The following is a 214,566-nucleotide window of genomic DNA, read 5'->3' as shown; positions in this document are numbered from 1 at the left end:
CGGACGCTTAACCGACTGCGCCACCCAGGCGCCCCAAAAAAAAATTTTTAAGCTGAGATCAAAAGTTGGATGCTTAACCAACTGAGCCACCCAGGTGCTCCAAGTCGATCATCCATTTCAGCTAACTTTTGTATATGGTAAGAGGTAAGGGTCCAACCTCATTCTTTTGCATGTGGCTATCCAGTTATCCCAGCACCATTTGTTGAAATTCTTTCCCCTTTGGCTGTTTTGGGAACTTTCTCAAAAACCAATTGACTACAAATGTGAGGGTTTATTTCTACCTTCTCAGTTCTATTCCATTTGATTTGCGCATCTATCATTACGCTAGTACCACAGTGTTTTTTATTATTGTAGCTTTGTAGTAGGTTTCAAAATTGGGATGTGTGTGTCCTTCAACAATGTTCTTCTCTTTAAAGATTATTTTGCCTAGACCTAGTCAACATTTTGTAACAACAACAAATGAGTATATTCATCCACTGCCTTTAATTAGATTTAGTATAGTTCTTACAAACCTTTATAATGGAATTCTAAGGAGTCTGTTTTAGATGGGGTACTTGGAAAAACAAACAAAAAACACGTTTTAATTTGGTAAGGTACCATGATGCTAAATACCTTTGGAATCTGACTTTTCAGAGGAATCTAAAGTTTGATTTTCTTTCACAAATACAATTTGTTGTATAACATCAGAAGACATGATCTGTAGGACTTGAGCAGCAGTGCAGAATTTTAGATCATTAGCCATGTGATCCTTGAAATTAAGACAAAGCTATGAGTTTCAGGAACCCTCACCATGTTAGCAAATCAGCACAAGAAGTAGGGTAAATAATAATATTTACAAATCAAGTCTAGACCTAGATTAGAGTCTATATTTTGGGTCAGAGTTATATCAGTAATTATTTATATAACATATTCATCTGATGATTTGAAACTGTTTTAATAATACTTTTTTTGAAATGAATATTGATACCATAAAATCCTTTGTATTTTTTTTTAAATTTAAGTAATCTCTACATACAACATGGGGCTCGACCCCAAGATCAAGCATCACATGCCCTTCCAACTGAGCCAGCGAGACGCCCCAGTCCTTTACTAAAACAAAAATTTTTAATGTTTATTTATTTGTTTTTGAGAGACACAGTGCAAGCAGGGGAAGGGCAGAGAGAGAGGGAGACACAGAATCTGAAGCAGGCTCCGGGCTCTGAGCTGTCAGCACAGAGCCCGACACGGGCTCAACTCAAGAACTACAAGATCATGAAGTCAGATGATTAACTAACTGAACCACCCTGGTGCCCCTGATTTTTTTAAATCTGCTTTTAAAAATTAAAGACTTTGGTGAATTGTTTATTTACAAAGAGTATCAGGAAATCACTGCAAGTCCCAAGGAACATTTAGGGGTTTCTTGATTCCCCAACCAGTCCCACAATATTGGTCATGGATCTGCTTTTAAAAGTTTGCACCCAAGGGGACCTGGGTGGTTTAGTCAGTTAAGAGTCTGACTCTTGATCTCAGCTCAGGCCATGATCTCATGGTTTGTGAGATTGAGCTTTCAGTTAGCTCTGTGCCAACATCGCAGGAACCTGCTTGGGATTCTCTCTCCCCCTCTCTCTGCCCCTCCCCTGGTTGCATGCTGTCTCTCTCTCTCTCAAAATAAATAAGCTTTTAAAATACATAAATAAATAAAAATAACAATTTTGTACCCAGAGACCCACTATCCTTCACAATCAACATTTATAATCAAGCAACAACTGCCATCTCTTAGTTAATTAATGTGTGAGCCCTTCATAACGGTTTTTAGATATGATTTTCTTTTCTTTTTTTTTTTTATGTTTATTTATGTTTGAGAGGGAGAGCACGAGCAGAGGAGGGACAGAAAGAGAGAGAGAGACAGAATCCCAAGCAGGCTCCACACTGTCAGCACAGAGCCCAACATGGGGCTCGAACTCACAAACTGCCAGATTACTACCTGCACCCAAATCAAGAGTCAGATGCTTAACCCACTGAGCCACCCAGGTGCCCCTCTTGTTTTTTAAGTAGGCTCCACACCCAGTGTGGGGTTTGAATTCACAACCCCGAGATCCAGAGTTGTATGCTCCACTGACTGAGCCAGGCAGGCACCTCTAGATATGCTCTTCTGTTTGAATATCAAAGCACCCCCCCAAAAAAAAAACCTCTAGTACTGATGTTTCATCTTTTCTACAGCATCTCTGTCAGTCTAATTAATTATCATGTAAGGAGTGCAATTACTCATTGTGTAGGTCCACTTCTGCTGTTTTGTATTTACACCATTTTAACAATTAACATTCAGGGTGAGTTCTGGCTCAATCTGGGACATGATTCAATTCTGGTGCCTTGTCAAAATGTAAAGGTCCCAGGTAAGTGCCCCAAATATAACTTTGATGTGCAAACACACTTAGATCATAATGGAGATACAAAAAATCCTCATTTTATGAAATAGATACATTTTGGAAGGCCTCACATATTATAAATATCACATAGTTAAGCCATTTACCATATGGATTAGTCGTTCTACCAGAGAAACATAAGTACTAGGACACATATTTATTAAGAGATTTATTACAAGGAATTGCTTTAAACAATCCTGGAGGCTTGCTAGGCAGATTTGAAATCTGTAGGGCAGGCCAACATGCTGGAAACTCCTGGGAGGATTAATACTGCAGTCCTCAGGAAGAATTTCTCTTCCTCAGGTGAATCTCAGTTTTACCCCTAAGGGTTTCAACTGATTGGATAAGATCTGTTCAGATTATATGGGATAATATCTTTTACTTAAAGTCAACTGATTGTAGATGTTAATTACATCTATAAATACCTTCACAGCAATACCTAGATAGGTATTTGAATCACTGGGTACTATAGCTTCACCAAGATGACACATAAAACTACCTTTCACACCCTAGGACCCACAAAGCCTGCAGATATTTCTGTTTACTAACTAAACTGCTACCCCCCGTGGCAGTAATGCAAGTTCATAATTCAGTTAGCTTGCCAGATTTGAAAATGTGCAATTCTTGATTATATCTTTACAATTTTGAGGATTCTCAATATTTCACACTCTACATAAAATATAATATTAATAAAGTAGGCTCTGCGCCTAGTGCAGACTCCATTGTGGTGCTTCAACTCACCACACTGAGAGCAAGACCTATATCTGATATCAAGAGTTGGAGGCTTAACTAACTGAGCCACCCAGGCACCCCACACTACAAAATTTTATGATTAAAACGCATAGTACAAGTAATTATTTTGTCTTACAATGTTGAAAGGTGAAAAGCTATGCCTTTATCTAATGTAATCAGGTGGAAGCTCTTACAGTTTTAGGTCACGTAAGGAGACTATCTCAGGTGTCTATGTCCCTTTCAATCTCTCTTCAACCATCCTCTTTCAATATCCTAGTCCAGTTCCCATCCCCCTTCCTCGAGGCTTTATACTCTTCCATATAGGAGGAGACATTTCCTTTCTTCCACTTTTTGAATCTTGCATACTTCAGTATCTTAGGCTTGACCAGATTTTGGCGACTACAGAGGGAGAGGGAGAGTCTAGTCCAGGGGCAATGGGTGCTCTTCAAATCAGGTTCAGTTTTCCCCAAATAAGCATAATGACTTGATTTCCTCACCAGTTCCCTAAGAAGTATGTACACCACTCCCAAATTAGCATTGATTTTACTCAGTGACAACACATTCTCTCTCAAGTGTGATCCCCCCACCCCCAGCATTATTTTGTTAAGGAGCTTTAAACTCCTTTCTGAATCCAGCTTACAAGCATCATGACATTAGCTGGCACTATGTTAGCAAGGATAAACTACGCCAACGCCATATCTCTTTCATAAAAAAATTGGGGGGTGGGGGGTAGGAGTGCATGAATAGGTCTCAGCTCCTGCTACAATAGACCTTTGGTAAATATTTGTTGAAGTAAATATAATGACTTCCTTCTATGTGATAGGGACTCGAGGATGGTCTTTAAATGGTGATTAAATGTCCATCCTATGGCAATAAAAGATTTAATTCCTCCAAATAAACTTACATATTTCAAAATAGAAATGTCATACTTCCTCATGGAAATAATCTTGGATGAAAGAAACGCGCAATCGCCACTCAAACTTAGGTCATTATGGTTCATAATACGACATCATGATGGCACCTATTTCAGCGCTCTGTGCATCAATCCATACAGACAGAATACTGCTGTCTGGAATGGTACCAATTTTGTCATTTTCATTTTTTTTTAACATTTTTAAATTTATTTTTGAGATACAGAGCACAAGTGGGGGAGGGGCAGCAGAGAGGGAGACACAGAACCCCAGGCAGGCTCCAGGCTCTGAACTGTCAGCACTGAGCCTGACCTGGGGCTTGAACCCATGAACCACGTGATCATGATCTGAGCGGAAGTCATATGCTTAACAATTTAATCATTAAAAAAATTTTTTTTTAATGTTTATTTATTTTTGAGACAGAGAGAGACAGAGCATGAACGGGGGAGGGTCACAGAGAGAAGGAGACACAGAATCTGAAACAGGCTCCAGGCTCTGAGCTGTCAGCACAGAGCCCGACGCGGGGCTCGAACCCACGAACCGTGAGATCATGACCTGAGCCGAAGTCGGACGCTTAACCGACTGAGCCACCCAGGCACCCCAACAATTTAATCATTTTAAAAAAGGGAGTGAAGAGGGACAACCGAGTGACTCAGTCTGTAGAGCACGGGACTCTTGATTTCAGGGTTGTAAGTTCAAATCCCATTTGGTGTAGAGATCAGTTTAAAAAAGCAAACTGCTTAAAAATTAAATTAAATTAAAAAGGAGTGAAGAGAGCATCAGCCTTCCAAAGTGAAAACTTGATTCTTCTAAATGCGGCCATGGGCCCCACCCTATATGCAGAACGGCTCAGTGCACGCCCAGGTTTAGGTGAGGGCAGCGAACCACATTTCCCAGCGGCCCTGCAGGTCTCTCGCGCCTGCGCACTGGCAGCGTAGGCAGGTCGGCAGTACTCCCGCGCTAGCCAGCCACTGGGTCTCGTCTCGACCGGCCTCTAGCCCCGGCATGGAGAGGGTTTCGTTGGCGACGGGCAGCGCGGGAGTCGCCAGGGCCGAGGGAGCTGCGGCCATGCCGCCCCCGCCAGCCGTGTCCCCGCCTGCCCTCACCCCGGCACCCGCAGCGGGGGAGGAGGGCCCGCCGCCTTTGCCCGAGGCGGGGGCTCCCGGCTGCTCGGGCGCCCGGCCCCCAGAGTTGGAGCCGGAGCGCAGCCTGGGCCGCATGAGGGGCCGCTTCGAGGACGAGGACGACGAGTTGGAAGAGGATGAGGAGCTGGAGGAAGAAGAAGAGGAGGAGGAGGAAGAGATGAGCCACTTCTCGCTGAGGCTGGAGGGAGGCCGGCCGGACTCTGAGGACGAGGAGGAGGTATTTATAGCCCCTGCCTGACCACGCCGGGGCAGAGGGGCCTCCGGGACGAAGCCCGCCCTCCCCATCGAGGGCCGGGCCGCGCGTCCCCGGCTCGCCGTTGTAGCCCTTGGCACTCGCGTCGACCTCCACCCTTCCCTGCTCTACCTGCCCAGGCATGTGGCGCGGACTGGGCTTGTTTCCCCGCCCGACCCCCTGTCGACTCTTTGTGAGGTTCCTGCCGCTCACTTAGGCTCTCGGGGTCCGACTCGATCTTTCTGTAAATCATTATTAAATTATGCCAGGCGGGTGGGCGCGTAGGGTGCAGTGCTTCTCTTTCCAGGAACTTGCAAGTCGGACGAGAAACAGTCCATTTCTTCTACAGGGTGTTGAGAGGATGGCACACTCTTCCCTATCCAGTCAATCTCTAATTGAAAAGGATGGTTGTTTTTGTTTTGTTTTTTGTTTTGTTTGTTTAATGTGGTAGGGCATACTTCATCAAGTGGGTAATACACCTAGCCAGTCAGAATTGACGTATTAAACGTAAACACCTGTATCTGGAAAGTTTGACCGTTTTGTAAGTATTTCATAAAGTAAGATGCTCCTCATCTGGCAGTATGCAGTATATCCAGGAGAATAAAGTCCTTTTGAAACACTGGTTTATATTGTGTTATTGTAACTTTCAGAAGTATTTTGAAGGGTTGGAGGTACTGTAATATTGTGGTGTTGCAAAGTAAGTTACATTGTTCATAATGATATGTGGGGATTATGGCTTAAGAATTTGAGAAGGCAAGGGCTTGTATTTTAAAACTACTTCCATTGCATTTGCAGCGCCTGATTAATCTCTCAGAACTGACCCCGTACATCTTGTGTTCCATTTGCAAAGGTTACTTAATAGATGCAACTACCATTACAGAATGTCTTCATACATGTAAGCATATAGTTCACATTCTGAAATGATACATTCAATTTTTGAAATGTCTCCAAAGCATCCTAATTTAAACATTTTATTTTTCAACAGTTTGTAAAAGCTGCATTGTAAGACATTTTTACTATAGCAACAGATGTCCAAAATGCAACATAGTAGTACATCAGACACAACCTCTGTATAACATAAGGTAAGAAAAATATATAAGTAAAATTTATATTTTAAATATACTTTGTTTAATGAAAACTTCTAGTTGTGTAGTTGGGAATGAATTCTTGACCTGTTTCAAAAAGGCAACTACATATTCTCTGAAGAAATATATCTAACACACTTACTGTGTGCCAGGCACTGTGATACCTTCTGGGACCAAAAATAAATAAATAAATAAATAAATAAATAAGCACAGGCCTCTCTTTTTGAGGGTTTTAATTCCATCAGTCAAGTTCCTGTGGCTAGTTTAGGTTTGTCTTTTGGGGATAGTTAGAATTCTGCTTTTTAAAAATGATGCCTGAAACAACTGGCCTCTTTAGAAAAACCGGTGTGTCCTAGGTCATTGTGGCTTTTTCAGATTTTCAGTTCATACTGTGTTTCCTAAGTGAAGAAAAATATTAAAAGTGGATTGGTTTTCATTTGTTCAGCAAATACTATTACGTTTTTACTATCTTTCTAGAAGAATGGTTTGCAGATGAAGCACAGAAGTTCAAAATCCAGTTTCCGCACTCAAGCTCATATTCTTATCAGGAGAATAAGAGAGTCCACATGGAACAATTTAACAAACCATTCAATAGTCTGTGATTACTTATGATTACATATAATTAATGACTTGAGGTTCTCTCGGTTGAGAACTGGTGCTACCTATAAAAGTAACTCACCTCTGAAAAAGGAGATATCCACTCCCAAGAGAAAGCAGTTATTTACAAAGAGCATCAGTTATTCTCACTCTGTACCAAAATGCATTTTGCTGAATTCTGAGGTATTCTCCATCCTTTCCTTTTATTAGGTTGGACCGACAGTTACAAGACATAGTGTACAAATTAGTGATCAATCTAGAGGAAAGTAAGTTTATTTTATTACATGGTTGTGAACCCCAGAATCTCTGCTGACTCTACTAGTTACATTTTAAGTGTAATTTAGTCTGTGTTTTATCATTTTTTAGGAGAAAAAAAGCAAATGCATGATTTCTATAAAGAAAGAGGTCTAGAAGTACCTAAACCTGGTAAGTTTGGGTGTATACCATAATGTATTTATAGATTAAAGACCACTAACTTAACGAAATTTATTCCCCTTGAAATTATTTTTGGTGATAGCTTGTTTTCTTATGATCAAAGAGCGAGAAAGATGATGAAAGTAATGATGTGTAATTCAATTTAATTAATTATAAAAATTAAGGAGTACAGGCTCTGGAGCTAGATGGTCTGAGATTGATCCTAGCCCTGCCACTTTCTGTGTGACTCTGACAAATTACTTCAATGTCTCAGACTCCTCATCTATAAAGTAGGGATAATCATAGTACTTCCTAATATTGTTGTGAGGATGCATTGAGTAATACAAAGCACTTAAAACAGTGCCTGGAACATAGTAACTGTTCAGTTTTTGTGATGATGGTGATGTGATAGCATAGAAATTAGATAAATTTGTGTTTAAGTCCTGGTTCTTCCACGTACTATATATTGCCTAATCTCACTTGAACAGTAATCTCCGTTTTTTTTACAGTTTTAAGTAAAAAAAAAAAAAAAAAAAGGCAGTATACCTATGTCATGGGATCATGATTAGGGTTAAATGAGAATCTGCACGTGCAGTGCTCAGCATGACCCCTGAGCCCTTGCACACAATAGTGCTTGTTAAGGATTATCTACAACCGTTGTGTTATGAGCCCTCTCTGTGGCCCTGATAAACCAGCCCTGTATACCTGCCTTCCATTGTGGAGTGGTCCCCACGTGCAATTTCACTGGCTTTGACAGATTATTTAATGTTATTAAAGGGAGATTGAGTGCATTATCATCTTTTAAATAGTCAACATAGTTATATCTGTGTAATATTTTTCAAAGATCTCAATTCATGAAACTTTTATTCTAACCCAACTTTTTTGTTTGGCTTTTAAATAGCTGTTCCACAGCCAGTCCCTTCGAGCAAAGGAAGATCTAAGAAAGTCTTAGAATCAGTGTTTCGTATCCCACCTGAACTTGATATGTCTTTACTACTAGAGTTCATTGGGTGAGTACCCTTAATCTCTCTACCTCTTAACCTTAAAATAAAGAATTTGTTAAGTCCAACAGTTATGAAATCATCCTTAACGTAGGTAAAATCAAATTTTTGTGATATCCTTTTAAAAATTAATCATGAAATATTTAAGACTTAGAAAAAGGTCTAAAGAATAGCACTACACCACTTCTGTCACCATCATCAGGCTTAAGAAATACCGCACGCTCGTATGGCACAAACCCTTCGGCCACCCCTTCCTGCTCATCCCTCTGTTCTTAGAGGTTAATAACCAGGCTCCTAAAAGTAATGATTGCGATTCCCATGGTTTCTTAAAATATGTTTATCACACGTATTTATCCTTAAGCAATGATGTAGAATTGCTTTTGCCCATTTAAAAACTTTAAATGGTATCACTGTGTTTTCCAACTTGTTTTATTCACTCAGCATTGTGTGATTCATCCATGAGGAAATGTGTAATTCTAGTTGATTCATTTTCACCATTGCCTGGTATTCCCTTAAAATAAATATACCGTAATTTATCTTTTCTTGTACAGTTGAACTTATAGCTTGTTTCCAGTTTTGTTTTTTTTTTGCTGTTATAAATAATGTTGCTTTAAACATTTTTGTACGTATCTCTTTGTGTATATGTGAGATCGTTCTCTAAGAGTATAGATTTGCTGAGTTTTAGGATATATTTGTTTTCAACTTTACTTGGTTTTGCCAAATTGTTTTCTGAAGTGGTTGGATATCTTTCCAATTGATATAAATTGCTTCTTTCAAACTTTATATGTAGCATATGGTATATTCTATTATATAGCAACATTGTTAAATACAGTATCATCATAGAGTTGGCATGTATCAAACTGCAGTTTTCAAAATTCTTACATAGTTTGCAGAATAAACTAACATGCTTTTTTTAGAAAATCTAGATTTTCCATTTTGTGTCGCTGATGACTATTTTACTTTTCAGTAACTTTCTCCTTATAATTCTAGATTGCCTGTATCATCTATTTAGTATCTAGCTTGTGCTATGTTGTGTTTACCTCTTTATGTGGTCAGTCACCCTATGTTCTTGGCTGATATTAAGGACACCTAAGGGGCGAGAACACAAAGCCCATGTAGTAGTGGTTGATAACAAAATAATCCCTTTGGAGGAATGAACAGAAACTATGTAATACCAAACTTTAAACAAGCAATTTCTGATAATAAAGAATGTGTTCCAATCTAAAAAGGACCTGGTTAAATATAATGGTATATAGCACATGAGTATGTGCTAATGTAACAGCATATATGCTTAAATGGAACAATCAACAAAATAAGAGAAAACATCGCATGTGCCCATGTATGGTTTTTTTTTAAAGAGCATGGTGGGAAATATGTGTATATACATTTCTTTTTTACATGCACAGATCATTCCTGAAAGGACATATAAAAGAAATGTTAATGTGTTAATGGCAGTTGCCTCTAGAAAAGGGCAACTGAAGTCTGTGAGTCTACAGTAGGGAAAAAGTCTTTTCGTTGTGTTTGAATTTTTACTATGTAACCTGATTTTTTGTAAGTCTGTTTAATTAAAATTTGAAAACTGAAAGGAGTTTATATTTCTAAAAAATATTTTGGGGAAATGTAAGGTTTTCTACTGGTACACAGTAAGAACTGATGATCAATTTTTTATACATTTTTTGAAAAGTGGCAGGGATGTAAAGATGGCAAATAAGTGATGGGTATGCCACCATTACGTCTGTCTTTGCCCGCAGCAGAAATCAATAATAAATCATGGCAGGCTTTCCTGATGAGTGAGGATTGACCACAGTACTCAGGGCAGTCATTAACACTTACCAAATTTGTTTCATTAGCAAATTTTCCCTGCTGTAGAATAAAGAGCCCTCATGCTCTTTCCCTGCCATGGGGAGTCCCAGGGAGGCAGAGGCTCTGTTGCACTCAAGCTTCGCTCCACCGGTAACCCACCACCATGGCTGAGGAAGGCATTGCTGCTGGAGGTGCAACGGATGTTAATACTGCTTTACGAGAGGTGCTGAAGACTGCCCTCTCCCGCGATGGGCTGGCGTGTGGAATTCGCCAAGCGCCAAGCCCATCTTTGTGTGCTTGCATCCAAGTGTGATGAACCTATATACGTCAAGTTGATGGATGCCCCTTGTGCTGAATACCAAGTCAACCTAATTAAGGCTGATGACAACAAGAAACTAGGGGAATGGGTGGGCCTATGTAAAACTGACAGAGAGGGAAAACCCCATCAAGTGGTTGGTTGCAACTGTTTGGTGGTTAAGGACTGTGGCAAAGAGTCTCAGGCCAAGGATGTCATTGAGAAATACTTCAAACGCAAGAAATGAACAAATAAAAGACTTGGTTCTTGTTCTAAAAGAAGAAGAAGAAGAAGAAGAAGAAGAAGAAGAAGAAGAAAAGAAAAAGAGCCCTTGCTTGGAATAAGGGAGGATCTAGGTTTAAATCCTAGCTTTTCTGTTATCTAGTTTTGTAAACATTAACAAATTGCTTTTTGTTTATTCACAAGATGTTAAGGTCCAGCTACATACCAGCACAGCACTCTGCTAGTGGTTGAGAATATGGGTTTGAAGAAGTCAGCCATGGCCTTTGCCCTCACAGAACTTCTAGTCTCAGAGCTTCAGCTTCTCTATCTGTGAAAAGAAAGAATTGAGCCTTTTGTGTTGATGATTATGATGAGTAGTCTGACTCATAATATAGCCCTTTATCTATTTTCAACTGGTTGAGGGGAAAAAAGCTTTCAGAGTGGCAAGGAGTCTTTTTGAAAGAAAGCTTCCAGAAGCAGAGAGTCCTTTTGAAGTCACCAGTCCCCAGAGTTCACTACATGGAAAAGCTTTTATGTTCTCACAGAAGTCAGGCTACTGAGGGTAACGCATAGGCAGCTCTCTCATGGCAGGACAAGCGCAGATGAGTTTTAACCTGATGCAAGTACAAAAGCAAATTTGGTCCATCTGTTGACCCCACTTGAGTTGGAGGAGCAAAAAAAACCGAGGTAGGTTCATCTCGTGGGCAGTGACTTTTCAACCACTGGAATATGAAGCTAGGTGCCCCCCTAAATTAGGTATGCGTGTCTTGTGATATTTAGATAGTCTTGTACTTCTTGTTTTTGTTCTTCAGTTTGTGTGTAAAGTAGAAGATTATAAAAAGAAATAACCTCAGGCAGGCAGTATAGTGTATATAGAAACCATAGACTTTGAAAAGTCTCAGTAACTAACGGTATATAACCTTTGGGATGTAGCTGAATTCTCATCAGTTTCTGTTTTTCTAAACTGGGGATCATAATAGCATCTAACAGGAGTGTTTTAAGTATCAATTTATGGTATTCCTACCATGTCTAAACTATTAGCAATGTATGAATATTGAAATAATGCAGGGTCATTCAAAAATAAAGGTTAAAGTACTCTGTGGTCCTGTAATATGTACATCTGCCTAGTGAATAAAATGGACTCACATGAGATCAGTATGATACAGCCAAAATTTAATGCAATCTTCAGCTCAGTAACACTTAGTCGACCAGGGAGTTGCTATCCAACTGTACGCTGTATTAATCCAACTAGTGTATTATGTTGAGCTCTGGGCACTACATTTTAAGAGAGAGGTTGGTAAAATGAGGTGTAACCAGAATAGCAAAAAGTTGGAAAACCATGTCATATGTGGTAAGGGAAGGAACAAAAATAGTCTGAAAAAGAACAATCCTAAGCCCCTTAAATTAATTTCAGATCTTTAGAGGGCTATCATATAAAAAGAAAAGTTGGATCTAGTTCACAAGAGTACCAAAAGACAAAATTAGGACTAGTAGGTGTAAGTTACAGGGAGAAACATGTTTGATTCAGTGCGAGCAAGCCATTTCTAACCAAGTTGCCCACAAATGGAATGAACTAACTTGTCAGTTGAGAAGTTCTCTCTTTAGGTGCTTAAGCAGAAGCCAGATGACTGTACATCATGGATTCTATAGAAATAATTCTTGTAACAAGTAGGATATTTTATTTTACAACGCTAAGTTTATATTATATATTTTAGGTTTATATTACATTCATATGTATATATATATATATATAACATTTATATTAACATACTGTGTGCTTATAATGTAGCTTTTATGTTATCTTTTAATATATTTCTTTATTATATTTGTATTATAAGAATATTTTGTAGATGATGCAGTTGTGGTCTGGCCTACTCTTCACAACACTATAGGAAAGAATGTGGGTTCTGATGCTAGGTACACATGAGTTGGAAGCTTTATCACTTAGTAGCTCTGTGACCTTAAGTTACTAAACCTCTCTGAGGCTAATTTTCCTTATCTGTAGAAGGGAGATACTAATACCTGATATGCAGGGCTATTATGAGGACTAAATGAAAAGCATGCATCTTCTATGAAGACCTAATACAATGGCTGTGCATAGTAGATGATCAACAAAAGTTAGAGCCTATTGTCTCCTCATGACATAAATGTAATGGACTTAAGAAGTCCCTTTGCACTTCTAGGTGAAGAGCAAACAGCAAATCATGACCATTATGCTATAAGCAAACTAGCAGGAAATCTAGTAGCCTTCTTGTAAGAAATCTATCTTGTAAAGGTTACTGTAAAGAGAAAACACATTAATTATGATAGGAAAAAAAGAAGTCTTACTTTAAATTGGAAAATGTTAAAAAAAAATAAATTGGAAAATGTTAGAATGTAACATGCGGGGGAAACCTAAATATTAAGGATATACTCTTCACTCCTGGAAGTATACAAAGTAGTGTAAAATAGCGGAGAAAACTGCCTTTACCTTCCAGTAGGTGGCAGACGTGACAACCACATTTCTTTATTTCATAAAAGGGTAGGTGGTGGCGTTTTAAGATTAAATTGATGTTCCTCGAGAATTTATATCCATGTTATTTTTCTGTGTTTTATGATTTAACGTATAGTTTAAAATGTTGATTAATTTTGCTTTCATTTTTCAGTGCTAATGAAGGCACGGGACATTTTAAGGTATTTTATTTTCATTTACTTCACAGGAAGACCCTGTAGTACACAATTTGGGAGTCAGATTAGCAATCATGGAGATTGCTTTCAATTCCAGTAGTGTTTTGTGAATAAAAGTGGTAGAAATATGAAGTACGTTCAGTAATGCTGTCATAATAAGTTTATGAGAAAAGAGTTAATACGTAGGGATTTGTTACTAATACAGGACGGTGGTCTAAGGAAATAGAAGTGAGATATTTCTAAAACTCTAAAACCAAATACTAGGATAATTTGGTGATTTAAAAAAATGTTTCAAAGCATTTTTTGCATGGTTGGCATTCGGTTAAATATGAGCTTAAATTTTTATTTGCACATAACATTTTGGGCTCAAGGTAACCTGCCCTAACTTGTAACTTCATTTACTGAATTTTTAGAAATAAGAATGAACTCCTTTGTAACATACGTAAGTTCAGAGTTGTCTTAAAGGCTCTATTATCACAGGTCCCATTGTACACAGTGTTGCTCCTATAGGATGAGTCATTCAGAAAAAGCTAACTTTTTTTTTTTTTTGAAAAGGTAACTTTTAAAAAAGGGTTAAATCAGGCCTTATACTTACTTGGGATTGTAAATATATAAGGAAATAGCTTTGATCTGTTTGGATTTTTAGTGACTTTGTCAAAGTCTGTACTAACACTTGGGTGGATTATATCTGGTTCGGTATACTGTTTTGTGAATACAGTTGCTGAGAGACATGAACTACAGCATAGGAATAGGTGGATACTTCTGTGGATGAAGTATATTATAGATGTTTCCTAGAGATCAGAGTGATGGAGGGGATGCAGTGTTAAGTTTGGTAACTTTGAATTTATTCTAAGTTGTAAAAAATCAAATTTATGGCAATTAACTTTAGGAAGTTCTTTCATAGTAGTGTGGTAGGTGGGAAAGTGGCATATAAGTTTCTGTATGGGTCAAGTATAGTGTCCTATGCTCCTAGAGTTTGCTAAAGATATTTGTCCAATCATCTGTAGTAGCCAGACACCCAAGAGAGTGTAAAAACTTCGTGAAGAAAGAGCTAGAAATTAATTAGCCTGTTGCTTCCACAAAAGCATATGGACCTAGAATATTTAAGTAGTTCCAATCCTAACACATTAGAAAAATATGACAATACCACCTGTAAAGTATTCTTGCCAAAACAAACAAATGTTATGCTGATCACACTCCTAGATTTAATTACTAATTTACAAGAAATCCAGGGATGTTAAATGACACTGTAAGAATATAATAAGCCAAATCTAGACAATGGAAACAATTCTGTTTGTTCAGAATAAAAGGGAGAGGTGAAGAGGGAACATATAGATAGGATGATTAATTAAAAGAGACTCAAGGGATGTAACTAACTACAATGTATGGAGTTTATTTGGATTTGATTTGAAAAATGAACTGTAAAAAATTTATGAAAAAATAGCCCCAAATTGGAAACACCCGAAATATCCATCAATTGATGAATGAATAAACACAGTATGATATATCCATACAACAGAGTATTATTTGGCAATAAAAAGGAATCGAGTACTGATACATGCTACAACATGGATGAAGTTTTAAAATATGTTAAATGAAAGAAGCCAGGCACATATGCATGATTCCATTTGTGTGAAATGTCTAGAGCAGAGAAATTCATAGTAACAAAGTATTATAGATTGGTGGTCGCCGTAGTCTCAGGGCAAAGGGAGAAACTGGGAGTGATTTCTAATTGGTGTGGGGTTTCTTTTTGGATGATGAAGATGTTCTGAAATTAGATAGTGGTGAGGAGTTGCACAATTCTACCAATAAACTAAAAACCATGGAATTGTATACTTTAAAATGGTGAATTTAATGATATATGAATTATATATCAATAAAGCTGTAAAACTTAAAAAGTAAGCCAAGATCTGATGGAAACTTTGAATAGAATTATTGTTCATAATATATTTAGGGTATGTATTTTGAGAGTATAAAAAATGTATCGATAAAAATACATGCATAAATTGGAATTTTAGTTTGAGTCCGTATTTGGCTTAAATTTTTTTCATGAAATCTGTGTTTTATTTTTATTTTCTCTTTAATGGTAGCCATAAAAAGAGTAAAATCATTTCCTGCTGGGTGAGAAAATTGAGACAATGGGTGAAATTTGAACATATACTAGATATTTTTTGATATCAAGGGATTTTACAGTATGATAATGGTATTATGTGTTTTTAAAGAGCTCTTACCTTTTAGGGATACATACTGAAGTATTTACAAATGAAATAATACATCTGGGGTTTGCTTCAAAACTAATGGGGGCAGAAAGTAGTTGCAGTAGGAAATGAGTGGGGTATATTTAAAACAAAATTGGCCTTGAGTTGGTAAAGCTAAGTGATGGTATATAGGAGTTTGATGATACTATTCTCTTATAGTTTTGAGGCATTAAATTTTCAGTTTTAATTGATAATACAGATGTTAATTTATAGGTTTTATGCCTATGAGAAGTGATGATGAATCTGTTGGTTCATATCTTTGAGTTTAAATAAATATGTCTGAGCAGGTTGTTAAACTCTTTACCATGTAGACCTGTAGCATGAAAGTCATAAAGCCTATTTGCTATATTCAATTTCAAAGTGTTTCACAAGGCAGTAATACAGTCCAGATAATTTTTCCCAGGAGTCATTTTTTTTTAACTTTTAATTATGAAAAATTTTAAACATAGTGAAAAGTAGAACCTCCCTGTCACCCAGCTTTACCAGTTAACTAATGGCCAATTTAATCTGTACCTCTGTCCACTTCCCTATTATACTGAAACAAATCCCCAGCATTTTGCCACTTCATCTGTAAATATTTTAGTATTTAAAACAAATTTTTTTTTATTACTTATTTTTGAGAGAGAGAGAGACCGAGCCCGAGCAGGGAAAGGGGCAGAGAGAGAGAGAGGGAGACACAAAATCCAAAGCAGCCTCCAGGCTCTGAGCTGTCAGCACAGAGCCCAATGCGGGGCCTGAACCCATGAGCTGTGAGATCATGACCTGAATCGAAGTTGGACACTTAACATATTTCAGTATTCTTGAAAGAAGAGTCTCTTTTTTTTTTTTAACGTTTATTTATTTTTGAGACAGAGACAGAGCATGAATGGGGGAGGGGCAGAGAGAGAGGGAGACACAGAATCCAAAGCAGGCTCCAGGCTCTGAGCCATCAGCCCAGAGCCCGATGCGGGGCTCGAACTCACGGACCATGAGATTATGACCTGAGCTGAAGTCGGATGTTTAACTGACTGAGCCACCCAGGCGCCCCAAGAGTCTCTTTTTTTTAATGACCATGTATCATACCAAAAAAAAAAAAAAAAAAAGTTACAAAAACGTCATTGTCATGAAAGATAAAAATAAAGTGGCAGAGCTATTCTTTATTAAAGATTACAGAAACATAACAAAATGCAATGTGTGATCCTTCACTGATATAAGAACAATTTACAATGGGTATTAGACAATTTATAAAAGAATTTGGACTATTTAGATAATTGTGTTGTATTAATGTTAAATTCCTGAGTATTATATATGTTTCATGATAATTATATTGTAGTTATACAGGAGAGTCCCTTTATTCTGAGAAAATAATTGCTAATATGTTTAGGAGTAAAATATCTCAGTGTATGCACATAAATCATGCAGTCCAATAAAAAATTAACATGCACATATACATACATGCATATAGATTAGAAGAGATAAAGCAAATACCGCAATATATCAACAGTTTGTAAATTAGGTGAAAGTTATCTGGGTCTTCATGGTACTATCTTAAAACTTTGTATGTTAGTCATTTTACAAAAGGTTGGGGGTAGTGAATGAGATAAATTAACAATATTTTTAAGCTTATTTATTTTGAGACAGAGAAAAAACAGCGGAGGGGCAGAGAAAGAAGAAGAGAGAGAATCCCAAGCAGTCTCCACTCTGTCAGCACAGAGCCTGATGCAGTGCTTGATTTCACGATCTGTGAGATCCTGACTTGAACCGAAATCATGTCAGATGCTTAACTGACTGAGCTCCCCAGGTGCCTCCAAATAACAGTTTCTTACTGTGAAGTACCTATTCATTGTTCAAATTTTTCATTGCATCAATTACAGTGGGTGTTTCTCTCTCTCACTGTCTTTTTTTTTAAGTTGGTATATTTTTTTTTTTTTTTAATTTTTTTTTTTTTTTTTTAACATTTATTTTATTTTTGAGACAGAGAGAGACAGAGCATGAACGGGGGAGGGTCAGAGAGAGGGAGACACAGAATCTGAAACAGGCTCCAGGCTCCGGGCTGTCAGCACAGAGCCCGACGCGGGGCTTGAACTCACGGACCGCGAGATCATGACCTGAGCCGAAGTCGGCCGCTTAACCGACTGAGCCACCCAGGCGCCCCTAAGTTGGTATATTTTAAGAGAGAGTGTGTGTGAGTGGGGAAGAGGCAGAGAGAGATGGAGAGAGAATCCCAAGCAGGCTCTGCACTGTCAGCACAGAGCCCATTGTGGGGCTAGAACCCCACATGTGGGATCATGACCTGAGCTGAAACCAAGAGCTGGTCGCTTAACCAACTGAGCCACCTAGGCACCCCACTTTTTTTTTTTTTTTTTTAAACACTTTAAGTCAGGATCCAGATGAAGTTCACACATTGTGATTGGATATGAATGTCTTCAAATCTTTGGTTTTCCATTTCTTTTTTTCTTGCAGTTGTTGATGACAAGGAGTCATTTGTCCTGTAGTTTTCTATAGATTGGGTTTTGATGTTGTATCACTGTGGTATAATTTGGCATGTTCTTCTGTCTTCTATCTTTCCCATAAACTGATAGTTAAGTTCAGAGTGTTGATCATACAGGTTTGATTTGAAGGGATCAAGAATACGTCATAGGTGGTGTTTCTGTCTATCTAGAGGCACATAATATCTGGTTGTCTGGATCTCTTTATGTTAGCAACCATTGGTGCTCAGTGTCTAAGCCCATTAGCTTAATAGGGTTTGGAAAATGATGCTGTCATTCCTCTTTTTTTAAGATTTTAATTTAAAATAATCTCTGCATCCAATGTGGGACTCAAACTCACAACCTCAAGATCCAGAGTCGCATGCTCCACTGACTAAGCCAGTGAGCCCCCCCCCCGCCCCCACTTCTTTTACTAGTTAAAATACCTTTATAAAGAGAAACTTTCTTTCCTCTATTTGGTTAGCCAGTGGAATCGTTTTTATAGGAAAGGCAAGATAAATGCTTGATTCTTTCCCTTTACTTACCAAGCTCAGAGTAATGAGTTGGTTCATGAGCATACTCCAGTCTTGACCAAATCAAATAGGTTTTCTTGTTTTTGTTTTTACTTTAGTGTGAACTCCTAAATTTAAACATATTTGTGATTTAAACCTATTTTATTTATTACCTTTATTGGTGTTCAAATTGTCCTATCATAGGTATCATAGTCTGTAATACTTTCTTGCTATCTGATATGACAAGATGTTCTATGTTCAACTTGTACATCTCTTGTCCCCCAGACATGGAATTAGTCCTTTCTCCAAGGTGTCCTAGTTCCTTTTGGTGTTTTTTTTTTCCTTAATGTTTGTTTATTTTTGAGAGAAGGAGAGGGAGACTGAATATCCAAAGCAGGCTCTGTGCTGACAGCAGAGAGCCCAATGTGGGGCTCAAACCCACAAATTGCAAGATCATGACCTGAGCTGAAGTCAGACGCTTAACCAACTGAGCCACCCAGGTGTCACCCCTTTTGGTGGTTTTTAAAAATCAATCTGGCTACTGGGGGTTCACCTACCTATTGGGTACATAACAGTTTCTAGGCCTTTTCAGTTGACAGAAATAGGAATTTTTTCAAGGTAAAGTGTAATTATGAGTTGGTATCATCTCTTTAAAAGATCTGTTTAGTGGTATGCATTATCTAAAGCAAGAAAATAACTTTCCTAAATCTCCCTACAGATCTAAACTAGCTTATTCAACTTTCTTATAAAATTGGCCTTTTGTGTTATAGATGGTAGGGAAGATTGCTGTCTGTGCTTAATTTCAAAGAGGTATAAATCTGGATTTTTTTTTTCCTATTTACAGATGGTAGGAGACTATGAGGTGTAGCAGAAAAGATAAGAGTTGACTATGTAGGTGAGAACTGTTCTAGAGCTTTAAGCAAAACAACAAAAACAAAAAACCCAAATTTTCTTCTAAAAAACTGAATGTGAATTATATGGAGGAAAAATCCAGTTAACTTGTGAACCTGGGGCATGAGGACTAAGTCAGCCACATGAGAACCCTGGCTTTGAAAGCCAAGACACATTTTTTTTCTCTTTCAGGTGTTGGCAGATCTCATAATTCTGTTCTAGGTGATCTAAAAAGTACAGTATTGGGGCATCTGGGTGGGTGGCTCAGGCAGTTAAGCCGTCTGACTTCAGCTTGGTCATGATCTCACAGTTGGTGAGTTCAAGCCCCACATCAGGCTCTCTACTATTATCACAGAGCCTGCTTTCAATTCTCTGTCTCTCTCTCTCTTTCTCTCTCTCTGTCCCTCTGATGCTCGCTCACTCTCTCAAAAATAAACATTTTTTAAAAAGGTAAAAAGTAATAGTATTTCTAACTTTAGCTAAGTTGGATTAATTTTAACAAACGCCTGGGGTGAGGTGTTCACTAAGAATTTAGAAATGAGAGAAATTGGACTGTCCTCTGCTGGTATACCTGAGGTAAGCCCAGGGAATTAACCTTCAGAAATGTTCTCTAGTTCAGCTGAGCGTCTGACTTTTGATTTCCGCTCAGGTCATGATCCCAGGGTTGTGGGATCAATCCCTGTGTCCAGCTCCATGCTGAGTTGTGGAGCATGCTGAAGATTCTCTCTCCCTCTGTCCATCTACCCCACTCATTTGCTCTTTCTCTAAAAAACAAAAAACAAAACACTGGTTGCCAGACAGGCATAGCTAGATAATTCAGAATAGCAGCTTCTCAAGGTCCTTGATAGGATTCTTATGCTAACCAGTGCCACCTACAGTGAGATATTTTCTTGGGGACTCCACCTGGGGCATGGCTGTACCTCCTTAGACTGCTTTAGCTTTGTGAGATGATTCCTGTACTTACAATAAAAGAGCGTGAAACTTTGCCATTTTTGTCTAGATTGTATCAGTATCCCATAACCATGGGATGAGGGTCTCTTATATAGACTTTCTTATGTAAGAGTCAAGTTCTTTTACATAAAGAGTGAAATGATCACAACACACCAGTAGTAAATATGTGCCAGGAATTGTTAATAGTTATTTACATACATTAATTCACCTTCCTCTTGATAAAATCTGTGAGATGTAGTAGGTGCTATTATTATCTCTTTCACAAATGGGGACAGAAAGGTTCATCATCTTGCCCAAAGACTTAGGGCTAGACAATGGCAGAACCAGGGTTTAAACCCAGGAGGTCTGTTTCTGGAGTATCTGTGCTTAACACCTATGCTGTCTGCTGCACTGTGGTAATAAGGGGTAGCGTTACTATAAGGGAATATCTTAAGGAACCAAACTACAGATAAGAAAGCTTGAGTGCTGTCATTTGAGACAAACGTGCGCCTAATCTATTGTTCATGTATTCCTAAAAGGTACCCTTTTAGTTCTGATGACCTCAGCTTTTCCTTTGTGTTAGAGAGTAACATCCTTAAAACTGCCTTGGAGATGGAGTGCCTGCCTAAGTGTTAGCTTTTCCTTTAAGACCCTGTGGCGTCTCCCCTATCATCTTAGACCATCGGATCAGATTCCAGCCACATATGTCTAGATGTCAGTCTTTTTATTTTCCTCTTAAAAAAGAAAACCGTTTATTTTGGAAAATTTCACACTTACACAGAAATAGACAGAATGGTAAAATGAATGCCCATGTACACGCTCAGCTTCAGTAATTATAAACTCACGGCCAATCTCGTTTCATCTATGTCTTCACCACTTCTCACAATTTTAAAGCAAATCTGAGACATTTTTATCAGTAAATAATCAGATTTGTTTCTAAGAGATAAGGACTTTTTACAAACAGAATAGGGATACTACAGTTTTGAAAACTAATAGTAGTTCCTTAATCAAATATCCACATGCTACTTAAATTTCCAAAATTATCTCATGAAAATTATTGTATAGGTTTGTTTAAATCAGGACCCAAATGCGATCCATACATTGTAATTGGTTGACATATCTCTTATTTATATTCTTCACATCTTTTTCAGTCTAGACGTTCCTTCTCCATCTTGTTCTTTTTTTCCCTTGCAGTTTTTTTTGTTGAGGATGCTAGATTGTTTTAGACATAATTTAGTCTTAGATATTTCTCTCTGTCAATACATTTTACTCTTAAGTTTTATTTTTGATGAGGTATTAAACCAGTAAGCTTTTCTATTAAAAAAAATTATTGACATACTTTTCAGAGGGGAAGCTAAGCAAAAATTCCTTTTTTCTTCTTTGGTAGGTAAATGAGCTCAAATTTCATAGTAATTTTTTTCATAAATCTGTTGAACATCTTTATTATAAAATTTGCTTTATGATTTATACATTATATGTATTTATTCTGAAAATATTTATTTATGTTTATTTTTGTAGCCCTTGGAAAAGAAGTTTGTCCGAGTTTCTGGAGAAGCAACTATTGGGCATGTAGAAAAATTCCTCAGAAGAAAAATGGGTCTTGATCCAGCTTGTCAGGTAGAGTATATGTATGTAAAAGGACAGATGAAGCTGTGAGATTACCTTTAGTATACTGAAGAAATGCTAAAAAGGATTGCATGCTGTGGCTTTTATGATATGTAGATAATGTAAATGCTAATTAAATATTGGGACACAGTGATTCCAGCCCCACTTGAATCACATTTGACCAACTGTCTGCTTCTCACTGGCATTGGTGACTGACTACCTGTCAGTGTCAGAGAAGAGCTGAGGATACGAGCCTCGGTTCCCCAAGGCTGTCTCTTTGATAGTGCAGAAGGTTGTTTATCACCCATCCTCTTCTCTTCAGAGGACATCCTTGCGTTTGTGACAAGCTAGGTCCAAGACACCTAGAAAAGTGAGATAGCTGTCTAATAGAGACCCTATTTGTTTTTTGAGCATTAGGAAAGATCTCCCATTCTAGCCATGTAATATGTTCTTGTTATAAGGTAGAAACTCGAACCTCATGTATTGTTGAACATAAAGTCTAAATAGAATGTGGGTCACTGACAACGCACATCTATATAGTTTTGCTCTTTCATTACTTAAATTTTAAAGAGGATTTTGTTCTCCATCATGTGTAAAATATGAAGAAATAATTTTTATTTAAAACACTATTTGCGGGGCGCCTGGGTGGCGCAGTCGGTTAAGCGTCCGACTTCAGCCAGGTCACGATCTCGCGGTCCGTGAGTTCGAGCCCCGCGTCGGGCTCTGGGCTGATGGCTCGGAGCCTGGAGCCTGTTTCCGGTTCTGTGTCTCCCTCTCTCTCTGCCCCTCCCCCGTTCATGCTATGTCTCTCTCTGTCCCAAAAATAAATAAAAAACGTTGAAAAAAAAAAAAAATTAAAAAAAAAAAAAATAAAACACTATTTGCTATTAAGTTAACAGGTATTTCTCATGGCAACTGAAAACTGGAAATAACTTACCTGGCCACCTTGTAGCCACAGCTTACCTGAGGTTATTGCTAGTCTTCCGGTAACTAACTAGATGGGGCGCCTGGGTGGCTCATTCGGTTAAGTGTCCAACTTCGGCTCAGGTCGTGATCTCGCAGTTCGTGAGTTCGAGCCTAGAGTTGGGCTGTGTGCTGGCAGCTCCGAGCCTGGAGCCTATTTCAGATTCTGTGTCTCCCTCTTTCTCTGCCCCTCCCCCGCTCACATTCTGTCTCTGTCTCTCTCTTTGTCTCAAAAATAAATATTAAAAAAAAAAAAAAAAGGTAACTTATTAGAGACCCCTGGACAAAGAATTGTAAGTGATCCCATAACAGTCTATTATTTCTAAAAGCAGAATTCAGAAGAGTGGCACCTGATTATATAAAGTAAGAAATGCCACCCAAGAGGGCTTTCTGTAGGGTATAGATTACTTCCTTTGTGGCTAGATACTGATCAGAACAGAATTACCATTTATAAGTTTCACATGTGGTGTTTTAAGAAATGTGGTTGCGGGGCGCCTGGGTGGCGCAGTCGGTTGAGCGTCCGACTTCAGCCAGGTCACGATCTCGTGGTCCGTGAGTTCGAGCCCCGCGTCAGGCTCTGGGCTGATGGCTCGGAGCCTGGAGCCTGTTTCCGATTCTGTGTCTCCCTCTCTCTCTGCCCCTCCCCTGTTCATGCTCTGTCTCTCTCTGTCCCAAAAATAAATAAAAAACGTTGAAAAAAAAATTTTTTTTTAATAAAAAAAAAAAGAAATGTGGTTGCCAAATTGGTTTGGCTGTGTAAAAATGTAGGTTTTTTCTTTCATAGAATTCAAGGCTTTCAGCATTTTGAAATAAAATGTTATATATATACGTATATATACATATATACACACACACACATATATAATATATATATGTGTGTGTGTGTATATATGTGTTTATTTTTGAGAGAGAGAGAGAGACTGCAAGTGGGGGAGGGTCAGAGAGAGGGGGACAGAGGATCCAAAGCAGGCTTTGTGTTGACAGCAGTGAGCCTGATGTGGAGCTCGAACTCATGAACTGCAAGATCATGATCTGAGCTGAAGTCAGATGCTCAACCAACTGAGCCACCCCGGCACCCCTGAAACAAAATTATATAAAATTTGTCTTCAACATTTAACTTTCTGTCAGTTCTTGGCTTTCTCGGTAAATATTTCTTTCCTATTCAGGGACTATATAGGTGGCAACACTTATAAATTACTATTTCACCAAAATGTTGAAATGATGGAACAGAGAACTATCAAATATGCAGATTGTGACTAAAATTGTTTAGACCTTCTAAATCCAAGAGAGAGTAAACAAGAGTTACTTCTAATACGAACAGAACATTGAGCTAGTTAACCATTAATCAAAACAAAATGCTTGGTGAACCCAGTCACTTGAGCCTGCTGTGCTGATCTTCTTTAAACCAGTTATTCCCAAGTAGGAAATGTGTGCTCTGTTTATAGGTATGTGGCCTTCACTTAGGGTTATTTCTAGCAGGAATGAATGATTACTACAGGACTGTTAAGTAATAAACTACCTTAAAAGTTATTTGTGGCATACCAAAATAAAAAAGGAAGACAATTCTGATTAAAAAAATACAGATCATGTATTCTTACAAGAGATTTAAGTTACTTCAAAATCAGAAATCAGTAATTGTCTGGATAGATTCCATCACATAGAAATCCGAGTGCCTCTGGGGGCGCCTGGGTGGCGCAGTCGGTTAAGCGTCCGACTTCAGCCAGGTCACGATCTCGCGGTCCGTGAGTTCGAGCCCCGCGTCAGGCTCTGGGCTGATGGCTCGGAGCCTGGAGCCTGTTTCCGATTCTGTGTCTCCCTCTCTCTCTGCCCCTCCCCCGTTCATGCTCTGTCTCTCTCTGTCCCAAAAATAAATAAAAAACGTTGAAAAAAAAATTAAAAAAAAAAAAGAAATCCGAGTGCCTCTGGATTACTGTGGTTGAGTCAATGGTATATTGAACTCATGTCTTATTTTATTTTGTCTTATAGCTACTCTTGTGTTCCTGCATACATTGTTTGATCGTCAGATCTTATTTTTGTTTTATGAAACGAGACTTAGAAAATAAACATCACATTGATCACTAAAAATTCTTTATGTAGAATAAGTGATGTTAGATTTTATTGTTAATCCTACCATAATTAATTCCATCTTAAAAGATAGGTTATTATTTATTTAGGATATGAACTTAACCTTACTATTAAATTGTTTCCAAATCAATTTTTAAACAGACTCTAATGCATCATATGGTATGTCCCTACCATTTATTTATTACCTATTGATGCTAAATTGAGCATCTATGTACTTGGCCTTAAGAGTACAAAGATGAGAGAGAAAATTTATGCCACCAAGGGACTTGCTTGTAGGGAAGATATACAAGAAAACTGAATGATAATAGGATATGGTGAGTGTGACAAGAGTGCAAGAGTGAATGATTTAACTCTGGAGGAGTCAAAGAATGGACTTGAAGAATGTATAGGAATTTGCCAGACGAAGAAAAAAGACTTTCTGTCAAAGAAGAGCATGTGTGAACAAGTATGCTACTAGCTCATTCAGTGAAAAATCCTATCTTGGAACCTGTAGTGTGATCTTGCTTGTAAAAAAAAAAAAAAGGGGGGGGTGGTTTGGGGCCCCTCGGTGGCTCAGTCGGTTAAGCGTCCAACTTCAGCTCAGGTCATGATCTTAGGGTTCATGAATTCAAGCCCCACGTTGGTCTCTGTGCTGACAGCTCAGAGCCTGGAGCCTGCTTTCGATTCTGTGTCTCTGTCTCTCTCCACCCCTCCCCTGCTTGCACACTCTCTCTCTCTCTCTGTCTCAAAAATAAACGTTGAAAATTTTTTTTATACGGGTTTAAAAAAAAAAAAGATACAGGTTTTTCCTGCCTTCTTAGACTACCCTCACAGTCTGATTTCTGCTCTGAGGTTAGAAATATTACAGTTAACCTTTCTGCCTGAGACTTAGCTACTCCAGAGGTAGAAAGATTATACAGGAAAAGAGTTAATAAGCAAACCTGAGGCTGCTCTCTTTAGAAGGGACTGCTTCTACAGTTGGCCCTTGCCTACCTAGCATTTTGGCTTGCAGAAAGTTCCCAGTAAGGGTGTTTCACCATGCCTACACCATACAATGGATCTGTGATGAATACCTGCTTTCCTTCTGGGAGTCTGGAGCTTAGTACTTGTTACAGGCAGAGAATGCCAACATGAACAGCCCTCAGTAAAAACCCTGTACTCTGAACTTCAAATGGGCTTCCCTGGGCAGAAACATTGCACAAGTGGGCTGCATTTCCAGTGCTAGGAAAAGGAGTACTCTGGGTGTATCTTCTCCTGAACCGAGAGGGGGACCATAGGAAGCCTGTGTGTGGATTTGTCCAGACTCCACCTACATCTTTTTCCCTTGCTGATCTGGCCACATATCCTTGCTGTGTTGCTGAGTCCATGAGTCCATCTACAAACTACCAAATATGTGGGTCATGTTTGTGGGAACCCAGCGATGTGACTCTGAATGAAGTAATTTATGAAATATTTACAGTCAGGTAACTTTTAAAAATCAGTATTGTAAAATCAGAAGCAATTTAAATGTTTATCAGGGAAATGGGTTTATAGATTATGACATATTCAGGGGCACCTGGATGGCTGAGTTGATTGTCCAACTCTTGATTCCAGTACAGGTCATGATCCCAGGGTCATGGGATCGAGGTCCGCCTTGGGCTCCATGCTGAGCATGGAGCCTGTTTAAGATTCTCTCTTTCCCCTACTTGTGCTCTTTCTAAAATAAAAAATAAATATAAAAAGTTATGACATATTTATACAGTGGAACACAATGTAGCTATTAGAGGTAACCTTGTACTTCAGAGATGTCTATGCTATATTAAGGTTTTTTGGGGTTTTAAAAAATTTTTTTTAATATTTATTTATTTTTGACAGGGAGAGAGACAAAGCATGAGCGGGGGAGGGGCAGAGAGAGAAGAAGACACAGAATAGGAAGCAGGCTCCAGGCTCTGAGCTGTCAGCACAGAGCCTGACACAGGGCTCGAACTCACGAACTGTGAGATCATGACCTGAGTCGAAGACGGACGCTCAACTGACTGAGCCACCCAGGCATCCCTAAGGCTTTTTGGTTTTTAAATAAGTTGTAGAACAGTTTACGTGGCTTGATCCCATTTTTTATTTTTTGTTAATTTTTTTAATGTTTGTTTTTGAGAGAGACAGAACGCAAGCAAGGGAGGGGCATGGGGAGAGGGAGACAGAATCCAAAGTAGGTTCTAGGCTCCAAGCTGTCTGCACAGAGCCTGATACAGGGCTCGAACCCATGAGCTGTGAGATCATGACCTGAGCCAAAGTTGGACACTTAACCGACTGAGCTACGCAGGCTCTCTCATGATCCCATGTTTAAAAAACAAAACAAAAATCCCACATGGGCACATAGCATCTAGGGCCATCCACATCAAACTGTTAGTAACTGCCAACTTCTGGGGGTTAAGATTAAGTTGAAAAGAAAAATACAGTAACCAGACCATAAATGTATACCATGGGGAGAAGCCCATGAAGAGTGATGGTCTCTGGATTGCTGAATACTTAATCAAAACATGATGATAGTTTCCAAATTCTTTAGTTTTTCATGGATCTGAGGTCTGTGCACAAAATATTCTATCATAGCTTTCAAATCATCTTGCAAACAAGGCTTGCTCTGCCAATGTTGAAACTAGTAGGTGTGAGACACAAAAGCTGGTACTAATTGGGGGCACCTTGCTGGCTCAGTCAGTGGAGCATGTGACCCTTGATCTTGGGGTTGTGGGTTCGAGCCCCACATTGGGTGTAGAGATTACTTTTTAAAAATCTTTTTTTTTTTTAAAAGTTGGTACTAATTGGAGTTTATGCCTTAAGATCTAGCATGTGCGTTGACAAACTGGCCCATAGGCTAGATCTAGCCTGCCATCTGTTTTTATAAATAAAATTTCATTGGAATGCAGCCATACTAAGGCTGTTTTCATGCTATTGTGGCAGATTTGAGAAGCTATGACAGAGATCCTAGGGCCTACAAAGCCTAATATATTTAGTGTCTACCCCTTTATAGAACAAGTTTGCTAACCCCTGATGTGCACTTAGGCTTTGGAGAAAGATAGACCTGGGGACAGACCTGGGTTTAGATCTGGACTTTACTAGTTACTAGCTTTGCGACTTTAGGAAAGTTAAATGTCTTTACCTCTTAGTATTTTTATCTGTAAATTGGGCATTATAATACCTAGCTCACAAGAATGTGAAGATTATATACATAGTATAACATATGGTATACATAGTGGCTTCTCAGTGAAATTCAACTGCTTTTATGATTCTTCCCCACCTATGCTGAAGCTTTCAAGGAGATTAATAACGTTGGCATTGGACAGGAATTTTAGAGTAAACAATTTGAAAGTAGGAAGATCTGGTTAGAAGGGGATTTCAGCTTTAAGCCCAGGGGTAGCCGCTGAAAGGATGCTAGGAACACTGAGAGGTATTATGAAGAAAGAAGCCGCAGGACTTTTTAACTGATTGCGTATGAGAAGAAAGGGAAAGGAGAACTAAGAGTCAGAGGTGATATTCTATTCTGGGTTAGAGGACAAGAAGAACTGTCACACCATAAACTAAACAGTGATGTTAGGAGATGTAGTCAATGAAGGGATCTATATGAATAAGACATCAAGAACCTGACCCCATTTTAAGGCAATGGGAAAGGAGTACTCCTTGAAAGACAAAGAAAGATTAAAGATTTGCATTTCTGTCTTAGCAAGTAAGTATACTGGAATCTTACTCCCTTGTAGTATGTCACTGAATGTCATTCTTTCTAGAGCATTCACCATAAAAGATTTATCTTAGAACTTTGACTTCCCAAAGAACTAAAAAATCTTAAGATGTTCCATTCATAAAACAGCTCCCTTAGTGTGCACTTGATGTCACTGTTAGACTCTTCATTGTTGGAAAGTGAGATAGTCCTTATAAGAGAATTATTCAAGTAACTAAAAGCCTTTTTAAGTATCATATACCCTTTTAACAATTTTAGCGTGGAACTTAAAAAAATGTACCTTTCCGTGCTGCCTTATGCTGAATATATTAAATATGATTTTATTTATTCTCAGAGATTCAAGGGAACATTTTGAGTGCCTGCTGTACTATACTATTATCCTGCTATGTCTTCTAATACCCCTTCCATTTTACTTTATTTTTATAGCAAGTTTTTAAAATATGTCTTGAGAGTGTTTAATCTGTCTAAAATAAAATAGCAAAGTTTGGAAATAACTATGTAGGTTTTTCTTAATTTTTTTCCTATGGTTTTTTGAAGCAGGAAAGCAATCTGATACTCTTATTTGCCCACAGGTAGATATCATCTGTGGCGATCACTTGTTGGAGCAGTATCAGACCCTAAGGGAGATCCGACGTGCGATTGGTGATGCAGCAATGCAGGTGGGTCCTAGACTTTATCGGACTTCTGCCTGACAGGCACGTTGTTTAATGAAAGAAATGTTATCAACGGTTTTAATAAAGGTTCCATAATTTTCTTTTTTTTTTTTTTTTTTTAAGTTTATGTATTTTGAGAGAGAGAGTGCAAGAGGGGAAGGGGCAGAGAGAGAGAGCGAGAGACAGACCTGAGCCAAAATCAAGAGTCGGACGCTTGACCGACTGAGCCACTCAGATACCCCTCGGTTTGTTTGATTATAGCCATCCTATTGGGTATGCAGTGGCATCTCGTAGTGGTTTTGATTTTATTTCCCTGATGACTAATCATGTTGAGGATCTTTTCGTGTGTTTACTGGCCATTTGTATATCGTTGGAGAAATTTCTATTTAGATCCTTTGCCCATTTTTAAAAATTGGGGATTTTTATTATTGAGTTATAAGAGTTTTTCATATCTTCTGTATACTCGTCCACTATCAGATATCTGATTTGTAAAAATTTTCTCCCATTCAGTGGGTTGTCTTTTCATTTTCTTTGTGATGACCTTTGAAACACAAAGTGTTTATAATGAAGTGCATTTTATCTGGTTTTCCTTTTGCTCCTTCTGGTTTTGTTCTTTTTTTTTTTTTTTTTGGTTTTTTTTTGTTTTTTGGGTTTTTTTTTTTTTTGAGTTTATTTATGTATTTATGTATTTATTTATTTATTTTGAGAGAGAGCGCGCGCACGCACAAGTATATGTGAACAAGGGAGGAGCGGAGAGAGAGAATCCCAAGCATGCTCTGCCCTGTCAGCACAGAGCCCGACACAGGGCTTGAACTCAGGAACCACGAGATCATGACCTGAGCTCAGATCAAGAGTCGGTCGTTTAACCAACTGAGCCACCCAGGCACCCCTTGTTCCTTCTGTATTTGGTGTCATATCTGAGAAACCATTTCCTAATCCAGAATCATAAATATTTATACCTATGTTTACCATAGATTAATTTTGTTTATTCTGGAATGTCATGTAAGTGGAATCAAGTACTCTTTTGTGTCTGGCATCTTTCATCCCTCATATTGAAATTTATCCATGTGGTTACATGTAGCAATAGTTTGTTTCTTTTCATTGCTGCATAGTATTTCATTGTATAACATGCCATATTTTATCCATTTTCCTATTCATGGACACTTGGGTTATTTCCCCTTTTTGGCTAATGCAAATAAAGTAGCAGGGCACCTGGTAGCTCAGTCGGTTGAGCGTCCAACTTGAGCTCAGGTTATGATCTCGCAGTTTGTGAGTTCGAGCTCCACATCTGGCTCACTGCTGTCAATGCAGAGCCTGCTTTGGATGTTGTGTCCCCCTGTCTCTTCCTTTCCCCTGCTTGTACTCTCTCAAAAATAAATAAAACATTTTAATAAAAAAATACAAATAAAGTAGCTATGAACACAAGTATACATTTTCTTCCTCCTCATCTTTTTAAATCAGTTTTGCTTTCACTTACTTTGGACACCTAACTAGCAGTGGAATTGTTGGATCATAGGGAAGGTGTATGTTTTCTTCGATAGGAAACAAAGAATTGATATATTTTGATATGATTTTTGTGGCTGTACTTTACCACCAACCTGTAAAGAAATATGGCCGAAATTTCTGCAGCCTAATGACTGGTCTATTATGGAGAATTTTATTTATTTTTTGCATGGTTTTCTTTTTACCAATTTGCTACCGATTTCCTTGCACCCACCACTCAGATTTAATGAGGGTTGGTAACACTTTATTCTTTCAGATAGGAAGATGTAAAATTCACATCACTTTAAAAAGAAATTTGAAACAAAGGAAAGTGTTAATACTCAATAAAACTGAGTACTGGTTACAAAGGTGTTATATTAATCTTTGTACTCTGAAAAAAAATTTTTTTAATGTTTATTTATTTGAGAGAGAGAGAGAGACAGAGAACACAAGCAGGGGAGGGGTAGAGAGAGAGGGGGTCAGAAGATCCAAAGCAGGCTCCATGCTAACAGGAGTGAGCACAATGTGGGGCTCATACTCATAAACTGAGATCATGATCAGAGCTGAAGTGGATGCTCAGCCAACTGAGCCACCCAGCCACCTCTATACTTTGAAAAATTTTTAAACCTTTAGGAAAGTCATAGAAATAGCACAGTGAACATTCATCTATGCTTTACCTGGATTCACCAGTTTTTTGTTTTATTTTTTTAAGTTTATTTTTATTTTATTTTTTATTTAAAAAAACTTTTTTTTTTTAACGTTTATTTATTTTTGAGACAGAGAGACAGAGCATGAACAGGGGAGGGGCAGAGAGAGAGGGAGACACAGAATCTGAAACAGGCTCCAGGCTCTGAGCTGTCAGCACAGAGCCTGATGCGGGGCTCAAACCACGGACCGTGAGATCGTGACCTGAGCCGAAGTTGGACGCTTAACCAACCAAGCCACCCAGGCGCCCCGATTCTTATTTTATTTTTTTAACGTTTATTATTTATTTGTGAGAGACAGAGAGAGTGTGAGCAGGGGCAGGGCAGAGAGAGAGGGAGACACAGAATCTGAAGCAGGCTCTGGGCTCTGAGCTGTCAGCACAGAGCCTAACATGGGGCTCAAATTCAGGAACTGTGAGATCATGACCTGAGCCGGGGTTGGATGCTTAACCACATGAGCCACAGGTGCCCCTTAAGTTTATTTATTTTGAGAGCAAGTGAGCAGGGGAGGGGCAGAGAGAGAGAGAGAATTCCACACAGGCTCTGCACTGTCAGCGCAGAGCCCAAAAAGGGGCTCAATCTCCCGAACCCTGAGATCATGACCTGAGCTAAAATCAAGAGTCGGACACTTAACTGACTGAGCCACCCAGGCACCCCTGGATTCATCAGTTTTAGCAGTTAGGATTCCATTGGAGAAATAGAACCCAAATGAATATTACAGAATTATACCTTAAACAACTGCAGGGGCCGGTGAAGAAGTGTATTGAAAGATAGTGCCTATGGACCAGTAGTCATTGTGAATCAACAGGGCAGCAATTGGAAGAAAAGACCGTCATGAGTGGGGAATAGTGAGAATAAATTGGAACCTGTAAGGAGAAACTGGAATGTGTGTCTCATCAGTTCCATCTTCAGTGACATGGGTGATCTGTAGACAAAGCTGGTGGTCTTTGGCCCAGAACTCAGAGAAGCTGAAGGTGGAGCTCTTGTGGGAGCAAGAGGAATTAGTGGCAGGCCTGGCTGCCTTCCTGTCCCTACAATGTGAGCCAGCATACCAGCAACAATGTGTATAAGCTGAGCGAGCATCGGGTGCTCTATGAGGACCTGAGCATAATGGCTTCTGCCTCCTTCCACTTGGCACATCTTATCTTACACAAATCTCTATTGGCTAACCTAACAGGGAAGGGATTTGGGGAAACATAGTTCCAGTTTGGCCAAGTTGACCTAGCAAAATGCAAAAGCCTCACAATCTAAGTGTTGGTGTGGGTGTGGAGCAACTAGAATGTATGTGCGTGGTTAGTGGGGGTGTGAACTGGTTCGGCCACTTGGGTGTTCTTTTGGTGGTACCTACTAAAGCCGTGGATGTACACCCTATTCCCCAGCAATTCCATTCCCGAGTATAGACTCAATAGAAATGAGTATCATGTCTACCACAAGACATGTACAAGGTAGTTGATAATAGTTTGGTCATGATAGCCACAAACTGGAAGCAACCCATATGCCCAACAAAAAATGAGTAAAAAATTGTGACATATACATACAATTAAATACAACTACCATATACATCAACATGGATGAATCTCACAGACATGATAGTGAGCGAACTAAGTAGGGCCCAAAAGAATATACAGCTGATCAATGCAGATTTGCTTACTCATTAATATTTTATTGTAACCTCCAAATTAATACTAATTGCCATTTCATGGTCATTCACAGTTTTTCATAACTTTTTAAATGGCATTTGGATTTCTTTTTTTTTTTTTTTTTTTGAGAGAGAGAGAGAGAGAAAGCATGCTTGAGCAGAGGGCAGGCAGAGAGAGAGAGAGAAGGATAAAGAGAATCCCAAGCAGGCCCCACACTCAGCGCAGAGCCTGATGTAGGGCTCGATCCCACAACCATGGGATCACGACTCTAAGCTGAAATCAAGAGTCAGACACTCAACTGACTGAGCCACCCAGGTGCCCTGGTATTTGGATTTTTTAAAGAAATCACAAATTTTGTAATTTTGCTAATGAAACTTATATGTAATTGAGTATTAGAAAGATGCTCCAAGGTTAACTGTTCTTTACTGCAATATTATAGGTTGTAATTATCTTTTAGTTTTATAGGTATACTTTAGTTGTGATAACAGTTTGTCAGAGTAACAAAAGTAATTAGCATACCATGATTGGGGACCATTACTTTTTTTTAATGGCTGTCATTATTAACTTGAATTTTATATGTGATTTACAAAGAAGAAAGAGGACTTTGTCATCTTTCTGTTTCTTTGAAAAACGTAGCTGGCTTTTCCTTGAGCAAGAAAAAGGACATGAAGTTGCATGGAATGTAATTATTTTTGCAACATAGCCAGCTTAGTGATAGAATGAAATGGTGTTAGGACTTAGTCTTGAAGTTATTTGGGTTGAAAAGTGAAAAGAAAAAGGGAAATCCATTGATAAGGCTGCCAGACTAATTAAGGAAAAACACATATATGATGTGAAATTGCTTAGAGCTCAGAAAAAGACAATACCGCTAATAATTAATATTTCTTGAGCTAAGTAATCTCTATACCCAACATGGGGCTCAAACCCACAACCCTGGGATCAAGAGTCACACTCCACTGACTGAGCCAACCACGTGCCCCAGAACATGTGTTATCTTGTGTAAGCCTCACAACAACCTTAAAAGATAACAATTAATGGGGTGCTTGGGTGGCTCAGTTAGTTAGATGTCCAACTCTTGATTTTAGCTTAGGTCACGATCTCACAGTTCCATGGGATCAAGCCTGGCATAGGCTTCTGTGCTGATAGCAGAGCCTGCTTGGGACTCTCTCCTCTCTGTGCCCCTCCCCTGCTCATGCTTACTCTTCATCTCTCTCTCTCTGTCTCTCTCTTTCTCTCCCTCTCTCAAAATAAATAAGTAAACTTTAAAAAAGATAACAATTACTATCTCCTTTTATCTTTTTTTAAAATGTTATTTTGAGATACTTTAAGACCTAGAGAAAAGTTACAAAATAGTATGAAAGTTCCTATGTAGATCTCACCCAGCATCCTTTAGTGTTAACGTCTTCCATGACCACAGTACAATCATCAAAACTAAGATATTGACATTGTTACAATACTGTTAACAAAACTGCAGACATTGGATTTTGCTACTTTTCCCATGGTTGTCCTTTCTCTGTCCTACGATCCACATTGTATTTAGTCATCATGTCTCCTTGTCTTCTCCCAGTTCTCAGTTCCTCCTTGTTTTCATGACTTTGATACTTTTGAAGAGTATTGGTCAGTTATTTTATAAACTGTCCTTCATTTGGGTTTGTCAGATGTTTTCTCATGACTAGATTGAGGTTATGCGTTTTTGGCACATCACATACAAGTGATATGCCATTCTCAGAGTATCATCAGGAGATATTTAATACTGGTAGGTTTTTCTCTTTGGAATTGATAATATGGGGGGAGATACTTTGAAACTATGCATTTATCCTGTTTCTCTTCAAATTTGGCCCTCTATTCTAACATCCATTGGTGGATCTTATAATTTAGAAAATTGATGTACAGAGGTTGCATACCTTGTCCAGGATCGCTTGGCTAGTTAGTCATAGAATCAACAGTCAACTGTTGAAAATTTCAACTTAAAGCTCAGGCTCTTAACAGAAGGGTAACCAAATACTTTTTCAGGTGATTGTTCAATTTATTGTTAACACATTTTTAGAAATATAGTACCTTGCCAACTGTCTACATTTTAGTAACAGTTTAAAAGAATCTTCCTAAAATATAGAAAAAAAATTATTTCTTCGATAACTAAAGCATACTTAGAGGTATAAACAAAGCCATTTCCTAAAAATTTTATAATGTTAAACTTCAAAAATCTTAGAAAATGATTATCTTTAAAAAAATTAAGCTTACTTGATTAGAAATGTAAGAAACTAGGAGTAAAATCCCAGTGGAGTAGGTAGAAAATATTACTTCAAAAAATATTTACTGGAGCACCTGGCTGCCTCAGTTGGTTAAGTGGCCTACTCTTGATCTTAGCTCAGGTCATGATCTCACAGGTCATGGGATCAAGCCCTGGTTAAGGCTCTGCACTGACAGCGTGGAGCCTGCTTGGGATTCTCTCTCCTTCCCTCTCTGCCCCTCCCCTACTTGTGGGTACTGTCTCTTAAAGAAATATTTTTTAAAACATACAGTAAAGCCTTAGTTTGCGAGCATAGTTCATTTCGGAAACATCCTTGTAATCCAAAGCACTTGTATAAAAAAAGCGAATTTCCCCATAAGAAATAACGGAAACTCAGATGATTCATTCCACAACCCCAAAATATTCATACAGAATGATTACAATACTGTAATATAATATAAAATAATAAGGAAAACATAAAATATAAAGAAAAATTAATTAACCTGTACTTACCTTTGAAAACCTTTGTGGCTGGTGTGAGGGAGATGAGAGAGGAGGGTTATTATGTAGGAAGACTTTCACTATCACTAATGGAACCACTGCTATCTTTTGGCTCAATGGAATCTTTTTCTGTATGGGGGCCGTTGTATATACTCACACAGATGTTGCCTATAGTATAGTATTAATGAACTCTTGTCATATACTGTATTTAATGTAACTGGCAATAAGGCAGCAGACGAAAAGGTCTATATCTGCAGTCAGCCTGACCTAGAATGAAGCAAAGCATTCCTAAGCTTACTCTTGTATGGACAAGCAAAGGACTGTCCATAGGTGCTTTGAAGTGACAAAAAATACACTAGTGCCAGTTGTGTGGGTACCTTCCAGTGTTCTGAAAAATCACTGATTTCTGCCAAATACCATGGCCTAAGATCCGAGCATGGGAGATGATCACCCACAATCCCCCAGAGAGAGAGAGAGAGAGAGTAGAACCATTGGCTCAGTTGTAATCTTGTGATGTTCAGCATCATGTACTACTCATATTGCAAGATACCGCTCGTTTATCAAGTTAAAATTTATTAGAAATGTTTGCTCATCTTGCAGAACACTCACAAAACAAGTTACTCACAATCCAAGGTTTTATTATATTTACAGAGCACTATTCTAGACACGTAGGGAGATTCAGAGACGAGCAAGTCCCTGAACTTAACCTATAATACAATTAAAGTCCTCATTGACAACAATGTAAGATTCATGGACTCTCAGGACCTCTCAGCTAAATGAATAATATACCTTCTGTGGGAAAGGGGAGGAGAATGGTAGGAGCTGAGATCTGGGCAGTCAGAATAAAACCATGTGCAGGACTTTATAGGCCATAGTATGAACTTTGGATTTTAATTGGGAAATTAATATGGGAAATTATTTTTGGAGAGATTTAAGCCAAGGACAGAAGTGACCTACTCTGACTTAAATTTTAGAAGACTCATTCTGTTTGGATAGTTCAAGAAGACCATGAATAGAGACATCTCTAACTACAAAATACAAATAATATTTATATCTATGTATATAGAATATAAATATAATAGACATTGAGACTTGAATTATAGTTATTTCATTTCGTAAAATGTGATTTTATACATACATTGAAGTTGTTTTGAGGTTTTAAAACCATTTGTAAGCTATTTTCAGTTTGACATCTCAGCATGTCATATTTTGCAAATGATGCTTTCATTTCTGACACATGAATAACTACATGCAAAAAATTAACATGTAAAATGTAATTTGTATTCTTGTAAGAACATTGATAGAATCTGTTTGTGTTATAATATAAATTCATTTACTTAGATTAGGCTAATTAGAATAGATCTGATGGTCCATGGGCCAAACATAGTATGAAATTGTGTTTTACATGGCTCACTGTTGTAAATATTTTTGAGTTTAAATTCCTGTAGCTACACATCTGCTCTCTGGTTTACCAGTGGTCTCCACTTTCCCTATGGACTCACATGCTTAACTCACATATTCATCTATGTTACTTTCCTGGCCCTTGTAGGTAGGCCTTTGAATTTGTGAACCCTTTCCTAGAATTCTGGAGAGCTTTCACTAGAGTTGCCAGGAACAGAATCCAGATTGCAGTGAATTGTGTAATAAATGAGAGATGAGGAAGTAGAGCCGTGGAAGAGCTTAACAAAGAGAGAAATAGCTAGAATGTGATTGGAAATGCAAGGCGTGCATGTCACCATTCCCCCTCTGTGTTGCTCAGGGTCAGCCCATTGCTCATGGCATACTCCCCAACAAGTTACTTTTTAGCTAATTTTCCAGTTCATAGTAGGTTAGAAATAGCACTTTAGGGGCTCCTGGGTGGCTCAATTGGTTAAGTGTCCTGACTTCTAGCTCAGGTCACTATCGGCAGGTCATGATCTCTCTGCTGTCAGCGCAGAGCCCGCCTGGGATCCTCTGTCTTCCTCTCTGCCCCCTTCCCTGCTTGTGCGCTTGCTCTCGCGCTCGCTCTCTCTCTCTCTCTCTCTCTCTCTCTCTCTCTCTCTCTCTCTCTCTCTCTCTCTCTGTCTCAAAAATAAATTAACATTAAAGAAAGAAAGAAATAGCACCTTTAAAAGGTGGATTGCTGGGGCGCCTGGGTGGCGCAGTCGGTTAAGCGTCCGACTTCAGCCAGGTCACGATCTTGCGGTCTGTGAGTTCGAGCCCCGCGTCGGGCTCTGGGCTGATGGCTCGGAGCCTGTTTCTGATTCTGTGTCTCCCTCTCTCTCTGACCCTCCCCCGCTCATGCTCTGTCTCTCTCTGTCCCAAAAATAAATAAAAAACGTTGAAAAAAAAATTAAAAAAAAAAATAAATAAATAAAATAAAATAAAATAAAAGGTGGATTGCTTGCTGGATGCAGACTTGGTGAGAACACAAAGGATTAAGACCTGGTTATCAAAAGAGGAGACAGAAACCCAAAAGAGCAGATGAAAAGATTCAGAAACACAGTACCTGGAGTCATTTAGTGTAGGGTTAAGTTCCCCAGAGACCGAAGACATCACTGTGTTACAGAACAGTGTATTCAGTGTTCATAATGATGACTCTAGACATCAAAGAAAGGTTGAACTGTGTTGTGAACAGTCTTTTAGGCACAGTTAAAATGTATAATGTATTAAATGGGTAAGAGTTCCACAGTTTTCTTAACAGTGAATGGTAGTGAGCTGCATTTATGTGGAAATGAATGTTTAATTTCTTAGCAGATCCATAGTGTTTTATGATAATTGAGTCTTTTTTCAGGAAAGTAGTCCACGCAGAAGGAAAGGTGTGTCTCTTTGAGTTCTTTTCAGAGAACTGTTTAGCCACAAACATCCCTGGCTAATTGTGGAGTTTCAGAATTACCTTTGAGAGTCATTTAAAAAGGCACAGTGACAGGGAATATTTGGTGATAAGGTGAATGAATAAGTCTATTTACTTGGACCCTTTATTTTCTTTAAATCAAAGAATTTCACATTAGTGTTGGGCTATGAAAAATAAACCGTATCTGACTTGATTGTTTGCATAACCGGTTTTCAAATAACTGCAAAACACTTTTTTTCTTTTCAGGATGGTCTGCTGGTCCTCCACTATGGTCTTGTGGTTTCTCCTCTGAAAATTACTTGAAGATTCTAGCAGCGTTAGGAGGAGGGAAACGAAATAATGAGGCTTCTGCAGGATTGCATTTCACCAAAGATTTCCACACAACATGTAATAGCTACCATTTTGTGCTGCTGGAGACATAACTTATCTATTTTCAGCACGTAGATTCATAACATTTATAAGTACAACTTGGAATGATGGAATGCATCTGTTTTACTAGAAACTATATATAAAAAGCATCCATAGCTCAGGGGGAAATTTTCAGAGCATTAAAATTTTAAATTCCTTGTGATCTCAAATACTTTGACATTGATTTTGCTTCCTAATCTTTGAGGTAAATCGGTTACTATTTTCTTCTTTGTTGAGCCATATCCCTTTCCCGTTGGCGGTTAGGATTCTGCTCTCTGGAATGGCATCCGTTGGGCAGTCATGCTTTTGGAAAAGAAGGATGCTTTTGAACTGAAGATTCAAAGCCAGGCTTTGTTAAACTACAGAGTGTACCTCTTGGACAAAGACCAAAACTACTGGCCACTTTTGTATGCTGCCATCATGTTTGGAACACGTATCTTTCTTTTCCCAGCAATACTACCGCAGAGATGATATGTACTTCTAAAAGGGATGAATTATCATTCTTTGTGAAGAGACTGTCTCCTGCAGGGTTTATGGCCTGTACTGTAAGCCTTCAGTGTAATAAAGACTCCTTTAACAGATCTTAACAACAAGGGATGCCTCTTTGAAACATTATCTTTATTATTTGAATGTTAGTTTGATTAGCATTCACTTTGAGTATGTAGTTTGGTTGTCAGTACCTTAGAACACCACTGCTTCTCAAAGTAATAAATAAACGAGTGAATTTGCAAGTTTACAGAATACTTACTCACTTTTCCTCAGTCAGTTTAATGTTCATTGTCCCATTACTTTGTCACTGGGATAAAGAATACGGGTGTTTAAGAGTTCCCTTACGTGCAAAGATTTCAGTTTTAAATGTTATTTTGCCTAAAATTAGCATTGTGATACTTTCTAAACAATATTTTGTAAACCCTATTTCACTGCAAAATTTCCAAGTGTGCGTATAGAAACAATTACAAATGAATGAGGTTTGGCGATTGTTTTGTAAAGAATTTGTGAATTGTGTATAAATCTCTTCTAACATTTAATAAAAATTTTTAATAAAAATTTATTTTAACCTATTTTGAAGTGTTCATATTTATTGTGATTGAAACAAAAATAACCAAAATTCCTTACGAGATAAGGTATCCAAATTAGTTAAAATACCATCAAATAGTTATTTTATAAACATCTTCACTGATTTTACTAGATGCTGTTATTTGACAGTGGACAGAATAGCAACTATGGAATTCATTGCCTCTTAAATGTTTCTTACCCAGATTACATGCTATTTTTATTCTTGTCCCATGTTAACATATCTTTGTCAGGGATTCCCAAGACTACCTTCAGGTTTTGTTTTAAGTAGGCTCTATGCCCAATTTGGGGCTTGAACTCACGACCCTGAGATTAAGAGTTGCATGCTCTCCTGACTGAGCCAGCCAGGCACCCCAAGACTGCCTTCAGGTTTAGCGGCTCACTAGAAGGACTCATTATACTTATGCTTGTAGTTTATTACAGTAAAAGGATACAGATTAAAATCTGCAAAGGGAAAGATGTATATTGCCGAGTCCAGGAGAAACCAGGCATAAGCTTTTGGTTGTCTTCCCACAGAGAATACGGGACAGTGTTTAATTCTTTCAGCAATGATACGTGACCTATGAAAACTGTTGCCAGCCAGGGAAACTCACCTGAACCTTCGTGTCCAGGGGATTTAATGGGAATGAGTCGTGCAGGCAGCCAGTGCCCATGTGATTGACTCAGCCATCAAGAGTTCAGCACCCACCCGCTGCTCAAACTGATACAGCATGTCCCAGGGCCCCAAGTATACAAAAAGAGGCATTCACCAGAAGTCACATTGTTAGGCTAAACTCTCCCCCTGTGGCCCAAGGTCTTAGGCATACAAGGACAGGATATTCCAAGGGCTCAGTAACATAGGAAAATACTTATTTTAAAGCAGAATATTAAATGTAATTACTTGATAAACACTTCTGCGATAAGCAAGTCAAAAGGTTATCGCTTTTTAGATATTGTGTGGACAAGATTAAAATGAAAGGAGTGATCTCCTTCAAAGAACTCACAGCCTAACATACATCTCTCAGAATCTTAATAAAAAGCAGACACTGGTAAATACTATAAGAGTCACAAAGAGATCTATCCTTTGTATTTTTGCTTCCTCCTGGACTTGACCTCGAAGACTCCCAAAGGGGCACCCGGGTGGCTCAGTAGGTTGAGCGTCCGACTTCAGTTCAGGTCATGATCTCACGGTTTGTGGGTTTGAGCCCCACATCAGGCTCTGTGCTGACGGCTCAGAGCCTGGAGCCTGCTTTGGATTCTGTGTCTCCCTCTCTCTCTTGTCTCTTCCCCACTCGCACTCCATCTCTCTCTCTCAAAAATAAAAAAAATAAATAAAAGAATTCCAAGGAACTAGGTTATATCTGGTTATATCTATTTGGCCTATTGTTCCCACCAGGCAGTAAACCAAGTAATGAAGAACGCTGGGGGCGCCTGAGTGGCTCAGTCAGTTAAGCATCTGACTTCAGTCATGAACTCAGTTTGTGAGTTCGAGCCCCACATCGGGCCCTGTGCTGACAGCTCAGAGCCTGGAGCCTGCTTCGGATTCTGTGTCTTATTCTCTTTCTGCCCCTCCCCCACTTGTGCTCTATCTCCCTCTGTCTCTCAAAGATAAATCAATGTTAAAAAAAAAAAAAAAGTTGATTGATTGTCTTTCAAATCTCTACCCCTAAAATCAGTGTGATCTTTGGCTTCATCAACAGAAATACAATTTCAGATCAAGGGAGTTAATACTTCCAATGTCTGATTCATGTCGTACCAGTTCTGGGTAACATACCTAACTACTGAGAGATGGGAGGGTAATGGGATAGGGTATAAGACCCAGAACAAAAACGAGCAAAGGTTGAGCAGTTGCTTATGGTTAACTTGGAGAGGCAAAAACTTACGGCAGGACAATACATGGTAGCTGTCTTCAAATAACCAGAGGGTCAAGGACTCGGATGTGGGAGAAGCACAAGCAAGAACAGACAAATGCCGACTTGTCTTGGGTTATCCTGGCCGCCCCCAGCAACAGCACGCCTTCAGTGATGATGAGATAAGATCAAAGAGTTTTCAAAAAGAATTTTTACCGTAAACAAAATTAAACAAATAAGAGTATATGAAGTGCGGATTTCAGAACCCAGCTTCAGTGGCCTTATAAGAGTAAATTTGTTTGGCATAGCTGTTTGGCACACTTTGTTTTTACCTAAGCCCTCTCGGAGGTGACACTAAGCAAAGATGCCCAGAGGGATAGTTTGTGGTAGTTGTAGTTTGGCAGAATGTGTGCTTGGAGATTTCTCAGTTCCTCCCTTACATCCGTCCCAATCTTTTCTCTCTAGTATGGGCCGAAGTCATTTTCTCTGACCTTGGGCTTCACTGAGCTTCCCCTCTGCTTCTACTGCATTGCCCTTGCCTGTTGATTCAGTGACATTCTTGTCTCTGACAGTTCCTTCTCTGGTCCCCAAGCTAACACAGTTCTATACATGCACACAATGAGTCTCCTACAGTGACTTTGAATTCTTGAAAGTAATACCTCTACCGGGGTGCCTGAGTAGCTCAGTCAGTTCAGCGTCTGACTTGGGCTCAGGTCATGATCTCATGGTTTGTAAGTTCAAGCCCCAGGTCAGCCTCTGTGCCGACAGCTCTAAGTGTATCCTCTGTGATTCGATCCTAGATGAGTATTCTTGTAGGATCACCGAGTTGTAATTGGTTTATCACATGTATGTGTGACTAAACTTATAAGTGTTTTTTTTTTTCTTTAAAATTCTAAGAGTTGCAACCTCTGTAGTGTGTTTTCTCATCTTGGAAACCCTTAGTAATAGAAAAGTTTCGAGCAGATGCTGATTCTGAATGTTTGTCTCTGTTTTCTTCAGTAGATCCTGACCAAAGAGTAGGTCCTCGTTTTTATCCCTTTTCAGTATGTTGTTCTGCAAATGAGTTTGATTATTGGCATCTCTTCAAAACTGCACTGATGAAATCTAAATTTTATCACCTATTGAGCTTAATGGTCATTTCACAGATGAAATGCCATATCGATCTCCTGAAAGCATGCCAAATATTTACTTACACGGAATGGATATTATGGTTTGATCTTTACTACATTTTGATTCTGTTCTGATGATGTCTGTAGTTTTACAGAGGTTCTAATTGTGATAATATTTTCATATAAATGAGAACAGATTTTTTTTTCTTTGAATGTTTCTAAGAAAATGTTTTCCCAAGAGAAAAGCTGGGTGAATAATATTTTAAATTAGAGATTGAAGATGGCAAAAGTTTCCAGGACAGATTTTTTTAATCTAAAAAAAGACATAGAGGCAGTATTGCATAATGGTTAAGGACATGAATTTTCAAGCCAGACTGCATAGCTTTGATTCCCAGATTTGCTTCCTGCAAGGCATATGATCTTGGACATGTTATATGACTTCTCTGATCTGTAAATAGGGACAAAGGAACCTAACTCAAAGAGATGTTATGAGAATTAATTAATATGGGAAGTATTCAGAACCTTAGCTGGCATACAGTCTACTATCAAATTCAAATATGGTCCCTATGTAGTCACTTCTTAGATTACTTTGCTGCATTAGTTCCTTTCTAATGAGTGGTGGGGTCCGCTAATATTAAAAGACTGATGTTGAAACGTTTGTTATTTTTCCTGTCTTCTTTCTGATATATTTTCTCTACTCACCTCCTTCTATGGATAACCAGGCGAGGGACAGGGACACAGCCTCTAACGTCAGACCTGGATTCTGCTTTCACTCTAATTCTAGTCTTAGCTCTGCTGCTTATACTTTGCAGACTAGATTAGTCCTTAGACAATTTCAGTTGCCAGGAGTTCCTTTTACTGAGCTCAGTCTGGCTTGAGGTAAAGATAAAAGATTTGTCTAGCCCTGAAGGACATCAGGAACTCCATATGTCATTTATGAATCTTTATGCCAGGAAATCATGGGAAATGGAAGTTACACTTCTCATGTGTTCATATTTATGGCATAATAAGTAAACCTAAGTGAGTTAATTTTTTTTTTAAGTAGGCTCCATGCCCAATGTGGAGCTTGAACTCACGATCATGAGACTGGGAGTCACGTGCTCTCCTGACTGAGCCAGCCAAGAACCCCTTATTTGTTTTAGTAAGCACCTCTAGGGGCACCTGGCTTACTAGGTTAGTAGAGTGTTCAACTCTTGATCTTGGAGTCTTGGGTTTGAGCACCACGTCAGGCATAGAAATTACTTACGAAAAATGTATAATAAATACTTCTAAGGAAAAATACCTTTTTTGCCCTGCACAGTATGCAGCAACTAACTAGACCTGCTACTGATCGTATTCTAAAACTCCAGCCCTTATATTAATGATTTTGGCTACCCGCTGCTAACATTCTATAGCCCCTATTAATAAGAGCATACAATAGAGCTAGAATGAAATGTCTCAGACTTACACACAGAGACCAATTGCCTCACCAGGGGAGGGAGTGGCCATGTGGTGATGTATGGTAATTAATCGATGAGGAAGGGAGCCTGGAGACCCCTCCAAGATCAATCTTCATTTTTCTTTGTAGCCTGAACTTTCTCTGTTTTATTTTATTCGGAATCACTAACGAACTGTAGAAACAAATCTTTAAATATCTGCAGTGTGATTCACCGTATCTTATTATAATCCTGGGCTATGTGTCTGTATTTCTGTGTGTTTCAAGGGATTGTAAGCAAGAATTTATAAATTTTAGCTAGTCACCACCCCCACTGAGTAAGCTTATCAAATATCAGCATAAAACATGAGTGCAATCAAATAATCTAAGAGATCAATAGAGGAAGAGAGAAGCCATTGGATCTACATAGTAACCATTCTTCTCATCTTTTGAGGATTTGCAGCAGGGGATGGTAATTTAATGATAACAATCCTTTGTTTGGCTGGATTCAGGAGCATTTGCCCCTTTTGCAAATGGCATAGACCATATGAGATATTTGAAAATAGCAAAGTCATGATTGGCTTAAATCTAAAATGTACATGAAGTTTGAACATGCAGCAAAGCTAGTAGTGTATGTTCTATAAAGAAAAATAAAATTTCACATACGAGCTCTATTTTAAGATCCTATAAAGCCCCCCCTCAGTTATTTCCATTTTAAGTACTGGGCTTTCAGGCACACCAGCTTATTTGGTTCTAAGGGGGAAAACGTACTCTTAGGATTTAGATGCTTTTCAGGACTTTGAAGATTTCTGATGATAGAATAATAAAAATAGTATCAGTTGGAAATCAGTGATGGGTGCTCATTAGCAACCAATATTTCTAGCTATTCTTTCTTTTGTTTACATCCAGGGGTATTTCTGGCTTTTTCTCTAGGTTCTGTTTCAAAATCAATACTCTTATTAGATCTGGCTTATGTTGTCCTAACGGAATTCCTTCCAACTGAGATTGATTGACCCAGGTGGCTGTACGTAATGGTCTCAGCTGGAGCAGAAGGTATAGTAGACTTTGTAATTATATTTTTCTGATAGTTCCATAAATTCTCTATCAGTGGATTTTTTTAGATTGAGGTGAGATTTACATGATATAAAATTAATCATTTTAAAGTGAACAATTCAGTGGCATTTAGTATGTTCACAATGTTGTGCAACTACCACCTCCATTTTAGTTCTAAAACATTTCCATAAGTCCAAAATAAAACCCTGCATCCACTGAAGAGTTACCCCTTATGCCCCCTCTCTTTAGCCCTGACAACTACCAATCTACTTTCTGTTCCAATGAATTTTTTTTTAATTTTTAAAGGTTTATTTTTTAAAATGTATTTTTAAAAATTTTTTAATGTTTATTTATTTTTTAGAGAGAGAGAGAGAGAGAGAGGGAGAGTGCTAGCAGAGAGAGAGGGCGGCACAGAATCTGAAACAGGCTCTGGGCTCTGAGCTGTGAGCACAGAGCCCGAAGAGGGGCTCAGACTCACAAACTGTGAGATCATGACCTGAGGCAAAGTCGGATGCTTAATCGACTGAGCCACCCAGGCACCCCTTTAAAATGTTTTTAGAATATTTACTTAATTTTGAGAGAGACGGAGTGCAAGCAGGGGAGGGACAGAAGAGAGATGGAGACACAGAATCCAAGGTAGGCTCTAGGCTCTGAGCTGTCAGCACAGAGCCTGACGCAGGGCTTGAACTTGTGAATAGGGAGATAATGACCTGAGCTGAAGTTGAACACTTAAGTGACTAAGCACCTAGGTGCCTTAATGTTTATTTATTTTTGAGAGAGGGAGAGACAGAGCACCAACAGAGGAGGGGCAGAGAGAGAGGGAGGCAGAGAATCTGAAGTAGGCTCCAGTCTATGAGATGTCAGCACAGAACCTGATGAAGGGCTTGAACTCGTGAATTGGGAGACCATGACCTGAGCCAAAGTTGGATGCTCAACCAACTGAGCCACCCAGGCACCGCCCCCGCCCCGTCCCCGCCGCTGCCGCAATGAATTTCTTTTTTTTTTTTTAATTTTTTTTTTAACGTTTATTTATTTTTGAGACAGAGAGAGACAGAGCATGAATCGGGGAGGGGCAGAGAGAGAGGGAGACACAGAATCTGAAACAGGCTCCAGGCTCTGAGTTGTCAGCACAGAGCACGACGCGGGGCTCGAACTCATGGACTGCGAGATCATGACCTGAGCGGAAGTCGGACACCCAACCGACTGAGCCACCCAGGCGCCCCCGCAATGAATTTCTTAATACATTTCAAAAACGATTTCATATTTGCCTTTAGAGTCATCAAGGGTAGTTCTGGACTCTCTGCTTTTGTTCACAAGTAAGTTTTAGAAGTTTATCTGCAGGACTATAGGTGATTTGTGTTGTGTCTGGAGCTAAAACTTGGACTCTAGTTTCCAGACAACAGCTCAAATCTTGCCGTCTTCTTTAGCTAATGCAGTAAAATGAATTCTAAGTATCCTTGATTTATTACCTCTTGAGGAATTGTCCCTGCTGTAATATTCCTTCATTTCCAGGCCCTTTGATACTGAGCTACAGAGTTCCTTTGCAAAATTACGTTTTAAAACTCCTTTTTAAGAATTAGGTAATCGCATCTAATTCTGTTTCATTTTTAGTAGGAGGTGACTCAGTTAGATGGGCTCAGAATCCAGTTTTGAGCTCCCAAGACCTCACTGCAATGCAGGACGGTAACAGGTTCAGGAAGTCTGGAAAGTAGTTTGCCTATGGGACTTGGTGTTGCCCATGGTTTCTGGGGCAGAAAAACCTGAAGTAAAACCTGGTGAAGAAGGGGTGAAAAAGGTGATAGAAATAAGGATTCCCACTCCCTCAAGTGGAGGGGACTTGCTCTTCTGTAGAGAAGCAATATCGGAAAGACAAGCACTGCGGTCGGAAGATCAAGGCTCAAATCCCAGCTCCCTAACTCTGTGACAATAGACATGGGTTTTAACCTTGACATTCCAAGGCTCTATTTCTTCATTTGTAAAATGGGTATACAAATACTATCTAAAGAGTGGTTGTGAGGTTTAAGTGAGATAATTCTGTTTGCTGCCTAGAACAGTGTCAGACACATAGTAAGTAGGTACCTAATAAATTAAAGCTGTTATTAGTCTCAGGAGGCAGGGGATCTCATTGTCTAATGAATCTGAAAGTCATATTGGTTATCGCTAATGCGCTTTGTGGGCAGGCTTCCCCACAGTCTCACAGACTCTCTTTGTTGTCCTGTTCTAGAAGTTGGTTCCTCTTCTCCTCCCCCCTGCCTTATGATTCTGAACGCTGTTTCCTTGTTACTGTAATGGTCCTGCTTTAGTAATTTATCAACTCCAGGCTTTTAATGTCTTTATAACTGAGCTCATGGCAACCAGTGGCAACTCACTGAAAATAGATGTAAATTAGAGCTAGAGATTATATAACTGTAATCAAAAGATGCTGGTTTTCCAGAGACAGATCCATTAACCAAATACGTAGAATCTTTAGAAGTGGCAACCAATATCTATATTGAAAACCCATGTGTTGATGAGACTATTATTTTCATCCCTAATAGGCCCTGAAAGATGTTTGATTACTATAAAGCTCTCACTGTTAGTGCAGGATGAACATCTCTTTTCCCAAGCGGTTCCGTCGATGTATCCTTGCGTGGCATGCAAGTACTCTCAGCCAGATGGACTGAGAAGGACAAGATTGTTCAAGATTCAGCAAGCTCCAGCTTCACCACCACTGTCGGTGGGGGTGGCATCCACATCCCCTCATTTCAGTCTCCATCCTGGAATGTGACATGGCATTAGGGAATCTCAACTCCATGGACTTCTGGATACCAGAAGTAAACAGTCCAACGAGGAACCCCAAGCCCCTTGATATGGACAAAGGTTTGTGTATTTTTCTGGAAAAAGGGTCCATAGCTTCCTCCAAGGAGTCTGCAATCCATCAAAGGTTAGCAATCATTACAGTGGAGGAAACTTCTACTGCTGCCTATGTTCTACCTAAACATATCTGCAGAAGTATAACCTCATTTTCAAAAAAAGGAAAAGATTCTTATTGTTTTGAGCTATCTTTTATCATATGCGTTCTGTGCATATCCAGGCACAGAGTCTATTGTCTTGTATCATTTGTTTGATTTGATTCCTCCACTCCCTGCCATAAACTGTCCATTTAGCGCATTACGTGTTTCAGCCAGTGTGAAACACATGCAGACTATATAGCCCCAAGGCTTGGGCAGGGGGAAAAACAACCCTAAATGTAGATGCGAGGAACAAAGCATAAATAATTTCCAAATTATTTGGGGGTACAGTTGTCTCATTGAACCAAAACAGTGCTTCTCTCAACTGAAATAGCAAAAACCACAGAACACAAGTTATGTTGGTGGGATTCGTGTGACTTTTAATTCTTATCTTACTAATGTTTTACAGGAAGTCTGAGGAGTAAAGACAGGGATGGAGTGAGGGAAAGGAAGAAGAGAAAGCATCTTTCCAGTTCCTTGAACCATTGCAGCAGGTCCTAGGATAAGAAAGTTTAGTAAAAGCATCACGCCCTATCTGTTGTGAATGGAGATGTGTGACAGAGACCTGGCAACTCTTTAGGTCTGATGGAAGTGAATGCAGACAGAGAATTAACCCGACGTCAAACTTGGCACGTGTACGTGGAAGACTGGGCAATGCGGCTGCTACACAGTTGGGCAGATGAAAAGCTGACTCTCCAGAATGTACTTCCTAGCACGTGAGTAGGAGCATATGTACCCCTTCTCTAGTCTGGGCGTCGCTGCCTCTCCAGTAGGGAAGGGAGACCCCACCAACCATGCAGCAATGGGAAAACTGTTGGGCAGGACTCTTTTATTAAGACAAGAGAAAGATTTCTTTTTCATGTTTGCCGGTGGTGTTGATTGACCAGAGGTGACTTCTTTTACTTTTGGGCAGTAGCACTGTTTCTGGGGATAATATAATTACACTTAGCACTCTTAAAAGGCATAGGAGAGTAAAAGCAAGGCCTTGTTAGGACCTAGACTGTGGAAAAGGGGATAAGTGGGTTCTAAGGGTCAGGGTACGAAAGAGCTAATTCTAGATCACCACAAACGAACTGACACAGAGCAATGAGACCTTGGCTTTTCCCATCCACACAAATACTCACCTCTTCTAGCCTATACTACTAAATCTAAGGTCAGCTTAATCACAGCTTGGGACACTATTAGTGTGTTTCTAAAGTTAAAGTGAACAGCTACATTCAGAATAAAGTACTTTTTTTCCCCCTAATTAAATGGATTTGAATAAGCTGAAAGCCTAAAATCTAGGGACTCCTTTCATTATTGTATTTGTTGGGGTGACCCTTAAAACTTATCACTGCTTTTTTTTTTCTTTTTTCTTTTTTCCTTACAGAATTGGAAGGACATGAAATGGGTAGGGAGAAATCATTCCACGAATCACAGAAATGGTCAACATGCATCTAATTTTACCCATTGAACAGAGAGAGCTAAAGGGGGTAAGTTCTTTTGAGAAGAACCTAAATGTGTTTAAGGGGGAAGAATACTACACTAGCCTCTTTTTTTTTTTTTTTCCTGAATGGAAGGATACAAGGAATTATGAGAGGTGGGAGGAAGTGTCCGTTAAACAAACACCTATCACTTGTGAAGCAGTTTTGTCAGAATGGCGTTGGATGTGGACCATTGGTTTACCTTTGGCAGTGATCTTATGTTTTATGTACCTAGAGTGAGACTGTATAGCGGGATAATGTCTGGGTATAGCGAGCAAATACAGGTTTTAATTTCAATTCACAGCAAATGACGATGATCACAGATTTAGCACCTTGATTTGTACTTCCTCTGTACCTGAATCATCTAATGCTGTGAAGCCTGAGCTTTAGGTGAGAAAGCGGAATTCTTAGATAACTCCTCTGTGGTTGTGCTAGGACTGCAGCTTGCTCCAACCTAAGGGGTGCTTTTCTTATTAGAGAAAGTAAGGATTCAATGCTAAATAGGAGACTGAAGCCTTGAAGACATTTTATAGTGGTGACAGGTGTTTTGGTTCAGGAATAGGCTCTTTAACAAGTCAAATGCATATTATCCCCTCTTAAGCATTAACCTTATTAAAGCAACAGAATTAAATTTTTTGGCTTGAAGTGGTACTTTCTTCTATATTCGATTTCTCGGTTTTCTTAGTAGATATGACCGTCTCCTCCAGTATTTCTTCAAAACTTTCTCCTATCTGGGAGGTTTTCTTAGAGGCCACCTTAGAAGCCTCTTCCTCCTCCTCCTCCTCTTTCTTAAGAGACAGCCCAGTGGATGAGACTTTGGAGGTTGTAGAACTGAGGATTCTAGGTGGGAGCAGATAACCCGGATTGGGAGGTGGATTCAGCCCTGAAATGCTTAATCCACTGGTGCTAAAACGTGTCTCTTCGCCTTCCAGCAGTTTCCTGTAAATCCAACAGAGAAACATTCTTAGGAAGTCAACTTGCAACTTTTTTTGAAAAGAACTTAACCCTCCAGCTGCTATTCATTTTAGAAAGATTCCATAAGACTCTTCAGTTTCTTCATGAGATTGAGACCAATAAATATTGAATGCCAAGGCTCAAAGACTTGGAGTTTATCCAGCACACGCACAGGTACATGCACACATGCACACTCTCACATCTTCAGCACCAGCTGTGTTTAAGGCACTGTCAAAGGGAAACCTATCCTATTCACAAATATGTTCAAAAAGGAATTTTTGTACAATTCTCCTTGGCCTCATCACACCCACTTTTGGCATTTAAGAGTCTACAAAGCTCTAGGGAGAAGTAATGTTACTATTTAAAACCTTAAATGCAATAGGGATAAGGAGGTGAGAAGTCCACAAAGGAGGAAAGAACCGCCTAATTCAGCCTGAACTTGAGATTTGTACTTTTTTCAACGTACAAAGGGAATGGAACCAACAACACAAAAACCAGTAAATGAAACTGTTTCAGATACCAGACTTTTTCTCAGCCTCGCCTAACCAGCATCATAAGTGTGGCCCAAATACTTTGTTTCTCATAACTCTAATAATTTTTATGACCTTTTCTTTAAAATCAGAAACTCGGGGCGCCTGGGTGGCACAGTCGGTTAAGCGTCCGACTTCAGCCAGGTCACGATCTCGCGGTCCGTGAGTTCGAGCCCCGTGTCAGGCTCTGGGCTGATGGCTCGGAGCCTGGAGCCTGTTTCCGATTCTGTGTCTCCCTCTCTCTCTGCCCCTCCCCCGTTCATGCTCTGTCTCTCTCTGTCCCAAAAATAAATAAAAAACGTTGAAAAAAAATTAAAAAAAAATAAAATCAGAAACTCAAGAGCACCTGGGTGGCTCAGTCAGTTAAGCATCTGACTCTTGGTTTTGGCTCCGGTCATGATCTCACGGCTTCATGGGTTCAAGCCCCACGTGGGGCTCCATGCTGACCATGCAGAGCCTGCTTGGGATTCTTTCTCTCTCTCTCCCTCTCCCCCTCTCTCTCTCTGCTCCTCCCACACTTGCACTCTGTCTCTCTCAAAATAAATAAATAAACTTAAAAAAAAAAAAGAAACTCAAGACACTATCAAATACTCTTGGAGTTTTGTTTTGGAGTAGTATACATAGTGTAAAAGAAAAAAACAATCTCTCAGATCTGGGTTGAAGCTGAACTCTTTCATTTACCAGCACTATGACTTAGAATAAGTTACTTAGAATAAGTCTGTGGTTCAAGTTTCCTCATCTGCAAAATGGAAATAATATGACTAGATAATTTAAATATAGTATCTAATATAGTGCCTGGCACATAGTAGTCATTCCAAAAATAGTAGCTGCTGTTACTACTTTTTTTTAAAGGTTCACTCAAACGTTGTTTGAGTAGAAATCCAGGGGGATACCTCACATATTAGGATGTTCTATATCGTATAAACCCTATTTTTAAAAGTTAGAGTCTGGTGGATTTTTTCTTTTAATCTTTTTTTAATGTTTATTTTATTTTTGAGAGAGAGAGAGAGACAGAGACAGAGCACAAGCGGGGGAGGGGCAGAGAGAGAGGGAGACACAGAATCCTAAGTAGGCTCCAGACTCCGAGCTGTCAGCAAGGATCCCAACGTGGGGCTTGAACTCATAAACCACAAGATCATGACCTGAGCCGAAGTTGGACGCTTAACCGACTGAACCACCCAGGTGTCCCACAGTCTGGTGGATTTTATGTCAACCTCTGAATACTCACGTTATTTCCTTAAATCCTAGCAGAGGTAGGTAGACTACTCCAGGACTAGTAACATGGAGCTGAGATATAAACAAGTTGAAGGACAGAGGGGTCAGCTCACCTGCACAGGGCCAGTGATGTCTTTCTTTCCTCATCCCCCCTCACCCATCAGAAATCAGAGAGACTGAAACCGCTTTATCCACTTATTGGGGTAGTGTTGCCCCAGATGACTGGACCTGGTTGGGTGAGCATCCCCTCTGAAATACCTGTAAGCGGCAATCTCAATATCAAGAGCCATTTTGACATTGAGCAAGTCCTGGTATTCCCGAAGGTGGCGAGCCATCTCACTCTTGGTGTTCCTCAGATCATTCTCCAGCTGCCCGATGCTATCCTGAAAAGTGATATATCCAACATATTTGAGCCAGCTGCAATTCAGTAAGATTTACACAAAGCAAGGATTCTCAATCCTGACTCCACATTAAAAATCTAGGCCTGTCCCCCGGCCCAGATTCTGACTCATTTGTTCTGGGGTGGGGTTCCAGGAACTGCATTTTTTCATAAAGGTTGGATGATTTGGGTGCATGGTCAGGGTTGGGCACTTCTACTGCAGGGCATATGGTTCTTGATTGAACATCGGAGAGAAATTTTCTCTTTTTTAAATGTTTATTTATTTTTGAGAGAGAGAAAGAATGCTAGTGGGGGAAGGGCAAAGAGAGAGGGGGACAGAGGATCCAAAGCAGGCTCTGTGCTGACAGCGGAGAGCCTGATGCAGGGCTCAAACTCACAAGCCATGAGATCATGACCCTAGCTGAAGTCCAACACTTAACCAACTGAGCCACCCAGGCGCCCCCCTCTCTCTAACTTACTTATCATCCCTCCTTTGTTTGTTGTATTGCTGCTGAATAACTCCATCGTTGCATGTCTTTTCCAAAACCCAAAGCCTCAGGTTAGAAGCTTAGACTCAGAAAATTCCAACTGTGAAAAGCACAGAGGATGGCAAGTCTTCTCTGCCTCCATTCATTTTGATGGTTTCCTGGAAGTCTGCTACTCAGTCATCTTACTGAAAGCATTTTACACAATACATAAGGAGGAAGCAGAAAGACTCCATAGAATTGTTTTAATACAAATGACAAATTTAAATTATATATTTAAAACGAAACTAACTAGGTTCATGTAATAGCTTTGCTCCAAATTCTTTCAGGTGCAAACCCAGGCATGGAAGAACACTAGCTTTAAAGTTTTGATTCTTGAGCAGCCAGAGGATTTTTTTTTAATGATTTATTTATTCCAAAAAAATTTTTTTTAACATTTATTCACTTTTGAGAGAGACAGACAGAGCACAAGTGGGGGAGGGGATTGAGAGAGGGAGACCCAGAATCTGAAGCAATCTCCAGGCTCTGAGCTGTCAGCACAGAGCCCGACTCAGGGCTCAAACTCACGACGGGAGATCATGACCTGAGCCAAACTCAGATACTTAACCCGACTGAGCCACCCAGGCGCCCCAACAATTTATTTATTTTTATTTAAGTTTTTTCCTTTGTTTATTTTGAAGAGTGAGCAAGAGTGAGTGGGAGAGGGGCAGAGAGAGGGGGGACAGAGAGAATCCCAAGCAGGCTCCACACTGTCAATGCAGAACCTGACACAGGGCTTGAACTCACAAACCATGAGATCATGACATGAGCCAAACAAAGTTGGATGCTTAACCGACTGAGCCACCCAGGTGCCCCCAGAGGATCTTTTCAAAACACAGATTTTGTTGCTTACTTTCTTGAAACCTTCTAAGAGCTTTAGAATAAAGTCCAAACTCCTCGGCATGGTCTATACTATTCCCCTTGCTCAAAGTGTTTCAGCTACCTTGGCCTTTTTTGCTCCTTAAACTTACCAATGAACTTACTAAGTTCATTGCTGTCCCAGGCCCTGTAGGCTAGCTATTTCCTCTATTTGGAATGCTCTGTAGTGGGTCTTCCGTGGCCAACTCTGTGTCATCGAAGATTCAGTTCAAACGCCCTCTGCTCAGATAGGTCTTCCTTTGTGTCTAATGGAGGTACCCTTTCCACACTGATCTAGCACGGTATTTTACCTCAAGCCAGGCCAGTAGCTAGCCTGGGCAGGGGCTTTGTGCAAATGAGAAAAAGGCAACTCCAGTGAGAGGACAAATTACAAGAAAGCACATACTTGAAAGTGGCCACTCTGCTCTTGGCTCTTATCATTATCTGAAATTTTCTTGCTCATTTATTTTCTGTCACCTTCCTTTATCTCATGGTTTTTCAACCTGGGAACTATTGACACTTTGGGCTGGATAATTCTTTGCTGTGGGAGGTTGTCCTGTGCATTGTAGGGTGTTTGGCAGCATCCCTGACCTCCACTAGTAGCACACCCCCTCCCTCCCAGTGGGGATAACCAACAATGTCTCTAGACATTGCTAAATGTCCCCTAGAAGGCAGATCACTCAAATCAAATGTAATTTACATGGAAACAGGGGCTGTTTCTGTTTAGTTCACCCCCGGCAGCCCAGATCCTAGCACAATGCACACTGAGACGCTCAATGAATAACTGTTAAATGAATGAACGGTGCTACACAAGCACTTTTCCTATGACCTGAAAAGATGTGAGCTAATAACCCATATAATTCAGTTGCAGCTTTGTCAACGTAAAGAACACAGCAATTTAGAGTAACTTTTGTGAATGAGTGATGCAAATAAACATCAGAAGTCTCAAGAAGTAAGTGGTGAGGGGCCCTCATAAATTCCCGTGTGGGAAGGATAAAGCAGTGGTGAAGACAGTGCTGATAACATCAGGGGGTGCAGACTTCCAAATCAGGAGACTGCAGAAAGAATGAAAACTCATACCACCTACCTGTTCTATAAATATTGACAGGAATACCGCGAAAGAGAGACTCAATTAACTGAGGGGTACAGAGCAGGGAATGACAAGCAGTAGGGAAAATACATATTACACGGACAGCGATGGGAATATTCCAAAGTGTGTTAAGATATCATAAGGGCTTAAAATGGTTTTTACCAAAAATTTTACTTGATGGCTGTTACCAGAGTTTAATCTACAAACAAGTCTGCTAGTGAAGCATTGGGGGTAAGAGAGGCAACACTACCATGGTAAAGGGGAAAAGGGGAAAGGGGAGGAGGCTTTTCATCAGGCGAAGTAGCAGGAGAAATGAAATTTGAGGAAAAGTGGAGGATTTCATCAGGATATTTGGGTTGTATTTCTTGCCCTGCCACAAATACCCAACATACCTCAGTCAGTTTTCTATATTTTAGTTTCTTCAAAACTTTCATTTCTACATATGGAAAATTATAATGTTTATTCTTTCCTGAGATATACTGAGATCCTCAAGTTAGGATTCCAGCTTAAGGGACCTCACATTACTATATGAGTCTATTATCTGTTAAATTAGATAACAGGCATTAGAACAGCACTTGTCACATAGAAATTGCTCAGTAATTGCTAATGATTCTTATTACTGTTAATATCATACCATGTGACTCTATACCCTTTTTAATCAAATGGACAGATTAATCATGTGTCCTCCCTACAACCCCTTGGATCACTAAGGAAAGCAACATATAATAAAACTTTAATATTAGATAGTTGAAGGCACATTCCTTAAAGCACCAGATTAAAAAAAAAAAAACAATTTTGAACAAAGACCTTTCTAAAGTGGCTTCTACCATTTTTTTAAAGTTTTTATTTTATTTATTTTTTAAATTTCTTTTTTAACGTTTATTCATTTTTGAGAGACAGGGAGAGACAGAGCATGAGTGGGGGAGGGGAAGAAAGAAAGGGAGACACAGAATCTGAAGCAGGTGCAGGCTCTCAGCTGTCAGCACAGAGCCCAACTTGAGGCTGGAACCCACGAACCGCGAGATCATGACCTGAGCCGAAGTCAGATACTCAACCGACTAAGCCACCCGGGGAACCCCTAAAGATTTTATTTTTTAAAGTAATCTCTACCTCCAATGCAGGGCTCAAACTCACAACCCCAAGATCAAGAGCTGCACACTCTGGGGTACCTGGGTGGCTCAGTCAGTTGAGCTCAGGTGATGATCTTGCCAGTTTGCCTTTCAGCATGGACCCGCTTGGGATCTTCTGTCCCCCTCTTGCACTCTCCCAAAAATAAATAAATGAATAAATGAATGAATGAATGAATACATAAATAAATTAAAAGAGCTCCACTCTCTACCAACCAAGCCAGCCAAGCACCCCACTTGTACCATTCTTAATTAGGACATAAACATAATGCAACCTTTCTTAGCAACCATGGGTTGTGATAATGATCAATTATTTTTCTATAGTTCTATGATGTCTTTTATCTTCTAGGTCAGCTGAGGTATATCAGGTTATTTTTATCCTAAATGGCCCCAAAGACCAGTGTTTGCATTAGTGCTTGTTACTTATTGGTTTTCTTTGCTCTGAAAGTGAAACTAATGCTACTTGTCCTTGATGATGACTGACTCCATTGGTCCCTCTTCTCTATCTTGCAGCAGGCTTGAAATTCAAATGACAAAGTGCTTTAGAACCATGTAAAGTAAGAATGAGTAAGTGAGGGGCACCAGAGGGGATCAGCTTACCAATATGTGATTTGAGGTTAGATGTTTTGTCTCATCAGGGGGTTAGTAAGGTCCTTTTTCTTTTCTTTTTTCTTTTTCTAAGTTTATTTATTTATTTTGAGAGAGCGGGAAAGAGAGGGGGAGAGGGGCAGAGAGAGAGGGAAAGAGAGAGAATCCCAAGCAGGCTCCACACTGTCAGCGTGGAGCCCAACGCAGGCCTCAAACCCTCGAACCGTAAGATCATGACCCGAGCCAAAACCCCAAGAGTCAGATGCTCAACTGACTGAGCCACACAGGTGCCCCAATGTGGTCCTGTTTTTGTTTGTTTGCTTCAGAGCTGTGTTTGCTGAATAAGAGGTTGTTGGGAGTTGAGTTCTAGATAGAGGAGATTTCCTTGAATTTTTATGTTATACATTTCATACATTTATTTTATGGATCAGAGTAGACAAAAAGCACAACTTGGCTCCTTTCAGAAGGAATTGGGCTGACTGCTGACCATTGCTCTTCAATGTCTAGTCCCTTTGTTTGTGCTCTCTTCCCCCACACCAGGCTGTCTTGCATTGCCCTTCAAAAGCCCTGCCAAAGATGGCCTCCAGCTGGAAATCTGAGCAGAGCGCTGCAGTCTGCCCCCTCCCCCAACCACGCAGCTGCTGCTGGCTTAGCCTGAGGGAATGGCAGAGAGGCACTCCCAGTTCCAGCTGGGGTCTCTCCTGGAGTAATAGCTAAAACAAGTGCTGAGCATCTTCCCAAGGCCTGGAAGGATGCAGATCAGGAGTAAGAGAAAGAAATGGCCACACAAGCATCTGCACAGGAGAAAAGGAACCACAAACAGTGCTATGGGTTTCATCACTTTTAGCAGCCCTTAGCAAGGTGAGCAGTAGTGAACATAGCACAGTTTGAATGAAAGAGTCCATTAAGAATTACTGGGTGGGGAGAGGGGATTTTTATATGTGGACCACCCATATGCCTTATTCTCCTTCCTGTCTTTGCTTTCTTCCCCCACCCCCCACCCCACCATACTTTAAAATCTTGCATATTATGAGCTGGTGTATATTGTGAAATGCGGTTTAGGTCAGCACACCTCCAAATCAGTCTGAGGAACAATAGAATGCAGCGCTTTTACTGAAATTGCATATTTTCCTGGACCCCACCTGTGAACAACTGAATCCAGTTGGGAGTAGGGGTAGGCCTCAGAATCTTTTTGTTAAGCCCCCAAGTGACCTTGGTGGATCAATGGGTTTAGGAACTACTAGTTTAAATTTATTTCTGTGAGGGAGCAATCAAGGTGGCCCTGGTGACAACAATACAGGAAGGCAGAGAGGGGCAAAAACCAAACCAAACCAAACCAAAAACACATGGAAGAACTAAAAAAAAAAAAAGGACCAAATGTAGTTTCTTTTGAATTCTAATTTCAGAGATAAATCTACTGAGCCATAGACTTATCTATCAGCCACTGTTACCCCAATCTCTAAGGGGCCAGCCCCTTCTTGCTATTTCATTAGGTTATATTCCAATCTCATACTGGAGAGAAGAGGGCAGACTTGGCTCATCTCCCTGAGGAGCATTAACTAATGGTGAGCTTGATTGTTCAGCAAGGTCTTTCAAGGAAAGCTTTGGCTTTCCAAGACCATAATACAGGGCCAAGGCCACCGGTATCCTGAAAAAATATCCTTAGATGTCTTTGGCAGAACAGGGCCTCTAATGGTGATGAAGCAGCTGTGCAGGAACCAGCTTCGCCCTGGGTCAGAGATGGAAAAGGGTTCAGCTGGAGGGTGGCTACATTTGGATTTTGAAGACAACGGTCCTAGCTCTTCATAATTTCTCCTGTCACCTGATTTGGACTCTCATATGTCATTGTGTACTTACCATGTCACCTTGAATCATTCTTTACCCTTTCAAAAGTGTAATAAGCTTTCCCTCCTTGAATAGGCTGTCAGCATTCCAGGCATGGAAAATGTGACTTTAATGGGGCCTTCCTCTGCCTCTTAAGAGGGTGGCAATCTTGCAAGGGAAAATGGGTCTATCACTCATCTTTGAAGCAGAAGAAAGAGAACCGCCTCCCATTACTGCAGTGAAAGGGGAGTAGGGAGGGGTGAGAGGGCAAGAAAACAATGGCTGAATCTCATTGTGGAGAAGGAGGCTTTTCATCTTAGCACTGCCAGAATTGTTGAGAAAACAGCCAGAGGACACCCCTGTGACTTCAGGCCTTCAGGATCAGCAGGTGAGGATGTGAGCCCCTCACAGGACTTCAGCCTGAAGTCCCAAGGGGTAGGAAATAGCTTTCCATTGTCTCATCTCCTCTTCCACTCCACCAGCAGGTCCACTGAGGCTTTGATGGCTCAAGCTGATGGGGGCAGCACTGCAGAGCTGCAGATGCCGCAGTTTCTGTTGTTTTGTTAGTTTGCTTGTTTCCTGTAGACTGTATCTGGATGACCCTACTATTGTCTAACACTGAAAGCCTTTTAAAGCAAACAAAACAAGTCAGACAGTACTGTCACTACTGCTTAGAACGTAGGGCTATACCAAACAAACAGAGGGCATGGCAAAGCCCAATTTAGATGACAGTTGCAGTTGTAGATAAGTTATTCTTTTTGTAGAAATACTGGGCTAGCCCTGCAGAAGACCACCTACCTCATCTTTTGACGCTTCTAGAACACATGAAGTCTCAATTAACTAAATGTAATTAATTCAGGCCATGCAGGGGCTAGGCCATATACTGAAACATTCAAGTTACAGCTTTTGAAGCAGAACAGAAGTATTTACTTGAATTGTGCTATAATTCCAAATGAACCAAAACAAATGGTCCAAGCAAGCTTTCTTCCTTAAGTAACGGGGGTAGTTTATAATGAACAACATATACTTGCACACTGATAATAATTCTTTAGCTGTAGACTAACATAGTACTTTCAAGATTTCACTCCTTTCTTGGTTCTATTTTATTAATGTTCCCAAACCCTGTTAATTTCATCAAATATAAGCTTCAATCTTTGCTAGAATGAATTATTGAAAATTTCTGAATTATTACCATTCTACCCAATGGAGCTTTTATTGTACCTTGAAATTGAATCACACTATTTAGATTCCTTTATTTCCCTTGCCTCTGTACCCTCTGTGGTTATAAGCCCAGAATGTCCTATATAGTAGAACCGAAGATGCAGTCGCCTTTGTTTGGAGACAAAAAGGAAGAAAGATCCAGTCAATACCTTCACAGGAGCTTAGAGGACACGCAAGATGGAAAAAATAAGCGGCCTATAACAAAGATAGGACCATCCATCTCTGTGATTTACCACATGCATTTAGGTTGGAAAATTATTAAGGAGACGTGAATTTTCAAGTGAGACCTCACTGCTGCTGAGCACATTAAGCGTTTTTTGTTAAGTGCTAAGCCATCCATGACAGTGAAAATTGATGCTGTCCACGAGGTGACCTTTGATTGCAGGTAGCTAGGACTGATGTGATGGTGTTGCAGATAGGAAAAAAAAAAAAAAGCCCAAAGCACTTAATTGCCTAGAGAGTCATAACTGGGACATGAGACGAGAGAGACATCATTTCTGAGATGGAAAGAACTCTAGATCAGCACCGAGGACAGCGCCCCTGACCATTCCCATTTGCTAAGCGGTTTAAAGCTTTCTTTAGCAGAAATATCCGTAGGTCCACAAGGAAACTGTGTGTGTGCGCCTGTGTGCGGTGGGGGGAAGGGGAACAGGGGGCAGAGCAGAGCAGTTGTGACTAGCCCAATCACCCAGCTCCTTGGCTCCCAATCTCTAGACTCTTTTGAAGGCAAAAGTCAAGAAAATGGGATAGAACCCTTCCCAGTTCAGTCCAGCATTCTCTCTAGGGCAGACCATAATCCATAAATATCAATCCCGGGGCGCACAGAAAGAAAGCCTTTCAAAGTCAACCAAACAAGTCAGACAGCTGAGACAGCACTGTCAACCATGAGAGGCTGTAACCCACCTGCATTGGGTTCACTCCTACTTTTGGTGGGGGACTGTTCTTCAGATCGCCAGGGTGTTTATGTCCACTTGCGGACAGGGAGGCATGAATTAGATTTTTGGACTCTGAAAAACTTAAACTTAAGGGATTTTTCTAAAAGGTCTCTGACAGGGACGTGACGGGCAGGGACAGAGGGTGGCCAGGACTCTAGAATTAATGGTATAGACTCCAGGGCTCTTTGTTCGCCTCCAGTTGGAGCTCTTCCTCTTCCCTTCCCTCCCCTCCTCTCGGTTCCTAGAGCTCCAGTTGTGTGGGAAAGCGCAGGTAGGTGGGGGAGAGGACAGGGCGCCCCCTCCCTTTGCCGCGTTCCAGCTCTTACCTGGTAGCTAGCCACCTCTGCACTGTGCCGCTCCTCCAGCTCCAGGATCTGCCTCTCCAGGGACTCATTGGCCCCACGCAGCCCTTCAATCTCGATGGTGCGGGCCTGCAGCTGGCGCCGGTACTCGTGAATCTCCTCACGGCTTGCCCGGATGGCCTCGGTGCTGCGCGCTGCCTGCTCGTTCAGGTTGGCAAACTTGGACTTGTACCACTCCTCGGCTGACTGGAGGTTCTTGGCAGCCAGGGACTCATACTGGGCGCGGATCTCCCTCAGCGCCGAACTCAGGTCTGGTTTGGCCACAGCCACGTCCACCTCGGCCGCGGCCTGCGACGACGCCTGCAGCGTGGCCAGCAGCTCGGCCACCTCCTCGTCGTGCACCTGGCGCACGAAGGCCAGCTCGTCCAGCAGCGACTCCACCTTCTTCTCCAGGTCCAGGCGGGCCAGCGTGGCGCCGTCCACGTCGCGCTGCTGCGCCTTCAGAGCGCGCTCCGCGCCTTCGCGCCCTCGGCTCTCTTCCTCGCAGCGCGCCCGAAGCCGCTGCACCTCCTCGGCCAGCCCGTCGCGCTCCAGCAGGGCCTGCGCGCGCGCCGAGCTCGCCTCCTCCAGCTGCGCGCGCAGGTCGCGCAGCTCGCGCTGGAAGAGCTCGCCGACGCGCGACGGCTCGGCGTGGCGCTGTCGCAGCGCGGCCAGTTCGGCCTCGAGCGCGCGGTTCTGCGTCTCCAGCTGGTGCACCTTCTCGATGAACACAGCGAAGCGGTCGTTGAGGCCCTGCAGCTGCTCCTTCTCGTTGGTGCGGATAATCTTGTACTCATTGGTGCGCGCCGCCGCCTGACTCAGGTCCAGCCCGTCGGATGCCGGGGCCCGGCGGTAGGCTAGGCCCAGGCCGAGCGACGAGGCCGAGGAGCAGGCGGCCGAGGAGGCGACATTGCAGCGGGACAGCGACTGCGAGCGGAAGCTACCCGCGCCACCGGCGCTGGAGAGGCGCGAGGATAGGCGCGAGCCATCTCCAAACACCTTGCGGTAGGAGGAGGCGCACAGGTAGTGCTCCGAGCCGAAGCTCATGGTGCTGGGACCAGGGCCGGGAGAGCGGCTGCGGCTGAAGGCCCAGAGGAGAGAAGAGGTGCGCCAGACGGGGCGCGGCTGGGCGGTGTGCACCGGGTTTTAAGGCGCCGGGGCTGGGGCGGTGCGTTGTGGGCGGAGCTCCTGCTCCGGGTCTGGCGGAGAGAGGGAAGGGGGGCCTTCAGGAGCGGGGGCGGGGAAGCGCAGTGACAACTGCAGCTGCGCGCGAGGCGGACCCAGGGCGCGGAGACAAAGCGATTTGCGTAGGAGCCGCTCCCTGTCCGCAGCGCCCCTCCCCAAGAATTGTGTGGTTTGGAAGTGACTTGAGCGGAGGGGTGCCTAAACCGACTGGGGTTTCCCATCCGGACACCACCCGGCTCTGTCGTTTCCCTTGACCCTGTTCTCCTTGCCCCCTTTAACCCACCCGGAGTTAGGGTTTTCTGGGAGGTGTCCTGGACGCCAGCCCATCCCTACCCAGGAGCTCCTGAGGGTGAGGCACTGTTTTTCCAGTTAAGAGTGGGGACTTTGTCCCTTCCCTCAGGCTTTGTCCCTTCCCTCAGCCAGCTCGGGGTTCCCAAGGGGTAGAGTGGGTCTACGTCAGAGAGCATCTCATCAGCCGTTCCTCTGCAGCTCTCGCGGAAGCGCCCAGGGCAGGTGGCTGGGCGGAATGCCTGTGACGCCCCCGGAGAAGGGCGGGGAGGGGGGGGGGGCGGATAGATAAAGAACATGGGCCCGAGAAGCGGATAGAAGCGGAAAGAAGTGGAGGTCAAAGAGCTGGGATGGCTGCAATGGGCAAAACTGAAATGCCCCTGACATTTGTATAAATGAACGGGTTTTCCACCCGCAGACCACACAGCTCTGTCGCTTCCCTTGACCCTGTCCTCCTTGCCTACACCCGGAATTGGGTTTGTTTGTTTGTTTGTTTGTTTTTAGGGGGAATCCTGTATGCCCATCCCCACTCCGGATCTCTGGATGGAGATGGATTCAGCACAGTCCCCACCACTCTCCATTGAATAACACCCAACTTCTTAATTCATTTACTTTACTTATCCAGCCCTGTAGGTGCTAGAGATTTCAGGCTATGTAAATCCTCATCTGGTTTAGCCGCGACCTTTCCTGTGTGGATCTCTCCTTGCACAAAAGAGGTCTCTGCAAACATTAAACTCCAGGAGTGGGGAAGGGTGCTGGCCACATGGCTGGCCTCCTTTATCGCACAGGGTGTGGGATGGGAGGAGGGGTAGTCAAGGAATGGGATCTGGAGAGATGAAGGCTGGGAGGAGTCAGTGTAGGATCTGTAGTATGCACTCACCTTCTAGCTTATTGTATGTCTCAGGATGTGGTTATGGCTTAGGAGAGGAAGTAAGAAGAACTTTTTAGTAAACTCCAGAATTCCAGACTGCAGGCTTTTCTTGATTTGGAGTCTCAAGAATGTAGTTCTAGGATAAGTTTTGACTTTGTGGGTGGAAATATTACCTGAGACAGACCACTAAAGGAAGGGAGAAGGGGAGTCCATTGGGACTTTGAAACATATTTCTTGGCTTTATGCTTGATGTCATGGAAAATGGTCAGGCTCTGCCACAGCCTGTCTCCCTGGTTCCTCATCACAGACTGAGACCTGCACTGAATTCTGTGTTCATTGGGCTCAGAAATGCCTGATGAGGGGAAGGATGGAAGAATGCTATTTAACACAACTGAGTGATTATTCTCTGTTAACCATTGTGCCAGGACTTTTGCATAGGTTACTTCCTTTCTGGCCAGTCTTCAGGGTAGCTTTTACCCCCATTTTTGGGCTCAGCTGCAGCACTCTGCACAAGGTCACTAGCAAGCAAACATACATTCTTTCCTCACTACCTAATTCTCCTTTTTAGAGCAATGAGGCTCTTGAAGTCTCATTAATTTCCCTGCTGCCAGCATAAGGCTAAGTGGGCTTCTGAAGAGTTTTGACCAGTAACAAAATAGCAGACTGGGTTGTAATTCAAAGAATCCGAGGTGATGGATTTAAATTGTGGCTTCTGCCACTTACCAAGCCTGTAGGGATAACAACACCTACCTCCCCAAGGTTGTGAAAGATTGAGTTGATGTATGTGAAGGTGTTTTATAAGCTGTATGCGTATAAGGGGTTCTTGTCATTATTGTCCTCTTTCAAATAGGGGACATTGCTTCGCATCTACCATCAACAGGATATGAATTGGGGCTAGTAATGGGATTGCAGGAAACTGTCATTTCCTGTCACAGACCTTTAGGCTGCTCCTTGGCAAAAAGAAAATAGCCAATCTTGATTGTGGTACCGGGGGCCAGCATGAGTGTCACTGAGTAGAAATGCGACAGATAATTAGATCTTACTTCTTTCTGGGTTCTAGTTCCACTCTCATTTCAACCATGTTATTCGGGACTGAATAACTAAAAATCAGCAATGTCCTGGTTGGAGTTTTATTTTTCTTTCTCTTTCCATCCTCCAAAGGAAACAGTACTCCCAAGGTAAAACACACACAATGCAGAAGTAAGGCAAAAGGCCTTAATAATCCAACAAAGGGGTAGTGGCCTGGAAAATATAGAGTGGACTGCGTTTTGTAATTTCTGAACAGCTTATCTTAAGATTCCAAACTGAGATTCTCCCATGGGACTAGTACCTCCCCTTTCTTGGCATACCACCCTACAGGCCCAGATGTTTGGCTTTAATATTTTTAGCACAAAGCTCTGTTACCAAGAAGTGTTCTTGGCTGAGCCTCAAACCACAATTCCTTCCAGCTGGCCAGGTTTCTTGAGGGAGTGCCCTGCCCTAGGTAGAGGTTGTGTCTTCATCTTCCTATAATGTCAGACTCAGGCACTGTGGATACATTGGTTAGTCATCCCCAGGTTTTCCCTCATGCCACATCCTCTGTGGCCTCTCTGTGGCATTTGGCAGTGCTCACTACTCTCCTTGGTTTCAAAGACCCAGTTTTTGCTTTTCTGCTTTTCCCTCATAAACTCTTTTTTAGTAGAGGAAGGGAGGCTTGTGGTAGAATCTCTCCCTAAGGGATCTAGCTTTGCATCATGGCTCTTTCTAGCCATCGGACTTTGAATAAATCACTGTCATTTGCTGAACTTAGTTTCTTTATCTGTAAAATTTGTTTAATGTTTATTTTTGAGAGAGAGAGAGAGAGAGAGAGAGAGAGAGAATGCACACAAGTGGGGGAGGGGTAGAGGGAGAGGAGAGGGAGACAGGATCCAAACCAGGCTACGTGCAGACAGCAGACAGTCCAATCTAGGGCTCAAACTCACGAACCATGAGATCATGACCTGAGCCAAAGTCGGATGCTTAACCGACTGAGCCACCCAGCCACCCCTCTTTATCTGTCATATAGATAAAGACTACCTGAATATAGACTATCTGAGTAGTCTCCAAACCTGACTGCTCATTAGAAGTCCCTGGGAACTTAAATTCAGATTCTCGGGCCTTACCCCAGAGAAGAGGTTCTGAGAAGCCTTGACCTGCCTCTCATGAGACTTCTGCAAGGTTTAAATGAGATTATATACACAAAGTGGGTATACGATGACTGCCACGTGCATGCTCAATAAATCGTGGCTGTTAGAAGTATCAACTTCTTTATTCATTCAGCAAATATTTCTGAGGGCAAGGCACTAGACTAGGTGCTAGGAATAGGGCAGATGTGGACTCTACTCCATGGGACTGGAAATCCAGCAAGAGAGATAGAGATTAAACAACTAATTACACAGTTATTAGTTATAATTGTGACAAGTGCTCTGAAGGAAGAGTACAAGTTGCTGTGGGGCATAAAACAAAAGGCCTGACCTATGCTGATGGTTATCAAATTCTTATTTACAATTTCCAACTTTTTAAAAATTTTATTTTTTTAATGTTTATTTATTTTTGAGAGAGAGAGAGAGAGAGAAAGAGACAGAGTGCAAGCAGGGGAAGGGCAGAGAGAGAGGGAGACACAGAATCTGAAGCAGGCTCCAGGCTCTGAGCTGTCAACAGAGTTCGATGAGGGGCTTGAACCCATGAACCGTGAGATCATGACCTGAGTAGAAGTCAGAGGCTTAACCAACTGAGCCACCCAGGCACTTGTCCAATTTCCAAATTTAAACTCACATCTCCAACTGCCTGTTGGACATCCCCTCATGAATGCTTGCTGGTTTGCAAGTACTGTATATCTAAAAGTGGCCTCTAGCCTCTCCACCCCAGCCCACTTGTTAATGTTGACTTTTCTTTCTTTCTTTTTTGTTTATTTATTTATTTGGAGAGAGAGCAGGTGAGGGGCAGAGAGAGAGGGAGAGAAAGAATCTCAAGCAGGCTCTACACTGTCAATGTAGAGCCTGATGCAGGGCTTGAACTCACGAACCGTGAGATCACAACCTGAGCTGAAATCAAGAGTCAGACACTTAACCAACTGAGCCACCCAGGCACCCGTAATGTTGACTTTTCTGTCTTACCCCTGTTCCTTCACTTGTGTACCTCTCTCTTCCTGGTATTTCCTCCTCTGGCCCTGCTTCAACTGTTGATATCCTTAAGGCTCAAATGCCACCTCCCCTGGTATTTCGAATGTAAAGTGATCCTTCCCTCCCATAAACTCTCCTCCTCCTCCCCATAGCCTTTACAATATTCACATGACTTATAATTACCTACCATCTTCTGCTGTTAATTATTTGTGTGCTTGTCTAAACTTAACTGGAAGCCCTTCTATATTTATGAATCTCTCTCAGCATCTATCACAGTACTAAACACATGTGAGGTGAAAAAAAATGGTTGAAAATTCTTTCCTGTACAACCACTTGGGAAGAGTCTTTGGCATGACACCAAGGGTGCAACCGATAAAAGAAATAAATAAATTTGACTTCATCAAAATTAAAAAAAATTGTCTGCAAAAGACCTGTTAAGAAGTTGAAAAGACAAGAAGAAGAAGGAGGAGGAGGGGGAGGGGAAGGAGAAGGAGGAGAAGAAGAAAAGACAAACCATGGACTGGGAGAAAATGTGTGCAAATCATACATCCCACAAAGGATTTGTATCCGTAATATATACAGAACTCTAAACACAACAGTAAGAAAACAAACATTCCAGTTAGAAAATAGGCAAAAGATTTGAACAGATATTTTACCAAAGGAATATACAGATGGCAAATAAGCATATGAAAATATGTTCAACATCACTAGCCATTAGAAAAATGCAAATTAAAACCCTAATGATATATACTGTCTGCCTACTAGAGTGGCTGAAACATAATACTGACAATACCAACTGCTTGCAAGGATTTAAAGTAGCTGGATCTCTTATCTGTTACTGGTAGGATTGTAAAATGGTACACCCATTCTGGAAAACACTTTGGCAATTTCTTATAAAGCTAAACATACATTTACCATATGACCCAGCAATCTCACTCTTAAGTATTTAGCCTAGAAAAATGAAAATCTACAAAAAAAAATCTGTACATGAATGGTCATAGCAGCTTTCTTGGTAATAGACAAAAACAGAAAACAACCCAAATGTCCTTTAACGGGTGAGTAGATAAACAAACCGTCCAATATGATACTAGTCAGTATTGAAAAGAATCAACTATTGGGGCACCTAACTGGCTCAGTCAGTTAAGCATCTGACTTCAGCTCAGGTCATGATCTCATGGTTTATGGTTTGTGAGTTCGAGTCCTGCATCAGGCTCCCTGCTGTCAGCACTGAGCCTGCTTCACATCCTCTGTTCTCTCTCTCCCCATCCCCTGCTCATGCTCTCTCTCTCTCTCTCTCAAAAATGAGTAAATATTAAAAAAAAGTTTAAGAATCAATTTTAAAAATAAAAAGAATCAACTATTGATGAATAATTCTCAACAACTTGGATGAATCACAAGGGTATTATGTGGATCTAAAATGTTACATAATATGTGACTCCATTTGTGTAACATTCTCAAAGTGACAAAATTATAGTGATGGAGAACAAATTAGTGGTTGATGGGTTTGGGTTTGGGGAGGATGTGACTAAAAAATGTTAATATGAAGGGTTTTTGTGTGTGTGTGTTGATGGAACAGTTCTGTTACTCAAATCTATACATGTGAAAAAATCATAGAATGAGAGAGAAACTGAGAAACCTAGTAAAATCCAAATAGGATCTGTAGTTGAATTAATTTGTTGTGTCAATGTCATTTTCCTGGTTTTGATAATGTACTATGGTTATGTAAGATGTTATCATGGAGAGCAAGCTGGGTAAATGGTACCTGGGAACTTTCTGTACTATTTTTGCAACTTCTTGTGAGTCTTAAACTATTTCAAAGTAAGAAATAGTTCGTTGGAAAAAATATATATATAAATAGGCAAATGTTCTTTGGAGATACATGCTGAAGTATTTTGGGTTGCAGAGTCATGATTTATATAACTTACTCTCAAATGGTTTAGCAAACACACACACACACACACACACACACACACACACACACACAATGGGAGATAAAACAAATGTGGCAAAGAGTTAATAGTTGGTGAATACAGATATTTATTGTATTAGTCTTGCAACTTTTCACTAAGTTTGAAAAATTTCAAAATAAAAAGTTAGGAAAATTGGTTAATATATACATGGATAGGTAGACAAAATAAGCAAAAAAGAAAGTGTCACCCAAATCTAGGATTGAAACAATGACCTTCTATCTAATGCTTTCCCAACTTCATCTAATTTAAAATCTTATCCTCCTTCCTTTATGCCTAACAATAGGAAAATCCTGCTTGTTCTGGAGTAACAGAAAAAGGTCAGAATTCATACTCTGTTGGGAGTACTGTAAGTGCTACTCTGAATCCTTGGTGTTATCCTGATCATTTAACAAATATTTACTGAATCTTGACTGTATGCCGGCTGCTAGAATTACAACAATGAATATAGAAGTGAAAAAAAGTGTCACTATTCTCAGATTAAATTTTTTATAAATATACAATCATATACATTTTGTATACTGTTCTGCAGCTTTTTTTTTTTTTATGACATTCATTGTGGCTATTTTCCCATAGCAGCTATGTAGATCTGTTTACTTCTATTTACAGGTGCATGGATGTGCCATAATTTATTTAATCAGTTTCTTGTTGGACTTTTATATTGTTTTTAGTTTTTCCCTATTAAAAACACCCTAAGTTTTGGGGCACCTGGTGGCTCAGTCGGTTGGGTGTCCGACTTCGGCTCAGGTCATGATCTCATGGCTTGTGAGTTTGAGCCCCGCTTTGGGCTCTGTGCTGACAGCTCAGAGCCTGGAGCCTGCTTCGGATTCTCTGTCACTCTGTCACTCCGCCCCTCCCTCACTCATGCTCTGTCTCTCTCTCTCTCTCTGTCTCTCAAGAATAAATTTAAAAAAACCATTAAAAACACCCTTTTTTAACACACTTTTTAAAACTTTTTAAAAAATTTTTGGGGCGCCTGGGTGACTCAGTCGGTTAAGCGGCCGACTTCGCTCAGGTCACGATCTCGCGGTATGTGAGTTCGAGCCCCGCGTCGGGCTCTGTGCTGACTGCTCAGAGCCTGGAGCCTGTTTCAGATTCTGTGTCTCCCTCTCTCTGACCCTCCCCCGTTCATGCTCTGTCTCTCTCTGTCTCAAAAATAAATAAATGTTAAAAAAAAATTAAAAAAAATTTTTTTATTTATTTTTGAGAGAGAAACAGTGTGAGCAGGGGAGGAGCAGAGAGAGAGACACACACACAGAATCCGAAGCAGACTCCAGGCTCTGAGCTGTCAGCACAGAACCTGACGCAGGCCTCAAACTCATGAACCATGAGACCATGACCTGAGCTGAAGTCGGACACTCAACTGACGGAGCCACCCAGGCGCCCTCCCCCCCCAGTTTTGTAAAAAGAAAGAGAAATAAAATACATCACCTGAATGAAATCCAGCTTCCATCTCTGCTTTGCCTTAAGCCGTCAACCAACATTTATTGAACGCCTACTGTGTGTCCAGCTGCATGTTTGGTGCTGTTTGTGTCCGTGCAGGAGAAGACATGAGACATGGTCACTACTCCTAAGGAGCTTGCACTTAGTTGGAGAGTTATGGCTAATGTGAGGTCCTAATCTAGGGACTACCATAAGGCAATATGTATTTGACTGCAGACCATATGTGCTAAGAACTCAGAGGGAAGCCCAATCCCTCTCTGTGTCTGGTTTTAGACTAGTTATTTTTTCAGCTAAGTATCTTTAGCCTCCACAAAAAAATGCTTGCATGAGCACATAATTAAAACAGATAAGGAGGATCATGCCCCAGACTTTCTGGAGAGGGGGAGATGTTTTTAGCAAAGACACATGAAATAACCTGACATCAGGCTAAGTCATACTCCCATTTGTCTTCTGTTCATAAAAATTAAACTATTTTTATCTACATAGAAGATAAAAAATAAAGAACTATACATCCATTGGTATGGCTCAATTGGTGATGACACATCAATCTATGTGGTTATAGTTCTGCTTACAAATTTGTGTTTACATGGTTTTGCATTGCATTGTTTGACACACAGTTTTTTTTTTCTTGCACTTGTTCCATATTTTTGCTTAAGGCATTTGGAGTATCTGGGTAACCATTATTATTTAAAAATAAAATCAGGGGCCCCTGGGTGGTTCAGTCGGTTAAGCATCCAACTTTGGCTCAGGTCATGATCTCGTGGTTTGTGAGTTTGAGCCCCACATTAGGCTTTCTGCTGTCAGCATGGAACCTGCTTCATATAATCTGTCTCCCTCTCTCTCTCTGTCCTTCTCCCACTTGTGCACTCTCTCTCTTTCAAAAATAAAGAAATATTTAGAAAAATAAAAATAAAATCAAAACAAGTTTCTGGAAAACAAATCTGTGTTTTGGACTTAGCAATCTCTCTGTGCTTAAGCCTATCCAGAAGGTTCTGTGTACTTGGGTAATTCTCTCTCTCTCTCTCTCTCTCTCTCTCTCTCTCAATCTTTCCCCTTTCCAAAATTATCTGTTCATCTACCTCTTCTAAATCTGAGTGTAGGCTGGGAGTGCCTGAGTGACTCATTCAGTTGAGGGTTCAACTTTGGCTCAGGTCATGATCTCGCAGGTCATGGGTTTGAGCCCCTTGTTGGGTTGCATCGGGTTCTGCGCTGACAGCTCAGAGCCTGGAGCCTGCTTTGGATTCTGTGTCTCCCTCTCTCTCTACCCCTCCCCTGCTGAACCAGAGTGTAAGCTGAACCAGAGTTGACAGGGCTTCACAATTAAGAGAAACAGGGAGACTTGCCTGCTTAGTTATACTTCAGGACCTTGGACAGCTTCTATCCTGTCTGGTGTGCGTGCCTACTTACTAGATTTTGTAGGGTGTCAGAATGGAATCGAATTTGAGAAAACCATTTCATCCACCCCCTACCTTTTGCTGATGCCCAGAGAAAGGATCCCAGTCAGCAAATATTTCAGGATTATTAACATCCTGGTTGTGAGAGATACAAAAGTCTTAGAGGGCTCTCTTTCCTCCAGCATTACCTGTACCTACATGTCTGCTGATGCCTAAAAAAATCCTTCAGTTCAACTCAGCAAACTTAAGCGTATCAAGCTTTTCCCTCCCTGCAAAGAGATACAGCCTAAATACAGATATACTCTGGGAAGGGGAACAAAGGGACATCAGTCTGAATGAGAAAAATAATCCCTCCTAAGGGCTGGTCTCCACAGGGACTAGAGGAAGAGAGAACAGCAGAGCATTGGAGACCCAAAAGGGGCTAGGGAGGGAAGGGCAGAATGATGTGGAGAAGAAGGCCATTCGGTGAAGTCTGCACTCTGAAAGCAGATGTGGTGAGCTTCACATTGTTCACACCAGTGTGCCCTGAGCACACAAAGGAGAAGCCTCACAATTTCCTAAGATGAGAATACAGAGACCTGTTGTCTTCTCTTCCAAATATGCATAGCAAGAGTCACTAGACCATTTTCAGAAGTTGTTTATGTAATTATTTAATATAGTTTTCTTCATTGTTCCTCACAACAAACTTAGGGTTTTATTATCTCTGCTTTTCAAATGAATATACTGAGAAGTTGGGTAACTTGCCTCAAGTGACACAGGTAGAAAATGGCAGAGCTGAGTCTTGAACCCAGTTTCTTTGACTCCAAGCTGGTGGTTTTTCCATCATACTGCATCCCTAATGGAGTCTTTGTAATTTAATTTTTTTTAACGTTTATTTATTTTTGAGACAGAGAGAGACAGAGCATGAACGGGGGAGGGTCAGAGAGAGGGAGACACAGAATCTGAAACAGGCTCCAGGCTCTGAGCTGTCAGCACAGAGCCCGACGCGGGGCTCGAACTCACGGACCGTGAGATCATGACCCGAGCTGAAGTCGGCCGCTTAACTGACTGAGCCACCCAGGCGCCCCTAATGGAGTCTTTTTGTGTGTATGGTAAAATATACGTAACATGGATTTTACTATTTCTTTTTTAAATTTTTTTATTAAAAAAATTTTTTTAGCATTCATTTTTTGAGAGGCAGAGAGAGACAGTATGAGTGGGAAAAGGACAGAGAGAGAGAGAGGGAGACACAGAATCCAAAGTAGGCTTCAGGCTCTGAGCTGTCAGCATAGAGCCTGATGTGGGGCTCGAACTCATGAACAGTGAGATCATGACCTGAGCCGAAGTCAGACACTTAACCAACTGAGCCACCCAGGTGCCCCATTTAAGAAAAAAATTTTTTTATGTTTATCTGTTTTTGAGAGACAGAGCACGAGTGGGGGAGGGGCAGAGAGAGAGGGAAACAAAATCTGAAGCAGGCTCCAGGCTCTGAGCTGTCAGCACACAGCTGATGCAGGACTCAAAATCATGAGCCATGAGATCATGATCTGAGCTGAAGTTGGACACTTAACCGACTGAGCCATCCAGGCACCCTGAATTTTACTATTTCAGTGATTTTATTTATTTTTTTTTTAATTTTTTTTAACATTTATTTATTTATTTTTTATTTTTTATTTTTTTTAATTTTTTTTTATTTTTGGGACAGAGAGAGGCAGAGCATGAACGGGGGAGGGGCAGAGAGAGAGGGAGACACAGAATCGGAAACAGGCTCCAGGCTCCGAGCCATCAGCCCAGAGCCTGACGCGGGGCTCGAACTTGCGGACCGCGAGATCGTGACCTGGCTGAAGTCGGACGCTTAACCGACTGCGCCACCCAGGTGCCCCACATTTATTTATTTTTGAGACAGAGAGAGACAGAGCATGAGCAGGGGAGGGTCAGAGAGAGAGGGAGACACAGAATCTGAAACGGGCTCCAGGCTCTGAGCTGTCAGCACAGAGCCCGATGTGGGGCTCGAACTCCCGGACCATGAGATCATGACCTGAGCCAAAGTCAGACACTTAACCAACTGAGCCACCCAGGTGCCCCATTTAAGAAAAAAATTTTTTTTATGTTTATCTGTTTTTGAGAGACAGAGCACGAGTGGGACAGGGGCAGAGAGAGAGGGAAACAAAATCTGAAGCAGGCTCCAGGCTCTGAGCTGTCAGCACACAGCTGATGCAGGACTCAAAATCATGAGCCATGAGATCATGATCTGAGCTGAAGTTGGACACTTAACCGACTGAGCCATCCAGGCACCCTGAATTTTACTATTTCAGTGATTTTAAAATGTACATTTCAGTGGTGTTAAGTACATTCATAATGTTGTATTAGCATCACCACTAGATACTGGCCACTATTTCTAAAACTTTTTCGTCATTCCAAATAGAAATTTTCTAACCATTAAGTAATAACTCTCCAATTTGCCCAGACCCCAGCCCTTGGTAACTCCTATACTACATTCTTTCTCTTTGATTTTGACTATTCTAGATACCTCATGTAAGTGGAATGATACAATATTTATTTTGTGTCTGAATTATTTTATTCAGGATAGTGTCTTCAAGATTCAACCATGTTGTAGCATGCATGTATTAGAACTTCATTTCTGGGGGTGCCTGGGTGGCTCAGTTGATTGAATGTCCGACTCTTGATTTCAGTTCAGGTCATGATCTCAGTTTGTGAGTATGAGCCCTGTTTTGGTCTCTGTGTTGGCAGTGTGGAGCCTGCTTGGGATTCTCTCTCTTTCCCTCTCTTTCTGCTCTCCCCTGCTCGGTCTCTCTCTCTCTCTCTCTCTCTCTCTCTCTCTCTCTGTCTCTCAAAATAAATAAATAAAATGTTTTTTTAAAAAGAACCTCATTTCTGGGGCTGCTGGGTGGCTCAGTCAGTTAAGTATCTGACTCTTGATTTCAGCTTAGGTCATGATCTCATGGTCATGAGATCAAGCCCCAAGTCAGGTTCTATGCTGACAGGGCAGAACCTGCTTGATATCCTCTCTCCCTTCTCTCTCTGCTCCCCTGCTCATGTTCTCTCTCTCTCTCTCTCTCAAAATAAATAAATAAATAAACTTAAAAAAATTAATTTCTTTTTATGGCCTAATAGAGTCTTATGGTTGCAAAGGACAGATTCACTCAGGCCATCAGAAGTAATGAGGGGTTATTGTAAGCAACCTTGGAGAATTAAGGAAGACAGAAATCTCAGCAAAAAGGCTAGAAGTTTAGGAATAGCCATATGGCTAGACTTATTGTGGACTTAAATACAGTTTGGAATCTGATCAGCACAACTCTAGGGACCAAAATATCTCATTGCCCCCTTAGTGGCAGGAATTTGCTATTTTCTGATACTCAGCTACTTTGCCAACTCAGTGATATTCTGCTTCCACAGCTTCTGTATGGTCTGGCACTATCAACCACCTACTTCTTACTCTTTGAGAAGCAACATTCAGGCTTTTGTTGACTCCAGATTTCTACTAGTTTAGTGACATGCTGTCTTTTTTCTGTGCCCTTCCCTTCCTGTGCCTACTATCAACTGATAAACTGTTTTCAAAAATCTCTGTTTTCTGATTTGGCCTGGTTAATCTCCAATCATCTCATACCACCTCATAAGCCACTTGCCCACCTACAAATTAGCTGCCCTTGAGTCAAGCATCTTTCCCTTCTCTGATCAGTTATGGCCAGGGTGATAAGTCACAAGCTATTGAATGTTTTTTTTTTAATGTTTATTTTTGAGAGAGAGAGAGAGAAATGGAACAGAGCATGAGTTCAGGAGGGGCAGAGAGAGAGAGAGAGAGAGAGAGAGAGAGAGAGAGAGAGAGATACAGAATGCAAAGCAGGCTCCAGGCTCTGAGCTGTCAGCACAGAGCCTGACATGGGGCTCAAACTCATAAGCTATGAGATCATGACCTGAGCTGAAGTCGGATACTTAACTGACTGAGCCACCCAGGCGCCCCTTGAGTTTTTTTTTAAGTTTATTTAATCTATTTTGAGAGAAGGAGAGAGCATGTGCACATGTGTGTGCAAGCAGGGAGGGGCAGAGAGAGAGGAGAGAGAATCCCAAGCAGGCTCTGCACTGTCAATGCAGTGCAATGCTCAAACCCATGAACCATGAAATCATGATCTGAGCTCAAGTCGGACACTTACCTGACTGAGCCATCCAGGCATTCCTTGAATATGGGTTTTAATGATAAAGGCCTGCCTCTCTCAGGAGGAGTTTGGGAGCATAGCAGGCAGGTGCCCAGGGAGTCATTGACTTCATCCTTCTATGTCAGCTCTGCTATGCTCTACTATGAGGCTGTCCATTGCACATTCTATGGCTTGCATCTACTTCTGTGACTTCACAAGTCATGGAGCAGAGGTGTATATTCTGAGTTGATGTGGACTATACAGATACTTCTGCACATATTGTTAAAATTATACAAATAATTATCATATGGTGATATGTAGTTTGGAGTTGCTTGAAATATCCTCATCTTATTTCAAGCTGCCTACTTACAGTTTCTGAATGGGGTTGTTTCTTTCAAGACTGAAAATCTGTTTTCAGTTCTCTTGCCAAGTCCACAGTAACAGTAAGATAGAACACAGGTGTTAGCAAATCCATGAAGTGGGTTCCACTTCCCATAAACTGTAATAAAAAAGACTGGATTATGGGGATCAGTATATTCCTAGTTCTGGGACTATGACTGAGAATCTAGTGCTTATAAATAGCACATAAATATCTCATGTCCACTTTCTTCCCACTACATTTCCCAACCTCTCTTGTAGTTAGGGTAGGGCATGTGTCTAATTCTGGCTGAAGGGTTATGAGAAGAAGTGATACATGTTCTCTATACTTTCTCTTCCTGGAAGGTATGAGTTGAGTTGGCAGAACCCACAACAGCAGACTGGATCCCTGAATCATTGTTTGGAATGGTGCTGCTCTGGGAAGTCTCTGGACTTAAAGAGGACATTTTGTGAGTAGGAAATAAACTTCTATGGGTTACACCCTAGAGACTGGGGTTTGACTATTACTGTAGCATACCCTAGAGTCACCTTGACTAGTACAGTCACTAACAGTGTGAGCTTGGGCAAGTTAGTGTCCTCAGTTTTCATCTTCCTCTTCTGAAATACAAGAGTTGCCCCTGATAATCTCAAAGGTCACCTTCTAAGATTCTCTGATTCTTTTTTTTTAATGTTTATTTATTTTTGAGAGAGAGAGAGACAGAATGCGAACAGGGGAGGTTTAGAGAGAGACACACACACCGAATTTGAAGCAGACTTCAGGCTCTGAGCTGTCCGCACACAGCCTGACGTGGGGCTTGAACCCATGGACAGCACGATCGTGACCTAAGTTGAAGTTGGACACTTGACCGACTGAGCCACCCAGGCGCCCCTAAGATTCCCAGATTCCTAATTGACCATGTCCTGTTGCAAGGTTTTCTGTCTACTTCTTCATATTCTTACTGCCATTGATGTATATTCTTTTTCACTTGGTCATTCTAAAAGTCTTCTAACTACACCCCCTGTGTCCAGGCTTATGCAGTTTATGCCTCCCACTTCCTCAGTATGGATTATGTCACCTTCTGCCTCAAAAGCCTTCACTAGTTACCCACCATCTGCTGAACAAAGACTATGTGATGTCTGATATTTGAAGTCCTTGATGATCTGTGGTTAGTTATTTGTGCAGACTGCTCTTCCCTCAACTGTACTGTAGATTCCTTGAGGTCCAGTGCCATGCATATCTGATTCACTTTATAGCCTCTTACACAGCTAATGCCTGTTGAAGTATAAAGTTATATATCTCCAAGCTAGGAATGAGGCCCTAATAAAATGATAGAAACCATCAAATGAATTTCAATGGTGTTGTTTGCCAGGAGCATACCTATGTTCTGCATAGTGGTAACATGCAGAACATGTGTATTTTAAAATTCAGATTATGTGTGCTAAAATCCATATCCAAAGTTGATTGAAGACTATCTGAAAGGCATTGTGCAGTAAGGGAGGTAAAGGAGTTACAAGGCAAGGTCCCTGCCCTCCAGGGAATGAGAGGTGGGGGAATGTATGCTGGAAGCAGTCTGCTTAGAACAGCAAAGGAGTCCTTAAAGTGGCTTCCTAAAGATAGCATAACTGGTTCTTTGGGCTGGACCTGGAAACAGCCCTTCTTCAAAGTGCTGTGATTCAGACCCCACTGGTTTCATCCCTATAGTGCCATGAGGGACCTCTGGTAGGCCCAAGACACAGGCAGAGGAGAAAAAAGGTGGAATCAGAATAGAGAAAAGAAAGAAAGAGGAAGAGAAGGAAAGCAAAGGAGAAAATAAGATTAAAGGAAGTTCATTACCCAAGAATTTAACATCTACATCCTACTTCTTAGTTCAGATAGCATTTTCACAAGAATCCTGCGAGGTGGCTATTGATATTTTTATTCTGCTGATGAGAAAAAAGAGCGAAATGTCAAGAGACTTGCTCAGGGTCACAAATTGAGGCTTCTAACTTAAAACCTTGTACTGTGTTCTCAGTTGTCTCTCCAGCAAGAGAAAGTACCGCAACTCCTATGCCATGAAGTAAATTATGATAGTGATAGGTTAAGACCCAAAGGAGAGAAGCAGAAAATCATTATTAGAACACCACAGTAATAATTGCTACAAGCAAGATCTACTGATGAAGCTAATGTCAGTGGGCAAAACTTTAAGGAGAAACAGGATATTGCCATAGCTTCAAAGTATAGGCTCCAAAATATTTATTAATTATCTTTTTTTAAACATATGTCCAAAAATCCTTTGATCTTCCTTTCTCCACAATGTAAAGCTTAATTTCCCTCCCCTTACATGTAGGCTAGATTTAGTGGTATGTTTCTAATGAATATAGTTGGAATCAGGAAAGAGCCAAATAGGAACTAAATTAGTCTCTGTGAGCCATACAGTCTGTTTTGCAACAGTTCACCTCTGCTATTGAAGCATGAAAGCTACAGCCACAGAAAATATATAAACAAATGAGTGTGGCTGTGTACCAATAAAACTTTATTTACCTAACAGACCAATAAAACTTTGTTTATAAAAACAGGCACTGAGGGGCGCCTGGGTGGCGCAGTCAGTTGAGCGTCCGACTTCAGCCAGGTCACGATCTCGCGGTCCGTGAGTTCGAGCCCCGCGTCAGGCTCTGGGCTGATGGCTCAGAGCCTGGAGCCTGTTTCCGATTCTGTGTCTCCCTCTCTCTCTGCCCCTCCCCCGTTCATGCTCTGTCTCTCTCTGTCCCAAAAATAAATTAAAAAAAAAAACAAAAACAAAAAAAACGTTGGAGAAAAATAAATAAATAAATAAATAAATAAATAAATAAATAAATAAATAAAAACAGGCACTGAGCTGGATTTGGTCTTCCAGCCATTAGTTTGCTGACCTCTGGAATAGTATATGGAAAGGAAAAAAATCATAATTCTGCAGTAGAGAAACATTGCAGATACTACCTTAACCAAGCGATCAGGTTAACATTACTAGTATTAAGTCATATTGAAATGATGTCAACAAAACAGCAGAGTAAGAAACTCCAAAAGTTCAACCCTTCATAATAGCAACAAAAAAATGTGGCAAAAACTGTCAGAGTTGACTTTTTCAGAACACTGGACACTAATAACCTATAAGGAAGGAGATTAAGTCAATAATGAAAAAACTCTTAACAAAAACAACAAAACCCCAGGACCAGATGCTTCCACTGGTAAATTCTATCAGATGTTTAAAGAAGAATCAGCACTAATTCTTCTCAAACTTTTTCAAAAAATTCAAGAACACTTCTTAACTCATTATATGAGGCCAGTATTGTCCTGATACCAAAGCCAAACAAAGATAACAAATTAAAAGAAAACTACAGACTAATATCCTTTATGGATACAGCTGCAAAAAAATCCTCAGTAAAATACTAGCAAACTGATCCAAGCAAGTATGATGAGAGGATCACACCTCATGACCAAGTGAGATTTACCCCAGCAATGCAATGGTGGCTCAACATGTGAAAATCAATATAATATACCCTATTAATAGAATAAAGGACAAAAACTACACATGATCATTTCAATAGATGCAGAAAAATTGTTTGACAAAATCCAACACCCTTTCATGGTAAAACACCCAACAAACTAGAAATACAAAGGAACTTTCTCAACCTGATAAAAAGCATGTACAAAAAAACCCATAGTTGGGGTGCCTGGGTGGCTCAGTTGGTTAAGCATCCGACTTCGGTTCAGGTCATGATCTCATGGTTGGTGAGTTTGAGCCCCACTTTGGGCTCTCTGCTGTCAGCACGGAGCCTGCTTTGGATCATCTGTCCCCTCAACCCTCCTCAAGCCCCCCGCCATCCCGCGCTTTGTGCCTCCCCTGCTCATTCCCTCTCTCTCTCTCTCTCTCTCTCTCAGTAAATAAACAAAAACTTTAAAAAAAAATAGTTAGCATCATATGGTGAAAGGTGGAAAGCTTTCTTCCTAAGATCAGGAAAAGACAAAGATACCCACTCTTTCCACATGTACCTAACATTGTACTGGAAGTTCTAGCCAAGGAATTAGGCAAGAAACAAAAGTTAAAACTTCTTCAGATTAGAAAGAAGAAGTAAAACTATTCCTATTCACAGATGACATGATTTTATATAGAGAAAAACCTAAAGAATCCACAAAAACATATTCAAGTTAAACAAATTCAGCAAGGTTGCAGGATACAAGATCAGTGTATACCCAAATCAATTGTATTTCTAAAAACTAGCAATTAAAAAGCTGAAAATTAAAATTTAAACATTCTACTCATGGGGTGCCTGGCTGGCTCAGTCAGTAGAGAGTGTGACCCTTGATCTGAGGGTTGTGAGTTCAAGCCCCATGTTAGGCATGGAGCCTACTTAAAGATTTAAAAAATAAGCAAAACAAAAATTCCACTTATAATGTATTAAAAAGAATAAATACTTAGAAATAAATTTAACAAAAGAAATTTTAAAATCTCAGCTGCCTCTTTACGGCTGGACATGGACCAACTGATTCTAAAATTCATATGGCATTGCAAGGGACCCTGAATAGCCAAACTGATCCTAAAAAAAAGAAGAACAAAGTTGGAGGACCCACAGTTCTTGATTTCAAAACTTAACTACAAAGTTATACTAATTCAAATAGTGTTGGGCTGGCATAAGGATAGACTTATAAATCAATGGGATTTAAGTGTACAGAAATAATCCTGTACATTTTAGCTCACTTGATTTTTGACAAGGATGCCAAGAGCATTCAATGGGGGAAAGAATGGTCTTTTCAACAAATGATTTGGGGACATGTGGATAGATGCATGCAAAAGAATGAAGTTGACCCTGTATTAATCTGCTAGGGTTGCCATAGTACTATGCACCGGATGGCTTACATGACAGAAATTAATTTTCTCACACTTCTGGAGGTTAAAAGTCTAAGATCAAGGTGTTGGCAGAGTCAATTTCTTCAGGAGCCTCTCTCCTTTGGTTGTAGGTGGCAATGTTTTCATGTGGTCTTTCCTCTGTGCATGCCTGTGTCCTTGTCTCCTCTTCTTTTTTTTTTTTTTTTTAAATTTTTTTTTTTTAACGTTTATTTATTTTTGAGACAGAGAGAGACAGAGCATGAACGGGGGAGGGGCAGAGAGAGAGGGAGACACAGAATCGGAAGCAGGCTTCAGGCTCTGAGCCATCAGCCCAGAGCCCGACGCGGGGCTCGAACTCACGGACCGTGAGATCGTGACCTGAGCTGAAGTCGGACGCTTAACCGACTGAGCCACCCAGGCGCCCCTTTGTCTCCTCTTCTTACAAGGAGACCAGTCATACTGGATTAGGACCCCCAGCAAAGACCACATTTCACCTTCATTACCTCTTGAAGACCGTATCTCCAAATACAGTCACATTCTCAGGTACTGGACAGTAGGACTCCAACACATGAATTTTGGAGCACACACTTCAGCATGCGACAGTGACCTTGGGAGTCCAGCTCAGAGCATTACAGAGAATCAGAGGAGCAAGCTCTCCACAGGGAGAGGCAGGATGTTTCAGGTTGTGCGTGGAGGGTTTTCATCAGCTGCACACATGGCAGTGAGAGAGGCAGCAGCTCCTGAAACAGGTTCTCTGGTGAATGGAAATGTGTTTCGGTTCTCTGTTCTTAAAGTACTCAGAAACAATATTGGCTGCTTTGGTTTGCATAAAACTGGGCATGTTGGACAACTTAAGGGGAGAAATGGATATTGGGCTTTCTGCTAATCTAGCATATTAGGTGACCAAGCTGATTTTCTTTTGAAAAGTAGAAGACATGTGGCTGTATTTGACCCCTAGACTGGCGGTTCTGGTTGTTTCAGGTCGTGCTGGTCAGATAAATTAAAACTGGGCCTCTGAGGAACAGTTGTTTCATATCTTGTCATGACAGGCACCCCCTACTTTTCCAAAGTTCGCATCATACCACTTGCTTTTATGAAAGACCTGCATTAATACCTGTTTTCTCTAACCAAAAGGAATCCAAAGAGGATTTATGCAAAAAGTGAAAATACTGTTCTGGGTTTGTTTTGCAGTGAGCCCTTAGAGAGGCAATGTGCACACTCAGCAGCAAGAGTGGCCCCACCACACTCCTTCCCCGGCAGCTCCACTCAGCGTCTCAGCATACAGCTATGTCTGCGAGCATCTGTGCTTTACTGCAGTTTGTTTTGTGCATCTGTTGGCAAGATGTGTCTTTTTTTTTTTTTTTTTAAAGATGTGTCTTAAGGTATCAGAAAAGCCATGGGGCACCTGGGTGGCTCAGTCAATTAAGCATCCGACTTTCTTTGGAGAGCAGGACTAGGATAGTGGAAAACAGGAATCCTAAAGTGACTAGAAGGACCCCTATCCTTCAGAGAAGGCTGTCTCTGCACACACCTACACCCACACCATGTATCTTAGTATTTTGTAAAACAGGACCACACCCTATTCCTGCTCATCACAGATAATGTGACTTTCTTCATCATTTGAGACAATTTGTTTCTCAGCCTTTCCAGTATTGTTACTGCTTCTCAGTCCCCACAGGCAGACACATGCTGAGTGTTCTGTAATGGATATTTAGTGATCTATCATTTTTATTGCTCAAGTAAATTCATTTTTAAGAAATTCATTAGGATACAGGGCGCATGGGTGGTTCAGTCAGTTAAGCATCTGACTTAGGCTCAGGTCATGATCTCACGGTCTGTGAGTTCGGTCGGGCTCTGTCTCTCTCTTTCTCTCAAAAATAAATAAACATTAAAATAATAAATAAATAAATAAATAAATAAACAAACAAACATTTAAAAATTAAAAAAGAAATTAATTAGGATAAATTATTCCTGCTCTAGGAGCTTGTGATTAATGACTTGGTGCTTTTAAAATGTTTCCTAGACATGTAGGCAGTGTCAGGACCTAATTTGAAGGCTTTTTTACCCCCTCTGTGTCCTCATGTAGGGGAATGTATTCTCTCTCTCTCTCATAAAAAGTAGATTTAAAGTAATAGGTAGATTATAGCAACTCCTTCAGAGATTCTCTCAAAATTAAGACTCTTGTGATAATTAGAGAAAGAAGTCTCAGAGCTTCCATTCAACCTTGTGAAAAGAACAAAGGTTTGTTTTTTCTCCCAATTTTTTGTTACAATTCTGTATTCTTTTTAAAAATTTAAGTTTTTTGTTTTTTTTTTTTTAATTTTTTTTTTCAACGTTTTTAATTTATTTTTGGGACAGAGAGAGACAGAGCATGAACGGGGGAGGGGCAGAGAGAGAGGGAGACACAGAATCGGAAACAGGCTCCAGGCTCCGAGCCATCAGCCCAGAGCCCGACGCGGGGCTCGAACTCACGGACCGCAAGATCGTGACCTGGCTGAAGTCGGCCGCTTAACCGACTGCGCCACCCAGGCGCCCTAAAAATTTAAGTTTTATCTCATACTTTTCTTTTTTTATGTTTATTTATTTATTTTTGAGAGAGAGAGAGAGAGAGAGATTGTGACAGGGGAGGGGCAGAGGGAGAAGGAGATGGAGAATCTCAAGCAGGCTTTGCACAGCCAGCACAGAGCCCAATGCTGGGCTCAGTCTCACAAACCATGGGATCATGACCTGAGCTGATATCAATAGTCAGACACTTAACTGAACCACCCAGGCATCCCATCTCATATTTTTCATGTTGATAAACAGTCTTCAAATATTTTTAAAATTATTATTCACAATTTTTACTTTTTTTAGGAATCTCTATACCCATGGGGCTCGCATGAACCCGAGATCAAGAGTCACATGCTTTTCTGACTGAGACTGCCAGGTGCGCCATAAAAATGTTTTACTTTTAATAGCTGTATTATAGCCCACCAAATTGACATAATTTACTTAGTCATTACTCAATAGCTAGACATTTAAGTTTTTTGTTCCCCATTTTACCATTGTAAAAACATTGCAATGAGTATTTTCTTCAATTTTTTTCTTCTTTACATTTATTAAGGCAGATTCCCGGAAGCAGGATCATTATGTTAAGATACACAAACATATTTTGCAAAATTATTTTTTAAAATGGTTGTGCCAATGTATTACTTGGAAATTTCTTAGTATATTTATTTTACTATACACTCACCAACATGGAGCATTACAATTTTGAAACTTTGTTAACTAAAAAGTATATATATATATTAGTAAAAAAAGTATATATGTATATGTATATATGTGTATATATATATATATATATATATATATTCATTCTAGTTTAATATATACATATATTTCCTGACTTTTTATTTTGAAGTATTTCAAATCTTTAGGCAACTTTGAGTAATACAATGAATACTAGATGCCCTTTCCTTAGATTGAATTGTTAACATTTTGCCATAATTGCTTTCACTCTCCATACAGATAATATGTGCATACATAAAGCTTTTCCTAAACCATTTGAATTAGTTGTGGGCATCATGACACTTCACTCCTAAATACTTTAGCAAGTATCTCCTAAGAACATGCATGTTCTCATACGTAGCCACAACATAATTATCATTCTTGGAAAATTTAACATGGATACATGTTCTAATACATATATATATATATATATATATATATATATATATACACACACACACACACACATATATAAATTATATATATATATATACACACATATATAAATTATATATGTGTGTATATATATACACATATGTGTTCATGTTCAAATTTCCCAATTGTCTTTTTAGCGGTTTTTGTTTTTTGTTTTTGGATCATACACTGCATTTGATCTATCTCTTTGATCTCTCTTAATCCATAACAGTTTTCCAGTCTTTGTGTGTGTGTGTGTGTGTGCGTGTGCGGGTTTTTGTTTTTAAGTAGGGCCATGCTGGGCATAAAGCTTGAACTCACGACCCTAAGATCAAGACCTGCGCTGGGATCAAGAGTTGGATAAATAACAAACTGAGCCACCCAGGTGTCCCTTTCTTTGGTATTTTTTACATTGATACTTTGAAGCATCCAGGCCAGTTGTGTTTTGTTTGTTTGTTTTTTCAGCCCAGTTGTTTTATTTTTGTCTAACTCTTTTTTCATGTTTAGATTCAAGTTAGACACCTTGGGCAGTAACATGATGTAGCCAGTATTATGTCCTTCCTAGTGCATCACATTTGGAGACTAGTGGTTATTAGATGGTCTTGTCATATTAAAGTTTTATTTTTGTGACAGTTTTGACATACAATTATTATTTCCTAGGAAGGACAACACCTTCCAAACTACTGCCTGACAGGAATCAGGCTGTTTCTAAAGGAAGGGGAGAAGGAAGAAACACCAGTTGAGCACTTACTCTATTCCAGGTAGTCTGCCAAAGGTGTTTACAGAAGGCTTTTTTTCCCCTCTGTTTCCTCATTTAGGGGAATGTGTTCGCTCTTTCTCTTTCTCTGTCTCATAAACATAGATTTAAAATAATAGGTAGATTATAGCAACACCTTCAGAGATTCTCTCAAAATTAAGGCTCTTGTGATAATTAGAGAAATAAGTCTCAGAGCTTCCATTCAACCTTGTGAAAAGAACAAAGGTTTATTTTTCCTCCTAATTGTTTGTTATAACCCAGGTGTTATTATCTACGTTTCACACTTAAAGACTCTAAGGCTTAACGAGGCCAATTAACAACTTAAAGTTCCAGAAACTGGTGGAGCTGAAATTTAATACAGGTTAGTCTTAATTTAAATCTCATGTTTATTCCACATACCATGCTTTCTTAAATCTGTGTCCAGAATGAGATGGAGTATCCTCCTATAGACCCATCCAGCATGGGGTAGAGACTGGATGGCAAATACAAAGCTTGTGTGTCACCATTCTCCATTCCTTACGCATGACAGACATTACTAATCAAATTCACCACTTAACCCTCTAAGCCCCGATGTTCTGAATTCCTTCCCAAGTTACAATGCCAGGCAGGTGCTGATCATTGAGAAGAGTTGGCACGGGAGACGGAATTTATTCTGTGGATTTGTAATTAGGCACACATGGGCTCAAACCCATACTCTACCACTTAGTAGCCATGTGACTTTAACCAAGTTAGTTAACCTTTCTGAAGCTCAGTTTTTTTCTCTACAAATTGAAATATGTAATTGGCAGTAGAGTTGCATTAGAATTATCATGAGGCTTGGGGCGCCTGGGTGGCTCAGTCGGTTGAGTGTCCGACTTCGGCTCAGGTCACAATCTCGTGGTCCGTGAGTTCGAGCCCCACGTCGGGCTCTGGGCTGATGGCTCAGAGCCTGGAGCCTACTTCCGATTCTGTGTCTCCCTCTTTCTCTGCCCCTCCCCCGTTCATGCTCTGTCTCTCTCTGTCTCAAAAATAAATAAACGTTAAAAAAAAAACTAAAAAAAAAAAAGAATTATCATGAGGATTGAAGGCATGTTTGTACAAGTACCCAGTGCTGCACCTGGCCCATATATCTAAGCATGCTGTACCTAGGCACTCAGAAACGTATATAGCTTTTAAGGAACCGGGACCATCTCTTCAGTTCATGCTCTGAAGACTGAGGGAAACATTAAGAAAACCAGGAAATTTGATTCAAGGAATCAAAGTTTGGAGAGAACTGCACACAACATATAATTAAATACAGGCTGTGAGTTCTGTAGAGGTTTTAAAAAAGGCTGAGGGAGAGCCTGGCTGGTGGGTTGCAGGGAGGCCTCCTGGAGGAGGTGAGATTTGCGCGGGTCTGAAGGAGATTTAGAGTTTGGATGAGCCACCGGTGGGGAAGTAGAACAGCATCAGCAGAAGCGGTAAGAGAAAGGCATATGGAAAGGAGAGCAGCCCTTTTGGAACGAAGAATTGAAGCTGAGGAATATCTGGGGATAATATGTGTGTTTAGGTGAGAAGGAAAAGCCCCTTGGGGAGGGAACCTTGGGTTTCCCTGAGTTCCCAGCCCACCCTGATCTTACCCAATCAGCCCCAAGAGTACCCAAGAGGCCAGAGACGCTGCACGTTTCTTGGCTACCACCAGGGGGCAGTATGACCCAGCGGCTTGAAACCTCTTTGTGATTCATTTAGAACTTTTTCTGAGTTCCAATTTTATGCCTGGAGCTGAGCTAGGAGCTTAAAAGTACTATCTATCCACCAATCTAGAGGTCATATATTTCTGGAGCGCGTTGCATGGAGGTTGCAACATACTTTCCCTTGGTGATCTCTTCTAATGCTAACCGTAACGCTGTGGGGTTTCCATGTATTAGTCTCATCTCCAAGGAGGAACTGGTGTTCAGAGTTTTATGTGAATTATTCAAGTTCAAATACTGCGAGGGAATCTGAATTTGAACCCAGGGTTGTAATCTCCATCCCATGTTCTCCACTACAGCCCACAGCCTTTTGTTAAGAAGATAGGAGCATAAAAATATTTAATGTAAGAGTTAAGTGAGTAATTATTGAAAACCAACCGCAGAATTTAAGTTTGAGAAGGTGAAAAAGTTCTTGAGAGGGATGGTAGTGATGGTCGCACAATGGTGTGAACATGCTTAATGCCACTGAGCTGTACACTTAAAAATTATTATACTGGTAAACTTTATGTATATGTTACCACAATTTTCAGATGGCAACTACTAGGGGCACCTGGGTGGCTCAGTTAAGCGTCTGACTTTGGCTCAGGTCATGATCTCACAGTTTGTGGGTTCGAGCCCTGCATCGGGTTCTGTGCTGACAGCTTGGAGCCTGGAGCCTGCTTCGAATTCTGTGTCTCCCTCTCTCTCTGTTCCTCCCCCACTCATGCTCTGTCTCTCTCTCTCCTTCAAAAATAAATAAAAACATTTATATTTTTTCTCAAATGGCAACTGCTAACAAAAACAAACAACTAAAGAACCAAGACAGGGTGCCTGGGTGGCTCATTTGGTTAAGTGTCTGACTCTTGATTTCCTCTCAGGTCATGATTTCACAGTTCATGAGATCAAGCCATCGAGCTTGGAATTCTCTCTCTTTCTCTCTCTCTCTCTCTCTCTCTCTCCCTCCACCTGCTTGCACATGCTCTCACTCTCCCTCCCTCTCTCTCTCAAATACACATTAAAAAAAAAAAAGAACCAAGACAATGTTAAATTATGATCTAATCCAAGAGAAACCAGGGTTTTATTATAGGGACATAAAAAGAAAAAACAATAACAACTAAAAACGGCAATTACTATATAACATTCATTAATACGTATTCTATATTAGTAGCTATTTTTTAAAGCATTTATGACTTTACTAATTATTTAGTTGAATTCTGCCAGCCACCAGTTGAGGTAGGTACTATTATTATTCCCATTTAACAAGTCATTTCATCATTTGGTCTGTCCTTACACCCCACTCCCTAGCGCCAACAACTCCACTACTGTCTGTGATCTATACTTAACTGATCCTTGGTTGACCAGTACTATGAAGTGTGATGGCATGGAAGGACCATGGTCTTTGGAGCTGATAGGGGCTCTGGTGCTTTACCAGCTGAATGTTCTTAGGCAAGTTACTTAATCTCTCTGAGCCTCAATTTTTTCATTTGTGCGATAAAGATAATAACAATACCTACATCTTACGGATGTTGTGATGAGCAAATAATATAAATGTATAATGCTTAACATAGTGCTGGTACATAGTAAGCACTTGGAAATAATGGCTGTTCTTATTTTTTTTAATGTGTGTTTAAAAAAATAAATTAAATGCATGTTTATTTTTTATAAAGAAAATGGGGGAGGGGTAGAGAGAGGGAGAGAGAAAGAGAGAGAGAGAGAGAGAGAGAGAGAGAAAGAGAATCCCAAGCAGGCTCTGTGCTGTCAGCATAGGTCCCCGAAGCACGGATCCGCACAGCACAGAGCCCTGAAGCATGGAGCTGGATGCGGGCTTGGACTCACAAACCAGGAGATCATGACCTGAGCTGAAATCAAGAGTTGCATAACTGACTGAGCCACCCAGGCACCCTTGATGGCTGTTCTTATTATCTGCACATAGTAGAACACTCAGAAAGTAATAAGTTAAATGGCTGGGTTCCTCCTGAGTGGACCTGAAATAGCTCCTGGCTCTCCTGGGGGCACTGGAGGGAGGAGTCAAGAAGCAGAGGTATTCAGCTTGGTCATCTCAACTCAAGGAATGATATAGGACTGGATAAAGTTCTTTGAGTCCAGCTCCGTCATTTTACAGAAGAATCTGAAGCTCAGGAAAGGGAGTCGTTTTGTGTAAGGTCACCCCTTCATGCCAATCAAGCAGGAAGTTACCCTAAGAAGCAGTGTGGCCCAGTGAGAGCCCTTCCCCGGGAGCCAGGCTTGGGTGGTGAAGTAAGCTTCAAGTCAGCCAGCCCCTCCCAGGAACACAGGTTATCTATCTTCAAGTCCCTTCTAGCCTCAGATCTGTACAGGTAGCTGTTCACTTTTGCCCTTTAGCTGCAGAGTGGCCAAGAAGATTATGAAACTGGGCAATCGGCAGCTTATCCTAGCTTCTAGAGCAAAGAATACGAGGAGAGAGGCAAGGGGAGGGGTCCTGGGCACCATGATTTGTGAGACCTGTGCCCTAGAAGTACCTTTGGTTAATACGTATATATATATATACATATATATATATATATATACGTGTATATATATATACGTGTATATATATATACACGTATATATACTTTTTTTCTCCTTGCTTGGCTTGGAAACCACAGGAAAGCCAACCAGCAGCTTGTGAAGCAAGATCCCAGGAGCTCTGAGAAACTCGTTCTTACGAGAGATGACTCAGCACAAGCCTGACAACCACAGGGAGTGTCCCCCAGCCTGGCTGCGGCATAGGCCCATGTGCAGTTATGTGGGCCACTGTGGTTACTACCGCTCTCTGCTTAGGGGAGATTCTGTCCCCTAGAAGTATGCGGATGTCCTGGCAGCCCCCAGCTGATAAGAGAGTGGTAGTTTCAGGGTCCTTGTTGTGGTTTGATTTCTGAATAATGCACTTTCTCTTGAAGAAACTCCTCATGTCTTGCCTAGATGTACTGACCCTCCTCTCCAGGTTCTTGCCCAGCACTGCCTCCACATTGGGCTTTCTAAAACTAATGTCACCAGGACGCTCCCAGAGGGTGCCTCACTGCCTGTAAAATTGAGCTCCAAACTCCTTAGCACAATATGGTCCTGACCAAAGTTTCTGCCTCATCCCAAGCCCTTCTCCTTCCTCCTACCATGCACTCTATACTCTAGCCCAGGGTTTCTCAATGTGGTCTACGGACCACCTTCTTCAGAATCATCGAGGATGCTGGTTTTAAAATTCAGATGCCTAGGGTTGCCTGGGTGGCTCAGTCGGTTAAACGTCCGACTTCAGCTCAGGTCATGATCTCACAGTCTGTGAGCTCGAGCCCCGCGTCAGCTTCTGTGCTGACAGCTCAGAGCCTGGATCCTGCTTCAGATTCTGTGTCTCCCTCTCTCTCTGCCCCTCCCCTGCTCATGCTCTGTCTCTCTCTGTCTCAAAAATAAATAAAAACATAAAAAAATTTTAAAAATAAAATAAAAATAAAATCCAGATGCCTAAGCCCACAAAATCAGTTGTTCATGGGTCCTGAGAACCTACACTTAATTATACCAAGGCTGATTTTTGTGCAGATTGCCCTTTAAGAACTACTGCTCTGCCAAACCAGATTAAGTTTCTTGACTCTTTGGGCCCTTACTGTCCTTTCTCATGCTGTTCCTCTTCTAGAATGCCCTTCTTATACTTCCTAGCCTGGGACACTCTGCTCCTTCTTTAAGGCTCATCTCACATATCAGCTCTTCTGTGTTGCTTCTCCCACATCTAGCCTCCTTTCTTTATGTTTACATAATCCCACTGCACTTTCTACCTACCTTTGCTCTAGAATTTTCATATTGGGTCAGGGGTGGCACTGTACATGTTTGTGAGCTCCATAAAAACAACAGATGACTCATTTTTGCATCCCTAAGGCTTAGTAAAAACCCTGGCAAAAATAGGGCATGTTTGTTGAATGAACGAATGAATGAATGAATGGAAGCCAGGCCGTAGTCTAACTCAGAAGGATAGATCTAACCCATTTTGTAGCTAATAGGGCCAGGATTTATCGTGCAGGTTTCCTGCTTCACGGTTTCAGTCTGTTACTTGGTCTAAATGTTTGGTCTACCTTTGAGGAAGCTATAGATTTACATTTTGGCAAGAGGTAGTTAGATTAGTCACAATTTAGGTCTTGGAATTATTATTATTTTTTTTTTTTTTTCAACGTTTTTTATTTATTTTTGGGACAGAGAGAGACATAGCATGAATGGGGGAGGGGCAGAGAGAGAGGGAGACACAGAATCGGAAACAGGCTCCAGGCTCCGAGCCATCAGCCCAGAGCCCGACGCGGGGCTCAAACCCACGGACCGCGAGATCGTGACCTGGCTGAAGTCGGACGCTTAACCGACTGCGCCACCCAGGCGCCCCTCTTGGAATTATTTTTTAAAAATCTAATGTGATTCTGTATTAAGCCAGGGAATTGCTTCCTCTTGATCTTTTTGAAAATAGAACCCACCAGGCTTTTTTTTTTTTTTTTTCCATCTTAGATCTGTTCCTGTAAGGTAATCCATCTCATAATTCTTGACCTTTTAACTCTAGTGACATAACTGCCACCTCAGCCAGGCACACCCTGGACGTTGTCATGACTGCTCCAGCTCAGAAGTGCCAACGTACAGGTCTCTGACCAGAACTCCTTGCCTTTCAGTTTGCTCACTTCCCCACTCCTGGTTCACCTGCTCTCATGATCGTGGTTTCCCAGATCTCTGTTCTAAGCCCCAGCCCACAAGTGGCTTCCCTTCTTTCCCTTTCACAGAGTGGTGCCCCTCCTCGTGTCAGAGGGAAGACACGCTCAACACCATCTGCACCATCATCACCTCCCTTTCTGTGCTGAGCTGTCAGCACAGAGCCTGATGTGGGGCTCAAACTCACAGACCACGAGATCATGACCTGAGCTGAAGTCGGATGCTTAACTGACTGAGCCACCCAGGTGCCCCTGCTTTCAGTTTTTTTGGGGGTACATACCCAGAAGTGGAACTACTAGATTATACAGTAATTCTACTTTTAATTAAAAATTTTTTAATGCTTATTTATTTTTGAGAGAGAGAGAGAGCACGTGTGAACAAATGGGGGAGGGGAAGAGAGAGAAGGAGACACAGAATCCAAAGCAGGCTTCAGGCTCCAAGCTGTCAGCACAGAGTTTGTCATGAAGCTCCCACGAACTATGACATCATGACCTGAGGCTTAACTAAGCTACCCAGGTGCCCCTCTATTTTTAATTTTTTGAGGAACTTCCATTTTCCATAGTATTCCTTTTTACATTCCTTCTAGCAATACACAAAGATTACAATTTTTCTAGTCCTTGCCAACACTTACTTTCTGTTTTTTTGTTTTGTTCTGTTGTTTTTATTTTAATTACAGCCATCCTACTGTTGTGTTTTTATTTTAATAATGGCCATCTTACTCTTGTGTTTTTATTTTAATTACAGCTGTGAGGTGATATCTTATTGTGTTTTTTTTCAATATATGAAATTTATTGTCAAATTGTTTTCCATACAACACCCAGTGCTCATCCCAAAAGGTGCCCTCCTCAATACCCATCACCCATCCTCTCCTCCCTCCCACCCCCCATCAACCCTCAGTTTGGTCTCAGTTTTTAAGAGTCTCTTCTGCTTTGGCTCTCTCCCACTCTAACCTCTTTTTTTTTCCTTCCCCTCCCCCATGGATTTCTGTTAAGTTCCTCAGGATCCACATAAGAGTGAAAACATATGGTATCTGTCTTTCTCTGTATGGCTTATTTCACTTAGCATCACACTCTCCAGTTCCATCCATATTGCTGCAAAGGGCCATATTTCATTCTTTCTCATTGCCACGTAGTACTCCATTGTATATGTAAACCACAATTTCTTTATCCATTCATCAGTTGATGGACATTTAGGCTCTTTCCATCATTTGGCTACTGTTGAGAGTGCTGCTATAAACATTGGGGTACAAGTGCCCCTATGCATCAGTACTCCTGTATCCCTTGGGTAAATTCCTAGCAGTGCTATTGCTGGGTCATAGGGTAGGTCTATTTTTAATTTTTTGAAGAACCTCCACACTGTTTTCCAGTGCGGCTGCACCAATTTGCATTCCCACTAACAAGGGGGTGCAAGAGGGTTCCCGTTTCTCCACATCCTCTCCAGCATCTATAGTCTCCTGATTTGTTCATTTTGGCCACTCTGACTGGCGTGAGGTGATATCTGAGTGTGGTTTTGATTTGTATTTCCCTGATGAGGAGCGACGTTGAGCATCTTTTCATGTGCCTGTTGGCCATCCGGATGTCTTCTTTAGAGAAGTGTCTATTCATGTTTTCTGCCCATTTCTTCACTGGGTTATTTGTTTTTTGGGTGTGGAGTTTGGTGAGCTCTTTATAGATTTTGGATACTAGCCCTTTGTCCGATATGTCATTTGCAAATATCTTTTCCCATTCAGTTGGTTGTCTTTTAGTTTTGTTGGTTGTTTCCTTTGCTGTGCAGAAGCTTTTTATCTTCATAAGGTCCCAGTAGTTCATTTTTGCTTTTAATTCCCTTGCCTTTGGGGATGTGTCAAGTAAGAAATTGCTACGACTGAGGTCAGAGAGGTCTTTTCCTGCTTTCTCCTCTAGGGTTTTGATGGTTTCCTGTCTCACATTCAGGTCCTTTATCCATTTTGAGTTTATTTTTGTGAATGGTGTGAGAAAGTGGTCTAGTTTCAGTCTTCTGCATGTTGCTGTCCAGTCCTCCCAGCACCATTTGTTAAAGACACTGTCTTTTTTCCATTGGATATTCTTTCCTGCTTTGTCAAAGATTAGTTGCCCATACGTTTCTTATTGTGTTTTTGACTTGCGTTTCCCCAATGATTTGCTTAACATCTTTTCATGTACTTGTAAGTCATTTCTTCATCTTCTTTGGAGAGATGTCTATTCAAGTCTTTTGCCCATTTTTGAATCAGGTTGTTTGTTTTTTGTTGTCGAGTGATAGCACTTCTTTATATATTCTGGATAGTAATGCTTTATCAGGTATATGATTTGCAAATATTTTCTCCTGTTCCACGGGTTGCCTTTTTACTCTGTTAATAGTGTACCTCAATGCACAAATATTTTTTATTGTTTTTTATTTTAATTCCAGTTGTTATATTAGTTTCAGTTGTACACTATAGGGATTCAACAATTCTAGACATTACTCGGTTCTTGTCATGATAAGTGTATTCTTTAACCCCCATCACCAATTTCACCCATTCCCCCACCCAGCTTCCTTCTGGTAACCATCAATTTGTCTATGGTTAAGAGTCTGTTTCTTGTTTTGTCTCTCTCTCTCTTTTTTTCGTTGCTTGTTTGTTTTGTTTCTTAAATTCCATATATGAGAGAAATCATGTGCTATTTATCTTTCTCTGACTGGCTTATTTTACTTAGCATTATGCTGTCTAGCTCCATCCATGTCATTGCAAATGGCAAACGTTCATTCTTTGTTATGGCTGAATGATATTCTATTGTGTACATATACCATATCTTCTTTATACATTCATTAGTCAATGGACACTTGGGCTGCTTCCATAATTTGACTATTGTAAATAATGCTGCTATAAACATAGAGGTGCATGCATCCCTTTGAATGTTTTTGTATTCTTTGGGTAAATATCTAGTAGTGCAATTTCTGGATCATAGTGTAGTTTTATTTTTAACTTTTTGAGGAAACACCATATTGTTTTTTCCACACTGACTGAACAGGTTTGCATTGCCACCAGCAGCACATGAGAGATCCTTTTTTTCCCACATCCTCACCAGCACTTGTTGCTTCGTGTGTTTTTGATTTTAGCCGTTCTGACAGGTGTGAGGTGATATTCATTGTAGTTTTGATTTGCATTTCCTTGATGATGAGTGATGTTGAGCATCTTTTCATGTGTCTGTTGGCTATCTGTATGTCTTCTTTGGAGAAATGTCTGCTCATGTCTTCTGCCCATTTTTTAAAAAATGTTTATTTTTGAAAGATAGCATGAGCAGGGGAGAAGCAGAAGGAGGGGGACAGAGGATCTGAAGCAGGCTCTGTGTTGACAGCAGAGAGCCCGATGCGGGGCTCACTCACAGACTGAACCGTGGAATCATGACCTGAATGCCCCCCATTGTTTACTTTTACTATCACACTTATCAAACTTGTTTAATTTTTGGCTCACCTGTTTCCTGTCTCTCCAGGTAGACTATAATGTGTGTGTGTGTGTGTGTGTGTGTGTGTGTGTGTGTGTGTGTATTTAAATTTTTATTTTTAGAGAGAGCAGGAGAGAGAGGCAGAGGCAGAGAGAGAAAGAGAATCTTAAGCAGGCTCCATACTTAGTGCAGAGCCCCACGCAGGGCTCTATCCCATGACCCTGTGATCATGACCTGAACCAAAACCAAGAGTCAGATGCTCAACTGACGCTCAACTGGAGGCAACCCTTCTCCAGATAGACTGTAAATTCCTTAATGGCATTGGCCCTATCCCTATCTTGTCAACTGCATGCTGCTCAAATTTGGTTAAACTGTTGAATGGGGATCTCCACCACTTTAGTTGCTTTGACCTTGAGTGAACTAAAACCTTTGGGCCTCAGTTTTCTGAGGTTTCTCAGGTTTCTAAGATTATTGTGATGATTAAGTGAGATTATGTTTATAAAGTGCAGGTTGCTTACCAGTAAATGCTCAACAAAAATTAGCTGTTATTATCATCAACTTATTGAATTGATATTTCAAATTCTAACCAGTTGTATGACTTTGCACAAAACTCATAAACTCCCAGGACCTATTTTTACTTCATTAAAATGAGGTGTTTGACCTGGATTATCTATGACAGTGGTTCTCAAACTAGGCTGCATATTGCAATCATCTGGGGAGCTTTAAAAATACTGATGTCTAGGTCCCTCCCCCCAAGATTCTGATTTAATTGGTGTGAGATACAATCTGGCATGGATATTTTTTAAAAGCTCCCCTGGTGATTCTAATGTTCAGCCAGCATTGAGAACCACTGATCTAAAGTTTCTTCCAGATATAACGCACTAGAAAGTTGAGCTGCCAAGATTCCTTGGAGGCAGGAGAATGGAATGTCTCCCAGCATTCTCCTGCTATCACCCTTTGTTAGTTTAGCAGGAAGTATTATTGGACAGGCTCACTTAGCTGGAACTCCAAGAGTGTTTGTGGGTTCCTGAGTGTTTAATACTTAGGAGCTCAGCTCCCTGCATCTGGAGAGACTTTGGAGACCAAGGCTCTGAGAAGGAGAAAAAAAAAATCAGCTCTTCCTTACCACACTGCTCTAAACCAAGGCCTAGAAGTCTCTCCTGGAGTGTTGTGCTATGGAGTCCTAGTCAGGCTAAAGAAGAGGGTGGAGGAAAGGATCGTTGGCATTAAGTTAGTAGGGAAACTTGAGGCCCTGACTAGAAGGGGGTAGGGGCTGAGAGTTAACAAATACTCATTCCTTTACAGTGCTTTAACACCATATTCATAGCCATTATTTGTTTGATTCCCATAGCAACCTTGAGGAATGCAGAGCAGGTATTATTGCCTCCATTTTGTAGAGGAGTAGAACAGGTCTCTGAATGGTTAAGGGCCTCACCAAAATTACACAGTAGATTAGCAGCAGAATCAGCATGACAGTCCCTGAACCCTGACTCTCCTTCCTGGACTCTCTTACTGTGTCTAGGAAGAAAACCTGCACACTCACTGTGAGATAGAATAAAATACATGTTGTTCCCTTTTCCTGATTCCTGGTACAGAGCTCCGGAAACCCTTGTAATCCCTGGGTGATAGGACTGTCTTTTGTTCTAATGAGGTGACTCTCATAGAGTCATAAATGGCTCCTGGATGAGGGCTGATCACTGGAACGACCAAATCCATGATTAGAAGCTTAGAATTTTCAGCCCTTCCCTTCATTCTCTTACAAAGGGCAAGGAGCTAAAAATAGAATTGGTCAATCATGCCTACATGATTAAGCCTCCATAAAAATCCCCACAGTGTGGGGTTCAGAGAATCTCCAGGTTGGTGAATACAACACATCAATATACTGGGAGACAATTCCATGGAAATAAAAGCTCCTGTGTGTGGGAACCTCCCCAAACCTCTTCATCCAGCTGTTCATCTGTACCCTTTATCATGTCATTTAATAAACTAATAAACACAAGTAGGTGTTTGTTCTGGGAGTGGCTCTTTTTTTTTTTTTAAGATTTTATTTATTTTATTTTATTTTATTTCATTTTATTTGTTTTTTAAAGATTTTATTTTTGCAGGGCACTTGGGTGTCTCAGTTGGTTAAGCATCTGACTCTTGGTTTTGGCTCAGGTCATGATCTCACAGTTTGTGGGTTCGAGCCCTGTGTCAGGCTCTGAGCTGACAATGTGGAGCCTGGTTGGGATCCTCTTTCTCCCTCTCTCTACCCCTTCCCTGCTCATGCTCTCTCTCTCTCTTTCTCAAAAGAAATAAATAAACTTAGAAAAATTTTTATTTTTGGGGGTGCCTGAGTGGTTCAGTGGGTTGAGCACTGACTATTGATTTCAGCTCTGGTCATGATCCTATGGTTTGTGAGTTTGAGCCCCACATCTGGCTCTAGGCTGATAGTGAAGAACCTGCTTAGGATTCTCTCCCCTTCTCTCTGCACCTCCCCCCACCACACACACACCAAATGAATAAATAAACTTGAAAAAAAAAAGATTTTATTTTTAAGTAATCTCTACACCCAACTTAGGGCTCAAACCCACAACCCTGAGATCAAGAGTTGCAGGCTCCAGTGACTGAGGTAACCAGGCACCCCTGTGAGTGGCTCTTTTAACAAATAATTGAATCCAAGGGGGAAGAGGTCATGAGAACCTTTGATCTGTAGCTAAGTCAGACAGAAGTTATAGTAAGCTGGGCACCTATTACTTGTGACTGGCATTCAAAGTGGGGGAGCCGTCTCATGAGACTGAGCCCTTACCCTGTGGGATCTGGACACTCTCAAGGCAAAGTGTCAGAATTGAATTAAATTGTTGATACTCAGTTGTTACAGAGAATTGCTCACACATCTGGTTTCAGAAGCCTCGTGTGTATGGTAGTGGTATGAGAGTAAAGGGGACGCAGAACTGGGAGGGACTTTCTAAAACACTTGGGTAGCTCAGAGGCCTTCCTGACTCCTTGGAATTAGAGCCAAGGTTCTAAATGACCCAATTTGTGCTACAGGGAACAACTAAAATAACCCCTTCCAGTTGTGGCCCATCTACTCTGAGCATAGCAGTGTTCTCCAGGATTATTAGCAAACAACTTCAGTTTTATAAAGTTGGGGTGTTCAGGACTAGCTTTAAGGTATATTTAGTTACAGTGTCCAGGATGTTCAAGAACACTCAGAAGGGCTGTGTAGAGCAGTGTTAACCAAATGCTGGGTCTTAGACAAGAGTTGGCTCTTGGCTGCTGGTTCAAGATTAAACAACAAAGGAACAGAAAAGGGTATTGATTTTTTACTAAGCTCAGTTTACTTTAAATCCATGCCTTTTGGGGTGCCTGGGTGGCTCAGTCAGTTAAGCATACAACTCTTGATCTCAGTTCAGGTCATGATCTCATGGTTAATAAGATCAAGCCTCAAGTCAGGCTCCGTGCTGACAGCATGGAGCCTGCTTGGGATTCTCTTTCCTCCCTCTGTCTCTCTCTCTCTGCCCTTCCCCAGCTCATTTTCTCTTTCTCACTCTTTCAAAATAAGTAAATAAACTTAAAACAAAAAGAATACCTGCCTTTTTAAAAAAGAATTTACATCCAAGTTAGTTAGCATATAGTGCAACAATGATTTCAGGAGTAGATTCCTTAATGCCCCTTACCCATTTAGCCCATCCACCCTCCCACAACCCCTCCAGCAACCCTGTTTGTTCTCTATATTTAAGAGTCTCCTATGTTTTGTCCCCTTCCCTGTTTTTATATTATTTTTCTTCCCTTCCCTTATGTTCATCTGTTTTATATCTTAAATTCCTCATATGAGTGAAGTCATATGGTATTTGTCTTTGTGACTGACTAATTTCCCTTAGCATAATACCATCTGAGTTCTATCCACGTAGTTGCAAATGGCAAGATTTCATCCTATTTGATTGCCGAGTAATACTCCATTGTATAGATATACCACATCTTCTTTATCCTTTCATCTATCAATGGACAGTTGAAGAAGCCCTGCCTTTTATTCTGAGATTATGTTTTTCCTATTTCCTACTTTTTTGGTGTTAAAATTGCCTTTCATGAAATAGTAATGATAGTAGATGGCAGTTTATTTTAATGTCCTGAATGGCATAATCCAAAGATGACCACCCTATGGGAACCCCCAAAATTGCTTTTGAAATATTACTGAGTGAAGGAATCCAGGATCTGGTAACCACTTACCATTGCAGAGGGCCATGTGACCCCAATTCCTCAGAGGTGTGGGAGGCTGCAGAAAGAGCCTCACCTCGACAGTAGTGGTAAAACATCAAACAGTAGAAGACTTAAAATGCCAGGATTTGGGCTTTGCCATTCATAAATTCATACAGAAAGAAAAGTACCATTGCTACTTATTTATTTATATAGTACTTACTGGATGCCTGGCCCTGTCTCAAATGCTGTACAAATATGATCTCATTTAATCCTCATCAAGCCTATGAGGTAGACACTATTATTATCTCCAGCTCCATTATGAAGAGGAGAAAACTAAGATATGAGAGTATGAAGAAACCTGTCCAGGGTCACAGCTAGTTAGCTGCAGAGCCAGAAGTTGAAGCCAGAGTGTCTGGCTCGGGAATCCATTTTCTTAATCCCTACACCATGCTGCCTAGTTAGAAGCAATTTAAGACTTTTGTGGCTTGTAATGATCTATTTTTAGCCTCTGATTCCATAGACAGAAGCTGCCTGTGGACTAAGCTGCCTGGTCTGTATTGAGCTGCTGTCAGTGATCTCTTTTGAGGCCTTTCCACAACACCACTGGAAGAATCAGAATGGGCAAATGTCCTTTTACGGAGCACAAGACAACAGTGGCAAAGTCAATGAACTTTGGATAAGATCAGTAAGACCTTGTAGCTTGGAACCTGAGTCCATGCAAAGTCCTTCTGAGAGGTCCTCCAGAGCCTGGACTGGTAGTTTTCAAACACATTAAAAACAAATTTTTTTTAACGTTTATTCATTTTTGAGAGACAGAGACAGAGCTCGAGTGGGGGAGGGGCAGAGAGAGAGGGAGATAGAGAATCCCAAGTAAGCTCCTTGCTGTCAGCACAGAGCCTGACTAGGGGCTTGAACTCACAAACTGTGAGATCATGACCTGAGCTGAAATCAAGAGTCAGACACTTAACTGACTGAGCCACTCAGGTGCCCCAGAGGTGTTCCATTTTAAGTCCAACAACTTATCACTTATTTAGGTGGACATTTAGACTCCAAGGTTGGAACAGTTGGCAACATATCAGATCTATCTGGAAACAGATTGTACTAGTGTCTGGCTCAGGTTCCTGCTCCAAGAGATGCTTAGGACTTCACAAGGTAGAGCACAGGGATGAAAGAATGAGAGCTCTGGTGTGCTCCCCCCGCTCCCACCCCCACCCCCACCCCCCGGTTTTAAAAATAATTTAATCAAGACACAACCTTGTAGAAGGCATTAAAATAAAATCCACTCACAATCCTACCACACATTCATTTAGTTATTAATTAACTTATTTAAAAAAATATATGGAATCCCCAATCCCCACTGTACCAGCACCTACCTGGGCTAGGTAGGCATTGTATCCCTTCTCAGTGGACAAGATGGATACTGTCCATGCCCTCCTGGAGCTTACAGCCTAATGAGCAGGCAGATATTAAAGACATATTCACACAAAAACTTCTTTAATTGTGATTGTGGGAAGGGAAGGGAACTGGAGAGATGGGGAAGTAAAGGACACCATGAAAGAAAATACCAGGGTAAAGAGAGTGGTAAGACCTCTCCAAGTAACATTTGAGCTAACACCTAAAAGATGAATAAGGTTCAAAAGGTGAAAAGAGCTTTTCATGCAGAGGAAACAGTATAAGCAAGGACATGTGGACCAGGAACTGAAAAGTGGCCATATGGAAGGAGGCCAGTGGACACGGAGGAAATGGTCCTATATAAATATGTGTTCAATTCCTTTAAAATTTTTTTGGGGTCGCCTGGTGGCTCGTCGGTTAGAAATCCAACTCTTGCTTTTGGCTCAAGATCTTGTGGTTGGGGGGTTCCAGCCCTGCATGGGCCTCTGTGCTGGTGGTGTGGAGCCTGCTTGGGATTCTGTTTCCCTCTTGCTCTGCCCCTCCCCTGCTTGCTCTCTATCTCTCTCTCAAAATAAATTAAAAAATAAATTTAAATTTTTTTTTTTAATTTTCACTGTGGTAAAATATATATAACAGAATTTGCCATTTTAAACTTCTAAAACACTTAAAAATGACCCCTGGGTGGCTCAGTTGGTTAAGCGTCCTGACTCTTGATTTTGGCTCAGGTCATGATTTCAAGGTTCCTGAGATGCAGCCCCACATCAGGCTCTGTGCTGACATAGTGGAGCCTTCTTGGGATTCTCTTTCACCCTATCTCTCTTTCCCTACTCTGCTTGTGCTCACTCTCTCTCAAAAGAAATAAATAAACATTTAAACATTTTAATGGCATTAGGTACATTTATAGTGTTGTGCAACCATCAGCACTGCCTTTTCTTCTTCCTTCCTTCCTTTCGACAGGGAAAATAACTTTATTTTCATCAGGAGCGTGGGCAGATGTCTAGTCTCAGAACTTCTGGAATTGCTTTTTGGTACCAGCGGCCTTCATGACTTTGAACACACTGAATCGCACAGTCTTGCTCAAGGACCTGCACTTACCCACTGTGACTATGTCATCAATTTGGACATCTCTGAAGCAGGGGGACAGGTGCACAGACATGTTCTTGTGGGTTTCTCAAAGTGGTTGTACTTTGATATGTAGTGGAGGTAGTCTTGGAAGATGACAGTGGTCCTCTGCGTCTTCATCTTGGTCACCATGCCAAACAGAACCTGCCCTCTGATGGAGACATTACTGGTAAAGAGGCTTTTCTTAATGATCTAGGTGCCCTCACTGGTCTCCTTGGGCATCCTGAAGCCCAGACCAGTGTTTTTGTAGTATTGAGGTAGCATCTCCTTGCCAGTTTCTCTAAGCAGAACCCTTTTGTTATTTTGAAAGATGATTGGCTGCTTTTGGTAGGCACACTCTGTCTGAATGTCTGCCGTCTTCCTGACTGCCTGAAAAAGGTACCACTGTCTATTTGCAAAACTCTTTTTTTCCACGATCCAAATGGAAACTCTGTCCCCATTAAGTAATAACTCCCCTGCCAGCCCCCAGTAATCTCTAATCTACTTTCTGTATGTATGAATTTGCCTGTTCTAGATATTTCGCATAAGTGAAATCACATAGTATTTGTCCTTTTGTGTTTGGCTTATTTTACTTGGCATAATGTTTTCAAGGTTCATCCAGGTTGTAGTAGGTACCAGAACTTCATTCATTCTTATGGCTGAATAACATTCCTTTGTATGTATGTACCACATTTTGTTTATCCATTCATGTATTAATGGACTCTTGGGTTGCTTCCACTTTTTAGCTACTGTAAATTATGCTACTATGAACATCAGTATAAAGGTGTCTGTTTGAGTCCCTATTTTCAATCTTTTTGGATATATACCCAGAAGTGGAATTGTTGGATCGTAAGGTAATTCTATGTTTAGCTTTCTGAGGAACCACCAAGCTGTTTTCCATAGAGGCTGTACCATTTTACATTTCTACCAGAAATGCAAGAGTGTTCTAGTTTCTGTACATCCTTGTCAACACTTGTTATGTTGCTTTTTTTCCCTTTTAACTTTAGCTATCCTCATAGGTATGAAGTAGCACATCTATGTATTTGATTCTGACTCTTCTGTCTCCTCTGGAATCCATCTCTCCTGAAACTCTGAAGCTCTTAGGCATCTGGAATATAATGACCTGCCTTTATGTTTTACCCAAGTGTCTAATTACCTAAATAGATGTTCAGCAACTCTGGGGTAAAGTGTGGATAGGGGATCTCCAGTATTTACCACCTGGTAGATGTTCAGTAAATGAAATGATTGTCATAGAACTTGCAGATCTTGTCTTTCTCAATAATAAAAAGAAAATTATTTCTTTTTTAGAAATAGTTTTATTTATTTATTTATTTATTTATTTATTTATTTATTTATTTGAGAGAGAGAGAGAAAGAGAGAGAGAGAGAACGAGCATAAGTGGGGGAGGGGCAGAGGGAGAGAGGAACAGAGGATCCGAAGCAGGCTGGGTGCTGACAGCAGCAAGCCCCATGCGGGGCTCAAACTCATGAACTGAGAGATCATGACTTGAGCCGAAGTCCAACGCTCAACCAACTGAACCACCCAGGTGCCCCGAAATGAAATAATTTTCATAAATGCCTGAGACGATTGGTTGATTACATTCCATTCATTTAAACTGCAGAGCTGATCCGTGCAACTCCTTCACTTTATGGCCTCAATTACTCTTCGACACACTTAGGGTAAGATAATCATTTATCTGGTCTACGGTGCCCTGCAAGGTCTGATCCTGCCTCTTTCCAGGTCCTTTTTTTTTTTTTTTTTTTTTTTTTTTTTGCCACTTTCTCCTTTTCTCTCTGCCTTTTCTCTCTAGGCTTCAGATCATTTTATACATACACAGGTTCATCCCTACTTTCAGGCCTTTGTATCTACTGGTCCCTCTTTCAGGAATCCTCACTCCTCCAAGCAAGCCCCTCTCTCTTTTTAGTTGAAGTCCTACTCATCCTTCAGGTCTCAGGTGAGATGTTATTTCCTTAGGGAAAGTTCCCTTCCTGACCCTCTCCCTCTCCCAAAACCTAGCCCCTATTTTGTTTTCCCTCATTGTATCTTTTACTTTTCCTGAATATCACTTCCCTAAAATTGTGATAAAATAATTATTCATTTAAAGCTCATCTTTCCAAGCAGTCAGAAACCTCCTGCAGAAACCCACGTCTCTATTGATCAGTATTAGGCACAGAGTAGAAGCTCACTGCATGTTTTTGAATAAATGTAGGTCCTTCTAAGTCTTACATGGATGTCCCATCTCTCAAATTGGACTAGAAATAGACATTTCTAGCTAGACTAAACATTTTATGGTTGGCTTCTTCCATAATGCCTGTACTGGCACTTATCATGGTAAGTGCTGATCATCCTATGCTATTAGATAAAGAAGGATGAAAAACAGAGGAGACAAATGAGGTGGCTGATTGGATCTAAGATTGAACACTTCCTGGGACAAAGAGTTTTGGGCAGCAGGAGGTTGTTTCTAGGCCCCAGGCCAGGGTGTTAAGCAATGTTTGCATTTCTCTGAGAGTTTCTACCAAGGAGCAGAAAACTGATGAGTAACCTGTGAATGCTGCTTACGTTCTGGTTGACTCAGACTTTTATGGTATTCTGGGGAAAATAGTATTAATCAGAGGGGTGGGACAGCCATGTGGGTGCTGGGCAGGAAGTTTGGTGAGAGGCCATCCAAGGCCACAGTAGAATGGCCTCTCTTTTTAAGCACTCACTGCCCAGGCCCTTCAGCCCATGCCAAGTTAGAGATCACAAGCAAGCCACTTAAGGCTCCTTTGCTTCCTCAGGCTCCCCACTCTTCTGTTAGAAGGTTCAGTTCTTTCATACTTGGTATGGCTTGTCTTACTCCAGAAGGAGTCATAAGGCCAAATGCCCTGTCCTTTTCCTTTCTTCTGCAATTAAAAAAAATAATAATTTCTGGTTACAAAAACAATACATGAATACACTTATCTTCATAAACAGTAAAACTAAACTCCCCTTGAACTTACCCCCAATCTTGGCCCCTTACCCCATCTTTAGAGATAGAGATAGCTTTTTTTTTTTTAAGAGAGAATTTTTTTTAAGTTTATTTATTTATTTTGAGACACACACACACACACACACACACACACACACACACACACACACACAAGTGGGGGAGGAGCAGAATCCTAAGAGGGAGAGAATCCCAAGCAGGCTCTGCGCTGTCAGCACAGAACCCAACGTGGGGCTCTACCTCATGAACTGTGAGATCATGACCTGAACGGAACTCAAGAGTCTGATGCTTAACTGACAGCCACCCAGGCACCCCTAGAGATAACTTCTGATGAGTTTGGCATGTAGCCTTATAACCTGTTTTAAAAATCTTTTACAAATTTAATGTGTGATTGTCTTAGTTTGGGGTGCTATAATAGTATACCAGTCACTTAGTAGCCTATAAAATTCCTCACAGTTCTAGAGGCTGGGAAGTCCAAGAGCAAGGCACCAGCAGATTTGGTGAAGGCTTGTTTCCTGGTTCAGAGACAGCTGTCTTCTTACTTTGTCCTTACAGAGCAGAGAAGGTAGGAAGTTTTCTGGGGTCTCTTTTATAAGGGCACTCATTCCATTTATGAGGACTCTGCCCTCATGACCTAATTACCTTTCAATGGCCCCACCTTTACACACCATCACATTAGGCATTAGGTTTCATCATCTGAATTTAGAAGGGGATACAAACATTGTCTATAGCAGTGTTGATAAGAGATAATGGTATTTATGTCTATTTTAACATTTTATTTTGAAAGTAATTTTAGTTTACAGGAGAGTTGCAAAGTGTTTTAACATTTTATTTTGAAATAATTTTAGATACACAGAAGAGTTGCAAAGATCTTAACAGAAAGTTCCAGTATACCTTCACTCAGCCTCTCCTAATGTTAACAGGTTCCATAACTCTGGTTTAATGGTCAAAACTAAGAAATTAACACTGGTACAATATACTATTAAATTATAAACTTTGTTAAAACTTTACCAGTTTTTCCACTAATGTGTTTTTATGGTTCCAGGATCCAACATTGCATTTAGTTTTCTCTTTAGCTTCCTCCAGCCTGTGACAGTTCTCAGTCTTTCCTTGACTTCCATGACCCTAACACTTTTTTTTTAAAGGCTTCCATTTTTTTTAAGTTCATTTATTTATTTACTTTTAAGTAATCTCTGCACCCAACATGGGGCTCGAACTCTTGACCCTGAGATTAAGAGTTACATGCTCTCCCAACTGAGCCAGCCAGGCACCCCAACCTTAATCCTTTTGAATAGTCCAGGTCAGGTATTTTGTAGAATATCCCTTGATTTGGGTTTGTCTGATGATTTTTCATAATTAGACTGAAGTTATCCATTTTGAGGAAGATTTTTTTAAAATATCAATATAATATACATATTATATATCATGCTGCAACTTGCTGCTTACATTCAGCTATATGATTTTGAGATAAATCTATATTAACATATAGATCAAGGTCACTTCTTTTAAATCCTCTATAGAATTCCATTATGAGCATTCTAAATTTTATTTAGCCACTCCCCTAATGATGGGCATTAAGGCTGATTCCACATTTTCTTTCTTTAAATTTAATTTTTAAAAAATTTTAAAAGTTTATTTAACTTTAAATATTTTTTATTGTTTTAAAGTTTATTTAACTTTATTTATTTAACTTTAAATATTTTTTATTTTTTAAGTTTATTTAACTTTTTTCTGTTAGCACAGAGCCTGATGTAGGGCTGGATCTCATGAACAGTAAGATCATGACCTGAGCTGAAATCAAAAGTTGGACGCTCAACTGACTGAGCCACCCCAGCACCCTCACATTTTATTTTTTAACAATATCATAGTAATTATCCTTATACACACCTCCATATTACATACAGTTAGATAAGTAGAAGTGGTATTGCTGAGACATGGATTTAATAGATGTTGTTCAGTTGCCCTCTAAAGTGGAGATGCCAATTTATATTCTTTTGATATTATGAAGATTGAAAATTGTTGCCAATCTCAGTTTTAATTTCCATTTCCTTGGTTACCAGTGAGATAGTATTTTTTTGTGTGTTTGTTAGCAATTTGTATTTTCTGTGAGCTGCCTATTTATATTATTTGCCCATTTTTCTAGTAGATTTTTCTTCTTATTGATTTGTTAAGAATCCTTTGTATGTTCCAGATACAAATCCTTTGTTTTATATATTACAAATTTTTTCTTAGTCAGTTATGTCTTAAGTTTGTTTCCCAATTTTTAAAGTTATTACATGTCTCTGATTTTTAAAATTACTTGTTCTGGTTTTTTTTGGAAACACAGTTCTCGATTATAAAAGTAGTATAAACAATGTAGAAAACCTGGGAAATTTATGGAAAAGTATAAAGAAGAAACCACCCTGAGTAACATACTTATATATTTCCTTTTAGTTTGTGTGTGTTTGTGTGTGTGCACTTTTTCTTGCTGTTGGATTTTATATACATATATATATATATGTGTGTGTGTGTGTGTGTGTGTGTGTATGTATATATATACATATATATGCACACACACACACACATATATATATATATATATATATATATATATATATATATATGCATGCATTTTATTTGCTCAGTGGGATGGTCTTTAGACAGAAACCCTGACCTTTTCCCAAAAACACTTGGTTTAAAGATGGTATTAGATGAACTTCCAACTCCTATTCCTTTTTCTCACATAATCCTGAAAAATCTAGTAGGTGAGAGGTCCAAGGCCTGTCCTCAGCTGACCTGAATTGAAGTTGGCTCAAAAACCACCAGAGAGGTAAAAAAAAATGCTCCAGCAGAGCAGTTATTTAAAAGTCTTGAAGGTTTTAGTTGATGGCAAGCGCAATGAGTCAATAGTGCGGAAGCCAAGAACTTCACTGTGTGAATGGAAGGCAGTAAGTCCTATAAGGAGGAAGTTAGGGGACTGCTTTGCTCTGATGGTACTACAAACATTTGATTCCGTTTTGGGTGATATACTCTACAGGAGCCACATTCAAACCTACTAGGTTCATGAGGAGAATGAGGACAAAGACCTTCCCTCCCCCAGTAAAGGGAGATACTGGTCCAGAACAAAAGAAGACCTTGGGCAGAAATCTTCAAGTATCTGAAAAGTAGAAGTCAAAGAGAGATTAGACCTGTTTGTTCTCTGAGGCTCCCAAGGGATAGGACTTGGGCCAGAAAGTAGAGGCTTCAGAAACACTTTATGACCGGTTGTCAGCGCTGCTGAGGAATGCATTGCTCTGGAAATAGTGGGCTTTCTGTCACTTGGGGTCTTCTTTAGAATTGGTGGTGGGTCAATACAAACATTTATTGAGTGCTGTGTGCCGGGACTGTGCTAAGCACCTTCCCTCTACTATTTCATCCTGTAACACCTGTACGTACTATTGTTATCTGTTCCTGTATTATAGATGAGGGAACTAGGTAGTGAGGTCAGGTAATTTGCCCAAGGTCACACAATTTGTAAGTGGTGGAACTGGAATTCCAGCCTGTTCTGACAAACTCCAAAGCTAGTGCTTTTAATTGTCAATGGGATTCAAGGGTGCTATGGGGGTCTGGACCAGAGTGGCTTTGAGGTCCATTCGACCAGAAGATTTTGTGACTGGGAAAAAGGGTACCCCATCCCTCTAAGGAAAAGCGTTGGAGCGTTGGCCAAGGCTAGGTAGCCCCGGGCCTTGCTGAGGGGCGGGGCACAAGGCCAAGGGATGCAGACCTAAAAGACATGTAAGGATTGTCAACACGCGTTACCCCACAGCTCGGCAACAACTGATGTTCTGTTGTTTGTGGATCTAGCAAACCTGAGCGCTAGAGCCCGAGGCGCGCACGCCAGCATCGCGGCTCCTCTCTGCCAGACCAGCTAGGGAGCGTCGTGGCGACCGGGTTATGCGGCGGAGCTGGGGAAAGAACAGCGCGCCGGTCCCTGGCAGGGCGCGAGCTGGGGGCGGTGCCAGGGCGGCGGGGGCGGGGAAGGCGCGCGCCGAGGCGGCTGCGGCAGTTGCGCGCTGGGATTGCTGCCGTGCGGCGGGGCCGGTGAGTGCGGCTGGACCCGCGGGAGGGCGGGGAGGGAGCGGGCGAGCGAGCCAGCAAGCACGCGAGGGAGGGTGCGTGTCCGAGCGCGCGACTTGGGACCGGGGACCGGGGACCGGGGGCCAGCGCCTGCCCCTGCCCCACCCGGGCCGCTGCGCCCCTCCCAGCGCTCGCCTGCGTGTCTGAGGGCTCGGCGCCGGCGTCCCCGCACGGCGTTCCCACCCCTTCCCCCCCGCAGCTCGCCCCTGCCTCAGATTGGCCCCTACCTCCGCGTCGCGGCGACGCCCCCAGCCTCACGTCACGCCCGCGCCATTGTTTCCATGCCTTCGGCTCGTCGGGACTCGCCTTCCCCTCGGAGCGCGGCCCTTCGTCTCCTCAGAGCCAGCCTCGTCGTGTCACGTCCTGTTCCCCCGCTTTCCTCACGCTGGTGGCAGCCCCCACCCCGCCTCAGGCGGATACCTCTTTACTCAGTTCTGCTTATTTTTCCGGCCGACGCCGGCTTTCGCAGTCCTCGCCAGAGGCCAGCGTTTCCGCCCTCTTGATGGGCCTCAACCCCTGCGCTTTCGGGGTGGACCCCAGGGAACTAGCGGACAGCTGTGGAAGGAGGCGAGGTTGACAGCGTTTTAGCAAGACCCGCCGGAAATTGCCAGCTTGATAGCCCACATGCCAGTTCTGTCCTTGCAGTGCTTCTTGGAAAGCTCACCGCGAATCGCAAACCGCCGCAAAAACCATGCTCGTTCTTTCCAAAGGGCTCCCAAGTCCGGGGTCAGCCGTCCGGTGGCGGTCCGTTCCTTTCCTTTTCTGGGGATCCCTGAAGCTGGTGATAGTCGAGAGGGGAGATGCACATCAGAGGCCTGAACCATTAGTCGTTAAGCATAACGTTTGGGGGGTTTGACGTCAGTAGGCCTCAGCTTTTAAAAGCAGTCGGTAGAGCTTGGTGTCAGATTTGGTTTTTTCCAGTGCGGTCGGCCCCGTTAGGTTTGAGGGATGTATTGCAAAGCACAGTGCTCTGCAGTGACTAGTCACTTTATAGGGTTGTTTGTGTCCGAGTGCAGAGAGGTTCTTGGTTGAACTCTATTTGTTTCATAATGGCTGGACACTGTTCATTTTGCCTCTTCAGAGAGCAGGTGCAATTTCTGCTAACTAACTTGAAGGGAGGAATGTTGAAACAGTACCATTTACCATGGAAACTTAATGTGATTTAGGTCTTCTTGAAATTTACTAGGACATTTTTCTTTCCTAATTTAAGTTTTTTAAAGTAGGCTTCACGCCCAAAGTGGGGTTTGTACTCAAAACCCTGAGATCAAGAGTCACTTGCTCTCCCACTGAGCCAGCTAGGCTCCCCTACTGAGACACTTTTCAGCAATGGTTAGAATTTATCTAGATGAAGACGTCCAGGCCTGTAGAGGTTAAGTTCCAAAGGACACAGCTAGTCAGTAATTAAAATGAGAACTCCATAGGCCAATGCTAGCACACATAGACTTTGTTTCTGAAATTCATTTCTTTTGCAATATAAGCCACTACAATTTCGGCTCTTATAGGTTGCTGCATTTACTGTCATTAACCTAGAATTTAGTAATCAGTCTGTAAAATGAGAGGGCTGAAGGAGATGTTCTGCAGGGTTTTGGTCAGTTCCACGATTTGATTCCATGTATGAAAATTTGTAATTAGCTACAAGTTTCCAAAAGTTTGTAATTGTGGGGAGATTTATGTAGAGAGGTATTATATATCTGCAAGCCTTACTACTGACATCAGGTGTTATCTTCCTAAAGGAAACCAGTTGACAGTGGGATGTTAGGAGGAGGGATGTTCATTCATCTGTCTCTAGGCTGTTTCTGCTGTTTCATGGGGGAAAGAAAGCACTCATAACATGTTTGTTTTAATACATCTTTTCATTGCTCTTAACAAAAAGCTTAATTCAGTGAAATACTGAGGAACAAAAAACAAACCCCAACCTTTTCATACTATTTATGGCTGTTGTTCTTTTCCAGTTCCTCATCTAAGCATTGTTTTTATGTAGTTTATTATTTTTTTAGTTTTTTAACGTTTTATTTATTTTTGAGAGACAGAGACAGAGTGTGAGCAGGGGAGGGGAAGAGAGAAAGGGAGACACGGAATCCGAAGCAGGTTCCAGGCTCTGAGCTGTCAGCACAGAGCCTGACTTGGTGCTCAAACTCACCAACCATGAGATCATGACCTGAGCTGAAGTCCGGTGCTTAACTGGCTGAGCCACCCAGGCGCCCCCTGTTTTTATGTAGTTTAAATTACTATGTATGTATTTTTTTAAAGCTTATTTATTTTGAGAGAGACAGAGACCCTGAGAATGGGGGAGGGGTAGACAGAGAGAGGGAGAGAAAGAATCCCAAGCAGGCTCTACACTGCCAGTGCAGAGCCTGATACAGGGCTTGAACCCATGAAACTGAGATCATGATCTGAGCTGAAACCAAGAGTCAGTTGCTTAACTGAGTGAACCACCCACACGTCCCTGTACATACTGCTTTTAATTTTGCATTTACCCATATTTCTGAGATGGCCGTGTATCTGAAGAATTCATCTACTTTTCATTTGTAGAGGCTCTATAACATGCTTTTATAGCAAGTAGTCAACACTGCCCGGCATATAGTCTCTCAGTAAATTTTTGTTGAAGGAATGTAGTATTTTGAACCACTTAACATCAATGAAAACAAAATGTTAAATTCACAGGGCATATGTGAAGTGACATTTGAGCAATAAAGGCAGTCAGTGCTTTGAGCCAGTAAACAGCATCACATATGTTTGAGGGCCTAGTTTTTGGAGTCTGGGTTTGAGACCTGGCTTGCAACTTACCATCTCTGCAACTTTGGAAAACAGCCTCACTCAGTTTCTCTCACCACCAAAAAGGAGAAAATAGAACAAATTTCACAGGGTTGTGTGGGTTAAATGGGATAATTCCATTGAAGCAATACTAGCATACATTAAATTCTCTATAAATGTTAGCTGTTACTGTTTATTGTTGAAAGTGGGAAGATTACTGCATGTTTGTGGGATCAGGGAATAGAGAAAGATGGTGACACAAGAGTAAGAAGATGCAAAAGTGGATGTAGTGAGGGTTTAATGAATAGGTTGCTCTCACTAAAACAAAGCGGTAGAGTAATAGTATGAGATAAGGCTGGAGAGAGAATTTCTGGTAAGCTGTTTTATAAGATAATGCTACATGGGTTTCTTGCAATAGAGCAGAATTAATGAAATAAGCTAACCTTTTTTAATGAATGGTTGGTGTTCGCTTTGTTTTTTAGGTTCAGACCAAAAAAAGTTGTTTGCTTTAAGGAAGTTGATTACAGATTGTTACAGATTGCCAAATTCCTTGTCATTTGAAACAGCATATCTTATATATGACTTTTGAAATTTGGTTGCGTTTTGTGATTGGTTACCAGAGCTTATGGTGGCTGTCCTTCATTTGTTCCTTCCTTTCTTCCTCTTTCCCTCTTTTTTCTTTTTTAAAGTTTATCTATTTATTTTGAGAGAGAGAGACACACACAGCATGTGAATGGGTGAGGGGCAGAGAGAGGGGGAGAGAGCGAATATCAAGCAGGCTCTATACTGCCAGTGCAGAGCCTGACATGGGGCTAGAACCCACGACTGTGATATCATGACCTGAACTGAAGTCAGGAGTCGGATGCTTAACTCACTGAGCTACCCACGTGCCCCCTCCTTCTTTCTCTCTTAAATGGAAAACAACTTATTAGCAAGCCCCCCCCCCCCCAAAAAAAAAAAAAACCAGTAAAAATGGCAAAATTGCCAGCAGAGCAGAAAAACTGCCCTCTTTTTGGGTAGAGTACAGAACCAGAAGGTTTAAATTGACTTGGAGAGCGCTGAATTATTTGTTCCTACCTTTTGTGTGTATCTTGATTGGGAAGCAATATCAAGAGTGTAAGATGGAAAAGCCTGCTATGTCAGGATCTGCTTGGAAAGAGAAAACTGAAGTCTGAAGCCTGAAACTTAATGGATAAAACAAACAAAAACAAAAATATATGGTTTGTTGGGAATTATTATGTTTCCATTTCAGACGTCCAGTGGCATATATGTTTTAAAAGCTCCTTGGTTCAGTTTAATGGGGTTTCTTTAATGTTAAAATTTATTTTAAAATATGAAATACTTTTATATTTCAAATGTTTTTAAACATACAGAAAAGCATGTAATGATCACCTTGTAGGCCATCATATTTACTTTGTGTAGTTTTCTGTCTTTTTTTAGTTTATTCATTTAGAGAGAGAGCAGGTGTGAGAGAGCAGGGGAGGGACAGAGCGAGAGGGAGAGAGAATCCCAAGCAAGCTTTGAGCTGTCAGCACGGAGCCCGATGTGGGGCTTGAATTCCTGAGCCATGAGATCATGACCTGAGCCAAAACCAAGAATCTGACACCTAAGTGATTGAGCCACCCAGACACCCCTGTATATATTTTTTCTATTTTCTAATTGTGTGTTTTCTTTTTTCAATATAAATTTTTCAAACGGATAAAACTACAGATACAGCTGAGGCCTGTATGTATCCTTGTTGATCCTGTTTCCCTCTCTTGCCTTCTCTTGCCCACTTCTAGAGGTAAAGATGGTCATGAATTCAGTAATTATCATTCCCGTTATGTTTTTTTTTACTTTTACTAATATGTATATATCCATAAAAGTACATATACTCTTATGTTATACATATGATTCTGCAGCATGGTTTTTTTGTTCAGCATTGTTTTTGGTATGAGTGCATGTGGATACATAAGTCTTTATTAGTTCATTTTAGTTGCCCTATAGTATTGCATTATATGAATAAACCAGTTTATGGATTTTTAGGTATTTCTGATTTTTTTTGAAGTAAAGTTTAATTTTATTGAATAGTATATAATACAGCTTTTTAATCATAAAGTATAATGAGAATTCCACCATGAACCTGTCACCTTTGGTGTTTCTTCAAGGGAATAAATCCGTAATTTCTACACAGTATCACTTTAAAACAATAAATCTCGATTCCTATTTAGAATAAAGCAAGAACCTAGCTATGAGACCTAAAGTTTTTAGCAAAACAATAAAATATTATCTTTATTTATTTTATTTATTTTTATTAATTATTTTTTTAAATTTACATCCAAGTTAGTTAACACATAATGTAATAATGATTTCAGGAGTAGAATTTAGTGCTTCATCACTTACATGTTAACACCCAGTGTTCATTCATCCCAACAAATGTCCTCTTTAATGCCCCTTGCCCATTTAGCCATCTTCCCACCCAGAACGCCCCCCAGCAACCTCTAGTTTGTTCTCTGTATTTAAGATTTTTTTGCTGTTATTAATGAAGCATAAACATTCTTGGATTGTCATCTTATTTACATATGTGAGAATTCTAAGCTTAGGGAAATCTTAGGTGGTAGAGTATGAAGATCTTCAACTTTGTTAGATAATGCCAAATTATTTTCCAGAATACTAAATCCAAAATCTTAGCAGATTGTGGGAGTTCCCAGTTTGCAATATGCTTACACTGATACTGTTTAGACGTTTAAATTTTAAAACAAATAAAATTTCATTTTAATTTGCCTTTCCCTGATTATAAGTGAGATTGAACTTCTTTACATCCATTTATTATAGGGTTTCCTTTTCTGTGAATTGCTGTTTATAGATTTCTCTTGGCTTGTTTACTTTTCCATCATTAGTTCCTAGCTCTCTTTATTTACTAATCCTTTCTCATTTGTGGTGTTGCAAATACCTTCTTAGTGTTTAATCTCTTTTCCTGTGCAGAAATTTTAAATTTTTATTCCAACTTTTTATTTGCAATAAATTTCAATATAGAAAAGTGCAATAATGTTCAATGAATGTCTTTCATTTGGATTCACCAGTTAACATTATGCCACGTTTTTTCATTTATACATTTTTTTCCTGAACGTTTTGTTTTTTAATGTTTATTTATTTTGAGAGAGAGAGAGCAGGGGAGGGGCAGAGAGGGAGAGAATCCAAGCAGACTCTGTCAGCGCAGAGCCCGATGTGGGGCCGGATGTGGGACCCAATGCGGGGCTTGATCTCGTGAACTGTGAGATCATGACACTTAACTAAGTGAGACAGTCAGGTGCTCCTTGAACCATTTAAAAGTAAGTCGCAGACATCATGACACTTCATTCCTCAAATGATCTACCTGAATACCCTAAAAACAAAGATGTCCCGTAAAACTACACATTTAACATGGAGGTAACATTATTATCTAATATATGGCGGATGTTAAAAATTTCACAGGAAAAAATAGTTTCAGAGCGGTTCCAATAATGACCTGTATAGTATTCTTCAACCTAATTCATTGGTGCCCGGATCTAGTCTGAGATCACGAGTTAATTGCATTTAGTTGCCATGTCCCTTTAATTATTTTTAATCCACCGCAGGTTCCCAGCTTTTTGTTTGTTTTCTAAACATTGATGTATTTGAAGAGTCCAGGCCAGTTGTTTTGTAGAACAAAGCTGTAATAAAAGTTAGGTGAATGTGTTCTCTCAGAGTATCTTCTTTTTTTTTTTTTTTAAATTTTTTTTTTTCAACGTTTTTTATTTTTATTTTTGGGACAGAGAGAGACAGAGCATGAACGGGGGAGGGGCAGGGAGAGAGGGAGACACAGAATCGGAAACAGGCTCCAGGCTCCGAGCCATCAGCCCAGAGCCTGACGCGGGGCTCGAACTCACGGACTGCGAGATCGTGACCTGGCTGAAGTCGGACGCTTAACCGACTGCGCCACCCAGGCGCCCCTCTCAGAGTATCTTCTTATACTGTACTCACCCTTCTTGTGATGACATGAGATGATAAAGTGCCCACAAGATGAGATGAAGTGAATGGCATAGGCATTGTGAAGTAACCTTAAGCTACTATTGATCTTCTGACTATAACACAAGGAGGATCATCTGCTTCTGGAGGTTGCAGTTGACACCAGATAACTGAAACCATGGAAAGGAAAACCACTAAGAAAGAGAGACCACTGTACTACATTGTGCAGAGGCTGCAAATATTAAACATCATGGGCTCTAGCATTATAAAGAATTATTAAGCACTATGTGTCAGCTGGTGTTCTTAGCACCTTGCACTTATTAATGTATTGAATCCTGGTTCCAAATCTGGCCATTTTGGAGTGGAGGAAAGAAACTGAAGTGATTGTGTAATTTGCTCAGTCATAGAGCTAGTTAAATTAGTGTTGGAGGCAGATTTTGAATCCAGGCATTGTGGCTCTAGAATGTACGCTCTTCATCATAAGTAGAATTCTGTGATGTTGGTGAAATTATTTAACTTCCCAATGCTGTTTTCTTCTTTGTATAATGAAGATAATAGCACCTAACTCATATGGTGGTTGTGAGAAGTCAGATGAAATATGTATAGTGCTTAGAATAATACATGAAAAAATGTGAATGCTTAGTAAATGTTAGCTGTTATGTTAGCATTATTAAGGCATTGAACTTATGTATCTCTGAATTTTTACCAAATAAGCAGACTAATCCATAAATGAATTTATAAACCAAAAAGTGAAAATACTGTGATGATTATTTCTGCCTTTCTGATTTTTATCTTTTTTTTTTTTTTTTGGTGAGAGTTAAGATTACAGCTAGAACAAAGTTGAATGATGAGCCAGGAACTCATGGGTAAAATAATTCGTTCTTTTTGAAATCAAACAATTTTTACCTCCTTTTTAAAAGAATGTTCAAGAATTATTATTAAAGGTGCAAAGAATTGTATATTGGCTCAATGTAAAAAATGTCAGGCTTAGTTACCTTTATGCTTTTGAAAGACCTTAGTTAATTATAGCAATATTTTAAAGAAATAGATGGCATACTACATATCCTCAAGCGCATTCATTTAAAATGTCTTCTTGGGGCGCCTGGGTGGCTCAGTCGGTTAAGCGTCCGACTTCGGCTCAGGTCACGATCTCACGGTCCGTGAGTTCGAGCCCCACGTCGGGCTCTGGGCTGATGGCTCGGAGCCTGGAGCCTGCTTCTGATTCTGTGTCTCCCTCTCTGTCTGCCCCTCCCCCGTTCATGCTCTGTCTCTCTCTGTCTCAAAAATAAATGTTAAAAAAAAAATTAAAAAAAAAATGTCTTCTTTACATGCTTTCTTTTTCTTTGTGTCAATAACCATGTTATTGTTGAAGGTCTGGTGTTACTCAAAACATTGTTAGAAGAAACTTTCATATGTTGATATAGAACAAAAATACTGTATTGTGTATGATATGGCTCAAGTAACAGAATTCCAGGAGTAGCAGTGGTAGAATGTTTAGGAGAACATAATAAAATTCAGGTCTCCCTTGTATATTTAGGAACTTTAGGAACATGTGAAGTAAATTTGTATTTTCCAGTTCCTTTCAGACTAGAAATTGGAACATATTATTGCTTGAAGAAGAACAGATAGTCAAGGCAACAGGTACTGCATTTCTCACTTGACAAGATCTCTTCTCAGTTTTGTTATTTTCCATCAGAGAACAAAGAAGCTTTTGTTCCAAGGCCTGATGTTGAAATGTTAGCAAAATATTACGTTAATCAAGCCAAGATTCTTATGCGTTTCTGAACCAAAAGTAAGATTTCACAAAGACTGTTTTAGAGCGTTAAAAGGAACTTGTGCAATTCTTGCATTTTCAGGCTTACACAAGAATTAGCTTTTAAAGAGCAAAGAGCTGCCAAGTGTATAGGTCTAGGAGCTCCATTTTTTTCTGCCTGTGTGTATCAAGTCCTCGTAGGAGCTCCATTTTTTTCTGCCTGTGTGTATCAAGTCGCCGTTAAAAGAACTGGGAAACAGCAGCAAAACAAAACAAATCTCACCTTATGGTCTTCTATTTTAGAGAAAGAGACTGACTCTTACTATCAAAATGTATCATGTCTGGAAGTGTTAATGTGCAAAAAAAGAAAAAGGGTATGAGAATAGCAAATAATATGTGCGCAAGTTTGTTAGTTGCAATTTGTTAGCTTTCACTTGGTGTGCAAACTATGAATGCTGGCCTTTTACAGGAATGTATAGTATATTTGCAGGGTAAATGATAGAACTCTGAATGAAACTAATGAAATGAAAATGAACAAAAAGCTGTTACGAAGTGTTCAGAAGATAAGAGGTAATGAAACATTTAACACAGTTTTATTTTAATACAACAGTTTTAAGGAGTCTCCCTTTTGGGGAAAATATCTCAAAATATTTTATGTGATTATTTTCTTCACATATTTTATGATTAGAAGGAGTTACAAAAATACTTTCAAAGCTGTGGTTTGTTTGAAAGTGCTGTTCTTTGAGTTAGAGGTGACACAATTGTCGGGAGGGAGGAATTTTCTCTGCCCTTCAGAGTCCTAGCTGGACTAAGAAGTAAATTAACATGGGACAGATTAACAAGAAAAAATCAAATTTAATAGCATACATAGGGGGACTCCACACAGACGTAGAAATTCCAGAGATGGACAACATGATGCTTATATGTGCTGAGGAGAAGGGTAGGGGCTTGAGGAGATACAAAGGGGAGAGAGAACTTGAGCAGGAAGGTGAGAGGAGATGGTTGGAAGACAAAGATTGCCTTGTTATGAAGATAAGTTTCTTAGAGGAGTTTCTATTATTAGCTCTCTTCTTGATAGAAGCAGGCAGTTGAGGGACAGGTAAAGAGCTTCTGAATCTGCTAGGTTTTGTTTGCTTTTAACTGAAAATGGTGGCCCATCCTGGGGCAGCCTGCCATTGGCTCCTGTGCTATTAACTATAGATTTTATAATTTAGATTTTCACCAGTACTGTTAGATAAATTAATCTATACCTGTATCTGACTCCCCTTGTTTTCTAGGGAATACATTTGTAAGTTTGTTGGTTTGTTTGTGGTCATGTTACAGAGGGGACCCTAAGCCATACGTAATGTTAAAACTGACTTACCACTATACTTTCTTGGTTTACTTGCTCATTGGTCAAGGAATAGCGTTATCAAGGGCCATGTGTAAAGTATGCCTACTTATCAAACAGATGCTGAGTGGAGACTTATCAAGGGTTTGCAGTAGGCAAGAAGCCTGTTCCTTACTGTTAGACCAGCCAGTAAAAGTGATTCTACAGATGTGCATTTTCCTTTCAGTAGAAATGGCCCACAGCAGTATTGTCAGTATTCTTCTGGTTCAACATACCTTACAGTTCATATATAACTTGTATTAATTATATAGATTGTGTATTTAAAGCTGTTAGCAAGTTGTCAGAACATAAGGAAAACAAGGTCATATGAAATATTTTGTAAGTATCCTTAGTATCATAACAAAGGAAATGTTTTTAAAAAGTCAACTGTAATAAAGTAATTTTACTACTTTACACACACTCAGGCTCACATTTACACAGATACAATGTGCCTCCTTATTTAGTTCAATACCAGGCCTTACAGATGGAGGATTATCTTTAACTCTTCTTTTTCCATAAACTAGTTTAATATATGTAATATGCAGTTAAAGTTGTATTTATGAAGATTAAAATAAATTTCAAGCTGGTGAGAAAATTTGAAGAGACCATTCAAAATTATTCTTATTCTTTCCACCCAAGTTTCAGAGCGGTGTTCAGTGTTCTTAGAATGGTTGATTATAAAACTTAGAAATTTCAAGTTTTATATTTAAACACAAAATAAATTCCAGTGAAGTTTAGTAAAACCCTGAGTGTTCATACTTACTTGCTGTTATCATTACTCTGTTATCTAGATTGACCTACTTATTCTGGTGAACAATGAATGTTTGATTCAGTATATCATATATATTAAGCACTTTGCCAGATAGACTTGTGCTACATATGTGTTTACTTGCTACTCACTTCTTTCCAAGTAAATTACTGATGTGAGCTGAAACATTTAAAATGGTTTTACTAACCAGGTTTACCCTAGATTCAGTTACTCTTTGCTTCCTGTTTTCATTAGTTGCCTGGAGCCGTTGGGGCAGCTGTTTTTCCTTTTAAGGGGTGGGGCAGGGATAGGGGGGTGGTGACATCATTAGTGGTGAAAGGAGCGGGTATGTTGAAATATTTTTACGTGAAACAACAATATTTCAAATGCTTGAAAGTTCGTTTCAGTTGTTACTCTTCAGGGACAAGTATTTTGTAGGCTGTGTATTTTATGTTGAAACAAAGAATTTTCTAACTGTACCACTATTGTTTGAAAGGAATTATAATTTGAGCTTTTTATTCCGTATTAGTCACTACTGTACCTTACTGAATAAAACTCCTCTTAAGCTTGATACTGTAAACAAGTGACAAATGAAATATTTACCTACTTATTAGAACTGTTGTCTCTTTTGTTTTGGTTTTTTTGGCCAATTGATAAAGTATCATCATCTTTAATTCTAATATTACTAAAGAAAATAGTTAAGCATTAGATAGATTGACTCTGGATAGTGTTCATAAGTCTGTCATATAGTGTTAAGATGAGTGTTAGATAAGATCATAGTAAAATTGTCATATGAGGAATTATTTGAAGATGATTATTTAAAAAATCTTACCCCTTATCTTCACATAACTGTATAGACTTCATGGCAGATTTTATTCCATATTAGTGATAATGTGATTACTTAATAATTTATGTTCACATTTTAGTTAAAGTTTTATGTTCTCTTTGTGAGAGTCTGTAACTTGAATTTTTAAAAGAAAATACATTTTGGAGCACCTGGATGGCTCAGTCAGTTGAACAAAAAATATATATTTTTTGTTTATTTTGAGAGAGAGAGAGTGCATGCAGGCAAGGGAAGAGCAGAGAGGGAGAGAGAATCCTAAGCAGGCTGTGTACTGTCAGTGTGGAGCCCAACACAGGGCTTGATCTCATGAACCATGAGATAATGATGTGAGCCAAAATCAAGAGTTGGATCCTTAAGAGACTGAGCCACCCAGGTGCCCTGCTCATCCCACTCTTGATTTTTGCTCAGGTCATGATCCCAGGGTTGTGGGATAGAACCCCACATTGGGCTCTGTGCTCAATGTGGAGCCTGCTTAAGATTCTCTTTCTCTCTCTCTCTCTCTCTCTCTCTGCCCCTCACCGTCAGCTCTCAAAAAACAACAACAACAAAAGAAAAGGTATTTTTTTAAATGGTTTTTTTCATTTTTTTTTTAACATTTATTTATTTTTGAGAGACAGAGTGCGAGTGGAGGAGGGGCAGGGAGAGAAGGAGACACAGAATCTGAACCAGGCTCCAGGCTCTGAGCCGTCCGCACAGAGCCCGATGCGAGGCTCGAACCCACAAACTGAGATCATGACTTGGGCCAAAGTTGGACGCTCAACCAACTGAGCCACCCAGGTGCCCCAAAGAAAAGGTATTTTGTTGACGTCCATGAATGACCCAGGAAAGTGCTTTGAATTTTCCCTATAATAATTTGAATAAAGAAATTAAAATCTGTGGGGAAAATCTTTTCTTAGTGTAGTTACTACCTCTCATTTTTGTGTGTGTTTATTTTGAGAGAGAGCAAGAGTGGGGGAAGGGCAGAGAGAGAATCCCAAGCAGGCTCAGCACTCAGCAAGGAGCCCATGGGCTAATCCCAGGAACTGGGAGATCATGACCTGAGCCGAAATTAAGAGTTGGACACTCAACTGTGCCACCACTCAGGCGCTCCTCTACCTCTAATTTTTGAGGAAAGAAAAAGCCTGACTTTAAAAAACCGTTTCATTGAGGTATAAATATATGCAATAAACTGCACATATTTAGAGTATACACTAAGTTTTGATGTATGTGTACACATGTGAAACAATCACCATAATTAAGATAATGAACATATCCCTCCCCAAAGTTTCTTTGAGTCTCTCTTTGCCTTACTCCTTCACCTCAGTCAGCCACTAATCTTATTTCTGTTACTGCAGATTAGTTTGCATTTTCTGGAATTTTATGTAAACAGGATCATGTAGTATGCAGTCTTGTTTGTCTGCTTTCACTTAGCATAATTCTGAAATTTATTCATGTTGTATATCAGTAGTTCATTTTTTTTTAAGTTTGTTTATTTTGAGAGAGAAAGCACCAGGAAGGGAGGGGCAGAGAGAGGAGAGCATGAGAATCCCAAGCAGGCTTCAGACTAGTGTGGAGCCCCATGTGGGACAGAAACCCACCAACCCTCAGATTGTGACCTGAGCCAAAGTAGATGCTTAACCAGCTGAGCCACCCAGGAGCCCCAGTAGTTCATTTTTTTTTTTTTAATTGCATAGTATTATTCCATTGTATGGATGTACTACAGTTTATCCGTTCACCTGCTCATAGATGCTTGGCTTGTTTTACTTTATGGTTATTACAAACAAACTTGCTATGAATATTTGTGTATAAGTCTTTATATTTGCTTTCACTTCTTTTTAAAATTTTTTTTTCACATTTATTTATTTTTGAGAGACAGAGCATGAGTGGGGGAGGGTCAAAGAGAGAAGGAGACACAGAATCCAAAGCAGGCTCCAGGCTCTGAGCTGTCAGCACAGAGCCCGAAGCGGGGCTCGAACCCACAAACTGTGTGAGATCATGACCTGAGCCAAAGTTGGACGCTCAACTGATTGAGCCACCCAGGTACCCCATTTGCTTTCATTTCTCTTGGATAATTAGGAGTAGAAAGGTTGGGCCACATAGTAGATACGTGTTTAACTTTTAAGGAAATGGAAAACTTTTCCAAAATGCTTGTATCATTTTTATATTTTCAATCAGCAGTGTATTAGAGTTCTAGTTGCTCTATTTCATCACTAAATTTGGCATGGTCAGTCTTCTAAAAATTTTAAGCTTTCTAATAGTAATGTAGTGGAATATTACTGTAGTAATTTGCATTTCCCTGATGATAAATGACCTTGAGCATCATTTCATGTACTTAATTGCCATCTATCTTGATTGATGAAACATCGGGGCGCCTGGGTGGCTCAGTCGGTTAAGCGGCCGACTTCTGCTCAGGTCACCATCTTGCGGTCCGTGAGTTCGAGCCCCACGTCGGGCTCTGTGCTGACAGCTCAGAGCCTGGAGCCTGCTTCAGATTCTGTGTCTCCCTCTCTCTCTGCCCCTCCCCTGTTCATGCTCTGTCTCTCTCTGTCTCAAAAATAAATAAACATTAAAAAAAAAAAAAAAGAAACATCAGTTCAAATCTTTTGCCTGTATTTTTATAATTGTTTGTCTTATTGCTGTATTTTGAGAGCTCTTTGTGTATTCTGGATATAATCCTTTTTCAGATGTGTAATTTGCAAATATTTTCTCCCGTACTGTAACTTATCTCCCCTCTCCCTTACTGGAGAGATAGAAAATATATTTTTAAAAAATTTTTTTAAGTTTATTTATTTGAGAGAAACAGCATAAGTAGGGGAGGGGCAGAGAGAGGGAGAGAAAGAGAATCTCAAGCAAGCTCTGCGCTGCTGGCACAGAGCCTAACATAGGGCTTGAACTCGTGAAACCATGAGATCGTGACCTGAGCCCAAACCAAGAGTTGGACATTTAATCGACTGAGCCACCCAGGTGCCCCCCAAAAAATATTTTTTAATGTTTATTTTATTTATTTTGAGAGAGAGAGAGAGAGAGAGAGCGGGCGGGCACATCTGTATGCCAGTTCTTGGAGGAAGGGCAGAGAAAGAAGGAGAGAAAGAGAATCCCAAAAAGGTTTGTTTGGGATTGATCCCATGAACTGTGAGACCATGACCTGAGCTGATACCAAGAATTGGACCCTTAACTGACTGAGCCACCCAGGTGCCCAGAGATAGAAAATATATTAATGGAAATGCAATATGAAAATACAATTTTGTTTTGTTTTTAGCCCTCTGTTAGCAATGAAAGGGACCTGCGTAATAAGTTGAATATACCAACCAGATTGAAGAGACAATATTTAAACTTTCTAAGGGGGGGGGGGGTGCCTGGGTGGCTCAGTTGGTTAAGCATCTGACTTGGACTCAGGTCATGATCTCAGTTTGTGAGTTCGAGCCCCATGTCGGGCTCTGTGCTGACAGCATAGATCCTGGAGCCTGCTTCGAGTTCTGTGGCTCCCTCTCTCTCTGCCCCTCCCCTGCTCACATTCTGTCTCTCTCTCAAAACATAAATAAACATTAAAAAAATTAAAAAACTTTCTAAGGGAATAAAATATTTTAAATATTTTGCATCACTCATACACATGTAAACCCTAAGGTACAAAACATATTAACATAGCTTATAATGCGAACCTGTGGTAAGTTGATTTATTGTTTGTTTTATTTTATATATTATTCCCTCACTTTACTCAGGTCTCTGAACAAATGTCACCTCTTCATAGAGGTCTTGGAAGGTTTTTCTATCTGTAGTGTAACCATTGTCACTGTTTATTTCTTCATTTTATTTATTTGACTTCTACCATATACCACTTACGATCATCTGGCACAATATTATATATTTGATTATTATCCGACTCCACTAAAATGTAAGCTCCATGAGCCTGGGAATTTGTTGTTGTAGCTTGTCTTTTCCTTAATAGTGTATTTTTTTTTCATTTGACAAAATACAGAATCCTTTTTAAAAAAATTTTTTAGTGTTTATTTATTTTTACATACACTGATTTTTATTTTATTTTTTATGTTTATTATTTTAATTAATTAATTAGTTTTTTCTTTAATTTTAATTTTTTTTTTATAATTTACATCCAAATTAGTTAGCATATAGTGCAATAATGATTTCAGGAGTAGATTCCTTGATGCCCCTTACCCATTTAGCCCATCCCTCCTCCCACAACCCCTCCAGTAATCCTCTGTTTATTCTCCATATTTAAGAGTCTCATGTTTTGTCCCCCTTCCTGGTTTTATATTATTTTTGTTTCCCTCCCCTTATGTTCATCTGTTTTGTCTTTTAAAGTCCTCATATGAGTGAACTCATATATTTGTCTTTCTCTGACTAATTTCGCTTAGCATAATACCCTCCAATTCCATCCATGTAGTTGCAAATGGTAAGATTTCATTCTTTTTGATTGCCGAGTAGTACTCCATCGTGTATATGTACATGTATGTACATACATACCGCATCTTTATCCGTTCATTGGTCAATGGACATTTGGGCTCCTTCCATACTTTTGCTATTGTTGATAGTGGTGCTGTAAACCTTGGGGTGCATGTGCCCCTTCGAAACAGTACACCTGTATCCCTTGGATAGATAACTAGTAGTGCAATTGCTGGGTTTTAGGGTAGTTCCATTTTTCATTTTTTGAGGAGCCTCCATATGTTTTCCAGAGTCGCTGTACCAGTTTGCATTCTCACCAGCAGTGCAAAAGAGTTCCCCTTTCTCTGCATTCTTGCCTGAGTTGTTAATGTTAGTCATTCTGACAGGTGTGAGGTGGTATCTCATTGTGGTTTTGATTTGTATTTCCCTGATGATGAGTGAGGTTGAGCATTTTTTCATGTGTCGGTCGGCCATCTGGATGTCTTCTTTGGAGAAGTATCCATTCATGTCTTTTGCCCATTTCTTCACTGGATTATTTGGGTTTTTTTGGGTGTTGAGTTTGATAAGTTCTTTATAGATTTTGGATACTAACCCTTTATCTGATATGTCATTTGCAAATATCTTCTCCCATTCTGTTGGTTGCCTTTAATTTTGCTGATTGTTTCCTTCGCTGTGCAGAAGCTTTTTATTTTGATGAGGTCCCAGTAGCTCATTTTTGCTTTTGTTTCCCTTGCCTTTGGAGACGTGTTGAGTAAGAAGTTGCTGTGGCCAAGGTCAAAGAGGTTGTTGCCTGCTTTCTCCTCGAGGATTTTGATGGCTTCCTGTCTTACATTGAGGTCTTTCATCCATTTTGAGCTTATTTTTGTGTCTGGTGTAAGAAAGTGGTCCAGGTTCATTTCTCTGCTTGTCGCTGTCCAGTTTTCCCAGCACCACTTGCTGAAGAGACTGTCTTTATTCCATTGGATATTCTTTCCTGCTTTGTCAAATATTAGTTGGCCATACATTTGTGGGTCCATTTCTGGGTTCTCTATTCTGTTCCATTGATCTGAGTGTCTGTTTTTGTGCCAGACAGTGTCTTTTGAAGAGCAGAAACCATAAACTTTGATGGGATCTAATTTATCAACCTATTTAATCAATTGTGTTTTAGGTGTGGAAACCAGGAGATTTTTACTAACTCAAGAGCTCTCAAAGATTTTCCCTTAGGGGTGCCTGGGTGGCTCAGTCGGTTAAGCATCTGACTTCAGCTCATGTCATGATCTCACAGTGTGTGAGTTTGAGCCTCGCATCGGGCTCTGTGCTGACAGCTCAGAGCCTGGAGCCTGCTTCGGATTCTGTGTCTCCCTCTCTCTCTGTTCCTCCCCTGCTTGCACTCTGTCTCTGTCTCTCTCAAAAATAAACATTAACATTTTTTTAATATAAAAAATCCCCTGCTCATGCTCTGTCTCTGTCTCAAAAATAAATAAAAACATTAAAAAAAAGATTTTCCCTTATGTTTTCTTCTAAAAGTTTAAGAGTTTCAGGTTTTACATTTAGGTCTATCATTCATTATGAATTACTTTTTTTAAAAGCAAACTCTGTGCCAAAAATGGGGCTCGAAGTCATGACCCTAAGATCAAGAGTTCATGCTCTACTGACCGAGCCAGCCAAGCACCCCTTGCATTAATTTTTATATTAATTTTTATATATCCTGCCAGGTGCCTGATTACACTGGCTAGAATAGAACCTTCAGTACAATGTTGAGTGGTGACAGCATACATCTCTTTTGTCTGATCTTAGGGAGAAAACATTCAGTCTTTCGCCATTAATATTATATTAGCCGTAGGTTTTTGGTAAATGCACTTTATCATACTAAAGAAGTTCCCTTTTATACCTAATTTGCTGAGATTTATTTTTTTTTTAAATCAGGAAAGCATGTTGGATTTCGTCTTGTACTTGTTTGCTCTGTATTGAGATGATATATTGTTTTTCTGTTACATTGATTTAAATTTTTCTTTAATTTTTTTGTTTTTTGAGAGAGAGAGAGAGCACACGCGCACACACGCACGAGCAAGTGGGGGAGGGTCAGAAGAGAGAGGGACACACAGAATCTGAAATAGGCTCCAGGCTCTGAGCTGTCAGCCCAGAGCCCGACGTTGGGCTCAAAGTCACCAACCATGAGATGATGCATGAGCCAAAGTCTGGTGCTTAACTGACTGAGCCACCCAGGCCCCTCTCATTGACTGATTTTAGAATGATAAATGATCCCAGGGTGACTGGGTAGCTCAGTTGGTTAAATATCTGACTTAGGCTGGGGTCATGATCTCTCCCACATTGGGTTCTGATCTGGCAGTACAGAGTCTACTTGGGTTCTCTCTGTCTCCTCTCTCTCTGACCCTACCCCACTCATGCTTTCTCTCTCTCAAAATAAATAAATTAAGTAAAAAAAGAAGAGAAAGATAAGTCATCCTGTGTTCTTGGACCCAACACCACTTGGTTGTGATGTATTATTTTAATATGTTGATGGATTTGATTTTTATTTCTGTGTACATATGTCAGTAATAATGTCCCCACTTTCATCTGATTCTAGTTATTTGAATCTTATCTCTTTATTTCCTAGTCATTGTAGGTAAAGGTTTGTCAATTTTGTTGGTCATTTCAAAGAACCAACTTTTGTTCTCATTGATCTTTCTGCTGGGCTTGGGTTTAGTTAATTTACCTTTTTTTTTTGGTCTCTCTCTTCTAATTCCTCAAGACATAGGTTATTGATTTGCGATTTTTTCCCCTCTTTTTTGTTTTTTTTTTTAAGTTTATTTATTTATTTATTTTTATCATAAGTGGGGAAGACGCAGAGAAAGGGAGAGAGAGAATCCCAAGCAGGCTCTGAGTTGTCAGCACAGAGCCAGTTGCAGGGTTTGAACTCACAAACCATGAGATCATGTCCTAAGCTGAAATCTGGAGCCAGATGCTTAACTGACTGAGCCACCCAGGTGCCTCTTTATTTTTTATTTGAGAGAGAGAGAGAGTGCGCATGAGCGCACACACGCACATTTTCCTTGTGATTTCTTCTCTGATCCATTGGTTGTTGAAAAGAGTGTTGTTTAATTTCTGTGTATTTGTGAGTCATAAGGTTTTTCATCCTGTTGCTGATTTCCAGCTTCATTCCATTGTGGTAGTAGAAGATATTTTGTATGATTGCATTTTTTGTCAGTTTTTAAACATGTATTGATACTAGCTTTGTGATTGAGCACTTGAGAAGAATGTGTACTCTGTTGTTAGGCGGAGTGGCCTATACGCGTGTTAGGTGTAGTTAGTCTATAGTGTTGTTGTAGACCTGAATATCCTTATCAGTAGTTAAGTCTTCAACAGTTATTGTAGCACTATCTGTTTCCTCCTTCACTTTTATCAATGTTTGCTCCATGTGTTTTGGAGCTCTATTGTTGGGTGCATATGTTTGTAATTGCTGTATCTTTTTGGCAAATTGACCTTTTTATCAATTATACATAGTGATTCTTTGATCTGAAGTATACTTTGTTTAATGTTAATATACCCACTAGAGCTTCTTTTTAATTGGAGTTTTTAGGCATTTTGAATGTAGTGCAATTTTTAAAAATATAGTTAAGTAAAATTCTACTACCTTGCTATTTTGTCCTGTTTGTCCTGTTTTTTTTTTGTTTCCTTTTGTTCTTTTTAACTCTTATTTTAAGTTGATTATTTTTTTGTTTCTATTTTATGTCTTTTGTTGCCTTACTGGCCATAACTCTGTGTAATTTTGGTGATTACTTTAGGGTGTATAGTATGCATGTTTACTTTGTCACAGTCTGCTTTCAAGTGTTACTGTACTACTTCTTGTACACTATAAGAATCTTACAATAGTATATTTTTATTTTCCCCCTACCCACCTTTGGGCTATTGATGTCCTACATTTTACTTCTAGTTATATAATAAACTTCACAATACTTTGTTACTACTGTTGCTTTAAATAGGTGTCTTTTAAACAGATTTAACATAGGAATGGGGTGCCTGGGTGGCACAGTTGGTTAAGCATCTGACTCTTGATCTTGGCTCAGGTCATGATCTCACAGTTTGTGAGTTTGAGCCCCACATTGGGCTCTGTGCTGATGGCGTAGAGCCTGCTTGGGATTCTGTCTCTCCTTCTCTCTGCCCCTCCCCTGCTTGTGCTTACCCTGTCTTTCTCTCTCTCTCTCTCTCTCTCTCTCTCTCTCTCTCTCTCTCTCTCTCTCAATAAATAAATAAATAAACTTAAAAAAAATTTAACATAGAAAAAAATCTTTTATAATTATTCTGTGTAGATTGATTTCCATCTGGTATTGTTTTCCTCTTGCCTGGACTTCTTTAAATTATTTATTTATTTATTTTTTTAGTTGGCTGGTGATGAATTCTTTCAGCTTTCATGTGTCTGAAAAAGTTTATTTCAGAAAGATATTTTTGCCACGTATAGAATTCTAGGTTGACACTTCTTTCAATGCTTTGAAGGTATTTCTTCACTTTCCTCTGGCTTCACTGTTTCAGATGAGAAATCTCCTTTTTTCTTCTTTACGAATGTGTTTTTGGGGTGCTTGGGTGGCTCTGTTAGTTGAGCATCCAACTTCGGCTCAGGTCCTGATCTCACGGTTCATGAGTTTGAACCCCATATTGGGATTGCTGCTGTCAGTGCAGAGCCCTCTTTGGATCCTCTACCCCCCCGCCCCTCCCTGCTCATGTTCTCTTTCTCAAAAACGAATAAACATTTATTAAAAAAAAAAAATAATAATGTGTTTATTTTCTCCTTAGCTCCTTTTTAATATTTTCTCTTTACCACTTTTTAAGGAATTTGGTTTTGATGTGCTTTGATGTAATTTTAATGTTTCTTGTGCTTGGGGTTTGCTGAGTTTTCTTGAATGTATGGATTTATGGTTTATATCAAATTTGGAAATTTTTTATCTGTTTCTTTAATTTTTTTTTTTTTTTTTCTCTTTTCGTCCTTTCTCTTTTCCTTTGTGGACTCCAATTACACATATGTCAAGGTGCTTGGAACTTGCACAGCTCACTGGTGCTCTTAATTTTTTTTTTTTTTTTTTTTTGGTCCTTTTCTCTCTTTTAGTTTGAATAGGTTCTATTGCTTTTTCTTCAACTTCACTAATGTTTTCTTTCATGTATAACCTATTCATCCTATGTAGCATGATTTTTATTTACTTATTTATTTATTTATTTATTTTTCAATATATGAAATTTATTGTCAAATTGGTTTCCATACAACACCCAGTGCTCATCCCAAAAGGTGCCCTCCTCAATACCCATCACCCACCCTCCCCTCCCTCCCACCCCCCATCAACCCTCAGTTTGGTCTCAATTTTTAAGAGTCTCTTATGCTTTGGCTCTCTCCCACTCTAACCTCTTTTTTTTTTCCCCCTTCCGCTCCCCCATGGGTTTCTGTTAAGTTCCTCAGGATCCACATAAGAGTGAAAACATATGGTATCTGTCTTTCTCTGTCTTATTTCACTTAGTATAACACTCTCCAGTTCCATCCACGTTGCTACAAAGGGCCAGATTTCATTCTTTCTCATTGCCATGTAGTACTCCATTGTGTATATAAACCACAATTTCTTTTTTTTTTTTTTTTTTATTTAAAATTTTTTTTTTTTTTTTTTTAATTTTACAACGTTTTTTATTTATTTTTGGGACAGAGAGAGACAGAGCATGAACGGGGGAGGGGCAGAGAGAGAGGGAGACACAGAATCGGAAACAGGCTCCAGGCTCCGAGCCATCAGCCCAGAGCCTGACGCGGGGCTCGAACTCACGGACCGTGAGATCGTGACCTGGCTGAAGTCGGACGCTTAACCGACTGCGCCACCCAGGCGCCCCCAAAAAATTTTTTTTTTTAATGTTTATTTATTTTTGAGACAGAGACAGAGCATGAACGGGGGAGGGTCAGAGAGAGAGGGAGACACAGAATCTGAAGCAGGCTCCAGGCTCCGAGCTGTCAGCACAGAGCCCGACGCGGGGCTCGAACTCATGGACCATGAGATCATGACCTGAGCCGAAGTCAGACGCTTAACCGACTGAGCCACCCAGGCGCCCCTAAACCACAATTTCTTAACCATTCATCAGTTGATGGACATTCAGGCTTTTTCCACAATTTGGCTATTGTTGGGAGTGCTGCTATAAACATTGGAGTACAAGTGCCCCTATGCATCAGTACTCCTGTATCCCTTGGGTAAATTCCTAGCAGTGCTATTGCTGGGTCATAGGGTAGGTCTATTTTTAATTTTTTGAGGAACTTCCACACTGTTTTCCAGAGCGGCTGCACCAATTTGCATTCCCACCAGCAGTGCAAGAGGGTTCCGTTTCTCCACATCCTCTCCAGCATCTATAGTCTCCTGATTTGTTCATTTTGGCCACTCTGACTGGCATGAGGTGATATTTGAGTGTGGTTTTGATTTGTATTTCCCTGATGAGGAGCGACGTTGAGCATCTTTTCATGTGCCTGTTGGCCATCCGGATGTCTTCTTTAGAGAAGTATCTATTCATGTTTTCTGCCCATTTCTTCACTGGGTTATTTGTTTTTTGGGTGTGGAGTTTGGTGAGCTCTTTATAGATTTTGGATACTAGCCCTTTGTCCGATATGTCATTTGCAAATATCTTTTCCCAGTCCGTTGGTTGCCTTTTAGTTTTGTTGGTTGTTTCCTTTGCTGTGCAGAAGCTTTTTATCTTCATAAGGTCCCAGTAGTTCATTTTTGCTTTTAATTCCCTTGCCTTTGGGGATGTGTCAAGTAAGAAATTGCTACGACTGAGGTCAGAGAGGTCTTTTCCTGCTTTCTCCTCTAGGGTTTTGATGGTTTCCTGTCTCACATTCAGGTCCTTTATCCATTTTGAGTTTATTTTTGTGAATGGTGTGAGCAAGTGGTCTAGTTTCAGTCTTCTGCATGTTGCTGTCCAGTTCTCCCAGCACCATTTGTTAAAGACACTGTCTTTTTTCCATTGGATGTTCTTTCCTGCTTTGTCAAAGATTAGTTGGCCATAAGTTTGTGGGTCTAGTTCTGGGGTTTCTATTCTATTCCATTGGTCTATGTGTCTGTTTTTGTGCCAATACCATTGCAGCATGATTAAAAACAATTTTTTTTAAGATTTTATTTTTAAATAAACACAACCCCAAGATCAAGAGTCCCATGCCTCTCCAACTAAGCCAGCCAGCCACCCCTCCAGCATGTTTTTCATCTCAGATAATTGTAGGTGTCATTTTTAAATGTTTGTACTAATTTTATCATCTGTGTCATTTATGCAATTGATGGATTTCTCTCCTCATTATAGGTCATATTGTCCTATTTCTTTGAATGCTAATAATTTTTGATTGAATGTCAGACAGTATAAATTTTACCTTGTTGGTTGCTGGATATTTTTGTATTCTTATGAATATGTTTAAACTTTGTTTTTTGGCATGGTTGAGGTACTTGGAAGCAGTTTGGTCCTTTCAGGTCTTTTAACTTTTGCTAGGCAGGATGAAAGCAATGTTTAGTCTTGATGATTTTGCCCCACACAAACCCTTCCAACTGTACTCTACTCAATACTGTGTTAGTGATGAGGTTTTTCATTCTGGCTACTTGGGATGGGAACTCTTCCCAACCTGCATGAGCTTCAGAGATTGTTTCCTTTTAACTCTGGTTGGTTCTTTTTCAGGCTTCAAATGGGTTTCTTCACCCGTGTGTACTAATCATTATACAAATGAAGATCAGAGAGCTCACCTTCTGCACATCTCCCTAATTTAAAAAGAAAAAATGTTAAGAAGTAGCCTTTTGTGAATATTGAGATTTTTAAAAATTGGAATTTCCTTAAGACCTCAACAATTTAAAAAAACCTCAACAATAAACAAATTTTATTTCCCTTGCTTTATTGGATGGACCATAATTACAGTTGAAGTCTTGTTTTAATGCATGGCTATTCTGATTTCTCTTAATTTACCATAGAATACAAATTTCATATCTGAGTGTTAAATACATGTAAGTTATATTTCTGGTCCTCTTCCCAATCTCTATTCCAGAAATCATTGATGTTCCATCATAATTCTCACTTCTAAATTTCTCCCTTTTTGGTCCACAAAATGGTCCAGATTTGTTACATGAATCTTTTTTTATTAAAAGAAAAAATCCTTATAGTATGTCTAGATTTAATTATAATAGTCTAACAAATAACTTCCTCTCAAGTTAATTTTAAACTTTAATAAGGTTTTAACTAGAGGGGCACCTGGGTGGCTCAGTCGGTTAAATATCTGACTCTTGATTTCGTCTCAGGTCATGGTCTCATGGTTCGTTCATTCAAGGCCTACGTCAGGCTCTGCACTGACAGTACAGAGTCTGCTTGGGATTCTTTCTCCTCTCTCTGCACCTCCCCCCCCCTCTCTCATGTTCATGCCCTCTCTCTCTTGCTCTCTCATAATAAATAAAGAAAAAAGATTTTAACTAGAATCTTTTATAAATACCAGTACTGTTGTTCTGTAAACAGTGTTTGGAGATCATGGTTACTTTAAAAACTCACAGACCTAAATATATATTCAAAAGAATTGGAGACTGCTACGTAAATACATTGTACCTGTTCATAGCAGCACTATTCACAGTAGCCAAAAGGTGGACATAGTCCAGACATCCATCAATTGTGATGAATTGTGATAAATACGTACAATGGAAACTTGGTACAATATGGATGAAATGAGAAATATTATGTTAAATGACAGAAGTCAGACACAATAGGTTACATGTTACATGATTCCATTTATATGAAATATCCAGAATAGATAAATCTGTCGAGACAGAACCCAGATTGGTGGTTGCCATGTTGAGGGCTAAGGGGGATGAGGGAGAAACTGCTTAAAGTGTAAGGGGTTTTACTTTGGAGTGATGGAAATATTTTGGAACTAGATAGAGGTAGAAATTGCACAATGTTATGAATATGCCATTGACTTATTTTTTATTTTTTGACTTTATTTATTTAAAAGATTTTATTTAAAAAAAAATAAAATAAAAAATAAAAGATTTTATTTTTAAGTAATCTCTACACCCAAAGTGGTGTTTGAATTTTTTTTTTTTAATGTTTATTTATTTTTGAGACAGAGACAGAGCATGAACGGGGGAGTGTCAGAGAGAGAGGGAGACACAGAATTGGAAGCAGGCTCCAGGCTCTGAGCTGTCAGCACAGAGCCCGACATGGGGCTCGAACTCACGGACTGTGAGATCATGACCTGAGCCGAAGTCGGATGCTTAACCGACTGAGCCACCCAGTCGCCCCCCAAAGTGGTGTTTGAACTCACAATCCTGACATCAAGAGTCACATGCTCTTCCAGTTGAGCCTGCCAGGTGCCCCTGACTTATTTACTTTAAAATGGTTTAACTTTTTTGAATTTCACCTCAATGAATTATTTAAAAAAAAAAAAAAAACCTACAAAATTTAAAAATTGACTTAATGTCGTAAGTGACATCAAGAGTTGGGCGCTGAACTGAACTGACTGAACCACCCAGGCACTTCTGTGGCACTCCTTTTTTTTTTTTTTTTTTTTCCCCTAAATATTTTATTTTGAGGGCACCTTGGTGACTCAGTCGGTTGACTGACTCTAGATTTCAGTTCAGGTCATGATCCCAGGGTTGTGGGATTGAGCCCTCTGTCGGGCTCCACATTGAGTGTGGTGCCCTCTTGAGATTCTCTCTCTCCCTCTCCCTCAGTCCCTCTTCCCCACACTCTCTCTCTCTCTCTCTCTCTCTCTCTCTCAAAAAAAAAAAAAAAAAGATTTAATCTCTACACCCTACCTTGGGTTCAAATTTACAGCCCTGAGATCAAAAGTTGCATGTTCCAGGGTGCCTGGGTGGCTCCCAGTTCGAGAGAGTTCGAGATCCTGCATCAGGCTCTGTGTTGACAGCTCAGAGCCTGGAGCCTGCTTCTGATTTTGTGTCTCCCTCTCTGCCCGTCCCCTGCTTGTACTCATGCTCTCTCTCTTTCAAAAAAATAAACATTAAAAAAATTAAAATAAAACTTGTATGTTGCACTGAGCCAGCCAGGCTCCCCATGCTCACCTTATTTTAGATGTTTATTCTAATAGGTAAAATGCTTTAGTTTTTTTTTTTTTTTTTTCTAGTCCATAGTCTTTAATACCAGCTGAAAGATAATTGTAGAAAAATTTAAAAGCATGCTATAATTAGAAATCAGACATTCATTACTTGCAATTCTACCCCCATTGATTGAGCTTAGTGTGTTGATTAGAATTAAAGAGTTGCTGGGGTGTGTGAGTGGCTCAGTGGGCTGAGTGTCTGGCTCTTGATCTCAGCATAGGTCATGATCTCACAGTTTAGGTTTGAGCCCCATGTTGGGCTCCACCCTGACAGCAAGGAGCCTACTTAGGATTCTCTTCCTCTCTCTCTGTCTCTGTCTCTGCCTTTCTGTCTCTGTCTCTCGGCCCCTCCTGTGCTCTTGTGCACACAAGAGTGCGACCACTTGCACTCTCTCTCAAAAATAAACATTAAAAAAAAGAGAATTAAAGAGTTGCTTACTTTACATATTTTGAAACCTATATTAACTGAAAATTAATATATTTTCACAAATCTGTTGTCTAGGTCTCTTCTAGAATCTAGGATTGAAGTTAGTTTTTATTGGCAGTCATGCTTAATTATTTGGAATATGATCTGTCTGGATAGAAATTAACATATGAAATTATTTTTGTAAATTGACATAGTTTAGAAGGGTAAGTATAATTTTTCAGTATATTTACCATATTCAGTATATTTAAATAGATAATTATATCAGTAAATTTGCAATCTAGAGTTTTTCTGATTTTTAAAAAAATCAGATAACAGTAAATAGATACCAACATTAAGCTACTAAACTACTGATTTTCTTTTCTAGAATTCAGCATACAATTGAAATAAAATGTCAACCTCCTGGAGTGATCGGTTACAGAATGCAGCGGATATGCCTGCTAACATGGATAAGCATGCCCTGAAAAAGTATCGGCGAGAAGCCTATCATCGGTAAGTATTTTGTCTGTTTAATCCTCAAAACAGCTCTGTAAAGTGGGCACATATTGTCCTCATTTTACAGATGATGAAATTAATGTGTAGAGAAGTTAGGCAATTTACATAGATTATAAGGCCAGTTTATGGTTCAAACCTAGTCTAGAGTCTAGATTTTTAAGCGCTAGTACACCATACTGCTGCTGCTGTGTTTTAATATATCTACTAATAAAAGTCCTTAACTGAAGAAAGTCTTCAGCTGCTGGAGAATTGTACCTTAGTTAACATTTTTTTAATTTCTTTAAGAGAGAGAGAGAGGGAGAGAGGGGGAACACGCAGGAGGGAACATGCAGGAGAGGGCAAGAAAGGGAGACACAGAATCTGAAGCAGGCTCCAGGCTCCAAGCTGTCAGCACAGAGCAGGACGCAGGGCTAAAACCCATGAACCGTGAGATCATGACCTGAGCTGAACTCTGATGCTCAACTGACTGCCTGAGCCACCCAGGCGCTCTGTACCTTAGTTAATAAGAGTGAAATTCTTGGGGTGCCTGGGTGGCTTAGTAACCAACTAAGAGCCTCCGACTTTGGCTCAGATCATGATCTCACAGTGAGTTCGAGCCCTGCATTGGGCTCTCTGCTTTCAGTGTGGAGCCCACTTTGGATTCTCTGTCCCCCTCTCTGCCCCTTTTCTGCTTGTGTGCATGCTCTCTCTGTCTCAAAAGTAAGTAGAAACATTTAAAAATAAGAATGAAATTCTTATTTGATATTTGCTACAAACTGATTATAGTTTTTAAATAGATTTTTTGAAATTGTCTCTCCTGGCTACTGTGTATTAGATTGAATGTGGTAATGCTGAGTATTAGCAACATTTATTATCTTAAGACTAATATTTTCTCTAAATCCTTTTAAAAATCCTTTAAAAGTTTAAAATGTAAATATTTTTATATGCCACTTTTAATGGAGTCAATTAAGTGGCTGTTTCTCCCTAAACCTTCAGTAGCCAAAATACGTAGAAGTACTGTGTTTAGAAATCGTTTGTTTTTAGACAGAAATTAGAAGTTTACATTTTCTATAAATTAATAGGATACAAAGTCCTGGTCCCTACTAGAACTATCTGGCTTCCCATCTTGGGTAAGCAAGGTATAAGTAGAAAGAAATGCTGGTGTACTGGTAGTGCTAAAAAGTTGTATGGGAACTCCAGGAACCGACAACAACTCATAATTACTCATTTGTTTCTAGGTTGGAGGAAAGAGGAAATATACAGGTGTTTTATACTTGTTCAGTTATTTGCTTAGTGTTTATGCTGCATACATTTGGTTATGATGTAACATGTTTGTCAGTAGAAACAGGGGCTAGAATTGTGCAATGAAGAGAGATCATCGAGTAAACATCACATGTCCTAATTGTATGTAGTATGTCATATATAGCCTGAGTGCTTCTGACTCATTTAGAATGATATTTCCTGTAAGATTGTAGATTGGCTCTGCACCCTATAGCCTTCATATAGTAGAGTACAATCTGAAATAATAGAAACAGGAGAAAAACATCTTCAAGGATTTGAATTTTTAGATCACTTAAAACATTTTTTTCCTTTTTATTGTGGTAAAGTGTACACATCATATAGTTTACGTCTTCACTGTTTTAAGCATATGGTTCGGTGGTTTTAAGTACATTCATACTGTTGTGCAGCCATCACCAGTATCCATCCCTCTAACTTCATTTTGTAAAATTGATACTATACTTATTAAACAATAACTCCCCTTTCCTCCTCCAGCCCCTGGCAATCACCATTATACTGTCAGTCTTTATAATTTTGATAACTCCAAGTATTCATATAAGTACAATCATACAGTATGTCTTTTTGTGACAGACTTATTTCAGTTAGCGTAGTGTTCTCAAGGTTTATCCATCTTGTCGTATATTGCAGATGTTCCTTTTAATGTAGAATTTGGGTTCTTGAATTTTTGCAAGTATTTGCTTTTGTTAATTAAAAATTTTTAATAGAAATCATTTAAAAGGAATTTATTTTAGTTTTCTAGTTAAATAAGTTTGTAGAATATTCTGTTTCTAGGGTTTTTTATTAAAGACATTTATTGGAGTTGGTAATTTATCACTGGTTGAATTAGGTAGACTCTGATGATCATTTATCATAAACTATACACTGTGTGATGCTTTAGAATTCCCTTTTTAGAAGAAGCTAAATATTTTTAGTTAAGTAAATAGACATCTAACTTCTGGCTTTTTTCTTGCTAATATTAGTCTTAAAAATGATGGTCATGAGTCATTTTTAAGAAACTGGCCTTCAGAATGTATGACTATTGTACGTCTTTCATTTCCTTATGGTTATTGAGTCTTCTAGGCTGAAGATAATTATCAAGCCAAACCCTTCATTGGAATAGTTTTGCTCTATGGTCAGAAGATAGGCTGAGTTGCTCAGATGTTACAGTGGCTTCAAGGAGGCAAGTTAGACAACTACCTCTTAGGTAGTTCCTTGTTTAACACTGAGAATCTGATAGTGATCAGTATAGATCACAATTTGTATCTATCAAATCCAAGAATGGAACAATTAGATTTTGCATCTTCTCTCGACGTTGACTGTGCCCAGGGTGCTGAAATCAGGTATTTGTTTCTTTCCTTTTAAATTTTGATGATTATAGTACAGAAGAATTTCTGTAAGTAAGTTGGTTCTTTATGAATATAGCTTATGAATTCAGCAGTGGTTTTATCATGTTGAACTGAGGTCTGATAAACAATTGGGCCTGTGAATTTTTGGTTAAGCAGTCTTTTGCCTTATTTTAAAAGACCTTGTAATCACTTTGTCTTTAAGTTCTTTATATTTTTCCAAAATGATTTTTTAAATTGAAATTTAGGCCTCCAAAGCCATTCCAGTGCTTATTTAAACCTCTCTAATTTCTTCTCTACTCAGAGTTAAATTATTATATATGTTTAAGGAGTAAAAAGGTATTTGTGTACCTATATAAAATTATTTTGTAGTATTTGTAGCTTGGCACACTGGTAGAATTAGAAGTGTTTATGATTTTTTTTAACTGCAAGTTAAAAACAAGTATCAGGTTTTATACAGAGGGAGACTGCCATGTTGATAAATTTTAATTTCTTTCTCACTTAACCACTTAGTACATATCACATGAATGTCATTCAGCGTTTTAGTTGTATCGTTGATTAAGCTGAATTAACCTGTCATTTTAGTATGGGTTTTAATAGTCAAATGGACAAGTTGATAAGATTTCAATAGCCATCTTATGAATTGAAAATCACATGGAAGAGAGAGGTCCTCAGAAATGTCAAGCAGCTGTGTTCCTTAAATAATATACAGATGGCATATATCTTGTCAGAATAAGAAGAGTGAGGTCGAGTTATCAGAACTGTGTTAAACTTTTTTTGTTAGTATATCATTCTAATGCTTTGAATAGTGTTTCATATTCCTAGGGAATGGCAGATAAGGATTCAGGAGCTGGGAAGGGTTTTTTTCACCCTATTTTTTTGCCTAAAATATTAGCTCTGAAGAATCCCATTCAACAATAAAAAAGAATGAACTATCAATACACACAACTTTGCTGTATCAAGAAAATTATGCTGAGTTAATAAAGCCAATCTCAAAAGTTTGCCTAGTACATGAATCCATCTCTATAACATTCGTGAAATGACAAAATTATGGAGATTAAGAACAGTAGTGTTGCAAGGAGTTAGGGATTGGGGTAAGTGAAGGGAGGTGAGCATAGCTGTAAAAAAATAACACAGGGAATCCTTATGATTGGAACTGTTTTGTGTCTTGACTTCAGTGATGATTACATGAAGCTACATACACATGAATGCATGTAAAGCTGGTGAAATCTGGATAAAGTTGGTGAATTGTATCAATATCAGTTCCCTGGTTGTGATATTGTACTGTATTTATGCAGGATCTTCTCCTTGATGGAAACTAGGTGAACGATATAGAGGAATCTTTCCGTGTTATTTCTTGCTACTGCATATGAATCTAGAATTATCTCAGCATGAAAAGTTTAAAAAATTTCAGTGATTTACCTTTTTTTTTTTTACATCATAGGTATTCCTGGTCTCTTCTAAATATAAGTTCTCTTCATAATGTGTGGTGATCCTACTTTATGGAATACAGATTCTCTAAACTTTATTGTTCAAAAAAAGATACTGGATCCTAAAACATTCTCAGTTTGTTTCTCTGCTTCCATTCCCTTTATGCTTCTTCCAAAAACCTACCTAAAAGTAAAATAGAAAAGTGGTGGTGGCAGTGGCAAGGAGGAGAGAGAATAAGAGATAGCAGATCTAAGGGGCACCTGGGTGGCTCGATTGGTTAAGCGCCCGACTTCGGCTCAGGTCACGATCTCACGGTCCGTGGGTTCGAGCCCCGCGTCGGGCTCTGTGCTGACAGCTCAGAGCCTGGAGCCTGTTTCAGATTCTGTGTCTCCCTCTCTCTGTGACCCTCTCCCGTTCATGCTCTGTCTCTCTCTGTCTCAAAAATAAATAAACATTAAAAAAAAATTAAAGAAAAGAGAGATAGCAGATCTTTGATTTAATGAAATCCATAGAAAGAAACTCCGTTTGAAGACATGTTACTCATATTTAGATAGCATATTTCACCTTCAAGGACTCTTGTGTATGACTTCTTTTATTCAAAGTAATGTTTGAGAGATAGATTCATCTATATTTTTGTGTGTATCAGTAATTTGTTCTTTTTTATTATTCTGCCTTCCATTGTTATCAGTATACCACAGTTTGTTCATCTATTTTCTGTTTATGAACCTTAGAGCTTTTTGGTTTTTAGCTATTAAGTATAAGGCTGCTGCGGACTGAGAAAATATTTGTAAATCACGCATCTGTTAAAGATTTCTTTCCAGAATATATAAAGAACTTAAAAATTCAACCCAATGAGGAAATGGGCAAAAGACTAATTCTTCACTACCGAGGATATATGGATGGCATAAAAACAAAATAGCCATTAGCTCTAACAGTTTGTTTGTTTTGTGGATTTTTTAGTGATTCTACATATAAGATCATGTCATCTGCAAATAAGGATAGATTTACTTCTTTTCCAATTTGGAGGCCTTTTTTCTTGCCTAATTTTGGCTATCATGTCCAGTACAGCGCTGTACAGGACTAGTAAGAGTAAACATCCCTTTTCTTTTGCCTCACCTTAGGAAGAAATCTTGCAATCTTTCATCATTTAGTATGATGTTAGCTGCAGGTTTATCATAGCTGTCCTTTAATCAGGTTATGAAAATTCCTTTTTATTCCTAGTTTGAACTTCCTTTCTAGTTCTAGTTTGTTGAATGTATTTATCATGAAAGGGTGTTGGATTTTGTCACATGCTTTTTTGTGTCTATTGAAATGATCATGTGGTTTTTGTACTTAGTTGGATTTGGTTTGCTGGTATTTTGTTGAGGATTTTTTTTTTTTTTTTTATCTACATAGGGATATTGTTCTATATTTTCTTTTTCCTGGCTTAGGTATTGAGATGTACTACTGGCTCAACTCTGATGGAAAAATTTGAGAAAGATTGGTGTTAATTTTTATTTGAACATTTGATAGAGTTCACCAGGGAAGCTATAAATTTTCAGCTTTGTTGGACGATTTTTTATTTTTACTTTAAACAGTATTTATTGATATTCACTTTATGAAATACATACAAGGTCATGAATATAACCGGTTTATACAACCAAAAAAGATTTTTCAAATTCTCTTTCTTAAATTGAAAAACACAAGAACTATGTCAATATTTGGATATACCAGCATCCATATTCAGCATCAGGACAATGTGAATAACTTAATGTTCACATCTCCTTCTTCTCTCATACTTCCTCTGTCACCCCTCCCCTCCAACTTGCTTAAATACAAAAGGCTTCCATCTATCTGAAGTAGCCAGGGCTACTTGTGTCTGTACACTGTTTAGCCCAGGACTGAGGTTGCCTGTGCTGTTGGAAGATTTTTTTTTTTTTATTACTGACTTAATTTCTTTACTTATTATTGGTTTAGTCAGATTTTCTATTTCTTCTTGAGTCAGTGTTGGTAGTTTGTGTGTTTCTAGGTATTTGTCCATTTCATCTCTTTTACCTATTATGTTGGCATACAATTGTTTATAGTATTCTCTTCTATTTGTTTTTATTTCTTTAAGGTCAGTAGTAATGTGTCTGCTTTCATTTATGACTTTAGTAATTTGATTCTTTTTTTCTTCATTCTAGCTAAATGTTGTTATATTGTTGAAACCAACCTTTGGTTTCATTTACTTTTCTCCAGTGTTTTTCTGTTTTGTTTTATTTCTACTCTGATCTTTATCGTTTGCTTCCTTCTGCTTGTTTTTTGAGTATAATTTGCTCTTCCTTTTTGAATTTCTTAAGGTAGAAGCTTGGGTCATTGCTTTGAAATGTTTTCTCTCTTTTAATAAATGCGTTGTAAAGCTATAAATTTACCTCTCAGTACAGCTTTCACTGTATCCCCTAAATTTTGATATGTTGTGTATTTTTGAGTGATCTCTGAAGTATTTTCTATGTTCTCTTATGATTTCTTTTTGACACATCAGTTATTCAGGAATGTGTTGTTGAATTTCCACGTATTTGTGAATGTCCCACAAACTTTTTGCTGTTGATTTGCACCTCATTCTTATATAATCTTCTATATGTACTTGACAAGAAAGCATGTTCTGCTTGTTTTGGGTGGAGTATTCTAGAGATGTCTACCTTTATTTGTCAAAATTATTTTCACTGAGTACACACATTCTTACATATATTTTTGAAATCATGAGTTTGTACTATTCTAATTCCAGTTTTTCCCAATAAGTTTCTTTCTTGTTTACTTTTTTTTTTTTTTTTTTTTTTTTCCTTAATTTTAGTTTTAAGTAATCTCTACACCCAGCAGAGGGCTTGGGCCTGCAACCGTGAGATCAGGAGTTAGACGCTCTACTGACTGAGCCACCCAGGTGCCCCCTTGTTTACTTTGATTTCATGAAAATATCTGTTGTTCTGTAAAGAGAACCCCGAATCTTCACAACATCAACATCTTTACTCATTTGCTCATTCTAATAATACATCTAGAATAGTTTCATAATTGATTTGCTCATACCATAACAAACAAACTTTTAAAAAGTTCAGAATTTGGGGTGCCTTGGTGGCTTAGTCAGTTAAGTGTCTGACTCTTGATTTCAGCTCACAGTTTGTGAGTTTGAGCCCCACATTGGGCTCTGCACTGTCAGTGTGGAGCCTGCTTGTGATTTGCTCTGTCTCCCTCTCTCTCTACCCCTCCTGCTTGCTCTCTCTCACACTGTCTCAAAATAAATAAATAAACTTAAAAAAATTTTTTTAAATAAAAAAAATAAAAAGTTCAGAATTTGTTGCATTACTTTTGCTTTCTTACTCTACCCTGCCAGTGACTAATAGTATGTAATCAGATGCCTGTTTTTTTAAAGTTATTTGGATTAGTTCTTTTTTGCTCTTTTTCTATACACTATGGTTAGGGTAGTTGTATGCAGTGAAATTAGGTTCATTTGTTTACTTTTTACTTGTATTTTTTTCTTCTTTCCATTCTTACGGATTTAATTGTATTATTTATCATTTAATATATAACGTTACATAATGCATCCTGTTTTATAACATCATATGTTATTCAATATACTAGTACTGAGCTTAAGTTAAAGTTACACAAAAGGCATATCAGAAGTGTCAGTCTCATATATATTCCTCCTCAATAACTTTGGATATATTTTCTTTCTTTTTTTAAAAATATTTATTTATTTTTGACAGAGAGAGAGAGACAGCATGAGCGGGGGAGGGGCAGAGAGAGAGGGAGACACAGAATCTGAAACAGGCTCCAAGCTCTGAGCTGTCAGCACAGAGCCTGATGCAGGGCTCAAACTCACAACCTGCGAGATCATGACCTGAGCCGAAGTCAGATGCTTAACTGACTGAGCCACCCAGGCGCCCCCAAGGCTTTTTAAAAGAGAATTTTAGGGGCACCTGGGTGGCCCAGTTGGATGAGCATCCAACTGTTGATATTGGCTCATGTCATGATCCTGGGTTGTGGGATAGAGCCCCATGTCTGGCTCTGTACTGAGTGTGGAGCCTATTTGGGATTCTCTCTCTCTTCCCCCCCATCCTTCTCCCCCAGCCCCCCCCCCTGCCCTTTCCCTACTTGTGCTCTCACTCTCTCTTTAAAATTAAAAAAAAAAAATTTTAATTGTTAATAGATCCATTCAGAAATTAAATTATTTCAGAAGTTAAACACAATAATCCCAAATTTTAATCTATTTATTTATTCATTTATTTTTATTTTTTTATTTTTTTTATTTTTTTTATTTTTTTAATGTTTTATTTTATTTTTGAGATGGAGAGAGACAGAGCATGAGCGGGGGAGGGTTAGAGAGAGAGGGAGACACAGAATCCGAAGTAGGCTCCAGGCTCTGAGCTGTCAGCACAGAGCCCGACGCGGGGCTCGAACTCACAGACGGTGAGATCATGACCTGAGCCGAAGTCGGAAGCTCAACTGACTGAGCCACCCAGGCGCCCCTATTCATTTATTTTTAAACTTTTATTTTTGAAAGAGAGAGAAAGAGAGAGTGCCAGAGAGGGAGGGGCAGAGAGAGAGGGAGACACAGAATCTGAAGCAGGCTCCAGGCTCTGAGCCGTCAACACAGAGCCCAATGCGGGCTTGAACCCACAAACCGTGAGATCATGACCTGAGCTGAAGTCGGATGCTTAACTGACTGAGCCACCCAAGTGCCCCCCAAATTTTAATCCCTTAATTATTTTTTTAGCAGTGTTTAAAATTATTTAGGTGATAGACAAGTAAATTCTTTTTTGTTTTTAATGTTGGCTTATTTTTGAGGAGAGAGAGAGCACAGGGAAGGGGCAGAGAGAGAGAGGGAGACAGAGGATCCAAGTAGGCTCTGAGCTGTCAGCTCAGAGCCCAGTTGGGGGCTCGAACTCATGAACCGTGAGATCATGACTTGAACCAAAGTCAGATACTTAACCTACTTGGCAACCCAGATGCCCCTAAGTAAATTCCTTTTTTTTTTTTTTTAATGTTTGTTTATTTTTGAGAGAGAGAAAGAGTGGAAGTGGGGGAGGGCAGAGAGAAAAACAGTATCCAAAGCAGGCTCCAGTCTCTGTGCTGTCAGCACAAGTAAATTCTTTTTTTTTTTTTTTTTTTTTTTTTTTTTTTAAATTTTTTTTTTTTTTTATTAATGTTTTTTATTTATTTTTGGGACAGAGAGAGACAGAGCATGAACGGGGGAGAGGCAGAGAGAGAGGGAGACACAGAATCGGAAACAGGCTCCAGGCTCCGAGCCATCAGCCCAGAGCCTGACGCGGGGCTCGAACTCACGGACCGCGAGATCGTGACCTGGCTGAAGTCGGACGCTTAACCGACTGCGCCACCCAGGCGCCCCAAGTAAATTCTTATTGTACAATATTCAGGAGTACAGAAATGCAGAGTGGAATATGAAAGTTCCCCTTCACTTTCCCTTTCATCCTCATACCTCTTTCTCACAGGTGAACACCATTAGTAGTTTGGAGATCATCTTTGTAGTCCCTTTTCAATACATTTAGAATACATGCATATGTGTGCATTAAATTTTTTTTTTTTTTTTAACATTTATTCATTATTGAGAGACAGAGAGAGAGAGCACAAGCATGGGAGGGGCAGAGAGAGGGGGAGACACAGAATCTGAAACAGGCTCCAGGCTCTGAGCTGTCAGGACAGAGCCTGACTCAGGGCTCAAACTCACAAACTGTGGGATCATGACCTGAGCCAAAGTCCGACGCTTAAACTGACTGAGCCACCCAGGTGCCCCTGCATATGTGTGCTTTAATATGAACCTAGTCATTTATAGATTCTGGCCTTTTCATTCCTGATAATACTAGTCCAGGCTCTGGTCCTCATTGTCCTGGATTACTACAGTAACCCCAATAGATCTCTTTGCCTTGTTCTCTTCAAATCCATTTTTTTTTTTTTTTTGGTTGTTTTGTTTCCTAAATTCCACATAAGAGTGAAGTCATACGGTATTTGTCTTTCTAAGACTTGCTTACTTTGCTTAGCTTTATACTCTCTAGCTCTATACTGTCTATACACTATACTGTCTAGCTCCATGTCGTTGCATACAGCAAGATTTGAATCTTTTTTCATAGCTGAAAATCTATTTTTAAAATCAAATTATCACTCTGATTAAAACCTTCAGTGGCATCACATCCTCTGTGCAATGGGATAAATTCTAAGCCCCTTAACATAACATTTGAGGTCCTGTAAGACTGACTCTTTTCTTTTCACTTTCATTTTGAGCAGTTCCCTGCCTCAAACTTTATTCCATTAATTCTGAGTTGAGTCTAGGGTTGTTGTTGTTTTTTTCTACACATCCTAATGTCTGTTAAGTTGCTTTTCATTCTTAGTTCCTCTTCTTTTGAAATGTTCTCCACTTACTCTTTTAGCCTGATTAACACCTGCTAATCTAATCCTTTTATCATGGTGATTAAGAGGCTGGACCTTAGGTTAGCATTTTGCATTATTCCGTTTAGTTTCTTTAGAATCGCAGTATTTAACTCCTTTTTTTTTTTAAACGTTTATTTAATTTTGAGACCGAGAGAGCATGAACAGGGAGGGTCAGAGAGAGAGGGAGACACAGAATCTGAAGCAGGGTCCAGGCTCTGAGCTGTCAGCACAGAGCCCGATGCAGGGCTCGAACTCACGGACCATGAGATCCTGACCTGAGCTGAAGTCAGACGCTCAACCGACTGAGCCCCCCAGGCGCCCGCACAGTATTTAACTTCTATAGTCTTGTTTTGTCATCTGTGAAATTGGAATAATATATACCTCAGAGTTATTTGAGATTAAATGAGATAATATAAAGTGCTTAGCACAATATCTGTTTAAAAAACAAGAACTTGGACATTTTGTCTTTTCAGAAAGACTCAGGCAAGAGACTATAGATGCATCTCTCTGTTGTGCATATCTCTAACACTGTAGTAACACACTTCTTTTAAGCTTTGTGAGTGGGTCTCCTCCCAGTTAGACTTTGAACTCCTTAAAATCAAGGGCTGCCATGTTTATCTTTGTATTATGGGTACCAGGCACATAGAGATTCAATATTTCTTGACTATCCATACGAAGTTTGAAAGAGCTAATCATCTTCAAACAGTGCAGTATCATTTGCACAGGAAGCACATGTAAGTGTGTATACCCTTTGTCCAAGTGAGAATTTTTGTTTTCCCTTTCTCTGCAAGTAGTAAAGGCTTAAACTTAGTAATTACATTTATTTCCACCACACTGAGCTGTGATGCCACAAACTGAAAATCCAGGGAAGCCAGGGGAAATTGGCAGTCTTAAGGATTAGATCATTTTTCCCTATTCAGTTTGTGTTCCTGTATTTATGGAATTTGGTTTGAGGATGGTCGGTGAAAGTTCTTTATATTCATGTACAATTTGAAAATTGGATTAAAAAAATATTTCTCAAGAGATATTTTGGTGAGATAATGCTTGACAAGCTACCCAGTTGCTTTACTGTACCCCAACACTCGAAGTTTTTTGAGTGCTTACAAATGACGATAACCCTACCAGATGTTATCTGTCTTCTATAGGTAAAAAATCTGAGGCTTAGCATGTATAACTTACTCAAGGTTCCAGAGCAGGAAAGTGGAGAAACTAGAATTTAAACCTAGTTGCTCCAGTGCTCATTCTTCTTCCGTTACACCATACTGCTTTTCTAAATAAACTGAAAACAATTTTAGTTTGAATTTATAGCATTTAATAGTGCTTTTATTTAAAAAATTTATTCAAGTATACTTAACATACAGTGTTATTTTAGTTTCAGGTATAGTGCTTTTAGTTACTGGTGACTAAACATTTTAATGACTAATAGAAACCTTTATAGTAAGATATTTAGGTAATATTTAAAGAGATAATTTTTTTTAAGCTTTAATTCATGTAGTATTTCTTGAAGGTATGTATGTATATTTTATTTTCAATTTGAATCACCAGTAGAAGGATTTACTTGACATCTCAGTTTTCTTAGACTTTCACACACTTGTTTATTTCTCCCCTTGTTGCATAATCCCTATGCATTATATTTGGTCAGGAGGAAGGAAATTTGCAGATGTTTGTCTTTTAAACTTCGACTTGCTCTGAAATTTGTAATTAACCTCTAGAATGTTCTGAATTTATCCCCCATATGCCAAAGATCTGTAAATTTCTTTCCACATGAGCTGAAATTTTCAGGTGATGGAGTAAAATATTTGTGAACACAGATGTTTTCCTTAAAAGCGGTTAATGATCAGGAAAAAAAGACCTCAGTGGAAATACTTTATATTCCTTCTGTAATATGATTGGCATATAAATACTTCCTTCCTCTGTAGTTCACATTGTTCATTTTCTAAGGGAGGAAATAACTAAATTGAGAATTAAGACATAGTATTATTTATCCTATTGATTTTTTTTTTTTTTTCTCCCAGAGAAAACTAAAAATGATTTGGACTAAGGCCACTCCATTCTGTGAAACTCATTGTTTGCTTACTATTGGCAGGCCTCATTAGGGGGTAAATTTGCTTTTTCTGTGTGTTTGCCTCTAATGATTCCTGTCTCTTAGGGGAACTTGTCATTTTCCTAACCTGGCCAGTCTTAAACAATTCAGACTATTAGTTATTTTTTCTGCCCTCCAATTTTTTCCTATTATTCTTAGGTTTTCAAGTATTTAAAGCTGAGGCTATTGGTCGCTGAGATATTGCCTGGTTAGGGTTCGGCATTGTGCCCGAATTTGTTGGGCCTCTCAGGGCCAGAGTTCTCTGTGCTTTAACAAATGAGCTACAGTTCTCAAAAGATCATTGAAGCTTGTTTGTTGATCCTGTATTCTCATCCAGAGGAAGTAGATCTTTGAGAATGTCTAAGGAAGGGTAAGTGAGTTTATTATTCTTTCTCCTTCATTTTTCTCAGTGAAAAAAATGTTCTAGTCATCTGTGAATTGGAAGATTAATAAGCAGTGTTACCAGCCGGACAGAGAAGGTAGAGTGAGAGATTGAAAGAAATTTAGCTGAAAGCTTACGTTGTTAATGCTTCACATATACTCTACTATAAAGTTTTACTATTGCTATTTTGAAAGACAGCATTGAGGATGGATACTCTCCATAGGAATTTAGTGAGCTTTAAGCACGCTGTTTACTCTGTGGTAAACTGATTTTGTTTTTCTGCGGCAAGTGTTTATGAAAACTGGAAATAAATAGGGGTGTCTTTCCAAAGAATTTTATATAGACATGAGTGAAGTTTAAAAGCTCAAAGGCATTTTCAAATAATTTGTGCCTGTGGAAAATGTTGTGAAAGATTCAGTGAAAGGCGGCTTGTGATTTTGTTTCTTTCTGGGAAGTGTAGACAAAAAGTAATTTTGAATAGAATCCCCTATGCCTTTTTACTTTGCAATATAAAATAGTTCCATGTTAGGGTTTTCACTGTTTTTATATTATTGTTTCTTAAGCCTCAGAGTTTGAATTGCTACTGCTATTCTTTTTGTCACTACTATAATAGGTGACATGTAAGTTAATGATTGCATACTAATTATTTTACTCCTAACCTTCAAGCGTAACTAGACCTAGTTAATTTCAGAGACATTCTCTGGTTAAGTAGGACGCAGATCACAAAAAAAATTTTTTTAATGCAGTAAATTTTAATTTTGATTTTCTGGAAGCTCTTAATTCTTTTTCTAGTTCTTTGTTCTGTTAGAAATTTTGAATACTTTCAGGGCTCCATGTTTACAGTTTTTAAAAAATCTAATCATGTGTTGATTTTGAGCAAACTAAAATTGGCCCACTTTACTGTAATTTGAAATCTCATTAGAGAACAACCATGGGCATAATAATTCTGTATTATTTTTAGAACTCTCATGACATCACTAGATTTGAAGTTTCTTTAAATGTGAAAATTAGAAAGGACTGCCTCTTTAGGGTTAGTATGTTTTCTTTCTAGTATCAGCTATACCTGCAGTTGTTAAACAATTTTTATGATAAAGATGATCACAGATGCTGGTAATATTGGCCAGTCTTGTACACATGATTGTTTATAAAGCTGGTTTGTAGATTTAAAAACAGTATTTTTAGGGGCACCTAGGTTGCTCAGTCAGTTAAGCATCCAGCTCTTGATTTCAGCTCGGGTCATGATTTTACAGTTCGTGAGTTCAAGCCGCACAGCGAGCTCTGCACTGACAGCATGGAGCTTGCTTGGGATTCTGTCTTTTCCCTACCTGTCTCTGCCCCTCCCCCACACTCTCTCTCAAACAGATAAACATTAAAAAATCAGTTAAAAAAAGAACTACATTTCTAGGTGCAGTCAAAATTCTTAGAAAGTAATTAGTATTAATTTTCTCCCTAAAGTGTGTGTTAGAATTAGTTAGAAAGAAATCTATATAAACCAAAGGACACCATAAGGGTTGAGATAATTCTTTTAGGTTTATTTCTAGGAGCCCCTGGGGCAATTTCCATGCTGTATGAATAGGTAATGAGCAAGTTCATTTTTTTAAATTATTTTTTTAACATTTATTTTTTAAAGACAGAGTACTAGTGGGGGAAGGGCAGAGAGAGAGAGAGAGAGGGAGGGAGACACAGAATCTGAAGCAGCCTCCAGGCTCTGAGCTGTGAGCACAGAGCCCGACACAGGGCTCGAACACATGAACTGTGAGATCATGACCTGAGCCGAAGCTGGGCGCTTAACCGACTGAGCCACCCAGGCACCCCTCACTTTTTTTTTTTTTTTTTGAAGATTAGCTTTTATAGTTGCTTGCTTATTTGTTTATTTATTTATTTGTTAATTAATTAATTAAAAGTAAGCTCTACCCCCAATGTGGGGCTTGAACTCATGATGCTGAACCATACTCTGCCGACTAAGCTAGCTAGGCTCCCTGAGCAAGTTCATTTGAAATGTATGGATAATATAAATGAAATCAGAGTTTATTCTCCTTTGCTGTTTTTAGAAATAAATAGATAAATTTTGCATTTTGGTATGAAAAGAATTCTAATATTCACAGTTTGTATATGTGTAATATTTAGACATAGATATCATTTGATATCTGTGAAATACTTTCCTAATGGTAATAGGAAAAGATTGTTATTAAGTTAAATCACCAAAAATTATACTTGAGCCTTATGTAAACCTGTGATATTGGAGACACTGTGGTATTAGTGTAAGAATAGTCATATATAGATCATGAAACCTAATAGGGACTTCATAGACCCTCACATACATAGTCAATTGATTTTTAACAGTGAGGCAAAGATAGTTCAATGATTGGAATAACTGAACATTCATTCAGAAAAAAAGAGTCTTGACCTTTACCTCAAACCGTATATAAAAAATAACACAAAATGGATCTAGACCTAAATATAGAAGTAAAAAGTAAAGTGTAGGTGAAAATCTTCGTGATCTTGAATTAGCTAAAAATTTCTTGGAGAAAATACATAAAAACATGAAAATCAAAATTGTTCAATTGGGTTTCGTCAAAATTAAAAAAAAAAAAACACAAAACTCTGCTATTTAAAAGACACCATTAAGAAAATGAAAAGGCAGGGCGCCTGGGTGGCTTAATTGGTTAAGCGTCCGACTTCAACTCAGGTCATGATCTCGTGGTTTGTGAGTTTGAGCCCCGCATTGGGCTCTGTGCTGACAGCTCGGAGCCTGGAGCCTGCTTTGTATTTTGTGTCTCCTCTTCTCTCTGCCTGCCCCTCCCATGCTCATGCTCTGTCTCTCTGTCTCTCAATAATAAATAAACATTAAAATTAAAAAAAAAAACATGAAAAGGCAAGCCACAGACTGGGAGAAGATATTCTCAATACATATATATCTAATAAAGGACTTATGACCAAAATATATGAAGAATTCTCACAACACAACAATTAAGACAAACCCAGTTTAAAAATGGGCAAAAGATTTGAAAGGATGTTCCACACAGAAAAAGAAATGGCCAATAGGCACTTGAAAAGATGCTCTACAGCATTAGTCATTAGGGAAATATGAATTAAAAAAATACAATGGGATACCATTGCAGACCCACTAGAATGACTAAAATTAAAAACACTGTAGGGGCGTCTGGGTGACTCAGTCGGTTAAGTGTCCTCAGGTCATGATCTCACTGTTTGGGAGTTTGAGCCCCGCGTGGGGCTCTGTGCTGACAGCTCAGAGATTGGAGCCTGCTTCGTATTCTGTGTCTCCTTTCTCTGCCCCTCCCCTGCTCATGCTCTGTCTCTCCCTCGGTCTTAAAATAAATAACCATTTAAAAAAAAACCAAAAAACCCAAATACTGACAATATGGAGCACCTGGAACTCTTATGCCTTGCTGATGAGAATACAAAAGAGAAAAACGTTTGGGCAATGCCTTTTAAAGTTAAACATGACCAGGGTGCCTGGGTGGCTCAGTTGGTTGAGTGTCTGACTTCAACTCAGATCATGATCTCACAGTTTGTGAGTTTGAGCCCCACAAGGGGCTCACTGCTGTCAGTGCAGAGACCACTTTAAATCCTCTGTCTCCCTCTCTCTCTGCCTCCATTCATCCTTTCTCTCTCAAAAATGAATAAACATTAAATAAAAAAAAACAACCCACAACTATTATGTTAAACATACCTAGTAATTCCACTTATAGGTATTTACCCAAGAGAAATGAAAGCATATCTCCCACACAGATTTGTATGTGAGTGTTTATAGCAACATTATTTATAATAGTAAAAAACTGGGAACTGCCCAAAGTATCTAGTAACTTAATGGATAGACAAATTGTGGTATATCCATAATATGGAATATTGCTCAGGAATAGAATAACTAATTTTGATACATGTAACAACATGAATGAGTATCAGAAATGTGCTAAGAAAAAAGAGGCCAGGCACAAACTATAGCTTATTTGATTCCATTTATATGAAAACTGTAGTGACAGAAAGTATAGATCAGTGGTAGCTTGGGGCAGAAGTCGGGGTGATATTGCAAAAAGACATGAGGGAGGGGTGTCTTGCTGGCTTGTTGGTCAAGCATGCAAGTCTTGATCTTGGGGTTTTGAGTTCAAGCCCCACGTTGGGTATAGAGATTACTTTAAAAATAAAATCTTTTATTTTTTTTTTTTTTTATTTTTTTTTTTATTTTTTTATTTTTTTTTCAACGTTTTTTATTTATTTTTGGGACAGAGAAAGACAGAGCATGAACGGGGGAGGGGCAGAGACAGAGGGAGACACAGAATCGGAAACAGGCTCCAGGCTCCGAGCCATCAGCCCAGAGCCTGACGCGGGGCTCGAACTCACAGACCGCGAGATCGTGACCTGGCTGAAGTCGGACGCTTAACCGACTGCGCCACCCAGGCGCCCCAAAAATAAAATCTTTTAAAAAAGAGAGACTTGAAAGACCATTTGGGGTTGATTATGGTAGTTGTTACATAAGTGTGTATGATTGCCAGAATGCACCAAACTTTAAAATGGGTGAATTTTATGTTGAGTAAATGATACCTCAATAAAGTTGGTGGGGGATGAGACTTGAGAAGCTCCTCAACTTGCTTATTTAAAATTTTGTGAATAAAAAGGTTATTATTTATTCTTCTTTACGGGAATGTACTTGGGGGAATACAGATGATTTAGGATGTGTTATGCAGGAAAAATGCACTCTCCTAGTGTCATGATTGCTTCCTGATCCTTTAGAGTTGTTGGATCCTCTAGAGTAACTAGAGTTACTAGTGCTGCTTTCTATTAGGTAAGAGGTCAAAATGAGTTTTATCATTTGCTTTTATTGTAACTTCTAGATTTTGACCTCTCTTTTCCATTATAGCACAGTGAGTACAGTTGTTAAGTTTGCCTAATAACATTGGATAATCATACTTTCTTCTTATTTTTATTCTGCAAAATTTAACCTTTGTATTTTGCTCCATTTTATAAATTATTCTCCATACATTGGTCTTTGCTTTAAAAATTTGTGGAGAAAAAAATGAAAAAGAATTTAGAGGAAAATATGAAAAAAAGGATTGGAAAAACTTGTATTTATTTAGACTGAGGTTCTAGAACAGTAAATTTATATTCAGAAGTACTGATATTTTCTCTGGTGTCTCTCTTAATTTGTATATTCTTCATTTGCTAGTCTTCTCTTTTATTCCCCACCATCTGCTCTCATTACTTCAGTTCCTTCATTTCGGAAAGAAGGTGAAAGGAATTTTAATGTCTCTTCCTTAAAGAGAATCTCCTTAAAGTGTGCTTTGAAAGCTTTAGTGGATAGTATGACCAGTAAGTACTCTTAGTATTTTATACACATTTTTTTCACATCTAAACATCTCTGAAATTGGGCTGCATCTAGCAATATACCACCTAGAATTAAGTTGAGTTCTTCCAGATGATTTCATTTCTTTCAGTCACCTAAGGGCAATATTAACCATCCTAGCAATGTAAATGTGGACCACAAACTTACTACATGACTGTTCAAATTCCCAAAGGGAGGTTTTCCCCCCTGCCTTTAGACTGTGTCAGGGCTGAGATGTACAAATTTTCTTGTGTGTTTCTTTAGTGCTGTAGATTTATTTCTTCTTTTTCTTCATATTATGGGTATAGCTCTGTGGTATTGTAGCTTTATGAGGCTCTAACTTTTCTTGGGCATCCCTTCCACCCACCCCCACACCCTGCTTTTAGTGGCATATAATATGGGTGAGTTTTACAACTGATGGCCTCTTAATTTTAATCATCTTTAATTTTGCTCTGTGCATGCCACCACAGTCACTTATTTTCCCTGGAACATTTTTTTATTGAGTATTTGAATAAGAAAAGTGAATATTTAAAAAAACTTTTTAAAATGTTCTATTTATTTTTGAGAGAGAGAGAGAGAGAGACAGAGTACTAGCAAGGGAAGGGCAGAGGGATAGGGAGACAAAGAATCCAGAGCAGGCTCCAGGTTATGAGCTGTCAGCACAGAGCCCTATGTGGGGCTTGAACTCTTGAACTGTGAGATCATGACCTGAGCCAGAGTCGGACGCTTAACCGACTGAGCCACCCAGGCGCTCCTTGTTGTTAATACTTTTTTTTTTTTTTTTAATTTTTTTAAATGTTTATTTATTCTTGAGAGACCGAGTGTCAGCTGGGGAGGGCAGAGAGAGAGGGGGAGACACATCTGAAGCAGGCTCCAGGCCCTGAGCTGTCAGCACACAGACCGATGCGGGGCTCAAACTCATGAACTGCAAGATCATGACCTGAGCTGAAGTCGGTTGCTTAACCGACTGAGCCACCCAGGCGTCCTTGTTCATACTTTTAAATCACAGGGTGCTGTTCTTCTGGCATAAAGTGATAAATAAAATGTATCCCTCCTTAGGGTGTTCCTTAGAGAAAATATTCAGATAAATTAGTAGATTAATGGCTGAAGTTTATGAAAACAAAAACTAATATTACTTAAATGATTTTTGCTTTTTTAAAATCTAGTCCCCAGTTTTTCTGTTGTGTCTGTATAGGAGTGGTATTTGAATATCAATTTTTAGGACTCCATTTCATAAATTAGAAAGTTCTTACCTATATATATATATTATATCACCAGGCATACTTTTTATTGAAGGATAGAGACAAAGACAGGTCTTGGCATTATGTTTTTTAAATAACAGCTTTATAGAAATATAGTTCACATACCATTCAATTCACCCTTTTAAAGTGTACAATTCAGTGGTTTTAGGATAGTCAGAGTTGTGCGACCAATACCACTGTCTAATTTTAGAACACTTTTATTACCCCCAAAAGAAACCCAGTTCTCAGTTAAATATTGTCTCTATTCTTTACAGGGCCCTGTGCTAGGTTTTGGGAAGTTAGTAAATCCTGGCCACAAAGGTTATAATCTAGTGAATAAGAGAACTACCCATATATTTTATATATGTGACAAAATATACTACATGCCAAAATAATATTTGAATATTCAAACCTCTTACATGGATTACAACTTTATAGTCTCTTTCACTAAGTACAAAAGTAATCTGAGACCCAGAAACATCACTGTCAGATAGTTCTGTGGCATAGCCGGAATAGTTTCTTGAAGAAATCACTTGAGATTGTTGCATCTTGAAAAATTAGAGATAACTGAGGAGGACATTTCAGGTATAGGGAACAGCATAAACAAAGCCTCAGGGCACCTTTAGGAAATAGCAAGTAGTTCATTTTGATTATTAGAGCAAAAGCTGCATGATGTGGATCAACGTGAGATAAAAGTGATTTTGGAAAGATGGTAAAAAGCTTTGAACTCCTGGAATATACAGAAATATGTGTTAGTTTGGGTAGGTAGGGAGGAATGTCTAAAGGTTATTAATATTAAGTAGGAAAGCCAACATGGGCTTTAGGAGTTTGAGCTTTAGGACAGTGCTTCTTAAATTATCAGTGATGAGGGACCAGTTTTTTTTTTGTTTTAATTCCAATCTTGTCAAAGTATATGTTTATAAAATATAATAAAAATGAATTACTAGGAAAATGAGATGTGTAAGTTTACTTTTTTTTTTTAATGTATGTTTTTTGAGAGAGAGCGTGAGATTTCTAACCGACTGAGCCACCCAGGCACCCACCCCTACATTTTTTATTATTACATTCAACAAATGTAAAATTTTCACATTTGCTATAAAAGTTTCTAAATACTTGCGATTTCTGTATGTGTCATGTCATGGGTTAGTAACGACTATTCACAGGCCAGCATTCGTCTGTAGATTACATACCACTCTTTGGGTAACACTACTTGAAAGCAGTCAATCTGGCCATTACTGTGCAGGCAGAGCAATTCATAGGTGATTGCTAAGAGTTAATGAGTTAATAAGGACCTGGACAAATTGTTAGCAGTATGAAATGGATGATCTGGATTCCATAGACATTTGAAAATTTAAATTAAGGCACATGAGATAATATGGATTTGAGGGAGAGGAAAGAGTAAAAAGATATTAACTAGATTTTAGGCTTGAGTGGTAAAATGAGAATGCCAAAAGCAGAAATAGAAACTAATTTGGGAAGAAAGACACTAAATTAGATTTTCAGCAGAAATCCACACTGTAGCATATTTTTATTAAGTAAACATACACACATAGTCACTCACAGAGAGACGTTGTTTGGTTCATAATCTAAATTTGCACTCTCAAAAAAGCACTTGTAACTTCTTTTCTTTGATTGCAACAGACTTTGAGTATATTATTACACAAACCCATAACCAAAATATACCCAAGGTTTTGTACTTGTATCTTTAGTCTCATTTGTTGTTGCAGTAACTGTTGTTGGGCCCTTGGCCAGGAAATTGTGACTCGTAGGTGGGGGGAGGAGCTAGGGATAAAGTTCACCATAGCCAAAGAAACTCTATTCCAAATGGATTTGTGCGGGGCAACAGTGATATCCAATGACAAGTTAAATTAGACACAGAAGAGTTTTCTCCAACACTGTCTCAGAAGATACGTGTTGTTAGAGGGACTTGATTCAGACCAAAACAGTCTTTTTGAAGTTAGGTTCAAGTTACACAAAAATAAATTGTACTAGGGACTTGAAGAAGAATTTTGTTATGTGACTTCAAGAACTAATTGACTCATAGTTTCACACATTGCAGAACGGCAACCAGTGACAGATGAGGTAATGCTGCTTTGAATTATGGGTTAAATCTCAAAACCACTAAGAGTTTGCTATTTACAAAATTCCAAATTTAGTAAATTGCATGTTCACGTTCCTTAACCATGAGGATATTAGATCTCTGTTCTTAAAACAATTAGTCTTATTTCTTATGGTTAATATCTATATTTACTTGGATAGAATTTCTTTAAGTTTTATGCCTTATTGTAGTGGAATATGATGATAAAAGCTGTTATTTGTGTTTCTGTTGAAATCTGTGCCTGGTTTTATAGTGCTCCTATGTGTTCTTTCCTAAAGGTCATTTCTCTTGTTAATGCTCAAATCTGTATCTTGCAAATGCCTTACTATGTAGGAATTTCTGCCTCATAATTGCATTGTAAGGTTGGATGCTTAGGTCAGTCACACTTTCTAGAATGGAGAGTTTGTGTTTTATTTAAAGCAAGCTTTGGAAAGTTAATTTCACAACTGTATTCACATTCTTGAAGTGGAGCTCTACAGTGGAGTGTGTTCCACTGGTTAATAATTTAGAAAAGTGACACAAGTAAATTGACATTGGCAAAGATAGAGTCAAGGTCCTGGGACCAATAGAAATTTTTGAGTTCTCTAAGCAGGTATTATCTTTTTGTTATAAATATATGGTGGGACAGTGACCCAGTCTTTTAACTGATACAATACCTAATACTTTGTTTGGTTATAGTAATAAAGAATAGTGATTAGTTTGAGGCCAAGAGATTGTTTCTCTTGAAGACTGTATCCTGGAGACATGATATTTCTGGCTGTAGGCTGCCTCTCTTCTGAAGTCAGTGCATACTTTGAGCATTTGGTTGTTTATGATCTTTGTAAATCTTAGCATATATATTATTATAGTTTTCTTTGATCCACCTGTTCCCTTTTGTCATTATAACTTTACTTAATACACTTTAGATATTTGCACATGAATTAGATTTAATTCCCTATTGCCTTTTCCTCCCATGTTTTTATAGCATAAGTTAGGGAAAGAAGAGATGAAAATCTATGTGAAGTTTTTCTTTTGTTTCATAATAGAAATGAGAAGGGGAGACAGAAGTGATGGTTTCTTTCTTAAATTCAGGAATTGTTTCTGTGAATGAGGTTACTTATTTTGAATGAAAAAGGAAAGATAAAAGGGGTATTTGGTGGAAGATCTTCATAGGACATCTTATTTCCTAAGATTAGGCATCTAAAAAGTCTTTTCTCACTCAGGCTACTCCCTCAAGAACAGCTTTGGGAATATGTCACATAGTGGTACCAGCCTTGTACCAGGCTTTCAACAAATGTGCTGATTGAATAAAGTGACAAGTTAATCAAAGAGGAAAGAGTGCAATTTGATGGATATTTAGCAGTGATTATTTTGGCAAAACAATAGATTTTAATATTCCCAATATATGTGATTCCAAGAGTTTGTATGGATAATCCTTAAGGGGCATTATGATCTTCGTATCCTTAAAAAAATGTGATGAGGAGTACAGGCTTAATTTTTCTTCTGACCAAGAAAGAAACTGTGGTAAGCTATTTTGCTGGGTCTGTTGGTAGTTTCTTTCTACGTTTAGCACTGATGGAACGATATTAGCAAAGTCTGGGTTTTTCCCTGTGATTTTAGCTGTCTGAAACCGGCTCACATCATTCTTCTATCAGAAACAAAGCTGTTTCTTTTATTATGTGTCCCAACGTATATCCCTCCTGGGTTGTATCACAAGGAAGAATAATCTTCCCAGTCCGTTCCTGCCTGAATTCCCATAGAATATTTTAGGCATGTCAGCTGTTTGGGCTCTGATCAAGGATTTGATGCAGTTGGCCTCTGGCCTGAACGGAGAGTGTGTTTGAAAAGCTTAAGCTTCAGTGGCAACATTTGGTTTCCAGAGTTAGAATCATTACTTTGTGTCTTCTCCCTCTTGTGCTGCCTTCAGAAGGATTTATGTAACTGGGAAAAGGTGATGATAAAGTAGATGCTTTTATTAGTAAAAGCAGGGTGACATTTGATGAAGTGGTGGAAGGGTCTTGGTGATATATTTGTGGTTATGGGGGTGTTTAAAAAATTTGGATGGGGGGCGCCTGGGTGGCTCGGTCGGTTAAGCGTCCGACTAAGGCTCAGGTCATGATCTCACGGTCCGTGGGTTCGAGCCCCGCGTCGGGCTCTGTGCTGACAGCTCAGAGCCTGGAGCCTGTTTCAGATTCTGTGTCTCCCTCTCTCTGTGACCCTCCCCCGTTCATGCTCTGTCTCTCTCTGTCTCAAAAATAAACGTTAAAAAAAAAAATTAAAAAAAAAATTTGGATGGGTGTCATTTATCTTGTAGTTCCTTGTATCTTTCAGCTACCCACTAGTCGTCTGTCCCCCTCCTATCCATAAGAAAGGACCTATATTAAGGCAACTTAAAATAGGAAGCCAGAGCACCAAACAGGTCTAATTAAGGGAAAAGAAGCCCCAAGAAAAGGGAAAAGGAAAATACGTATCTGCAGAGGAAGCCAAAAATGCAAAGGACTAGTTTTAGATATACATCATGTGCAAAGAACATTTTTACAATAATTTAGGGTAAGAGATGAATTATTAATAGGCCTGATAGGTACTTTTTATATAAAACATGGTTCACCATTGGTCAGTGGCAAAACTAATATACAGCACTCAGTATTACCTAGATTCTAAACAATGACTTTCATATACAACTCATCTGTACTTAGTAGATAAAGTAGTTAAAGCATAATTGATGTACATAATCCCATTAGAGAAATAGAGTGTTAATCTACAGTGTTACAGAGATAAGGAGCTAAATACCAATACTGGCATTAATTCTCAGGATTTAGTTCTCAGGAACTAAGGGTTTTATAGAGCTGCATTTAGAATTCATATATACGTTCTGAGATGAGAGGAAAAGTTCTCTGTTAAAATTTAAAATAGTAATATATGAGTTGCTGAAGAGTAGAAAAAAAATCATGGGGTACATGGGTGGCTCAGTTTGTTAAGTGTATGACTCTTGGTTTCGGCTCAGGTCATGATCTCACAGTTTCGTGGGTTTGAGCCCTGCATCGGGCTCTGTGCTGGCAGTATGGAGTCTGCTTGGGATTCTCTCTCTCTCCCTCTCTTTCTGTCCCTCTCCCACTCACGCTGCCTCTGTCTCTCTCAAAATAAATAAACTTAAAAATTTTTTTTAATTCAAAATATCACTGCCTAAAATTGGTTCCCAAACTCTTCAGTATCCCATCAGTTAAAATGCAGAACATTCATCCCTTCCTGTACTCTTGTCCTTACGTATATATAGTAGAAAACATACGTAAATTCAACATTTTTAAGTGATGAAGTATCAGTAGAAGATCTAGTATCTTCTTTTTGTGCCCAGTGGAGTCTTTTGTATCCCCTGGTACAGTCTCTCCTCTTGGGAGATTATTGACCTTTACGTCATTAATAGGGGAGCCCAGACCAGGCATCTTTATTTTTATCAATTTTTCTAGGTGATTTGTAGCATTCTTATTTCTCACAGTTACTTATAAAATGAAGGCAAAGAAAAGGTTTGATAATAAGAGGCTATCAAGCTGGGGATCAGATGGAAAGGATTTTTTTATTTTCAGAAATGATTAGAACTTACCCCAGAATATCATCATGGTGATTGATGATTTACCATGCTATTACAGTTTTTTCCCTGTGTCTTCAAAAATGATTTCTGAAATTTGAAACTGATTATTTCATTTCCTCAAAATCTGTAATTTGTCCTTGTCTGCCCAATAAAGTCCATACTTTAACGTGGCATACAGAATCTTCGTGATTTTGATTCCTAACCTTTTAGCTTTTTTTTTTTTTTTTTTTAATATTTATTTAGTTATTTTGAGGTAGAGAGCAAGAGCGGGGGAAGGGCAAAGGGAGAGGGAGAATCCCAAGCTGGTTCCACAGGGTCAGCCTAGAGCCCAATGCGTGGCTCAGTCTCATCAACCACGAGATCTTGACCTGAGCCTAAATCAAGAATCTGATGCTTAACCTGCTGATCCACCTAGGTACCTCTAGTTTCATAGCTTTTATTGCCCTTTCCCTCCTACCCCTGACCTTCTGGAAAACCTCCTTTTGCAAAAACAAATGGAAAAGCAAAACCAAAGCAAACTCCCTCAACTCCAGCCACTGTAAATGTTTTTATAGTTCACTATAAACCTTGTCCTGGCCTGATTAATCTGCCTGGATTGCCTTTCTTGCTTTGTCCAAATGGAAAACTTCTACTGATTGCTTAAGATTCAGCTCAGACGTCTCCTCTGGTCCCCAAAGAACTGGTGCTGTCTCTCCTCTGTCTTATTGTATAGCAATTATTGAATTGCTAAAATTATTTGTGTATAAGTCTTTCTCCTGCTAGGCTGAATTTCCTCAAGGATAGAGATTGCAAATTAAAATAGAGGTTCCATGAGGGCAGGTACTCTTTTGTTCACTGTGTATCATGTACCTTGTTGGGGATAAAGTAGGCATTCAATATTGGAATGAATCTATATATATTTATATCTTTAGTATCTGGCACATGGTAGGCTTTAAATGAGCCTCTGCTTATTAAATAAATTACAAATGAATGAGTGAATGTATTATAAAATCTCAGGCATAAACTTATCTTGGTGGGTCAGTCTTAGAAAAGGAGAAATCTTCTCTGAAATCTTCACGTGGCATTGTTAACACCAAGACACAATAAGAAAATACATGTTTTTCCATATACTACCTGATTTCACTTATGGTATAAGAAAGACTTGAATAATTTTTTTTATGAATCTAAGTATTGGTGTTTAAGTGAAGAAAAAATCTAGAAAGATAGCCAAATAATTTCATTAAATTATGAATTTTTTTTGGTTTGTCTCAGTATTAATTGAGATATTATTTTTTGTTCCTTGTTTTAGGGTGTTTGTGAACCGAAGTTTAGCCATGGAAAAAATAAAGTGTTTTGGTTTTGATATGGATTACACACTTGCTGGTGAGTAGCACTTTTTGATTGCTTAAGAACTTCTGGTTTAGACATAACACAGTGGGTCTACAGCAGGCAATTAATAAACACTCCTTGATTTAATCATATATTTAGCTACCAGAAGCTCTTGTTATCAAAGCTCTTTCCATTGATATTTATGACTATTGAAATTACCAGTTATCCTTGAGATTTAGATGGTAAAGATAAGTAGAGCTAAATTACTTTAGATACCCTGGTAAGAAATAATGCAGTGACATTATACATTAATGTGTATATTAGGGCACTTTTGGCTTTTACTTTATTGAACTATTCTTCACGGATGGAATTTTGTATCTTTTGCTCTACCTAAGGAAAACTTTTATCAGCTAAAATGTTTAATGTTATTCTTAAGACAAATGGATTGCAAATATGCTATGTAAAGACTTTTTTAAAAATTAGAGCTGTTCGCTTTGTTCATTATCAGATAGACTTTAAACACAGCACTGTGCTGTTTCTCCCTTCCTGTCTCTGATATATATTTAAAATAATCAACGTATTAGTCATTAGTTGCAAGATCTTTTCAGAACTTAGGATGTTTTTATTGAAATATTTGCATCTGGTGAAAATGTCATTTAATTTAAGAAGTAGTAGGGGTGGAGGACTGAGTTGAGTGCATATTCATATATGTATGTGCATGCATGTGTGTACTGCCATGACACCTGGAAGAGAATCTTTCAGAAATTTTCTCTAAAAAATACTGTCTTTATGCAAAAATCTTAAAATATATAAATTCACTTATCTTCAGAAACCTTTCATATAACAGTATTAGAAAACTGAGTTCCATCTCATATCTCAATTTGATGTTCAGTTTGGGCTAGTAAATGAATAATAATAAATACATGTTATAATAATATAATAATGCAAAAATGAACACATGCAGTTTATAGGTAATTGACACATAGATGTGGCCATGACATCTACCAGACAACTTATATATTAAAAATATACACTGACTTGGCTTGAATTTTCCTTTCTTTCCTTTATACTCTTTGTTATTTATTTGATTTTCTATTGCCTTACAGTTGTTTTTACAGCATTTTAATTCTTTTATATTTTTTAATTAGACACAGACATTTTTAGGAGCACTTGTCAGAAAGCAGGTGGAAATACTGTACTTTCTCAGGGTAGATCTTTCTGTCCAAATTGGGAGAAAATCCTACAATTTCTCCCCTTTCTAGAATTTTACCTTTCAAGGGAAAGGAATGGCGAGATATTACCTAAAACAGAGATAGAAGTTAATGGGATCAAAAGTGACAGATTTTTTCCCCCCTTGGTTATTAAGACAGTCTCAATGTATTGAAATAGTTTTGATTTCAATTTGATTTATTGAAAACCTGTAGGTTCCAGACACGTTTTGTTACTGAGCTTTGAGATAATATAGTTATTCCCACAGAATATTGAAAAAACAAATTTTCTTGTTTAATGAAGAAGTTACTGAATCTTAGTCTCTAAACTTTAAAGATACCTTATAATTTCTTCTTTTTATTTGCTTTTTTGTTTTTTTTTGTAATCCGACTTCATATTTTAATGCTTACTCTTACTGTAGACACTAATATATTTATATATAAAGATAATATGAATTATTAACAATTATTAAGTGCTTATTATGTGCCGAGCCCTATTCTAAATGTTCTATATAGATTATCTCATTTAATACATGGATTATCTCATTCACATAATTTACTTAATATTACAAAAACCCTACGAGGCAGATACTGCTATTGTCTTCATTTTATAGATGATAAGACATTAAGGACTTTGTCCAAGGAAGTTTAGCTGTGATATACCTGAACTGAGATTCAAACCTAAGCATACATTTATATGTGTGAGTGCGTATACACACACACCTGTTTATGTATATGATAAGTTTAAATTAATCATTTTGAATAATGACAATTTATAGTGAGGTATAATTTCAAAGTGCTAAGCTCCTCACCTTAAACAAACAAACCAGGAATTAAGCCCTCAAAAGGACTACTTTAAGTAGTCCCCCTTGAGAGACTGTACATCATTTCAGTAGTTCAATGTTGGATGAAAAACATTGTTAGTCTTATGGTGCTGCCTTCATAAAGCACATAGGGAAACAAGTTTATTGGCTTTATACTGTCACCTGTTTTCCAGAATGGTATACATTAAATTTATCTGAGAATAACTTGTTATTTAAAAAACCTCACACCCTTGAAGTGCTAAGGACTTTTCACCAGAACAACGTGCCATGAAGTATGGAGACAAGATTAAAAGAAGTGTTTTTTGAAAGCTTTGAGTATTTTGGGATAAACATCATTGGAATAAGTGTAATAGCCTCACAGGATAAGTTCTTGGAAAAGATCTGTATTCTTTCTGAAACCTCATCTGAGACATTGTCTTCTCTGTAGTCCTGACACCTTAGTACATCATTTCCTAAGAGCAATTTATATATCATTTGCAGCTCTTGTTTGCTTGCCTGTCTCCCCATTGGCTTGTGAGTTCTTCAAGGGCAAGGGCTTTCTTTCACGTTTATATCCGATGTGTTGCCAAACTTGGCATGTAGTAGGTGCCCAGTAAAAATATATATTGAATGAACAATTTGGGTACGTAGGTTTTAATATGTCAGTTTAAGAATCACTGTACTTTATTAAATTAAAAACTTAAATAAATTAAAAAACTTTAAAAAAAAAAGACCTAAATTTGAGATCTGAAACCATAAAAATCCTAGAAGAGAGCACAGGCAGTAATTTCTCTGACATTGGCCTTAGCAACATTTTTCTAGATAGGTCCCCCGAGGCAAGGGAAACAAAAGGAAAAATACACTATGAGGATTACGTCAAAATAAAAAGCTTCTGCACAGCGAAGAAAACAGTCAACAAAACTAAAAGGCACCTACTAGATGGGAGAAGATATTTCCAAATGACATCTGATAAAGGGTTAGCATCCAAAATATATAAAGAACTTATAAAACCCAACATCTAAAACACAAATAATCTACACTTGATTTTAACCAAAAGGCCGAGAAGCGATAAAAACACAAATAATCTAATTTAAAATGGGCAGAAGACATGAACAACCATTTCTCCAAAGGCATACAGGTAACCAACAGACCCATGAAAAGATGCTTAACATACTCATCACCAAGGATATGGAAATCAAAACTACAGTGACATATTACCTCACACCTGTCAAAATGGCTAAAACAAAAAACACGGAAACAACAGGTGTTGGCGAGGATGTGGAGGAAAAGGATCCCCCCTGTGCATTGGTGTAATGCAAACCTGTGCAGCCAATGTGGAAAATAGTATGAAGGTTCCTCAAACTTAAAATCCAGGAATTACACTACTAGATATTTACCCAAAGAATACAAAAACACTAATTCAAAGGATACATGCACCTCTATGTTTATAGCAGCATTATTTATAATAGCCAAATTATGAAAAGCAGCCCAAGTGTCCATCGACTGATGAATGGAAAAAGAAGATGTGGTATGTGTATATGTGTGTGTGTATACACACACACACACACACACACACACATACACACAATGGAATATTATTCAGTCATCATAAAGAATGAAATATTGCCATTTGCAATGACATGGATGGAGCTAGAGCATATAATGCTAAGTGAAATAAGTCAGAGAAAGACAAATACCATAGGATTTCACTCATGTGGAATTTAAGAAACAAATGAGCAAAGGAAAAACAAACAAACCAAGAAACAGACTTTTACCTTTAGAGAACAAACTGATGGTTGCCAGAGGAGAGGAGGATAAAGGAAGGGACGGGTAAAATAGGGGATGGAGATTAGGGACTGCACTTGTTATGAGCACTGGGTGATTGAAATAAAAACTTAAAATTAATTAATTAAAAACTAAAAAAAAAAATCACAGTATTTGTTTACCCAGTATAAAAATATGCACTATTCAAGTGGAATACTTTTTTTTCTTTTTCAAAGATTTTATTACAGGGCAAAATCCAAACTCCAGGTTCAGCTGCCCAGGAGAGGAGACGCTGTTATGTTGTGGGTGCCAGCTGCAGCACAGCAGGCAGCTCTGGCTTCCCACCCTTCTGTTCCGAGATGGGGGTGGCGGGATGGATCTCATCTTTGGGTTCCACAGTGCTCACATGATCTGACAGGGGCTTCTTAGGGCCATTCTTACCACTTGGGTCCCAGGGAAGCATGATCTTCACTTTGATGCCCAGCACACCTTGTCTGAGCAGCACAGGGCACACAGCAGTGTCAAGGTAGTAGTTAACAGGGTCCCCACTTTGAATCATCAGGCCATCCACAAACTTCATGGATTAGCCCACTGTCCTTGGAGCTTCCCAGACACCATGACCTCACAGCCTTTGGTTCCACTCACCATGATGAATCGCAGCACACCATAGCAGTCCCTCCACACAAGGAGGCCTCCTAGGAGTTTGTAATACAGAGACTGCCTGGGCAATAGCACATAGACCTCTTGTGGCCACTTTTTCAGCATAATGCTCTACATTGCCCTCAGGGAAACCAAATCTTTTCTGAACCACAGCAGCAGATTCTCGGATCCGCCAGCCCTTCTCACCCAGAACATTCTGTGTCCTGGTGGCCAGGATAATGATTTTTTGTCCTGGTTGATGTAACTTGGACCTCAACCCCAGAGTAGCCATCTTCAGCCAGCTCCCAAGTGAGAAATTCATTCAGTTCAGCTTTGAAGATGCCATCAGCAATAGACTACTACTACTACTACTACTACTACTACTACTACTACTACTTCTTCTTCTTCTTCTTCTTCTTCTTCTTCTTCTTCTTCTTCTTCTTCTTCTTTCTTCTTCTTCTTCTTCTTCTTCTTCTTCTTCTTCTTCTTGGAAATTTGCACCATCTTGCTGCTGCGCACTGCTGAAAGGAAAGACCAAGTGGAATACTTTTAAATATGAACTTATGTTTTTAATTTTAAAATAATAGTAAGTTACATATGATAAAACACATGCATTTTAGGTATATAGATTTAGTTCGACAAAATGTATACATGTGTAACTACTACCACAATTAGGATAAAGGATATTTCCATCACTCCAAAAAGTTCCCTCATTGCCTCTTTGAAGTCAGTTCTCCCTTCTACCCTGCCATTTGCCTCAGGGCTTTTCATCGTTGTAGATTAATTTTGCCCTTTTCAGAATTTCATATAAATGGAGTCATACAGTATATACTCTTGTGTCTGGCCTCTTTTGCTCAACATAATGTTTTTGTGATGCATTGATGATGTTTTTTGTCTGTCAGTAAGCAGTTCATTCTTCCTTTTTTCTTACCCTCAACATTTTAAAACTTTATTTTGAAATAATTTTAGACTTATGAAAGAGCTGCAAAAATAATAGTTGGCTTCTATTCTCTTCTTGTAAAAAAGATTTTCTAAAGTTTATTTATTTTTGAGAGAGAGACCGAGAGAGAGAGAGCGCAAGCGCAAGCAGGAGAGGGCCAGAGAGAGAGAAGGAGACACAGAAACCGAACGAAGCTGGCTCCAGGCTCTGAGCGGTCAGCACAGAGCCTGATGTGAGTCTCGAAGCCATGAACTGTGAGATCATGACCTGAGCCAAAGTTAGATGCTCAACCAACTGAGACACCCAGGCACCCCTTCTCTTTTTTTTTTGTTAATGTTTTGTTTTGTTTTGTTTTGTTTTGAGAGAGCAAGCGAGCAGGGAGGGGCAGAGAGAGAGGGAGACAGAGAATCCAAAGCAGGCAGGCTCTTCACTGCCACCACAAAGCCCAACATCAGGCTCAAACCCATGAACTGTGAGATCATGATGTAGGCTGAAGTTGGATGTTTAACTGACTGAGCCACCCAGATGCCCCAGCCTCTATTCTCTTCTGATGGTGACCTCTTATTTAATATAGTTGACCACAGTACAATTATAAGAACTAAGAAATTAACATCAGTACAATACTACTAATTGAAATATAGCCTTTATTCAGTTTTTGCAAAATTTCCCACTAATATTCTTTAACCCAGTCTAAGATCCCACATTGCATTTGGTTCTCATTTTTCCTTAGTGTCTTCTGTGACAGTCCCGTCTTTCATTACTGTGACACTTTTGGTTAGATACTTTTGTAGAATCTTCTACAATTTGGGTTTGTCTGATGTTTTTTCACATGATGAAGTATTATGCACATTTGTGAAGAATACTACAGAAATGGTGTATTCTTTTCAGACCATAATACCAGTAAGTCTTATTACTAGTGATTTTAACCCGTCAACATTATAAAATTATCCTGTTTCTCTTTAAACTTTACTTTTTTTGGAGGAGGAAGCCAAGTAGTAGTCCATTGCATGTGCATAGGTTTTCCCTGCTATCTGAAGTAGAGTGTTCTCTGAAACTATTTGTAAGCTGAAATGTCGTAAAGCGAAGAAACAGTTACCCTTAATTTATATGGAAGAAAATTGGGGGCATTTCCAGATCCTCAAAATAACTGTTCTTAGGCTTTTCTGATACTGTAAAACACATGTTGCTAATGAATACACAAAATAAATTGAGCTAAAGCACAGTAGCTTACAGACACAATTGAAAGTCATGGTGGCTTGATGCTAAGATATTAAGTCACAGGGAAGGAGTGTCACGGAGCCACTCTTGGTGCTTGTGGTATGAACTGCCTCTACAAGGGCTGGCTGCAAAACAAATGCTGAATGCCAGTTTTGCTTTTCGCTTTTTTCATAAAAGCAAAAATCCTCTTCAGATTTATTTCAGTTAGCAAAAACAGGTACAAATATAGGTCCTTTGTCAAGGTTAAGTGGCATAACTTGAACTTTCAAAAAGTAGGGGATACCTGTATACAATTTGTTTATTCATTTATCTGTTGATGGACTTTTGAGTCGTTTCATTTTGGGCTACTGTGAATAAAACTGCTACGAACAGTAGTATACTACAAGTCTTTTTGTGGGTGTATATTCTTATTTCCTCTGGGTAAATACCTAGGAGTACAATTGCCAGATTATATGTTTACCTTATAGGAAACAAACAAATGGTTTTTCAAAGTAGTCATGCCATTTTAAAGTCTCACCCGGGAAACATGAGAATTCTGCTTGCTCCAAGTTTGTTTTTTTTTTTTCTTTTTTTTTCCAACGTTTTTTTTTTATTTATTTTTGGGACAGAGAGAGACAGAGCATGAACGGGGGAGGGGCAGAGAGAGGGACACACAGAATCGGAAACAGGCTCCAGGCTCCGAGCCATCAGCCCAGAGCCTGACGCGGGGCTCGAACTCACGGACCAGCGAGATCGTGACCTGGCTGAAGTCGGACGCTTAACCGACTGCGCCACCCAGGCGCCCCGATCCAAGTTTTTTTTTATGTTTGATATTGTCCGTCCTTTGAATTTTAGCCATTCAGGTGAACGTGTAGTGTTATCACTGTGATTTTACTTTGTATTTCCTGATAAATAGTGATGTTGAAAATCTTCATGTGGTTATTGGCTACTTAATTTCTTTTGTGAAGTGCCTATTCAGATGCCTATCTTTTAATTGGGTTGTTTGTCCTTTTATTTTTATTTTTAAATTTTTTTAAAAAGGCAATCTTTTTTTTTTTTTTTCAAGTTTATTTTGAGAGAGAGAGCGTGCACGCCAGCGAGGGAGGGGCAGGTGGGGGAGGAGAATCCCAAGCAGGCTCCACACTGTCAGTGCAGAGCTTGTTGTGGGGCTTGAACCCATGAACCGTGAGATCATGACCTGAGCCGAAGTCAGGAGTCGGACACTTAACCAACTGAGTCACCCAGGTGCCTCAGGTTGTTTTTTTGTTGAGTTGTAGAAGTTCTTTTTTTTTTTTTTTTTTTTTTTTAAGTTTATGCATTTATTTTTGAGAGAGTGAAACCGTGCAGCAGGGGAAGGGCAGAGAGAAGAGAGAGGTAAAGAGAGAATCTTAAGCCGACTCTACACTCAGTGCAGAGCCTGATGTCAGGCCCAAACTCACAAATCATGAGATCATGACCTGAGCCAGAATCAACTGAGCCACCCAGCACCCCAAGAGGATTTCTTGACCAGTTTGTAGAGAATTGACATTTTAACTGCATTGAGTCTTCGAGTCCAGGAACATGATACATTGTGCCATTTACCTAATCTTCTTTAGTATCTCTTAGCAATGTTTTGTCTTTTTTGGTATAAAGGTCTTATACATTTTTATCTGTTAAGTATTTCCTATTTTTTACGTAGTTGTAAATGGTGTTTGAAATTTCATTTTCTATTATTTTGTTGCTGGCATTTAGAAATAACAGCTCATTTTTGTATATTGTCTTTGAATCCTGTAACTTTCTAAATTCACTTATTCTAGTAGTTCTTTTATACACTTCTTAGAGTTATCTACATATATAATCAGATTATCTGCAAATCACTTTCTAATCTTTATATCTTACTAAAAATTTTTTTTTGCCTTCTTGCACTAAAACCTTAGTACTATGTTGAATAGAGGTGTTGAGAATGGACCTCTTTACTGTATTCTTGACCTTAGGGAGAGAGAATGTTCAGTTTTTCACCATTAAGTATATTAGTTGTAGGTTTTTTGTAAATGCTTTTTATCGGTTGGAAAGTTTCCTTTTATTCTTAGTTTTCTGGGAGTTTTAACATGAGTGATAAATTTCATCAAATGTTTTTCTGCCTCTGTTGAGAAGATCCAAGGATGAATTACACTGAATGATTTCTGAATGTTAAACCAACTTTGCATTCCTGGAGTAAATACCACTTGGTTAAGTACTGTTCTATGTATTAGCAAATTTGATTTGCTGCTATTTTGTTGAGGATTTTTGCGTTTTGTCCATGAGGAGCATTGGTTTATAGTTGTCTTGTAATGTCTCTTGAATTTTGGTTTTGGTATAATTCTGGCCTCATAAAATGAGTTTGGGAATTGTTCCCCTTTACTATTTCTCAAAGTTTGGGTAGAATTGACATTATTTTTTCCTTAAGTATTTGATAGAATTAATAGTAAAACTGTCTGGGCCAGGAGTTATTTTTGTGGGAATGTTTTAAATTATGCATTCAACTTTTAAACATAGGGCTAGTCAGAGTTTCTGTTTCTTCTTAAATCAGTTTTGATAGTTTGTGTCCATTTCACTGAGTTTTAAATTTATTGGCATAATATTCATTATATTTTTATTATTCTTTTGATGTCTGTAAGATCTGTAGTACTGTTGTATTTTTCATTCCTGATACTGGTAATTTGTGTCTTTTTTTTTTTTTTTCTTCAGTCTAGCAAGAGGTTTATCAGTTTTACTGATTTCTTTTTTCTCCTGCTAAGAACTTACCAGCTTTCAGTTTTAGTGAATGCATGAGAATGAGGGAGATTTAATTTTAAGGTGATTTTTAAAGGAATTGTTACTATTTAAAAATTTTTCTAAGTTTATTTATTTATTTTGAGAGAGAGCAAGAGAGCGAGAAGGGGAGGGGCAGAGAGAGAGGGAGATACAGAATCGAAGCAGACTCCAGGCTCTGAGCTGTCAGCATAGAGCCTGACTCTGGGCTTGAACTCACAGACCACAAGATCATGCATGACCTGAGCCGAAGTGGGATGCTTAACTGACTGAACCACCCAGGCGCCCCGGGTTGGTTGGTTGGTTGTTTGTTTAAATAGAAATAATTGCCTGACTTTTATTACTTTTAGAAAATTTTATGATTTTGCTTGTAGTTTGGTACATTTATTTCCCTGAATGAAATGTGTCATAGAGTGTTCAGTAGCATAATCCATTCTGATGGGAACCTCATTATCTTCATCTCATCTGAATGCAAGCTTTCATAGGTCTTGTTTATCATCAGCTGTCCTTGTAATTAAAGCAAGCTATACATTTTTTTAATTTTTTTTTTTTTTAGCATTTCTTCTTCTTTTTTTTTTTTTTTTTTTTTTTGAGAGACAGAGAGAGACAGTATGATCAGGGAAAGGAGCTCAACAGGGGCAACAGTTTTTTTAATGGTTTATTTATTTTTGAGAGAGACAGAGAGAGAGACAGAGCATGAGTAGGGGTGGGGCCGAGAGAGAGGGAGACACAGAATCCGAAGCAGGCTCCAGGCTCTGAACTGTCAGCACAGAGCCTGACGTGGGCTCGAACTCACGAACAGTGAGATCATGACCTGAGCCGAAGTCGGACACTTAACCGACTGAGCCACCCAGGCACCCCACAAGCTATACATTTTTAATGTTTTTATTACTTTATTTATAGAATTTCTATGTAAGATCGACATTTTTATATAAAATTTTTAAAACTCCCAAAATGAAGAACTTAACCTGTTGACATAAGCTGATTTTTCCTGATTGTCTTGGACCTAAATTAATTTTAATCTTGAGATCTGCCTATAAAATTAATGTCAGTATTGGTATTTAGCTCCTTATCTAATACTGTAGATTAACATTTTCTCTTACGGGGAGTATGTACGTTAATTATGCTTTAACCAGTTTGTATACCAAGTACAGAAAAGTTATATATATGAAAGTCATTGTTTAGATTCTAGATAATACTGAGTCTTTTATATTAGCTTTGCCATTCACCAGCGGTGGACTATGTTTTTTATAAAAAATGCACATGAAAAAAAATACACATGATGTGTATCAGAAACTGGTCCTTTGCATATTTTTGTCTTCCTCTGCAGATATATGTTTTTCTTTTCCCTTCTCTTAAGGTTTTTTTTCCCTCAATTAGACCTGCTGGGTGCTTTTGTTTTCTATTTTATTAAGTTGCTCTAATGTAGGTGCTTTCTAGACAACAGATTTTGTGTTTGTGGTCTTTATCTGAGAGCAATCTTTTAGCCTTTTTCTGCTGAAATGTTTCAGACAGATGGATCAGAATGATGATTGCATTTCCCAGGACAAATCAAGCCAAAAAAGATTTAGGTCTTTGGACATATGAAAGAGCAAGAAAGTTGTTTTTAACCTAGCTGTTTCCCCTCCATAGAATGAAGGGAGTAAAGCTATACTATTTGTGAATTCTGTTTCCTTGTTTTTGTTTGTATAGAGGACTGCTAAAAATGTTATATTGCTGAATTTATTTTTGTTAATAGTGGACAGAATAGTAAAAATGGAAAGCAAAGGGAGAATTGACTTTTTTTTAAGTTGTTTATTGCTTGTTCATTTTTCAAGTGGCAAACAGACATAAATGGACCTGTGGTTTCTATTGCTTTTAGTATTCTAATTACTTAGTTTTATAATATTATATCCAGAAATTTATTGCTGAGGTTTCAAATGAGAAATTATTTTCTGATTCAGTGAGTAACTTAAAGTAACTGCTATTACGTCCTCATGATTGTAGTTCACTATCTGACAGACTGCTAATCTGCAAAATGTGGTTTCTTTTACAAGCAACTGTTAGCCAATAGCTATTAAATTTGAATAATTTGGATGTAAGAAGTGATCGAAGAGTAAACGAGTCAGAATAATCCTATTTCTGTTTTGAAGGCTAAGTCCCACACATTCAGAGTTTAGGCCTAGTCTTATTTTTATCTTAACCTTAGAGACTATGAGGTTGTAGAAAAAGCAGTGTGATTGACGTTAGTCATTTAAGAAAAAGGTGTGTGTGTGTTTGCGGGGGGCAGGGTGGGGGGGGGAAGGAGGGTAAACTGTTGGTATAAGCCTTAAAGGAAATAATGATGTATGTAAAATGATGAATGCAGTGATACCAAAGTATTGATATACCAGTCTCAAGCTATACAGGAAACTCTAAGGAATAAGGAGAAGAATATCAACCTTAAACTCATTTATATTCCTATATATTGTGGAAAAACCTGAAATGTTGGACAGGTAGCAGTGGAATATTTAATCACTCCTTTGTTTTTGAATTTTCTTTGTGAGTATTACAGATGATCATGAACTTAATAGAAAGTTGAAGTTCTTTTTCTGAATAGATTTAAAATGTCAAAGTATTTGGCATCAGATTATGTTTACAGAAAAAAGAAATTAAGCACTGTTTTTAGTGAAGGGTTATTTAGCAGGATCATGGTGAAGGAATGGATTCTGAGAAAGGTTTTTATTTAAATTTAAATTTTTTCCTTTATGACAAAGGTATCACTGATATGCTTCTAATAAGTACCATGGAAATTATTTGCTTTTTAGAAACAATAAAAACTCTTTTAATGAAAGGAAGTAATTGACCTTTGCAGTTGCAAGAAAGACTTAATATGCAACAAGTTTCATGGAATTAACATCAAAATTATATATGTGTAATTTTCAGAAGTCTTTACCCCAAGGGAGAGTGTATGTGTCCACGGAGGATTCAATATTTACTTAATGACCTTCACAAATATAGAATGACTCTTGGTTTACAATTATGAAGATGTATTATTTCTAGATTGGTTCATGTTTTGTTTTGTTTTGTTTTGTTTTGTTTTGTTTTGTTTTGTTTTGTTTTGTTTTGTTTGGGCTTCACACCCAATGTGGACTCAAATTCACAACCCAGAGACCAAGAGTAGCATGCTCTGCCAACTGAGCCAGCCAGGCACCCCTCTATGGTTCATTTAAATCATTTTGATTTTTCCTTTTTCAGTCAAGAAGTCTGCTTTTTTTTTTTTTTTCTTATTTTTCCTTTCTTTTTATTGCCCCTGTTGAGCCCAAAGATCCAAAAAGAGGCACATTACAATTTTTTTCCAGCTCCAACACCTTTAGGGTTCTGAGCCATTTTGGTAAGTCCAACAGTAAGTTCCTTATTTTTTGTTACCATTTCAGTACTAATGGATGTTGGTCACTGTCCAGTCCTTCCCATTTTTCTGAGAAATTGTCAGGAGGAAGAGAATATTTATTAAGCATGTACTATATGTGCTATAAAATATATTTTATGTACAGTGTACCTTTTTTTTTTAAGTTCATTTATTTTGAGAGAGCACACATGCAGGAAGGGCGGAGAGAGAGAGGGAGGGAGGGAGGGAGGGAGAGAAAGAGAGAATTCCAAGCAGGCTCCCCGCTGAACGCAGCGTCTGATGCGGGACTCAAACTCTGAACCCTGAGCCCATGACCTGAGCTGAAATCCATAGTTGGCGCACCTGCACAGTGTAGGGCTCTTCACAACAGCCCACTGAAGTGGGGATTATTGCCTCTATTTTGCAAATAGTTCACCAGGTCAAGAGGTAAAAGAAATTGTACGTGGAAATTGGCTTAAGATTCATAGCTAGAATGTAAACCTAGGTCAGTTCTGTTTCTTAATGCTGCTCCGAGCTATCACAGGAAGAGAAATTATTTACTAATCTCTCAATGAGAAGTCATTGTCTTGCATTTGAATATAATCCTCATCCTTAGAATACAGATAATTTTACACGGTTTTTCTTTTAATTTTTAGGAGTAAACGTAAGGAAATTTACACAGAGTACTGTGTAAATACTTTGTTCTAGATATTGTTAAAATTCTAAAATTGTGCATTTTTTAAATCTTGGGAGGAATTGAAAATATGTTAGACTCTCCTTTTGAATTTTTCTGCCCTCCTCTCCTTTCTAGGCTATGTTATTAGCCACCAGGGATGAAATCCAATTATCTCAAACTAAGTGTTTTGCAGTTACAAGCCCAAAGCAGAGAGAGAAGATAGAATAAAGCTATTAAAAGTACCAGAGAAGAAATTAAGAGAAACTAGTTTTTGCTAAATTAGAGGATTATCCTCTTACTAGCAGAACTATTCCTGGACTTTTGATCTGTCATCTTACCCTGTCATGCATAGTAGATGCCCTCAATGATCTTGTTTTATTGTTTTTGGAATTGACTCAACTTACTTGACATTTAAATGAACATTTATTTTGCATGGTATATTTACTTGGACTTAAGTCCAGGCCACTCAGGTCATGTTTCTGTCAGCTATTGTATATCCTCACAAAACTTACTGGCATTAGTGGCATTTAAATTTTTTTTAATGCTTATTTATTTTTGACAGAGGGACAAAACGTGAACAGGGAAGGGGCAGAGAGAGAGGGAGACACAGAATCTGAAGCAGGCTCCAGGCTCTGAACTGTCAGCACAGAGCCTGATGTGGGGCTCAAACTCATAAGCCATGAGATCATGACTTGAGCTGAAGTCGGACGCTTAACTGACTGAGCCACCTAGGTGCCCCTGGCATTCGTGGCATTTAAAGGAGAAGAAACAATCTAAAGTAAGAAGTATTATATATTATATATTATTGGTATGCTGTTACCAAAGACATCTCAAACAAGGTAGAGCACCTTTTTCCCTCCCTTTTTTTTTATTGTGGTGAAATCCACATAAAACTTACTATTTTATCTATTTTAAATGTATAATTAGCGGCATTCAGTAAATCTACAATATCGTGCAACCCATTATCAATTTCCACAACTTTTTCATTATCCTAAACAGAAACTCATTAAGCAGTAACTTCCCATCATCTTTTCACTTCAGCCCCTGTAACTCCTAATCTACTTTTTGTGAAGTTACCTATTCTAGATGTTTCATATAAGTGGAATCATATGATTCCATGGGTCTTGCTTATGTCTCTTAGCATGTTTTCACGTTTCTTTTATGTTGTGGCATATATCAGATTTCATTCCTTGTTAAGGCTGAATAATATTCCATTATATGTACAGACCACATTTTGTTTATCCATCGTCCATCAGTGGACACTTGGGTTGCTTCCACCTTTTTGACTTTTGTGAGTAGTGCTGCTAGGAGCATTGATATACAAGTATGTATTTTAGTCTTTGCTCTCAGTTCTTCTGGGTAGATACCCTGGAATGGAACTGGTGAATCCTATAGTAATTACATGTTTAACTTTTTGAGAAAGTCCTGAATTGTTTTCCACAGTGGCTGCACCATTTTACATTCCACCAGCAATGCATGAGGGTTCTAGTTTGTCCACATCCTTGGCAACACTTGTTATTTTAAGATTTTTGTTGTTATTTTGATAATGATCATTTTAATGGGTGGGAGGTTGTATCTCATTATGGCTTAAAAAATATATTTTTAATATTTATTTTTGATAGAGTGCGAGGTGGGGAGGGGCAGAGAAAGAGAGCGTCAGAGGATCTGAAGTGGTATCTGTGCTGACAGCAGGGATCCCCATGCAGGGCTCAAACCCACAGACCCTGAGATCATAACCTGAGCCAGAGTCAGCCACTTAAGTCCAATGCTCAACCAACTGAGCCGCTCAGACATTCCTCTCATTGTGGTTTTGATTTACATTTCCGTGATGGCTGGTGATGTTGAGCACCTTTCATATGTTTATTAGCCATCTATATGGTATATCTTATTTGGAGAAATGTCTTGTCTTAGTCCTTTGTCCATTTCTTAACTGGGTTGTTTGGTTTGTTGTTGAGTTGTAGATGAAATGTCTTTAGATATTTTGGACATTAATCTCTTACCAGGTATATAATTTGCAAATATTGTTTCTCATTCTGTGGGGTGCCTTTTCACTGTCTTGAATAGTGTCTTTTGATGCAGAAAAGTTTTTAATTTTGATGAAGTCCAGTCCATCTATTTTTTCTCTTGTTGCCTGTGATTTTGCTGTCATGTCAAGAAATTGTTGCCAAAATCAGTATAACAAAGATTTTCTCCTCTGTTTTCTTTTAAGAGTTTTATAGTTTTAGCCCTATGTTTAGGTCTTTGATCCATTTTGAGTTAATTTTTGTATGTGGAATAAAGTAAGGATCCAACTTCATTCTTTCTCATGTGGATATCCCGTTTTTCTCAACACTATTGAAAAGACTGACCCTTCCCTTCCTGAATGGTCTGGGCATCCTTATAAACATCATTTGACCATATATGTACCAGGCAACATTAAAAAAAAAAAAAGATATATGACAATGTGAGTGTTTGTGTGGTGTTTCAGCATTTCTTTTTTTTTTTTTTTTTTTTCCAGCATTTCTTAAAGAAAGATGAGGCTCCTTGTAATGGTACTGAATTAAGTTAATAATGGAACATCAGCTGAGTAGAACCTACTGTGGCTAGTGTGTAAACTGGATGCACCTTTTGAAGTTCTTAGTGTGACAGCACTGTCAAAGTTTCTTAAAAAGTTTTGGTACAAGCTAAGGAAGATAACCTATCTTAGAAAAGCCAGAGAAATTGTCATTGTCCAAAGTCATGAGAGAGGACTCAGGGCATCCTTCTTACAACTTGAAAGTGTAGAACTTACATATTACCTTATTCCACATTCTCTCAAACAGATTGTCTCCATGCAAGAGAGTTTTGTGTTAATGAATGAACAGCTCTTAAGTCATTGAAAGTTATTAACCTATTCATATCCTCTGACTTATTCTTGAGGGATTTATCACTTTGTGAATGGATCAGATGTATACAGTTGAAGGTTTAAGGAATATAAAAATAGGTGTGATTTTTTTTTCTAAAAGAACTTTTAAATAGGGTTTTGTTTGTTTTTTCTGAAACAACAGAATAAGGGCTTGAGTGTTTGAACAGAGAAACTAGGGTAATAGATAAAAAGAAGAAAAACTTCCAAAAACAAATGATCCCTTTCCAAAAAAAAACTAGGATTGTGCTTCGTAAAATTATTAATAAAAATAAATTGGAAAACACAAACAAAACAAAAATCTAATCAGTATATGTATATATCATGCAGGACATCTTGCCTCCCTGTTGCCTGAGGGAGTGATAAGGCTCATTTGGACGAGTAAGTTCTATTATGTTTGTACTCAACTCAAAAAGAAGAATTGTGAAGATGAAAAGTGATACTTTAGTACTAGAGTCCAATCAGTGATTAGTATCAAGGATCCATTCAGAATAAGCTGAACTTGATGGTATCTATGGTTGAATGGGTTTGCATAACTGGAGGGTTCCTTATGTACAGTATTGACTGTAAAGCAATAAAATATACTTCTCTGTAAATCTCCAGAAGTGATTTGAGGTGACTTGCAAAATGAAACACATATAAAATGGGTCAAAAGACTACTTTTTTTTTTTTTTTTAAAGTAGGCTTCACTCCCAGTGCAGAGCCTAGCACATGGCTTGAACTCATGATGCTGAGATCAAAAGTCAGACACTCAACCCACTGAGCCACTAAGGCGCCCCAAAAGACTACTTTTTATAGGGGTGCCTGGGTGGCTTAAGTGTCCAACTTTGGTTCAGGTCATGATCTTGCAGTTTGTGGGTTTGAGCCCTGCGTTGGGCTCTGTGCTGACAGCTCAGAGCCTGGATCCTGTTTCAGATTCTGTGTCTCCCTCTCTCTCTGCCCCTCCCCTCCTCACTCTGTCTTTCTCAAAACTAAATAAACATTTTTTTAAAAGACTACTTTTTATAAAAGACTGTAATAAGATATGCTTCCAAATATCCTTCATATAATCACCTTATTAGAAAAACTTATTCCAATATTGCTATCATTTATTTTTTTTTTAAGATTTAATTTTTAAGTAATCTCTTAAAAATCGAGTGTGAGGCTCGAACTTACAACCCTGAGATCAAGAGTTGCACGCTCAACTGACTGAGCTAGGCAGGCACCCCTTCACTGTCATTTCTTAGACATTTTAGGAATTCTTTAGAAATTTGTTTTCATAGCCAGTTTATAAACACAAGAAAACCTGCTTCATTGCTTCATTAAGTAGTCCCCTGTTTTTTAACCCAGTTTGATCTACCGTTTTATTCACTGGTTGCTCTGAATAACTGCCACCCCCCCCCCCACCACCACTTTAAATTCACTTCGTCATCTGTTGATGAAAAATGTGCTACTAGGGAGGATATCTAGAACAACATGCTATAGACTCTGAAAGTAGTTTTGAAAGAATTTCAGACATGTTCTGAGTAATGATTGCATTATTGGAATAAGTATATATTGACTTGAGGAGTGATTATTTTGAATGGGAGAAGGCTAGTTTGGATGAAAAAGTTCTATTATGTTTGTTATTAAAAGGCATTATTTGGGGAGGGGTTGGGAAAAACAAAAGGCATTATTTTATGTCCCATCTCATACCGTAGTTTGTTTTCATTTCATAGTTGGTTTTTGTTTGTTTCTGTTTTGGTATAGTTGTCTTCTAGAGAGAGAGAACTTAGAACTTATTTTGGAATAAGTCTACTGATCCTTAGGTAAAAATACTTGTTTTCTTTATTAGTTTGTTTCTTTAACTGAACTAAGTTATTTTTTAAAAGCTATTGTTGATGGCATCCCCACTTTCGAATTTTTTTCACATGTTTACATTTCTGTTTTGTTTGGTCCAATGTCTCACCCTATGTGTTAACTCTGATTTGCTAAGAGTGTTAATATATGATAATACTAAGCCAGTACTTTCATACCAAAAGAGCAGTGCCTTTGTTACAGTAGGTTTTCTCATCAAGACTATAATATTGGACAGCCTTAGTATAGTTAAAATATTTCTGAGCAATCCTTAATTTGGAAGGCTCTTACTATAACTTACTGCTGGTAGAAGACTGTTCTAGTATCATACTGGCCTGTAAGTGGGAAGGATATTCAAGCAGTAGTTAAAAGATCACCCAAACTAGTTAATAATTCTGTATGTGCATGTGTATAACTTTTGTATACTTGTGCAATTTCAGTATTCTTTGAAAAATTAGTTTAAAAACTTTTGATCTGATAGAAGTTATTAAATAGGAAGAGAAAACATTAGGGAGGATGAAACAAGAATCCAAAATACTGATAACTGTTAAAGCTTGGATGATGATTTTAAAGCAGATCATTTAATATTCTCTATTTTTTTTGTGTATGATTTAAAAATATTCTTTTTTTTAAATATGTCACTTTATTATTTTTTTAAATGTTTATTTTTGAGAGAGAGACAGAACGTGAGCAGGGGAGGGGCAGAGAGAAAGGGAGACACAGAACCCAAAGCAGGCTCCTCCAGGCTCTGAGCTGTCAGCACAGAGCCCTACTACTTAGGGCTCAAACTCAAGAACCTGAGATTATGACCTGAGCCAAAGTCGGATGCTTAACTGACTGAGCCACCTAGGTGCCCCTAAAAAATATTCTTAATAAAGTTAAATTAAAAGACTAAGTAGAGGAAACTGACAAAATGCCAATAAGGTGATTTTTTAAAGGTATTAGAATGTAAAGGTTTTTTATTTCCATTTGATATATACTTTTTATTTTAGGTATTACTGCTTTTTTCTTTTCCTTTCTTTTTTTTCTCTTCCCTTCTCCTCTTCTCTTCTCTTCTCTTCTCTTCTCTTCTCTTCTCTTCTCTTCTCTTCTCTTCTCTTCTCTTCTCTTCTCTTCTCTTCTCTTCTCTTCTCGAGAGTGTGAGAGAGTGCGTGTGTGTGCAAGTGTGAGCCGGGAAGGAAGAGAGGGAGAGAGAATCCCAAGCAGGCCCCACACCCAGCATGGAGTCCGATGCTGGTCTCAATCTCACAATTGTGAGATCATGACCTGAGCGAAAATCAAGACTCAAATGTTTAATTGACTGAGCCAACCAGGTGTTCCATCTTACTGCTTTTTCTTTCTTACTTTTTCTTTTTTTTTTTTTAAGTTTATTTATTTTGAGAGAGAGAGAGAGAGAGAGTGAGCATGAACAAGCAGGGGAGGGGCAGAGATAGAGGGAGACAGAGAATCCCAAGTAGGCTCCATGCACTTAATTTGGTCTCTACCACAGTGCCATAACAATTATGCCAGACGCGAGGCTTGAACTCATTGAATCTTGAGATCATGACCTGAGGTGAAACCAAGAGTCAGACACTTAACCAACTGAGCCACCCAGGTGCCTCATTACTGCTTTTTCTTCAACTTAAGGATTTCTTATACTAACTACCTCAGAAAACAAAGGACTATTTCTGCAACCAAGTATGCTTTTGAAGTGGTGCATGTTAGGAAAGAATTTTAAAAGAAATAATACTCCAGGGACACCTGGGTGGCTCAGTCGGTTAAGCATCCCGCTCCTGGTTTCAAGTCAGGTCATGATCTTATGGTTTGTGATAGGCCCCACATCAATCTCTGTGCTGCCAGGAGCCTGCTTGGGATTCTCATGTGCCCCTCAATGCACATGCTTGCTGTCTCTCAAAATAAATAAACATTCTTTAAAAGAAAGAAGACAGAGACAGAGAAAGAAAGAAAAGAAAAAAGAAAACTCCAGTGCATAATCTTAGTTGTAGATAAAAGCTCTTTGTATTGAGATTAAATACCCTCAAGACTATTATTTTTAGATACATACTTATGTTACCTGTTTTAGATTTATATATTACTTTTAAGCATATCTATTTTACATATATGAGTCTACACTTAATTTCCAAATTTTGATTCCCTTTATGTCATTTCACTATCCCAGTTGGTGTTTCCATTAATTTAATTTTTTAATTTTTATTTCTTTAACATTTATTTATTTTTGAGAGAGAGAGAGACAGAGTGCAAGCAGGGAAGGGGCAGAGAGAGAGGGAGACACAGAATCTGAAGCAGGCTCCAGGCTCTGAGCTGTCAGCACGAAGCCCAACATGGGGCTCGAACTCACAAAATGTGAGATCATGACCTGAGATGAAGTTGGATGTTTAACCAACTGAGCCACCCAGGCGCCCCATGTTTTCACTAATTTTAAATTAATCTTTCTGAATTGCAATAATGTGTGGTTGGTTCCTAGGTCATTAGGAGATTTAAAAGATTGTTTAATAAAATCCAGTTCCATCTTCTCCATTACAAGGTGAGTGATAGAAATAATCACTTATCAGTGTTTATGATTTTTTCATTGTCAATCATAAAAGTATTCAAATGTAAATCAGGTTATTTTTTGGAATAGTGTCTTATGTTAGTTGCATCAGTAAAATTACTAAAATCTTACTTAACAAATATTGCCTGCTGTTTTCAACAAGTATCAACTTGTTTCAAGAGTCTTAACATTAACTACATTGGAATTAGAATTTTAAAAACATTTAAAAGGAGGGGTGCCTAGTGGCTCAGTCGGTTAAGCTTCCGACTTTGGCTCAGGTCACGATCTGTAGGTTTGAGCCCCGTGTTGGGCTCTGTGCTGACAGCTCAGAGCCTGGAGCTTGCTTCGGATTCTGTGTCTCCCTCTCCCTCCCCCTTCCCCTCCCTCTCCCTCAAAATAAAAAACATTAAAAGAAAATTTATTTTTTAATTTAAAAGGAGTCTTAACATAATAGTTAACTTTTGATTCATCTCTTTTCTGCTTATACAGTCTCTGAATGTTTGCTTTATCATTGGGTTAATGGTCACTGAGAAAAGGACCAGATGATAATGGAGGCATGCTATGTAATGAAAATTTAAGGTTAAGCCTTGTGGATAAAAACCTACTGGGTCAGAGAACTCTTAATAGTGGGGGTTACCTAGGCCAGGCAGATCATGAGGTGATTGTAATTCTTTCAGTCATTGGGAACATTTGTTTGGTTTGACAGCCATGGGAAGGAATCAAATTCAGGTAATTACAGTCCTTCTGGCATAATTGTTATGGCACTGTGGTAGAGACCAAATTAAGTGCCTAAAGTTTTTGTTTCCTAAGGTTTTTATCCACCCTCTCAATTTTTCTTTGAGATGAATAGAATAACAGGATTATTTAGGATACCCTGTGGTTATTGAAGAATGAATTTATTTCCGTCTGGATTTACAATTCAGTAAGTACCTAAATTCTCTTTACTTCAAGACTCTTAAGAGGATACTCAAAACATTTCAGTTAGGTGGGAGAACTTATCTGACCTAAAGTATATGCTACACTTTGCGCACTTTTTGCCCATGGACCCAGTTGAGACCTCAGACCGTAGTTGGCTCAACTAGTTTGTTGTTTTTTTAAATTGAGTCAGTAGTTAAAAATGGAGAGGTAAAAATTCAGCCTGGCTGTTATCACGGAATTGGCAACATTTGGCTGAGTATGAGTAGCTAAGTAGCTGCTTTGCCCTTTAGGCAAGACATGCACCAACACTTAGCCCATTTTCACAACAGTTGAACACTGATATAAGTGATATATATCTGACGATGATACAGACTGATATAGATAAATTACCTGGATCTGAGTCTTGGAAAGTTTGGTGAACTTTATAGTACCTGGAGATACTGGTTATAAAAATGAAGTGTCTGTTTAAGCCTGAATAAGTCACACATAGTTTTTTTTAAAATTTTTTTTTTTTAATGTTTTTTATTTATTTTTGGGACAGACAGAGACAGAGCATGAACGGGGGAGGGGCAGAGAGAGAGGGAGACACAGAATCGGAAACAGGCTCCAGGCTCCGAGCCATCAGCCCAGAGCCTGACGCGGGGCTCGAACTCACGGACCGCGAGATCGTGACCTGGCTGAAGTCGGACGCTTAACCGACTGCGCCACCCAGGCGCCCCATTTTTTTTTTTTAATTTTTTTTTTTTTAATGTTTTTTATTTATTTTTGGGACAGACAGAGACAGAGCATGAACGGGGGAGGGGCAGAGAGAGAGGGAGACACAGAATCGGAAACAGGCTCCAGGCTCCGAGCCATCAGCCCAGAGCCTGACGCGGGGCTCGAACTCACGGACCGCGAGATCGAAGTCACACATAGTTTTTAAGAAGACTTCCTGGGTTGGGTTAATTGGCCCCTTCTCTGTCCCTTTTTACCTCCCTAGCCACATTATGGTATTGATCTTCTGAAATTGATTATAAATACCTAATTATATATCCCTGTAGTTCACTTTGAGCTCCTTTAGGCCAAGGACCACGAGTTGTTTTTTGTTCTTAGTATCTAGTACCTGGTACGCAGTAGGCATCCAAATGTTTGTTACATTACTGTAACTTTAGTACAGGTGTTTTTGTTTTGTTTTAGTAAAGGGGTTTGAGTGGGATGAACTGTTCTTATTTTGGGGAAAAATTATGTAAAAACTGTTTCAGTTTTAAAATTATAAGCAGCTCCTTTGGTTAAGCAGGGTTTTTCAGGTTATTATCTCAAAATTTCAGTTTTTCTGTTTTAAATTGAAAACCCTACTTTCCACATGGTAACTACATTTATCATGGTGAGCACTGCATAATGTGTAGATGTTGTGCACCGGACACTGACATAACATTGTATGTCAATTATACTTCAATAATAAAAATTAGAGTAAAGAATACTCTAAGTACACATGCCTGCTAAGTGAACAAGCTCTTAGAGGGGAAAAAAATGGAATTAGGGAATTTTTTCATTTTGTTTTAAAATAAACATTCTTCTAATACTCTTAATAATTTTTTAAACGAATCTTTTGCTTACCATTTAATTTTACTTTTGCAGTGACTTGAAATTGGCAGGCTTCCAAACTCCCCTTGTGTGTTTATCTACGTTTTTAGCTATTTGGGAGTTGGGTTCATTTTATATTACTAAAAGTGTTGGATGGTGCCTAGCTTTTGTATTTTAAGTCAATTAAAATTGAGGTCATTTTTAGAAATTTTCAATATCTTTTAAAGATCATTTGTGATCTCTTGGATTAGAGATAGAAATTTCTACTCTATGTTATTACCTTAGGGTTTTCAAATAGTTTTGAAAAGTGGAAAAAGTCCTCTGATGTTTATATGAGATTTGGAAAGGTTTTATCTAAAGTTTCCTGATGAAAACGTGAATTAATTTGCCTTTTCTAGTTTTGGTCTCAGAGAACCAACATTGCATAGCCTAAATAGAGAATGTTGATATTAATCACATTTACGGCATAAAAGCAAGTAACTATTCTTGGGTGGTTGGGTTGGATATTTGTTTTTCATAGTGATTGGTGGTGGTGGTTTCTGTTAGTTTTAATGTTTGTAAGACTTTTAGACATTCTATTTGGTCATTTTTGCTGTTCTATTTAGTACCATCTTCCTTTCCCAAAAAAGTTGGGAGGAGTCAAACCATATGTAAATGTCTCTAGGGAAAATGACTCCTATAAAGTTAAACGTAATGAATATCTTAAAAGTGTCAATATTTTGTATGTATCTTCAAGTCATTTCTTTGACTAAACTAGGTAGTTTCTCTAACTTTATGAAAGTAGAGCAATATGACTGTGCTTACTGAAGGCAAATATCCACTGAAAGAATCAAAATAAAGTTTTCCTTCTATCCCACATTTAGACATCTAGTTAGATTTTTAGCAGCGTGACGTTGGTTCTTGTCTGTATCAAGATGGCAAATGTAGGTGTTGGAAGGGTAGGAAAGTCGGTAGTTAGGTACAAGTAGACTTACTCTGGGTACTTAACAGCAAGGTGAAACTGCTCTGGTTTATTCTTGTTTCCTCATTTAGCTTGTTTTACTTACTGTAGTTCAGTTTTAAACAGTTTACCAGCTGAATTTAGTTTCTATCATGTAAACCTGAAATGTGTTAGAGAAAATAAACTAAAACAAAATAGATTTATTTTTCTGTTTATCTTTTAACTTAACATTTCAGGATCAGACTTGGTACTCCAGGCTCAGGGTGTCAGAAAAGGTAAATAATGCACAGTACTTAGGCTGATCTTCAGTACCCTTCTTTTGTTACGGCCATTTAGACAAATTCTAGTGGTGGTCAGAGGCTTCTAAATAGGAGGACAGTAACTCCTGTAAATACCAATATCCAAATGGTGTCTCTCTGTTCCAGCCCATCGCAACAGTTTTAAAACCAGTTTTTGTTTTTGTTTTTGTTTTGTTTTGTTGCTTTGTTTTGTTTTTTAACAGGAGAGCCAGTGTAACTCCTTCAAGACTGGAGTGACACTCTACATCTGCATCTGCCTCGTGTGAGTTCTCATTTTGGCAGCAGCACTCTGCTAGGCTGGAACCTCTCTAGAGGTTTGCCCTTCCTTTTCCTAAAATCTGTAAACTATACACAGTGTGTCTTGGTGGCAAAGGTAAAAAGTGCATGAGAATTTTAGACTTCCTTGCAGAAAGATTTTGGCTCATTTCAAATAAATGGTCTCCTCTAACATAGGTTCTATCTTGTATGAACAACATTTCCTCAAAACAGAGCCCATAACTTTGATCCCCACAACATACAGTTGATATTTTTTGGAGAACTGTTTTTTTCCTTACAGACTATGGAGTAAAGAATATCTTTAAATGCACTCAGTAGCTTCAGCTTTCAAAGCTTTGGTTGTTCTCTTTATAGTCTAGTTACGTAACCTGAGAACACCGTGTGCTGCCCTAGTGGCTCAGGCAGTCCTCTTTTTTGGACTCTGGCCCTTGAAAGAACTTCTTCTTTGTCTTTGAACATTGGGTAAATTAGGATAGGCCTGAGGACTTTCTCGAAGAAGAAATAAGCAGTGAATGTGTGAGGTTATGTTTACTCTGAGTCTGTTGGCTGCATTTTGAAAGTCGTAAGAATTGAGTTTGAAGCTATGCATCACTTACTCGCCAGTTTGGGGAGAGAAATTGAAGTTAGAGCGTTTGCAGCTGTGGAGAGGCATAGAGCTGCACAGTGTGAGGCCATATATATGGTTCCCCACATATATCAAGGCTGACTTTAAAGGGCATGGTCATTTAAAAAGGGAGTTTTGCTTCTGTTTATTTATTTTTCAAGGAATGGTGATACTTTGCAGGCTTTAGGACTAGTCATTTCTGCTACCAGGTCAGAACAAATTGTGATTATTCCCAAGGGACACTTAGAACAAAACATCTAACCTTCTGCTCTGTGCAGCTACAGTCTGCTTTTCCAACCCTGGTTGTACTGTATAGTGCTCTAGCAGATGATTTAATGACCTGGGAATTTGTGTTACTGAAATGATTATCCGGGAAGCTTATGAGAAAATGTCAATAGCTTGTAGGTCTTCCTGATTAATATAGAGCTCAGTGAAATAGATAGTGTTGTCAAAGTGGAACTTGAACTCTCTTTGCTAAATCCATTCCCACCTGATTAGAGCAGTTTGTTTTGGACTAGGTGAAAGAAATTGGAGGGAGGACAGTGTGTTTCAACACCTAGGCTTAAGTTTTGATGGCCTATGTAATCTAGAAATTCATGTTTAACAGTGGTATAATGCCTCACCACAAAGAGCTTTGGATGAGAGTGAGGGAGACTTAAGTTCTGCCTTAAGCTTATATTTGTGCTTGCTATGTATGTAACTTCAGGTCAGCAAATGGGGAAAATACATTGTATTTTTGGAAAGTACCCTAAACTCATTGAGTAAAAGGAAATTTAAAGTATTTGTTTCTGTAGGTGGAATTACTAGAAAGTTACCTCAGTTGAACACTTGGGAAGTTCTGCCCTGGAATAAACAGAAGTGTGGCAAGTGTGTAGTGTTTTATTATCTGCTGTTCTAGGGTTTGTGCTGACAAAATGGGGATTTGAGATATCTCCCTCCTCCCTCCACTCCTCACCCATCCCCGGGTCTTTTTTCCTTCACTAAAAGTTCTGAAAAAATGGATTTCGGTTTTGATCCAAAGTGTCTCCTAAACAGGTTTTAATCACCATTACTCCCTCCCTCTATAATTACCTGATGTCTAACTAGGGAAAATGTCTCATTTAGGGCTGAGCATGAGTGGAGGTGATTAAGGTTTCCCCCCTCCCATTCTTATGGCATAGCTAGCAAATTATCCTTCTGAAAAAATTAATAATTGAAAATATTTTATATGGGCCAAATCCTATAAGAATGAATGTCAGTGGATTATCCACATTACTTAGCTATACTGGAATTTTGTTTCATTAAATATTGTTTGAAATAAGTAGGACTTTGTTAGGATTGAGAAACAGTTTTTGTTTTATGGAAATTTTGTTAAAATGAGATTTACTCTCAGTTGGGGTGGAAGCACGGTTGTTGGGTGAGAGATATTATATTCTCAAAATAATTCAAATTGACATCAGTCAATACTTCTTTTCTGGTTTTATTATAGCACACCAGCTCTTACCCTTTTAGTGTGTAATGAATATATAAGCACTTCTTTTACCACAGTGTACATCATCTAGATTTAAGAATTCCACCCTCAAGGATTCCAAAAGGGTTTGGTTTTTGTTTTTTGGGTTTTTGTTTTTGTTTTGTGGGGTTTTTTGTTTGTTTGTTTTGTTTGTTTTTTTGGTTTTTTTGGTGGGGGAAGGTGATGATGGGGCTGGAGTTGAACAGAGAAAAGTACATAGCCAGTCTTGAGAATATTAGTATTAGCATTATTTTTACCCCTGACACAACAGAAGAAACGACAGCTTCTTTTGGCATTGTTCTGATGAGACTCAAGGGCCTCCTTCTCCTAAGGGCCTTAAAACATTTAGGCTTTTTAAATATGACAAATGTTTATTAAAGGAGTTTTAAAGCTCACCTGCTTTTTTTTATATTTCAACTTAATTTAAAAATAATATATATATACATTAATATTTACAAGTTTTTAAAAAGTACAGAAAGGTACATACATGAAAGTATACTTTCTTCCCCATCTCTTAGCCACTCAGTTCCCTTCTGTGGAAGTGACAAGTATTAGCTGATTTCTTTTATGTAGTTTCAGAAGTATTCTAAAAGATTGATTTTGGCAAGGAAAAGTTGAATAGTACTCATTAAGATATTAGCACTAATTTGGATTGGTAGACTAATTGCAGTGAAAAATCAGTTTGAGCCATAGGCTGTGTATTAATTGTGGGTAGAATAATAATAATAATAATAATAGCATTATTATGAGATAAAAATGGATTTTTTTTGCCTCATTTGGCATTTAGCAAGATTGCAGGTCTATTAATTTTTATCTTTAATATAGCTTACCCTCTCCTAGAGACTGGTGGGAGGATCCTTACCTAAATATTGCATTTGGAGGAAACCTATTTAAAGGGGCAATGTTTTCTTTATACTGAACTGCATTGATGATTCTAAAAAGTTTTTTCATTATAGAATAAGATTTCAGAGATAGGTAATAGTAGGGAGAAACTCCCATATTCTGAAATCCATCTTATTTCGCCTGTAACAAACTCAGTAGGCTTCTTTGGCAGATAAGGATATATATCCTATACATATACTTGCACATACCCATCCTTCCATAAATTTCATAAAATGAGTCCTAATTCTTTTTTTAGTGTATATTTCCAGTCTTACTGAGAAATAGACATACATCACTGTACAAACTTAAGGCATACAGCACAGTGATTTGATTTATATATATTGTGAAATGATTACCAAAATAGGTTCAGCTAATACTCATCTCATATAGATAGAATAAAAAGAAAAGAAAGAATAAAGGAAAAAGTTTGTTTCTCCTTGTGGTGAGAACTCTTAGGATTTGCTATCTTAACAGATTTCTTATATATCATACAGTGGTATTAGCTGAAGTCCTCAATGTTGTCCATTATATCTCTACTACTTATTTATCATATAACTGGAAGTTTGTACCTTTTGACCACTTTCCTCCAATTCTCCGCCCTGATCCCTAGTCATAATTCTTTAATATCTGATTTCCAGTCCACATTCAGATTTCCGTAATTGTCTCAGACATGTCTTTTTATGGTTGATATTGCAGCAATAAGTTGTAAAATGCAACTAAAAATTTTTTTTAATGTTTATTTTTGAGAGAGAGAGAGAGAGTGTATGAGCAAGGGAGGTGCAGAGAGAGAGGGAGACACAGAATCTGAAGCAGGCTCCAGGCTCTGAGCTGTCAGTACAGAGCCTGACGTGGGGCTCAAACTCATGAACTGCGAGATCATGACCTGAGCCGAAGTCGGACGCCCAACTGACCGAGCCACCCAGGCACCCCTGTAAAATGCAATTTTGATGGCTTTACAATATTTTTAGGGCTGATAAGAAAGCAAGTTAATCCTGACAAATAGAATTATGCTGATCGGAAAAAGCATATAAAGCAACTACCAAGCCAAATAGTAATTGTAAAAATAATTTTTTTTTAAAAAAAAGCTCATTTTGAAGGATTCCTACACGAACTATACACATCAGCGAAACCTTCAACATATCTAGACCTCTCTACCTGGTTTTCTATTTACGTACATTCTCATGGTTTATATCACAGCTGTTGTGCATATTAGTTTCTTTTAAAACTGCCTTTAGATTATGGGCATGAAAGAACAGATAAAGGAAAAAAAGTTTCCTAAGAATAAAAGAATTATTCTGAAATGTTTGATAATTCATCTTGTCGCTCTTGCTCCTACAAAAATATGACCTATTTCCACAGACTAACAATGGAGTTCTGTGATTACTTGGGACAGTACAGAACATGGAATTTGAGGGAAAAGAAGAAAATGGCCTATTTAGGAGGAGGAGGGAGTTGGGAAAAAGTAGAAATTCACTCATTTGCCTTTTATTTTCATTGACTATTATTATAATGAGAACCTCCTCTCTGTGCAGTGTACAAGTCCCCGGAGTATGAGTCTCTTGGCTTTGAGCTTACTGTGGAGAGATTAGTTTCTATTGGCTATCCTCAGGAGCTGCTCAGCTTTGCTTATGATTCTACATTCCCTACCAGGTAATTTTTCAAGATTTCTTTGGATTAAGACCTTTCCCTCTATCCCCCAAATTAATAATTCCAAATGCATCTCTGACCCTGCCCACGGTCAAAGAAAAGAACCAGAAAAGATGGTTTGGTTTGTTTCTGGTTTTGTTATTTTGGTTGGTGTGGATTCTAATATTATGGACTTTTCATGTACATTATATCTCTTGTGGGTTTTAATTTTTTCTTTGTTTTTTTTTTTTTTACATTTATCCTTGACAGAGAGAGCACAAATGGGGGAGGGGCAGAGAGAGAGGGAGACACAGAATCCGAAACAGGGTCCAGGTTCTGAGCTGTCAGCACAGAGCCTGACACAGGGTTTGAACTAACAAACCATGAGATCATGACCTGAGCCAAAGTCAGATGCTTAACCAGCTGAGCCACCCAGGCGCCCCATATCTTTTGTGTTTTTTAATTGAGCTTAGTTTATTGTTACTGAAGAAGATCTATTTATGGGAAAGAAAAATTATTAAAACTGATGGGCAGTAATCACAGATACTCCTTGCTTTCACTGTTGGAGATCAGTTACATGTTTTACTGACACACTTCAATTGGTCAGTGGGAGCCTCTTGGCAGTTTGCATTTTTGGATTTGATAGGGAAGATTTAAGATTAAGAAAGATGGTGTTTGAGATGCCATCATATATGTCCCATATATAGCATCTATTAGAAGGAAATATAAGCCAGCTCCTTTCTCCAAGGAAATTAAGACTCTTTTAGAATGGAACCAGTGTATTAAGAGGAATTATGGTTCATACCTTGTTTAAGCTCTTATTCCTTATAGAAAACAGTTGTGATTATCTGAACAGAGTAAATATTTTTTAGTTACTCTGGGTTGTTTTTTTTTTATTAAAAAAAGTTTTTTTTTTAACGTTTATTTATTATTGAGAGACAGAGGCAGAGCATGAGCATGGGAGGGGCAGAGAGAGGGGGAGACACAGAATGTGAAGCAGGCTCCAGGCTCCAAGCTGTCAGCACAGTGCCTGACGTGGGGCTCGAACTCAATGAACTGTGAGATCATGACCTGAGCTGAAGTCGGTCGCCCAACCAACTGAGCCACCCAGGAGCCCCTCTGGGTTTAGTTTTTTTTTGTTGTTTTTTTTTTTAATTTTTTTTTTCAACGTTTTTTATTTATTTTTGGGACAGAGAGAGACAGGGCATGAACGGGGGAGGGGCAGAGAGAGAGGGAGACACAGAATCAGAAACAGGCTCCAGGCTCCGAGCCATCAGCCCAGAGCCTGACGCGGGGCTCGAACTCACGGACCGCGAGATCGTGACCTGGCTGAAGTCGGACGCTTAACCGACTGCGCCACCCAGGCGCCCCCCTCTGGGTTTAGTTTTTAAGATTTTATTCACTTCATCCTGCAGGATTATATTGTTTGGGACATGCTTGAGTCTTCATAAAGATTGAATAAGATGGCATTGGTTTATGATGATTAATACTACATAAGATTGTTGCCTGTATTATTGATGATGTCCTTATTTGCATATAGGGGACTTGTCTTTGATACACTATATGGAAATCTTTTGAAAGTTGATGCCTATGGAAACCTCTTGGTCTGTGCACATGGATTTAACTTCATAAGAGGGTGAGTACATAGAACTTTTAGCCTCTGTCTAGTGTTTTTATAGTGAAAAAATAATGAAGATCACGGGTCTCCCCAGATGTAATATACTTTCCTGTTCCCTCATCATTAAAGAACAATTTCTTTACATAAGGATATTTAACAATTATTTATTAGGCAGTTAGGACTCAAATGGACTTATATAGTTAGCAGTTACATTTTGTGTAAATTAAGTGGTTTCTAATTATATAGCATCCAACAAAGCTAATCCTGAAACTTGCCCAAAAAGAATTATAGTGGCTTTGACTTATTTGCAATTCTAAGATTTTTATTTTCTCCTTTTTAATACAGTTCTCAGGTAGCTGCTCAGAAGAGGTATGTATATAAAAGCGCTTTGAAAAATGTAAAATTACAACAGTGTAAATGACTAAGATTTTTAACAGCTAATATATGATTTTTTTATATTCTAATGAATAGCTTCAGATACTTGATCATGTGGTTAAATTTTTTAAAAACAGGCTAAAAATGAAAATAGGGTGATAATATTTAAAACTAGAATAAGCTTTATTTTCATAATCAGAATATTTCCATTCTCCCTAACTCGGACTTTCTGCCTTAGTAAATAGTAGATAAAATTTACTGTCTGCAATGTTTTGGTCTACTATTTTTTGGTGAAACATCCCAATTTTTTCTTTAAAAATCACAATACCACAGTTTGACATTTTTTGTCCTCATAACTTTGCAATTATATATTTTCTCCACTATTATACTACTTAATTATACTACTTAATTTACTACTGATACTGCATTAGGCACAGAGCAACACTTAAAACCAAAATAGATTATCTGTCAGTCTCTTGTATAACTTTCCTATATATTATTTTCAAAGGCAAAATAGTAAAAACCACACAGTCTGGATTGAAATTTTTAAAGAGAGAGTGTGTTTTTGGTAATTACTTTTTGTGATAAGAGGCACAAGCTAACTGAAACTATACCAGAATATCATTTAAATCTGAGATCACAGCAATGCCCTGTTTGGAACTGAAGCATCTGATATAAGATTTTTCAGCTGGAATTACATAGGCTCAAAGGTTTCCACATAGACATAGTGCAAACAGTGTGAAGTAAACACCCCACCTCGACACATCTGGGCAGGCCAGTGATTATATCTCCCTCTCTTTCACTGCTCCTCTCATGAGGGGTTTGTTCAAGATCCATGAATATCAGGAGGCAGGATTTAGAATGTGAAGTGACTGCAAATAGTGTTAGCAGCCTAAGCTATTTTATAAATGGATATTGTACCATAATTCAAAATCTCAATGAAGATGAACCAAGGTTCTATTTTTTAATGTCTGAAAAGGGATTTTTGTGTTATGGAGAGGGGTAGTCAGAGAGGAAAAGGAAAGGAAGTTGTTCTATAAATGAGTACTGCAATTAGTGTTACTAACTCAGGATCCACAGATCTTCTTTCTTTCCCCAAATAAACTAATAACGTTTCCAAATAGCTCCTTTGGAAGTATTTTTAGTAGTGTTTCAAAAATAAGCCATTTATTTTTTTTATTAAAAAAAATTTTTTTTGGATGTTTTTATTTATTTCTGAGACAGAGACAGAGCATGAGCAGGGGAGGGGCAGAGAGAGAGGGAGACACAGAATCTGAAGCAGGTTCCAGGCTCTGAGTTGTTGGCACAGAGCCCGATGGAGGGCTCAAACTCATGAGCTGTGAGATCATGACCTGAGCTGAAGTCGGACGCCCAACCAACTGAGCCACCCAGGTGCCTCAAAAATAAGCCATTTATGAGTAATGCAGAATCATTCAAATAGCACTTAACACTCTACAGTCTTTAGAATCCAGAGGAAAAGCCTGTGGAGAAAGAGAGGCTGAGGATGGAGAGAGAGGGAAAGAACAAGCTATTGAAGCATACTGGTGGATGAGGCTGGCAGGGAGGTTAGGGCTCCATCAGGAATTGCTTTACACACCTTGCCAATGAGTTGGGGCCTCTTTTTTTGGACAGGGGCAAAGGCCTTTAAAGTTCTAGGATGGGATAATGTTGAGATCACATATTTATTTCTACGAGTCACAGAAAGTTAGCAGTACAGTAGTCCATAACAGTTTTCCTCCCAGCTCCCAAGTCTAGCATTCCTTCTTCTGGGATACATTATCTGCCCCCAGTTAATATTTATTTTAAATACATGCTAGCTTGATTTGACAATTAAGAGGGCAGAAGTGAGCAAAGGGCAGAGAGCGGGGGAAAGAGAGGGAGGGAGAGAGAGAGAGATAAATAAGTGGGGCTCACTCAAAGCAGGGCTAATGTTTTACCTGAAGTGGGGCTCGTGCTCACCCAATGCAGGGTTCATGCTCATTCAGAGTGGGGTTTGAACTCACAAACCATGAGATCGTGACCTAAGCTGAAGTCAGATGCTTAACTGACTGAGCCAACCAGGCGCCCAACACTTAACTTAAACAGAATGTAATTGCTAACTCTATAAGTCATTTGGGCTCTTATTGCCTAATAAATAACTGTTAACTATCCTTATGTAAAGGAATTACTTTTTAATGATGGAGAGAATAGGAAAGTGTATCTAAGGAGACAGTGGCATCTTACTAAACCCGACTGAGGAAAGCATATCATTACTATTCCCTTCCACCTTAATTTTTAATACAGAAAATCTTAGAAGGCTAGAAAATGAGATATTCTACAAAGTTATTCCTTACTGGGCACTCTTATTTCAGAAGGGTGACTAAGACAGGGAGCTAATGTGATTTTCTTTTCCTAACTAGAATTTATGCCATTGGTAGTTAACAGACCCAAGCAGGAATTTACCAGGTTACAAACTGAGTACAAACTTTAAATTTGATGTCCTTTATTTAGATTAGTTATCTTTATATATTCATTGTGAGAACTGTGCAGTTTTTAAATAAATATTTTATTTTTAAGCAATCTCTACACCCATCATGGGGCACGAACTGACAACCCCAAGATCTAGAGTTGCATGCTCTACCATCTGAGCCAGCTAGGTGCCCTGAGGATTGTGCATTTTTATGTTTTAGTTTTTCTCCCTTTTGGTTTCTCTCTACATTTTTTTTTTAAATTAATGCTGTCCCCTTCAACTTCTTGGAGTGTTTCATTTCACTCTCCAAGGTTCCTGGGCATCTCTAACAACTTCTGTCTGTTTTGCTGGCTTTTTTCCTTTTAACCCTAAATGTTCTCCTTGGGTCTATTTCAGTCTTCTGTTTTTCCTCTGCACCGTAAGTGACCTTATTATCCACTATAACAGTCTTCGTGGCTTCACCTTTTACCTATGTGTAGATGATCCCAGTTCTCTCTTAAGTCTGAATCTCTGTTTTAAGTTTTTGACCTTGTTTCTAATTAATCACCTATAAAAATCTGTTTACTTTCCAAAATAAAACTCCTCTTACACCTACTTGTTATTCAGTTTTCATATTTCTGTAAATGGTACCACCACCCTACCCTCTCAGAGACATCCTTATGTGAGCATCATCTTTGATTCTCATGTCCTCATCTGCCACAGCCAATCAGTCCCCTGGTCTTAATTCATTTTACCTTGGTAGTCTCTCATGATTAATGCTTCCCTTTAATTTCCTGTCCCATCACTCTAGGAGAGACCCTTCCTGCTCTCATCTAGGCTACTGCAATAACCACTTAACTGATTTCCCAGTCTTTTGTGTCAGTTAGTTTTTCTGCGTAATGAAGTACTTGAAAGCCTGTTGGCTTCAAACAACGACTGTTTTATTTAGCTTAAAATTCTGAGAGTCAGCTGGGCAATTCTGGGGTTGCTCAGCTGATCTGGAATGGCCTGACTCACATGTCTGGCAATTGGCAGCCGGTGGTGGGCGTTCCTCATTTCTGTATGTAGCCTTTATGCTCCAGCAGGTTATCTCTCTCACTCACACAGCAGTCTGAGGTCCAAATGCAGCAAGAGTAAGCACGCCCCAATATGCAGGTGTTTTCAGAGTTTCTGCCTGGATCCCTAGTTGCTGCTGTTCAAACGTTTATTTGAGGGTGGAGAGAGAGAGTGAGCCTCTTAGCTGGAGTAACTGCAAAGTCACACATTACAAAGGCATGGAAAGAATTTGTAGCCATTTGTGCCACAGATCACATTTCTTTCTCCTTTTTATCCTAAAACTGTTACTAATGGAGTATTATTACAGTTTAGCTCTGATGGTTTTATCCTTTTGTGTAAAGACTGTCAGTGGCACCAAAAACCTGTCGATGGCACTCTGAGTGCCTCTGAGTGAAAGATATCAGCATGATCTGCCTCAATTCATCCTTCTAGCTTTATTTTCCTCTGCTCCCCTGTCTGTACCCAGTTTGGACTAGTTTCTGAATTGGATCTTCTGAGCCTTTAAGGACCAGCTTCTGTGCCACCTTTTTCATGAATCCCTGCTAGATTTCCTTCTTCTCACACCCACATTCACTTTGTTCTACCCCTTAAGTTGAAATGGTCTCCTCTTCCTCAGTTTTCTCATAGCTCTCTGCACTTTCTTGTGGCAGTTGTGATTTTTTACTTTGTGATAACTGTTTGTGTATGTGACTCACTTCTCTTAGCCGACCGAGGGCTGTTTAAGGGCTGGAACCCGAGCTTGTTTATCTTCATAGCTACTCACATGTAATATTTAGACCCTGCCTTGCATGTAGCCACCAAAATATTTGAATGAATTTTTGAATGATGAATATTTCTCATGGTTGTAATGTTCATTTTTTGAATGTCAGTTAATTTAAATTTTTTCTTTCAGACCAGAAACTAGAGAGCAGTATCCAAATAAATTTATCCAGCGGGATGACACTGAAAGATTTTACATTCTGAACACACTGTTCAACCTACCAGGTAGACTCATTCTGTGCTTATATATATGGATGCTTTCTCTTCTTTTCATGATCATTTGTCTTTGCTCAAGGGAGATAATGAAATAAGTTTGAATTATTTCATTTATGTTTATGAATATCTGTTCTTCATTTTTCAGAGACCTACCTGTTGGCTTGCCTAGTAGATTTTTTTACTAATTGTCCTAGATATACCAGGTATGTATATAGTGTAATTTTCTTTTTCCAATTGATTTTTTTAAATTAATGTACAGGGTTTTAGAGAACTGGCCATTGTAGGTCTTTTCTGCTTTTCTGAAGTGAATTTAGTGCTAGTGAGAGATGCCACATTGCCAGCCTGAGAGATGGGACAGCACCAGCAGCTCCATGCAGGCTCTCACCTCCCACACGGCCCCCTCTCCTTGCCAGTGTGCTGCAGCCATGTTTGGAAGGGACCACTTCTGATTGGCTTCTCCTGGGAATGAAGACGGCCAGCAGAGGTGCTAATTGTGACAACTGAGTGGGAGGTTTGTGTGATGATTATCTGTCCAAGCAGAATTACACTAAAACCCCCCAACTCATTTCACAGCAGCTACCCGGGAGCCATTCAACGATGACAGTTTAGTTTCATTCCCAGGCCCAGCAAGATTTGATTGAGGAGTAAATATGGTTTATCCTCCTCAAAGTAAAATTTTGTTTAAGTCTTGAACAAGGTATCCTATCCTTTTTAGGGCAAATTGTATAACCATTGCTGAAAGCTCAGCCGTATGTGTCAGAGTTGGCTAACTTATCCTGTCTAGGCCTTATCCGCTTCAAGGCACTAAATCTGGTGGGGCACCAAGTCACTAAGCTAAATAGAAAAAAGGCAATACCTTTGTACCTAGAGAAAACATCAGAAGAGTCAGGATGAAGAGCACCTAAATGACCAATTTTAAGTTTCAAATGTTTCTTTGATGGGAACCTGTTTCTTAAAAGTGATGAGTAAAAGAACATGATATTTTTGGAACTGACCTTTTAGGTTTCATTCAATATATTGTTCTATCACTTTGTATTTGTTCACAATTATTGTATTCCATTGAACACTGTAGTCCTTTCTGGTTGTCAAAATGGATTTTTGTTAGGGAGTAATTATTTTCCTAATTAGCCTAGTCTTTCCATGTGATCATGGAATCCTTGGGTCCCCTGGGCAATGTTTGGTATTCATTTTACTTACCCTCTTTTGGATTCCCTGTCATGTTTTTTTTCATCTTTGTATAGCTGTGAAACAGGATTTAAAGATGGGGACCTCTTCATGTCTTACCGGAGTATGTTCCAGGATGTAAGAGATGCTGTTGACTGGGTTCATTACAAGGTACCTGGGAGCTGCTGCGTCACCTGTTCACTCTGTGGCTTGTGTCTTGTGGTCTGACATTAACTTTACAAGTGCAAATAGAGCAGAATTTTTCTTCCATTAAAAAAAAAAAAAAAAAAAAAAAAGGATTTGCCCCCTAGTGACAGCTCTCTAGAATACTTTTCTTCTTGTCTTTGTCCTACTTTCGGAAGTTATGCTGATCTTTCCTCCCGTGATCCTGCTTGGCTTCCAGCTCTTACTTCAGTTTTCATTTCCCAAACTTAGAAGAGATTTTAGTATTAAGATTATACTTCCCCCTACCTTTGAGGATGATTATTGTTTGTTTTTTTCCAAATACCTCCTGTTTGACTAATACATTAACTAATTAAAATTATACTTACTATAAATTATACTGAATAAAATATGAAATACCTTTTGATTTCTTGTTTAAAATAAACATGGTTTTATATTTTAAATACCTTTTGGAGGCAGAGTTGCAGCAAATCACATCTGCTTTATCATGGCCATCTCTATGTACTTTCCATTTTGGTAAATACTTAAAAAATGCATTTGGGTTGGGGCGCCTGGGTGGCACAGTCGGTTAAGCGTCCGACTTCAGCCAGGTCACGATCTCGCGGTCCGGGAGTTCGAGCCCCGCGTCAGGCTCTGGGCTGATGGCTCGGAGCCTGGAGCCTGTTTCTGATTCTGTGTCTCCCTCTCTCTCTGCCCCTCCCCCGTTCATGCTCTGTCTCTCTCTGTCCCAAAAATAAATAAAAAACGTTGAAAAAAAAAAAAATTTTAAAAATGCATTTGGGTTGATAGTAGTATAAACTGTTAAAAACTGATTTTGTTCTTATTTTCCTTTTTTTCTTCCTGTAGGGCTCCCTTAAGGAAAAGACAGTTGAAAATCTTGAGAAGTATGTAGTCAAAGATGTAAGTAATAAAGGGGAAAATAGATCTGCAAATCAGGGAAATCAATAACAAACCTATTTATAATGAAATGGATAAAGGAAGATACTAATTTGTCTTGATATAATACATGTCAAGTACAATCACCAGGAATTTTCAGCCAGAACATAGGTCTTAGTAGTTTTCCCTGTTTGTTCCTTGGCAAGAAGATCCAGTATATCATTTGTCTTTTTAGCTCTAATGATAATAGCAGCTAGAGTAGTTACTGTGTGTACATCACTGTACTAAGTGATTACATGCCCTTTAATCTTCCATATAACCCTGAGTGATGAGGTATTGTTACCTCTGCTTTGTAGAAAAGCTGACGGGGGCTCCTGGGTGGCTTAGTTGGTTAAGTGTCTGATTCTTGACTTCAGGTCATTATCTCATGGTTGTGAGATCAAGCCCCGCGTTGGGCTTTGTGCTGAGTGTGGATCCTGCTTAAGAATTCTCTCCCTCTGGGGTGCCTCAGTGGCTCAGTTGGTTAAGCATCTGACTCCTGATTTTGGCTCAGGTCATGATCTTGCGGTTAATGAGATTGAGCTCCACATTGGGCTCTGTGCTGATAGCATGGAGCCTGCTTGGGATTCTCTCTCCCTCTCTCTGCCTCTCCCCTGCTTACACTTGCACTCTTTCTCTCTCTCTAAAAGACAGAAATGCATTAAAAAAAAAAAAAAAAAACAAAGATTCTCTCTCTCTGCCCCTCCCCCACTTGCACTCTCTCAAAAACAAAAACAAAAAAATTTTTAAAAACCTGAGGAACACAGGTTATATATAACTTGTCCAAGTTTATACAGTAAATTTTTTAAATCTGTAGTTTATGGAATTGTGCCAATGTTAATTTCTTAGTTTTGATCATTGTACTATGTATAAGTAAGACCTTTAATATTAAGGGAAGCTAGATGAAGAATATGGGGGAAAAATCAGGCTAGTTTAATTAACATATAGTGTCGTATTGGTTTCAAGAGTAGAATTTAGTGATTCATCACTTAACATACAACATCCAGTGCTCATCGCAACAACTGCCCTCCTTAATGCCCCTTCCCTCCACCCCCAGCAACCCTCAGTTTTCTATATTTATTCTATATTTAAGAGTCTCTTATGGTTTGCCTCCCTCTCTGTTTTTATCCTATTTTTCCTTCCTTTCCCCTATGTCTATCTGTTTTGTTTCTTAAATTCCACATGAGTGAAATCATATGATATTTGTCTTTCTCTGACTTACTTTGCTTAGCATGATACACTCTAGTTCCATCCATGTTGTTGCAAATATTTGGCAAGATTTCATTCTTTTTGATTGCCAAGTAATATTCCATTTTGTGTGTGTGTGTGTATGTGTGTGTGTGTGTGTGTGTGTGTGTGTACACGTATGTACACACAAATCAATCACATTTTCTTTATCCATTCATCAGTGGACATTTGGGCCTTTTCCATAATTTGGCTATTGTCGATAGTGCTGCTATGAACATTGGGGTGCATGTGCCCCTTTGAATTAGCATTTTTGTATCCCTTGGATAGTAGTGCAATTGCTGGATCATAGGGTAGTTCTATTTTTAACTTTTTGAGAGATCTTTGTGCTGTTTCCCAGAGTGACTGTACCAATTTGCATTCCAACCAGTGGTGCAAAAATTTGGAATTACTTTAATGTAAGAAGGAAACACAGCTCCAAGATGAGATACTTCCTTTTCTCACAGACTATGAGTAGTGGAATGCAGTATTTTTTTCAAAGTACTTTGATACAGATTTCTTAGTGTTTTCAGTCTTTGTACTTCCTTTTTCCCCTCCACTCCTAATTCCACTCTTCTTTCAAGAGAGAACACTGAGGGGTTCACAAGAGGTCCAGGAGAATTTGAGTGAAGGAACCTATTTAGTGTGAGAGAAGGAAAAGCTGCTTTTCTTTCCAGTCTCATCAGGAGTTAGAATTTCCTCATGTGTCTGCAGATGGGTCTGAGCATTTCTAGGTTCCATCCTGCACATGGCATTTCATTCTACAAGGTATACAAGACAAAAGCCTACACAGGGAAGCCATATCTTATGCTCTCCTTGTATTTTGCTGGTGATGTTTAAAATCAGCTTCTCCTCACCTTTAATATACCTCATTCATATACTTTAAGAGATTACAAAGTAATTTAAACTCCTTCCTGAGGCAAACGTGAGGAAGGTAGAGATGGTTTTATTTTTCAATTTAATTTATTATTATTTTTTGTAATCTCTACACCCAGTGTGGGGCTCAAACTCACAACCCTGAGATCAAGAGTTGCATGCTCTTCCGACTGAGCCAGCCAGGTGCCCCAAGGTGTTTTTAATAAGCATATTTAATAATATATCTAATAAGCATATCATCTGTATGTGTCATTTTATATATACACCTATATGTTATATACACCATGTATACTGCTTAATACTTCACGTGTAGTGATAATGTGGTCTTTTAAATGTAAAACTCTGAAATCAACCAACCCTCAAAGCGCATCCCCTATGCTTACTCAGGTAGACAAAAGTTGAAGTGACTGTGTATTTGTGGTTTAGTGTTTCACTCATCATCATATTACATTTCAGGGAAAACTGCCTTTGCTTCTGAGTCGAATGAAGGAAGTAGGGAAAGTGTTTCTTGCCACCAACAGTGACTATAAATACACAGATGTAAGTGCCTAATGTTCATACTTGTTTATTTACACAGAGGAGTTACTTTGGCCTAAGGAACTGGGAATGAAGATCATGAGGACACTCGTTAAGTGAGGGTATTTTTTTGCCATATCATTTTGAGAGCAGAGTGGAAAAAGAATATATAGCTTAAGGGCCACATTGGAGTGGTTCTCAAATTTTTCTAAATATTTCTTTTGACTTTTCCCTGATTACAGTTGGTTACTTGAAGGTTTTAATTTGGAGGTTGTTTAAAATATTTGTGATTTTAAAAAGGCTTCTGTGTCTCTTTGGTGCATCGTTTATATCAACTTGAGAAGTCACACATTTATTTACTGCATATGTGTAAATGCCCTCCCTGCTGCTGGGAGCCAGATAGCAGAAGATGGTGCAAAGATGTTTGGACTCTTCGCCATCAAAATTTACTACCTTTTAACTTAGACATTTCTTTGCCAGGACTAAAGCATGTTGAAAAGCAAGTTTAACTCCTTAGCCTCATCTTATTTTTGCTAAGACAGTTACAGGCTTATAGTACTAGCAAGAAGCCCAATGCTCTGCAGTTCTCTTCATGCAGAATCTTGATTTAGAAATCTGGTGATTTGTTGGAGTAAGCAGTCTTACAAAGCCAACAAATCTAATGGTTCATTGGCTTGGTTAGTCTAGAAACAATAAATAGTAAGGAGGCCAACGTATATTATTTCCATGTGAGTCATTAGTTTTGTCGATGCCCTGACCTCAGATACCAATTCCAAATATGTATTCCAGTCCGTTAAGAGGATTTGGTAGGGATATATGGATGAAGTGTACAAAATTACATCCTAGAAGCCTATGTCCTACTGAGAATGTCAGCTGTAGTTTGTTATGTTGAAGCATTAATTTCTGGCTTCAGCTGCCATGATTTCATAAACTTAGGGGAAAAAAGAATGTGATAAATCCTGTATTGAAAAAGACACGTCATATGAAAAGGTTGGGTTTGAAGTTTTTTTTAGGTGCTGCATATTGTTTGCAAAAGTAGTATATGGACCTGATGTTGGATTTTTTTTTTCCAGAAAATTATGACTTACCTGTTCGATTTCCCACATGGCCCCAAGGTACTATATGTAACTTAACAGACCATTGCTTTTAGTAATAACGAATGCATTTAGTGATCCTGGAATATTAAGAGTCAGGAATTGTCAGAACTCCTCTAGAAATCTTCATTAACCTTAGAAGCAATGCAGGAGCTAGTGTAGTTTAACATTGCTAGAGATTTGAAAACATAGTAGATAGAAATAAAGGGGAGATATTTGTGTTATTTAGTAGGATGGGATCAGAATAATTACGGCCAAGAAGTTCTGTGTGGAGTTACTAAGTTCGTATGGCAAAGTAAGGAATTTTCACATTGAGGAAGATAGATGATTAAAAGAAACAGAAGATATGTATATTCTTGGCAACTTCTAGATACTACTCTTAGTTATTGCTGAGTTTTGTTCAAGAACAGTTAACCTTGATATTTAGCAGAGAAGTCTTCATTCCCACAGTGTGGCTACACTTAAATTTAAGGAATACTCATTGCAGCCTAGTCACATCCTTGTGGGATTTAGTCCTTCTTTGGTTAAATATCAGTAAATCTCTGTTTTGAAAAGGTCACCCAAAAGCACAGCTTGACCTTACAAGTTTAATACCCTGGTCCCACTTCAGGATAGAAAGCATGTTAATGGGCATAACTTCTCTATTAGTGCCGTGACGAGCCTCCAGTATGAGCCAAAGGCTAATGTGTACCTAGAGCCATTATTCTGAGAACATAACCAATAAAATTTGCTAGTAACATTTCCATGTTAGTTTGTATACTTAAGTTCTGATGCTGATCTGCCTCTTTCTTAAACTGTCTTCTTGAATATCAGTTTGCATCTTTCCTTCACAACCCTTTGAGCCTTTTTTGCCTATTTCAGAGTGTGAGGACACTTTCCTTCATATGTTAAATTGCTGTGAAATGTTAGTAGAGGAAATGATTTAAAATGTGTTAATTTATATTTTCACCTTGCCTGCTTCCAAAAGAATATGGCCGCTAACACACTGTGTTTTCAATACAATAGTGGGATCTTCTGTGTATACTTAATATGTCTACATTCCTTACATTTGAGTGAGATTAAATATTAGTGCCTCAAGGGTTAGGAGTGATGTTTTGGCTTTTGCTGTTTCTCAACCTCATCAGCCTGGGAGCTCCCATCGACCATGGCAGTCCTACTTTGACCTGATCTTGGTGGATGCACGGAAGCCACTCTTTTTTGGAGAAGGCACAGTACTGCGTCAGGTGGACACAGTAAGTCAAGAGGATGATCTGTCTGCTGGCACATTGTCCTTCGTATTTCTCCTTTTCCCACTCTTATTCTTCCTAAGGAAACAGGTATTTTTAATTTATTATCCATATCTTTCTTTTGAATTTCAGAGTTTTAATCTTAATTGAGATAGCCCAATAATTTCAAAAGAATATAATTCAAAAGTGCCAATCATTTAGATGCCTATCCAGATTGCATTTTGGGTGGAGATTGTGATAGAACAGTAAATTATTAGAAAGTCTTCTCTTCTCACAGAAAACTGGCAAGCTGAAAATTGGTACCTACACAGGCCCCTTACAACATGGCATCGTCTACTCAGGAGGTGAGTCACAGATTTCCCTTTATTTAGTTTAAGTCTTTGTTCAGATTTCATCGTGAAAGCTTTGGTGTCCTCCTGGCAGAGTGCCAGTTATACTTTAGTATTCTGAAGATACTGTCTCCTGAAGGTAACTGCTTTAGTCACCTGCTAATGCAGTAGGAGTCAGAGAGAACAGGTTTGAGAAGTTGTTAGTATGTCCTAACGAATCTTTGATTTTCACTAAAAGGATCAGGGTTTCCTCATCCTTTTACGTATTTGAGACTTTTTCTCAGTGTCCTGGAATGATTTGAGGTGGTTCTCAAAGGGGTCCTCTAGGAGCCCCTGTGGACACTGATGCATATTTCGTTGCAGTGAGAAATTGTTGAACAAAACAAAATTAATGTCAGATCTTCTGTGATGAGAAATGGCTGTGCTTTGGGAGAATTATATTTACTAAAGCTGAGACATGTAGTTTTGTTGCTCTTGGATTTGGTTATCAAGAGCTCTGGTTAGCACAGTGGAGCTGAAGGCCTTGCGTTAGAGGCAACAAAAGGAATGATGAAAGAAAAACAATGGTGGGTCTTTAAGGTGAGCCCTTTTTCTAGTCTGTTCCTTGCATAAGAATAAAATTAATCAGTACAGTATCTAATGGTTATGGTACTTAGAATTCTCATTTTTAATATGGAGACATTTTTGTTTTCCCATTGTTCATTCCCTTGTTTCAGGTTCATCTGATACAGTCTGTGATCTCTTGGGAGCTAAGGGCAAGGACATTTTGTATATCGGAGATCACATTTTTGGGGACATTTTAAAATCAAAGAAACGACAAGGGTGGCGAACTTTCTTGGTGATTCCTGAACTTGCACAGGAGCTGCACGTCTGGACTGATAAGAGCTGTAAGGAGCCATTACTCTTATTTTATATCCAGCTGTATGAATCAGTCCTCTTGGATGAACTCATTACTTCATATGTGGGGAGAAAGGGAGGGGAGGCAGAGGTAGTCAAAGATACTTCCCTCCAGCCAGATATTTTACAGAACTCCAGAATTTGAGGAAATAGGAGAGGTTCGGGTGTTCAGCCTTTCTCTTGCATTCTTTCAGGGTTAAGGACAGAATATTGCTATCCTGAATTCTATTACTATAGCAACTAAACTGTGAATTCCACTTCCTTTTGTAGTCCCGTATTTTCCAACCACACATACCTCTGCCACCAGCCTCTGTGATGTTGGGGGCATTGATGACTTTGAGTAGTAATTACATCCCTTTTTTTTTCCTGCTCTTCTGAGAAGTAGAGAATGAGGCCAAATTGTATCCTCTGAACTGTACATGGAATTGAGCTGTAGGTCTAGTTATGTAAACCCGTTTGACCCGTAAATTCTCCAGCCAGTCCTAGCTAGCATCACCCACAGTGTGGGGAGAGGTACTGCGTCAGGTAGTTACCCCAGCTCTACTACCTAATACCTTCATGCCCTTAGTCAAGTTACTGTTAGTTTCCTCAAATATGAAAATGAGGATAATACCTACTTTATAAAGTTGAGACTTAACTGGAATAATGTGTATATAAAGATACAAGTAACAACCGTTCTCAACCTAGGCTCCTCATCTGATCCACAGAACAGAGAAATTGATTAGGTGACTCTCGGTAGGTAAAGAAAATTTGTTAAAACAGTATATACATTAGGGCTTCTCTCTGGGGAACCCAGGTTGAGAAAGGCCAGAGCCCCAACAAAACCGGCAACAGCTGCTGGCTGTTGCTTGTCCTTGGTGGGATTTTCTGGCTGGTCCTTCATGCCCGTTTTCAACTTTCTACCTCTGAAATTCTGTCAGTCTAGTTGATTTGGCTCTGTTTCCTGGATTTGTGACTCAGGACACATCCCCTAATCCTCATTCTTTGATCTGAAAATGGGACTGTTAACACTTGTTTTGCTGCAACACACCTCCAATGGGATACAAATTAGCACTCAGCATCCATTGGGAAAGAAGAGTTGTGGCTAGCTGTGTTGAAGTAGAAGAAGGAATCGTGGCTTTCACTTGCTGCCAGATCCCAAGCAGGGCAGGAGTGGGTTTTCCTGAAGCAGGAGAATAAAGTCATTTTGTACACTCACCATAGCTTTACCTTTCAGTCATAGCTGCAGCCTGTTAGTTTCAGGAAGAGTTAAAACCTGAGTGTTTTCTGTTGAAAACATTTTTCTTTTCCTTCCAAACTTTAGCACTTTTCGAAGAGCTTCAGAGCTTGGATATTTTCTTGGCTGAACTCTACAAGTAAGTTTCCAGATTCTAAAGATAAACATTTCTTCCCTAAAACCATCTACCTCTTTGAGAATCAGCTAGGTCTAAGAGACCTCTTTCCCAGAGATTTTCAGTGGAGTTTTCTTTTTTCGCCTCCAGGCACCTTGATAGCAGCAGCAATGAGCGCCCTGACATTAGTTCCATCCAGAGACGTATTAAGGTATCCAAATGGGATTTGGGAGAGATCTTGGAAAATAAAGTTGTGATTTTTGTCTTTATCCTGTGATACAAGGATAGGCACATAGCCAGTACCCAACAACTACTAGAATTCAGTCTCTTGTCTGTTGTAGAAAGTAACACATGACATGGACATGTGCTATGGGATGATGGGGAGCCTGTTCCGCAGTGGCTCCCGACAGACCCTCTTCGCCAGCCAGGTGATGCGGTACGCTGACCTCTATGCAGCCTCCTTCATCAACCTGCTCTATTACCCCTTCAGCTACCTCTTCAGAGCTGCCCACGTCTTGGTGAGTTGACACAGTCTTAGGCTGCTCTTTACAATAAAGATAGACACTTACGGCTGAGAGCTGCAGCCAGCTTTGTGGGATGGCACAGGAGAGTTTGGGTCTTTTTTTTTTTTTTTTTTTAATGTTTATTTTGAGAGCTGGGGAGGGGCAGAGAGAGAGGGAGAGACAGAATCCCAAGCACTGTCCATGCTGTCAGCACAGAGCACAACACGGGGCTCGATCCTCTGGATGGTGAGATCATGTCCTGAGCCAAAATCAAGAGTTGGCCATTTAACCATCTGGGCCACCCAGGCATTTTTTCCTAATTTGCATTTTTTTTCCTAATGTGCAAAAGCCCGTAACCAAGTTCCATGCTTGCACCAAAAAGGATCTTTGAGAAGGTATAGGTAATGGCATAGGGTATAAGTGTACTCTGAAATTTGTCATATTAAAAGTTGAGTAGTGAAGACTTTCCTCTTTTGTGAGCACTGCAGTTTTTATAGTGCTGTGTTCAGATACTGATCTATAGCAGGACTGTTTTTTTGCTGTGAAATAGGAATCTTTCTCCCCCCATCTTTTCCAGTTTCGGGCTCTAATAATTGAGATCTGGGCTGTTTTAAGAGTTGAGGATGAGAGGAAGGTAGTTCCTGGAAGATGCTGAAGTATCTAATTTGGCTTGGCCTTTGATCCATTATAGACCTGTCTCTGCACAACCACCTAACCGAGGGAGAAGGAGTTAGGATTTGGGAAACTGTTTCACTCCACTTGCTTTCTGACCTTCTGACTTTGTTCTAGATGCCTCATGAATCAACGGTGGAACATACACATGTAGATATTAATGAGATGGAGTCCCCTCTTGCTACCCGGAACCGCACATCAGTTGATTTCAAAGATACTGATTACAAGCGGCACCAGTTGACCCGGTCGATTAGTGAAATTAAACCCCCCAACCTCTTCCCACTGGCCCCCCAGGAAATTACACACTGCCATGATGAAGATGATGATGAAGAGGAGGAAGAAGAGGAAGAATAAGGAGGAAAACCAAAACTGAGCATCCATTAAACACGTTTTGGCAGGACTTCCAGGAGCAAAGGATATCCCTGTTTGCGTTCTAGTGGTGGGTGGGGGAGCTCCATCAAAGGTACATGTGCGAAGTTTCTGAAGACCTTAAAATATTCTAATCATAGAGAGATACTTTTTAGTAGTTTTGTTTGTCTGCACTCTGCAGATGGTTCACAATTGTAATGGAGTCTGTATTGGAAGAAAGCAAGGGTGAAGCCGGGCTGAACTGCATGCAGAAGGCTCCATTGTGGCTTGTGACACCATTTCCTTGTCTGGTTTCATCCTCAGTATATATTGGATATACCAGGGCTAGTGAAGAGTATCCAAGTGGAACGAAGAGGTGATCTGAAAATGATATGTTACAAATTGTGCTCTTACTCCAAAGTCCATCCTGAAATTTTCAGTGCATTACACAGTATTGTATGTCAGTGGAGAAATATATTGTTTCCATTACCAAATGTGGTCTTCTGTTAAGGTCAAGGTTCCGTTTACAAGCTTTGAAGTGTCCTCAGTGCCTGGGGGCAGACTGCAGGCTTCAGTGGTCTTGCACAAGTGTTTGGTTTGCTATAGGGCTTGCCTGGAATGCACTGCAGTGATTCTGTCTTGAGGTAAAAGTCTTCATCTAATCTTACATTTTTTTGATAGTAGAAATGCTTGTTATCCAAAAGCGGTCTTTTTCTCATCTGGAGTAAATCTAGAGAAAGAATTCAGCTGAAAGAGGACAAAGGAGCAAGCCCCGTGAAAGAGCATAACTGAGTAAAGTCATTAGCGTGGGCCAGTGTGGCTCGTGCCGCCCAGACTTCCGGCCTTCCCTGTCCTCTAGAGTGGACTGTATTCCACAGTCAAGCATGAGAGGATGGGAAGAGGGTTCTATCAGTCAGAACCTTACTAAAGCAGAGGGCACAATCATGTGAATAAATGCACTTCAGAATCCCAAGAGAAATCACTTGTTATTTTGAACAAGAAGGGATTGTTACTGTGTCCTAGAGGGTACCGGGCTGCCTCGCCGTCGGCAGAGTGGCTATAGCAATTTGAATAGTGCAGACTTTCCCTTTAACCTTTATATATTCCTTCCATTCTTCCTGGTGAACACAGAAGGTAGATTAGTTGCTCTAGAATTCAATAAAGTATATTTCTAATACTGACTTTGACCCCTTCCTGTAGCACAACTTTAATAACCGTTGATCTTTAGGTGGGTGTAGGTTTGGCTAGTGCCATCAATTTGACATTCTTCTACAGGAAGGTATAGTATAGCATGATTGATGGCTAAATTTATAGCACTTAAATAGTCCTCAAAACTTTTTCATGTCAAGTTTTTTAGTACAGGACTATGAGGTGAGACTTTCTAAAAATTATTTGATAGGGAACACAGTTCAGTAATAACATAGCCAAGACCATGTTATATCACCACTTTCAGGATACATGGTCTATGTATGACGTCATGCCAAGAAACTTTCTAACTGGTATCTACTAGGAATATACGCTACTTTAACAGTGATCAGGTTACAAATGCTGTTGCAAATAGCAGTTAAATGCTGTCCCCATTTAAAATTTTAGAGAGTGTGTTTGTGGTCACCCCAGCTATTATTCTCATTCAAGTGGAGCTAGTGCCCAGTTTGGCACAGTCTTATATTTGCTCAAAGCCAAATATTTAAGTGGCTACAGCTGCAGAGCTAACTTATAATGGAACATTTACATATTTTCCCTTTTAAAGCAAGGACCATTATGATCACTTTGCTTTAATTTACCACACTTTTGGTATTGTGTTATTCACATAAGATCTTACCTGTGTAAGAGTTTCTAAAAGTCAGATATCTGACAGTGGGTCCAAAGATCAAAAAGGAAGAAACACAATTGGAAGAAGAATTCCACTGCTGATCAGAGGTTTTTTTCAGGACCAGCAAAACCTATCTTGAAGAGCCAGGATTCCATAAGCATAGAAGACGCAGAACAGAGTGTTTAGGTGGTCCATGGGCAGACACTCAGAGTAGATAGAATTGAGCTTGCTAAAACATGAATGTGAGTTTCGCTGTGGCCAATAGTTAAGGAGGCTGAACTTAATGTTTTTGTTGTTTTTTAAACCTGAGGTGTGTTACATGGTGAGAACACAGTTCTCCCAACTCTTCAAAATCTCTTCCCTGGGTATTTGAAAAGCACCAGACACCCTTTATTGGGTGCTAGACTGAACTTGTACAGGGTTGACAGGGCCCCTGGCACACCCAGCAGCTAGGTGCGGGTGCAGCAGACCCCAGCCCTGCTGGGTTCCCTTTTAAGAGGACTTGCCCCCTACATTCATCTCTATGGTGTTTCAACCTTAGATTTTCTCCTCCCATAAGCATAGTTCTGCTGAGACCTAAAATAAGAAAGCAAGCCCTTCAAGCCACCCTTCCCAAGTTATGATTGGAGCTACAAATCCTTAGTCCCGTTACTGTTTTTAAGCAACTACTTTAAAAAGCCACTTGCAGTGACATGTCAGACTTAAGAGTACTTTGTTCATGTTTAGATACTTCTAAGTCAGATTTATTTATTTAAGAAATATTTTGTCAACAACTTTAAAGCCCTGCAATTTTTCCAAGGCTGACAGAGCATTTAAAAATACTCTTACTCACCACAAATAGCCTGAGACAAACAAGTGCATATCTAAGTCTGCATTAAGGGTGGGAGCTTTGTACACATTCCGTGTGATGGAAACTATTTAACCTTTCCTTGATGGTGGGAAAAACGGTAACTGTGGCCCAGCTATTGCCATACAGTCAGTCCATGGCCCAATTCCTCACTTGGTTTTGAAGCTTATACCTCAATATTTAGGTTTCTCATGACTTTTGTGTGTGTGTGTGTGTGTGTGTGTGTGTGTGTGTGTGTGTGACTAGAGCATAGGGCACTTAAAATCTTTCCTCAAATGGAACATTTCAAATGATACGCAACTTGGAAAGGACCTTAGAATGAAATTTCTACCATGGAGGTACCGGAGCAGCCCTAAAAATAAAAGAAAAACGATACACTACCATCCAACAGCAGAGAGGCCATGTACAGCACCTGGGAAGCAGAGCCAGGTGACTTGTAACCCACATCGTCCATCCTGCACCTCCACTAACATGAACCGGCATTTCACACTGTTCCTACCACTGAGTATGTGCAAATAGCAGAAAGCAAATCCTCTTAAAAAAAAAAAAAACAGCATTCACTTACAGAATGAACAAGGCAGCTTTTCCTAGCAATCTCACCCATTTTTCCCTACTGTCAGACACAGTATCTTCATCCCAAAGCCACAGCAATCTTATTCCAACAAGGATAACACAATTTCAAAAATAAAATACCTACAGTGTTTTAAAGTTCCACTGAAGAGGTTTAACGCAAAAAGTACTCCCAATTGAACACATATCTCAAGCTTGCTGTTACTCTAAGTAGTTTATATTTTCTTTTTTTTTTTTTTTTTTTTTTTTTTTTTTTTTATTTATTTTTGGGACAGAGAGAGACAGAGCATGAACGGGGGAGGGGCAGAGAGAGAGGGAGATACAGAATCGGAAACAGGCTCCAGGCTCCGAGCCATCAGCCCAGAGCCTGACGCGGGGCTCGAACTCACGGACCGCGAGATCGTGACCTGGCTGAAGTCGGACGCTTAACCGACTGCGCCACCCAGGCGCCCCTATATTTTCTTTTTTAATGTTTATTTTTGAGAGTGTGCACGCCAGAGCGGGGCAGGGGAAGAGAGAGGGGAGCACAGAGGGGAACAGAAACTGAAGTGGGCTCTGTGCTGACAGCAGAGATCCCAGCGTGGGGCTTGGACCCACGAACCATGCTGAGCCAAAGTCAGACGCTTAACCAACTGAGCCACCCAGGTGCCCCGGTAATTTGTGTTTTCTCATTTAAACCAGTTTTTGGTCTAGTCTATTTCTTCCTACAGAGATACCTTTGCTTCATTATTAGAAAAAAGGTGGATTAGATTTCCTCATGAGTCCTATCAGGTACAAATAGGTCCCCAAATGGTCTGCTCTCCCATTAAGCTCTTCCCAAAGCCATGTCTGGTTAGTGCTGTAGACAAGGCCTGAAGAGGCCAGGCCAAGATAAACCTCACCACGTGCACTGGAGCCCAAGCAACTGAGCGCACTTTCTCTCCAGGAAAGGCAGCACTAGTCCTGAGTCTCAGAAGTTCCTGAGATAGTTGGAAAGATTTGCCAAGCAAACCTTTCAACACTAAAAAAAGATGCTTATTGTCCAATTTTTTGAGAGGGTTCTCACCAGAGGTGATCTTTGACTTGTGGGTAGGGCTATTTTGAAGCAAGTAATTTCATTATTGGACCCACTGCCCTCAAGTCAATGATGTAGCAGAATTGTAGCAGGGAAGCTGGCTCAATCTAAATATTCCCATCCTGTGCTGGCCTACTGTGTGAGCACTCCACAGTCATGAGCACCCCAGCAGGAAAAGCAGTTCGATGAAGAACTCCAGCAGCTGATTCCCCCTTGCACCCTTAGGCCTCGCAGTCATCCACCAAGGGAGATGGCATGCTAACAGAATATCCCAGAGAAAGGGCCCTATGAACCATTCCTTTGCTCTGGGACATGTCAGTATGAGCAGAAATGGGAGGATGTTGGACAGAAAAGGATGGAACAGTCTTAGAAAGCAAGAGCTTATTAGGCATCTGGTAGGATTCAACCTTTTGGCTTTAAAGAATCATCGCTATCGAAATACTTCTAAAAAGTACAAAAGAAGTTTTCAGAAATCAACTCCAGGTTATGAAAAAGTCATTCAGTTTGTACCACTTTCTCTGCAAGCCCCTCTGGTCACTATCTCTGCCTCAGAAGTACTAAGTTGAGAAAAAGGGCTGGGCAGCACAATTTGTTTTATGAACTAGAAACCCCAGAGCTTTCTTCATGGTAAAGCTTAGTAATGAACTGACAGGTACCCCATGGATGCCGAGGGAAAGCTTAGGAAAATCACCTCTACTTTTATT

General features: G+C 39.2%; 3 protein-coding genes and 3 pseudogenes across 10 annotated transcripts; 3 read left to right on the top strand and 3 right to left on the bottom strand.

Moving 5' to 3' along the window:
- The first annotated feature begins 4,663 nt into the window (after window positions 1-4,663).
- Window positions 4,664-40,397, top strand: PCGF6 (polycomb group ring finger 6). Its single transcript, XM_058697653.1, has 10 exons — window positions 4,664-5,407; window positions 6,218-6,317; window positions 6,408-6,504; window positions 7,315-7,370; window positions 7,471-7,530; window positions 8,420-8,528; window positions 13,485-13,512; window positions 22,063-22,161; window positions 29,458-29,544; window positions 39,175-40,397. Exons 1-10 carry the CDS (start codon window positions 5,051-5,053, stop codon window positions 39,229-39,231), a joined length of 1,050 nt encoding a protein of 349 aa, XP_058553636.1. The 5' UTR covers window positions 4,664-5,050; the 3' UTR covers window positions 39,232-40,397.
- LOC131493310 (small ribosomal subunit protein eS12-like) lies at window positions 9,125-12,566 on the top strand (annotated as a pseudogene).
- An 8,762-nt stretch (window positions 40,398-49,159) lies between the features above and the next one.
- Window positions 49,160-110,404, bottom strand: INA (internexin neuronal intermediate filament protein alpha). 2 transcript variants are annotated; one of them, XM_058697648.1, is made up of 4 exons: window positions 109,664-110,404; window positions 61,840-63,053; window positions 53,226-53,350; window positions 49,160-51,207 (listed from the first exon to the last, which is right to left on the bottom strand). In XM_058697648.1, the coding sequence occupies exons 2-4, from the start codon at window positions 62,899-62,901 to the stop codon at window positions 50,895-50,897; spliced, it is 1,500 nt and encodes a 499-aa protein (XP_058553631.1). In that variant the 5' UTR covers window positions 62,902-63,053; window positions 109,664-110,404; the 3' UTR covers window positions 49,160-50,894. The 2 variants fall into 2 exon arrangements, with proteins under 2 accessions (XP_058553631.1, XP_058553632.1); XM_058697649.1 differs by lacking the exon at window positions 109,664-110,404 and having other exon boundaries at window positions 61,840-63,069.
- LOC131492441 (small ribosomal subunit protein uS17-like) lies at window positions 101,336-103,027 on the bottom strand (annotated as a pseudogene).
- Window positions 109,329-210,759, top strand: NT5C2 (5'-nucleotidase, cytosolic II). Of its 7 annotated transcripts, none has more exons than XM_058697642.1 (19): window positions 109,329-109,400; window positions 136,111-136,235; window positions 162,664-162,737; window positions 191,755-191,872; window positions 193,389-193,484; window positions 193,812-193,835; window positions 198,218-198,309; window positions 198,446-198,503; window positions 199,542-199,635; window positions 200,494-200,547; window positions 203,119-203,202; window positions 204,252-204,293; window positions 205,397-205,504; window positions 205,776-205,842; window positions 206,544-206,714; window positions 208,028-208,079; window positions 208,206-208,266; window positions 208,397-208,573; window positions 209,348-210,759. In XM_058697642.1, exons 2-19 carry the CDS (start codon window positions 136,135-136,137, stop codon window positions 209,582-209,584), a joined length of 1,710 nt encoding a protein of 569 aa, XP_058553625.1. In that variant the 5' UTR covers window positions 109,329-109,400; window positions 136,111-136,134; the 3' UTR covers window positions 209,585-210,759. The 7 variants fall into 7 exon arrangements, with proteins under 7 accessions (XP_058553625.1, XP_058553626.1, XP_058553627.1 ...); XM_058697643.1 differs by lacking the exon at window positions 109,329-109,400 and adding an exon at window positions 117,530-117,797; XM_058697645.1 differs by lacking the exons at window positions 109,329-109,400; window positions 136,111-136,235 and adding an exon at window positions 157,608-157,794.
- On the bottom strand, window positions 166,754-167,450 carry LOC131493651 (small ribosomal subunit protein uS3-like; annotated as a pseudogene).
- Window positions 210,760-214,566: the final 3,807 nt, after the last annotated feature.

The sequence above is a fragment of the Neofelis nebulosa genome, chromosome 13 (genome assembly GCF_028018385.1).
Source record: "Neofelis nebulosa isolate mNeoNeb1 chromosome 13, mNeoNeb1.pri, whole genome shotgun sequence".
NCBI classification, from domain to species: domain Eukaryota; kingdom Metazoa; phylum Chordata; class Mammalia; order Carnivora; family Felidae; genus Neofelis; species Neofelis nebulosa.
Note: the sequence above shows the minus strand (reverse complement) of the source record. Positions and strands in the feature narration are given on the sequence as shown.

Coding starts and splice junctions, on each gene's coding strand:
- PCGF6 (XM_058697653.1), top strand. CDS start 5,051: ATGGAGAGGGTTTCGTTGGCGACGGGCAGCGCGGGAGTCGCCAGGGCC. Junction 5,408..6,217: donor ACTCTGAGGACGAGGAGGAG/GTATTTATAGCC, acceptor TTGCATTTGCAG/CGCCTGATTAATCTCTCAGA. Junction 7,371..7,470: donor AGTGATCAATCTAGAGGAAA/GTAAGTTTATTT, acceptor ATCATTTTTTAG/GAGAAAAAAAGCAAATGCAT.
- INA (XM_058697648.1), bottom strand. CDS start 62,901: ATGAGCTTCGGCTCGGAGCACTACCTGTGCGCCTCCTCCTACCGCAAG. Junction 53,351..61,839: donor CAGAGGTGGCTAGCTACCAG/GTAAGAGCTGGA, acceptor ATCACTTTTCAG/GATAGCATCGGGCAGCTGGA. Junction 51,208..53,225: donor ATTGAGATTGCCGCTTACAG/GTATTTCAGAGG, acceptor TTGGATTTACAG/GAAACTGCTGGAAGGCGAAG.
- NT5C2 (XM_058697641.1), top strand. CDS start 138,654: ATGTTACAGTGGCTTCAAGGAGGCAAGTTAGACAACTACCTCTTAGGT. Junction 203,203..204,251: donor GTGACTATAAATACACAGAT/GTAAGTGCCTAA, acceptor TTTTTTTTCCAG/AAAATTATGACTTACCTGTT. Junction 204,294..205,396: donor ATTTCCCACATGGCCCCAAG/GTACTATATGTA, acceptor CAACCTCATCAG/CCTGGGAGCTCCCATCGACC.